This window comes from Corvus cornix, chromosome 13 (genome assembly GCF_000738735.6).
Source record: "Corvus cornix cornix isolate S_Up_H32 chromosome 13, ASM73873v5, whole genome shotgun sequence".
In the NCBI taxonomy this organism is placed as follows: domain Eukaryota; kingdom Metazoa; phylum Chordata; class Aves; order Passeriformes; family Corvidae; genus Corvus; species Corvus cornix.
Genome location: NC_046343.1, coordinates 2,583,609 through 2,869,931, shown reverse-complemented (window position 1 = coordinate 2,869,931; position 286,323 = coordinate 2,583,609). Strand labels below are relative to the sequence as shown.

The 286,323-nt window shown below is 47.4% G+C and overlaps 7 protein-coding genes across 8 annotated transcripts; 2 read left to right on the top strand and 5 right to left on the bottom strand.

Annotated features, from left to right (window-relative positions):
• Positions 1-94,539: 94,539 nt before the first annotated feature.
• On the top strand, positions 94,540-106,811 carry STC2 (stanniocalcin 2). Its single transcript, XM_039559775.1, has 4 exons — positions 94,540-94,759; positions 96,896-97,038; positions 99,456-99,667; positions 103,157-106,811. Exons 1-4 carry the CDS (start codon positions 94,609-94,611, stop codon positions 103,542-103,544), a joined length of 894 nt encoding a protein of 297 aa, XP_039415709.1. The 5' UTR covers positions 94,540-94,608; the 3' UTR covers positions 103,545-106,811.
• Positions 106,812-132,288: 25,477 nt separating this feature from the next.
• On the top strand, positions 132,289-134,119 carry NKX2-5 (NK2 homeobox 5). The gene is given in 3 exon segments (XM_039559713.1): positions 132,289-132,645; positions 132,648-132,752; positions 133,416-134,119. Coding segments are annotated over 3 exon segments (903 nt in total). The 5' UTR covers positions 132,289-132,455; the 3' UTR covers positions 134,024-134,119.
• A 16,451-nt stretch (positions 134,120-150,570) lies between these two features.
• BNIP1 (BCL2 interacting protein 1) lies at positions 150,571-155,974 on the bottom strand. Its single transcript, XM_039559903.1, has 6 exons — positions 155,850-155,974; positions 155,677-155,769; positions 155,254-155,345; positions 154,327-154,428; positions 153,502-153,620; positions 150,571-151,689 (listed from the first exon to the last, which is right to left on the bottom strand). The coding sequence occupies exons 1-6, from the start codon at positions 155,934-155,936 to the stop codon at positions 151,493-151,495; spliced, it is 690 nt and encodes a 229-aa protein (XP_039415837.1). The 5' UTR covers positions 155,937-155,974; the 3' UTR covers positions 150,571-151,492.
• A 907-nt stretch (positions 155,975-156,881) lies between these two features.
• Positions 156,882-183,403, bottom strand: CREBRF (CREB3 regulatory factor). Of its 2 annotated transcripts, none has more exons than XM_039559532.1 (9): positions 183,307-183,403; positions 173,689-173,866; positions 172,608-172,733; positions 170,633-171,716; positions 166,318-166,512; positions 164,436-164,625; positions 163,910-163,983; positions 163,401-163,523; positions 156,882-162,790 (listed from the first exon to the last, which is right to left on the bottom strand). In XM_039559532.1, exons 2-9 carry the CDS (start codon positions 173,695-173,697, stop codon positions 162,675-162,677), a joined length of 1,917 nt encoding a protein of 638 aa, XP_039415466.1. In that variant the 5' UTR covers positions 173,698-173,866; positions 183,307-183,403; the 3' UTR covers positions 156,882-162,674. The 2 variants fall into 2 exon arrangements, with proteins under 2 accessions (XP_039415466.1, XP_039415467.1); XM_039559533.1 differs by lacking the exon at positions 183,307-183,403 and adding an exon at positions 180,860-180,928.
• Positions 183,404-185,798: 2,395 nt separating this feature from the next.
• ATP6V0E1 (ATPase H+ transporting V0 subunit e1) lies at positions 185,799-196,397 on the bottom strand. Its single transcript, XM_039559769.1, has 4 exons — positions 196,255-196,397; positions 194,100-194,147; positions 188,913-189,040; positions 185,799-186,300 (listed from the first exon to the last, which is right to left on the bottom strand). Exons 1-3 carry the CDS (start codon positions 196,356-196,358, stop codon positions 188,947-188,949), a joined length of 246 nt encoding a protein of 81 aa, XP_039415703.1. The 5' UTR covers positions 196,359-196,397; the 3' UTR covers positions 185,799-186,300; positions 188,913-188,946.
• Positions 196,398-198,119: 1,722 nt separating this feature from the next.
• On the bottom strand, positions 198,120-202,239 carry RPL26L1 (ribosomal protein L26 like 1). The gene is made up of 4 exons (XM_039559869.1): positions 202,179-202,239; positions 201,244-201,416; positions 200,191-200,331; positions 198,120-198,291 (listed from the first exon to the last, which is right to left on the bottom strand). The coding sequence occupies exons 2-4, from the start codon at positions 201,409-201,411 to the stop codon at positions 198,163-198,165; spliced, it is 438 nt and encodes a 145-aa protein (XP_039415803.1). The 5' UTR covers positions 201,412-201,416; positions 202,179-202,239; the 3' UTR covers positions 198,120-198,162.
• Positions 202,240-204,096: 1,857 nt separating this feature from the next.
• ERGIC1 (endoplasmic reticulum-golgi intermediate compartment 1) lies at positions 204,097-262,537 on the bottom strand. The gene is made up of 10 exons (XM_039559475.1): positions 262,413-262,537; positions 240,687-240,748; positions 234,440-234,512; positions 224,899-224,993; positions 224,161-224,285; positions 221,704-221,808; positions 218,535-218,595; positions 217,344-217,444; positions 214,565-214,687; positions 204,097-207,854 (listed from the first exon to the last, which is right to left on the bottom strand). Exons 1-10 carry the CDS (start codon positions 262,430-262,432, stop codon positions 207,747-207,749), a joined length of 873 nt encoding a protein of 290 aa, XP_039415409.1. The 5' UTR covers positions 262,433-262,537; the 3' UTR covers positions 204,097-207,746.
• Between the last annotated feature and the right edge of the window lie 23,786 nt (positions 262,538-286,323).

Sequence of the window (286,323 nt, the reverse complement as noted above, 5' to 3'; positions counted from 1 at the left end):
AGTCCTTGCTTTGGATCAGAGCTTTGGAAGCACCCCTGACATAATGGGACAGTGACAAAAGCCACCAAGTCCTTGTGATGAAGGACTTGTGCAGTGCCCTTTGATTAAATTCTGCCAGTGTCACAGCCAGAATCAGGACTCCAGCCTTAAAAACTCAGTGATGAAATAGAAATCTTCACACCAGAACAAAGCTGTACCCACCGTAGAAGTGAAATTGTTCCTGCAGCAGGATGTTGGACTAAAGCTCAGGAATGAGTCAGGTTTTGCTGTGCTGGGTGTGTTAAATACAGCCTGAAGAGTTTGGGGAGGCAGAGAGGTCTGAGACACTCAAGGAATCAAGAAGCTCACAATAAACAGAGATGTTTGCACAAGCATCACTTGCAGCACTGCAGAACTTCCCTTATTTTCCCTTCTCCCCATGAAACCCCGGCCTGCAGCCTTAGAGCAGTTCTGATCTCTCTGTCCCTCTGACAGCGTCCCAAATGCTGTCATGTTAGAAAACTGAGTGCAGAATTCCATTGCCTTGCCCCCATTATTCCTGAAAACTGTACATATAACACATATCAAACGGACAAAGTAATCCATTTTTATAAACTTATGTATTTCAGCCCAAGATAAACTTAATTACAAGTACTGGAGTTAAATGATGAATAATGTGTTTATAACATATTCTTGAAGTAAGGCTGATTCTTGCTATAAATTAATAGGCATTTTCTAATTTTTTTTAACTTCTTACACAAATCTTACATCAAATAAAGGGATGATTCCTGAGGCACTTGCTCTGTAACTGTTCTGTGATAACTCCAGAGATGCTTTTCAATGACACCTGGAGCAGGTTACCAAGAGAGCCGGGCAGAAACCACAGCTGCTGATCATCTCATCAAGGTCACAGTTTCACCTGAGTGGATTTTGGATTCCTCAAGCCCCTCTGCAACTGCAAAGAAAGTTTTCGAGCGGGTCACACTGACTCAAGCAGGCTTCACCAGAGGGAGCAGAACCAAACTGCCATTTTCTGTGTGATCTTTCAGGTCCCTCCCAGCCCAAGCCATTCTAGGATTCCATAATTATATATTTGGCCAGTTCTAGGTTCAAATTCACAGAGGACTGGAGCGGTTTAACTCTTTCACAGATATTTTGTGGTTTATACTGCAGTGAAAAACGTATTTTACCAGTTAGCCTACAGAGAGCTCAGTTTAACCTCGAGCAGCCGGAGTCTCTCCTGCTCCTTCCCTCCCTTTCCAAGCGCGGCTGTTCGGAATTCGGCCGTAAGAGGGAGATCAACTCTTGCTTCATTTCCCAATTCCTCCCTGCAAATCCCGAGCCGATTCAGGATTCTTTCACTGCCTCCTGAGTGAATCAACCCAGCAAGGTGTGGAGACAGCTTTCCCAAAGTGTTTCCATGAGCTCTGACTGTACTTGTCCGATGCAAATCACACAGCAGACACATTTCTCAAGAGGTTTTAGCAATAGGAAAAAAATACCAGGTTTAGGGGAGAGAAGTGAACAGCCCCAGTGATAAGGGACAAAATCACAGCTTTAGGATGCGAAGCTGTAAACCCTAAATCTGTAATTCACCAGTCTGGAGTGAACAAGGCTGAGGTTAAGCAGTAGTGCCTGTGGCCCCGGATGGTTGTGCCATGAGATTGTATCAGAACCATGGCTGCAGCTCTTGCATTTTTGTGATTCAGGTGCTGAGCCCACAACAGAGCAGAGCTGTGGGCTCAGCCTCAGCAACATGACTGGGCAGTGACCAGCCCAGTCTAGACACCATCCAAGCCATGCACAGAGAAATGTGCTACCTCAGCCATCAGACGGGGAGCTGGCTCCAACAATCCCCTGCAGCACTGGGACAAACCAGGCAAAAGCAAAATGCAACAAGTCCAGCCCACCTGAACAGGCTGAAGGACCTCATGTTTCTCTAATTCCATCTCCCTGACTCACAGAATTCAGTGCCTTTTGCACTGGTGTCTTTATAATAGACCCCTGCTCACTCAGGAAAAGAGGGGAAAAAAAAAAAAAAAATCCCCAAAGCACTTCAGGTGTTGGCCCTATAAAGAATCCACATGAGAACAGATGGCTGCAGTTTGCTGAATTGGGGCCTTTAGGAATTCCGAGCAACTTTATACATTAAATATACCCATTTTGGAAGGCATTTCTAACAGAAACAGAAAACCATTGCCATGAGTTTCATATTTCATTGCAACTCTGCAAAAGGGAGCTAGAACTATCACAATTCCAAGAACACTCCTAAAATTTCACATTTTCTACAAGGGGGCAGCACAACCGCAGCAAAGAAAGAAAACCCAGTGGGAACTCTTCCCCCACAGCCCTCCCTGTGAGACACCAGGACATTAAGCACGCCCCTCTCTACCAGCATTCACCTCCACCAGCTCCTCCTGCCAGCATTTCGTCCTTCCTCCAGGTAGTTCTGTCCAACTTCTGCCATCCCAGTAAAACCAGGACTGCTTTGACCAAGGAAAAGAGCTTTGGATATCACCAACACCAGCCTGAGCTCCACACCTTCACTCCCTGGCTTCTCCAACCATGCTACACATGCAAGACCTTGCAAAAAGCACCCCAGTAACACAAATCCTTTTAGGAAATCCCAAATAAAATCCAGTTCAGCCTTACCTTGCTCTGGAGAGCTCTGTGCTCCTCTCCCCCCAGGCTCTGGCACTCTCTGTGCTCTCCCTGCACCTCAACCCCAGCTGCAGAGGCTCAGTGGAGCACTTAACTCATCTCACCTCACCCAAGGAACACCTGAGCCATCTCCTTCCCTCCCCATCCCAATCCCCTCCCAGGGAAAAAGCTGAGCTGCTTCACCTGCAAAAAGGGATCACTGATTATCTCCAACCCTCCCCGAATCTCTGTTTCCTACAGGCCAGCCTGGACATAGCCATAAACTCACGCAAAGCCCATCTTTCCCAAAATGCCTTGGAAAAGTGGGATTTGGCAGCTGCCGGCCCCACAGGTGGTACCTGACAGTTCCCCGAGGCTGACACTGCTCCCAAAACATCCCACCCGCTTCCTCCAGGGATGCCACAGAGACTCAAGGGATGGGGGGGTCCAGCAGCCGCCCTCAGTGGTTTATTTGGGAACAGATTCCTTTCCCCTTTTAACGAGCACTCAGCCCAGCGCCGGTTCTGCGGATACCGGCAGGGCACCGGGGCGGGTACCGGGATGTCGCTCCATCTCCAGCAGATTGCCACGAGCCTTCCCAGCCCCCGTGGCTGCCGGGGAGCCCCGGGGGTCTGGAGAGCAGGGGACAGGGTTGCTGTGGCAACAGCACGCCCCGGTCAGCCCATATTGAGCCCCCTCGGCCCCCAGCCCCGGCCGCCACTGCCGACGTGCGGGGCCGCAGGAGCAGCTCCGGCAGCACTGGGCTCTGCAAGGGGCAGGGAAACAGCAGCGAAGGAGTTGTGTCAAGAAGACAACCAGAGGCAGGATTTGAGATGCAAGACTTCTGTGTTTCTGGGGGGGTTTTGAGGCAGAAAATCACAGCTTTCAGACTAAACCCAAATTCCGTCCCTGAGTGGCCGCGATTTTGCTGTTTGGCATCACTCCCACTGTGGGGCTGCTGAGGAAAAAGAGGGGCTGAAATGGGGTTGGTGACCTCAAAACACAGCTCGCCCACAAGCTGAGGTGCTTTTTGGGTGGGATGTGAAAGGTTTGGGTGGGATGTAAAAGGTTTGTCTGGTTACGAGACTCACTGGATCTCAAATGAAGTTTTCTGTGCTTTGGGAGAGCAGTCTCCTTCACACAAAACAAAAGAGAATGGTCACATTTGGTGGGTACACTTCACCCCAGTCCCTGTCAATTAAGCTGTTTGTTACAGTTTTTCTATCAAGGCAGGATTTGCCCTCAGGGTTTCCTGGGTGTGCAGACCCCAGGGTGGGTCACACATCCCTCCCAAAGCCTTGCTGTCCTGCAGAGCTGCCTGAAGTGACTTATGGTGAGTTTGGGCATGAAAACCAAGGAAGCACGTGAAGGGAGTTCTGCCACGTGTGGAGGAATCATCTTGATGGCAGGGTACCCTGGGGGACAGGGGCTGGCAAGGCTGCACCACCACAGGGAGCCCTTGAAGCCTGTATGGGAAAGTGTAAAGAGGCAATCGATTTTCTGGTCAATGCTGCAGACATGGGAAATTCAGGGAAGCAGCCTTTTGGATATGTTTTCAATTAAATATTTCAATTAGGTTTCTTTGCCCTATGTCCATCCCCACTGGGCAGACACTTGAGAGAAGCGCTCGCTGTCCCAAAGTCAGGGAAATCGTCCAAGCTCATCATAAAGAAATGAAGTCCTGGGGGATTCCCTGATCAGGATAATCCCAGGTCTAAGGACAAATCTGGTCTCTGCTTTGATTTTCAGTCATCTCACCATTAGCAGCATTTGTGAGATGATTTGCTGCCCTGACCACTGGTCCTACCAGATCAGATCAGGAGATTCCAGTCTGTCCTTCTCAAGCTCAGCTCCTTCTGCTTTTGCCTAAAAGAAAAACCTCTCCCAGCAGAAGAGTTTTACTCTGGAGGCTTCAGGATCTCTGAGAAGCAGTAGGAGAGATGACAGAGCTGCCTTTGAATCGAGCTGTGATGAATAATTTGTAATTTTGGGAGATGTAATATGTATGACATCCCTTACCTCTGTCAGAGCTTGAGACTTGACTGCAAAGAGTGAAATCAAAGGGAAGCTGAAGAAACTGAGCTGAAGGCAGAGCTCAGACACCGCAGGACACCGAGGCACTGGGAGTTACTGGGAGGTGATCCATGGAGAATAATCCCAGCCAAACCAGCAGTTCAGAATTCTGCAGGCATCAACCGAGGGCAGTTGCAATGTGAGACCCCATCCAAGAGAAATAAAGGCATGGAAATAATGTTCTTGGGGACTGGAAAAGGGCTCTAAAAGAAACGAGTTTATGAGATACTGGCTCATAATAGGAATTAAATTGCCCTCACTGAAAAGCAGCTGATGCACGGCAAAGAGTTGGGTGAAATCTTTAAGGCTTTAATCAGAAATTTAAAAAACTGGAGAGCCTTTAGAGTGTTTCAGCAGAGGGCACAGAGTCTGAATGGGCACAGATACCCCTAAACAAGATTCTTCAGGAAAAGGTTTGGTGAGTGTGAGGAGGAGGAGGCAGAAAATGAGATTTAAATGGCACATGCAGCAGCAGCACCTTGCCCGAGCCCCAAGAGGCACAGGGTGAGATTCGTGGGGTGTCTTGTCCTTGTGGACCCCTTCCAACTCAGGATATTCCATGATTCTGTGATTCTAAGATTCCCTCTGCTCACATCCAGCACTTCCCACTCTGCAAAATGACACCTAGTAACACTGCTCACACCATCTCACCCTGAAGATCTGGATTTTATTCCCACAAAAAATCAGAGAGCAAGCCTAAGTGGCAATGAAGTGAGGGTCTTAAAAGTTCTAGGAATTCTGAGCCTTTTATTATGGGTGAACCAGCAAATCTGCAGGAAAAATTGCTTTGGGATTTGCTGTTCAATCTTACTTTTGCACATTGCTTTGAGCTCTGAAGGTGTTAAAGAGTTCAGCCTGCACTGCAGGCAGGGGATGCATTTGTGAAACATTCCCTGCCACTTCTGCAGAGCATGGGAGTCCTCCCCATCAGCCACGCGCTCTCGTTCCCAGCACAAGATGGTAATAAGCACAAAAGAAGAACAAAAATCGAGCTAATGGGACTTTAAACAACCAGAAATAAAACGATGACAGGGATTCTGACAGCTCAGTGCTTGGTAACACCTTCACCTCTCCCAGATGTCAGAGGATAAGCTATTTTTACTGAAAAGAGACGGTAGAAATGGGAGCTTATTTGGACACCTGCAGCAGAAATTGATTTAAAGTGATTTGAGCTTTGAAAATGGGGTTTGGAGGCAACTCATTGGGCTCTGCTTTTCTGGAAGAGGAGACAGACCACCTGAGATTCCTGATGCAGGATCAGTCTCCCCACTGTAATGCCTGTCAGTGATATTTAAATACGTGCAATATTTAACTTTTTCACCCTCTACACCTAGACATTAAATAGGTTTTAATTTTAGACTTTGCCAGTGGATGAGATGAAAGTGGTGTTTCCTCCTTTTGGGCATACCAAGGCCCACTTCTTCCCCCCCCCCCCCCCCCCCCCCCCCATTTTTTTGTTTTCCCAAGCTTTTTTTTTTTTTTTTTTTTTTTTTTTGCTCCATATAGAGCAGAGAAAACCACAACATAATTTCCCTGTGCCACTTCCACCCCAGCCAAATTCCATCTCCCACCACCACTGGCAGTGGGTGGCCACTGAAGTGCAGCTCAGGTTTATCCATCCCACAGCTCCACCATTCCCACTCCAGGCCGTGGCTGACCCCTCTGCTCTGCTCTCCCCGTGCTCAGTTCACCAAGTCCATCCAGGCAGGAGCTCCATGTGCCAGGAGCACTTGATCCATTGAAATATTAAATTTCATGCTGCAGCCTCCAGTTATGTGACCCAGAATGTCTGACCTGATGTCAGAGGGGGCCTGGGGCTATGCAGATATTTCCCCAGGGCACCCTGCCCTCTTTCCACCAAAGGAATCTGATCCAGCTACAGGAAAGAGTTGGAATTTTCAGCTGTCCCATCCCCTGTGAGACAGTCTGTGCTGCATGAGTCTGATGTAAGGTGTTTCTCACCCACTCCCTTTCTCCTCTGTGCCTCTCTAGGTACTAATCCTGCACTAATTTCTACAAATAGCCACATAAGGAACATGTATTTTTCCTTTTCCAGCTTTTTAGCCAACACCTCATACGGGCTCCAGATTCTGAAGGTGCTGAACAGCTCTGTTACCCACAGAGATCCAGGCTGGCCTAAGGCAGGCAGCATTTTGCAGAATTTCACTGCATTTGTGGGATTTGCTTCATCCTTCATGGAAATCCTGACACCTCTGGGATCAGAGAGTTCCGCCTCAGCATCCATCCTACAAAGAACTGCACATGAAACAGGGAGATAATTCCTGATACCAAAACTCACAGGAGCTGGGAGCTGATCCCTCCTCCCCTATCTGTTATCCTTGTGTTTTCTAAATGGCTACAAAAGGTGAAGTCCAGAGCTCCACCAGCACCAGGAGAAGCAGGAAAATGCCTTTCAAGTTTATTTTCTTGCCATCAACTGTTTTCAAGCAAGGGGTGATTTTTAAAGACCAAAGGGTCTTGAAAATTAAGTATCTGGGTGTAGAATTATTGTCGCTATTATTTAAAGAGCAGCATAATAAAAAGACCCGTTTTTTTCAGGCTTCAACAACTCAGAGGTGGAAAAACCCTCTCAGAGTTTTTGCAGATGCTGAAATAGGCCTGGCTTGTGCAAAATGTCACCCCTGCATGGGCTTTTGACCCTAAATGACACAGATTTCACAGCTGCCTGGTCTGTCTCCACAGTGTAGGAACACATCTCCAAGTAGCTGTTACTGGGTTGTGAATGCAGATATTCCAAACATTCACATGTTGCTGATGGAAAAGTGATTTTTTTGGGGCCTTTTAACAGTGTGGGTGCGAGTGTCAGCCAGCAGCTGTTTCACCTGGCTCATCATTTGTCCAGAAACAGCTTCATCAGGCCAGAAGTGAGAAGGAAAGCACAAAAGGAAAGGACAGACTCAACAATGGGGATGGACTCGGGATCTCCTCTGCTCCTATTCCACCTCCAGCTGGGATTCCACGCTTCACTTGGGGTAACACTTGTAAACCGCCTACATTATCACCCCAATTTAGGAAAAGCAGCAATAACCTCCCCACCCCCACCTCTCCAAACTGACTTTGTGAGAATTAAGGTTTGAAGAATTGCTCTGAAGATTAAATCCAGCCCCAACACTCGCCCCAAACCCATCACGGTTGCTTAAAACTGAATGGCACGACGGAGATAAGCAGAGCCACGGAGTCATTTGGAAAGTCCAGACAATGAGCTCGTCAATCAGAGCTGATTCCAAGGCAGGCATCTGAATAAATGCTAATGAAGTCATTGCTGCGACACCCCCGACCAGCGAGGGCTGCAGCCCTTAGATGTAATAACAGCCCCGAGAGCAGCCTGTCCGTAAAAAACAAAACACAGCCCTGAAAAGCCCCCAAAGAAAGCAGCAGTTCGTGCATTTCAGGGCTCTGACAAACACCGTACCTCCGAGCAGGGCTTTTGTCCGAGGGAAGGCTTTTCCCTTTCAGCCCTGCCTCACTTCCAGCGCCCGCTTTATCATCGCTGCTTTTCGCCTGCCGCGTACCCAGATGCTGCGAGAATGGGCAGGCTGCGGCTCCAGCTGCAGTCTCCTGACATCAAAAGGCTCCCGTTGACTCCAGTGGACACTCAACCAGCCCTCCATAAATCACTGGAAGTCACCGATTAAACGGGCAGCCCCTTCTGAATAGAGCAGGGACTCGCAGAACGCCCCTGAAATTTCCTGCATGCTCGGGGGCACGTCTGCCTCTGCTTTAGCTCACAACCTCCACGCTCACAGAACTGCCAAAAGAAAGGGAGAACTCGTGGAAGTGTGGCCCTTTTTGGGGTGCTACATCATCTTTGCTGTGTTTTCTGGGAGCTGAGCATCCCACAGCAAGGCCGAGCAGCTGATCCCCGGATCCTGATTGTTCGAACAGGTTCTGCAGTGGAGAGAGGCTTGTCAGCCACACCATCAGTTTGACACCTGATTTTTCTGCCAACCCTTCTGTGCTGCACTAAGGAAGCTGCCACGGCAGAAAACTTTTGTACAAGGAGGCTGAATTCTTCCCTCAGCGGTACACGAGCAGCTTTTTGCCCTAAGGATTCGGGTGATAAAACCAGGAAGGAGAATTTGGGTTGACAGCCTCCAAACCTTTCCCACCCAGTGCTATTTGTTCTGCTGGGTAATCAAGGCAAACAAAATGGAAATGTGCAGCACTGAGGCCTCCTCAGTTATCGCGAACATCGCTGGATTTGGGAATAGCAAATCTCCCGGTGACTGTGTTCAACAGCTCCTGCTGCTCCCATCCATGCTCAGCTATTCCCAGTGAGTGCCCGTGGGCACTGCTGGATTCACTCCTCTCCTTCCAAGCCGGCAGCTCTCTTACAACCTGAGGGATTTCTCTGGCAACTTTTCCTGGTGTTTTTCACAGTGGGGGAAAACCGGGCCCAGCTTCCACGCGAGCTCTGGGTAGCACAGTCCCACAAAACCACGGCTCATCCCTCATTGCAGGAGCACTGCAGAACATCGGGCGAAGAACAGGAGCTGTTCTTCCCCTGTGCCAAGGGAGAGGGGTCGCATTGTGATGATCTGGTGATGGAAAAGAGACCTCTTGGCAAAGCTCCTGGGCAGAGCCGAGCGGCCCAGCGGTGCCATCCTGCCTTGGCTCCCGACACACACAAGGCGCTGTGCCACCAGCCCCGAGGTTTCTGTACCTTTGGGGATTTTTAAATCACATTGCAAACGAGCCAGGGGTGTTTTACTGTTTGCTGACAATGGCACATTCTGCAGACATCAGGGCCAGCACGCAGGAGCAGCCCTAGAGGATTCTGTTTTTACAAGTGTTTCCCAACGCAGTGCCAGGAATGCGCAGGAAATGCTCACATTTACACCAGCAGGAATCAGGGGGTGTTGGTCCCCTTCCACAGTTGGCTCAGAAGTGCTCCCAGCACTGCAAGCAGCCCATGGGGATGAGCTCTCCGGGGAAGGGCTGGTGTCTGTCCTCACGGGGGGTTTTATGGTTGGTTCAGGGCACTTGGCAGAGCATCTGTTGTCAGACCTGCTCTTCCCTCACTTGAGAAGTTATTTGCCTCATCAAAGGCCAGTTTGCTTGTTTAGAAAAGGAGATTATAATATTTATTTCCCAGCAGAGATGCAAAGCCTTGTCAATCGTTACTTAAGCAACTGAGGGTTTTTATTTGGATGAGGCTAAATAGGTGTAAAATTATAGGGAGGGATTAAGACAGATTAAGGGGTGCCTGTTAGTCAGAAATGACTCCTGGTGGGCTGGGAATATTTCCAAGAGGCTAAACATAACTTGCAGCAGCAGCACAGAGCACGTATCTTGTGCTACCCTGTGCTTAGAGTCAGCACCTCCAGCAACACCTTGAAAACCTTCTCCTGCCCTGCTGCCCACAGGCCCACACCTGATGACAGCTTTAGTGACCACACTCAGCTGTCCCTGGAAGTGAGACCTCACTTTGGCACTTGGGCTGAAGGGTTTCACTCAGACGCGAGTGGAGATGAGCCTCAGGCCCCGCTCGCTGTCAGGTCTGGCACCCCGCCGAACCATCACCCTCAGCAGCCTCACTGCCCACGGGTCCTTAGCTCCGATCCACCCCCTGCACTCCTCACAGCGCTGGGCTCCTTTAAACCAAAGGTGTCACTCTGAAAAATGGTGTCACATCCCTTCTCTGGGTGCTGCCACAACAGAGTGCCTGCAGCCCCTTAAAGGGACGGTGTGCAAGTGCAGTTTATCAATAACACTTTATCGGCGTTATTAATGACAGTTTATCAATAACACTTTATCGGCGTTATTAATGACAGTTTATCAGTAACACCTTATCGGCGTTATCAATTACAGTTTATCAAGGACACTTTATCGGCGTTATCCATAACGATTTATCAATAACACTTTATCGGCGTTATCAATAACGATTTATCAGTAACACTTTATCGGCGTTATCAATAACAGTTTATCAATAACACTTTATCGGCGTTATCAATTACAGTTTATCAATAACACTTTATCGGTGTTATCAATGACAGTTTATCAATGACACTTTATCGGCGTTATCAGTTACAGTTTATGAATAACACTTTACCGGCGTTATCAATGACAGTTTATCAATAACACTTTATCGGCGTTATCAATTACAGTTTATCAATGACACTTAATCGGCGTTATCAATTACAGTTTATCAAGGACACTTTATCGGCGTTATCAATAACGATTTATCAGTAACACTTTATCGGCGTTTTCTATTACAGTTTATCAATAACACTTAATCGGCGTTATCAATTACAGTTTATCGATAACACTTTATCGGCGTTATCAATTACAGTTTATCGATAACACTTTATCGGCGTTATCAATAACGATTTATCAGTAACACTTTATCGGCGTTATCAATTACAGTTTATCAATAACACTTTTTCATCCCTCCCCTCATCTCAGCGCCGTCTGCTCCATCAGGAGAGGATAACGCCGCCTTTCAGCCATCACAAAGCCCCGTGTGTGCCTCATTTCTTGGACCTCACACGTCTCGAGGGTGGCAACAAATCCGGAAATGCAACGGCTCTGGACGCTGCCAGGAATAGCATTTCTTTAAAAAAACCCCAACAATCTCAGCATTTGATTTCCCTCCCCTCAATTTGCTTGAAAATGGTGCAACACAACCATTTCAGCCCAGATAACACACAAGCTGCGGTTTCAAATTGCAAGGCAGCACCGGATTACCTCTGGAGTGGATGTGAAAAAGGGAGGGATTGCTTATTTTTTGAAAGAATTGGGGAAAATGTGATACTTTCAAATATTTCTGAGGTCCTGGGATTTCTGGTTGCGTAACAAGCACAAACTTCTCTTGAGTCATTATCCCCTCCCCTTGTTAAGTTCTCATTTGTTTTCACACATATGACATATCAGCTTCCTACATCAGTGGGTAGGAAGGTCGTACCTGCTTTAAAATCCTTTATAATGCTGCTTCTCCTTCCCTCAAATAATTTTTTTTTTATTTTTAAAAAACCCCTCGCAAGTAATCAGTCAGCCCACAGATCTGAAGAGAATCAGTGTCTCCTGACAATGACTTATTGCCTGTATTTTAGGAAATCTAAAAAAAAAAAAATCAGGGAGTGTATTTACTGAACTGATCTGTACCTGGAATCCTCCTCTCGATACTGCAAAGGCGCACGGGGCCTGTGTGGAACAGGAACCTCACAACACAGAGTGAGATTCTCAATAAAGGGCAACTTTTTTTCCCAGTTTTTAGAAGAAACTGAATTGTGCCACTCAAAGTGTCACACCCAAAGCTTCTCCGTGGAGCTGTTCCTTTGGAGAAGTTGTTCGGTGGGTGCAGCATGCTCTGGGTGAAAGGAGGAGTCTGCAGAGGGAAGCAAAAACCAGGAGAGATCCCAAAGGCACAAGAGCCTGAACAGCAGCAGCCAGGAATATCTGCCCTCTTCCTGTCCTCATCTCTGCTGTTCTTGAATAAAAACATAGCAGTGGGGTTTTTTGGTCAGTCTTAGAAAGAAACAGGTCAGCCCTTGGATTTCAGGAGGCAGAGAATGGCCACGGTCCCATGCAAAGGTTTGTGATCCCTGTGGATCTCCTGCTGCTCCTCCCCTCAGCTGCTCGGCACTGCCCCTGTCCTTGGTGGGCTGTATCACAGCCTGGCATTTCAGTCCCAATCAGTTGTGCCTTTTTCACTCTTAACACTTGAGATATGATCCTTGAGTCTCCATGTTTCTGTCCAGAATCAGGGAAGTGGGATGGGAGCGATGGGATGCACACAAGGATGGAGCACAGGCAGCCCAGCTTCCTCATGCCCTCCAGGACAGCTCTGCTGCCCAGGCCATCCCCCTGCCCTGAAATGCCTGGAGCAATCCAGGAGCTGGATGCTGCCCCAAGGTTCTCCCTTCCTGAGGTTTCCAGCAGCCCCGGTGTCCATCCCACCCAAATCCAGGGAAAGCCAAGTGCTTCCCTGTTCCGGTACAGCACCACATCCAGCAGGGAGGCAAAGCTCCCTCCTGAACAGGCTCAGGAGCCCTTTCAGCCCCCGGTTTTGCCCCCTGAGGCTCTGCCCATTCCCAGGGCAGCTCCCGACAAGGGTTTATCCAGGACAACCGGGAATTCGTGCCAGCAGAAGCTGACCCCCGCTGAGAAAGGAGGGGTCCCCCTTGTCTGTAACACAAGCCCAGCACAGCCAGGGATGTTTTCTCTGTAACCAGATCCTCTGACTGGAGCAAAAGGGGACTCTGTTGGGAACCAGCCTTGCCTCCCTCCAGCTTTCCGTTCTCCCTTTCCAATACAAGGGATCCCTTCTCACCCTAAAGGAGCCCAGCAGTGCAGTCCTCCTCTCAGCACCAGCCATTCCCACACGGAAAGGGCTATAGCCTTCAAGATCTAGAAACAAGATGTAGATTTCAAAATCCTATAGAAACATCAGTCTCTTCTCCTCCTCCTGCTCCAAAGCTCACTTTCAGCTCCCTAAGGGCTCCCTGATTTTATCCAGAAAAAAAACCCCCCATGAGTTTAAATGAGAGCTCAGAGCCAAAATCTATATATTTTTTTACGTAGAGGAACAGGTACTAAATGAAAACTCTCCTAGCTGTTGTACAGGTCTATACTCCTCCAGAAAGCAAATAGCCAGGCCATGTTCCTCATTAAATAACCCACAGTATGAACTCCAATGTATTCTGTTGGTTGGTGCTGCTGAAGGATGCTCCAGCCCCCTTTTCTTATCTTGGAAATAACCTCTGGCTGTGATCACAGATTTAAAGAGATGGGTTAGAAGTGGTGATTTCAACACAGAGGCTGAGAGGCCACTACAGAAATGGATGGGAAAGTAAAAGAAGAGTTGGAATGAGATGAGTTTGAAGGTCTCTTCCAACCCGAACCATTCTGTGATTTCTAAGCGGCAGGAGAGGAGCCCCCAGAGCACTGGGGGATGTCTGCAGCACCTGCTGCTCCCTCTCTGCCATGCTGACACACACCAGCACCTCCCCTTGTCTGCTGGAACCACAGGAAGACTCATCCCCCCGCACAGCACATCCCAAGCCGCTTCTCCTGCTCTGTGCTGGCCTTGGGAGTTGCCAGTGAACCAAGAAACCCGCACTGAAAAACAAACCAGTGCCACCCAGGAAGAGAAAATGACCAATTTCCCCAAGGAGGTGGCTCCAAGGGGACCCGGCTTTGTGTGGATAATTGGGAGGAACAAATGGCAAACCACAGTTCATCCCATCACATTGATCCCAGGATGGAGCCAGCATTTGCACTGGCTCACATCAACCCGCCCTGGGCACTTGGCAGGAAATAAGAGGCGACTGCAGCAGCCCTGAGCCCTTTGGAAAGCAGAGCTGGATCTGCTGTGTACCAAGGGAACTGTGCCACCCATTGCCAGCTAATCCTGCTCCAAGAGCCCTACAAGGAAGAACCTCTATGAAGTAATGAGAAACTTAAACCAAGCACGAGGCTCTTTTCTGAAGGGCCATTTATCCTCGGAGGGGAAGCAGGAAAACACACATGGCACCACTCGAAGCTGCGTGCTGCCTGCTTGGTACTGCGAGTTCTATTTTCACATTTTTATAATTATCACATAATGCATAATGTGACACAAACCAGGAGATGTCAGCTCTGTGCAGAGCCAAACTGAGCACAGGCAGGCACTGCATGGGCCCCACAGCGCAGCCAAACCCTGAGCTGCTCGTCCTGGCCCCATCCCAGGAACACCAGCCACGTCCCTGTGCCCCAGGCCACCCTCCAGAGGCAGCACAGCCCTGCCCGGAGCGAAGCTGCTCCTGCCCTCACCATCTGCACAGGAAAAACCCCTCATGCTGCATCCAGGGGGTTGGAATGAGGCGTCAGAGCCTGCAGTGGGTCACAGCCTCTCCTGGACATTCCCCAGCTTGCAGAGTCAGCTTTCCAAGCCAGGCATGTGTGCTCTGAATCGAGAAAGCCCAAACACAGCCCTCAGGTGCCCTGTGGGGTGTGGCCAGCACCGTGTCCTCAGGGCACGTGGTCATCCTGGCAGGACACCCACACCCTGCTCTCGTGCCTGTGTCCAGCCTTGTGAAATCCCCAAAATTCCTACTGGAGACACGGGATAAGTGAAACTTGTCACCATTCAGGGCTTCAAGCTCCTTCTCCTGAGAGTCCCTGCCCAGGGCATCCGTCTGCTCTCTGTGCCCCCTTTCCAGGACCTTTTGTTCTCCAGTCCCTCTCCCAGCTCTGGCACTGCCCTTGGCACCCCCTTTGCTCTGCCACAGCACAGGCCAGCAGCTCCCTCTGTGATCAGTGGTTGCCCTGAGACAGGGCACAAATCATGGACTTCATAAATCCTGGGAGATTTGCTCTGGGCTTGTGACAGAGGATGGAGGCTCCAGCTCCATGGAGCACCTGGTCTGGTCCTTCCCAGTCTGAGGAGGGATCACTGCCTTGACTCCCATCCTGGCACGGGCACATTCCTGTCACCAGGGCCACTCCCACACACAGAGCTGTGGTTTTGCTTATTAAAGGTCTCACATTAACTTTCCATCCTCACACTTGATCCCAACCCTTGCTCTGCCATCAGGACCAGCTGGCTGAACCCCACCCTGGGCAAGCAGAGCCTGCAGCAGTGTGCACTCGAGTTTAGCCATGGCTGGCACAAAGCAGCAATGCTGAGAGATTTCTGCAGCAGGTCCTGGTGAGAGGAACAGAAATTATCCCGAGGAGAACTTTCTCCTGTATGAAAATTCCGTCATTTCCACAGAACTAATAGGTTTTGTTCTCCCTCCCCACCCTGACCTGCGAGACACAGACAAATGTACACTGCTGTGGAGCAAGGATACCCAAGAGGGAGGAATAAAGCATCTTTTTTCCCTCCTGTAGGAAAGTATTGTACCAGTAACCAGCTGGACTGAGGGGGGGCTCTTCCAGAGGCACTGGCATGCTCTGCTGTTCCTAGACTAAATAGATTGCCGCTTCTGCAGCTAATGCTGGTTTACAGAGAAGCTGTACAAAGTAAATATCTCCCTTCCAAGGCCAAAGCCCTCCTGGTGCCAGCTCTCAGCTCAGAGCAGATGTCCCTGCCTGGGCTCCCCGAGGAGCAGGGGTTCTGCAGGGCCAGGTGTCCCCAGCTGTGCTGTGCAGCCCCTCGGGCAGCTGGAGGGGGCTGGGGGTGTCAGACAGAGAAAATTCCTCGCCAAGGAGATGGGAATACAACCACCACTCAATCAGGGGTGTTTCAGTCACTCAGTGTGAAGCCAAAGAGTTGCTGTGTAACCTCGGGGAAGTAGCTTAAATTTTTCAGAGGCAGAGTTGAGCAGCACAGCAGGTCTGTGCTGAAGAAATCTGCTCTGAGGAGTGTCCTTTGTCAGGCAGAGAGAGAAAATATGATTTATTATTAGGGAAAGAAATGGGATTCAGCAGTGCTAAGGTCGCCTCTGAGCCTGACACAGGAAAAAATTCAAGGCCGAGTAAGGACCCTCGTCCTGAGATCAGCTCGGTTGGTCAGAGCATGAGATGATGAAGCTTCCCTCAGGAACTTCTCTCCCAGTTCCTCCACCACAGTGACCATGGAGTGCTGGGCACTGTCCAGAGGGGCAGCACAAACACCAAAGCACCAGCCTCTCACCTCAGGGAATCCAAGATTCCACGTGATGCCAAGTGGGGAGTGAATCGTAAAGAAATCTGTCTTGACTCAGATAAAACAAGAGGCCAGTTCATGCACAGGACACGTACAAAGGGGAAGAGCCAGCAGTCTGTGCACTTCTTTCCTGCTTTCAAGAAACTTGCAGTGTCAGGCAAAATTGGAGCTCTAACCCAGCAGCAATGAAATCGCCTTTCACAAAAAAACCTCTGCCTGCATCTGAGCTCAGCCTGCATCTGGAGGCTGAGAACACTGCCAAGGCTTTAACCCTCTGCTGTTAACAGAGGGAGATATTGATGAGTGTCCCTCTGGCGAAGGAAACCAAATGGTGTTTTTAACCTCCGTGGATTCTTTGCAGCTTTTCAATTCCTGAGCAGGGCTGGAGCTCCAGACGGGGCTGTAATTGAGATGCATGATCCTCTGACTCCGAAACTTTCCCAGGCACACATGTGCACACACAGACTGTGCATTCAGCTATAAATACATTCCGTACCTGCACAGGCATTAAGCTGCTGCTCAGGGGCTGTCTGGACGTTTCCCTGCCAGCTCTGCAGTCACAGCACTGACAGCCCGACGTGACAAATGGAGCAAACACCCAGCTGGAAATCTGACCATGGCCATGAAAAGCAGGAGAGGGTCTTTTAAGGACCAGGCCCCTGGAAAGATGAGGATTTGGGGTGTTTTCATCCCAAAAGGGATGGTGAATCTCTTTAACTCTCCTACAAACAAAAGCAGCAACTTGCTGATGAGCCACCCACCCTCCTCTTCGTCCTGAAGCAGCCACCATCTGTGCCCAGCATGGCAGAAAATCTCCCTCCAAAATCTTCCAGCCTCCTTTATTATATTAACATTGACAAAAGGCTGAATTCCATCAGGATAGGCTGATCGCATTCATTGCACAGCATCTCCTGGGATGGAGGAAGTGTGTCCTTGAAGGGTTTCAGTGGCATAAGGACCTGAAGCAGCACCATCGGCCAGAGCACACCTGAGCTCTGAAGGGCTGGGATGCTCTCCAGACACAGCTCCTGAAACTCTGACTGTGGGTTTTAAAGCACAGACCTCACTCAGAAATGGGGGTTCCATGGAAGGGGGGTTTGCTTACAGACCAGAGACTGCAATGAAAACCTTTTAACAAAATATTAAATAACAGCTTTAGTCTTTCTCTTAGCCTGGGGGTGTAAATGGGTTCCATTATCATGAGAGGCACCTTTCTAGAGACCTATAAGCTAAGAAAAATCATATCCTCCCCCCATGAAACACAAGATGTGCCAAGGGTTATTTCCACCTCAGAAGGGATGACCCATCAGTGAATCCTAAAGCACTTCATGAGAGCTAAACACCTCCACCAACAGCATCCACCAGGGAGAATTAATACACAGAAAAGGAAAAATGAGGCACAAAAATCTTATGATTGGTGTCTGAAAACATAATCCCGTAACCAAACCAGTATGGCAACCTGATCACGTGTGATTAGCAGGAGAAATTATATCCTTTCTTGGAGAAAAGGGGGAAACTCATTCTGAAGGGAACCAAAGCTTTTTGGACACAGAAATAAACAGTTTACAACTTACCACTGACAAAACTTCACAAATCTAAACTGAAAAGCTGATCAAAAGATTGTAGAAACAGTTAAACTGACAAACAGAGAGAATTTTATCAGCTTTTTACAGCAGTCAGTGGCCAAAATGTTAATCCAGATTTTTAGATGTTTATTTGAAGCATTCCTCCAAATTTTGCTATCGGTTTGAGGCCCATCATTTTCTTTTTTTTGCATTGTCCTCCCACGCACCCCCTTGTTGAAGGAATTGCTGGGGTTGCTTTGCAACTGGCACACAATGAAGTCTCACATGGCCAAATGTCTTCAGAAGTCCGTGCCCAGCTCAGTTTGAAGGTGTTTTATCTGGACATCCAGCCACCGACCCACTTGCTCTTCAAAGAGGAGAGAAACTGAAGGCTGAGCTGGCTAATTCAGAGAGGAAATAGCTCTTTCTGAAGCAGCCAGTGAAGTGACCGCTTTGGTTACCTTGATGTAAAATAACGGGATTTGGCCCCGTTGTTATTTTTCCACCAAGCATTTCACAGGAGCCAAGGAAAGCAGAAATTATATCAACTTGAGACCACTATCAGGTCACCAGGCACCTTCCCCTTCCAGGTCCCCAAAGCACTGGGTAGCTACAGGCATCTCCTGTGCATGTGCTGTGCTGGCCTCACTCCAGAGAGCTGCACCGGTGAAGGGAGAAAATTTTCTTCCACAGGAAATATCAGGGGAGCAAAGAAAGAGGTTGAAAAACTGCAGAAGTCATCTCTCAGTGCTCAGGGGCTCTCCTTCAGCCCCTGACTCCTGTTTGCCCAAAGAGTGCACCTGCTCCCTATTGTGTCTTCGAGTCAAAGAGACAGAATTCTCCAACAAAAGTGTAACTCCAGGGAGGTAAGGATGCTGTTTTCCTTCCTGGATTTCCAACAGGTTCTCTCCTCTTACCTGGGATCTGGATGCCACAGCTACTCTGCATTTCACAGCAGTGGATCTCCAAGAACTCAGGTCTGCCTGTTCCAAAAACAGACCTGCCCCACTCTGACCTCACAGCTGATTTCCCTCCACCTCGAGCACGCAACTGTGGGACACAACTGAGCAATTCAGACCATGTACCACAGAGGGCAATAATCCTTCTACCCATTAATTAGGTGCATTTGTTACTGGAAATGATGCTGAAGTGATTCAAGTGGGTGAAATAACAACAGAAAACCTCTGGAATCAAGAGGCACTTGCCCAACCCTCAGTTGTGCAGATGCCCGGCAGTCTGGCAGAGGTCAGGACTGTGGTGAAATACCCCTTCCCAAAGAAAAAGCCAAATGTCATCACCAGATCCTGGAGGGAGTGGGAGTGTGGACAGTCTGGCTTGAACTAAACCCTGGAAACCTGAGAAGACTGCCCAGGATTAGCCAGCGGGTAACACAAAACCCCAAAGCCACAATTTCCAGCCGAGCAGCAGCCACTCTGCCCAGGCTGCTCTCAGCCGTCCCAGCACTGCATTTGTGGGAAAAGCCGAGTGGAGAGTGCCTGATCCCTTCTGCCCAAAGGCAGCTCCTGTCTGGCTCTGCCCAGGGAAAGGAAGACAGGTTTTCAGTGCCAGCATCGCTTGGAAAAAGAATCAGGAATCCTGTGGGGTGGGCAGTGGAGCGAGGTGGGAGACGGTCTGACATACACAGAGCTAAAAAGTCTTAGTGAAGGGGAAGGGAAACCACCCCACATCTCTGCCCGTTCCTGGATGTTAAAGAGCTTTTTAGCCATGTGAGATATTGGGGATCACACTCGCTTGATGCACAAGAGAGGCTTTGAAATGGTTACAGCCTTTTTATTCACAGAAACTCCCTCTGAGTTGCCTTTTCTCCTCTCTGGGCAGGAGTTTACACCAAGGTTTTATTTGGCTTCAGGGCAAACATGATGCTTTGCAGGAAAGCACTGTCAGACAGACCCCTCTCCTAGACAAGTAATTACGAGAACAAACAGCTCCTTCTTAACCCACAGGGGAGGCTGCCAACCCCTGTCTCTGCTATTCTGGGCTTCCTGGCTCAGAAAGGGTTATGTGCAATCTAAGAGTGGCTTGTCCTCCTCGGGCTGCTTGGGAAACCGTGCAGATTCCAGCTGGCAGCAGAGCCGGGCTGGGGATGCTCTCTGCAGGTTACCCTGCAGTGGTAACAGGAGACATCCTCTGCCCTCCCAGAGAGGACCAGGCAAGGGCAGGGCGGGGCTGGTTTAGAAGGGTCAGGTGCCCCCCAAAAAACCAAGCCAGGCAGTTCCTGCCCTGCAGACCCTACAGACTAAGTGTGAGGTGGTGCTGCAGGCAGAGATAAATGTGCAGACCTGGTTTTAAGGATAAATATCTGGATTGCTGTGAGTTAGAGGACATTTATGATGCCAGACCTGGGTGCAGTGGTCGGGGCATGGGGAAGTCCTGGAAGCAGGAGCAGCAGCTCTCCAGGGCTCTGTGGTGCTCTGTCTGCCTCCGAGTGCAACTAATTTCCAGCTGTGATGTCAAAATTCTAGTTTTGACTACGTGCAACGTTTTAGATTTGCTGTGAAATCTCTGTATTTTCCACTTTGTTTCCTAAATCCACATGGAACATCCCTCATGCTTTAGTTTTAACTGCAGTTCTACACCGTCTCTGTCAGACAGGCATTACTGTTACCTCACCTGAGAATAGGCAGTGTAGGTCACAAATCAATGAATTTGTAAAGGTTCAGTGCTAAAACATATAAATATATTTACAAACCATATAAATAAATCCACAGAAGGACAGCCAAAACCTGCACACAAGATGTCACGTGCTTAATTTAACACTGAATCGAGCTTCATAAAGCAAGAGGATTTTAAAGAAGTACCAAGCACTAATTAAGAAGTGGTGTCAATTAAGTGAAGGGCAGTTCTTAGGAAATAATGTGTAATTTGCTGTCAGTGAAACGATCAAAACTTGGCTGCTCGCTTTTATTGGCCAGCGAGTGCCAGAAGGTGCTGCTGTTCAAAGGGGATGCCCTAGATGCAGCAGGAAAGAGAATAAATCACAGAGCAGCCATTCATTAAAGCAGTAAAAACTCTTCCCCAGAGCTGTGTGACTCCTCAGAGAGCAACTGATCACGTGTTCTTAGAGGTACCTGATGGATTCTCTATTTTTGGTCACTTCCCCTTCTAACTCTGCTACCTGGAATGCCCTTTTTGCCACAAGAAAACCCAGAGGCAGAAAGCTGGACACTGGGAGGGAATGGGTGAAAAAAGAGGGCTCATTTCAGGGAGGCTTCCTACAGTTCAGCTGTTGCTCACAAAGCACCTCAGCTATCAGGACATCTTCTGACCATGCCTCTGAGCTTTCCTCACAGGAACTCCAGCAAGGACTCAAAGCAGTTCTTCCCCCAAAAGCTTCACATCTTTGAAACCTGATGCATGTGCAGGAGGCTCTGCTGGGATTCCCACTCTGCCTACCTCACAGGGCAAATCAAGGTTCTCTCTTCCCATGACATCTGAGGCTTCTCCTGGAGCATCTGAGTCCTCTGGTGCAGAACAGCACAAGTACAAAAGATGAGAGTAGGGGCAGGATCACCTTTAAATTAAAGGGGTGCCAGAGAGAGAGCAGGACAAATGGAGGGAGGGAAGTGAGGGACAGGAGTGGCATCCTGTGTTATACTTGATGCAGGACATGCCTTATGATCCTGCTCTTGATCAGGACAAAACTCATATCCAACCTTGGAAAGAGCGTCAAAAAAACATGAAGCAAGGCTCCTGTCATTCACATTTTCCTAATGGACTGGAAATGCAGACTTTATTCCTAGAAAAAATGGGAGATCACTCCTCTTTCTCTGTGTGAGAGTGGGGGGAAAAAACTCCTCAACCTTCCAAGATGTGGTTTGTGAATTCCCTCTCTCTGACAAGCTCTGGATGAGTAAATATTACCAATAATCTCTCTGTGCTGTCCAGAAGAAAATGGAGAAGTGTGAAGACAAAACAAATCCTTGTGATGAGATCATGGAGTGGCTTTGGCTGTGCCTGGAGTCCAACAAACACTCCTGCTCCCTGTTTTCTGCCTGGTGAGCCCATCCATGGGCAGTGCAGCAGGATGGATCCAGGAGGACCACTGGCCTTATCCCCCAGCTCCATCACTGTTCCATGAAAGGCTCAAGAACACATTCCACTGGTGCAATCAAAAAGAAATTGCCCTCACTGGGATCCTACATCGGTGCTTTTATGGTGTTGGGGTGAGAAGTGTCTTTTTATCCTCTTTCATTTCTTGTTAAAAAGCAGAGCCCCTGTCAGAGCTGAGGAGAGCTGCAGCACAGAGGGGACATTATTCTCAGCTTTGGATTAAGATCAGTATTTTAATGAAAGCACTTATTAGCCCCAGCTGGGGCTCAATTTTCCAGTGAGTTGGGGAAAAAAAAAAATATATTGCCCTGGCCATTCTTCTCTGGGGATTGCACTGGGACATCTGAGAGTATCAATTACTGATCATAATTCTCTATTGGAAACGAACAGCTGGGGAAAAGCCGCTGGCTGGAAACGACTGGATTGCTTTACATTTTAAACTATAGTTCCTGGCTGGTTTGTGTCCACTTTTTTCCCACTCTGGGATGCTGGCAGCTCCCAGTGGGCTGCAGGAGCCCTGCCCTTGCCACCCTCTCACACCAATGCCCCCTCAGCACCCAGCAGAGGTGCACTGGAAGTAGGACGTGCAGGGAAGTTTTGGGGCCTGGATCATGTGGGAGGGTTGTCACTGTTGTTCCCTGCTCCTGGGGACATTATTCAGCCAGCAGAGCTTACAGGCCTCCCCCTTCCTCCTGCAGTTATGGGGTGGAGGAATGCCCACAGGAACACAAGGTTATTCCTGGGGAACACAGATGTTCACATGCCCCCTTGGAATTGGCACCATCTGGTGATTTAGGCACCCAGACCCTGTCAGAACAGGCTTAGGAAGGTTTGTGACTTCATGCAGGGATAAAAGGAAGGTGAACAAGCAATGCTGGAGGAGGCAGTGGCACGGAGGGGTCTGCCTGTCCTTGAACACAGAGAGCTTTTCCATGGACACACACAGGAAAACAGACCCTGAGCTGGAAGCTTGCAGTGGGAAGTAAAAGTTAATTCCACCTCAAACCTTTTCCAAGAGCTGCTGCAGAAATGGATGAAATCAGAGCAGAAGAAGCTGTTATTTCAAAGTCAAACCTCATAAAATGCACACACGAGTTCCCTCAGGAGGGGCAGAGCCCTGCCTGGGTCAGCAAGGAGGGTTTGCAAAGGAAGTGGCACAAGAGCCAAGTGTCCACAGCAGCGGGTGTGAGGGGTGGGGTGTGTGCAGAGCCACCAGCCTCTCCCCCGTGGCCCCCAAGGGTGGAGGAGATGGCAGCACTTCCCTCCTGCCCCGAGGGATGGAGCAAAGGGTGGAGGGAGAGACACCCACAGATGTGTGCCAGCAGTTTCTGGGAGAGTTTAAAGCTGTCTTCACGTGAACAGCTGCACTGACCCGTAACGGATGGGCACTCCCAAAGGCAGATTTCCCAAAGAACAGGCTCTGTGTGTGTGTACCACACGTCTTTTTGGGGCTGGGGGCTGTGTCAGGGACAGGGGGACAGGAGGGCAGCCCACTCCAGCAGTGGCCAGGTTGAAGGCTTCACATTCTTCCAGCTGTAGTGGCTGGAAGTTTTTTTTTCTCCTCTTGGAATGTCAGATCTGGGTGGGTTTTATCAGAATATCAAATCAATAAAATGTTCTATCTGGGAACCTGTTCTCTAAATGCTGTGGAAAAAACCCCACAGGCTCCAGGAGCTGGTCCCCAGCTAGCCTGGGACCAAGTAGCTCAGGAATTTCACAAGAAAGCGAAGGAAATCCCAGGCATGTTGGCCTTGAGAAATGTGCTCCTGCCTGAGGTTTGATTAAATTTTTTATTCCCCTCCTCATCCCTACAAGCAGCTCATCCCAGCTGAACCGGGAGCCTGATTCCCTGCAGGGAACAGAAGGGAATCTGCATGAAAACCAAACCTTGGATGACTTTCCCACCTTTTAAAAGAGAAAAAAATCCTCACTGCTGGCCCTAGAACTGTGAAAACCCAGGGCAGAGGAGGCACCTGTTCAGACCCAAAGCCCAGCCAGTCTGACACGATCCATTCCAGCTCCCAAAACCCCTCCAGCCAAGGGACACAGCACTCGCAGCTGCTCCCAGCCAAAGGCAGATGCTAATCCTCATCTCCTGGAAACAGGCAGTGAGCACCTGAAAAGAAACCCAGTCCCAGCATCACACAGACCAGCCATTCAGCTCAGGCCAGTCCCATTAGATTTGGTTGACAAAAGAATCCAACGTGCACATTTATAATTCGCCAGGAGAAAAAAAAAAAGAAAAAAAAAAAGAAAAAAAAGGGGGGAAAGGGAAAGGGAAGGGAAAAAAAAAAAAAGGGGAAGCCAAGCTTTCCCCTTCTGAATGGAGAGTTTCTGTGGCCCAGCCTCCCTCCTCGTCAGCAGACAGGGTGGAATTCCCAGGCTACGGGGGAGATCTCCTGGGGCTGATCATGTTCTTAAAGGCATGTTCCCAATCAAGAAGGCTGGGATGAGGCATAATAATTGCATAGGCTTCCTGAGAACTGGCTTAATATCCCTCCAGACTGATTTAACCTAGTTTTTCATTCTGCTTTCGCATCAAAAAATGAAGGTCTGTCTATATCTCGATATACTGCAAATCAGGAAATGGAGGCGTGTGGTATATCTCATCCTCCCCTGCCTGGAGCTCTCCAAGGCACGCTGCCAAGGCATTGTGTCAGCAAAGCTCTGCTGATTAACGCTGGGAGAAAGAGAAACCAGTGGCCTGTTAAAGGTCTGAGAGTCAGGAGCCATCTCATCCCAGGCTGGCTGGCACGGACTTTGTGTCCTTGAAAGTCGTGGGGAATAATTAGTGTCATTCCCAGCCTGCATTACACTCTGTAAAGACAAACGAGGGCAGAAAGTTTTGTAGGCTCAGGGCCACGGCTGGTTATAATTCTCATTAACACAAGAAAACTGGGAAATGTGCCTGTGATACTGGGCAAGCGCCCATCTTTTACTCTACCTTTGGAGCCTCTGGAGCACCTTCAGGCAGTCCCTAAATCCAGAGATTTCCCTTTCCAGCTGAGGCTGTTGTCCTTCTGGAAGAGATCCCATGGGGTGCCAGGAGAGACCACAGACCCTGTGCATGCCTGATGCTGCACATGTGCAGCCACTGCTGCCCAGATGGGAGAGATGGAGGTTATCAGCTCCTGCAGCAGGGATCCACACTGCCAGGGACAACTGGAAACAGAGAGAAGCCCAGGCTCCATGCCAGGGGTAAATCCCAGGGAGCACCCACAGATAAACAGTGGCAGTCTGGCCACAAAGCCACACAGAGGGTCAGTGCAGGCTCCCCATTCTGGCTGGCTTGGGTTTTTCTGTTCCCTGAGTGTGGGTCAGCCTTTCCTGCAGGAACAGCCATCAGTCCCTGCTGTGGCATCAGCACAGCCCATGCTGGTGTCAGAGGGGAGCTGGTGGCTGTAAAGCCACCTTCAGACTGTGCTGCACAGTCAGACTGTAATCACAACTGGCCTTCTTCGTTATAAGTGCTTTTAATCCTGTAATGAGGTGCTCTACAGACCAAGGCACTATTTTATGCTGAATGTTGCCAGCTTGGACTCGCAAGTCCAGCTTCAAAAATGCAGCTCTCTCACAGTGCAGTAAAAAGTCACCTCTGGGGTCTGTAAGAACACAGACCTTGCAAACGTATCCCCAAACTCTACAAAACACATTTGGGAGGTTGCCTTCCATTGCTGAGCTGGCTCAGCGTGGCAGAACCTCTCTGTGACGACTGGGCCAGCCACGTTGGGTGCCACATGTTTGTGACCCAACAGAGCATTTGCAAAGCCTTTAGAAAAGGAAAAAAAAAAAAAGCAGCAGATGAATTAAATTAAGGGACTTAGTGTCATGAATATGAATTGCTGCTCTGAGCCATCCTGGTGAATACTAAACTCAGATCCCAGATAAAGCCACCCTGTGTCTGGGTCAAGCAGCCATGAGATCCCTGGACTTCCCTCAGCTCCCTGAGATCTAAAGCAGGAAGAAACAATAGTCCCTAAAACATGTGGGACCAATTCCCAGGTTTCTTACTCACTCTGAGCTCAGTCCTTACTCCCAGTGTGGCAGTGGCAGCTTTATTTGAGCTCACAGCCCCAGCCCACACTCTGGCTGGTCCAGAGGCCACTGGCCCCAGCAAGAAATCAGCTCCAAGCCCAGAACTTCACTAAAATTGCTGGAATCACTCTCTGCTCTTTGCTGCATCCCATGACAGGACAGAGCAATGGGAGATAAACCAGGCAGACCTCACCAGTCCCCTGAGCAGATGTGGGTGAGCACAGAAACTCTACAGGCCACATTTTTGGCAGATCCTGGCCTATGTAAACAAACAGGCAACATGACCTGAGCTCCCATAAATTTCCTGAAAATCTTTAATTGCTCTAAAGGCTTAACAAAGTGTTTCACAGCAGAGGCAGCAGCCAGTAATTACAGGTTTGGAATCTGTGGAGTTGCAAGCCGAGGTCCAGCTCAGAGATTGCAAATGCAGGCAGCAATAACAGCTCTTTCAGAGCACAGCACACGTCTTTTGCCACCCCATACCCTGTTTTGTGAGCTGCTGTGTCCCTAGCCAAGCATGCTGTCAGCAGGAGCTTTAATCAAACAGCAAAATACATTAAATATAGAGACACATCCTTAGGGATGGAGTTGCAAAGCATTGTGAAAGAGTCAGCTGAGTGCTGGGAGACCATGATTTAGCAAAAAATTATGAAGGGGCAGCTACAGGCTGTAAAAGCCAGACTTCTACTGGAATTAGGATGTGCAGGAAAGGTTTGGGACCTGCCATCATGTGGGAGGGTTGTCGCTGCTGTGCCCTGCTCCCACGATCCACACACAGGGACCCCAACACCACATCTGCAGGTGGATCCACAGCAGCTGCAGCAGGTTTAAAAGAGGGGAAGGAGAGAGAAGGGTCACAGCTCCCACGGACACCCCTCAGGCTCAAGGGCAGCCACTGTCCCTGCCTGGTTATTCAGACCCTCAGCTCTGAGAAGGATACTCCCACGGGAAAACACAGCCTCACATGTTGCTTGGAAAGGCTGCCAGTCCCAAATTACTCATCACATCGCTCTGACTGCCTTTAAAATGTTTCTCATCAGCACTTTGGTCATCTTCTCACTTTTATGCGTGGTGCTGTTTGCAGAGCCCCTCTTTAAAGCCGACTGACAAGTTTCAAAAGCAAGTGAGCCTGTTAGTTTTTCCTTCTGCCAGTCATTACACAAGAGTAGTGCTTGAGATCCAAGTTTCTATTAAAAAAGAGGACTAAATTAAGCTCTTGCATGAGGTCTCTAGAGATGCATCAGTCAGTGCTTTCTTACACGCTCCTTTTACAGAACAGGAAAGTCTGTGTACCAACCCAAGCACGGCTATTCAACTGTCAAGGCCCCTAGAGCTGCATCAATCCACAAAAGAGCAACCAAACTCCTTTGAAACTTCTGCAGTGAGGCAGCAGAGAAGAATTTGATGTTTAATGCTTTAATCATAGAGTTGGAGGCCTCCGTTGACCCGTGGTACTGACGGCTGCAGGAGAGCTCGCACCACGTACGGGTGAAGAGCTGAGGTTTAGATAAAAGGAACTTCAAGGGAAAAGAGCTGAAAGGCACAGTGAGCCCTGTAATTCCAACCATTGTGTGAGACTCCTTCTGGCAAGTGTCCCTTTTCATAGATCATTGCAGGATTTGTTAGTTGTTTCTACAAATTTAGAAAGAAAATATCTCGCACGCGCCAAGGCAAGTGAACAGCACGTTGTTAATGTTTCCAGAGATCTTTCCATTCCATTGAACCTTTCCATTGGTTCAGTCTGTACAACAAGAAAGAAAATGGCTCAGATTACTGATCTCACTTTAAAAAAACCAAAAAACTCTGGATTTTGCAGTGCTGCATCACTCAATCTCCAGAGCCAGCCCTGGGATGTGGCGAATAATGCAACCCTCAGTCCTGCTTTAGCAAAACAGATGAAGCTCTGACTTGTTCTTCTCTCGCTGGTGTTTTTGGAAAATGCAGGAAGGAAAAAACTGTCAGACAGAAATAGTCTGTGTGTCACTTCAAGCCAGTCATTGGGGACCTGGAGTCAGAGCCCATTGAAGTCAGTGGAAAGATTCCTCCCACCCTCCATGGGGTTTGACTCAGCCCCACACCAATGTGCTCCTTGCAGGTGTAAGTTTACATGTTCCTTTTTAAACCTCCTGAACAAAGACTGCCCTCAAGAACCACCTTAACCACAGCTGCGTTTGTCTCTAGCAGGGAGCTTCCACCCTGCCTTCAGCAATGTTCCTGGTCCGGGGCCAAATCTCCAAGCCAGCACATCCCTCTGTCTTCTTCTGCAGCCCTGCCCCTTCTGTAGGGCCACATTTCCAAGTGTCCAGTCCCACAGGGCTGGCCTGGCCCTCCCCTGTGTTCCTCTGCCTCCACAGCTCACACCACTGCCAGCCCAGCGCCTGCAGAACCATCCACGGTTTCCTAGGAACTGCAGAGTTAACATCCCACATTAACATTCCCCGTGGGAAAGGGCTCTGCTCTCTGCTGCTGGCTGGCAGGACTGGGCAGGGGAAGAACAGTATGTGGTGACATTCATATAAATTTCTCTTTATATATATACATATAAATAGCAACACTTCTTCCATTTTATCCTTTAGATAGTCCCAAGCAAACTCTCTTCTGAATATATCACTTCATATTCCAGAATACTGAATGAGGAACTGGTGTTTTTTATCCCAACTTGAGGTGAAAAATCCAATTATTTTCACTTCTTAGCTTATTTTAGCTAACTCCAGGAAGGCCCCTCCAGGTAACAGAGATCACTGACAACTCAGAATTAAGATCACCCCCTGAGTCTGGTGCAGGAGGAAGAGGTGCCTGCACTACCAGCAGTCCTGTAAACCAAACAGAAAGTGAAATCAACGTGAACCTTGCCTAAATAAGTCACTTATGTGCTTGGATTTCCTCCCCCCCAGTCCCCAAATGGCCTTTGAACACTCCGAGTTGTTCAAGTCACCGAGGGGACAGTTACACACTCCACTGAGCACAAAAGCCAAACATCCATAACGCAGTGCTGAGCTCAGAGGGTTAAAGGACTCCCCTGGGAGCAGCAGCAGTGACAAATAAGCAGGTAGAACGTTCCCACCTTTCTGATTGCTCATGAAGCCTTGGCACAGCTCCAGGTGTGAACCCACTGCACCAGCACTGCTTTCCCCCGCTGCTGGTGTGTGTGTGTGCAATGCAAACAGGGCCTGGCACGGGCAAGGGGATCCAGATGTGCCAGAGGGAAGGCAGGCTCTGAGATCCACTCAGAAGGTGACCTGGAGCTCTTCACGAGCTGGAAGTGAATATGGAATGTGCCAGGGATGATCCATGCAAGAATTGATTAATTTTGCCAGAACTGAAGTGGCATCCATCTCTAACTCTTGGGCACAGGATGGGGGATCAGGAAAGACTGGCTCTCTGCCTGGCTCTGCTGCTCTGTCCTGCACTGATACTGTGCCATTTTTCAGCTCTGGGCCTTCCACCATGCCTCATTTTCCCCACCTGCAGGTCTGGACATCAAAGCTGCTGTGTGTAATTTTCAAAGAAAGGAGCAAGCCAAAAGAGGGATGGAGGGAATGGAAAGGCAAATCCTTCCAATATTAGTCAGCCCTTACTTTGGCAGCACAGAGAGGTGGAAGGAAAAGGAAGCAGGAAGGCTGGAAGTGCTGGGTTTCTGACAAGTCCACTGTGGCAACGATGCCCCTTTAACACAGGGATGGTTCAAATCAGCAGCCCTAAGCTTGGTCCTCCTGGGCTTTGCTCCCTGCCAGCAGTGCTCAATGTGCTGCTTTGTCTCTCAGAGAGAACGTGGAACTGCTGTTGTTCATTACTTACAGATGTGCAGATATCTGAACCTGCTCAGCCACCAGACTGAGCTGCCAGCCAGAGCCAAGGGAGCTTCACAAGAGGCTTAGGAAGACTATCCTGAGAGATGAGAGTTGAGTTTCTGGTGTTCAATTCATGCCATTTTCCCCTGGAAAACACCTGCTGGTTTCTTCCCTTGCACTCACAGGGAAGCAAAAGACAATTTCATGCTGTTCCTTATCTGCCTCCTCTGTATCCTCCAGTCAGTTCCCACCAGTGGTTCCCTATCAGGTGTCACATCTGGGAGGGATGTAAAGCTGACAGGCAGAGAGATGCCTGCCCAAGCATCTCAGATTAACCGTTTCCATGCTTTTCCCTGTGTAAATGTGGGTCTGCTCACAGGGTCAGTGGTAGGTAAATACCTAGAGACAGTGGAAGTTCTCCTCAGCTTGGGACAGTATCGATTGATACGACCCTGGCCCTGCCAAAACTAACATCAAATAGGTGTTGACCTCAACACTCTTGCAAAATTATAACAGCACAATGCTGTGGCATTCCCCAGAGTGACTCCCTTCAGATCTGAGGCAGTGGGAAGATGGAATGTCCATCCCTAGAGGATGAAATGTGGAGAAAGGGAGCAGAGGACCAGCAGATCCCAAACTACAGTGAGAGGAGCTGAGTTAAGGTGAGCATTTCACCTTAATCTGAAGGATTAAAGACTTCAGAGGACAGACTGGCTATCTTTCAGCGTTCCTCTAGCCACCCATTTTCTGGGAAAAAGGATCATTAAGGACAGGTAACTTCCTAGTGAAGACTGCACCATTTGGTGGCAAAGCAACCCAGAGCAGGTCCCAAATTCCTGGCAGGGACCAGTCCTACGTTTACAGATCAGTAAGGTTAAAAAATCCTGGTAATAAAAACCACAAGCTGAGACATTTGGGGCACCCCCACATTTCTGTGCATTTCTCTAACACTTGCCAGCTGAGATTCCTGTTTTACCTAAACACACGGGAGCAGAGGGACTTTCAAGGGATCTCTGAAAACAATGGGGACTTAGAAATTTTAAAAATTCCCAGCTCCTGGGCTAATGCCCCAATGACTATTCACTTTCTTAAACACAAGGCAGCTAAGATACTGCTAAAGTTACAATAGTGAGGGGTAGAAAATAACAGGATTTACAGGGTTAGGTTTAACAGGGTTGAAGGTTAACAGGATTTTAAGGTTAGGACTTAAAATAACACAGCAGAAATGAAAATCCACAGTTACAAAGGACTGTGTGTATTATTCATTTCTCCCTCCCTGCCTCTGCACAGGCTGTAAATCAAGCCAGATCAGGAGATGTCACCAGCCAGAGCTGTCCCCTGCAGCCCAGAGCACTGGGCTGGCAGACAGGATACACAGGGGTTTTATTTTCAGGGCCCTGACACTGAGCTGTTATGTGACACCTGGAAGGTCACAGCACATTTCTGCTGCTTCTCCCACCAGCTGCTGGGTTAGGTTATGATTATTTCTATTATTTCTACCCCTGCTGCTATAGGCACTACCAAGGAGCCCCCTGCAGACACCAGGATCTCATGGTGCACAAATCACTGTGTGCACAAATTCTGTCCAAAAACTCTTCTCCCAGGAGAAATTTCTGCCCTAAACCAAAGGAAAACAGGTGGAAACAGGCAGAAGTGCTGGCCTGGGGGGGCCAGGGCAGCCCCTCCCCCTGGGCTGAGTGTCCTGGCTGAAAGGACCGATCTCTTTTGGGGTACTAATCACCACCATGGTATCAGCAACACACAGTTGTGTGCACAAAGCTCCCGGGTTGCACACAGGGGATTAAAACACAGGGAAACAGATCCTGAATGCCCAGAAGAAAACCCTCAATCCACGCCTTCAGTCTTTCCTAACAACTGAGCTTTTGCAGATTTGAGCCACGCTCCGAAGGTCTCCGGGACAAGTATTTGACACAAAGTGATGCCAGGGAGCCACTTTTGCTTGCTTTTGTTTTTCCATGGATGCAGAATCCTGCCTAAAATAATCCCCAGCTAGAAATACTGGTCTGCCATGGCTGCATGGCCGGGGTTTCTCTGCCACCACCCTGAATTTCAGACGCAGGGTGAGCTTCTGGGTGTGCTGTGCCTGGTACATGCTGGAATTGATTATAGGTTTTCTTGCCCTTCTATCCTCATTAGTTCTACATCACAGAGACTGTGGAACGCAGGCACTGCCAGCCCAAGAAAATTAAGATGTGACATTGTTTTTCAAGGACATATGTTCGGGGCATGTGTTTTTTCCCCCTCCTCTATCAGTGCAAATCCCAAATGGAGCTATCAACAAAAATGAAGGGAGCAATCTCGACCCAGTTTAAAGTTGTGTGGGTTTTTTTTTTTTCTCTTTCATTCTTCTGCTTCTCAGAGACAGAACAGAGGCCACAAGCAGAGCTGCCAAAACACATATGCATGTTGGATGCTTTTGTCTAAAGACACTATGAAGTGCTAAAATATTAAATATGTCAAGCAGAAAGGTTTCCTCTGGTCTTCAGAGCTCTGCAAAATGGCAATAAAAATGTAAAAGAAGAATGCTGAATAATCAAATGTGGTTTCTTTTTTAAAATGTAAATAGTAAAGGCTGAGGCCTGGATACCTCATGTTAAGAGCTCAAGGATTTTCAGCCCCATTCCTTCCCTTGTGCTGAAGGGATCATTTTTAGGGATAAAGGACTTGTAAGGGCCCACTAGCAAACATTCTGAATTGTGAGCATGAGGACCAAGCATCCTGTATCAGAGGGGTTTTTGCACCACCCAATCCAGGCCCTGAAATTCAGAATAAGCTTGGCTTTGCACACCCACTGCCCAGCTCAGAGTTGTTCAGAGCCAGACTTTAGACTCAGGGCTGTTTTCCAGTCCTAATGATCTGCTCAGATCCTGACTTCTCCAGCAGGACTGCCAGTAAAGAGAGGTGCAGAGAGCAGGATATTTGGAAAAGCAAACACTCTCCTCAGGTGAACTCAGTGGTGACCCCCGAATCCACCCCCAAAGGTCAGCAAACAGCCCCTGAGTGGCCGTGACAAACACTGCTGAGGGGTGCAAGGGCAAGCTGGCACATAAAGTCCACTCTTCCTCCCCAAACCTGCCGTGCTGCTCATCATCCCTGCTGCTATTTAGCTGCTCAGACCACGCTTCCCCCTCCACCTCACAGCACCAGGCATGGGGCACTGTGAGGCATCAAGGGCTGGGGCTGCAGCAGAGCCCCTCAGCTGTGCTGGAGGCACTTGAGGTGTTGTCGTTGTTGTTGCTGTTGTTATTATTATTATTATTATTATTAATTTTTGACTGCAAGTAAATACCAAGCAATTACGGTGTTCTGAAGTGACCTTCTGGAGCATGTGCTCGAGTCCATGGAGCTCAGCCAAAGCTACTATTGTGGATTTCATGCCAAGGCTTGGGAGAACCCTGGCTCCCTCCCATTGTTTTCTTTGGCTGGGCTCTATGGATTCTCAGCCTGGCAAGAAAGCCCCATTTTAAAAGTACTGGCAAGCACCGTGCAGTTTGTCACAGCACGGCCCATGATTTAGGACCTTGATTTAGGCTCAACACTGGGTTCTTTTGTTCCACGGCGTTGGGACATCGCTCGCGACTTCGCGCGAGTTAACAAACGTCAGCCGGCTCCGAGCGCGGTGAGCCCAGGGTGGCAGGGAGGATTTTCCCCCTGAATGTACAATCCAGAGTGGGATTTGGGAAATTGAAGCTGCCTTATCCATTAGCTGCAGGCTCAGGCTCGTGCAGACGAGGCTTTCTAACACAATGGATGCTTCGGCGATAAAACAAAATTGCCACATACCTGGGTAAAGCCAGAGCTGGGGGAGAAGGATTTGCAGTTCTCTCTTTTTTTGTTTGATAGAAACTCATTTTTATTTATGATTCGACCTCAGAAATAGAGGTGAAATTTGAAGGGATTAAAGAAAAAAAAAAAAAACCAACCCAAACCAAAACCACCTCTCTGGCTCCACAAATCCTTCTTACAGGTCCCTCAGGCTTTGCTAGGACGTAGCTATAAGCAAAAAATGACTCTGCAAAATACAGCCCTTTGGTAAAAACCAGCTCTTGTGCAATCTGTATATTTTGGAAGCCATATTTGACCATTTTACTGGCTAAGGATACCCAAAACCAGACTCCTCCAAATCCTCTGTGCATGGGGAGGAGGGGGAAGAGGGCAAGCTGAATATTTAAAATCAAACCAGTGAAGGAGAAAAGTCTTCTTCTAGAAATAGAGTCAAAAGCTCAAAATCTCTGCACCTTTGTGACCAGCACTGCTGAAACTCGGCAGAAAAGTGCAGCCCTTTCTGTTGCTCATGAATTGGAATTAATAACCCAGCCAGCCCTGAAATAGCTGCCACCTTTTTCACTGTCAAACTAATCGAGAATAATTGAATACAATTAGTAAATCATGGGTAAAAATGTAAATGAGGCAGCAAACCAGCTAATTAATGACCATCCTGAATCATATCACCAGTGATTGAGTTGGCAAGTAACAGCAGAGATGAGGCTTAGGCTGAGGTCAGTTCCCACTTATACTGAGCCTAGAAAACCAAGGATGGGGTTGGTGATGCCCCTTGGCCCCTGCAGACAGCACAGATTCCTCTGGGGTCCAAAGAGACAAGGAAATGTTTCATTTCCTGCATTTATAGCCCACTGTACCCACCTTTGCTACGTGAGGTACTCGCAGCCTCCTCACAGGAGAGCTTTGTTGGTTGTATTTTACAGCCCCTGTGTGATTGCACAGAGGACTCGGAATCTGGGCTAGCAGATGAGAAGTGGTGGCACTCTAATACATCTGACTGCATGAAATACTTTCAATTCCAGCTCTTACTGTCTCTTCAGCACCTCAAAAGTGGAAGTGAAAAACATCAGAGGAACTGCCTGTATTTCTGTATTGATAAAAGAGGGGAAAAGGAGAAATGTCACAAGAGACAAGCATGACATGACCCTCGCTGGATGGAGCCTTTCGGCATCAACATTTGGTGATGTCCCCTCTTGTCTGTATCTCACCCCAACAGGTTTCTCTGGGCTTCTGGCTGATGAGGTTGACCCAGCAGAGAGGTGTTTTTCTCCTTCTATGCACCTTTCTCAGGAAGCATGGAAGTCACCCTTGGTTCGTGGTATAACGTTGGATGTATGGGAATGTGACAGTGTTCTGCTCATACCCAACCATGGTCCTAATTCCATCTTGATCCAGTCTCTGGCACTTATCCAGAGCATTTCAAACTGAACCATATCAGTAAAAACCAATTCTGAACAAGACATGGCAAATCAGATCCCTGAACAGCTTGGAAAATCCCTCTTGTTACGTCGGTGGGTGTTTTTCAATGCCTGTCAGAACGTCCACAAGCATTGCAAGGTCCAAAAACTCACAGGATAAACCAGAGCCTGGAGATGGAAGGCATCTCCTTCCCAGCAGCTCAGCCTCAACACACTCATGGGCACAGCTTAGGGCCTGAGGAGCTGCTGTGGTTTCTCCCTCAGGCTCAAACCCTCCCATGGCTTTTCTGCAAGCACACCTTGAGGTTCCCCTGTGACCAATTGGAAGCTGATAAAACAACCCTGGATTAACAAGGGAAAGGGTCAACTCCCAAGCATCCCAGCCCCGTGTCACAGCTCACTGGTGCAAATCCCAGTTAAGCTAAAGAAAACTAAAACCTATGTTCACACGAGCCCACTCTGATTTCTGTGTACACTTCACGCCCCTGCGATTTCTGGTCCCAAGTTCACACCCAAACAGGAAAGGGACAATCTTGTGCTTCAGGTGTGACTGAAATCTCACTCAGCTCCCCATGCTCATGAGAATTCCAGGCTGGATCTCACTGAACAGCTGACCTGACTTCAGTCTTGCCACATGAGGCCAAACCCTAACAGAAACCACCTGTGGTATTTCAATAACATTAAATCCAAGCTGAATTCAGCCTTGTACCTGACTCGCATCCAGCATCAATTTCCTTGGCCCACTCCAAGTCTCTTGCTGTCAACACTCCAGGGCTGAGAGTCATGGAAGAATGAGCTGCATTCTGTTAAACCTCACAGCCAGTGCTGCCAGCTGAAGTGTTATCCTTGCTCCCCATACCGAGGATGGGGTATGAAACAGCACAGTTTGTTTTCCAAATCTGATGCAAGGCTCCAGTTATTCCGCTACGAGAGGGCTTAGCCAGCTCTGACAACATATGGATGTGGTCCATGGTGCTGGCTGTTTCCTATAGGATCTGGAAAGGCCTGAGGCATGACTCTGTCTTTCTGCTGCACTTGGAATTCGCTGTGATGCGCAGGAGGAGGAATTCCTGGGAAAGGCCAGGACCTCTCCAAGGATGATCCCAGATGCTCCCTCTGTACGCACCAGCTCGTGAGTGCAATATTCCAAGGTTTGTGTGTTCAGCCAGCACCTGGCTGGCTGCAAACTTACCTCTGCTAGTGACAGAGTAGGAAAACTCATTTATTGTTATCTCTTTTGGCCTTATTTATAGAACTCTTGTTAATGCCTCAGCTGCTCTGCACTGAACAGCAATGGACCTTGTGCCATATGAGCATGTCACACACACCACAGACCTGCCCAGAGGGGAAGATGTGTTGAGATATTTTAACCACAATATAGAGCTGCAGCCCCACCAGGCCTCACTGACCATGGAATTTCAGCAGTAAACATTTTAAAAACCCACAGATTCCCTGTTTAAATACATCATCTTTCCAGCCCCATCTTCCCCAGATCCTGCAAAGCTGGCAGATCTCTTGAGGTAAAATGACATCTAAGGTGTCTTGGCATCTCCAGACTTTGGTTCTCCAGCAGCACCATGTCCTGCCAACATCACGAGGTGACCAAAAAATGAGGATTTGGCTATGTGGAGTGGGTTCATCTCACCCATTTTGGTATAAACAAGCAGAAATGCAAACATTAGCCGGAATTGTTTATGATATGAACAGTGACCTGGCATCTGCCGCTTCAGCACCTGCTTCTGTCACAAGAGGTTTCCTTGTCTCTATCTGCCACCAGCACAGAGGAATTTGCTTCACTTATTTGTATAAATGTGCCAAATAAAGTAAATGTAGTTATGCTCACGTGTCAGAATGAGGGAGGGCCAGCAGAGGTTCTGAGGACAGGAAGCGACTCCATCCTTGCACAGGAAATATCCACTGAAATTAAGATAACAAGAGCAAGATGATGAATAGAAAAATCAAAGGAGAATATAATGCATTTTCCCCTCAAGTGCCTGATACCACAACCATTAAATCAATACCAAATTTCCACTGCATTCAGAAAACAATTCAAGTATTTCTGGAAAAAATGTATTCTGTACAAAATGTTGTTTGCATCGAAAGAATGTTTGGGCAAGGAAACAGTAACTGTTATTATTGGCAGTATCAGAGAAACAAGGCCCCAGTGGTCCTTTCCTAGAAGGGTTAAACTTCTCCCATTATGAAACAAGGAAACAATCTCTGCAAGGACAAATTTTCCAGCCAATGCCCATCCAAAACTCCAGGTCACCAGCAAATACATCCAAACACACAATAAGGTCATACGAAGAAATTCAGAGAACAGCCCTCTTTGTCTAGAATATTAAGTACTGGAACAAATAACAGCAACATCCTCATGAGTTGTTCACATTTTTCCCAGCACAGCTCTTCCATGCTGAGGGTTGCTTTCTTTTTCCTATCACTCCGTGTGGATTTTTCTCTCTCGTCATTTGTCTCCCCTCCATTCCAAGTAAAGCAAGGAATGTGTCCTCTCCTGGAGTCACCTATGAGACTGCAGATCCCTGGAGCTGGCCCAACTAGAAGGCTTTTTTGTGTATTTGTTCGTTTGGGGTCTCTTTTAAATGAATGAAACACTTAAATAACCCTTCCCTCATTCCTTTCCCTGGTTTCCTACAACCCTCATTCCACCAGGTCCCATCTTCTCTGCTGTTCCTTGGTCCTTTCCTTCTCAGAACATTTCTCACCCCAAGATTTTCAGCAGTGACTGCTATAATTTCTTACCTAACCCTAATGCCAGCACTCTTCTTTCTCCTGTGTAATTATTTCTCACAAATAGTGTCTCCAGGTTGGGACCTTGCAGGTGGAGCAAAATCCTGCAAGACTTGTTTTTTCCAATAACAATTTTAGGCAGAGGGGTCTTAAAAGCTTCAAGGGCTTTTAGCAAAGGTTTTATAAGTTGTATGGCAAGATAAAGGGAAAAATGGAACAGAATTTCTTAATTCTACTTCTCTGATCCTGCTTTAAGTGGTATAAATACAAAGGAGAGTCAGAACCTATTGAACCAAGGTCTGTTTTCTCAGTCCCCACATTATTCAAGATGTGAGCTCTAAAGAATTCTTTCTGTTCTCTCCTCTCTTAGTTCCCATATTTTGGACAACTTTTCAACCAAAAGATCAAGCACTATCTGCTTTCAAAGTGCCCCTAATGAGGTAATTACCGGGAGCATAAAACACACACATTTATTGTAACTGAAGCCACCACAGGCTGGGGCCAGGCAGTGCTCAGAGTTCACTCCACTGGCAGCTCAGAGAGGTCCCACCCTGCTCAAATCTTTTTTCTCTAAAGGAGTAAGACATCTCCAGTGTCCCGCATGCTGGAGTTACACTGCTGACCCCTCCTTGAACAAACTTTGCAAACCACGAGCACCCACATCTGAGCGGAGACCGAGATTAAACACAGTTGTTTTGCAGAACTTTTTCCTGCAGCAGTGCTCGAAGTTCTTTTCCAAAAAACCTCCCTCCCATCCCACAGACATCCTGTCCTGGGTCAGGAGCTCACCACCGGCCGGAGCTCAACCCACGCCAGGGACAGGAGGAACTTTCTGTTCCTTCAGCAGCTCCTGGGAGCCAGACCTCCCATTGCTCCCCACAGCCACAGCTCCAACCTGCCACTCCTGGGATCACTCCTCTAAATCTCACCAGCTCCCCACGTCCTTCATTTTGGGTCTTGGTCGAGTGAGATTATCCAGCCCTTGGTACCAGCAAAGTGCTCTCCTAAGAGCTGCCCAGCTTCTGCCCACGAGGGTGGGGGTGTCTGCCACTGACTGGGAACAGAACTGGGCAAAATCCTTCATGGGAAGGAAAATAAAACCGGCAGCAGCAGGTTGGCTGGATGTAAATTCCTTCCAGTGCCTGGAGGAACTACAGGAAAGATGGAGAGAGACTATTTATAAGAGTCTAGAGTGAGAGGACAAGGCTCCACACTGAAAATAAATGGGTTTAGATTGGATATTAGGAAGAAATTCTTCCCTGTGAGGGTGGGCAGGCCCTGGCACAGGGTGCCCAGAGCAGCTGTGGCTGCCCCTGGATCCCTGGCAATGTCCAAGGCCAGGCTGGACGGGGCTTGGAGCAACCTGGGGTAGAACAAGATGATCTTTAAGGTCTGTTCCAACCCAGGCCATTCCATGATTCTATATTAGTTCTAGCAAATTGTTTCCATTGAAAAATATACGTCCCAAAGTGGGGGGGGGGGAAAAAAAGAAAGAAAAAAGAAAAAAAACCCAAACATGTAAGTTAAACATACTCTGTTTTTACTTGAAGTGCTTTCAGTTCCAAGTTAGTTTGGATTTTTTTATCCTGCCTGCTCAATTCAAAATCAAGACTTTTCTTCTTAATTTTCAGATCAGCTAAGCAAAGCTGAAAAATTTATCAGAAGCACAAGGCTGGTTGTGAATTATCTGATATTCGTGCATGAAAGGCTTGTGCAATTATTTGGACATTTTATTTTCACCTAGAATTGCAGTTCCCAAAGGAAGGGAAAGTTGAGATTTACAGTTCATTCATGTCCCCAGGAACCAACCTAAAGCTGTGAAAGCAAGTGTCCTTAAATGATTTCTTGCTATCCTACAGTCACAATTAGCTCAGATCGTAATGCCAACTTTGCTTGGGCTTAGCTTCAAGACTAACATTAAACTGTACTGCTGCATAATCCTGTGGCTGATACCTGAGTCATAATGTGAGCTAATAGGTCAACCTTGGCTTTTGGTAAGCCATAAAATGGAAAAAAAACCTCAGTTATAAGAGCTTTAGAATTCTTACTAGACAGCACGCAGTAATTCTTGGTCCTGAGTCATACTGCAAAAGCTTTTTAAAATATCTTGCCTTTGCTCTCAGAGCAAGTGATTACACTGCTGTGCTCTTCCCCAGCCATCCAAAAGAGATATTTGAGGCTCTGTGTGCCAGGAGGGATGAATGTGCTGCAGGGAGCACTCCCACGGGCAGCACGTGCTGCGACTGCAAATCCTGACGTGCCGGAGGAGAATGTGCAGCTCCATATGTGAGCCCAGGGCAGGAAATGCCACCACGTGCTCCATTCACTGGGGGTGCAGGCAGGGATTCTGGTTACCTTTTAGGGTAAATGCACCACTGACATCAGGGAGAGGGCTCAGAAAGCACTCACAGAACCTCTGTGCTCGCAGCCCGGGCTGCCAGGGTCAAAGAGAACCTCGTAGCTGCCCAAAGGACAGCACCCTTCAAAGCCATCTCACTCACAGATACACCCAGAGTGTGCCATGCTGTTAAAATTCCTTGTTGAAATGGGACTCAATCCATAACCAGGAGTATTTGCCTTCCCAGGGTATCTGGGTGGTACTAAAAGAAGCAACTCCAGTATCAGGAGCAGAATGCCAACCTTTTCTTGAGTCATTTTTTGTCCCTTTTCACTAAGAATTGAAAAGATTAAATATTGTTAAAGATAATATAAAATGACCCAGCAGAAAGCCAGGCCCTCACACGGTAGCAAGATTGGTGGAACACATCCTGTGGCTTTGGAAGGCATCGGCTCAACACTGCTCCTTCAGCCTTTCGCTGGTGACCACTCTGGAAAAAAGGCCGGGAGATTCCCTTCTCTGTGTGGGGCACATCACACAACAAATCTGGCAAACACCTGTCCCAAGGAGGAGGAATTAATCAGTGTCTTGCAGAGAGCAAAGGTTGGAAGATCCAGTGTTGCACATTTTGAGCGCTCTCCAAATTCCAGACGTGTCCTTGCTCCCTGTTACCCTCCTGTTCCGGAGCATTCACTGCAGTGGGGATTCGCTTCTTATCAGTAACTCAATCTGTGGGGCAGGGAGGGAGCTGATAATTGAACCAGATTCACCATTACTCAGCATTTCCTATTCTCTCACCTTAAAAAAACAAACAAAAAAACCCCCAAACCCCTCAGCCATCTTCTCTTGGAGCAAAAACGATGACCAGCAAATTTGCAAGAACAATTCCAGGGGTGAAATCTGTTTGTGTCCACCATCTGTCATTAATAACAGCTCCATGACACTCAGAGGGAAAACATATAAAACCCACCTTCCTATTTTGGCACCCATGTAGCACAATTTGCTTTTTAGAACCACTCCATATCCAACAGCTCTCGTGGCAGTCAGCATGGGCAGGAGATAAAGAACATTGTTTGGACAGATAAGAAGCAAAATAAAGAGTGATCTTTGCCACATCTGCCTTCACCACGCTGGACTGATTTTCTTTCTCACATCCACACCAGAGGAAAGGCAGAGCCAGCAGAGGGGAAACAGCCAGGACACAGCATCCTAAAAAAAAAAAAAAAAAATCCCTCATGATTACTCTGTCGTATTCCTGGAGGCAAAGGTGGATGCAGAGACAAGGCGTGCATAAAACCTCCTCATTTCCCCGCAGCTGGGGTTTATTATCAGCTTCGTATATCTGGATTGCCCTAAACTTTCCATTTAACAGCTATATTTCTAGTAACCACTTCTAAACTAATAACATTTAAATGCAGGATATGGGCAGCCTGCAGCTACGGCTGCCGTGGAAGCAGATCTTGCAGGCCTGACTCATTGCAATAATGCCTTCGCTATCAGCTTCTTAATTATGATGGAAATTACTGGAGCAAATTACCATAAAGGTTTAGGAACATTCAGTCCATTCTGGCCCTTCCAGGTCTGTTGCAATACATATTTGCTTTTTCTTAATAAATGTTAAAATGCCTGCTTTTTTTTTTTTTTTTTAAATCTGTCTCCTCCTTTTCTTGGGAACATGGAAAAAAAAAACAACTTCTTTTCACTGTGGCAAGGTCCCAAGAAAACAGGTGGCTTCATGCGTGAACAATGATAATTGGGAAAGAGGTGATAGAAATTCCAGCCTGCCCACTTCCAAGTCCTGCACACAAGTTCTCCACAGCTTATGAGGTTGTGTCAGGCAGAAAGGGGTTGACCACACCACCAAATCCCAGCTCAAAATCCTTACCAGGTCTGGAACCCACTTTTGGACCTTTCTCCATTCCGTTTTGAGAGCAAATTTCTCCACTAACCCACAGTCACACACTCGCTTGGAGGAAAAAAGTGAGAACAACACTGGCTGAAGAAACCAATTCTTTGCACCAATGCAGCCACCACAGCCTGACCCAGGGATGCAAAGCCTTACATGGATGTATTTGTTTGCAAATCACAACTTCTGGGAAAGATAAGAGTCTGCAGAAAACTTAACAATCCCCTGGGACGGAGCTGCAGCACTAGCAGTTTAACTGGATGCCTTTGACCCTGCAAATGAAGTTTTAAAGGAGCCTGAGTGCTGAAAAACTACCATTTCTCTGCTTTCAGACAACTACCATTACAAGATAAGTCAGAACAAATTCGAGGCATCAGTCCATTTTCAGTAGGGAATTCCTTCATGTTGGATTAACTCCGTTTGCTGAAGTTCTGTCGGGTGGTGTTGTCTTTGTACAAGTTCCAGTGAGCCCCACTGGAATTAATGCCCTGATAGGGTCATGCCAGGGGAGCCTCCTCTGAGATAAACCAGATTCCTCCAGCACTTAGTGGTCCTTAGTGGTGCATTTGAATTTATGTCTTTTGGCCGAGGAAGGGGGGCTTTAGGACCGGCAGCTTCTCACGTGAACTTGTGTGGTGTGCTCAGGCACTGTGGCTTTTTTTGTCCCACAGACAAGCACTTCCCCCTGTGTTCTCATCCCTGCCTGGGTTGGGAACACAGTGTTCCTTCCCGTGCTCCCACCAGGAGGACGGCGAGGGGCTGGCCCCGAGGGGTGATAATGAAAATGCCTCGGTAATGAACCCATCTGGTGATGTCCTCATTGGCCTGGCTGGCGGTGCCAAGGAGCTCAGCAGGGGTCCCCCACTCTTTAAAGCCAACATATGCACAAAACCTACGGATTTCACTTTCCCTGCGATTTCCACCCCACTCCCCTGCTGCTCGTGTTTTAAATACTTTCCCTGAAAATACTTCTCTGCAGGAATGGCTGCTGAGCACATCTCTGACTTCGCTGCTATGCAACCTGCAGGCCTAACCTTTCCAAGGGAGGAGTGTCCCAAATGAAGCCAAACACATCCCACTCTTCCAAACCAACACAACTCAATGGATATCAAGGCAAGCCCCATGTTGGTAATGTACAGAGGCCAGGATCTGCTCTCTGGCCTTGGGGCTGACAGGGAAGAATCCGTGTCCTGTCTTGGGCCGTGCTACCTCCAGACACACCTGGACATCACCCAGCACAGCAATAACTGGCTCAGGCCATAAATGTGACATCAGGGTGCTACCACTAAAATGTCAGCGGTGTGGCAGCCCCAGCCCTCCAGGCTATGCCCTTTTCAGTCCACCAGCATGGGAGAATCTCAGGACATCAGCTGGCCCAGCCATCTCCTGCAGAAAAACCTCCTGGCTTCCAGATCCTGGAAGTGAGGCACCAGCACCTTCATCCCACCCAAAATCTGCAGCACAGATCCATCAGTGTGCCCAGGTGGGCAAAGAGGCCAATGGTCTGTATCAAAATTAGCATGGCCAGCAGGTCCAGGGCAGTGATTGTCCCTCTCTATTTGTCACCGGTGAGGCCCCTCGAGGGCCGTGTCCAGGTCTGGGCTCTGCAGAGCAAGAGAGACATGGAGGGGCTGGAGCGTGTCCAGGGCAGGGAACGGAGCTGGGAAGGGGCTGGAGCCCCAGGAGCGGCTGAGGGAGCTGGAAAGGGGCTCAGGCTGGAGCAAAGGAGGCGCAGGGGGGACCTTGTGGCTCTGCACAAGTCCCTGACAGGAGGGGGCAGCCGGGGGGGTCGGGCTCTGCTCGCAGGGAACAGGGACAGGAGGAGAGGGAACGGCCTCAGGCTGGGCCAGGGCAGGCTCAGGGTGGACAGCAGCAGGAATTTCCCCATGGAAAGGGTGCTCAGGCCTTGGCAGGGGCTGCCCAGGGAGGTTTGGAGTGCCCATCCCTGGAGGTGCCCAAGGAAGGGCTGGAGGTGGCACTCAGAGCTCTGGGCTGGGGACAAGGTGGGGACGGGGCACAGCTTGGACTCCATGATATTGGAGGCCTTTTCCAATCTCAGTGATCCTGGGATTCTATCGCCCCTTGTAGACAAGCCGTTGGCTCTTTGCCACCTCCTGACAGACAGAGCCACAACTGGCGACCAAGAGAAGAGAGTCTGGAAGGGACGGGAGCCACCACAACCCGTGCCAGGGGACAGACACCGACCCGAGCCTTCTCCTGAAGGATTTTAAGGTTGTGACCAGCAAATAAAACTAATGGGACACGCGGCACCTTCGGCCCCACTGGCCCAGAGGTCTCCCAAAGCTCAAAAGTGCCCTCCGCTGGCTGATTCCGACAGACTCCTCCGTGATTGCTGGGATTACACTTTCTGTGGGAAGAAAGGATTAAAAATCAGCCGCACAGTGATCGCTGAAAAGCCGATTATTCTTCAGGAAGAAGTTTTTCAAAATGGTTTGAGATGGGCCGGCTGCACCATGGGTCCCATCACAGCCCATGGAAGGGAAGCAGCTCAGAGCTGCAGGGAGCAGCTTCCCTGGGATGGATCCTCAGCCAGGGATTGTGGTTCAGGCCAGGTTGTGGTTCTGAAACCTCGTGTTTTATGGCTCTCCACGTAGGTCTTGAAAAAAAAAAACCCTCGGCTTTCAGAAGCGAGCTCTGAATTGCAGAACACGATTTTCTGGCTCACAGATTTCCATACTGCTAAGTCATCTTTGGACTTCTGTCTGCAAGCAGTTGCCTGACATATCCCAGATGACTATTTTAGGAAAAGGCAAATCATGCCCTAGAAATGCCTGCTTGCTCTGTGCTGACTGTAAAGGCAGTCTAGACGAGCACAGATGGAGATCTCTGTATTTGGTCAGGTGAATCACACCCCCACAGACTCAGGGTTTCAAAATTTCACCCTTCATCCAAGCTCAGAAGTTGCTTTACTGGCTAAAGTGGTTCATGATGGAAACTATCCTTGGATATCTTGGGAATCACTGACTTATCTCTCTCACTGCATTATTGCACTGAGCTATGTCAGAGCATTTCTTGTATTTTTTTTTCCCCCATTTCGTTTTAGTGTCATGGGGAAGTTCTCTACTTTCCTTAGAAGATAATTCCATAGACTAGGAAAACTTGGATTTATTCTCTTTCTCATCTTCCCTTATGGTATGTCTTGGGTATTTCTTAGAGGCGATGTGTTTGCATTTAAAGATATTCGATGTACAGTCAACATTTCTGCTTATGTACCTCATTAACGTTTTTAGTTAAATAAATGCAATTTTTCAATAAATCAATCTGGAATCTCATTACTCAGTTCAATCTTCTTGTGCCCTATTTTTCAACTGAGCCTCAAGATTAGCTGATGTCAGTAAGGAGCTGACAGAACTACAATTTATAAGCCACTCTCCATATATTTAAGAATGTTCACATTTGTTTAGGAAGAATGAAATACAGTCTTGTAAATCCATGAAATTATATGTACAAGCAAACCTTAGACAGCTCTCAACAGGATTTTTACGTGTCATTAACCTGATCTGCATGATACTTGGACAAAAGCACCACTAATTGCTTTTGTCTTTCAGAACTGAACCAATTCAAGGCAATTACCAGGAGGCTGCTGCAGAAAGGTGAAATTCCTGGGGCAGGGGCTCATTTGGAAAGCCCTGGAACGCTCTTATGGTGTTTCTAGAACACTCTTATGATTTGCAAGAACCTCCTGTAGGGGCAACACCACCCATTTTAGGGTGTCTTTTTCCAGCAGGAGTTAAGGCTGGGTTGCCCAAGGCTTCTCTTTAACCACACGTGCCCCATGACACATTTGGGATTTAAGGTCCCCTCCAGTTTGACACCACCACTCCTATCACCATCAACCTGGCTAAAAATCCCTCCCAAACCACGTTGATTACAGATGTTTTTCCCCCTGATAATTTGCCTCTCCACGTGGCAGGGAGTAGCCCTGGCTTTGGTTGGCAGCCCTGGCATGATGTGCAAACCACCCAAGATGTTTGCTTCCCTTCCCAGCAGTCAGGACAGGGTATATTTGAGCTTCTTGGAACACACCAGGCTTTGGGGTTTCTTCTCACTGCTAAGTGAGCTTCCTTTCTTTGATTTGTGCACCAAGCCATGGGTGACAGAAATACTCTTCATTTTTCACTGACGTGGGCAGCTCCTCTCTCAGATGTAATTGCGGGAGTCTGCCTGGCCGACTCAGACAGGCCACTTTGTTCCCTCAACAGCCCTGCCCACACCCATCCTCCCGAGTTTGGGACTTGGCTTGGCCTTTTCCAAACAGCCTGCTAAGGATTTATTAAATCTAGGCTCTCCTTTTAAAAAAGAATATATAAGGCATTATAAAAATCAACTGCCTGGCTTTGGTTTTTTCCAGTTTGGTGATACTAGAGCTACATCACCCAGCCTCCTGTCCCTGACTGTCTGAAGCTGTCTGGGTGTAACTGATGCTCCAGCTTGGCCTGGAGGTTCTGTTGCCCCTGGCTACTGCAGAGCAGGATAAAAGCCAATTATAGTCCAGAAACTTCAAATCTTCTTGCCTTACCATCAATACTGGGAGCTTTATTATTAGGAAACATTTTTAACACAGCACCATCAAAAAGCCAAGAGTGGGGCTCTCTGGACACTCAACATCCACAGGGAGGTAACAGTCTGCCTAGCTTGGAATTTTTCATATAAAATTTAATTAAAAAGAGACAGGGCAGGAAAATGGTGTTCTAGGTCTAATTCTGAGATTATGTGAACTAATTGTGAACTCTTCTCCCTGTAAGTCTCTTGAACAGCTGCTATGGGAGACATCTCTGTCTGTGCTTCTGATGGTCTGGAAAGGATAATCATAATTAAAGCACATTTTAAATAGAAGATAAAAGTCTATTTCTCAGAATTTCTACCAAGAAATAGGGTGGTTTGGCTCGGCAAAATGGTGGGGGGAGAGGAATATTATGTCAATATCACAAGATCTCCCTTTCTCTAGATATATAAAATCTTTGATTTTTACAGTTTAACATACAACCATCCTCTTTCAAATTCTGCTTGCAATAGTTTCTCAAAATCAGGACTCAGCTCCTTCTATTCCAGTCATTTTTCACTGCAGCCAAGTCTACAAAAAGACTTTAACACTTCCCAAGTTCAGAATTACTTTAATCAGAGAACTTGAAAGAGCTGTGCAAACGTTTATTAACACTTGCAACAGCTCCCCAGGTCTGTTGTAGGGGGTTCTCATTTTATCCCCAACGTGCAGACAGGGTAACTAAGGTAACAGCAGGCAAAAAGGATTTGACTTCCCACTTCCAAGCTGGAGTGTGTTAACTATTAGATAATTATTCTTCTACTGAGAGCAGTTTAAAGCTGTAACGTACAAATATTGACTATTTGTGCTCGAGTGCCACTCTCAGAGCTCTCCCTCAGAGGTGGCTGCACCAGTCTGGTTTCACACAGAAATTGTGGTCTGTTTGCACAGTTTGCCCAGGGGTTCTGGCTGCCAGGCTGTGGCAATCCAGGCTGGAAGCATCAGTTCAGACCCTGTAGGGGAGCAGTGCTTTGCTTTGGGGTCCCAGCACTAAAATCCCTTCAATGCACACTCCCCCTGAGCAGGGCACAGAGAGCTGGCACCAGGGTCCCTGTCCCCCTCTCCACTGTCCCCAAACACCCAGAGCAAAGGTCTTTTCTCAGCAGAGGGTGGCCAGAGGGGCAGCCCCACCCCAGTGTCAGCTCCTGCCCTCTCTGCCACATTTGGGGCACATTTTTCTGATAATGGAGAGAGCTGCAAAAAACCCCAAACTGTGCACCTTTTCCAGGCTGGGAAAACATCCTGAGCCACTGCCTCCTTTCCACCCCATTGCTAATCACTGTAAACAGCTGTTCCCTCTTTTCCTTTTTTCCTTGTTTTTTCATTACTCTCTAATACCATTCTGATCAACTTGTTTCTGGCAAAGACAGAAGAAAAGAAGGAAAATCCTATATCCCACTCCACACAGCTAATCCATATGATTCTTCAGCTCCCTAGAAATTGATCTGAAACACCTTAAACTCATCTCATTATTTGCAATATTCAGACTGCCCGGTATTCAAATTCACATCAGAACCCAAAAAAAAAAAAAACCAAAAAAAACCCCCAAAAAACAACCAAACTGTTTTCCATTTCCAGTCCTCTGACCCATCCAGGTCTCTTGAACAACAGCTCATGAAGTAATAGGTTCAGATTTTGCCAGTACCTACCAGGGTAGATCAACCTAGAACAGCTTGGAGCTATTAAAGTGGTTCTATATATTTCTGTGAACACATGTATCATAAAGTCAAAATGATGAAGTGCCTGGTAGAGATAGATTTTGAAAACAGTCAAGAACTGTTTGTTCCCAGTGCTGGAGGAGTTAGGGATCCCTGAGATGAACCATAGCTGCCAAATGATTCTAGTGCTCAGGAGAGCCTTTAATCTTCATCTCCTTCAAGACTCAGACAGAGATGAAAGTCCACTTTGGTTGTCAGCAAAACCTTCAAAGCTGAAGGTGATGCAACTCATGTACTGTTTAAAAAAAAAAAAAAGTAAAAAACACCACACAGATGGCAAAATAAATGCAGAAAGGAAGAGGCAGCTCTGAGTTTGTGTGTGGAGAGGCACTGCTCGGAGTGAGGCCACTTTATACAAGCTGAAAGCCTGATTACATAGTGGGGGTGGGTTTTTTACTTGGTTGGAAATTTTGCAGTTGCTGGTCAGGAGGTTTTTGTTTGGTTTTTGGGGGGATGGTGTTTTGGGAGGTTTTTTTGTTGGGGTTTTTTTTTCAGATGATGATAAAGCTGTTCAGGGATACTTTTTCCTACGCCCATTCTCTTCTACCCCAGATCTGCTCCCATAAAGATGAACAGACTCCCATAAAATCAGAGAATGGTTTGGGTTGGAAGGAACCCTAAAGATCATCTCGTCCCACCCCCTGCCATGGGCAGGGACACCTTCCACTATCCCAGGTTGCTCCAACCCACATCCAACCTGGCCTTGGACACTCCCAGGGATGGAAAAAGCCGAGCAACTTCTCTGTGGATGAATACATCCATCAGCGCAGCACCACTGGTGGCAGCTGTGACATAAAACTGCAGAACAATCCTGCTACAAGCAAATAACAAACACATCCAATAAATACAGCCCAGTTCTTGGTTTTGATTAGGCAGGACTCAGGTGATTAGAGGCCAGCATTAAAACAAAACACCTCATGTCACCAAGCCAAACAGCTTTCCAAATCTCACCTCCTTCCAGGTCTGGCAGGAATTTTTCTTGATGGTCAGCCCTCAGTCTTTTGTATCTTGATGGCCTTTTGCACGTGAGAACAGAAGAGTAGGGTTTGTTTCCAAGTGGATAAAGGAATGTGACAGTTTTCAGAGTGATTGGCACAAAAAAAAATAAAAACCTGAGTTTGAACAGCAGGCCTTGCAGACAGGGGGTACTCAGAAATTAAAAAGGGAGCAGAGCTCTTGAGGGTCTTCTGGTTCTTTGTTGGTTTTGGGGGGTTTTGCACTGAACAAGGAACAGGTGTTCAGCAATTTCATAGCCAGGAGCATCATTCCAGTCAGAGATGCCTCTCCAGCATCAAGGGTTTTCCAGGAACACATTTGCACTCATTAGCAGTTTTTGCCACAATGGAACAAGTCAGCACAAGCTTGGGGTGCTGGCACAAATACAGGCTTGGTTGCTGTCCAGGAAAGCACACTAAGTTGGTTTGAATGAGGGAAAGGGAGCTACAACAGAACAAAGCATCCTCTAGGTACCTTTAGCTAATAATGAAAAAAAAAAAAAAAGGTAGAGAAAAAGGGAAACAAAAGTAATTGTGTGTTGACTTGCATGTCCAAATCTCATCATTAAAGACATTTTGCCAGGCCTAATGCTCACACTCACACCTCAGACTTGCCTCTTCAAGCACTGGGACTGTGGATATACCCCAGGTACCTCTCCAGAAAATGCACCTAATTAGCTTTTTGCACAGATCTCCTCATGTGCCCAGACTTAGAGCCCTTGTGCTGGAAAACAATCCTCCAGTTGTGCACCCCACACTGCTTCAATCTCTGGGCTTGTGTTTTCACAGATTTTGATGTTTATTCAATAACACCATACCTCATACTGAGCCACCAGTTCACTTTTTCAGGAAAAAAAATTCCCTTTTCAATGCACATCCAAAGGCATTGCCTTATACCACCCCTCAGACACAACACGCTGGTTTAACTAGGCTCTAACCAATTTTGTTCAGGCATTAACTCATTACATCTGCAAATCTGCTCTCTGACAGTAATTGCTCTCTAACAGCCACTGTCTGGCCCCCTCAGCTCTGCAGCTCCTCAGCAGCAGCCTCACGGGAGAGGCTCTGCTCCTGACGGACATCAAACCCAAACCTGTCTGTCCTGCCAAGAGGGAGCTTCTGTCCACATCTGCCAGCCAGAAGCCAGGCCAGGAACTACAGCGCAGAGAGAAACATCAGAAGGAACCAGACTTTCTGGAACAATTTTCAAAGAAGGGGTTGCAAAGCCCTGTGTTTTGGATAAATGAAGACGCGAGTTACTGGTCAAGCATTAACTCCACATTACTCCCATTTTCCATCTGCCTCCTGCCTCTGAGCTTCACCTCAGCGATGCAAACAACAGACACATCTTTCACCTCCCTCAGCCTTTGGGGAGGTAGCTTGCTCTTCCCGTTGCCTCAGGAATCCCAAATCCTGACAGCAGGAAACGGCAGATTTATCCCAAAGGACTGTGCGTCCAAGAAAGCACCTTGTTTGCAGCCCCATTGCTGTTGTGAGGGCAAATTTAAAGGTCTTGTGCAGCCTCTGTAAGGAGCCAAGGAAGGCTGTGGAGAAGTGTTTGTGCTCTGAAGTACAATTTTGGTGACACAGGAGGCACAGAACAGCCCCAACTGCAAACCATGAGGGCAAGGAGGAAACATCTCCCTCAGGAGCTCAGCAGCTTCCTGCAAAGGGCTGTGATGAGGGAAAAGCAACGACACATCCATGCCATGGTTTAGAAAGAACACCAGGATCCTGACTAAAAATGCCACAGCCACGTGGATAACACACAAAGGTGTAAGTCAGCTCCAATTTGTTCAAAACATTTCAACACATCAACTTTGTACCAGCGGGCTTTGTGCCAGGGCAAACACCTGCACCACTCTAACTTCCTGCCAGGTCAAGTGCTCTCCATCCTCCTGCTACCAGCATTAATCTGAAATAAAGTGGCAAAACAGAGAGTCACAGGATCACTGAGGTTGGAAAGGACCTCCAAGATCATCGAGTCCAACCTGTGACCAATCCCCACCTTGCCACCAGACCAGAGCACTGAGTGCCACCTCCAGTTTTTTCTTAATCCTGTATGGATTCTGCATCTCGTGTTCAACTGCATTCCCAACCCTGACCTACACCAATTTACTCCCTCTGGATGCACAGGTTTGTTACTGTACAACCACAACCTGGAGAAATATTTATACAACCTCTTCTCCAGCAAAAAAATCAAGTTTGAGAAGTTCCTACTTCCCTGCCTGACCCAGGTCTCCTGTTCCCATCCCTACACCTTGATCTACCTCCTGTTTCCAGGTGCTGATGCAACTGGTTATGGGGCTCTGTGATAAACTGGCTCAGGGAAAATTCTTTTGAGCAGCAGTCAGGTTGGTTTTTTTTTTTTTTTTTTAATTTTGGATGATTTCATGTCTCCACAAAGAGCTGCCTCAGCACAACTGGGGGGCAATGAACTGCGTGGGACAGTGCCAAGAGCAAGTGGCCAAACGTGGGGGCAAAACTAAATTGCCTCTGCTGCTGGGGAAAACATTCATGAAACTGCTCCAGAGCAGCTTCCAACCTCCGGAGCAAGTGATCAGCATAGCATTTGCATTTGAATTGAGGGAAAAATCCCCAAGGAGCATGTCTAGGCAGGTGGCTGTCTGGAGTTGGTCAGAGGTGGGATGGAAGGAGGGCATTCTGCATGAAAATTGGGTAAACAGCTCCCCAGGCTGCTCCACACTACAAGGATTTTAGGTTGTTTCCAAAACTTTTACCTATCTATCCGTACCTTTGCCTTAAGCTTTAATAAATAAATCTTCCCTTTGCCTCACAATGAAAGCTGTCTTGGGTCATGGGACCGGGCTCTGCGCAATGGAAAAGCTCATCCAGCTAATTAATTACTGCTCCTGCCTCCCTCAGCATCAGAGCACGGATCCTTTGGCTCCAGCTACACGGACTAAAAGGAAGGCATTTTTAATTACAGCTGGGCACTGCATCCTCCCTTTGCACTCCCTGAGCTGGGTCCACAGTGGGGAATTTTCCCTGCTGGAGCTCGTGGGAAATCCATGGGAGCCACAAGCGTGGGCCAGGCTGTGGGAAACCTGGATCCCACCTGGGCTCTGCACTTGCCCAGGGTGCTGAATACACGTCCCTGCTGCCAGCCAAGCCTGCCTAAGCCCAGCTTGGATCCTGGCTGCTGCTGGGTTTTTATTTGCTTGCCTGGTTCAGGGGGGAAAAGGGGTGAGGAAGGTGGTGAGGATGGAAGCAGGATTACCACATCTGCTCATTAGAATCATTAAGCACAGCGCACTAAATGAATCATTAGGCATCACAGCAGATCCACACATGCTTTGCTTCTCAAAGCTCCTTGACTCCAGTCCCTGCTCTCTGTACAAATGCCCAATGATTGTTTCAAGCAGCCGTGCCCATTCCCAATGTTACTGCTGCGACTCCTTCCAAAAAAAAAAAAAATTGCTAAACAGATGAAGCTCTGCTGAAGGAACAGATCTGTTTATGGAACATACTTTTCTTTCACTAGACCAAATATATTCAGCCCTCTCAAGTAAATATGTACATTAAAAACTCTCTAACTGGCTAAATGAGAAGAAAGAAATAGCAAATGGGAAATTGTATTAACAAGGAGCAACTACAATGAGAAGGTGCATTTTTAAATGCTTTATGCATTGAGGCTAAATCTGAGAGCAATTTTTTAGAAATTCAAATATCAAAGACTGAATAAATGGTTCCACAAGAAACTGAACAAATATGTGAAGGGAAGGGATTATTATATTTAAAAAAAATAAATAAGCCCTCTGCCTGTATTATTACAACTTAAATGTTGTTTTAGCCTAGAATATAAGAATCTGAAAACAGATCTAACTAGGCAAATAAAGCAATACTGACTTGTTTGTTTTTATTACCCAAGCTAAATTTTTTAAAAAATAATAACATAAATCATTTTTTTTTTCAAATTCTATTGTTCTTATTACTCAAGCAGCTATTTCCACAGTCATATGCTTGCAAGAGTACCTGGCAGCAGTTTCAATAAGTTATCTGAGTATTACAAAACAACTTTACAACAGCAGACAAAACCACTCCATTCAGCGCTCCTCCACTGATCCCCTCTTGGCTCCTGTTCCACCCCAGCCCCTCTGGAACAGCCCTCCCCATATCACAAGGCTGCTGAGATCATGCCAGCCGAATCTAAACCCCAGGAAATCACAATAGGATTAAAAATCCCCAGGACAGAAGCCAGCCAGCAGTTTTTCCATGGACACTAATTAAAGCAGGATAAACACACGGCTAAAAGCTCCCAGCCTTTACTCAGGTGTGGAGGGCTGGACTGTGGCTTCAGTTGTGTTTGCACACACTCAGCAGGCTGAGAGCAGCAAGGAATTCTGCAAGTCACAGTTGGCTGCTTTGATTCAGCTCTGTTGCAGGAGCAGGCTCAGGATTATTTATCCTATCTTTCCAACCCTTCAGTTGATTCTGATTTAACAGGGAGAAGGTGGGCAACATCCATCAGCAGAGCCCTGAGTGCACAGGTGAGCCAAGAATAATCCCCACAGCTCTGTCAGAGAAGATAATATCATATCTATCAGCTGCCTCCAGTTCATAGGAGCTGCTTATCTCAAGGAGCTGTTAGACCTGACTTGAGTCCAGCCTGTTGTTTGGTCTTGTTTTCCTCTGCCTCCAATGGCAGCTCCACATTTTGTGCTTTTCATTCTGCACAGAAATGCATCGGGGCCTTGAATTTTATTCCTGATGCAATATGGTCTTAGCAATAATGAGAACATTGAGCAAGTCATAAAAATAATAAACCATGCTAGGTCTGGAGGCTATGAAATCAGTTCAAACCTACTGCGGGGAGCTGTGCTGCCTGCACAGAGCCACATGGCTTTCCATGGGCACCAGCCCATTTATGAGTCATGAAACATAATAGAGTATTGTTGAAAGCTTTGGGACCATGAGAAATTATCTACTGCCCGGCATGGGGAATGGTATAAACTGGCAAGGAGCTGGAGTTACATTCTTTTACAGAAATGAAATCAGACAGCCTTGGCCTGCTTGCCAGTATACAAAACCACAAATCATGAGGACAGCTCCTTAATTAGGACTAATTTTTTTTTTTTACTTCTTTTTTTTTTTTTTTAAGAGTTGCCACTGCACTAAGCAGCCAGGGAAGCCAACATTTGCTCTGTCCCTCGCTGAGTTATAATAAGGCAGAAAAGATGGGGAAGACAAAAAGGAGGGGTAGGTGAGACAACGTCTCAGCACGAGCTCCCAGGTGACATCCCCTCGTGCCAAGGACTGGGGACACGTGTCCAAGGAGAATAAAAGCCATTTGCTAAATATTCTGGTGTGATAACCATAGATGTGCTTATCTCCACGCAGAGGAGAGCGGGAGGCAGTGTCCTGCAGGGGAGAGCACGAGGCTGGAGATCATCTCTAATCCAAATGCCACATTCCTCCTGGTTCCTGTGCCTAGAGGAGAAATGCTAAACGGCCCTCTGACTGAGAAAGCAAAAATCCTATTTTTAAATGAACAGTGAAGTCTTCAGGAAATTGCATAAGTGCAGGAATACAGCTTAGTGGATAAATACCTGACAGGGAAAGAAAAGAAGACGAAGTCAGAACCTTCCCAGTGTTATCCAGGGAATGCACAGGGGGCAATGAGCACAGTGAAATACAGGAAACTTCATTTAAACACAAGACAGAAGTTGCTTTACTCTGAAGGAGGTTTGAAAAAAAGAACAAGTGGAGTCTCAATCGTCAGATGGAGGATCTTTGTTAATTTGAAATGGTACACCCTCATCCAGTCAAGGAGAATATAATGTTATGTGTATCCTCTAACAAATTTCAGTTACTTTATATAATCTGGATATTGAGTTTTATTGTATTAGTGAGCCCAGAAAGGTCAGTAAAATCCCAAAGATTAACCTCTCTTAGGAAACCAGTTGCTAGCCTGGAATTAAAATATGCTGAAGGAAATTATGGCCTGTGTACCAGTGATGAATGAGCAGGAAAGGCCAAAACTGAATGGAAATTCAACCAGGAATCATTCAGTCTACAAACGCAACCACATCTTCTATTGTGCAGCAGTTGCATCATGTTACACCCAGCCAATAACAATAAATCAGGAGCTCACTTCCCTCCTCCTGCCACGGATTATCTGAGATGGGACCACTCTCTTCCCTTCCCCAAGGAAACCTCAAATTGATCAAAGCATAAATGCTGCCTGAAGTACATGATTGCATCTGACAGTGATGAGGTATTTATCCAGGCTCCAGAATGTATTGATAGATAGAGATATTCTGAGAGCACAGTTTGGCTTCAAATTTAATTCAAAGTAGAGGGGATTGGGCAGGTGCAACTCTGGAAGCTGAGGACAGACATCACCTCCAAAAGTGGCCCTCCTTAGTATGACCAAAAATAAATGGATGCATTCCACTTGTGGCAACCACAACTACAGCTTCAGCAGAACGGTGTTCTTCTGGGAGATCCTCTAGAAGAGGGAAGGAAGCAAGAGCAGGCAGAGCATTTCATTGGGATTCAAGGAGCATGGACTCGATTCCCAGCTCAACCCCCAGCTGCCTGCGAGTCCCTGGGAAGCTGTTCCAGCCAGCAAAGCAGAGGCTGCAGGCTCTGGGCCAAAAAATACCAGGACAATATGCCTGAAAGAGAGAGAGAGAGGCATTCAGAGGTCACAGTCCCAGGCAAGCAGGGCAGGAAGGGAGAGATGATCGCGTGCAACACCTGAAATCAGTTTGAGGAAAGGTGGAAGAGGAACTCTCATGAAAGTCTTCAGCTTGAAGCTGATCTAAACCAAGAAAAAATACCTCTCCGTGAGGACAGGTACAGCCCTTGGGGAAGGGAACACACGTTCTCCATGCAAATATTGCAAATATATTTGGCCACCAAACAGCTGCCAGTGCTGTCACACCTCTGCTGGCACAGGGACACGAGGGGAGCAATCGCACCTTCAGCTGGATGTACCCTGGGGGACAGAATAAATGCTGAAGACCCAGGAATCGGGCAACTCTGGGGAGCAAAGGAGGAGAGTGTGAGTTTGGGGAGGCCTCAGGCAAAGGCTTTGGATGGGTGGATGTCTGAGTTTCACGCCAAGAGTGAGATATCTTTCGTTATATTGGAAACCATCACTTCATAAAATTTTATATTCTCCCCACACACGTAGAACTGAGAACCCTTGCATGCTACTGTTGTTCCTGGATAACCAAAATGTCACCTTCATACCTCCTTGTGGGCTGCAGTTCCACCTCAGACTCTCTGAAAGTGTAGCTGGTTCATAAAAATAAATATAAAAAATGAAACCCTCAATGTTTGTGACAATCACGTCAACTTTAATGTCTTCCAGGTTCTTGGCTGGGATGACCCATCTCAATAAAACAGCAAAAGAAAATGTCCTCTTTCATACAAACTAGACTTTTGTTTTCCACAAAGCTTTTCCAAGTCCTGGACACATGGTCATAGTAAATTCAACCTTTCTGACTTTACCTCTCTGGTCCAGCAATAACTGGGAGAGGAGCTTGAACCAGAGTTTAAAACCACGTCACCACCAAGCATCTTTGGAGAAGGACAGCGAGAGGATCCAGAAGGGATTTGATCTCTAACCTACCAAGGAGGGTTACGGAAATAAAATCTGAAGTCCTAGAACTTTGTGAATTTGAATAAGTGGTGAGTTTTGGCCAAGGAAAGCAACGAAGGTGAAAGCTGGACTTCAAAACAAATATTTTCCTGCATTCCTAAAAGGCCTTTAGTTTAAAAAAAGCATTTGTAATAAAACCTAAAACAAGTTTTAAAAACTTGGGAAGCCAAGGGCACAAACAAGTTCCAAGACAGTGAGAAGAGCTGTATCATTGCATAAACTGTGGGGAGAAAACACCCATTAACTTGAGCACATTGGTCAAAAAGTAAAGCATGAAATCAGAGTGGGGTTTGTTTGTTTATTTGTTTTTCAAAGGGCCCACACATTCTAAAAAGGGTTTTGGTTGGGGGCCTCTCTTTTTAATGTCTGCCTTTTCCTCCAGCTACTTTGTGCCACTGATTATTCTGGAACAAAACCTCACCTCCCTGAACTACAGCACTTTTCTGAAGTTATGCAACATAGGGAGCAAAAGCTCAGTAATTGTCAATATTAAAGAATGTCCCTTGCATCAGCCAGTCCATCTGTGAAGCTTTGTTCATTATGTAGATTACACCACTGACATATGGGACAGACATTTCTGTGGAAGACTGAATGAAAGGAGTTAGAAATGTTTTATTTGTCAACTAAAAAAAAATCATATGGAGGGCTTCACGATTTTACAGGGGCTCCTAATATGTTTTGCCTCTATCCTTTTGTATACCCTTCTTGTTTTTTTTCCCCCCTCAATATGGAGACTAATTACAGTGATAAAACAACTCATATAAGATGTGACTCACACAGCCCTTCAGAGAACAATACAGCACTACCCTCAGACAGGGAAACAGCCCAGCTCACAGCAGGCAATAACTCCAGGCCTGGGGATCATTCCCATGGATGCTTAGATATCGAGCTTAATTGAAGGTTAGGTAAGTCTAATTTTAGACTCATGTCATGCCCACATGTCCAGGTCCAAACCCTTGTTCTGGGAAACTGCAGATGAAAATGGATTGCTTTGTGTTTTGCATTAGCATGCAGAGCATGGGGGGAAAAACCAACCCCTGGTGTTTTCAAGCAAATTCTGGCCCTGGGTGTGGCTGCCCAATGCCTTCTGCGTGGAATTTGCCCAGAGATATCAGGCAAGATGCAACTCATTCAGCTCTTAGGAGAGGAACACGAACCACAAGTGCATTGCATTGACTGAGACACAGCAGCTTGGCCTTGTTGAAATGAGGATCAAATGAGTAATAAAACCCAAAAGGCGCTCAATGAGTAATAAAACCCAACTTGAAGCACTCTCAGCAGCAGTAAGAAGGTGTCCAGCCTTATCTAAGCCATGCCCCCGTCCTGTCACAGCGGGGTGGCTGTTCCAGTGCACTGAGCCATCTCCAGCCTCAGGACCAGCTGGATCACCCTGTCCCAAAGTCCTGTGATCATTCCTGTGACGCCTGAGGAAGGGAGAGACCAGGCAGCTCAGACCCTGAGAGTCTCCTTCTGTGTGGATCCAGCCTCCCACCTTTTGGCTGCTACTCCAGCACTGCCACTGCAGCCCACCCACTTGTGTGAGGTGCCAATGCACCTGCTGATAGTTTTTCCTCCTGATAAATCCATAGGGAAGTCTCTTGGTGCGTGATTGGGAAAGGACAAGCATAAAATTGGACTGGGGAGTGGAAGATGAAGAAAAGCAAGAGATGGAGTTTAGGAAGAGAGGCTGACAAAGCTGGGGTTCAGCCTGGAGAAGAGAAGGTTGTGTTGAGGCCTCACAGCCCCTTCCAGTGTCTGAAGGGACTGCAAGGAAGCTGGAGAAGGAACTTCATCAGGAACTGGAGTGACAGGACAAGGGGAATGGGTTCACACTGACAGAGGGGGGAAAATAGGTTAAATATTAGGAAGAAATTGTTCCCTGTGAGGGTGGTGAGGCCCTGGCACAGGTTGCCTGAAAATGTTTAAGGCCAGGCTGAACAAGGCTTGGAGCACCCTGGTCTAGTGGGAGGTATCCCTGCCCATGGCAGAGGTTGGAACTGGGTGAAATTTAAGGTCTCTTCCAACCCAAACCATTCTATAGCTCTTCGCAAGTTTAATACACTAAAAAGCAAATCACAATTACAGACAGTATTCCAAAGCCTCTCCCTCCCATGCCCTTTGCTACAGCCATCAGATGACAGCGCCCTGCCATTCCCCTGGATTCCCATCCCAGCTGTTGAACCACCCACTTGCTGTCCCTATCTTCTGTGACATGCAGAGCACATGCCAAAGGCCCCACATCACAAAAGACTTCAACCTATGCACAGCCTGAGCCTCCCCTGCTCAGCTGTCACAGCCACAGCTCATTGTGAGACAAACTTTGGATTTCTTTCCAGAAACGTTGTGTTTCACACAGTTTCCACACAGCTGGTCATCACCCTCTCAGGAAGGTGAACTGTGTTGAGAGGACAAACCCAACTTCTCTGCCCATGTGTTTACCCAGCTAATGAGAAATGAGGAATGTCTGGGTGTATGCAAAGTCAAATTCCTCCAGAGATCAAGCATGCTTAGATCTGGCCATGAGAGCAACTAATAATATGCAAGTGTTAGGAACTATTTACAGGCTTAACCCAACTGCAGTGAAGTCAATGGTTTAACTCTCCCTGCCTTCAAAGGGAGAGGGATCTGGCTTTGGCACATGCTTGAGGCACAGCTCCCTGCCAGGCTGGCTCATCTCCCTGCCACCAGTTTAGAAGCTGAAGCCCGAACAGGAGAAATGCCCAAATTATACCCACTTACCATTACAGCAAATCCTGATTCCCTGCCTTCCCCCTCCCTAAATGCCTTTGTTTGAAACAGAGGTACTAAATTATGCAACCAGATACACGTGTGCACTTCAGGGTGTGCAGAAGGACTGAAAAGAGTGAATACTTTCTGGACCAACAGATGGAGGTTGGGGCTCAATCACTTTGTTAACCAGGCAGAAGTCAGGCTACAGCATCCTGTGAGCTGCTGCTCTCCAGACACTGCTGTAAAGAGCAGCACAAAATGCCCCTGCAGCTCTGTTCCCTGAGAAGATGCAATTAAGATGCCTTTCCACCTCTACAACAGAGTCACCAGCACAAGATCTTTCTATACAAGAGCGGATTGAATTTGGCAGTGGGAGCACAGGAATGGCATCCAGAGCTCCCGAGCCTTGCCAGCCATTTGTCCCATTTGTTCAACCATCTTGCACAAGCCACTCAATCCAATTCTACTTTTTTTTTTTTTTTTTTTTTTCAAGCTGGTTACCTGAAATAGGGCCTAATCCAATCCCCAGAAAGGCAAATGGGAAGTTTCCAATCCACTTCAATGGTACCCATGGGGTCCTAGGCCTCGATGTCTATATTTAGGCACTTAAATATAGTAGTCTGGGCTTCAGAGATTACTGAGTGCCCACAGCTGCCACTGATCTCAGAGGGAAAAAGAGGAGCAAGTCTCTGGTTCAAAAAGTTTCTCAGCTGCAGACTGGAAAGGCATAATCAAGGGAAATATCCCTGTATTCTTGCTGTGTTATGGATTTCTCCTCACACGGCTGCTGTGACTCAAATCAGACCCGAGCTGCAGGAGTTCTGCTGGGATGACACAGCACGGCTCGGTGCTCCTTCCCACAGACTCAAGCACTAAAGATTGCAATTCACTGCAAAAACTCTTCTTGAATTCCCCAATCTATGGTCACAGTCATTGTGAAGGTTTAGAAAACTTCACACAGGCAAAGCGAGGAAATTGTTGGAGAAATGGGAGAAATCCCTTTCTCCAAAACCACTGTGACCAGTTCTGCCCAGTTCCACTGGTGTTGTGGACAACATCCTCATTTTGACAAAGCTGCAGAAACCCATTGAGCTGATATTCCCCAGTAGCCAAATTCTCAGCACCAGGATCTTAAACAGGCAGAGTTAGCAGGAAAGTGATGGGCATGTGGCTGGAATTGCTCCATTGCCATGAGAACCAGCACAGCAGAAAAATAGGGAATGGTAAAGAAAGAGACAGGGCTCAAACTGCTTTAATTTGTACTATTTTTTAAAGCAGAAGTAATGTGGCTCCTTTGCCTGTGTCCTCACTCATCCTTTCATTTCTCACATTGGGAAATTCACAGTAAATGGTTTTAGTTATGGAAATCTAAGTTACCTTAGCTTCCATATAAACTGCTTTTGCTACATTTTGGGGACTCAGCAGAGGCATAATTCATCCACTCTTTGTGCCTTGAATGGGCCCTAAACATTCAAAAAAAAAAAAAAATCAGGAGAAAGTTTTTGTTGCTCATTTTCCTCCTGTGAAGTTTCCTTTTGGGTTCATCACAGATTCCCAATTTACACTGTGCCACCCCAAAACTCGTCCCAGAAGCAGGTGCACAAAGATGCTGGAATGAGTCTACAAAAACAGGATGCAAATTATTCCTGTGCTTATCCTCCTTCACCTGCAAGCCTCGAGTGTTCAAAGGACACCAACACAGAAAACGAATCAGCTGAACTCCATCTCAGATAGGAATAAACTGCATTTTTCAAGTAATATATGAAGTACAAATTTGGTGTAGCAGCAATAATTTTATCAGTTTGTAAAATTGTGTTTGCCCTGTGTGCAGTGCAACTGCACGGATAACTGTGCCTATTATCTGTTATGCCACTCCTCAACAGGACACTGAGCACAACAAATTCTCTCTCCAGCTGCATAATATAAAATATTTTAATTCTGGCACTTAAGGTAAAAGGGGAAGACAACAAAAATCTGATGAGAAATAAATAGTAACACATTCCCTCCTGAAGGGACGTTTGGAAGTTGATGGACATTAGGCCAAAGTGAGAGCCTGATTTTTCATTTACAAATAATAACTAATTATCATATATATCAAGATAATTTAGCGCTTTTTTGTGCACTTCTCTCCCCCAAAAGCCAGGCCAGGTAGAGGCAAACATAAACAAAATTCTGAGAAAAAACCCTAGCAGCTCTCAAGGGCAGAGTGAAAGTCTGGACTTGTAAAAATGCTCGGGCACCAGTCCAAGCAAAAAGCCCAGTCTTTAGAACAACTGAAGAGAGGAGAGCAGGATCCCATCCCACACCAGTCTTTAGAGGACAGTGACAATCTGCAGAACCGTGGTCCCAAAGCATTTAACATCAGCAGGTGTGAAGAACAGCCTCCTCCAAGGAATGTGGGAAAGCTGCCTGAGAACCCACTGCCAGCTGAATGGAGATGGAAGGAGAAAGGTAACCCAGACACAGATCAGTGAAAGACAGCTTATTTTTAAACCTGCTGTGCAATAACCAGGAGCTGAAGGGCACCAGGCAGGACTGGGTGGCACTGGGGCTTGTGTCACTTGGCTCTGTTTGACTCAGTGCTTTGCTTCATCCCCTCACACCAGCTAAAAGACACTTTATTAGCAGAAAGGCTGAGACCAAGACAGGAATCATCAGTACAACCCACCAAACCCAGCTTCACTCAGGGAAGGGATAAAGGCACATTGTTCCACTCCACAAACCCCCCTGGCCATGAGTGACAGATGTTCTAAACCCTGAGCTGCACAGCACAGCAAAGGGCCACACACAGCCAGGTCTGGGAGATGCTCATTTGCTGGCAAACTCTGTGCTCAAAATACCCAGCCACTCACTTCCTTGGGAGTTTATTTTTCCCTCAGGAGAATTATCTGATTCTGTGAATCCTCTTCATTTTCCATTCAAGTTCCCAGATTGTGCAACTTCCCCGCTGCACCTCCTTTTATAAACCAGAGAGGACCAAAATTACCAGCAGCAGTGCAGACATTGGTTTCCTCATCTGCCCCTGGTGATCTTCTCAGCTGTGGCTGATGCTGAGCTCTTAGGAGTGATTGAATTTATCCTTTTTGCTGAGTTTTTTATACACATCAGGACAGATCTGTCAAATGTCCCCAAGCAGATGACAGGAGTGTCAGAGCTGCAGGAGCTGCAGCCAAGCTCTGGAGAACATGAGGCAATGTCTGCGCTCAGCCACCACCTCGAGTCTTCCCTCCCTTCTCCATCTCGCCTCTAACCCCTCAGGTCTCAGTGGCTGCTCCAAAAGGCACATCCATGCTCAGTTCCATAGGATTTGGTGCTCTTGAAGCACAGGCAATGCTAAATTCCCCTGCACCATGCTCCTGGCCAGTCTCCAGGTTTTTCCCCACACTCCAGCCCCAGGCATCTTTCTGCAGCAGAAGGATGCTCAGGAATCTTCCCTGTCTCACCCTGTATCCCTCAAAAAGTATGGAGAGCGAAGTTGCCCTTTGCAGTGGGTCTAACACAAGTTGGAGAGCCCTGGGAATATCATTTTCCCATATTTTGAACTCCACCCAACCCACTAACATCAGCTTTCCCAACAAAAGTAAAAGAAACACTGATAGACCCCCACTTTGCCAAGGAAGAGGGTTGGTTTTTTTGTGAGCAGAGGGTCTCTCCATGAGGCAAGTGGAAAGTTACTGGGAGTTTTTTTGTCCCAGTGTTACGCCACAGTGCAGGGCTGCAATGTCCCAAGAAGATTTAGATCTACACTGGTGCCACTGATGTCAGAACTGGGCTGGCATGTACAAATAAATATGAAGTATTTCGGTGCTGTGTCACAATGGCAGCAGTCTCTTTCCCATATTTATGCCTGCAAAATATTGCCCTGCAGTATCAGAGAGGACTTCTGTGCAATCCAGGAACTGGTGACAAGACTCCTTTAATTGCACTCAGAAATATATTTTTAGGAACAAGACCAAGAAGTCAACGCAGCTTCCTTCTTGTTAAGAACTAAAATAAAATGTCTGATGGGCTGGGAGCGAAGAAAAATGAAAGTATTGATCAGCTCAACAGCTGGAAAAATGACTAGTAGTACAAATAAAATTTTAAAAACCCTGTTAATATTTTAAAGATTGTGTGGCTGGAAAAAAAAAAAGGCAAATTTTTGTTTGTTACTGTTAGGAACTTACAGCTTCTGGAGAATCAGGTTTCCATACAAAATTATCTACTGCTTATTGCCACTACAGCCTGGAAAATCAACTTCTTAGATATTTAACATTTATAGACAGTTACTCACAGGAAACATAAGAAAAGTATAAAGGAGATGTGACAGCTACAGTGGGGATTTTATCAATTTCAACATCAAGGGGAATATGGGGAACTTTTTAAAGAGAAAACCACCCTCGACCCCAGAGAGCCTTCTGTTCCTCCCACCTACCAGCAGTGAAGAGCAGGCTATGAGACAAAATATAGGAGAGCTGGGAAATTGGGTTATTTCAGCCCTGTGTGCCCCCATAAGATGAGCAAGTGTCAGACAGGTGCTGAAATGTCTTCTTGTCCCCAGTGTCCAACCTAAGGGAGAAAGCAGGCCTGCTTTGCACAGATAATCGCCTTTCTTTTCCAGCTAAAGCCAAGGAAAGCTGCAGACGCTCCCAAGCTCAGCTCAAGGACTTAAGATCAAGCATTTCAAAGGGGAGCCTCACAAAAATCAGAGGCTGCTTCTGAGAAGAGCTTCTATTTCTCTGCAGTTCACACAGCAGCACATGAAATTTCCAGAGCATTTGTTTTTAGACTTTTAAGTCACCTTAAGCAAAGCTAAATGTCAGTTTTAATAGATGACAAAACCTTCTCTCAATTCCAGTGCCAGCAGTCAGAAAAACTGTGAAGCAGAACTGCTCCTGCCAGCACAGCTCACCCCTCATTTCTTCTGAGCAGTGCAGCAAAGTTCTAACTTTACTATTAAATGCAGTTTTGGCTGCTTCCTTTAGAAATGACAAACAACTGATCCATTTGTTTCAAAGGTGGTAATAGTAAAAAAAAAAATCTAAAAAGTCATAAACACAGCCTAGTGATGTTGAACTCCCATTTCCTTCATTTCTTAAAGAGATCAGAGGGAACTTCTACAGAAAAATTACACTTTCTCAAAGACCTTAACCTGCACTTAAGTGCTATCTGCTACTTTTTCCAGCTAAAATTCCACTCCAGTCAGAGAATCCAAGCAAAAGAACCATCAGAAAACAACAGAGGCTTTAATCCACATCATTTATGATTTACATTGATAATGATCATGCTAAAGCAGGAAACAAAGAAGATTAATTTTTATAAATGCCAGTGTTGCAACCATTGTGCTGCTGCCTGAAAGTCACTTTCCTTCACTTTTGAACAGAGAAAATTTACTCTGGGCTCCATATCACAAAAATGAATGAAAAAAAGATGGAAGACTGATGCCAACCTCACGTGGCTCATTTCCAGATTCCAGCCTCCGTTTCACATTCTTTTGTCTTTGATCCTCACACAAGTTCAAAAGTATTTGTTTACATCAAGGTCATTCCAGCTTTCAATTCAATAATTCAGCAAGACAAAATGTTTGAAAGAAAACAAGTGGTTAAAGAAACTATTGAGGGGTTTGTTACTGGTTTGTGTCATGCCACAAAGTGGGAAATTACCTTAAATATTGAAGGAAAAGACACATGTGAGATAAAGCCCAGGCAACCAAACGCACTGGGGTTCTGGATAACAATTTACAGCAGCAAATACTCTTGAACTGTTTAACTTTTGCATGGTTTCAGAGCAGGAGAAAGTCTAACTCTGCAGCAGGCAGACTTTAACCCTAAAAAAACCTGTTCAAAACCATGAGGCTCTTTCATCCTCCCTCACTCGATTTTTTAGTTCTTTTAGTTCTTTCCTGTGTGGATGATGAAAAGTTTGGGGGTTGCTTTTCCCACTCCCCTTCCCATGAACTTGCAGGCTCTTCCACAGGCATAGACCTTCCAGTTTTGCTGGAAAATGAGTTAACAGGTAAAAATGACAAATGTCCTGCAACCGCTTCCTTTCCACTGGGTTATCACCCTGCATAAACCAGAACACACACACAAGCAAATTGTGCCCCACTCCCATTGAGGTTTTTGACGTGGAGGCAGCACTAAACCCTTTCAAGAAGCAGTGACTTTCCAGCCTGTATTTAGGAGCAGAGTTTCTCAGCATCCCTTGCACGACAGCAAAGACAGGCGAGCAATAGCAGGAGTAAGTTAGTGCACACTGTGATCTGCATTTATCCAGAATCCAAAGAATTTCACAGCTCTGGAGGCTAAAGGGGTGAGCTCCCTTCTGTGGCACTGATCACCTGCTGGGACACGACTGATTTCAGTGAAGTGCAGCTCTGTGTTTGCTGCGTTTGTGTTGGGGTGGGACCTGTGTGCACACATGTGCTTCCTCATCATGGCAAGAATACAAACCCCCTCTGTTCCAAATCTGATCAGATTTCCCAAAGGTAGGGAAAGGGAAAATAGAGTGCAGGTTTGAGAGCTGAAAGAACAATTCATGGATTCATCAGAAACTGCACAGGTGCCACAAGAAAGGAGTTTTCTCATTGGAATGACTGCTTAGCCAAAACCCCAGCTATCTACAAAAAACCCCTCCACTCCTAGGTTTAACCCAGGATTATCAATCCTCTGTGCAGACTAAACTTTTTCCCCATCACTCATCCAACAAGGCATATTCCTTCCACAGCCCTCATCTTTTCACTGGTTTAACATTTCCCTAAAGCCAGGCTTAGCCCCGTGCCCCATACCTGAACCCAGTCCCAAAGGTCTCCCCAGTACAGTGGATGACTGGGAATGCTCTGAATCAAACCTTCTTCCTCCTACAGCCCCTGCTCAGCCCAGCTTTAACCTCTAAGGACCACCATGCAGGTGTCCTCCCTTTTTCACTGTGTCACTGAAAGAATGGCCTTTCCATGGTGAAATCACACTTCTGGCTTCAGAGCTTTCTAGAATTGATAAAAAGACTCATTAACTGCACCAAGCTCCTAATAATTAGTTGCCATTTAGTGTATCACAGTGCTTGAATACAACAGGGAACCAGCACCTACAACTACCACAACTTTTTATATCAACACTTGAAAGTTGCTGAGAGAATTAACATTATATCCTAATCGAGTAGGAATGTTCCTTTAGGTCACACTCAAGTAAAGTCACATTTGACCACCTGATTTACCCTCAATTCCCCCATGCTGATACCCTTCCCTCTATCTGATGGACAGGCTCCAACCATATAAGTTACCTCCACCTAATTTTATTGCCCAGCACACTCCACTGGACAGGAATTCAGCTCCTCAAGTGACTTTGCAGGTCAGACTCCAGTGGCCACACAAGAGCTCTGACGGAGAGCAGCAATCACCAGAACGTGTGAGATGTGGCAGCAGAGCAGCCTGCAAAGAGTGTGGCCACCCTGGCAGCACCTCCAGAAACTCCTGTTAGGTGGGGATTTAAACTCAGCCAGGTCTTGTGTCATCATCCATCCGTCTTCTTGGCTTTCCCTCTCCGGGAGCAAATGATGAATGTGACCTTCTTTGTTTGAGTTCTTGCAATGAAGCACTGTTTGCATAAGGCTCTTTTTTATTTATTTTTTTCCTGCGGCTTGTTGACTTTTATAAGACATTCATAAATTTGTTCTGAGTGCCAGTGAGATGCTTAATGGTGCTAAAGGGAAGGTATTAAGGATAGTCGACTCATGTCAGAACAAGCCACTTGAAAGGAGCTATGAATATTTGTCTGGATTTCATTTTGCTAACAAACAGCTTCTTTTCTTCTTCTCCTCCCATTGCCCCCCTTAAAGGGTTGATCTCATAAACAACAGAAGAATTTTCTCATTAATAAAAAAGCACATGTCTGGATTTGGGTTTTTTAATAGAAACTTTCCTATTGGGGACATTTGAGTCCTTGTATTCTGTCTGCATGGAGTCGGCTCCCTTTTCAGGAAAACCTTGGCAGCTTAAGACCTCCAGGGTGAGCTCATGTTCTTTTGCGCTCCCTCAAACTCATCCCTGCTCTTTCATTGCTCTGGCAATGAGTTTAGGCTAGACTTAGGGACTGCAGTGTCCTAGAACCAAGCCAGTAGCTACACATTCCTCCTCATTTTGCTCATGAGTACACTGGAGGGTTTTGGATTCCTTCATGACTGGAGCCACTCGCCACAAAATTTGGGAACTCCACCCTCCAGTCCTATTGCTCCAAGGTCACAATGACATGGACACACAGAATATCCTGCTCTTATTGTCCTGGGGACCAAAGTCCCTCTCACTGGGAACTAGGACTGGTAATTCGGGGCAACCACACGTGTAGCCCCCTCCAGATCCCTGCCAGCCCCAGGGCAGTAGAGACAGCTTTTCACACAAGAATAGTCCAAAGCTGCTTCTTGGAATCAGCAGGGATTGACGCTGAGGGCTTGTCCCAGCCACTGGCTTTGGACAGCAGAGCCCTTTCCTCCCCAGAATAGTCTCTGCTTGTGTTTCAGCACTGGAAGACCAAAACTGTGTTGGGATGCAACCAACACTGGAGGTTTGAGAAGCTCCAAACAGCTCCTGCTGGTTCAGATGAGCAGATAGCTCAGCACTCAGCCAGCAGGAGAGCCAAAGAAAAGGACGTGCCCAGAGGAGCCAGATGGGAAGGAGAGGAAGCCCCCCTCTTTGAAAAGCAATTAGGAGACCAACAAGAATGGGAAAACAAGGTTTGGGAGGGTCTTCTTGTTTGGTTGGTTGAACTCTGTGGGAAGAATGAGTTGTCAATGTAATTTTTTATTTGTTTTCTTGGTGTTCTCACAGACTGCTCATTACAACAAGTCCAGAAAGCACCAGCAAGGAAATCTTGAACACTGTCACCTCAGACAAGTCCCAGAAGAGCCAGGGTGAGTTTTACCTCGGGAAGGACTGTCAGCTTTGGTCTGAGCCAGCCAACCAACTTTGATTTGCAGCTTAAAGTCACTGCTAAAAATATTCATATCCCCCAGAGAACTACCCCAGACAGCAAGGAAAGCATAAGAGAAAATAAACGTTCTAATACAGAGCTCTAAACTGTCTCCAGTGTTTTTTCTGGATCCTTTTGGATTTTCTGGATATGTGCACAGCTACATCCCAGCACTCTCCGTTATAAGGCATCATTATGGCACAAACAAACCCTGCCTCCAGCACAGGGGTGGAAAAGACCTGGCAGATGGTCCAGATCAGCAGAGATAAGAGCAAACTACCACAGAGGTAATGCACCTGCCTGGGGGAAGGCTGCAGTTCCCTGCCAACATTCAGCTCCCTACTTCTCTTGTTCTCCCTCCTCCCTTTTTTTTCTTTTTTTGTTTAAACTCATGTATATCACTCAAGCAGGTTTCCCAGTGCCTGCAAATGCTAATTGCCATGGTTTGTAACATTCTGTACCCCAGCAGAATTAGACGGCAGCCCAGCAGCCCTGATGATATCGTGGTGAATGATTTATCCGCCGTGTACCACATTCCTGCACCGTGCTTAAGCAATAAGGCTGGGGAGAACTTGGAGTGATTAGTTTGCCTCTGGTGTGGGCTAAAATCAAAGGTTAATGGCCTTGAGCACCCAAGAAGTTCAATTAATGCCTTGAAATGGCCTGGCTGGAAGGCCTTTATTAAACGGACCATTAACACAAGGAACACTATTTCATGCCTTTGTAAACATGGGTAAAATACTCCTCTCATCCAAAGCACTCTGGCCACGTGCTAAATTAGCAAGCCCCTGAAGAACTGTTTGTTCAGAGATGGGCCCCAACTGCATTATGGACACACATTTCCACCATCACCACAAGTTTAAGCTCTCTAGAGGGTCAAAAGTCTTGGAAAAAGCTGTTGTTTCTGGCACTACCAAGAAGCAGCAGTTTTATATCACCTCCTCTACCTCCTCAGTCTCTGCTCCCACCAAAATTCCTGAAAGCCTGAAATGAGCACAGTGAAGAAGAGTATCCTTCAGAGTCCTCCTGGGAATGGTAAAGGAGTGCTGGTACTCCTTGAAGGAGCTTTGCTAATGACTGTGGGGACAGACCCATCCCATCCACCATAAAAACCTCGTCTGATTGCTCTGCTCATCCTCGTCACTGAGTGTGAGGGGAGAAACGTGGATGGCAGTAACCAAGAGCTGCTTCAGTGGCTGATTTATTAAAATGCTCTGTAGAAAGGTTTTTCCATCAATCCATCTCAGCAACCCATCAGCACTTCCAGCTGATGCCACCACCGGTCACATCCCTCCAGCCCCTCGGAGGAGGGCAGGGAGAAGCAGCCAGCTCACTCAGGGGCCACAGGATAACCCTCAGAGATGGTTCTAGCAAGAGTGGAGCTGAGAAGAAGCCTCCAAGGCCAATGACTTGCACAGGAACCAGCCACTCTCCCTCCGTGCCCTTGAAGTCACACACTGAACTGCTTTTAACTGCCCAGTCCCAGCTTCTTCCTCTGCTGAAGACTGATGCAAGGCTCTTTCTCCATCCATCCACTTTTAGTTCACTTATAAACCTTAACCCACAACACCTCCTTGGCCAGGACCGAGCCAGCTGCGATGCAACAAGGCAGGAGAATGTCACGGTGCAGCCAGCACAGGTTTGCTTTCTGAGGCTGCCCATCCCAGCCATAAAACTCCCTGCCAAGACAAATTGGATTAAGCTCAGATCAGATTATGCGAGAGCTGGGCTGTGGGGACTTTTCACTCCGGCCTTTCTTCAGCAAAAAGAACTCCAGAGGCTCAGCGTGACAACAGGAGAAGGAAAAAGGGTGAGAGACTGAAGCCACGAGGAGAGAACTGGGCTCCTGGGGAGAGGAGAACAAAGAGAGATAAGATGCAAGGTAAATAAAAAGGCACAAGGGCTTAGCTGTGACTTCAGAGAAAGTGGGGGGCAAGGGGTCAAACTTTACACTAATTAACCTTGAAAGCCTGAGCCGCCCCAGAGGCTGCAGCACGGGCGGCCAACCTGGGCCATCCTCATCTTTGAAACCAAGGATGAAAAGAGTGACAAAAAAGGGACAGCTCCACCTTCAGACCCCAGGCAGTTTGCAACGCTACAGGTCTGACCTGAAAATGGGAGTTTCCTCTGGAATCTCCCCACAGCATCGCTGAAATTTGTAAAAATAAAAAAGCGCTGTGAAAATGTACGCCTGCTCCCTGATCCACCAAAGCAGGGATCTAAGAGCTCACCTTTAAACACAGGACACTGCTAACCCAGACAATCTGAAATCATTAAACATTTGCTTAAATACTCCTCTGGATCAGTCAAAGTATTGCCATGGGTGTCCTCAGGCTGCACAGTTAATTGAAGCAGTACCTGGTTCTGTCAATGCTATTGGCACAACAGTAAAAACCAGGCAGCAACTCACACAGACAGAAATTATGAAGACTAATGCATAAAATACATGGAAATCCATGTCTTGTACAGTGTATATATATAGGATATAGAAAAAGGGTAATTATATCTCTGTTCTCAGTGGCTAATAGGAAAATAGTAAGCCTGGTTTGGGTGTTCTGGCTAGAGGAAACACAGCATAATTACCATTTAATGCCTTTACTTGTTGGCTTGGAAAGAGAATGCAAATCCTTGATGTATTAACACTGAAAAAGCATCAGAGGAAAAGGTGATTTATTCAAACACTGAATAACCCAGCTTCATTCTGATAAAGAAAACCAACCTCCATAACATCTTCCTTATTTCCCCCCATTGCACAGGGGATCCCCAAAACCACTGGGACATCCACTCAGAGCTTCTGCACACACAACAGAGGGAGATCTTTTTCCATTATTGGTAGAGTCCTGAATTACAATCACAAACACCTGGAGTTACTGAAGGACAAATTAACTCTGCTAGAGAGTCACCAGGAACATCAACCCCTCAAACACCACTGAGGGGACCTCTCTCTGTCAGGCTTCTGTCTGGAAATTCTGCACACCTTTTTTCCCCTGGCGTAGAATAAAAATGTGAATTTTTCAGGATTTGGGGAAGGTAGTGCCAGCTCTGCCTAGCCCCTAGCACACACCAAAGTAACTAATGATCCCAGCAGAAGGAAGAACAAAGCTGCATTCCCATTCTCTCAGTACGAGGGACCAGTGATTGAGAACTCCTGAAAAGCTCCTTTTGCTTCCCAGTGCAGTTTGTATTTGTTTAAGCCCAAGGCAGACAAACAAGGCAGGAGCCCCCAGGAATCCATAACCACCCTGATGCTTCTGGGTAGCAAATCATCTCCACTGCCATCTGTTTTCAGTCACTTCCAAACGAATTCTGAAGAGTCAATTGTTTTCTTCTAGGAAAAATAAACATGCAAGCTGCTATTCACCCGATTTCCAGCAATTTTCTGCTGTGGGTAAACAGAGCTTCAGATTTTAGAATTAAGTCTCGTTCTCATCCAAAGAATTTTGCAATATAATTACCTCATTTTTACTGACTTGGATAACTGTTTTGCTTTGAAAAAAAAAAAAAGAAAGAAAAAAAGGGGGGTATAAAGTCTGCAAGACTAATTCCTCCTCCTGCCCCTTTGTTATAGAATCTTGGAACAACTGACAGTGATTAATCTCACTGGATATTTCTTTGGTTCTCTATTTGCTGATTTAAAGGCATTTTATGACTGATTGTTTTCAGTTGCCTGGACAGCTGTCAGATCCGTATTGTGGTTTGATGATTTGGCTTTCAGGGAGCAAAATTATTATTTTTCTTATTTTTACAGCTCCAAAACAGAGTGGCTGACGGAGATGGCCCGTCAAAAACCATCTCCGTGAAACCAAAACTACCTCCAGATTGAGAAAAGATGGCTCAGACATTCTGCAGGCAGATTACACAAGCAAGATGGGGAAGGCAACAACACATTTTTATTTTAACACTAGTTTTTAAGATGCCCAGCTTGCACATAGCCTCAAATACAGTGGCAAAATCCATCCCTAAGTGTAACATCAGTGGTTTTATAGGAATAATTCTGACCTTTGGAGCAGCACTGGTAGGGCTGGTAGGGAGGTGCATTTTCTGCTTGTTTGGGGGCTGGAGTGCTCCAGTCCAAGTAATTCCCATCCCTGCTTGCCTGGGAAAGGCTGTGCTCAGTGGAAGGGGTGTGAAACAGGGTCTAAGACTCTGAACCACATTAAAAAAACCATAAAAGAGTGAGGAGAACTCAAGAGGGGAAGGTGTTGATACTGAACAGCTCAATAGCCATCACCTTCAACTTCTAACAGCGACCACAACCTTTGACTTTAAACCTCACCCTCAATTTTAGCCTCTTTTCATCTCTGCATCTTCCTTTGACCTCCATCTCACCACTGTGTCCTCCAGGTACCCACCTATCTGCCCTCCTGACTCTTCACTTCTCTCATGGTGCATCTACAAACTGGACAAACACCACTTCAGTGTCATCCCTGGCTCACCCTCATGTCCCTTTTTTGGATTCCAAGCTAAAACCTCACCAGCTTCTGCCTCAAACAAGGTTGGATGGGGCTTGGAGCAACCTGGGATAGTGGGAGGTGTCATTGCCCATGGGAACCAAGTTTTCTTAAAGGTTCCTTCCAGCCCAAACCATTCTGGGATTCTCTGATTCCAAATTTACATGTGATCTTAAGCCTGGGGAGAGAGCAGCTGCTATTGACTCCAATTTGCTAAAATCTAAGCACAAAAGAATGAGTTCTCTTACAGCTTGGACAGATGATGTGATCTGCTTACACATCTTCATGTTTGTCCCTGTCCAGTTAGAAAAGGTTTGGAGAAGCTCCAGGGCAAGCACTAGATGGTGGCACCTTAGGGACAGTCACAGCCCAGGGCCCACAATTAATTCCTCATCCCTTTTTGTAATCTGTGGCTCCCACCACCCAAAGTTTGCAGCACACAAACCAGCCAGGACAGGTACATAAACACAGTGAAAGGAGGGGTGGGACTCATTATTCTGCAGGCCCTCACTGCCTTCAAAGGAAGGTTTCTCCAGTTCTGTCCACCACTCTGAGCCACTCTCCTTCCGCTGCCCACATCCCTTCCCAGGCTGCCTCCTCTGGTATTCCTAGTTGGAATTAGGATTACTACCAGCTCTCTTAAAAATAAAAATAACCCACACAATTCTTTTTTCAGTTATTAGATTATTATTCACCCTTTCAGCCCATTCTGGAGCATCTTACGTTATTCAGATGCAACGCCTCTGCTTTCTCATTGAGGGCCTATGGCCCTGCTACTCTTTTCAAGCTTCACACTTGAATTTTCATGGAGTTTTACTTTTCCTCTTCCAGTCCCCTCCTCCACGGCACACTGCAAGCAGTGGAAGCAAGCCACACATTATGCCCTGAGAGCCTGTGTGTAACAAAAGACTTGAGCTTGGTTTTACTAAATCACTCATCCTGACATCTTCTCTCCCTTGCCTTCTAAACCATGGCCATAAATTGTTGTAAAAACAGCCCAACAGTTGTATCTTTGCATCCAGGCCCTCATCAGCTCTTCTAACACGCTGCAAACACAGGCCATCAAATCCACCAGGCCGCATTTAATCGTGCCCAGCACACTGGGAAAGCTTCCCTCGCCCTTGCTCACATACAGATCTTTTTACCCAGCTGAAACATCTGGGGATTCTTGTTCCAGTTCCACAAATCCCTCTGTGTTCCTTTCCCTTCCATCCCTGATCATCTTCTTAGGGTACCACCTTCTCCAGACACACATATCCCTTCTTCTCAGCCACTTGGACGCAGGATGGATTGGGACCATCCTTGAACAAATAAATCCCAGTGGTTTTCCCATCTCCTCTGCTTTCTACCACTCTGGTCTCATTTCTGTCATCTGATTCCTCTTTATCCACACTGCCTGTTCTCATACCCACTCACGTCACACATTTAAGAAGGTGGCAAAGAACGTCAAATGTCTTTATAATCCCACTAAGCCACATTTGCCGCTTCAACCACCAGCTTAGTTCACTGCGCTCCTTTTAAACAAACACAAACAACCCCAGAAGATGTAACAACAACAGAAACAGGCGGGCAGCAGAGCAGGACATGCTGAAACTCAGCGTGGTCCCCCATTAGGGGGAAAATTTCGAGTGTTTTAATCATGACAGCAGCACCACAATGAATCAGTGGATCTGACGGGTCAGCCTCTCGGCTGGTGCAGCGCCAGCAGCTTCCACAGGGGTTCATCAGGCATGAATTGGCCCCATATGTGAAAACCCTCTACAATTTGTCCAGTTTCTCCCATCCCTGCAGAGCAGAGCCTCCATATGTGAGATCCCACAGAGCTGTCAGCCAACGTCACATTTCAATAACAGCAAAAACAACCGGGGCTGCACAAACCAGCGGAACAATCCCATTGCTCATAAACTGGCAAGTGACCTACGCTGGCAGTGCTTTTGTTGATCACAGCCCTTTCTATGGAACAAAACATAGGAACTATCACGCCAGAACAGACTCAGTGATCCATCTTCCCCCTGTCTCCAGCAGAGGCCAACACTGATGTTGGAACGGGAGATTAAAGATGGATTCATGACGCCTGCGAGGCACCTGGGCTGGTTGTGCAATACTTTGCCCTTGACCCAGGGAAAAACTCCCCCTTTTCCATACAAGTGTGCAATATGTTATCCCAGAGAGGAAAGACTGGCAGGAGCTGTCATAAAGCAACATATGTCCAAGTCAGAGGACTCTCCTTTCCTCTTCTCTCTTTATTTTAGCTTGATTAATAGAACTGAACATCCTCTTCTTAAGATCAAGTCTTTGACTTCAGAAATTAATTCAGTTTTGTGTCAAAAATATTGTTCTTACCTAAATTAATATCTTTTCTCACAGAAGCAGTTGCAGAGGATTATTTTTTTAACCTTACCCTGTTTATCAGGGCTCTAATCTCTTTCCTTGCCTACTCAACACCAAATTCATGTTGGCCCATTCAATTTCTTCGTAGATAAATTCTCTCCCTCCAAACTTTATAAACTTTTATTCTTTTCTACATTTGTTCTATCTTGTCTTGGACGTGATTTATACAGTTCAGCTACAACATTATTTGGCTCAATCCTGAACAGAGATTGCATTCTCAGTTCCCACAAGGCAAACAAATAGATCAGGTGAAAAAATTAAAACACCTGAAATAATATCTTGTACCTGAAGTGGAGTTCAGGGAAGTTGATGAGATGGTATTGAGGGCTATACATATCCTTTCTAAACTGAGATTTGTTATAAACCACAAACCAGGCTTCATTTCCAAAGTGGAGGGCGTGATCAGGGGACCGCTTTATTTGTATGTCTTTTTGTCACAAAAAACCTGATTTTGCAAATATTAACCCCAAAGAAAATATGATCTGATCTATTTCTTTTCTTTTTTTCCATTTCTGAAACAAGTACTTTTGAAATGCTGTGCCTGGTAGAACATGCCAACATGAAATACTCCCAAACTAATTTAGAAACGAAGTATAGACACATTTGGTTTAAGCCACTAAAAATAGTTAAAAAAAAAACCCCAACATTTGGCTCTCTCAATTTATATATTATTAATACTCTGAGCATCTCCTGATGCCAGAGCCTGAAGCAGAGAAGGAAAACTCCTGCATCCATCCCCAAGCTGAGTATTTTGTGAGGTACCAACTGCCAGTCCTGGCAGCCCCGCCACCCTCGTTAGGTGATAAATTAATGCTTCGCTCCCGCTGCGCCCTTGCCAAGCGGGCAGAGCTCCAGCCCAAGCCTGGCTTGTCCAACCAGCACCCACCCTCTAGTGGGATGAGGGAAAAGTGCTGCTCCGGGCTCCAGCTGCTCCCGGGCTGGATCCATCCTGCGGCACGGGACAGCTGCTGGAGCACTGAGGGGACGCCCTTTTAGGATGGGCATGTCGAGATCTTCCCTCCTTTGCTCCTCTCTACCCTCCACACCTCTGCTGGATCCTAAGGCATTTTAGCTCTGAGAGCTGATTCCAGCCCGGATGAGCTTCCGCAGGAAACTCCTGGGATAATCTTTTCTGTCAAGCTCTGCTTTGTGCTCTACGGAGTCAGGGCCATTTTAACTACATTTTTATAGGTGGCCAAGCAGTGATAACCCAGGGAATCAGTGGCTCTCAGTATCGTTCTGTCCCAAAAATAGTGTGGCAGCAGGAGCAGGGCAGTGACTGTCCCCTGTGCTGGGCACTGCTGAGGCCTCGAGTGCTGTGTCCAGTTCAGGGACCTTCAGTTCAGGGGGACACTGAGGGGCTGGAGCGTGTCCAGGGCAGGGAACGGAGCTGGGAAGGGGCTGGAGCCCCAGGAGCGGCTGAGGGAGCTGGGAAAGGGGCTCAGGCTGGAGCAAAGGAGGCTCAGGGGGGACCTTGTGGCTCTGCACAAGTCCCTGACAGGAGGGGGCAGCCGGGGGGGTCGGGCTCTGCTCGCAGGGAACAGGGACAGGAGGAGAGGGAACGGCCTCAGGCTGGGCCAGGGCAGGCTCAGGGTGGACAGCAGCAGGAATTTCCCCATGGAAAGGGTGCTCAGGCCTTGGCAGGGGCTGCCCAGGGAGGTTTGGAGTGCCCATCCCTGGAGGTGCCCAAGGAAGGGCTGGAGGTGGCACTCAGTGCTCTGGGCTGGGGACAGGGTGGGGATGGGGCACAGGCTGGACTCGATGATATTGGAGGTCTTTTCCAACATTCATGATTCTATAATTATACCCTTCTTTTGCTATATGGAAAAGACCAAACACAAGCAAACAAAATTGCTTAGGGGAAAAAAAAACCTCCAGCCCATTTCTCTCTGTGTATTAGACAGGCCAATATAATTGAAAAGTAATTAGAAAAGTGGAACATTTTTGTTCAACAATGAGCACTGCAGTCAGGGCACAACCTGTGAAAGGGCAGCAGAGCTGTAACACAGGTCTCACATCTCAGTGCAAAATATAACAAGTGAGCAGTCCTTAGGGCAAACACTCTTGAAAGGGTTTGCAGCCACTGAAGGCCAGACCCTGCTTCCCACAACCATGGAAACATGCTTTGCAAGGGACAGGCAAGCAGGCCAAGGATGAGAGCAGGGCAGCATCCCCAGCTAAAGAGATACAGCCCCCAATACCTGGGCAAGAGGTCAGCAGGTCCAGTAGCCACAGCTACTGGGTCAGCCTCACTCCAGAGAAATCCAAACCAAGCCCAAAGATCCAGACATGGGGCTCAGCACAACAGCCCCACACCCCCAGGGGCTGAGCTTAAGCACAGCTCAGGACCTGCCAGCACAGGTGGGTGCCCAGATGGAGCCACTCAGGGAAGTCAGAGCCTGCTGAGGTCTGGCAAACCTCTGTTTAAACCCAGAGTAACAATCCCCAGTAGATTTAGATGAATCAAATTAGGTCCTGAAGTTATAAACGAAGATTTACAATGACAGCGTGAAATGAAAAACTGCTAAGAAATATATCGTGATCTCAAACATGACACAGTGAAGGGCAGAAATAAATCAGCCAAGGTCATTAAAAGCAAGATGGGACCTGGAACAACTGAGCAGGACTGAGGAGAGCACGATCCTTTCCTTGACATGATGCAATCAGCAGCCTCCAGCAGGTCTAGAATGGAAACAGCGTGAAGTGAAGGAGGGGGGAGTGAAAATAAAGCCATCTTTCATGGATCACATGGTCCCATCAGGAAATATGGAAACCTCTGACTTGTCTGGCTCTCTGTCTCTCCCTCCCTACGGGTCTTGTGCAGAAAGCACAGCCTGTGTGCCCAGGAGGTGATGAAATCCCTAATGCTGTATGGCACATGGGGAATTTGGGGGATTGCAAAACAGGATGTTTCTTGGAGGAAATACAGTCTCAGCAAGCAAAAGGTTCAAGTACGGTACATCTCACAATGATGTAAGAGCTCGATTATGCATCTCCCTTAAAGCCCAGCTTAGGGTTTCAGTTCTAGTAGAACTAATGGGCAACACCTGCTGCGATGAAAACAATTTCCGTCCCTGAACTCGAGCAGAAGTGTTTATCTTTTGAGTCAGAAAATGTTCCTCTAATGTCTGAACAAGACTCCAGGGACAGGAACATATGCCCAGAACTGACGTTTCCGCGCATTAGATCGCTTATAAAAATGGGAATTAGAAAAACCTGGTATCATCAGATGTCTCGTCCAATAAAGTCATTAAATGGAAAGTACAGGAAGGTTCCTCTAACGTTTCCTCTCCCTGCCACTGTAGTCCCAGTTGCTCTTTGGAGAGCAGAAACAGAGGCTACTGAAAAAAGCTTGCTGGGGTAGATTGTGAGTTCAAAATTCAGGGCTTTTCCAGACCTGTCCCTGGCAAAACTACCATTGGCTTCAGTGGAAACTTTACCCAAATATGGGCCTCAGGACTTGGGCCTCTTGGTTTGAGTTACTAATTTTATTATTAAAGGTTAAACAGAGCTGTTGACAGTACAAACTATTTTCTTACGTAAGCAGTGAAAGGGAGAGTGTCAGATATACAAGATAAAAAAATACTGCCAAGTCTAGGCAATATAGGTTATGGGTGAATGTCCTTTCACAGAACATCCTGCTCTGAATCCCAAGTTTCACCCTTTTCCTCAAGCAAAACTCCCACTTAAATCCACTGGAGCTTGGTGTGATCAGGAGGCAGAGTCAGGAAAGGACCTTGGGGTTCAGCCGTGGTTGCTACAAGGGTTTTTAGGGAGTGCAGCTGTTGAAAACACAGAGATTCCACTTCTAGATAATATTCATTAAATATTATAATGCAAATTAAATGTTTAAGCCATCCAGTTACGCACACACAACCGTTAACAACAAACCCCTTGATGACAGGAATGTCAGAGAGGATATGTTGGGCTTTCCTCCCTCAGTTTCTGTTGCGATGGTCTTTATCTAAAGCTTGGACTCAAACCAGGGACTTGTTTTTCATTCTCCACCGAAAATAATAACAGCAAATTGTGTGGCACTTAAAAATAATAACCACGCAGTCAAAGGCAAAATGTTCTCCATTCAGTCAAACAGCACTTCATTGGTTTGGTGATTAAGTGGCAATCCAAAATTTAACTCCCTGGAAAATCTACTGTTGTTATAATGCAATTGCACTGTCAGGGCCACAGATAGTTCTGTCTTTAATAACAATGCAACAGACACCGAGAGAAATTCCTGTGGTCGTCTGTCCTCCTCAGATACAGTTATCATCCCATAGATCATCAGCTGCACAATAGGCAAGGGTGTCACAAAGTTTTTGACACAGTTAACACATTAACACATCAGACAAATGCAGGACTTCAGCCAGTTCTCACCAAAGCCAGTGGAAAACTCCAACAGAGCCGTGCTGGGCACAGGGATGGTGTCACAGGGATTGTCAATCACGTAGCAAACAAGACAATCCCAGCAGCTTTCTGACATCAGCGTCTGCCTCCACTTGAGGCTTTGGCAGAGCCTCAGGAAGGACTGGCTCTCTGTCTCCTGCTCTTTTAAACAGCCTGAGAATCACAGGGGTTTGTTTCTTTGCCATTGGGTGCTCAAAAGGACACCGTCGAGCTTCACAGAATTGAAATCTGAATAACTTTTGCCTTTTCTTCTTAAATTTCATATATTTTTAAGCATGATTTTATTTTTACCCCTGTACTTTATCCAGCTTTTGAAAATAAAGCACCAAGAAGCTTTTGCTCTACATCAACCCCACAACCCTAAATCCCAGGTCAGCTCTGACCGTGCTGTTGAAGTGCGGTCATATCCAGTGTATCTAAACACAGAATGTATTTTCTGAGCAAATGTTTAGTAAAACTCCCATAATTTTGCTGAGTAAGAGCTCACTGGGATTGATCTGCTCAGGGAAGGAACACCAGGGATGAAAACGTACTGTTCCTTTACAGTCACAACACCAACACAGCAATAAACACTATCTCGCCTGGAAAATCAAGCTTAAAACAACAAAATCCTTGTGCAAATGGTGCACAGAAAAACCAGAACTCTCAGCTTAAAATAAAAAGCTAAAAAGTAACGAGAGAGAGGGAAAGATTTGATATTAATCATTAGGGCACTGATTCCTGCTGGGTTGAAGATCCAAATGAATGAGTGGGCAAGAGAACCTGATCCTGGAAATAAGCTCACAGAAAAAAAAAAAAAAGCAGGAGTCTGAATCGAAGATAATTTTCCATTTTTGTACACTCAGGGCTGTAAGAGCAGAAGCAAACCTGTACATTTTCCCTTCAATCTGGAAAAACATCAGCCCAAGGCTGGAGTGGCAGAGACAGAACACAAAATAGGTGTTGTAGAGAACTGAATGAAGCCTCTCTCCCTCTCTATCCTTCCCCATCCCTAACCCCCCCAAATCTACTGCTCTCCGTGATTTCACGGTTTAGCACATCTGCAGAAGCTGCAGGGACAGGGCTGCCCCGCAGGGAGGTTCTTGCTCTGCATCCCCCGCCCCAGCGCTTGGCAGAGGCGGGAGCCGTGCAGGTGGAGCAGCAGGTGGGCAGCTGAGTTTGTGCAGCACAATGAGCTGCTCTCACAGATGCTGCTCCAGAGCCAGCCCTGCTCCCAGGGAGGCTGTGGCACGTCCTCTCCTGCACTGGCTGGGCTTGGGCGACTGTCCGAGCAGCGGGGGGGGAGCAGGGATGTGCTGCCTCCCTCCAGCACACTCTCCTCGGCAGATGGTGGCTGTGCTGCATCTGCTCCTGACAGAGTTCTCCGTTTGGGCCCGAGGCAGCTCTTTAACAGCACTTCAGTGATCTCCTGTGAGGAAAGGCTGACAGGTTTGGGATTGTTCAGCCTGGAGAAGGGAAGCTTTGGGGTGACCTTCCAGTACCTGAAGAGAGCCCACAGGAAAGATGGAGAGACTCTTTACAAGGGATGGAGCGACAGGACAAGGGGGAATGGCTTCAAACTGACAAAAAGCAGGGTTAGATTGGATCTTAGGAAGAAATTCTTCCCTGTGAGCGTGGGGAGGTCCTGGAATAGGGTGCCCAGAGAAGCTGTGGCTGCCCCTGGATCCCTGGCAGTGTCCAAGGCCAGGTTGGACGGGGCTTGGAGCAACCTGGGACAGTGGAAGGTGTCCCTGCCCATGGCAGGGGGTGGCACTGGGTGATCTTTAAGGTCCCTTACAGCCCAACCCATTCTGTGATTCAGGGTTGCCCTGGGAAGACAAACCCAGCCTGTGCAAGCACCACCTGAAGGACTTTGCCAGTTTCTTGTCTCAGAGCCTTCAAAGCAAAATGTTTGAAAACCATGATAAGCAGGTAAATGTCTACTCTGGGGTGATGATCAGTCAGGATCAGCTGAATAACACCAGCACCTATTATCAAACTTTGCCCAACATAATACACTCAACCCCAAAATTTAAATCACTACAAAATTACTCTCTTTAAATAAGGTGGAAAAGTGTTGTGAGAAACTTATTTTTATTTCACTGCAAAGCACACAGTCTACTTTTTGGTTTTTAGCTGCAATTCATAGAAGACTGCCCTGGTTTACATGAGGAACTGGGGAATGAGCATTCCCTGCAGTGTGACTGCAGAGGGAAAGAAATGACTTCTCAGAAAGGGCCAAGTTTGGGATTTCAGCCTGCACTTTAAGCAGGGGCTAAGAGTAAAGTCCTGCCTGCTGGAATTGTGAAATCTCTGTAAGCAAGTTTATAAGCAAGTGCTAGCACAGCTGGCAAAGGCTTTCAGCTAGGAAAAAGTTATTCCACTGCTGAAGACGTGCAGGAGGGAGCAGATGAACTGAAGTCTGAAAAAGCACAGCAGATGGGGGCTGTGTGGACTGGAGGCCTGTTGAGAAGCCACTGCAATATTCATTGAATAAACATGAAGGAGTTTAGGTCTTTAGACCAAAATGCCTTAGCGTTGGCTATTAGTAAAATTTTTTTTCCTCTATTTATTTTTTCCTGTTGCCTTCACAGACTGGAGTTTTGCAGACAGCTACAATGAAAACTGCTGGAAAGGCCAGACAGAGGGAGGAGATGGACCTGGCACATAACATGCAGTGAGGAGACTGGTTTGGGATGGCCTAGCGGAGCACTTCAGCCCAGCAATGGGTTTGGGAAGCAGCTTGCACTGAGCAGAATGCAAAACTCATATCGGAAAAGATGCCTGTTCATAGCAGGGCTCCACTAAAAAAGCTTGTGTGCAAAGTCAGGCCACAAACAACTGACCAAAGGAACTCCAAAATCGACATTGGTGCAGAAAATGAAGGTAGGGAATGAACGTAAATCAGCCAGACTCCCCCAGGGAAGCAGAAAGAGGGGTCTTGTTAAAGCACCAGCTGTTAGCTCCCATCTGTGTGCAATTTCCATTCCTACCCTCTCTGTAGGATAAAGCCCTTCCAAAAAGGATTGTGAGTGAGCTGGCTGAAAACTGGAGGAGGCCCAAGTGCGAGCTTGTGGTGGGTGTCCCACAGCTCAGAGAAGACCTTGTGTTTCCCACAGGGGTTTGAGGCCAGATGCCATTTCTAGGCAGTGCAGAGGCAAAGGTCACCAGTGACAGGATTGCCCAAGTGTAGGAAAACCACACTGGGGATACCAGAAGTTGCTGAAGCAGCAGAGCCCCCATCCCAAACTGTCCCCAAGGCCCAGGCAAAACCCTGGCCACTCAGCTGCCATCAAAGGTAGGACAGTGACAGCCTGGAAACCACACTGCTGATAAGGAATAACTCTGCCCCATGGAAAACGTGCACGGCTCAAGTACATGGGAACTGCAAGAACTAAACAAACTATAATTATCAGCCACATCAGGAGAAATCCAGCTCTTAGTCAAGCTCATGTCTGTATAATAATAAATCATACAGATATGGCAATAAAATGACTGCTGTGTGCAGGGCTGTGGGGCTCTGAGTGACCTTTCACCTCAGCTACCTGTTGTTTTACCATGGTGGACTGTAGTTAAATTAACTGAGAAAGGAGCTGGTTTGGAGGGGGTTCATCTCTCTGTTAACTGGACATTTCCAGTGGGTGGGAGTAAGAACAATGCTGACTCTGGGAGCAACTCATGGTTTCCTCACTGTCCCTCCAGGGTGACAAAGATGAATTGCTCCTCATGTGGACTCTGAGAAAAACTGTGGTGAGTCCAGTTCATGGAACCCATTCATGATCCTCCACATGTTTGTGCCATTTCTACAGACTGGTGGGATCAGCTGCTCCTGCTGGACCAGTTCATGCTGGTCCAAAGACCATGTTCTGCAGAAAAAATGACATAATCAGGTAGTGTCTGGTGGAAAGTCAGACCACAGGGACAGAGGTCAGCGTGCCTGGTGTCACAGGAGAAGAGGCTGGCTCTGAAACAGCTCGGTGAGGTAAAGGCTGGCAGATGTAGCAGCAGAAGGAAGAGAAAGGTGTAATGTGGCTCTCATGAAAGGCCAGCTATTTCTCCAGAAGTGAAGAATTTGGGAGCCAGCCCTCATCCAAAATGAGGCTGCACTAAAACCAGAGTGAGCCCTCCAGAAGCTCTGTCATCATCGCACTGGTCAGATGGCGAGGAAAGAGAAAATCACATTCTGGAGCACAGCCAGAGGCAGCTCTGAACTGCCTGAACTGCCCTCAGCAGACCCAACTGCAGCAGAACGAGGTGCCAAGAGACATTTGGGCACAAGGATTGTCTGTTGAAGCCTTCATTCACAAATAAATCCACTTTTACCCCTGCAGCAGACGCTCAGGATAGGACACAAAGTGAAATATGTTCATAGTTTAAATATGGTGCCATCAGACTAAAACAGCACCCAAGTATCAAAGGAAAACAGTGATAACCTGCTTTACTGAACGTCATGTAAAGCCATAAATGTTCAAGAGATACATCAGAGAACGACACACAGCCTAACCCAAGGTTTGAGAAATGAAAACATCCTCACACAGGTTATGTTATTTCTGCCCTTAAAACACAGAGTGAACTTTTGGTAGGAGAATAACAGACTCCAAATAATTTTAATGAGACAAAAGATGAAATTTGCAGAGACTAGACATCAATTTGAGAGAAATCATAGCCTCCTGGCAGGAGATTTAATCATCTGATTGTTTCAGGAGACAATTTGGCACAAGAGTTATTTGTAGGCTCCAAAAAAATTGTACAGGTTTGTTCAAAACTTCACAGAAGAGGCACAGAACTCTTATGTTAGCCAATTAACAGGGACCTTTGGCTGGAAAAAAGAACATTCAATCAAAATTGCCTAAAACAATCCTTTCTCATGTATCTGAATTCAAAGGACTGCAAAATGAAGCTGATCTCGAATCACCAACCCAGATCCTGCTCTCTTTTTAAGTCTGTTGACAGACAGAATATTCCCTGGACTTGTTCTTGTGAATCACTGTCACAAGGGCACTTTGAATTTCTCCTCAGTGCTCTTTAGCCAGCTGAGGACATCTGTGCTGAGCTCTGCTTTCCAGGCACACAGCGAGGAATGTGTGTGGACACAGATGTGTATCCACACTCCTCCGAGGGTTCCCTGTGTCAGGAGGGCTCTGCAAGGGGTACCCCAAGCTTTCCATACCTAACAAATCCTACCCAGCAATGAGGGAATTAAACACCCTACTTCTTAGCAAATACAAACCCAAAGATTTGGTCCTGCTTAGTACATTAAACCTGCCAGAGATGTTCACTGAAAGAGAGGCAAACGCTGAGGGAACTCCATAACCCTGCTAGACAGACGCAAAAAAAGAACTTGGAAATACCCCAGTGTGTTCCAGCAGCCTATAATGGGAGACTGGCTGTGGAAGAAGAATTGCTGGTATGATCTCAGGACTCAAGCCACTGTAGTCAGCCAGTCTGCCCACAACGATGGGCCCAGCAAAGACAATACCAGCTCTATGCTCACTGATAATCCAGACCCAAACACAAACTGCATCCCCCTGACTGACCACTCCACACAAGTGGGCAGAAGAACGTGGAAATCTCAGGAAGATAGCAGGCTACCTGCTCTCCTAGGTCCAACAGCAGGGAAATTTCTTTTGCTGCTTTCAAAAACTCCTAATGGGGTCAGCTGAAATGATGGATGTAAACAGCTCCTCCAGCCACAGGCAGTGCCGGATATTCCTTCAAGTACTAAGCTCCTGTGGGTATTACACAACTGCCTCTATTCAGGAGGCTAAAAAGGACTTCAGTCCTGCTTGTATATGCTGGAATCATTACGTACAGTGTTCCCATAAATCATATAAATGAGTATTACTGTGTCACTGCTTCGGACGGCTGCTGTTATTATTGAAAACCCTCCTGGCAACCCAAGCCTGGTGCCATCCAAGCTGAGGTTGGCCTTAGTGCAGTTTGTACTGGGCTCAAGTCTGTGCCCTGAAAAGTTTCACCAAAAGATTTTGGCAGTCGAGCCTGCTGTGCCCATTCTCCATCACCCAAGGGTGACACAGGTTGACACGGAGCCCTGTCACCAGCCACTCACCACAGGGACCTGTGTTCCCCTCCAGGCTGCTCTGACCCCTCAGAGCAGGGTCTGCTCCACATCCGAGCCTGTTTTCCACCTGGGATGAAACACCTCGTGTGACACAGGCCACTGGGGAGAGCCACCCCAACCTTCCTGCTGGGGATATTACAGGCACAGAAGAACCTCAGCAGAGGCTCCCAGGGCACCCAGCAAAGCACCCAGAAGACACAAAAGCACAGGCAGTTTTTACCTTGGCCAAAGAACCACCAGTTACCAGAACAGACACTTGACTCAACGCAGAGACTGGAAAAGGCAGAGAGGAGTCCCGGGAGGCAGCAGAACACCATGGACACCCTGTCTGTGGTCTTGTTCTGCACATTCCACCCTCAAGTCAGTTCTGTCTGAACCTCTCACCCACACACTAATTTATTCCTGCGGATTTTCAAGAAATAGAAATTCTGAAACAAGATGTACAGAAAGTTTAGTACTTGGTGTTAAAGCTAGCATCCATCATGTCAGTTCTCCCTCTCCAATGAATTTGTTCTGCTTGTTATTATCATCTGTCTATATTCATAAACAATGCCCTCATGATTTTTTCCATGCCTATTTATTTCCTCACTGACTTGGTTTCCCGAGGCTATCAGAAAATTACATATAAATATTTATGTAAACAGATCTCTATTTTGAAATGGTCCCCAGCTACTTCTAAATGCAATATGACATCAACCAAAAATCAAGGCATGCTTGGCACATGGAACCCACTACTGACCATGAAAATGGGTGTAGCTGAAATAGCTCCAGGAAAGGACCCACCAAACTCATATCCAGAATATATTTCAGTAAATACAGGGCCCAGGATTGGTACATGGACAGGTAAAACTCTTGGGGAGATGGGAGAGCAATTTCATGAGGGGCTATTCGTGCACCAGCCAGATGTGCTGTTAGAGCTGCACTGCAGCACCACAGCTTATTTAGAGGGTGAAAAGATTGAATTGCACTCCTGGACACGTTTCCAGATTAAAATCTGATTACACCAGGACAGAGAAAATAGCGAATATTAACTCTGAGGGGTTTTCGCACAGAAAACAGCATCCAGCAATTCTTCCATTTTGGGTTATAAAGTCATCTGGAATAAGGAGGAAAAAACCTTCTGAAATAATCCCTTTGCAGACATGAGAAACTGCCATGTACGGCCCCATGCTGAAGAGCCCAGCTATAATCCAATCTTTGCTTTCTGCTGACTGGCTAAGCTCTGGTGGTTTATGATGTCACAGGAACCCCTCAAAAGAATTATAGCCTTTTAGTCAGCTCTGAACCACGTATTATTATGAATACTAAACTGCTTCAAATAGTCTATTGGTCCTGCTCTAACATTAGACAAAGTCTCAAGCAATTACCTATCTCTTCAAGGAATGTGTTTTTCTTGGCGTGGGATCCCGCTGGAAGCAGGAGGGAACATTTGTGGATACGCCGGGCACAGCTTCCCCAGAGCGAGCACATGGCAAGGTACAAACACCAGGACAGGGCTCCCGTCCCCACAGCCCCACAAAACAAAAGGCTTCCACCACAAGCAGAATCTAATCTTAACTACTCCTCGTAAAAACACGTTAAATAATCACAGATAGGGGAGATGCAGGCGAGAGGAACATTGTGGTGGCAAAGTTACTGCAAGTTTGTGAGGGGTTAAGAACTACATTAATTTGAAAGCAGGTATCAGCATTAGCCCTGAAAAAAGAGAGGTTCAGGCAGGTTCCTGCATCCAGGTGGTCCCAGTAGGTTCCATGACAGCAGCAGGACCTTAATTTGTATTTTTAAAGTTGCCTGTTCCAGTATTGGTAGCTGGAACAGGGCCATGGCTCCGTGACTCTGCTCACCACACTGAGCCCTGATTTTTCAAAGTCTGGCTCATAACTGTTAAGATTTGGAGAGTCTTTTTAGTGATAAATTGACAAGTAACTATTTACTTAAAAGCATGTTGTTTTTTAATGTGAATTTCACCTCACAGTACCCATTATTCCGCAGGAAGCATACAAACCCATGAACTGTGTCATGTAGGTCACGGATGCAATACCTCTTAGCCAACCTGGTTAGCAGGCTGTGCTGTGTGTCAGAGCATCTGCCCAGATCCCATAGGAGTGAAAAGAGACATCCTACCAGGCCATAAGAACAGCTGGACCTCTGGGTTAATTTTTGTCTGATCCAACTGAGAAGTCCCAAAGCACTGGTAAGACCATCTATACATAAAAAGTGAAATGTGGGTATGGAAGCCCAGTGAGAGCCCAAGGTAGGACTGCAGAGATGATTTTCTCTCTCACTGCACTTAGCAGCCCTGCAGCCCTGCACTGAATTTGTTGGGTTCAACATGAAAACAAAAACTGACCCTTAATTTCATCACCGGCTGTTGGCTTCTGCACGGCCATTCCCAGGAGAAGCAGATCCACTGTGGATCCCAGGTCAATCCAGCTGAGAGCCAGGACTGGCAGGCAGGGCAGCTCCAGAGCGTTGCATTGTTTGGACTCTGATTGTGGAATCGCTGCTCCGTGCAGTCGCGCTCTGTGGGCGGTGACTCCGGTGCTATAATTACCATTCTAATTACATTGGCACGTTTCCTTCTTGGCGAGCCCCATGGAATTATAGTCCCGTTACCTGACCTGGGTTTCTGATAGTCCTACCACAACGGGCTGGAGCGTTTTTCTTTTGGTCTGGCCACAAGCTGGTAGGCTTAGTGTGAATTGGAAGGCCAGGAATGCCAAGGTAGGGTTTTTTTCTCTTGTCAGCATCTGCTTTGACTGCAAGTATCACTTGTGGCTCCTTCAGGAGGTGAGGAGGAGGAGGAATGGAGGAACCAGAACACTGGGAGGATCTGGCACTGCAAAGGAGAAGGGACTAGCAACCCTTGCCCATCTTTAACTTCTGCCTCACGTAACTGCACTGTAAACACACAAAAACTGGGTGTGTCTGATAAACATGTCAGCTGGGACACTTGATGAAATCATTTGCACTGGGCTTTGGCATCAATGTCATAGTGGTAATTCTCATTTCCCCTGTAGCTACTGTTTCAGGATTTGGTGGGTTCAAAATCTCAAAACCATCCTGTGTTACAGGTGGAACCCAGCTCACCTCTGGATTTGACCCTGCCCGTAACTGAGCCCGTGTTAACCTCGAATCACATGAAACAAAGAGGATGCTTTATGTACCACGTGGTCCTCAGGTGTGGGACCCAGAGAACTCTTTTTTGCTCTCTTCCAAACCCAAACAGAATTTCTGCAGAAGAGCTGTGAGGAGTCTCCATGCTCCTCCAGGCAGGATCCCACACTGCAGCCCCAGGTTGGGAGCCAGAGCTGTGTCCCAGCAGGCTGTGGTCTGGAAGAAACCAGAGACTCCACTGCAAATCTTTTGCAGATCCTTCTTTTCTTTACAGCACTCAGGGGGATTCGGTTTTGGTGACCTCGCTGAACATTTCTCTGAATCAAAGCTGCTTCTTGAAACCCCATTTTGTTCTGATCTATTTTTCTCCCTGCTAATTCGGAGCCGACCTGAGAATACGGGTGTTACAGGATGTCCAGCACTTCTCTGTGTCAGGCTGCAGCTGCCTGAGGTAGCCACTTCACTCGAGGAAATTATTTGAGGTTTTCTAAGAGCCTCTTGACAGTAGGTAAAGATTGTTTCAGCTTGCGGGAGTGCCAGCTAGAAGCCTTCATAACCTGAATGACATGCAATGTCATGAAAACTCCTGCTAAAACTCACTCTATCCTTGCAAGATGCTGATTCTGACATCAGGGTCTGTCATTTCAACCATCACAGAGCAGCTCGTCTGGATGAGAACTGGCAAACTGGAGATTGCCTACAAGTATCTCCTACCAGGAGTCCCTTCCATGGATTATTTTAGCTAAGAATGTAACTCTCCACGTCTTACAGATCTCTTCCCTGTTCTCTCAGGGTGGAAAAAAAATGTACTACCGTGAGAAAAAGGGAGAAATGGATGAGTTTTGGCCAAAGCTCTTCTGTGGTGACTAAGCAGACTGCAGTCTGATATGTCTCAATCTGAACAGCCCCATTTTGATGACCCTGTCACACATAATTACCAACAGAACTTCCAGTTTTTCTTTAGCTTGTGCAGTAGTCCCAGAAATCCTGACTGTTGGGCATTATCTGCCTTATATGAGCCATAATCACATCACATTTTTGTTTATATCCACCAGTAATAGAAAACAGGCATATCTTTAGTTTGACTTAAAGAATAAAGTAAATACATAATTCTGGCAAATTGTTTGGAATTATAGTTTAACAGCATCTGGTTCAGATATTCTGTAGTAAATTGTTGGCACAGGCATTGCCGCATTTTTTTTTAATTATTATTATTTGAACCAAAACGTTCTCAGAAACATGTGTTTTTCGTCCAACTTCCATGTAATCCATTTTATGACGGCCGCAAAGCTGACGAGGTTTGAAATTTAAACTACCTGGGCAGAAGGGATTGTTTCTGGACACTCATTACACAGCTGATTAACTGAGGAATAAGCAATCCTGGCATGCTACCCGGCGTGTCGGTTGCTTTGGCTTTTCGTCTCAAGGAGTTGTCTTTCTTGAAATACCTCCCCAGGTACAATGTGTACATTCCACCCTGTTTTGCTCACAAATTACATACCTGTCTTTTATGTCAAGTCCAATATAGCTGCACCAGGTTTTCTTATTCCACATTAAAAGTAACCAATTACTTGAGTAAATACCTGTTTTAAAAATATCTCAGAGTGGTTTCCTGCTGCTCTAAATACTGAAATATTCGGCAGCATTTCTGACTCTTATAAATCTTTCCAATAGTTCATATTTTATCAAAGAAGCCAGATCAGCTTTAAACCTGGTGCATTACTCATTGAGAACATTTCTCAAAGACATGATTTTTACACAAGCAACCACGAAGAGAAGGTCTGTATCATTTTTAATATAATTAGCTCTGACTTTTCATGCATTTCATTTTCTGTGACTTTATTGTCAACTTCTGCTCGTTCCTCATAAAAACTAGTTACCAGAAGTTCAAAATTGATGATGAGAGGGGAAAAGTGGCTTAAAATACAACCCTTTGAAGCCTCCCAACAGACCTACATTTACTGAGCCTAACAGGTTCTCCAGTGTCGAATCCCATTTCAGTCACTGTCAGCAGCTTTATTCGCACCATCCGAGAACCAACTTGTGGGAATTAAATCAACATGTTCCCAGAGCAGGTCCCACACCAGGAGGAACCAAGTCCAAGAGGCAGCTTCCTCCGCTCTCCTGACCACTTTCCCAGCAGGGCTTTGCAGCTCTGGGCTGGCTTCGTAATGATGTGTCATTTGCAAGTCAGCACCTTGCACTAAGCCCCGAGGTGGGAAAATTACCCAGGAGAAGAGGCAACACTAAATTCCCCTGTCTTGCTTATTTCCTCAAGTCTGATGAAATCCCACTGCGCTGCTGGGGCTGCAGAGCACAGCTTACTCTAACTCTGCTGTGAAATGTGTTTAGTCACAGATAGAAAACCCAGAATCCAGACCTTGGCACACCTTCCCCACAGCATCCTCTTCCTTTTTGAAGTCATCGGCCTCTCCGTCCTTCAGAACTGGGTGTGCTCGCTCTCTCCCCGTATGCTGTAGCCTCTTGCACAGCATTCCTTAGCCTTCATCTGCCTGCAACAGCCTTGAGGGACACAGCCCTCTTAATAGTCATGAGGGCAGCTCATCTCCCTAAAGACGCCAAACAATTAAATGCTTCCCATTTCAAGGCAGTTGCAAAATGCTCGTGCCACTGCTTGATCGTATGAAGCCTTAATCGAATTATGAAACACTCTTAAAAAGTGTATGTTAAGTGAAGGGAGCTCAGAGAGTATTTCTGAAAGTCAACAGGTGTTCAGAACTTCTGGAGGGAGTCATGATCCTCTCCTAAGCGTTACTGCTCAAATACGTCCTCAAACACCTCACAACCATCCTGCGGTCAGGCTCCTGTGGCCACGCAAGATGGAGCAAAGCTGCAGGCTCAGTGCCTTTGGGATCCAGGCATCCCAAGCATCCTGGAAACCAGCCCCTAAATCACTGGAATTGGTAAGTATTCTATAAAATTACCTGGCGCTCCGACTGGCAGTTGATCATGCTGCCAGGGAGCGAGTTACACCACGCTCCAAGAGACGCCAGATTTGCTGGAGCATGACTTGTGGATCACGCGCGCTCTCCCTCACAGCACTCACCTTTAAAGTGCAGCCACAGCTCCCTGCCTGCCTAAGGAAGGGCTGGAGATGGGACCAGGTCCTCTAATCCCAGGAGCACCCTGAGGAGTGACCTCGAGAAAGGAAAGCAGGGAAAAAATCCCGCAGCTCTGAGTGCCACCCGCCGCCCAGCTCTGCGTGCTGAGCAGGAGGAGATGGGAAATGCTCAACGTGCTGACAGCCGGCAGATTTCTTCCCCAAAGTGACACGAGGAGGGGCTATTTTAGGCACGGTTTTGGTAAGGAAAAGATGTTAAAATAACCTTGATTGGAGCGATTAATACAATATGGGCTGAAAGGGAGGAGCAGCCCACCAGGGCAGCCAGGGCTGCAGGGTTTGAAGGACACAGTCTAAGAAGTTATGAGACCTGACTACAGAAATCAACGAGAGGAAGGAACGTGGGGTCTGGAGGATGGAGAGTGCACAGAATTCAAAAGTCAAAAGGGCAAAACCCATCCAAAAATTTTAACTTTAAAAAGAGGCAGAAAGATTGATGAGGAATGGCTGCAGGAGGGCATCAGACCGAAAGCAGCAGGGAAAAGGCATTAGGAGAAAGCGTCATTTGTGAGGCACCAGGAAAAAAAATATTTTATATATAATACAAACTCGCTGTTTAGGAGCAGTGCACTGGCTGTCACCTCCTACAACAGAGAAAAACTGCCATCCCTTAAATTCTCCTGCCCGAGTTCAGCTCATTCAGCCCCTGCTCTTCGAACACTCGAACTAAGTTAGACCTAGCAAAGGTAATTAAATAGTAAAACTCTTCAGCAGTATAAATAGTAAGAGCACAAGGACAAAAGAAGGGCCAGGCACTCCGGGTGAGGTTAACCTTGAATGAAGAAGAAAAACCTATTCCTTTAATAGCCCTGCTGTCAGAAAGGGCAGAGCCCATCCCAGGGGCACGGGGGCTTTGCAGACATCTGCGCTGGCACAGCCAACTCCTTAGAGGAAAGCTGCAAGTTGCAGTTCCGAAGGCAGCAGCATGCTGATAAAAGGGAATTTCCACACGAGCTTGGCACCACCGTTAAGAATTTCAACCTTAAAAAGACGTTGCGATGTCAAACCCTCCGGAAGGATAAAAAAAAAAAAAAAAAAATCGAATAAAACTTCGCACGGCTCAGCCCCAGCACACAAACCCGCGGGCCTGAGACAAAACCAGGGAAGGCCGAGGCGAGCGGGGCTGGCTGGGGGCTGCGAGGGGGTGTCAGGACGTGCCTGCTGGTGCGTAGCCGTGGAGCCATGGTCCTGCGGCGCGGTGTCACGTCCCGCCGAGGAGACCCTTGCTCGGGGAGGTGTGAGTGGATTTCCTCAAGTGCATTTTGACAGCTGTGAGGAAGCGGGCGGCAGCAGCAGCTGGAGACATTCCTGGCTGCGCCCCCCCCGGCGGGACCCCCGCCCCCGGCACGGCACAGCGCGTCCCGGCACTGCCGGGGGCTCGGGGGCTGCAAGGGAGGGGGGCGCAGGACCGCATGGGGCCTGCGGGGTCTGATGAAACATCTGATGTGCATTACGGCAGGGCAAGGGGAGACACGCTCGCCCCTCCCCAGCCAGCGCGGCACTTCTCATCACCTGCTACGGATTTTCCTACGTCGTCCTGGGCTGTGTGTGTGTGTGTCCCCCCCACCCCGCTTCAGCTACCGGACAAAAGGCAGCAGCCAGAGCTGGCTGGGGGGGTTGCAAGGGTGATGCTCTTCCCACGGTGGCGGAGGTCTAGGGGGGTTCTCCCCCCGGGAAAGCAGCGCCCGTCCCTGTTCGCCCATCCGGCTCTGCACCCAGGGTATCACTCTCCCCCCCCTCAAGTGATGTATTTGGCCCAAATCCCCTCGCAGCAAATGGTACAAAATCCCAGGGTGGGGGAAAAAAAAAGAGGGAGTGGAGGGTTTCCAAGAAAGTCATTGCAATAGCTGCTTCGGAGACGGATTTTTTTTTTTTTTTTTTCTTTTAGATCAAGTCTTGCCATGAGGCGGCAGTGCCGCAGGACGGCCGGCACTGGCAGCCGGCTCCCGGCACGGGCACCCCGCTGCTCCCCGCACAAGGCCAGCAGCGGCTGGAGCACCCCGAAGTTGCCCGCGGAGGGGGTGGGGGGACCGCCCGCTCTCTGCCTCCTCCCTCCAAAGCGTGTCAAAATCCCGCTTTTTCACCTCTTTTTTTAACACAATTTTTTTTTCCCTATCTCTCCCCCCCCCCCCCCCCGCCCCGGCGGGTGCCCGCTGCCCCCGCACCCCCATCCCCCGGCGCGGCGCGGGTGGGGCGGGGGGCGGGCGGCTGCAACCTGCCGGCGGGGCAGGGCCGGCCCCCGGCGGGCGGGCGGAGCGGGGCGGCGGCTGCCATTGGCCGCGGCGCGGAGCGACACCTGCTCGGCTCCCTCATGCGAGTGACACCGGGGCTCGGCGGGGATATTTGAGGCTCCCTCCGGCACCGCCGCCGCCACTCCGCGCTCGCCGCCGCGCCGGGCACATGCGGTTCGCGGGGCCGCGGCGAGCAGCGCGCTGGGCCCGGGTGCGGCACCCCGCGGGGGAGGACGCGGCGGCGGCGGCGGCGGCGGGGGAAGGCGCGACCATGTGCGCGGAGCTCGGCGGAAAGCTGGTGGCCCTGGCCCTGCTGCTGGCCAGCGCCCGGGCGGCCGCGGGCACTGAGGCCACGCACCCGCCGGAGGGGCCGCAGGACAGGACCCCGCAGCAGAAGGGGCGCCTGTCCCTGCAGAACACAGGTACGGCGGGGGGGCACCGGGCTGGCCTCTGCGTGTACCCCCTCCCCTCGCTGCTGCTACTGCTTCTGCTGCTGTAGCCGCGTTGAGTTATGACAGGCGTTTTATTTCGGTGTCCGACTGTCAGGCGTAAATCATCGCAGGAAATCGGAGCTCGCTGCTAATTACCTTTAAAGCCCGGCTCTGCCAAGCACGTGTTGCCCGTGCACAGCCGCGGCCCCACGCCGGGCTCGCCGCGGCCCCGGGGTGGCCGGAGCCCCGCGGAGATGCTGCGAGCCCGGGGAGGAGAAAGTTTCTCGGCGCAGCGCTTGGAACCGGGTCGAGGGCCGGGGGCAGCCGGGAGGGCCGAGGGATGACCGGTGCTCTGCCCCCTCCGGAGGGAGCCGTGCAATGATGCAGCGGGCCGGGGGTTTCTCTCCTCCTCTCCCGCCCCCCGCGCTCCCTCCCCCGGGTATTATCTGCCTAGGAAGAGAGAGCTGGGGCGTGCACTTCGCTGGATCGCTTCCCAGCCGTGCAAAGAGAGAGCGCGGGATCCAGACGCTTCCCTTCCCCCCCCTCCTTCATCCCCCCCTCCTCCTTTTCTCCCTTTTCCCTTTTTTTCTTTTTTTTTTTTAACACTCTCCGTGCTGCGAGACGTGTTTAAACACACACGAGCAGGAATGCACGAATGCCCATTAGGGACTGCCACATGTGAATCACGGCACTGTGCAGTTCTCAGCACGCTGGAGCCAGGACATGTGATCCGGCAAAGGGTTTGCATCCGGATGCCAACACAAGCACCACAGCCGCGCTCCCGGCCCCGAAAGCGCCCGGCTCCGCGCTCCGCAGCGCTCCACAAAGGGCTCCAGTGCCCCTTTTCTCCCCCCCCCCGTGCGGGTGTGTTTGCGCAGCTTTCCGCCTGTGGCTCAGACAATCCCTGGATCCCACCCCGGGGCTCCCCTGTGCCACCCCCAGATGCGCTTTCAGGGCGGGTAGAAGGGGGAAAAAAAAGTGCGGCGGCAGTGATTTGGGTTTGAGCTGGTGGGGGGGTCGTGAGAACTCCAGCAGGCTCCGCATTTACATCCGCGGCTCCTCTCTGTGCCTTGCAGCGGGTGGAAATTAGACCGAAAGTTGCTGTAAAGACTTGCAAATGGACCGCATGGCAGAGGGGGAGGCTGGGGATGGCTGAAACACGCTGCGGTTCGAGGGGGATTAGGCTGGCTCCCAAGGGCGAACTTTAATTAAAGGTACCACAGGGCACAGAGTACAGGAATTCTTAGCATCCTCAGTTCTGGTCTAAAAGCTGCCCCTGTTTAACTTTATCCCCAGGCTTTTTCAGCAACCACCTTCCCTCTGGCAGTACTACTACATCCATTTTTTTTTAAAGGACCAGATGCTGTCATGTTAAGAATTAGATTTTTGGGTTGGTGGGGTTGTTTTTTCGGTTTTTTTGGGTTGGTTTTTTTTTTGAAAGTGAGTATTAGACAGCATTTTTTGCAGTATTACATAACACCTGAAAGAGCAGAATAAACACATGTGCAACAGCTAGCTCCAGTACATCTCTTTTATGTACTACATATGTAAATATAAATCTATTGATTTGTGCATAGCTGAGCACACAGTTGCATTTTTGTCCAACACTTGGTGCAAAGGACTTTATGTATCAGTGGGAGTTTTACCATTAACTTGACAGACATCCTGACAGGCAAAACCCGGTGGTCTGTAAAAAACATTGTGCTGAATGGCCAGAAACTTGCTCAAAGTACCAAAAATGAAAAATTTCGGCTGGCTGGGTCCTGGGCTTCTCGTTTTAGCACTTGAATTTTCTGGGGGGGCTTTGCACAAGCCAGAGAGCAAAACTCATGCCTGTCCTTTGCTCCTGAGGAATTCAAGAGCATGAGACAGTTCTCAAGTGAAATAGCTTGACGTAAGCATAGTGGATTTGGCATTTACTTCTTGGATATCACTTTCATAACGTAATACACCCAAGTTTTGGCCTAATTCCTGCAAAAAACGGGCACGCTGCGGGTACAATTAACCATTGTGACGCATTTTTCTCTCAAACTGATGCTGGTAGCAAAACAACTCTCTCCCCCCTACCCACCACCAGTTTTTCCATGAAGAGTTCTTCAAATTAACTCTAACCAATGCTCGTTTTAGCTGAAATCCAGCACTGCCTGGTAAATGCTGGCGATGTGGGATGCGGAGTGTTTGAATGCTTTGAGAACAATTCTTGCGAGATCCGAGGCTTACACGAGATCTGCATGACGTTCCTGCACAACGCTGGAAAATTCGATGCCCAGGTAACACGGGGAAATGTCCTACCTCTCTGCTTGCTTCTGACACACACATGGCATGTACTGCAGTTCCTTAACACCTCTTTGCACAAAAAATTCCCAGAGCGAGTCTACTTTAGCTGTGATTTACTAATTCACTAGGAGGAATTTTTCTGTTGGAAGGTCCAGAATCAGGACCTCAGGACAGTAATAAAGCAGCGGTGTGCAACCTGTCCCAGGAGACAGGCTGCAGCTCCCTGGATCCCTTCCACCTACTGTACCCAGGATAACTCCAGCAGAGCACTTCATGGAGCCAAACACGGTTTTAAGAAACACTGGGTGGCTGAAGCCTCTACACCATGTTTGTTCAAAGCCGGCTCTGAGATGCAGCTTGAATTATCTCAGGATTTCCCAACAGGCAGTTTACTAAAGTTGGCCCTCAAGACTTCCACTCAACCAGCCCACACAACCCCCTAAAGCTGCTGTACTCAAACAAGCCTCGGTTCGAGCACTGATGTTAGAATACGTTACTTCCATGGTATGTGCTATTAAGTTTGTCTCCTTCATTTTCTCCCCAGACCATTTATGCATCATTGAGACATCCTGTTATTATGTCTTGTAAACCTCCTCTCCCATTTCAGTGTGGAGGGAAGGGAACATTCTGACGGGCCAGCGGCATTTGGCTTGACCAGGCAGTTTACAGAATAACTTGACTAAAAGCACCAGCTACATGGCACTGCCAAAAGCGTGGCGCAAAGTAGAGCTGCCCTCAGGATCCAGCCTGTCCCATGAGGGGTGGTGGGACTGCCCAGTAGGGAGCACTTTTGAAGGGCTGGAGCTTTAGGTTCAAATGCTCAAGGATGTAGGAAGGGCCTGGTTACTCATTAAAATGGGACTCGCTGCTTTTATGGGTATCTGAAAACCTTCGACTTCATTTCCAAGTGGCTTCCAGAAAACACTCGTTTATTTTTGCGCAATATTTCTGCCTGTGAAGAGAGTTGACCAAAGAAGTAGAGAAGGAAAGTTGGGAAGGCAGGGAATGGTGCTTGTGGAGGCTGAGAGTAGCCATGGGTGCCAGATCCCCAGATACAGCTCATCAAATCCAGCCTGTTTCACGTCCAGGCAAAGATTGAAACCCCTGGAGCTTTGTTTAACATGAAGGTGACTTCAGCCTCTGCTGTGACATGGCTTTTCACAGCTCCTCTCTGTATCATCTCCAGTGATTTCAAGCTGCATTAAATGACAAGACTAACATTGGCCATTTTCTCTTCTCTGCTCTGAAACCTGAGAATTTGTCAGTTTGGGTTTATATAAGAATTCTCTTTTTCATCCCTGTTTGCCTACTGTGCTGTGTTTTGTTTGTTCCTGAAGGGAAGGGCAAGAGAGTGCCTTTAGTTTGGGAAATAGGGATGACGACTGAAGCAGCTCTTTGATCAGCACGAAACATTTCTGGCTTGAAACAATTTGGGGACAACATCTGCTTGCAGGTCTGGGTGAATCTCATTTAGTGTCAGTGGAGCTGGGCCTGTGCACCCTTGGGATAAAGGGGAGCAAGGATTTGGTCTTTGTGGAGCACCTGTGTAGAAGAATCTGAGGCTGATGAAAAGGTGGAGGCAGTGCAGGGAGCTTCCATGGGCCTATTGCTCAGCAAAGTAAAGGGAGTCTGAGCAGAGCTGCAGCTCCAGAATCCGATAAAAGAGGAAAGGAAGGGATGGGTTTGATGCCCACCAAGCAACTGAGTGAAGGAATCCCAAATAGTGGTTAAAGAGATGCTGCTAAAACAGCTTTCCTCTACCTTATTTTTTAGCTTCTTGATTTGATTTTCCTAATCTCACTTAGAATTTCTTGCAACAGGCATGAAGACGCTGTAAGATTATGATTATTATTATTAATGCTGATTTGAGTCCCTCTCTGAGGAAGAAAATACTGATAGATGGGGAATAGGGCAGGTGCATATAGATCGTGTCTCTGAGTTTGTAAACTACTTTTAAAGTGAAAAAAATAAACCCTACAGTTACTGAATGGGTACCTGCTTGTGGTCCTGAGGAGCTCAGCCATGGCAGGATGCCCTTCCTTTGTGTGAACCTGTTGTTCTGCCACCCTGGAAGCAAATTAACCCAGTAACTCCAGCACTGAATTACTTCAAGGTGCTCACTTTTGCTCTTTCCCTCGTTGGGCGTTCAGCTGTTGGGGCAGAGGAAACCTCAAAGTACCAGTGAGGAAGCTCTGGGTGTTTCAGGTCTACTGGGATAGCAAAGCTGGGTAACTTGGCATGGTCTTTAAGGGCAGAGAAACAGAGAAGAAGGGGAAAGCCATTAAGTGATACCCTTAGCACTGTAATAACCCTTGACATTGTCCTGCAGAGAAGCAGCTGGCTGGGCATAAATCAGCTGCTGTGCTTAATGGACAAAAATACAGACCTACTCCATTTCTTTCCTTCTCAGGGAAAATCCTTCATTAAAGACGCTCTGAAGTGTAAGGCTCATGCCTTGAGGCATAAATTCAGCTGCATCAGCCGTAAGTGCCCTGCCATTAAAGAGATGGTGTTCCAGTTACAGCGGGAGTGCTACCTGAAGCATGACCTCTGCTCTGCTGCCAAGGAGAACGTCCAGGTCATTGTGGAGATGATTCACTTCAAAGACCTGCTGCAGCATGAGTAAGTGCCTCCGTGCTGGTGCAGTCAGAGCGTGGGAGCTCCTTCCAGGAGTGCCAGTGGGCTGTGCATCTGCCCAAGAGCTGTTTCACCTCCTTCTGGCCTTAAGCACCTCTTGTTTTCTCATGTACAACACCAAGGTAAAGCTTTCTTTGCAGGGCCCCTTGAAGTTTGTGTACAAAGGGTGAGATGTACAAAGGGTGAGATGTGTGGAAGGAGGTGAAATGGGTTGAAGTTGGATCTGCCAGTCCCCTTGGTGCTCTGGCAAATACTCCCTCAGTGTCTGCCACTTCACAGGCGTCTCTCAATGTTTTTTTTGCTTTCTGAGCTCAAAGGCATCATTTTGGCCCCAGTATCCTGTTAGAGGTGACAGCTAAAGAAGGGGAAAGAAGGTTTATGCAAAGTTGTCAGCAAGATGATAATTTCTTCTTTAAATACATACTTTGAAATGTCTTGTAGTTAATTGTCCCTGAAAGAGCTGCAGTCCCCCAGGTAATCTCCCATTCATCTTACTCTTTATTAATCTCAGATGCTTTTTAATAAAACATGGGGTTGTACAAAATGAAGGCACAAGTCAGATTTTTGAGGACTTCATTCCCCTGACTGGGAGCACAGCTGTCCTCCAAGGAATGGCAGGCACAAATCCTACTTGGAATTGATCAAAGCTGCTACATGACAGCAACAAACCAAGCACAAGCTGTTTGTACTGACTCTTTGTGCACAGATGCAAAAATCAGAGCCTGTTTTTCTTGCAGGTGAACGTCTCACTCCTGAAACAAGAAGGCTGAGCCAAAGCCTGGCATCAGGCTTAACCTTAGAGCATCTTCCTACCACACCTCTGTGCCTTGATATTAGCACAGAAACTCCAAATCCCAGCAGTCATGACAGACAAATTTTTTTACAGAATCACTTCTTTGGGAATTTTAGCCTTGCATTTATTTTCCTCACTATCCAAAGGAGCTGTGCTCTGATTCCCTTAGTGCTGAAAACCAACCCCCCCCCCCCCCCCAATACTTCAGCTGCAGTCACAGAGAGATGCTTCAGTGCCAGTTTAGTCACATAAATCCTGTGCTGTGGTTTGTTCAAGCTGGACATGGTGGCCTGAAAGCAAGGCCCTTTCCCTGGACATTCCTGAGGCTGGGATCAAAGGCATGGCTGGGGGCAGAGCTGCTGTGCCCAGGGCCATGGGCAGCATCCTGCTGGCTGGGGGAGAAGGGCAGCAAGGCTCCATCCTGCCCAGCAGCACCTCTCTGGGCACTGCCTGGGCTGTGTCAGCAGCTATAAATTGGGTACTTGGCACCAATTAACCCCCCCCCATCATTGGGGATGAAAAGAACTGTGTGAGCCAAAAACCTGTCCAAAGAGGAATGAGTTATCCCTTATTTTATGAACGGGCTCAAGCAGGAATGCTCAGAAGCAGCTGCTTATTTCTGGGGAACTGAACTGGGGGTTGTTGGTTGAGAAGAGAGGGTCATTCAGCTGAACACCTATAATTTGCATGATCTCATTTAGCGCTTCCTACGCTCCAGCATCTCCCAGAGTGGGAGCTCGGCTCTCCTATGCGGGACTCCCCAAATAGAACCAGCCAGCCTCCTCCCCTCCCCTAAATTTAGAGGCCATCTCTGAAGCTCTTGAACTAAGGAACTTGTTCGAGATCAATAGGCAAGTGTGGCAGAGCTGGAAATAAAATCACGTCTGCTGACTTGCAGCCTTGTGCTCAGTTCAGGTACTCTGGTCAGGCCGGCTGAAATGCAGAAAGTAAAACAGGCAAGGAGAAATGGGCCGGTATTAATGCACAGGGCTCTGGCAGGCTCTGAATACCTGAAATATTTGGCAGCTGAGCCACTTTTTAGTCATACCAGCAACCTTTTTTCTTACAAAGATTTCTGCAAAGGTTTTGCCCAATTTTAAGAACTCATTTCTTTGGGGGGGGGTTTTATACCCTTTTTCTGGACCACTTTGTATGCAACGTGCTCAGCTCTCTCTTATCTCCTACTTTACATTTAGAACAAAAACCTAAGAGCAGAGAAGCAAGTGGCAGCTCTCAGGCTTGTTCTCTGTTTTGTTCTGACTGTTCTCTCCCGATGAGTGTTCGGAACACGGTCAGGCGGCGAAGCCTCCTCCTGAGTCAGCTGTGGGGGTCAGGCTGATTTGCTATGGTGGAAGTGGTGACAGGCCTTGGCAGATTGGTCCCTGCTGCATTCCAAGTAACTTTTTTGTTGGGTTTTTTTTTTTTTTTTTTGAGCAGCAGGAACAATCCAACTATGGATTGTTGATACTTTGAGATAGGGGAATAGGTGGCTCTCCAAGATTAGCGATTCAAAATGAGTTTAAGGAGTTGGGTAAAGTCAGGCACTGTTCATAATCTGTTGCTTTTCCTTGTTTCTTCTGACTTAAGTTAATAAGAGATTTAAGCTTGTCCACAGCCACCAGAGCTGGTGGATGGGGTGCCCAGGAGGTCCATCCCCACCACCCACCCCACACAGCCATGACTGCTGACCCCCCGGGCACTTTTCCACTTGTGCTGTGGATGGTTCCTGCTGTGGAAGATTTTTAAGCACGTCCTTCTGGGCCTGCAAGCAGCTGAGCAGTTGTGTCAATAGACAACATCAATATTGACCCACAAAACTTGTGACCACAACTATTTTAAAATTGCTGCACTCGGTGACCTGTGCCTGAGAAGCCCAAGTGCCGTGCTCGAGCTGCTGGTGCCTTGGGGACACTCAGGGGTGGGTGGGAAGCACAGAGGGGATTGAGCCAGGGCATGTTTCGAGGCCTTGTTTGACTGGGAAAAGATGCTGAAAGCTCTGTAAGGAAATGAAGAAATAAAACTTGGTGTGGGAAGAAAAAGTGCCACCGAAGTGGATTCCATGTGTCTGAGCTCTGTTCAGGCAGATCCTGAGTCCAGATAGGATCTTGCCTGTGATGGAGATCAACACCCAGTGCTCCAGAAATGATGAGGAAAGCCAGAGAATCTCTAGCTGAGTATTTATTGCTTTTGTAGAGGTGAGAAAATGCCTCCCTCTTGCAGACTGGTGGCTGGTGAAGGCTCTGTACCTACCATTCACCCAGAGCCTGTTTGGTGAAGCTGATGGCTCTGGACAGAAGCAAGTGTCCTGAGTATTAAAGATGGAAGGGTATGGAAAGAGTTGGAGCCAGAAATTGTGAGATGGCTCTTTCACTTGCCAAGCAAGACCTCATCTGTTCCTCTGGTGAACATACCAGTTGTCCCAGACTATCGCCAGGGGGAGAGCAAGCACGATGAATCCAGAGAGGCTTTGACAGGATGCCACTGTGCATTTCCTGCAGCGAAATGGCTGATCAGAAGATGGGATTTTACATAACTGACGTGGTGCAGAATTGCTGCTGAGGCAGGGGGTGCCAGGGGCTCACACCACTGGATTTGCTGTGCCCAGGGAGGCTGAGGCAGATTCTTCACTGATTCCCTTGGATGGTTTTTGACTCTCCTCTCACTGTTCCCTTTACCTCCAGGCCTTACGTTGACCTAGTGAACATCCTGCTCACCTGTGGCGAGGAGGTGAAAAAGGCAATAACGAGGAGCGTCCAGGCCCAGTGTGAACAGAACTGGGGAAGTCTCTGCTCCATCCTGAGCTTCTGCACCTCGGCTGTGCACGGAGACGCCGTCCTGGGAGCCGAGAAGAAGGCGGGGGAAGGCAGCAGGGCCGGTGCTGGCCGTGGGGACATGGTGGCCCACGCCGAGCCCGAGCACAGGGAGAGCTCACGAGCAGCCAAGGGAGAGAGAGGTACCAAGGGCCACTCCAACGCCCGGGTCAAAGCTGGGGGCCACAGTCCCAAAGGGGCCCACGGGATCCTGGACCGGGCAGACGAACTGTCCGACTTCTCTGACATCCGGAGGTGAAAAAAGGCACCAGCTCCCCCTTCCCCTCCGCCCTCCCCCGGAAACCTCCTCCCTTGAGTTCCATCCTCCCGTCTATGGACATTCCAAAGCATTTCCCATTCAGAGGTCAAGCACAGGGCATTGCAAGATATCTATGGACCTCGGCATCAGTGTGTATATAGTAGCAAAGGGAGAGCAGTGGCAATGGGTTATCGATCCAGCAAACTCGACACTCGGGTGGCAAAATGTCTCCAGCTAAATTCTTTCCCCCTTTTTTATGAAACGGACATCATCTGAAATTTAGGATCTTGTTTGGGGGTTGTTGGGTTGGGTTTGGGGTTTGGTTTTGGGGTTTGTTTTGTTTTGTTTTTTTCCCTTGGTCTCCTTGGCAGGGGAGAAGGTTCCAAGCGGGCTCTGCCAGACTGCATGTGGCTGCTTGTGGCTTAGCACCTCCAAAGGTTTAGGGCACAGCCTTACAGCAGATGGCTGAATTCCAGGGGGATTTGGTTTCTGCCTGTGGCTGGGAACGCTAGAGCTCAGGGCTCTCTATGTGAAGCTCTCTAATGAAGTAGCTGCCCCGTCTCTGGCACAGGAACCGTGTGGTCTGGAGCTCCACCACTTTCTCTGAAGTAACTTCTGAGCCATTGTTCCCACCTGGGTGACGCTGCCTGGTTTTAAGTGCCCCCTGTTAGTTTTTTAACCACTGCATCACTTGACACTTGCTGATCACAGAACCATATCCAGTCACTTCCCAGGCAGGTAATCAGCTTCCAGACAAGGCAACGTGACTGTTAAGATTTGCACAGGGTGAAGGACCCCCAGAAGTATTCTCGTGGACCTCTGAAAACCCTGTGCATATTCTCTGCTTCCATCTGCCCCCTCAGCGATACAGGTCTTCCACCCTTACAGCCCAAGCCTAAAGGGGCAGGTGTGGGCTCAGACAGCAAAGGACCCTATATATCCCCCTATATTTAGTTATTAGGGCTGCACTGAAGGCCCATCAGAAGCCTGTCTCTCCTTAGCAGGTGTGGTGTGGTTTGCTGGGATGTGGAGCCCCACTCTAACCTGCCTATAGCTTGGTTTATCCAAATGCCAAAGACAAGGAGAGGGGATTGACTTGGGTTTTTTAATTCTTGTGCAGGTGACGACGACCAATCTCCACAGAGCGAGTTAGTAAAGGTGAAGAGTGTCAAGAGCTTATTGTCTTTAAGCAGTTTCAAGTGTGAATGAGGTTGTTTGGCCATATCTCTCCTACCCCCTATGCAATTGTAATTCTCAGGTTGCAGCTCTGCAATCCTTTATTCCCAGATATTGTACTGGAAGTGGAGGCTACAGCACCCACAGGGACAGGAGGGTGAGCTCTCAGCTTCCTCTAGAGAAAAAAGGGAGTTTTTCTTAGAAAGTGGAAATCACACCAGGGATTAGAGCCTTCTCATTTAGAAAGTTTGGGAGGAAAGCTGTGGGGGCAGGAAGGAGGTTCAGCAGAGACAGAACGTACCCAGTGAACTAACGTACGTCTTGCTGCATGGTGGGAAGGAGCTGCATAAACAGGAGAGGGTGTTGGAATTTGGCTACAATTTCCAACTCGGATTTCAGTTCCTGCTAAGTGAGCACGGCTCCTAATAGCTCCAGTCAGGGTTTAATGCAGGGATCCACCCGCAGAACTTGGAGGCACTGCTTTAAATAGCAGCCACGTAGGAGGCAAGAGGGGACAGTTGAGTTGCAAAGGTGTCTCCGTGATCACCAGGTCTTTGCTTAAAAGACATGGCCTTGATCCCACCTGATTTTAGCTAAGTTCTGTCATGACATTTTCGTTTGGTTTCAGTGGGAAGAGCTGGGACCAGGCCAGGTGCTGTAGCAGCAAAGACCATGGAGATGGTGCAGTGAGTGTGGCATCTGCCCCATGGGGCTGGTGACAGCTCTGCCAGCCCTGGGGCACCCAGGCTGTCCCACAGCAGCTTGGTTTGGGTCTGACTCTCTTGGCCACCTCCTCTGCTCCAAAAACCTGCTGGTGGTACCCTAAGAAGGCTTCTGGTGTGTGCCTCCGTGGGTTCCCTGCAAGTGTCCTCTCCCCCTTGGTGGCACAGAACCACCACGAAGAACAAGCTCAAACCAAAAAGACAATCCAAACATTTTAGCACAAAAACAAACAATAAAAAATTAAAAAAAAAAAAAAAAAAGCAAACACAAACCAGAAACAACAACTTGCTACCAATGTTCTTGCATTGAACTAAAATAAGATCCCTCTGTCATTAGAGGTCTTGATTCATCAATGGGAACCAAACAGAGATCTACATCTTTGAATGTCTCAGTCAACATATCACCTCAGCATGCATACAGTTTTATTTGTATTCTTTGGTTCTGTGGGGAAAATTGTGTATTCCCCTTGTTTAGTCAATGAAAATTGGGGAGGGGGGGTGGACAAGCTGTGGGTGGGTGGGATTTTTTGTATAAGGCATCATTTTTTTTTTTCCTCTGTGTGTGAAGATTTTATGTGTTCATCTACTGATTCCACATATGCTATTATTGTAAATATTTTACATTTCTATTTATTATAGTGTCCCCGTTTAAAAAAAGAACACTGCTGGCTATGATAATTTAAACGTATGTCATGACCTGTGTTGTATATATTCATGCCACTAGTATGGGTTTTTTTATGTTTAAAGCTGCGTAAATATAGTTTTATACAGTTCCATAATGTTATTGACAGCATAAATCATTTATTTATTGTTAAACCTTTCTTTCATATCTAACAGATAAGGGTGCGTTTTACCTGAGATTATTTTATTGTGACATCTACATAGCCTTAATTCTTTATAAAACAAAAAAGGAGAGAAAAAAAAAAAGTCCATTTAGATACTGTATGATGCTTTAATTAACATTCCTTATGAACTTGCTGTTCATGAAGGAGGTTTAGCTTAAAAGCCAAGGTATGAATGTTTCCTTTATGCTTTGCATCTGGAATGAGCCTTGTTCTGGAGTGAAAATACTGCGAGAGAAGCAAAACGCCTACAGGAAAAAAGATAGCAGTAAACCCTGGAAAATGCTGTCCTAACTTACAGTGCTGAACTAAAAGGAGGAAAAAAAAATAAAAGGAAGAAATAAATAAAAGACAAACTGTCCTTAATTCCGAATCTCTGGGAGAAAAACATACTGGTTTTATCTCGTGTAGAGTTTGCAGCCAAATAAGCTTGTAAATAAAGAAAATGCATATGGCTTTAGACAAAGCTCTGTACCTTTCACACACTATTATTTTCCTTAAACACTAATAAATGTTTTGAATAAGTCTGTGGCTGGGTTTTGTTTAGCTGGAATTTCAGCTGCTGGGAGATAAGGGGGTAGGAAAAGCCCTCTGAAGCTGAGCCAGCAGCTGCAGCCAAGGGGGGCAGAGGTGATTTGTCTGCTCGTCCCCCACAGCCGGGCAGGGACAGGACATGGGGACAGAGCCAACCCTTCCTCTAGAGCAGGGCACAGACCTCAGCCCTGGAGTGTCATTCCCCAGGAGAGGGAGACCTTGCTGGCTGCTGATGTGGGACCTGGAGGCTGGGTTCGAGGCAGAAAGGGAGATGCAGAACCAGCTCGAGGGCGAAAAACAGGGAGCAGAAGCTCGTGCCCTTCTCAAGCTCAGACAAAGCTCCTTCGAGAGGTTTTCCCTTAGCAGGAGCCATGGACTGGGATCCCTGCAGCTTGTCAGAGCCACCTCATGGCTTTAAACCAGCAGGTTCAGGCTAGGGAAGGAGCAGAGGATGCAGCTGCTGGGGTTTCTCCTCGCTGCCCTGACGATCCTGGATTCCAAAGCCCCTCGGGAGCTGGCACACTGTGCTCAGCCAGGCTGGCTTTAGGCACAGCCCAGCATCCATAAGTGCATCCTGTAGGAGCCAGGGAGGGGATCTGTGGCTGACCACAGCACCTGCCTGTGGGCAAGGTGTTGGCAGCCCCCAAAGCCCCAAGCGCTGGATTCCAGCCAGACCCATCAACAAATACAGCAGCAACCCTTTCTACAAGCTGCAAGTGCTGATAAAGATTTGTCCTGCATGTATGAGAGCCTCAGTTCATGTGACACAGCAAGAGTTATCCCTTCAAGATTTTACCTTAAAACCAGAGGACATCCATTTTCATCCCCCACTGCCAGCTATTCATAATCAATAAGTACCAGCCCATGGCTCTGTACAGGGATATCATAGGAGCTGTAATTCTCTCTTAAATCAGATACCAAAATCTTAGATGTTTACTGGAGTTTCAGCAAAGGAGAAAAGCAAAATCCCAAGGTTTACAAAAAGCAAGCTGCAGAAACAGCCCTTTGTGTTGTCTCCAAAGTCATTTTCATACACTGTCGGGGTGTAGGCAGCAAAGGGATGGGGAACTTATGAAAAATCACCTCAGAACATAAAGCACGGATTTTTTTTTTTTTTTTAAGGCTGCTTGCATGAAAAAGCACATTTTTAACACTCCTTCTGTGGGGTTTAAAAATAACTAATCCAGTTGAAGCCTTTGGACGAGATGGGCTTCACTAGCCTGAATATGATTTGCAGCAATGTAGGACCTGTAGCATTTCTTTGCCTGTAGGTGCAGCAGCTCTTTATAATCCTGTCATGGACTGTCAAACACCAACAGGAGAGTGCATCCTGCCTGCAGAGCTGTCACAGAGTGTGGTGGGATGTGAGCTCAGACCAACCTGCACTCAGGCTACAGCCAAGGAATAACTTGTGCTGGACCCTTCACTGGCATTCACAACCCAGTGCATTTTTTTTTGCAGGAGCTGCTCCTCACCATGGCTGTGATGCAGCTGAGGTAGCTGCATTCTGCCTCTACCATCCTCCCCACAATTTCAACCAAAAAAGTTATTTTTCATCTCCTAACGTGTAAAATGGTGAGCCTGCATTCTGTAGCCGAAAGTGGCAAACGTTAGTGATGGAGAAATGACCCCCAGCTGCCCTTAGGGCATCACGTCTCACAAAATAGCACAGTCAGTCACAGAGTGCTGACATTAAAAAGTGCAGAAGCACAGGGAGAAAAAGAAACACTAAAACAGACTGCAGAGCAAGGATTCTGCATTGCACAACCCACTAAAATATGTTTGATACCAGCATGCAAGGCTGCTTCAAGGCTGGAGTGATCTTAGTTCAATTTGCTCCGAGTCACTTTACAAGTGAGGCGAGGGAAACCAAATCCAGAAAATTCAAACTGCAAATGCACATCCACACACAGGTCTCAGCCAGCTGAACAAACGCCACCAGGATTCATGCTTGTGGTCCACTTCGACTTATCCTCTTCACGGGCTCCCTGTCTTGCCTCCCAAAAGAACAAAATTAATCCCAGATATTGGCTTGCTCAGGCATACCAAAACATTTACAAATGTATATGGCAATTTACATATGTCAGCCCACACGGTGAGCTGAGTCAGAGCTGCTGCCAGCGCTCCTGCCTGCTCTTCCCAGGTTCCCAGGTACTGCCCTTCGCTCTCCTCTCTTGCCTGGAGATGCCAGGAGAGCCGAGGCAGCTCCAGAGCAGCTCCATGCTGCGTCACGCCTGAGGAATTCATCCCAGCGATCTTCCCAGGTGAGGGAATAGTTAAAAGCTTGCTGGGAAGCCTCTCAGCAGAGCATTTTTAAAGCTATTTCCTGACATCTCACCAGAAACACAAATCCCACTCAGTTTTCACTGCTAGTTATGTTCGTGTTTCCATGCTTCCCTCGGAGACTCTCGCAGGAAAGGCTTCTCTCACACCTGCTCGAGGCACAAATTGCTGCCTGTTCCCCCAGGGACAAGTTCAGCACATCTCCAGCCTTGAGCAAAGCCTGAGCCACCCTGGGCAGCTGCTCTGTGCCCAGCCAAAACTGAATTGTGGAGAGGGGATGCCGGGGGGGGGCAGCTGGAGACCCCCAGAGGCAGGAGTTCCACCGATGCCTCCCAAAGCCTTTCCCAGGTCTTTCCTGCAGCACCAGCACCAACAGGTCCTGGCACAGGGTTGGGGCCAAGCATAACCTTGTAATTAGTGAAATCCTAACCATTTTTGCTCCTGTACGTTTTCTGTATGGGAAGAACCTGCCAGGCAGTGGAGCATTGCATTTTGAAAGGAAAACCTTTCTTGATTGCGAATGTGAAATGGGGACTCGAGAGTTGAAAGACATGTCAAATTATGGGAAGCTGCAGGGGCTGAGAATTCCTATCTCCAAGAATACTGCCTGTTACAGCCTTGACCTTTTCTGCAAATACCATCCTTCCCTATAAAAACGTGGCTTGGAGTTTATTTAGAAATTCTTTTCAAGTAAGAAGTCATTCTTTGGAGAGTCTGCTGTGAGGTTCTCCGTGTGGATGGAGGCTTTTTTAAGGTATGCTGCTGGAAGAAAGTGCCCCAGGGGAAGTGCTGGATACTCTGCCATGCATCTCAGCGGCTCTGGTGACACCACAGACACCAGCCCTGACGTGGTTCTGCAAGAGGAACCTCAGCAGGGTTGAAACCAGGGCTGGCTTGGCTGACACAGTGCAGGAACAAAGTGCCCCCGTGGCACAGGCAGCACCAGCTTCCCCGGTGTCACTGGAAACAGCAGGTCATGGAAAAGCTAAAAGCAGGCTGCATTTTAACACAGCACAGGATCAGCCCTCTGCTATCTGAGCCGTTATGGCACGAAATCCCTTCAAAAACCACGCTTCCATTTCTCAAATTTTCTGCAGTTTGTAGCTGCTTCTCTATATCCCACAGTCACACCGGGCTACATTTGTCACCCATGAATAATCCCACTTACATTGCAGAGTCTCTTCCTACCCTGGAGAAAAATGCAGTGGGAGGTGTGGGGAAGCTCAGTGAAAGCTGACAGCCAGGAGAGACTGGGAAAGGCCTACAGAGCTCCTTATTTAGATGTCCTATTTTAAGATAAAATGAAGAGGAACTATGCACATTCAGCATTTTGCTAAACTGACATGAAACCAAGTCACTACAAAATCAGTTTGCAGAGGGATGCAGTGCACATGCTTGAAGCCTTCTGTAAAATATTATTATTATTTATGATTGCGGTAGCTCCTGGCTGTCAGCAAGCCCCAACCTTGGGGCTACTGATCCGTGTATCACAGGAGAGAACCCTGGCCAAAAAAAGATTCCACTGACAGAAGGAAACATTGCCCTTTGTCTCCCCATGCAGAAAATGAAATAGTGCCTGCCTGGGCACTCAGCATTAACTCCCTGTACAAGATGCTTTGCAACAGCAGCGACAGGAATTACGTGGTTTTCTCCCACCTACACTTGCTGACCCAAAAGCTGCCCACTAACTGATGATGAGTCTGCAGAAGCTCATTAAAAGCGTTTTAGCCTGTACAGAAAGAGAGATTTAAAGCAGCCAGGATGGCTTGGAGGGGGCAGAGGATGCCCAGGGAGGCTGGAAATGCTCTGCAGCAAGGAAGGGCTCCTGAGGGTCCCGGCAGCCCATGGCAGCAGCAGCCGACTCTGCAGATTCCTGGAAAAGGAGATGTGTTCTGTGGCTCTGTGTGGGACATGGACTGGGGAAAGCTGGCCACATCCAACCACCCAGGGCTGGGGAAGGAGAATGGGATAATATTTAAAGGCCCAATCTTGGGGTCATCAAAACCTCTGATAAAACATCTTATTGGTAATAGCGGGACATTAGGATTAGGCTTTTGCCTAATCACTGGAGGTTTCCTGACTCCATAGGCTTATCAGGGACAGTCTTGTCAAAACCAGCAAACAGATGAGGCTGAAAAATAATCTGTTCTCAAACTTCCCACATTCAGAAATGCCTGATCTGAGGCACGGGCTTGTCATGCAGCACTCACTAAGCACAGCCCATTTGCAAACCATGGAAAAGCAGGAAATCCATAGTGCCTTTCCACAGAATCCAGAATTGTACAATGCTTTAAGTATGACAAAGATAAGGCTTGAAAACTGCTCTTAAAAATCTGCAGTAAAGTTTCCTAGGGTTTATGACATTATGTACCCTATTGCTTGAATTCTGGCCATCATACACTTTCCTTCTGCTGGTCACATATCACAGCTTTAGCACAGCCTGGAAAAAAGGTCAGGCCCTCTCTTCAAAGGAGAAAAGACAGCTGTACTCCTCCAAGGAAAATGGTAGCAGGATGATACCATTTTGGGGGAAAAGATAGCAATTATTCTGAGCAACAGCATGGAAATCAAAAACCTGAAAGGGTGGAGTGAGAAAGGAGCAGGGACGGTAGTGAGAACACGTGATGATGCCATTTCAGCAATAAACTCATTTAGGAGCTTGGAACAAGCTGTTCTTAGGGCATTGCCAGACTGACCAGAGACAAGAACAGCATTTCAGTCCAACTGACGAACAAGTTGGTCAAACCCTCTCTCGTGCCATGGCCAGCCAGCCTTGTAAACACCAAAGGTCAGATAAACATCCAAATGTTGCAATTTATTGGATTCACATTCCGCTGGCGATCCACCTATGTTTTCTTCTGTCGGGACAAAGGGTTGTGGGCAGCTCACAGGAGGATCGTGTTGTCTACCAGCACGAGGCACAGGCAGGACAGAGAGGGCAGAGGATGAAATGGGAAGCCCAGACTTTATAGGAAAAACAAAGTCCCCAGTGCAACACCCATCCTTATCTTCGTAAGAAAACCACGAGTATCCTCCAATCTCAGCAATTCTCTCCAGGACGAGAAAATGAGCGAACTGAAAACCTTTCAGAGGCCACAAAACCAGGTGCTGCCACTGAGGGCTCGCTTTGGAGCCACACCAGCAGAAAAAGGAGGGCTTTTCCAGGGCTTTTCCAGGGCGGTGGCTCTCTGGAGCAGGCACGGCGTGTGCCTGGCAGCTGAAGCAGTAACACTGCGGTGACGCACAGCTCGCTGGAGGGACGGCACATGAAAGGCTCTGGTCAGCTCAGTCCAGGAGATGCCCCAACCCTGCACGAAGCCCTGGCTGCCACTGCAGTGCCACAGGTGCAGCTGCATCCGTAGTAAGGCTTGCACAATCCCTGCTCTCATATGCTGGAGGACACACACCCCCACAGTCACAGTTTACTCCTCTGGCAGAAAAACAGCAGGGCCAGACCCAGGGACTCTCCTGTGGCACTGGCAAGGCCACACTGATGTCACAGGAGGGGTGGTGCCCCCAGTCTGCTATTGGGATAAATCAAAAATTATTCTGATTGCAATCTTACAACCCACAAAACAACAGCACAAAAGCACAAAGCTGGCTCTGGATTCTCTTTATCAGATAGGTGAAATTGCCACCAAAACATGGGCCAGGAAGGACAACCCCACTGTCTTCAGGCTTTAGAAACAGACGCTAAAGCCCATCCAGGGTAGGGAAAAAAACTGTGGGAGCATTTGCCCACATCTCCACATCCCTCATGAGGAACTGCACAATCAGCCAGGAGCAGGGTGGGATTGGATCAACCCCACAGGAACAACCCCAGCTGCTTCTGCCTCGTGCCCTTCAATAGTTTCCAAAGACAGGGCAACGATTTAGCAGAAGGGGGCCCCAGAGCATTGATGTGTTATTTTATTTCTGGCTTTGAACTCCAGGACCTTACAGGATTTCCTGGATGTGGTGTCACCCACACCAGGTGAACTTTCCCGGGGTCTCTGTTCCAGCCATGCAGCGCTGGGAAGCTTCGGTGCCTGCTTTCCATCTGGCAGCAGCACAGCTGAACCAGAGGGATGCAAAGCTAATCGTGGGGAGAAGGGAGCCAGAAAGGGATTCCAGCAACGTGAAAACCAGAGGGAAATGCCAGAGTCGTGCTATCTGCGATCGGTATCTGTGACCCTTCATTTTCCAAGAAGTGGTGATGATAAGGCAGCTCTGCCCAGGTGAAAGATACCAGCAGGGCTAATTGTAGCTGAGCAGGCTGATTCTCATGGCAGTGCTGTTATCTCCCTGGATTCCAGCTCCCAGCGGCTGCTGTCACTGCTCAGAATATCCAACAGTGAGAGAGAGAGGAAGAGAAGGGGGTAGAAAGGAGAGAGGAAAAAATGAGGAAGAAAGGAAGGCAGAGGAAAGGAGCAAGTGGAAAGGAAAGTGTAAGAACAGACAAGACAGAAAGGGGAGGAACAGAGAAGATATGGAAAGATGAAAAGGCAAATGGGGACTCTCAGCTGCTCCACAATTGCCTCTTACAGGGGTTTCAAGAGAGTGGAGCTGACGGCAGAAATTGCTCACTGTGGGTGTATTTCAAGAGGCAAACTCAGCTCGACCCTTCCCTGAGGACATCCATCCTCTGCGAGGAGGGACCGGGATTATGTGGAAGGCACAGGGAGTAAAGGAATTACTCCGGAGACATTACCTCTCCACTGATTAATAACGAGCTGCTAATGAGGCTTAGCCTGTGCACACAGCATGGTGCAGAGGGGAGGATGCTCTGGTCCCTAAAAACTGCCCCAAGAGCCAAGTCCAGCTTGGAAGAGCGGAAGGGAAAGCCAGGACACTGACAACTTTGTGTCCACTACCACCACATCCTGCTATTCCTGCACCCATCCACCAATTTTCTGGTCCCTTGTCCTACCCAATTCCCAGATTTTGGGCAGCCCCAGCTTCAAGCAGGAAGGAGCTGTGGGCATTGCCCCGCACAGTGCCCGAGCTGTGCCCGGCACACACCAGGAGGGAACGTGCTGAGCCCGTGCTTGGCCAGCTGGACCTGTCAGACCTGCTGCAGCTGGCAGGTGGGTCTGGCCCACATGATTATTACCCTTGGTCTTCCTCCTCACAGCCAGGTAAATACACGGTACAAGACTCCCTGGGCCAAGGAGGTGACGCTGGAAACGAGGATGAAAGGAGCAGTGAGAAGTGACTTGCCCAAAACCATGTAGCACAAGCCTAGCGAGGGATGGAAGGGGTTTGTTGCCAAAATACAGGTGTCAGGAGCCAGCTGATATGTGTTTTGTTTTCCAAGACACCCACCTGGGGCTCCAGGTATGGCCCAGGACCTCCTGGAGATTGGTGGTTTCAAGCAGGACTCCTGAATTTGCAAAATTAACACAGAGCAGTGCCTGGTGCTCCAGGTCTCCTCATGCCAGGCTGCAGCCCTGGGCACTGGGAAAACACCTCCAGAAGTATTTGGAAGCAGAATCCTTTAGGCTCAGATGGAAAAAGTCCAAACCCCTCACTACAACTTTTAGAGCCGTGTGCTTCAGGAATAAATGCCACGAGGGTGAGGGTAGAAAATCAGAAATCCTCCCCAGCCAAGGTCAATGCCAACAAAACCGGTGCCAGCCTGAAAATACCTGCTGGGTTATCCCCAGGCAGCCAGTGGGGGCTCTTGGTGGAGATGTACATTGATTTATTAAATGTTGGGGTTTTTTTCATTTCGCCTACTTGAATTTAAAATTATATCAGAAATAGAATCAAAATTATACCATCATCTCTTGCAATCCTTTGCACTACAGAGGAAAATTGCACAAATTATACATGATGACAATGTTATAAAGGGAAGTCAAACTGCTGAAATGGTGGAAGCCACAGACCATGACTTGAACAAGCCAAAAAACTCAGGTTTTGAGGAAAGTAACTTTTACTCCAAGTAGGGAAAAAACCAATCAGAATTGTCCATTCTGATTTATTCAATTGGTTTGATTGGGGTACATTATCATTCAGGTGTTAATTAATGAATCGAAAAGCAGGAAAGTTTATTTTCCATTTCTAGCCATGAAAAAGTCCAAAATATATTCTGCTGTTACTAAAACTGTGAAGACCTTGACCAGCAAAAATACTTCATTTCACTCCCTACTTAAAAATAACCTCAACAAGACAGCTTTATGCACAGAACAGGCCTTTATACACTTTATTTTTCATCTGTAGTTGACACATCAGACAGTTTAATTTAGATAATAATTCCTTCTCATGACTTCTTTTCTGAATTCCCATTTCAGCCCTGATAAATCTCGTGATAAATCACAAAAAAAAACCAAGTCTTGCCAAAAAAAATAAAATAAATAAATGGAAAAAAAAACAAACAAAAAAATGCCACGCATCATTTTCTTATGGAATAAATCATCCTCCTAAAAATCTGAATAAACACTTGATAAGTAGAACAAAGTAAATGTGTACAGGTATGGAAAACCCAGAACAAATGCAGTGCAAGGGCTGTATTTAGGGCTCAGACTGACATTCTCTGGTCAGACAGAGCAGGCCAGGTTAGGATCCCTACAGGATTTTGCTGAGGGTCACCACTCCTGAAGCAAAAGCTGCCCCGTGGGACCCACGCCTCCCTCTCGGGAGGAGTTTGGTACATCAGCTGAAGCCATTGGCAAAGGTCAGCTTGTCCCCCACAAAAAAACCCCACAAGTTTTCAGACTGGAGACCTGCAAGTGCAGCTTGTCCTGTCCCAAAGAACAGGAGGCGGGGGGATCTGGGGGCAGTCACATCCTAAACTGCTGCCACGAGATTCCCTAGAGCACATCAGCCAGGAAATCTGACTGCAAACTGTGAACCAGGATTCCTGCAAGGAAATAACTGCATCCCACATCAGTCTGGGACAGGACTGGGATTCAAAACGCGAATATCTTGATTTAAAGCATGATAATGCCAGTGAATCCCTTGGATGTGGAGCAGCCCCACGCTCAAACCAAAGCTGCCTTCACTCCTGCGCTCGGTGCAGAAAAGGCACAGCAACACGGCAAAGGTGGGGAAGGGATTTGCACCCATTGTGCCCTGACAGCCCCACATGTGTGGAGCAGGAGGTGGAAGCATCACCACTGAGTCAGATTTCCCTGGGAAGGAAGGACAGATCCAACCCTCAGCTCTCCCGGGGTTTGCCAGGGGGTCCCCCCGTGCTGCCAGCAGCTCCCGCACCCCTCAGAGCCATGGGGACAGGTTTGGGAGGGGAGGTCCTGTCCCCCACAGCAGTGCCCACCCACACGCCTCTCCCAGAGCCACAATTCCCTATTCTGCAGCACCATCTTCAGCAAGAGGGAGGAAAACACCTTCCTGGCAGGCAGCAGCGCGGAGGGGGGACCCGAAGGACCTGCGCTTACAGACAGGAGCAAAACAGCGACGGATGGAAGGTTTGGCTCAGGGAAGGGGAGTTACGGCATCTGGCATCCCAGAGAAACCCCAGCACAACCGACCTCGGGAATAGTTTGTGGGATTCGGTGTTTTATTGTTAAACTCCTCTGCCCTCACAGCCCCTTTTCCACCTACGGAAAAACAGCATTAGGCTGTTTTGCACCCAGCTAAAGCCAAATTATCTGCTAAATTCTCTTCTTGAGTTTGTTCCCAGCGCAGCCCTCCAGCAGCCACCAACCTCCCCTGCACAGCCACGACAGGAAGGAAACAAATGTGACCTGTCCAGAGCCTAAAAAGTCAAATATGGCCCCAATAACCTCTAACATGTTGTTCCCCGCTCCCAGAATTCCCACACTCTCTCCCACGGGGATTTAGAGCAACAGGAGGGACAAAAGACCCTTCACACTCTTCTACCTCCCAACTGCTTAAAGCAACAAGGATGGGGAGAGGGCACAGAGCACCTGGAGGTGTTTGCTGCAGGTTTTCAATTTGTTTGATAACAGTCCTAGTTAGGGCTCATCATTTCTGGAGAGGAGCTTGGCTTTCTCCTGTCAGTATCCAGATTTCCTGTATAACTCTGAGAGTAACAGCAGAGGAGGTGCAAGGACTTAAAATAGGAATAGTATTAATTTAGAAACTCCAAAAAATGGACAATGAGCTCTGAAACTTGATATTAACGATAAGTAAACTCTGAGATATTATTTCAAGAGCTATTCTAGTAAAAGAAAATAAAATTTAAGAAGGCTGTTTTCAGCAATGTTACACTCAGGCCATTGGTTCTGAAGTTAGTTGCATTTTTTTTAGGAGAAAAAAAATCCAAATGGACTAAAATTACCTGTCAGTAAGACATCAGGTTTTTTAATTCTCCATTAAAAGAAGAGCAGAACAGGTTGCTGGGAGGGATAAAGCTTGTCCTTCTGCACACTCAGGGAGAATCTGCCCCTTGGTGTCAGGCAGAGTGGGTGCACACAAAACTTATTTCTACTAAAGAAAAAACAGAGGAGGCTGTGAACAGCCACCATGTCAAGTATTGACCCTCAAAGCCAAAGCTTCGACTCCTTTTGGCAGCACCAACTTTTCCCACAAAGCCACAGCTCGGGGATCTCTGTGCAGCAGTGGGAAAGAGGTATAAATTCTCTGAACTCAGGAGCTGTGCAGGCCACGGATTCTGGTCGGGATTACCAAAGCTATGGACATTTTATCAAATTGTTGGGGTGGGGCTTTGTTCCTGTGTCTTTTTTATTCACAAACTCTCTTGTCCTCCGAGCTCCAGAGCTGCAGCTGAGAGTGCAGCTCGCAGACCTGCTTCAGTCATTGCAGATATCCACAGTCCTCATCCCTCCCTCCCTGCAGTTCCTTTCTGCTTTCACTTGAAGGCAACCTTGCGCTGCTCATGGAAAGAGAAAGGGGCTGGGGAAGCATCGCAGCTGCTGCAGCCGCAGGGATCCCAAAATCCCAGGATGGGTCAGGCTGGAGGGGACCACAGTGGGTCACTGGTGCCACCTCCCTGCTCCAGCAGGGCCATCCCAGAGCACAGGGCACAGGATGTGTCCAGGCAGCTCTGGAATATCCCCAGGGACGAGACTCCACAGCCTCTCTGGGCTCTGTTCAAGGCTCATTCGCTGCACAGGAAAAGGGTTTTTCCTCATATCCAGGTGGAACTCCCCGGGATCAGTCTCTGCCCGTCCCTCTGGTGCCATTGCTGGGCCCCACAGAGCCGAGCCTGGGCCCTGCTCAGAACCCTCCCTCACAGGGGTAACGGGGCTCAGACACAGGGAAAAACAGCTTGATTGTTTTTATAAAATCTCTTTAATCAGTATTTGAACACTGCTGATTTTCCATCTAGCTCCTCTGAAGGTGGTTTAACCCCTCTCTGCTCCCAGCCTTGCAAAGAGCAGGGAAGAGGATCAGCAGCTGCAGGGGAACAAACACAGGGGAGCAAACAATCCCTGCCTTGGCTCCTCTCCTCACCTAAAGCATCGACAGTGACCACAACAGCAGGGACAGTTCAATTCTGAGTGGGGACAGAACCAGCTGGAGAGAGGGATATTTCCTAATCAGCTGTCCCAGAGGAATTTTATCCTTGGATACTCATGGAGCTGGTTATCTCGGCCATTAGTGAACTTGTGAGGGACAGGTGAGATACAGCAGGCAGGCAAAGGGCAAAGGCAGTGTCTGTCCTCCAAAGCCGGGAACGAGAGCAACCAGGCAATTACAGACCTGTCTGTGATGCCAGGAAAAAAACACCAGGAGAAAGAAATACTTGGAAAAAAGCCAAGATGAACAGCAGGGCCTATGAAATGGTCAGTAGCGAGTGGTGCACGGAAATGGGGTTTGTGCAGAGGAAAAGAATAAAAAGGAGATGCAATACCAAAGAATTTAAGAGTCCCAAGTTTTAAATTTGTCTTTTCCATGAATTTCAGGGAACAGACACTTAGATAATTTACACACATCCACCTTTTGACACTACTTTGGGAAGAGCAGCCAATAACATCACTGTGCATGAAGCTGCATTTACGAAACCACTCTTCAAAGCAGAGCAGTATTTAACATTTTCTTCTTTTCCTTCTGCTCAAAATGACCATCTGGCAACAGATTTTCTGGAAGGAAGCCTTTTCTCTGGTTTCTGTTTGGGGACAAACCTGTGCCAGCTTCCAGCAGTTCGTGTGATTTAGGGATGCAGAATATAGTTCTCATCCGAAATGTGCGTGGGCTTGGATTCAGATTCAGACAGGGAAAAGATCTGGTGTGAAGCAAGCTGTGGGTTACAGCACAATTTTCTCTCTGTGCATGTAATGTGCCAAACTAGAGAGATTTGCATCCCTTTCCCTGCAGTCTCAGGCCAAATGGTAAATTCTGGATATTATCCCCAGTTATTTAACCTGCCCTGAGCACATCAAACCTATCTGAAGTCTCATTTAAAACTCCTAGGAACTTCCATTTGGAACTGTAAGATGCAAGATACTCCTCAGATATAGCAGGCACAATCACAGTCAATTAAATTTTCTTTAAAAACAGAGTAAAACCTCTCTGCAAGAAGCTAAGAGGTCTCAGGGGCAAAACTTCCCATTTCAGGAGGGTGTGGGAGTCTAGAAAGACTATCCTAAAGGAAGAACAATTCTGCCTGTGTTCATTTTAGAAGAGACATCTGAAACTTTTAAGAACTAAGCTGTAGTGCCTGAGCTCAGGCACCAGTGCACACACAGAGCTTTGGAGACACAGGCAGGGGAACAAAAGGGCTCCTCCAGTGACCTGCCCTGCCTCCAGTCCCAGTTCCGCCCAGTCTGAGGGCAGAAAATAGGAAATGAAACCTAATTCCCTGCTTGGAAACTTCAGGCCAGATTTCTGATCTTTTTTCCAAATGTCCCTCGTGACTGAGCTCTGAAACCTGGCTGTGTCCATCTGGGATGGGCAAGGAGCTGCACAGCCACGGCCTGGGGAGAGCATCAGCAGGAGGAGGGGGAGCTGACTCTCCAGGGTCACCAGAGGATCAGGCAGAGGACACCACACAGATCCCTAGGGAATTCCACCAGCCTCCTGTTATTCCTCAGAAAAGTCTCCAGGAAACTCTCACTGAATAAAACTTTTTTCTTAAAGGTCTCCTCTTTCCATGTCCAAAATTTGGGTGGCTGGTCTTGGAGTGTGTTATCAATGGATTAAAAATAAATTGGCTTTTATTGCTCGGAGATAAAATGTGGCTAAACCACACTTCCAAGGAAAGGAGGTTTGGGTCTGAGTAGAGGAAAAGAAGGAGGGAGTCTCTCTGCCTTTGTGAATACAATGAAGTGCAAAAATAAACATCAAAACCCGTGAGAAATTATTACTTTATAAAATTCCTTTCAGCTATAACAGTCCCAACTCTTATTGTCATTTCTTACACCTACTAACGTAGAAGGTCTAAGCACCACCCGCAGGTACATCAGGCTGGGATTTGCTCCACATCCTGGAACAGCTTTTCCATCAGAGGAGGACGAGTGCTGGGGATGTTGGAGCACAAACATTAACCCAGGCTCCCCCAGCTGCAAAGCCAAAGGATGTTCTTTGTCAGGAGACCTCGATACAGAGCTTCCACTGCTCCCAAGGAGCCGCAGCTCCAGCCCAGCAGCGGCTGCTGAACAGAAGCACTCGGGTGTTTGTAGGAGCACAGCATTGCAGGGAACTCCTGTGGATAACGCTCACAGCTGTTTTTAACACACACAAAAATCAAACGGTCGAGGTAAGGAACTCTATCAAGGCATTCATATCAAACAGGTAAGGGAAACTGGGGGAATGTGTGGCTCCAGCTGAAAAGAAAGGAGCCAAGGATGTCCCTTCCTTGGAAGAAGCTGCCCAGGCTGTGTTTCACCTGATTGGAACAGAGGAAGTCCCAGTTCCCTGTATGTGGGCACAGATAACAGGGAGCATTACCTGCTGAACTCAGCCAGGAGCAGGAGATGCTGCTCTGCACTGACAGAAGCTCTGAGTCTGCTCCCCAGACAGCTGTCAGCTCCTCGGACACGCCAGCTGTGCCTTGGCTGCCCCCACACCACAATCTACCGCCCGTGTCAAATGTCCCGTTTCCCCAAGTCTGCAGGGCTCAGAAAACAGAGGATCCAGACAGTGCTTTATCTCAGTGACAACTTTTTCTGAAATCAGTTGGGAAAAACACGTCCAGCTATTGCCAGAAAAGATCTCCCACAGCTATTGGCACCATCAGCCCTCCCTTACGTGGTTTCCCAAGTGGCACAAGGGATGACAGATTCATATTAATTCCAGTCAGCAAATGGATTATAAATACTCCCCCAGCCAGTTGCCACCTGATAGGACTGTCCTTGAGTCCTCCAATTGTGGAAGGGACTTGTCAACTCTAAATTTACCCACCAGCAAGTATTGTATAAAACATAATACTCTGTGATCCTTGGTAGACACTTGTGCTGTAGCCCAGCATGGATTAAACCAGAAACTGCTGGTTCCATCAGCCAGACAGACATCTCACTGCTGCTTATCTCGAGCCTTGGATGGCAGGAAGGAGAAAGGGATGGGTTTGACAGGATGCGTTGGTGTTTTGGTCGTGGAATTGCCCCTGCGCTCACATCAAGTCTGAGTTAATCAAGTGAGGGCCCACCTCACAGCTTTCTGATGAGGAAGCAGCTTCTGTTCCCAAGGACAGCCTTTCCCAGCAGAAAAATGTCCCACCACGACTGATAAAAGTGAAGCCACTCCAAGGATGGGGTGTCCCAAAGCAGACAGAGCTGATACCGAGCAGGCTGAGATAACATTCCCTGTAAAAAGCAGTAAGGCAGGACGCTGCAAGTTTCTACAAATGGACTGTTCATTTGGAGAACCCTAATTAGATGGATTCAAATTTACAAAATGGAAAGAAAACAAAAAAGCAAGCAAGGAGCTCCACTTTTTTCCAGCTTTAGAACTGTCCAAGTGTCTGCAGATGGAGCAGATGCAGGTGTTGGTGGCACCTGTCTGCAGCAGATTTTCTCTTCCCAAAAAAAGGGGCTGCCTGAGTGGGAGGACAATTTGTAAACTATCAGTTCAGGCTTTTACCCAAGGCAAACTCCTCTTTTTTTGCCTGTTTCATGCACAAAAGCTTTCCAAGCTGGCCAGCTGGAGAAGCATCTCATCCCTGGCCCTCCACCTAACAGAGATTTGCCTCATATTTCCATTATTTTCACTTGCTGAGCACTTTTTAGCATCTGAGCCAAAAGGTATCTGCCTTTTTTGGAACCTGTATCTTCCCAGTTGTTTTGGGGTTTTTTTTAACCCCAGGGGAGAGCAAGGCTGGAGAACAACGCATCAGAAAAATCCTGGGGATTTTTGCGTTGAGCAACTGTAGCACATTTAGGAAAATATTTGACCTTTGTAATAGGACCAGGATTTTTGTCATCTACATGAGAATCACCTGAACATAATCAAGTTACTCTCCACTAAATAGCAATTTCTCCAGGCTTTCTCCATGTCTGGAATACTGTAGCATCTTTTAACCTCCAAAATTCTTTTAAGTCCCACTGCAACCGTCTCTAAATCCATGGATGCTTTTAACCTCAAACTCTGCACCTTAAATCCAGGGGTAAAACTCCTGGGTTATTTCCTCCCCACACATGGGATAGGCAAAGGCAGAACCTCTCATACCTTCTGAGCACTTGCACATCCCTGAAACGAAAGAGAAACTGAAAAACTCTGAGGTTTAGGAACAAGGCTGGGAGCTCAACAACAGGGACAAAACTAAATATTGAATTGTTATTTGCTGCACAAGCACTGTGCATCCTGTGCACTTTGGGAGACACAGGCTTTAGGGGAAAAAGGCAAAGCTGAAATGAACCCAAAAGCCTGACAGCGAATGTACACAACAGAGTCACATCCTGAGTGCCGAGGGCCTGACTTTGCAGCTCGCACGGTGTCCCTTTCCCCTCACTTCTGCTCACGTGTGATACACATAAAATGTTGCTCAGAGTGACTCCAGTCATAAAAGGGAGTTTTACATAAAAGTAAATCCCCATTTTTCAAAATGGGGATTTACCCCAGGGCTAGTGGAGCTTACAATAAAAAAGTGCTCAGAGACAACAGCATTTACTGCCCTCAAAACATAGAGCAGAAATCCCTGTTGCAGGACATTTTATCCTACTGGAACTTTAATCCAGCTAATGCTAACGAGTCATTCAGAATAAATGCGGTGGGAATGAGGACAGGATACACTCTCTAGCCATTAGATCTCCATCATGGAGTTACCCAGCCCATTGCCTCTTCCTCCACAACACCGAAATCCTCAGCACCAACACAGCCAAGGATCAGCCCAGCAGAGCTTTCACATCCCTGATGGAATTGAAGTTCCCAGGACAGGAGATACGTGGGGATTTTCCACTCTGTTTTGCCACAGCTTCCATCACCTTCAGTGGAGAACATTGCCTAAATGTGAACTACTGGATCAGGTTCGTATTTTGTAAATATTATTGTTCTTCCATGAACTTTGGCATCAATGAGAGTGAAGCTGGAGAGGCTGGAATATGACACAAGGCTTAGGAGCTTGGCTGTTATTTGTCCATTTTTTAAAAAGTGGGAAGGGACGGGAAAAAAGGATAGTTTAGAATTGTGGTTAAACACTTTTTTTTTCCCCTAGAGACATTGAGGATTTTGCCTTTGCTTTGTTTATTCTTCCCTGGGACTAAGTAAAGTCGTATTTTTAAACATAGGACATCGCCCCCTTTCCTTTTATATGCTGAAATCCTGAGAGTTGCTCTACACAGGGCTCAGGCTGCTCTGACTACTTGGAGCCAAATGCATCTTTCAGAGTGTTTTCTTGTGGTCTAAGAACGTATTTATTTTTTCAGCCATTCCACTTGGATGTACCTTTGTTCACTTTCCAGGGGCGGTTCACTTTCATTACTTTCTTTCCTTTAAATCACGATATGTGAATAAAGTTTCCGATTTTTCACCTCAGTTCTGTTATAAAAGTTCAAGCACATGAGTGATCCTTGTAACCCAGATATTTAAAATTTGACCAGCACTTTAGGATGTTATTGAATCAGTGCTTACATATTTCCTTATTTCTCTTTGGGGAGTTTATTATCTTTTAACTTTTTTTAAGTGGATATATGATCCAGCTCTGACACACACAAAACCAAGGGCACGTTTTTACCAAAGCACATTTGACAGTGAAGATCCTGGCTGAAAGCATGGATATACCCCCTCATTGAAAACCATGGAGCAGCTAATCCTGAACTACACATACAGAGGTAGTGGTGAAAACAACTTCTGTTGGACACAGTGAAGGGAAAAAGCCTCAGAAAATAATTCAGGGTAGAGATTTCCACCTCCCTGGGCTGGCTGTGCCTAAAATCCAAAGCCAGGGAATGAGAAGAATCCTGGAGGAGCCAGTCCCCCTGTGTGGACAGTGTTGAGTATCCCGGAGCTGGAGGTGGGGAATTCCTTGGACACAGAGGGGCTGTGCTGGGGCAGCTGCAGGGCTGGAGGGGGGAAGGCATCTGGGAAGAAGCAGTGCAGAGCCTGACAGCTCGGAGACGGCCAGATGTTTTCATCATTATGGAAAAAATCTGTTGGTGCCTCTTTGCCCAGAGAAACACTGGAGGAGGAAATGTCCTCTTGAGCTCTGATCAAGGCTGCACATTAAAACTGCGCTGGGCCGGGGTCAGAAACACAACAGAAATGAGAGGAAGGGATCTTTTCTGACTGCAGCTCTAACCTTAAACGTGAAGGTGCCCCAAAAAGCTGCAGTGTCTCCCCAGGGACCTTTTCCCAAATCAGAGAGCTGGAGACACAGGCCCTGGAGATGGGGCCCCAGTGGTGTTTCTCCAGCACCATCACCCCCGTGCTCTCTCTTCCCTCCACTTGCAGCAGGTGCTGCCCCAGGAATGTGCACTCCTGCACATAACCCTGGAGCTGCAGAGCTCTGGAGATGCTCAGCCGGGGGTTGCAGGGAAACTGAGCACAGCAATTACACAAACAGGGGCTGGAGATCCCTGTCCTGGCTTACAAAATCAGCTCTGAAGGATTCCTGCCGCCCCCCTGCCCCAGACACCCCTGGGTGACACAGAGCCCCACATCCCAAAGCCAAGATCCAGCAGTCCCTTCTCCCGGGCAGCTCCTCGGGATTCATCCCTTCCCGCGGATCCCCCCTTCCCAAAAACAGCGCGGCTCCCGCCGGCTCCTCTCACTAATTTTAGATTCCAGGGACGGAAGATGCGATGTAATTAAAAACCATAAGTAACTCTCGAGGACCGCCCGGGAGAAGAGAGGACAAAAGAGTAAGAAAGTGGCACCAACCAACCCCAAACCCTTTCGATTCTACAGCAAATAAACCCTGCCCGAGAAATTAAAGGGCGATTAACGTTTTGTGCGTTTCACTTGGATTTTTTTGCCCTTCAATTGGCAAATAGAAAAGGCGGCGGCTGGGCTTGATCCGGGCAGGGATCGCACAGAGCTGGCAGGGAAGAAAGCACCGAGGCACTTTTCCCTCCTTTCCTCCGGTTCTTCTTGTTGGATTGCCGGGGCTCCAAGACAAAAAAAAATAAAGGCTGCCGTTTAGAAGTTGCTTCCCCCTCTACCGCTGAAAAACGGGCTGATAATTAATGCAAAATTTAGGGAATAAAAATTCAGATCTGGTTTTATTTATGCGACATTCCTTTGAAATAATAATAATAATAACAACAACAACAACTCTCGAAGATATCCAAAACTTGAAAATTTTACCCAGAATAGGAAAAAAAAAGTAAACATTTTGAAGAACTTTTACAAGGTTTTCGTTTCTTTCTACCCTTTTCTTCTTGCCATGCACTTGAAATTTCTGTGTTTTATATACAGTAAATTACACATTCATCAGGCTGATGAAAACCCTTTCTCGTGCGTGTGTTTACCGGTTTCTCTTTCTTATCTATTTTAATTTTCCAGGCATTTCTTCCCAAATGCTTTCTTTCTGTAAAAGAAGCCGCGGGAGCACCCGGAGATTTTGCTTTCCGGAGGGGATGCAAAAATGGAACAATTCAGAGAAATCGATCCATTCCCCGTCAGACCTTTACAAAACCCAACAACGGATAATTTCCCCGCTTCCAAAAAAAAAAAAAAAACCCGGCTCAAAGTCCTGATCCTGCTCCGGCCATGAATCGTCCGGGAGCCCCGGCGGGGCTGAGCTTTTCCCGATGCCTCCGTTTGCGGAATTCAGGAATAGGAAAGGAGGAACCGGCTCTGCCAAACGCACCCCTCAGGGCAAAAATAATCGCGGGTCCGAGAGCTCCGCGGTAGCGGGGGGTATTCCTTCCTTTCTTCTTTTTTTTTTCTTTTTTTTTAAAATTTTGGTAGTTGTTGGTTTGTTGAATTTGGAGGGGATGTTGGCTTTTGAGGAAGGGTTGTTGTGGTTTTTCGAAATTATTATTACCTGAAAGAGGCGCGGCTCTCCCACCAGGAGCGTCACCCTGGGGAGCGCTGGGGCATTTTCCAGGACAGCGGGGAGGCTCCCTCGGGGAAAAGTGCCCAGCGCCAAGTGCGGCAAAAGAAGCGGGGCCGAAGCGGGAATTCTCTTTTCTGGAGCAAGGGGACAGGCAGGAAGGGCAGAGCGGCCATCCCGACCAGGCCCCGCGGGAGCAGCTCGGCGGGGACGGGGAAGGGGACAGGAACACACACCGCTCCCGGCCGCGGCTCGCCCGGGACAGCCGATTTCATGGCTCTCCGGTTGTGGGTCACAGGCTGGGAGCAAAGGGGACACGGCCGGGAGACGCCAAAGAGGAGCCGGGGGTCACGGCTCTGTAACTCTACTCGCCCGGGTTCATCCTCCCATCCGTCTCGGCGGAGCTGATCCCTCAGGAAGGGGCTTTTCCAGAGGGTAGGGTCCGGCACGGATCATGCTGCGGGAGCCCCGGGGGAAGGCGCAGTCCCCGGACAAAACCTGCCGCAGCCCGGCGGGGCTGAGCCGGCACCCCCGAGCAGGGCAATACCTGGAACGCGGCCGGTCCCGCACCTCTGCGGGTGTGACCGGGCGAGGACAGAACACTTTTAAGACAAATAAAGCCCAAACATCGTCTCATGTTAAACGTGACCCGCCCCCCCCCCCCGGCCGGCCCTGCCCGGCCCCCCCGGGCTCCCGCGGAGCGCCAAGCGCGCACGGTGACATCGCAAGACGGATCGCATTTTACATGGCCAGCAGGAAGTATCCGAGAAGTCAGACCTTTTATCTCCTCTGGAAAACATCGTGCGGACAGACAAGCCGCAAACACCCTGAAATCTTGCGGCAGTTTCGGGCTTCCCGGACAAGAGCTGCTCCCGTTCCCACCGGAGCCAGTGGGAACCCTCTGCCCGAGGAAGGCAGATAGGGACAAAGTCCCGCCGCCCTTGTCCTTCGAAGCAGCCCAGACTTCACAGTGCCCGGAAGGGATTTCGTTTTTGAAACACTTTTCCTGTCCATCACCAGACACCGGTGTGCCCTGGCCGCGGGAGGCGTGTGACAAAGCGTTGTCGCATGAAAGTCTCTTCGGTCGTTTAATTCCCCGTCCCTAAAAATCACCGTGTAGGTCTTGCCCTGAGTGAGTTCCCCATGGAAACGTAACGAACAAGCGCTTTGGGGATTACCTGGACGCGTTAAAAAACTTTTTCTGGAGCGCAGAAAAGCGGCGGGTCCGAAATAAGCGCAAATAACGCGACCGCTGCCCAAGAACGGGGAGAGGGGGACGGGAAGGTTGCAGAACTCCCCCATCGCTCTCTCTTCACGAGCGAATCCAGCACAGTTACAGGCAGGGAAAAGAAGTTACAGGCAGTATAAAATTAAAGCTTTTCATCTATCTGCTCGGCTCCCAGCTTTCGCTTCAGCCTGGGGGCAAAACACTTCCAGCACCCGAGGTGCAAGAACCAGCTGAATTGTCAGATTCCAGGCACGGAGCCCAGGGCAGGAGGGAAAACTCCACGGAGGCATTTGCTATCCAAGTCCTCCTGCCCAACTCACCCCACCCGAGTCACCGACGGAGGCGGAAAGAGGCGACCGGGCCACCCCCGGGCGCGCCCCCCTGGCCTGCCTGGGAGCGGGGCTGGGGGTGCCCAAACCGAAACGGCACCGGAGAGGTTCATCCGCGCCTTTGCACCAATTGTCCTGTAATAAAGGAAAGGCTCTTTGGTGCCGTCCGGCTGCTGCGTTTCGTGCTGTGCCCTGACACCCGGCTGCCCCCGTGCTCTCCCTCCGGTTTGCACGGAGGGAAGGGGCCCGATTATCTCCGAAATGCCCGGCGGGGTGAGCTGGGATCGGGAAGCGGCGGGCAGGGGGAGGCCGAGCAGCGGTGGCGGGGATGGTGGCGGGGGTGGCAGTGGCTCCCCTGGCTCCGGCCCTGCCGCCCGGTACCGGGGGTGTCCCGGAGGAAGCCCCGGGCTCGCAGCGCAGCAGTCCCGAGCACCGCGCAGAGGAGAGGCCCCTCTCCAAGGCCGGCTTCACGTCAAGGTCAAAACTCTTTTTTTTTTGACGGCTGGAAAAGGCGAGCTTCGTTAGAGCTTGAAAAGACCGGGAGAAAAGAAAAGAATAAAAATCAAGTTTTTAAAAAATGGGGGAAGAAAAGGGGGGGAAAATGTAGGAAGAAAAGGAGATTTTAGCTGAGGCAGAGTGAAGTGCCTGGACAGCTCCAAAGCCTTTTCCCTCTACAGAATTCGAGAGGGGTGAAAGCAAAACCTTCCCTGGCCCCAGCCGCCCCCCGGGACCCTCGGTGGGACCCCGCCACGCACGGCAGCCCCGCGATCTCGCCGGCAGAATTTATTCAGCCAGGGCTCGCCGGTTCGCAGCACCCCTTCCCAAGCGTTTGAAAGGAACAGCTGCCCAAAAGAGCCTGGGGAGCCCTCGGGGATCCGCGGGGATCCGCGGAGATCCCGGGGTCCCGGCGGCTCCCGGCGCCACGATGGGAACCGGGAGATTGGCACTGGTTCTCGCAAGGAAACCCTAATAGGCTATTTCTGGACTACTGGCTCTTAACAAATCTATAGCACCTGAAGTGTTAGCACTCAATTAGTGACAAGGTTTCAAACCCCGGCGTTTACTGGCGAGGTATAAACAGAGTCCTCGGGAGATAGCTGGGAATTAGAACGGGAGGGGGCCCTGGACGTCTTAACCGGCTGGGATTAAGAGGAAAACTTTTTTAAAAGGTGCCATCTTTCTCTCTCTAAACAGTCCGAGGTGTCGAAAGCTCGGAGGGAGAGAGGATGTGCCCTCTGGAGCTAATTGCGGGGTTGGGAATTTTTTCTCTTTGTTTGGTTGGTCTCAGCAAGAAAAACCTTTGGTGTCTTTTTTTAATTTTTTTTTAAGAAAAAACAGCACAAAAAAAACCCCCAAAACACAAACCCCAAAATACAAAAACACAATAAACCCAGCACTAATCACATTTAGCAATCCCGGAGAGAAGCAACGAGCGGCTGTGGGCGACAAGCCTCGCCTGCGAGGAGCCAGGGCAGGCTCAGTCCCGAGGGGGCAGCGAGAGCTGCAAACAGCGTGAAGCCGGCGGGGGACGGAACAGGACATCCACATTTTCCCCTGACAGTCAGAAAAATAGCAGCGCGTTTTTCGCCCCGTCTGCCTCACTTACACCCCTGGGGCCTGGATCTGCAGAAAGTTTCAGGGCGCTGCTCGGGGTCCTGGCTCGCTTTACTTTTTTTAATTTTTTTTTTTTTCATTTTATTTAAACGCAATCAAAAACGAGCCCGCGAAAGGTAAAAGTGATGAGGGAGAGTTCAGGGTCCCTCTCCTCTGCCCCCGACCCGCGGCTCCGCCGGGACACCCGGGCAGGTCCCCCCGGGCTGGGCAGGACCCTGCGGGCTGCGAGCAGAGTCCGGAGCTGGGGGAAGCAGTCGCTCTTGTCCCTTCCGCTGGACAGCCGGAGCCTGGCTTCAGCGGGCTGCTGGAGAGCCCCGGGAAAGAGAGAGAGAGGGTGGGAAAGGGGGGAGGAATGGGTGCTGAGCCCCGACCCGGAAAGTCCGTGAGCTGCTGTATGTCAGTAACTTATTCATCAATCAGCCGGACACAGAGCAGACCTGGCCTCTCTTTGCGGAGTGTTTGCTTTTTCACCAATTATTGCGGCCCTGCAGCTCTTTTTGTTGATACAGTAGTTCTAAAAAGTGCTAATGTTCATTTATCAGGGGGCCGAGCCCGGGACTCCCACTAGTTGTGATTCTTCCAAAAATATAAACACGAAGAGAAGGGCTAAGGCTAAAGCCCCCATTTGTTTCTAAACTGCAGTATTAAAAGTGATGCATTGTTGAAGATAAAGCGGAGATAACGCTGTCTGTCTCCAATGAATGTCTCCCCGACGCATTAATGACATTCCAAATGATAGCTCCGGCTTATCGTTCAATTAATCACTTCCACCCTCTGCAGTCGGGCCCACATCGATCGGCAGCCGCCGTGTGACTGGGGGGCTGGCGGGAGCCCGGCAATCCTCAATTAATCCCGGATTGTCGGCCGGCAGCTCCCGCCCCGCCGGGATGCGCTCCGGGCCCGGAGGGAGCCAGGTCGGACCCCGCCGAGTTCCCCGGGCACACGGAAACCTCCGGGCAGGAACTGCCGTGCGAGCTCCGGGCCTGACCTGGGAAGGGCGTTTGGCCCAGGATAAAGGAAGGGAGCGCTGGAAGCCGTTTCTCCCATCCCGTGGGATGGGGATGTCACCAAGGCGAACCTGAGACGCGGCTCTGGGTTTGGGGAGGATCGGGATCACTTTGTTATTTTAGCCTGTATCTAACCCATCCCTATAAGCGTACAATAAAAAGGAGGCAACGAGGTTAAGAAAGCCCGCGGAGGGCCAGGGGTGCCGCAAACACTCTGCAAAGTCCCTCCACAGGTCACTCTCCCGAGGCTGCCTCCACCTTCCCCTTTCTCCTCTAACGGAGGAGCATCCATCCCCTCGAGCTGGCTCCCAGGGAAGTCTGCAGCAAGCGCAGCCGCGAAGATCGAGCTGGCCGCTTGGCCGACCCCTCCCCTCATTAAATCCCAATATTTCAGGCCTCTCCGTACACAGGGATCGCTCCGACTGTCATCGCCAGAGCCGGGGCTGGTTCGCCAACAAAGCGCTCCCAGCAGAGCCGCAGGCGGCTGCAGCGAGGGGCTGCGAGCGCTGGGGATGCTGCGGCTCCGGGCAGCACCGCCCGCAAAAACATCCAGAACTAAACTGCCCAGAAGGGAGACCAAGGTGCAGCGGCGGGTCCGTGCCGGAGGAAGCAGCCCGGGGAGGGCAGCTCGGGGTGGGCAGGTGCTCACCTTTCCACCCGCCCCGGAGGGTCCCTTCCTGCGGGAGGAGAAAGGATTTGCACAGCTGTGACCCCGCCGTTTCCCGGCGCAGGGCTTAGCCAAGGGACCCCCAAACTCACCGCATCCCTTTAGGGTTTCCCTGCTCTGCTCCCACCGCCCGGGGCCGTGGACCGGTAAAAAGATTTTTTTTTTTTTTTAAATTTTTTTTCTCGCCCCCCCAACCCACAAAGCCCCGAAACGCCCCTACTCAACCTGATTTTGCTGCTAAGGTTTATTTTAGTGACTCCACGAGAGTTAAATGGATGAGCGGCCACCTCTGCCCCATGAACCCGAGCTGCGGGGACCCGGTGGGGACAGCAGCCCCGCGGCCGCTTGCTTGACTTATTCCTCTCTTACCCCTGTATATTTTGCGACACCTTCAACCCGCGCTTGTTTGGGTTGATTTTTAATTTTTTTTTTTTCCTCCAGACAGTTCTGGCTTTTTGTTTGAAAGCTTCACAAATAAACGGGAGGAAAACCCAATCGGCATTTCCCTCTCCAAAGCCAAGCAGGGGCTGCTCAGGGTCTCTCTCCTGTCAACTGGACATTGCAAACACGGTGTTGCTTCAGAATATCTGTATAAACCCTAGGGGCGGATTTCCCCTTGAGCGCGCTTCACACAGCAGTGAACTCCCGTTTTTTGGTTCCTGCCATCGGATATTGCAGATTACTAAAAACGAAACCTCCGTTCTCTCGCTTAAAAAAAAAAAAAAATTAAATCAGCACGTATTTGGTTGATGGTTTCCTCCCAGCCTGTTTATTTAATCTGACTGTATGATAGATAGCGTCAGATAGTGACTTTGTACACATTAGGCCATTCTGTTCCTTTTCTTTTTTATTTCAAATGGATGAACAAACTCGGCGCTGAAAAGCTGGATAAATGCAGTGCCGCCCCTTTAAAAGAGCGGAGCTGTTTTTGAGATGTATTACTATATTAGGTGACATGGAACTTTGCATCTCTCATACCATCACCGCAATGTTGGCCAATAGAAAGCTAAAGTCACCCAAAAACTGCCTAGTCCCTCCTTCCCTCGCCTTATGGTCCGCTCCTACCTGCCTGCAGTGCACAAGTCAAGGCTACTCTCGGGAATGCTATGTGCCCCCTCCGGGAGCCCACGCTCCACCACTGCTCCACCTTGGCTGCTCCCCACCTACTTTTCCATGACCCTGGGCTGCGGCCGCTGCCCCGCTGTCCTCCGCAATGTTTTCTAGCCCTGTGACAACGACCCCCTTCTCGGTGAAGGATATTCTGAACCTGGAGCAGCAGCAGCAGAGCGGCCTGGGCTCCATGGAGCTGGCGTCGCTGTCCTCCCCGTCCTGCATGCTGGCCACCTTCAAGCAGGAGGCGTTCAGCGCCGAGCCCCCGGCCCTGCCCGACCTGCGGGAGGAGCTGCCCGAGCCGCCCCCAGCAAAACCAGCGCCGCCTTCCCCGGCTCCTACTACGTGAAGAGCTACGTGGAGATGGACTCGGCCAAGGAGGCCAAGGCAGACAAGAAAGGTAAAGCCAAGTGCTGCTGCCCAGCCGGTGCGGAGAAAAAGGGAGGGCAGGGGGATGGTGACCACCAGCCGGTGTTGGGGAACCAGGGCTGCGGGGAACAGGGAACAGTGCGGGGCTGCGCTCGGTCTCAGTGAGCAGCAGCATCTCCATCCCCTCCCGGGCCCTGCGCTGCAGGAGCGGGGCTGACGGCACCGCGGGGAGCGTCCCGCTCACCCCGGCCCGGAGACCCCCAGGCGGGGCCGGGGCTGTGCCCCTGCCCAACGGGACTGGCAGAGCTGCAGGGTGACACGCGAGGCCTCGGGTTTGTACAGAAGCCAGGTGACAAATCCGATTCCTGACTCGCTCGGGGGTCGGGGTGGGTTTCAGCACAAAGCTACGTGCGATAAATCCAGGCTGGGGCACAGGTGGTCGAGACTCGCTTCAGTGCACGGGTCACGGTTGTTTTCAAACAAAAAAGACGGAGAATTTGCTAAAGAGGTACTTAAAGAGCGGGGTACGGCCGGTCCTGTTGCCGCAGGAGTGGGCGGCCACGGCGGCCTGCGAGGCCGAGGAAGAGCCGGGGCTCGCTCACGTTGTACCCTGTTTATTAAATATTGATTTAGAAACTTTTTGCACCATTTTTTCCCCTCCCCCTTTTTCCTTGGCCCGTTTATTTTGCTGCAGAACTGTGTTCCCTACACAAGAGCCTGGAGCAGGAGAAAAGAGACCTGGAAGATCCCGAGCGCCCCAGACAGAGGAAAAGGAGGAAACCTCGCGTCCTCTTTTCTCAAGCCCAAGTGTACGAACTGGAGAGAAGGTTCAAGCAGCAGAAATACCTCTCGGCCCCCGAGAGGGACCACCTAGCGAACGTCCTAAAGCTCACCTCCACCCAGGTGAAAATTTGGTTCCAGAATCGAAGGTACAAATGCAAAAGGCAGAGACAGGACCAGACGCTGGAAATGGTGGGGATCCCTCCCCCGCGGCGGATCGCGGTGCCGGTGCTGGTGCGCGATGGGAAGCCCTGCCTGGGGGAATCCTCGCCCTACAGTTCGCCCTACAATGTCAGCATTAACCCCTACAGCTACAACGCCTACCCCACGTACACCAACTACAACAGCCCCGCCTGCAACGCCAACTACAACTGCAACTACCCCTCCATGCAGCCCATGCAGCCCTCGGCGCCCGCCAACAACTTCATGAACTTCAGCGTGGGGGACTTGAATTCGGTGCAAACGCCCATCCCGCAGGGCAACGCGGGCATCTCCACCTTGCACGGGATCCGAGCCTGGTAGAGCCGCCCCCGCCGCCAGCCCGCTCCCCCCGTGGAGCGCCGGGGATGGAGCGGCTGCGGCCGCGCCTGCGAGCCGGGCTCGGGACGTTTCCAGGCTGTAGGGGGTGAGGACGGTTCAATGGAGCATCCCGGCGGAGCTCACGAGTGTGGTGGCCATGGACGGGGCGGGTTTGGGTATTTCGTGCGGTGGCTGCGCTCCGTGCGGGGCCAGGCGGGCCCCGGTGGGGTTTGCCCGCATTTCCCGGCCCCTCTCGCTCCCCCCCCCCTCCCGGGGTCTTCACCCTGATAACTCCCCTCCTTCCTTCCTACAAAGCAGCCAGTAATTTCGCTTGACCTGTTCCCAACAACACCCAGCCAAAGCCCTGCAACTCTCTATTTTTTTTTTTTTTTTAACTTTTACTCTATACTAATTATTATTGACATCCACATTTAATTTTTGCACTTCCCATACGGTCCCCACTGTTCGGTCAGTTCGGCATCTCGCCACCCCCAGGTCTCCCTTGCGAGGCTGCTACCGCCGGCCTGGGCAGGGATGAGGACAGACCCCCCGGCCGAGGGACACGGACACTCCGGCCCGCCAGGTCCCGTAGGGTTATGCACTAAAACGTGAGTTAGTATGGAAATGCACTGTCCGCCCCTTCGTACGTGTTGCCCTTTGCTGTACAAGCTGACGGAGATCAGCGAGTTGTCATTAAAGAGAGTGGCTGAACCTTGGCGTCCCTGGCGTTCCTTGCGCATCCCGGACATCCCAGGAGGGGGGCGGTGGATGCGGAGTCGCCCGTCCCGGGGGCTCTCCCGGGCCGCCTGCCCGCTCCGGGAGCCTTTCCCTGCCGGTCCCCCCCGGGTTTGTGCAGCCCTCCCGTGCGTTCGGCATTCCCGTTTCGCCCCTTACAAACTGTGTTTGTATTTTAAGGAATTTAAGAAATAATTTTTAAAGCCGCTTTCCGAGCTCACCACCTGGCAGAACCGCTAAGCACTGGCCCCTGGTCCCGGGCTGGGGTTGGGACCGACCCCGTTGTTCCCAGTCTCTGGGAGCGAGGTACTGATTTCTTCCCTGCATAAAAAAAAGCAATGCAAAGAGAGGTACCAACACCCCAAGTCATAAACCAAAGCCCCCAGACTGCCCCCAGACTATCCGCAGGAGGTTTCCACAACCCCTCCCCATCCTGTTCCCATAGGGAGAGGGGCAGAGGACCCTCTGCCCACCCCCAAACTGCCCAGGGACAGCGAGAGGGGCTCCCCAGCGCCTGGCTCCTGCCTCTCCTCTGCCTCAGCCCCAGCCTCTCGGCCGCTTTTACAGTAGTCACTATCAAATGTCAATTATTGGGAGTGAGAAACAACAAACATTGTAATTCAGCGCAGTCACAACATCCTCTGAGAGTGTCTGAGACTGTCCGGCCGGTGACAGGGCGATTAAGGGGACTTGCAACCCCTCCTGCCTCGGCCGTATCGGCCCCATCAGTAAACAGGGATGGAGACAGGGTGGCTGTGGCCCTGGGACAGAGGATGAAAGGCTGCCGGGGAATGGAAGCTGCCTGCAGCCTCTCTCCCAACCCCACGCAGCCCCCGAGGTAGGATGGCACAGATAAGGAGCTCCCACCTCCTTCCAATGTCTGCAAATGCAAGAGGAGCCCGGGGTGCTGCTCACAAAGCCCCCTAAGGCAGCTGGAGTGTAGGCCCCTGTCTGGGGCTCAGGGCTGGGCAAAGAGGGAGCTTCTGCCTCGTCCCAGAGAATCTGCATTGAGGTGCTCACCCCAGAGAGCCAGAGGGACATGGGATCTGTGACAAAGGGGACCAGAGTCTGCCATCCTGAAGCAGGGCCATCCCTCACCTGTGCAGGTCAGGGAGAAGCAAAGGCCACTTGCCCTCATTTGGAACCATCTCTGAGGCTCTGTGATGGCTTTGCCATCTTCCCACATGGGGCTTTGTCCTGGGAGGACGCAGGCTCCAGATGGGAGAGAGGCAGCAGATTAACCAGAAATTGCCCTGCCTGAAGACAGTCAAGAGTGTCCACCTTCCCAGAACTCTGGGAAAAGAGAATAGAGGGGGCAGGAGAAACCTGGGTTTAAACTGATGAGTGGTGGGGGGCAGTCACAGTTTGCCTGAGCTGTCAAATGGTCACAATGGTGCCATCCCACTCTGGGCACCTGGTGTCACCACCACAGGGCCTGGCCAGGGTCAGAGCACACAGGGAGCCCTCAGAAGAAGGACAAGTCATGAGGGAAGGCATTAAGATTTAGCTAAAACTTGAACTTTCAGAAGCTGGCCCTGAGGAGGGCCCTTCACTAAGTGGACAAACAAGACAGATAGCAGTGAAATTCAGGAAAAGCCACAGGAAAAAGTAACTTCCCACATCAACATAGAACCCTTCTCACATACTCCCAACATCCTTTCCCTTCCTCAGACCCCGCTATTTTCTTCAAACATGTTTATATTTTCCTCCCATAATATCTCAGAGCTACAGCTACCAAGAGATCTGACTGTCCAGTGGGATTTTCCCTGCAGTGGCCGTTCTTGGCACCAGCTTTGGGTCCGAGCTCCAGGACTGCACTGTGCTCATTCTCAGCAGGGATGCGTGTCCTGCAGCTCCTGCTCACGCACTCCCCTCCTCCCAAGGCTTCCCAGCTCCTGCGGGAATTGCATCACGAGCAGATGCAGGGCAGGATAAGATGGGGGGGCTTGGAGCAGCAGCCAGAGCCTTGGAGCCCGTTCAGAAAGCGATTTAGGCAGAGGACACGAGCACAGCTGGCTGAGGCCAGGCAGGCAGCACTGGCAGGGGCACCAGCAGCCACGGCTAAAGACCTTCCATCAGCTGGATTAATGGGAAGTGCGAGGGAGATACAGCAGGAATTAACCCCCTGCACACTGATGTTGGCCAAGGGGGGCTTCCCTGGCTTCACAGACACCCCATTGCTCCCATTCCTGCTCTCCAGCTCAGCCTCATCTCCAGCTGCAGCTCCACAGCAGCTCAGCCCACAGGGTCAGGCCGGGGCAAAAGGTCCCCCCAGGACTTCCGAGGCACCGCGGCTGTGCTCCTCTGAGCCTCTCAAAGGCTCAGAAAAACTGCACGTATCCAATCTGGCCTGCTCCTGTCTGAGCCCAAAGTGTTTCCCATCTAGAGCAACACGAGAAAAGGTTGCTTGAAAAGGTTGTTCCAGAGGAAAGTGCAGGATCCTGGCGTTTCCCCAGGGAATATGAAATCAGAGATCCTCCCAGTGCCCGGGGGCATGCTTAGGGGTGTAGGAAAAAAGCTTTTAATAAGATTTGCGCTTGGATTTGATCTCGCTCTTCCCTCAGATTTTTTGGGGATTACGCAGCCTGGCACTGGCATTCACTGCTCTGTTCAAGCCCAGCTTTTTTTGGAGAATTCAGTGCTCCAGCTCCACCTGAAGGTGACAGGGTGAGAGCAGCTCGGTATTCTTGAGACGAACTGCACATGGCAAGTTTATTCAAACTATATGGAATTCACACAATTTGTACAGAAATGAGTTGTCAGCTGTCAGGGACGGATACCAAATCCCTTGCCAGTTTCGTAGGAACTGAAGTAATTGTTTTTCCCAAATAACACCCCTGCAGTGCCAGAATTTTATTCCTTAAGTTCAAGGAGTTTTCACATCGGAAGTTATTCTCTGGAGTCTGAAAACAAGATACGGTCCTGGCAGGAATTAAGCGTTTCAATGTTCCTGAGAAGCTCGGCAGGAAAACAACAGATCAACAACCCTCTCTCGCCAGCCCCTGCTCCTAATTCATCTCACTGACATCGCTTTAGATCAGTATCAGCAGTAAGTGATTTCTTGTTAATGGGGATTATTAAGAAGAATCAACACCTTTAAAATGCCACTCCAAAGCGAGAAAGGGATGGGCTTTCAGGCTGGAGTCCGAGGTTTCATTCCCAGGTGGTTTGTTATTGCCTAAAACACGAAATTAACGTTACATTTGGACGCAGAAAGAGAGGGAAGCAGAGATTTCTCCCAGCAGATCAAGCACGGGCAGTGCATTTGTGAAAGTTCATCAATCAAGGTTTAGCAAAGTGACACAGAATACATTACCTGAAGATCTCTACCTGTCTCCCGCTGTCATCTTAAACCCTGACACTCCAGCGTTTCATGCAGCAAGAAAGACCCATTTAGAGACAAGATCACCCCGAGCAGCCCATCAGCCACATTTCCTATTGTAGTCCTGCACAGACTGGCCCCAGACTGGTGCTAGAGCTGATGGGCTGCTGAGATGACCAAAACCAGGTGAGTTCCTCTGTCTCTGCAGGAAGGAGTTACTGGAACTTCAAACGAAATATAAATTATTTCAGCGGAATCTGCGTGAATGTGCTGAGATCGAAAATAAACTCTTTTCCTGGGCACCAGGGAGAGAAACTCACATTCAGAAGAGCAGAGCAGGGCATTTTTAATCCAGCTCTGTGTGTGAGCAGTTGGAGCACTGACCCCACTGAGACTCTAACACATCTCAAGTTATCCCTGCTTAAAATAACATTTTTTTTTGTGTCAACAAAGAATCACGGTCAAATGGCTAAACCACAGGTCTAAGCCAGGAGATTGGGCACTTTTCCCAACCCCATTAAAGGGGGGCATCATGTTTGCAGCAGGTTCAGCTCAGTCCTGCCCACTGTGAGCAGTCCAGGGGTTCTCCAACATATTTTGCAGAGTTCACTCAATACCTGCTCAGTTTGGAGGGCTGGAAAAATAAGTTATCCAAAAGAAAAACAAACAAACAAACTTGTAAATGGGAATAAATCTCTCAGTGGCCAAAATAATTTTATTCCTTAGGGTTGGTTGAGATTAATTGGTCTCAGGGAGACATCCCGGAGCTAAACTATTAATTATGGAGATGGGTGAGCTGAAGGCATGAATGACTCTGCTGTGGAGTTGGCAAGATCAGGACTTAACAGGCTCAAATAGGAAAAGAAAAGCAAATTTCTCAAGTATTTCAAACTCTGTGAACTGCTTGAACAACAACTTCGTAAGAAACAAACAATTTAGAAAGGTGTTTTAGAGTTTTAGTCCTAGAACCAACAAATCTGGTTGTTGAATAAGTTAGTAACTTCCACAGTTCAAAACACCTGCTCTCAAACGTTTTCCAGGGGTTCTGTGCATTTGCAGCAGGATTTGGTGCTCTCTGCTGCCACAAGAATACACCAGAGTTTATTTTAGCACAGCAGACATTTCCTAAACAGATTGCATTTTCCTCCTGCATAAGCTTGGAATAAGTCACAATATTAACTCCTAGAAATTGCCCCCCAAATCCCATCTTCCTGGCCCAGGATGCTCTTGTATTCCTTGTTATCTGTGCAGAAGAAAAGCTGCTGTCAGAGCAGTGGAGGAGCAGCACACGGGCACAGTGCTGGCTGGCAGCAAGAGGAGCCGTTCAAAAACAGGCCACAAAAAAAAAAAAAAATTCAAACTCATCTCAATCAAATAAGTAAGTCTCTCACATTTTTAAGCACCAAAAAGATGAGAATGAAAACCCACTGCCTTGACTTCAAATCTAATGATATTAAGGAGATGGTTTTTGCTGTTTCAAAGGAGGAAGATTTAAATCTCGCTTGACTCGAGGTCTCGTGCTGCTTTAAGCATCGTGCAGCATCAGCTGCTGCTGCTCCCCTCTCTCCACACACCCTCAGAGCCAGGTCCAGATCCACCCTGCAATTACACACTTCACTTTACAGACATGGCTAATCCCACTGGAGATTCCACAGGGACACAGAGAGGGCTCAGGGGGAAGCAGACGGCCGCGCTGACACTCAGCCTCACCTCTGGCACCCTCCCATGCCGAGGCTCCAGTGTCCTCCTGCTATTTATTGCTGGTTGTGAGGGTTAGAGGCTTTTTTGTATTTGTTCTGGGTTTTATTTGAGTTGTACCAGCCAACTCCACGCCCAGATGATCCACAGGCTGAGCATCCATGGGGATTGCAGGAGTCCCCATCCCGGAGCCATAAACACACAGGCCTGCTCAGAACGTGGGGTCCACACTGCTGTCTTTAGGAACAGCCCTTTCCAAGCAAGGCCCAAAAGAAATTGCTTTACTTCTCCATGATTGTGAAGAAATGCAAGTGTAATTGCTGCCAGAAAGAGATGTTCTGTCCTATCTCCCATCCAACACCCACAGGCATCCAGTGTGTCCCTCTGGGATCAAAAATTCACCTTTTAGATGCACAGAGAGATAAATTAATTAAAAAAAAAAAAAAAAAAAAATCAGTGAGAGCTGCTGGTTAGTGGCTCCTCTGAGAGCCAGGCCTGAGGTGACCATTTGCCTGGTTAGACACCAGTTTAGAGCCCACCCGTATTTCACCTTGAGAACTTAAACCTAATTAATTTCTTACACAATGAGACATCCGAACTGGAAATCAAATTTCCCGCTTGAGTCCTCAGTGGCAGCTTTACCTATAGCATTTTGGTTTCAAACACACCAAGATTATTTCCCAAGGAGAATATAAATACTTGATATTTTCCCCACCAAAAACCCCAAAAGTCAGGGCACTTGAGAGAATCACCCCCCACGCAGCGCATGGGAACAGGGACGTTTCCAGGTTAATTTCTAAATATCCTCTTCAATTTTCTTACTTTCCTGACCACCTTTCCAGTCCTATTGGCTTCAATATTCTGGCTGTGGAAACGCTGTGCTCTGCCCCTTTGATCAGCCCCTGCAAAGCCCTTTCATGTCCTGCTGTCTTCATTACCTCACGTTTTAATTGCTGGCCTTGCAGGGGACAGACAGGTGGTGCGAGGTCACAGCGGGAGATGATGGATGGATTTTGGCAGTGCCTGTGCAGATGACACACACCCAAAATCATCCTGTGGGGCAGAACCCTGGCCTTGGGCCGGGGAATCAGCAGGGCACCAACAGCATCCCATGGCTGCAGCCAGCAAGGACCTGCTTTGGGTCCTGTTAGTTATTATTTCCTAACCACACTTCCTCGGTTCCTTCAGGTTAGGTTTTCTAAGGCCCCCCCACACACAAAGTTATTTATCTGAGCACCACCATCCCTGTAAGCTACTGGGACCAGCATTTCACACCCCAGGGAAATGAAACATCCAGAAACAGGAACTGAGCTCAGGTAAAAGGCAGGAGTGAGGCTCAGGCTGAGGCACAGTCTGGAGAGGCCATTTAAGCAATTAGTTCCCACTTTCACCATCTTGTTGTTAAGATAACATCACAAATTTCACAGATTTTGGTGTGTACCTTCACAATTCATTAACCCAATGCTTTCAAAAAGTCTTCTTTGAGATCATTCCTGTTTTATCAACCAAGACAACATAATCTTATTCGCTTCTGAGGGGCATGAAGGTAGGGGAGGTTCAAAATCAGTTGAGAGAAACAACATGGGCCTCAGGTCTTCATTCTGTATTTTTATTTTTTCCTTAAATACAGAATTGATGACTTTGGATTTTTTTTTTTTGCGGGGGGGGAGGGGGGAGTCACTGACATTTTGTGGAAAACTTCTTGGGGAAAAGAAAAAAAACTTAAATAAAAATCAGTCTGGGAAAATCCAGCTCTGCAGTGTTTGTTATTGCTACAACATCCAATGCTTGTTGCTTTGGGTTTTTTTGGGTAAACTCAAGAGTTTTGGGATCTTGAAATAGAGAAGACAATTTTAATTGTAGCTCTGACATTCGTTTGTGGAATCCTGAGATGGTTCTTTCACCTTGTGTGGCATTAGAGAGGCAGAGAATTCAGGTGAGGAGCAAGGATCCTCCATCACCTGGAAATGCTGCAAAGGCAGACAGAAATCCCTGCTCTGGAGTGCCTGGATGGAAAAACGGTGGGGGAAAGTGAGGGAAAGCCTTTGCACAGAGAGGAACTGACTTTTCAAAAGAGAAAAGGCTTTTGCTGCCCTGAGCTAAAGATAGGATGAGCACAAGCAGCAGCTTTTTAAAGCAGCAGATCCCTCCTTATCACAAATCCCGAGGAAGGAACAGCACTTCCATGGAATGTGGAGTTTCAGAGAGCTTTTCCTCCAATCCAGCATCGCCCACAGGGCGAGTCTCTGGTCCTGCAGGGACCTGGCTGGACCTCAGACACCTGGAGGGACCTTCCCTGAGCTTCTTCCCTCATTTTCATCCTGATTTGCTGCCTGGGTACCACCTTCCTTTATCATTTTGACTTTTGACCTTGGGACAGAGGGGCTCTGCTGTGCCACCAGCGCCGCTTCCTCCCACCCCGGGGATGCTTTACAGGAAGGGCACTGAGGTGATAGATCTGTCAAGAACAAGGGTCAAGTTTATGTTGATCTACAGGTGTTAGGAGCGTATTGATCCTCTGATTAAAGTCCCTGAGAGGTCGCCATAAATCCTCAGGGGGATGAAAACGCCACATAACTCGCTTGCAGATGTTGCAGAAGGAGCCAGATAAAGGAAAGCAGCCGCCCAGCAAGTGTTAACAGACACCCTCAGAGCAGCAGGTGAGGCCACGGTGTTGTTTTGCCCTAAGCCAGGGTGGCCAAACCTATAAAAAGGTGAAAACATCGAGCAATTCAGGCCTTTGTCAGGGCAAAATAAGCTCTTTCGTTTTAGCTCAAGCTGGGATGGTTTTGGCTCGCCCAGGACTAGAGACAGCCTCAGTACAGACACTTTGTCCTTTTTGGTCAGCCTCTCCAGGCATTTCCCTGACAGCGGGGAATTATACCCATGTAAGAAGTGCTTTTGTGCACAATCACAGAATGGTTTGGGTTGGAAAGGACCTTAAATATCATCCCATCCCCCTGCCACGGGCAGGGACACCTTCCACTGTCCCAGGCAGCTCCAAGCCCATCCAGCCTGGCCTTGGGCACTGCCAGGGATCCAGGGGCAGCCACAGCTGCTTTGCACACCTTGTGCCAGGGCCTCCCCACCCTCACAGGGAACAGCTTCTTCCACATATCCGACCTGCCTTTCCCCTCTTTCAATTTGAACCCATTCCTGTCACTCCAGCTCCTGATGCAGGGTCCCTTCTCCCACCTTCCTTCAGACCCTGGAAGGGGCTGTGGGGTTTCCACACATCCTTCTCTTCTCCAGGCTGAACATTCCCAGCTCTCCCAGCCTGTCCCCAAAGGGAAGGTGCTTCAATCCCTTTTATCACCCTTGTGGCCTCCTCTGGACTTGCTCCAACAGTTCCATGCCCTTCTAGAATAATTTTAGAATAGGATAACTCCATTGGAAGGGACCTACAAAGACAATCTTGTCCAATTCCTTGATTTTGCAGATAAAAATCCCCTTGCATCGGGTACAGCCACAGCAGATACGTAAAAAGAATCCCCTCCTCTGAACTTCCAGCTCCTCAGGCAGCACTGAAGTTCCCCAAAGCATTTGACAGTGACCAACACACCCCCTGTGACCCCTGGAGCCAGGGACCAGGCAGATCTTTCCAGCAGCAGCAGCTCAGGGTTCCTGTAACTGGATGATTTAAGCCCAGCAGCTCTGGCAGAGCGCGATGCTCAATCCCTTTATCATGTCTCCTCTCCCTTCAGCAGCCAAAGCCAGGGCTAATTTTAAAAAGCAGCGATATGGTGCTGCTGCAGGAACACACGTTGCAGTTGGCTGCTGGGAATTGAAATAGAAATGGGCATGGACTGCTCATGGACTGCTCTCCAGTTTGGATGTTGAACACTGACTGACTGCAGCCGAGGTAAAATGCACAAAGAGAACCTGCTAACTTGCTGAAGCCCAAAAGTCACAAAATAAACCTGGCAAGTTACTTTATTTGAGTAATTTTGGGGGATTAATAAACCAAAGACTGAAGTCGTTTTAATGAAAAAAAGTTAATGATCAAAACCAAATTTTTACCTGACTCTGTTCTTCTGGAAGAATAACCCTTTAACTTATTAAATCAAGATCAATACCTTGCATTTTCTCTCTGGTGAGCAGTGACAGGACCCAAGGGAATGGCTGGAGCTGTGTCAGGGGAGGGTTAGGCTGGATTTTAGGAAAGGGTTCTTTACCCACAGTGCCTGACCACCCTCTGAGGGAAGAGCCTTTCCCTAAAATCCAGTCTAAACCTCCCCAACAGCTTCATTCTCCCACACCTTACTGTGAACCCAAGACTAGAGAAAGTTTTGAACCCATCCTTGCTGCCTTTATTCCATGTTGAGCCCAGCCACGCTGGGCCTGGCAGGTCTTTGTTCAGGGAAGCAGAACATGGTGCAGAACTTTATTTCACAGTGCTACCTAGTGGCTTCTGCAATAAACGATCCGCTCCTCAAAATGCTTCTCCAGACAGAACCTCGTTGTGGAGTAAATACAAATGACAATAAAATATAAACTTCCACCACTGCCTGAAACGAGTTAAATTATGGGAGGGGTGAGGTGGGGGGGGGGGGGAATTAAAAAAAGAAGGGAAAAGAAAGGAAAGCACACTTGCAAACGAATCCCAGGGGTTTCTGACTGGATATCCACGTGCACCAACAATCCCATCCCAACCTCCTGCAGCTGTCTGGGATGCCAGGACAGGCAGCACCTTTATGCAACAACCAGGACTTTTCCTCCCTCACCACTGCCAGGGATTGGCACAGGACCACGGAGCAAGAGGCACCCACAGCTCTTCAGAGACTGTCTCTGCCCCTTTCCCCCTCTCTCACAGTGCCAGTGGTGATGCCGGCTCTGTGCTTAGACTTGCCCAAATTTCCTGCCAGCATGGGGACACTCAGAGTGACAAAGCCTCCTCCCCTGCAAAAACCCTTCCACACCCCTCTCAAACTTTCCTTTGCTCCATAACTGAACCAACTTCTGCTCTGCTCAGGATCACCTTCTTCCTGCTGCCAGTTTATATGGATTTACATATTGATCCATATATTTTCCAGCACCACAGGTGCCTTGGCAAAGGAGCAGCTCTGCTGTCCTGTGTTTGCCCACACCAGACAAGGTTCAGGTGCTGCAGCAGCACAAATAAACGAAGTCCTGTTAAAATCTGACAGCTCAGACAGAGCCAAGGCTGGCAGGATAGAGTGGAAGATGTTAAATCCAAGCCTGAGACACAGCTGCTGGATGTGACAGTTTTCCCATATTTAGAAGGGGAGAGCAGTCCTTGCTTCCCTGGGCAATGCCTTGGGATCACCAGATGAAAGGAATCATGTAAGTACTAAGTAGTATTAATAGTCCCAGGCACAATATATATATATGAGAATAAATGGCCAAACAATACTTAACAGTTATTTCCAATAGCAGCATTTGTATAATGCCATCGACACTCAACTGCTGATAAGCTGGACACACTTAAGGAATTTTAATAAGCCTTTGAAAAGCTTTAACTGATGTGAATTAAGCCCTGAGATAATTTAGACGCAGGGCTATCGTTCTTCAGTTAAAAATAATTGATCTTGGATGTAAACGTCACATCTTGCACCCCGGAGTACAAAGGCAGAGAAAATGTCATTTGTCACCAGCAGTGTCTGGGGCTGATGGACACGTTCCGAGGGACCCCCGGGCTCTGCTCGCCCACAGGAACTTCTCCCGTGGGGTCAGGGACGAGGAACCTCCCAGGAATGAGGCTGAGATACGTGAATTAACAACACACCGGTGCTTACTGCTACAAAGTCACTGGGTCCAGGGCAGAAAGAACTGCTTTTGGCTTTAATCCACCAAAATAGCTCTGCTGCCATTCCCTGCTTGCAGGGGCAGAAGCAAAGTTTTCATCTGCAGTTTAGTTCTGAATATAAAAGTTTCTTCTCCTTCTGTATTTACTGCTTGTTGTTGCAAGTAAGGCTTTCCCGACCGGCAATTCCTCACTATCTTTTCTGGAATCCTCTGACAGACATCTTTTTGACAAGGTGATAAGACTAGGAAGCTCTTGTTGAGATCTGCAAGTCTAAATATACACCCACATCTTCACAAAAATTAATTAACTTGTGTTAATGAGAATGTAAATTCTCACCTGTTCTCTTTCAGCATGGACATTACCTTATTTATTGTCTACAAAGTCGTTTAACATAAAGTCTGAAAGATCAGGAACAAAGATTGGGTCAAAGCCTGCAACTACCAAAGACAAATCTATTTTAAACGAATCTGCAGATAAAGAGAATGGTTGTTTTGGTTTTGTTTTTCCTCAATTTTTAAAAAAATTTATTTCTTATTGGTTGGTTTTCAATAAGCAGATTACTGGCACAAGCCAGTCAGTGAAAGCCAGGAGTCACTGACATTAAACTATTTTCATTTTTGCTGTAGCTACTTAAAAACATCATCTCTGACATTTAAACAAATGGGAATAACATGATGATTCCTAGCAGCATTTGCAATTTCATATCCAAATGCGAAGCAGCAAAAGCAGCACCTTTTAAGAACATGGCCGAGAAAGGAATCCTTATTTAATCCAAAATACTCAGCATTGATATGCATATAACACATAACATATATATCAATATACAGAACAGGAGAGGGCTTGCTTATGCTGGAAACAGCAAGATATATGTGGCACATATATATATATATATATAAAATTATAATATCTCAATATATTGAGCAGGGGGACACTTGTTTGTCTTGGAAACATCAAGTTATCATCAGACACAGGACAGGAGGCCGACCGGATCAATAGACTTACTCAATATAGAAAAATCTTATCTTCCTTTCAGGCTGGCTGGCCATAATGTCAGCACCCAGATGCCTCTGACAGAGTTATCTCCCATCAGCAGCAGCAAAAACCGCTCAGTGCTTGGGTGACACCTACGAAAAGCCAATAACCCAAACAGGAAAATTTTGTCCCGCTGTCCATTTTGAAGATAAAGGGACACCGAGCCGGCCCTGCTCGGCCTTTGAGGCTTTATCAGGACAACAAAACATCGCTTTGGGTTTGGGTTTCACAACCCCATCCCCTCGGGCCGACGCGAACTGAAGAACTCGCGGGGACAACGAGCCCAGACCCCGGCGGGGTCAGGTCCCAAAGCGTCCCTGGATGTGACACGCAGCCCTGCCGCTGTTGAAAAGAAGAAAGCGAAAAGCTTTCATGTCGTTCTATATATACGCGGTTCTATCTATAGGGCCTGGTGTGCGCTGATGCCCGCGGAGACGCTCTCCCCGCCTGCCCTTTGGGCGCTTATCGCGGGCCCCGAGGGACACACGCGGCGTTATCGCCGGGCCAGGCTCAGAGCAGCCGAGTGGCATTTTCCTTTCATGCCGCCACCGACACCCAGCGCGGGGCAGAGCCTCCCCAGCGCCCCGGCACAGCCCCCGGCCCCGCCCGGCACCTCCAGATAAGCGGGATGCAGGAGTCGGCTCTGATGTCGCAGCAGGAGACAAAGGTCGGGAGCGATAACATCTGATCAGCCTCATGTTGAGGTTAAAAATAAAAGGAAGCCCAAGTGGGAGCGGTCCAAGGCACGGCAAGGTGTCACAGCAGCCTGTGCGCTCGTGGGAGCGGGGATCATTGTCCCCCAGTGGCCCAGGGCCACTGCCTGCCCCGTGGCACTGAGGCAGGAACAGCCAGGGCAGAGCCCAAAAGGACTGGATGGATCTTGGTGCAGTGTCTGGATGACCTTCACCAGATTTGCTTCTCAACTCAGAGTCATGGAAGACTGAGTTGGAAGGGACCCACGAGGATTGTCAAGTCCAGCTCTTCAGTAAAAGGCCCACTCGGGGATAGGGCCCACAGGCTTGGTGTCATCAGCACCAGGCTCTGACCAACTCCAGCCCAATTATTTTTAGTGGCACTGCAAGGCTACAGGAGCCTCATGATTCACTCAGCATTTTAGGGGCCAAGGCAACAGTTGGAGGTGTTAACCTGAGTGGAGATCTCCCTGGACACCACATGAAGGGCCAGGCTCTAAACCCAATTAAGTTAATAAAGATCCCAGTCCCTTCCTCAGACTGCAGCTCTCTTTACATGGGAGAGGATCAAAACCTCAAGGCACAGTTACAGTGAACCACCACCTCTCAATCTGTCACCCAAAGAAATCAGCACAGAGTCTCCATCACAGGTTCTTGGGAGAAAACCAAACCTCAACTCAGTGGAACTGCCATTCCCTTTGTGGCACAGAGTTTGAACCATTTATATAAGCAGGCAGATAATAATAAACTTGTATTCATTCAAAGCCTCAGCCTGAACAAGTCCACAAACAGCTTTCTATAGCAGCAGGATGATTTAAGAGCCCCTGGATTTGGCATTTGGTTGTGGTACAAAGCACCTGCAGCCTGTTTGGAGAACACTTCTCACCTTTGTGGGACAGGAACACAACAAACTCAGGCACCACAGACAGAAAGGGCTTTGGAGCAATGTACAGTCACCAAGACACCACATCTGGGGAAAGAACTTGCTTCAGATTCTCTTCTGTGAGAATCACACCATTACAAACAGGGAGGTGAAGCAACACCAAGCTGATTTCCATCCCCCACTTTTTCCAGAGGAGAGCCCCACATATTTGCAGACAAGTATGCACATGTCCCCTGGATATTCTCAGCCCCCAAAGATTCCAGCCTGACTTGCCTGGCTTGCTCTGGGCCACTTGGCATGTGATAGCAGCCACACACATTTGGCAGAGACATTTTTAGAAACCTCCAAGCTATGAATTCACCTTTCCATTTTGGTAAAGTCAGTTATGTGGAAAGCATTTCAAAAGCACAACTTCAAATACAAACTTCATTTTCCCTTGATTCTTGGAGAGGGGGAGGGAATAAATAATATTATCCTCTTCATTTGTTTTCCCAGAGTTATCCTGTAATATTTCTGTATTTGATAACACCACAATCAACAATAAAATAATTATGAATCAAATCAAGACAATCTTTCTCAGCAGAGCTACAGTATGTTAAATTTCCAATTCTCCTCAGGTCCACGTTTATTGCAACCACTAAAAGGCAACTTTCCAAGGAAACAGATCTAAATAAATGCTCTGGAAGTGACCCTCATGCAGCAGGTTTCAGGGATGTAATGGACACCTGGCAGGCACCTGCTTCTGCCCACAGGCTTTCCACCGTGGCCATGTGGGAAGGGAGACCAGGATTGGACCCACACCCACAGCCCACCACAGCTAAATATCCAACAGCACCATCTGACTTCTGACACTCCAAGGGGCAACTTCAGGCACTTTCCCCTTTTTCCACAGGTGCTCAGAAAAAGCAAATTGCTCTCAGTGGGTTGGACTCCACAGAAGAACCTGAGAGACTCCATGAACCTGAAAGCTCTAAACCTCTCAATGTGCTGAGACATCAGAGCTGCCCCATCCTCATCCCTAAGTGGCTCCAGCTGCATGGCCAAACATCCACAGTCCCTGCAATGGCTGCAGCCCCCTTTGCCTGCAGGACATAGTTAATGAACCAGCACTCAGCTAATGAGCAGGAGCTCATTAGCCCACAGCTGCTTGATTGCTGCCAGCTGCCTGTCTCAGCCCCTGAACTCCACGGCAAGATTTCAGCTCTTTTCAAGCTCCTAGTGGTTCCTTATGCCTTGTTTTAAAGTAGTGCTGTTCTTCAAAGGAAAAATACTTGTACTGCAACTGTTCTGTGACAGTAAATCCCACCTCTGCTTGCAGGGAGCACATCTGGCACCTGCTGCCTTTTGGCGAGGGATGGCTCTGGAGTAACAGGGGCACTCCTGTTTGCTTTCACTTGTGTCTGAGCCCTCCAGCACAGCTCTGAACATTTCTCCAAAGCCCTCTTTCTTTCTTTCTTCCTTCCCTCCCAAACACTTTCTGCTCCTGCACTTCTGGAGTCCCTGGTCTCAGAAGGGCTCCAGCTCTTGGCCCCCAAGTCATGCCCAAGACCAAAAATGCAGAGGCCATTCCCTTCTCACCAGCCCTGACAGCTCTGCAGCACAGACACCTCAGAAAATGCCACTCCCTTTCAAAAAAGCCAGCATGAGACCATTTTTTACCCTTCACAACACAACCTCAGGCACACAGCAGCAAGACCCCGAGACACAACATCCTAAGCACAAATACAAACCCTCTGCAGGCCCAGAACAACTGCCCAGGCACAACTTCCCACATTCCCTGGACCAGACAACAAAAAGCCAGACACAACCACCTCCTCTTCCCACAGTGCTGCTCTCTCTCACTTATCCAAAAAAACCAAGAAATCGAGTCCTACCTTTGCAGCAAGAGCAGTGTCCATGGACAAGGAACAAGGCAGACACCAGAGTGGAGTCTGCAGGGAGGATATTTGAGCACCACCCAGCCAGCCCCAGCTGGGCACTGTCAGGGCTGATTGGGCCATCCCACCGTGCCAGGAGGGATCCAGGGAATTCCACCAGCTGTGCTCTGCTCCAGCACCCACCCACCCAGCCAGGTGGGTGCTGAGGCACCTCTTGAGGTGCTTCACCAAATCACCCTTCTCACCCCAAGGAGAAATAACATTTATCTCGCTGCCTCCACTGATTTTTTCCTTCCAGGTCCGTGGCCCATCAGGAGCCGGGATGATTCCTGGCTGTGGAAGGAAATTATTCCAGTACCAAGTGCTGCAGAGCAACCTGTTGCATCCTGGAATTTCTACTCTTCCCCTCTCCCAAAAAGTCCAGCTGTCCTTGCTACTTTTTCCTAATTCCTTTGTATCTAAGGACTGCAAATTGACAGTTTATGCAGGTAGTTTTATTTACAAAAAGACTGGATTTTTGAAGCAGAGTAATTTCTCTTATTCAAATGTGCATATTGTCAATTTATTTCATTCTTAGTGCAATTCTGTATTTTGGGAAAGGCTGTGAGGAAGAACTGCCCTGAAATACAAGGAATAAACAATATGAAAAACCGCATCCACTCTGTGCAGTCTGCCTGTTCCAGGGCTACAAAACAGGAGCAAAACCCCCCAACTTCCAAATGCACAACTTGGCAGTAATTTTGCAAACATAAAGCATGAAGTGAAATGATGTAAAGAAAAGGAGGGAAAAGGCTTCTGATTCTAACAGGTTGCCAACGTAGTTCTCATATCTATTGTGTGAATTAATGGTAACAAATGGGGTTCCCATTTTTGCTTTGCTCAGAGCCCTCCCAAGGCTAGTGGGACAAAGCCAGGCTGTGTTATGCTCCCAGAAAAACAACCCATAAGCAACCACTGCTGCTAAAGAAAAAGCAGAATTTTTACACTGAAAGGCTCTTTCAAGCCATCAGACTTTGTTTTTAAACAAAACCCTGTTGACATGATACAATAAATATTTTATTAATGGAATGTGTGACTTTCCCATCCTTCCTCTTACTGTCAGCACCTTACACACAGATGGCAGAGCAGCTTCCAGTCCAAGCCAAGGACAAAACTTAATTTCAAGACAAAAAAACAGCGAGGTTGAAAGTTCAAACTGGCACCTTTGAGTGCCCAGCCCCTCAAGTGTTCGATTCCCCAAACCCACAGGCAAATTGGCATTTCTTCTTTCCACAGTATGATCTACTAAGCTCTTCTGAGGCAGATCACAAGCTCTGTGGGGACAGCACAAATTCCTGCCAGCTCTAACACTCCTCCAGCTATTGCAATATCCCTTTATTATTTCATTTTAAAGCCCCACCGTTATCAACCATCTCTTTCTGATTTGTTGGGTTTTTTTTTGGAATAGTTCAGTGATTGTTGGAATTCTACAAAAATGGGAAGAGTCTCTTTTTCAGGATATAGAGCACTGTGGCCAGGAAGAGGGCAAGGGCCAGGAAGATGAGCAGCTTGTCCGTCAGCTCCCGGCGGTTGTACTTGGTGATCAGCTTCCTCCCCAGCTGGATCGTCCCAGACATGGACTTGAATTCCTCATTTGCTTCCAGGATGGTTCGGGAAGAATTGGCTGAAATTAAAGGGGAACAAAAAAAGATTTAAATCAGCAGGTTGTGCTTCAAAAACAAACAGCAAAGTGTGTAAGGATGAGATATTTGGCAACACAGAAAGAGCATGAGGGATCCTTCTGGGTCAGGCTGACTTGTGGGTGAGACAGACACACAGAGTTCTCACAGCTCAGGGGTGCTGATGTGCTGAGGAAAGTGCAAAGCGAAACAAGAGCACTGAAAACTTAAAGATCTGGAACTGAAGTTCCTGGATTTTGAATTTTTGGGTCAGCAGATCAAATCTAGTTCAGGTTTTTCAGTCAGCACTGCTGGAAGCAGAGTGAAATAGGACTGGTGCTCCAGAAAGGTCACCAGCAGCAGCAGGACAGGGCATGATTTGAATATATTAATTGCACCACTGAAAGCGTTCCCCCAAGCCCCAGCAGTAAATCAGTGTGACTCAAATGGGCTTGCAGAATTATTCAGCTCAAATAGTTGTTAACAGTAATTTTTGACACACATAGCAATATTTTGCCTAATAAAAATGAGAAGGGTCAACTAGAAGTGTGTGTGAGAACACAAACACACGGCCCAAACTTCTCAGCCTTGCCCATTTCAAATTGCTAAATGAAACCAAAAGCCCTGGAATCCCCTTTTTCCTGCTTTACAGAAAGCACAGCCTGTAGAACAGTGCATCACCCTACACTGCCCTGGCTGCTCACAGAAAGGTCAAATCCAGCATTATCTGGTTCACAAAAAAAAAAACCTCAGAGCAGAAATAGGTCTGTAGTATTTTGCAAAACACTTTGTCCCATCCCATTTCAAGAGGCATTTTGATCCAAGTGAAAACAGAAAACTTGCTTCCCAGAGTTTATGACAAAGCAGAACTTCCCTGCTCCACAGCCTCAAACATTCATTGCATCCTAGGGAAGGACTTGCTCAGAAAACAGGAATTTGCACTACTAACTCAGAATTTGCAGCTGGGTTTTGTAAATGACCTTTGGTAGTTTTTTCCCTTGATGAATTCCAAGTGCTGTTCATTCAGAAACAGGGTGAAAAGGTGCCTGCCAAACTGTCTTTTTAATGGGAGAAGGAACATGCTACTTCTGCAGCAACGAACTGTGCCCAGCTGCCACCCTCAGATGGAGCAGAAAGCAAGGAGGGCAAACTTGGGTTATTTATCCTTGTCTTTAAAGTTCCCTCTCCTGCCCAAAAGCACAGCTAGGAAGAGGCCCAGGCAGCAACTTCTAAATGCTCCATGAATCATCAGTTCTGACAGGTCACTTGATTTATTGTTTTAGGAGTAGAAGCCAAGGAACTGGGTGAAATCTTGGCTTCACAGGCCCTGATGCACTGCTGACAGAGCAAGTGACCTCGGGTTCAAGGCACTTGATCTCAGTGTCTCAGCCATCCCAGCTGGAGCCTGGCTGGAAGCAGCTTTCCAGACACTCCTTCCTCTGTGTAGGGACTTGTGTCCATGCTTTTGACTCCTTTGCCACTCCCAAATCCATGCCAGGACAGTGGCACAGAGTAACACCAAACACACTCTGGGCACTGTGTGAGCTCGCCTTGCTTTTGTAAGTGCTTTTATGTGAAACTAAACCTCATCTTGGCCCCTTTTCCTTCTCATGATCATGAAACAGAAACTCCAACAAACAGAAACTCCACAAAAAGTACACTATGATTTCCTGTTTATGTCCAGTTGTTACAGTTCTGCTGGCCAGTCCTTTAATCATCATTGGAGCACATTCTCCTACTCTGCTCCTTTCCCCATGCTGACAGAACTGACCAAAGGTGCTTCCACCACCCCATCCATGCCCAAATTCCAGCTGTACCTAAGGTCTGCATGGTCTCCTCGCTCTGCTGCACCTGCTGGGACATCATCCTGCTGATGCTCATCAGACTCTCCGTGATGTTGCCTGCACTCTCTGCCAGACTTTCCTTTGTTGTCTTCCTGAAAAGGGAAGAAGGCAAAGCAGGAAGGGGTAAAATTACTTTTTTTTGGGTACTTTGGGAAAATGATGCTGATCGGGAGATTAGAACAGAGCTCGGCACTAAACGTCTCTCCGGTGTACAAAAGACACAACTGGTTTTCACTGCATGAGAAATTCAGATTGTCTTCACTAAACAATAAAAAATAATCACAAAATATGAAAGTCCTGAGCCCAAACAACAGCCAGTGGCTCAGAATCTCACAGGGGCCCATATTTCACCACTTGTTCACCCAGAACTGTGTAACTCCATGGGCTGCTATGGAAGCACTACCACAAACTACCAATTTATTATCCTGAGTATCCCAGTTGCTGCTTTCAATTCACAGCCTGCACACCATTACATCCAGATCTGCATGTGAAAACAGCTTGGATAATGATCCAGTTCTTGTTTAGAACCTATCTGGAATTATTGTAAAAGGCAATATGTAAAGCTAGGAATGTTAATTTATCCTCTTTTCTGCTAAGATAGGCCAATGCCAAGAAAACCTGAATTTATCACAACCCTTAACAGTTCAAATCTCCACAAAAGGGAAATGCACTCATAAAAGAAAAGCTACACTCCAGATATAATGAAATAACTTAAAAATATGATGTCACTTCCATTTAAAACTAGTGAATACAGGAGACACTGCTTAAAGCCGACAGTACAGTGGGACAGTCCCATACCTTTGTCTTAAGACGTCTCTTCCCTGCAGCAGCTGATCTTTCTCAGAGTTGTCAATAGCAATTTTGCACGCCAGATTTGCCTTTCTCCAGGCTGCCTGGTTGCTGAAATCACAAGAGCAGAGTGTTGTAATGTGATGGTAACACCTTGCCAGCAGGACAATTTTCACAAAGCAACCACCACTGTAACTGGACACCCTTGATACACACAGAAATATTTGGGTTGGAAAATACTTCCAAGATCATCAAGTCCATCCCGTGCCCCATCCCCACCTTGTCCCCAGCCCAGAGCTCTGAGTGCCACCTCCAGCCCTTCCTTGGGCACCTCCAGGGATGGGCACTCCAAACCTCCCTGGGCAGCCCCTGCCAAGGCCTGAGCACCCTTTCCATGGGGAAATTCCTGCTGCTGTCCACCCTGAGCCTGCCCTGGCCCAGCCTGAGGCCGTTCCCTCTCCTCCTGTCCCTGTTCCCTGCCAGCAGAGCCCGACCCCCCCGGCTGCCCCCTCCTGTCAGGGACTTGTGCAGAGCCACAAGGTCCCCCCTGAGCCTCCTTTGCTCCAGGCTGAGCCCCTTCCCAGCTCCCTCAGCCACTCACTTTCCCTGTATTACTACACACAATAACAACATTCTATCCTGACATTCCTCAGTGTAGCATTTATGCAGCAAGGGAAAAAGAAAACTGTGCCAGCTGTCAGACAACAGACTCCTAAGCCACCTTCTTTGAGCTCAAGTGCTCAAGGGGACAGACCAGAGTTAGGAAATCAGGACAGGAGGAGGGAGTTGTACCCTTTCTGTCCCTGACCCCTTGGTCTGGGGCAAAACACGTGTCAGTGTCTTTACTTCCAAAACAGACTCTGACAGGTGCTGCACCAAAGTCAGACTTTCTCTGGGCACAGGGGACTTGGGAACAGCACCAGCTGCCAGGCCCACCTGAGCATTTGCTTCTTGTGGTTCTCCACCTCCCGCAGCAAGGCTTGTTTCTCCGACTCCTTGTCCTGCTCCTTCGCCATCTCCTCCAAGTCCTTCGGCGGAGAGCACAAACACCAGAACCTCATCAACCACCCGCAACTCGCACAGCCCAGCTCCGGCCGGGGAGCGGATTCGGGGCAGAATGAGCTGATAAACCCCCAATCCACGGCTGCGACTCACCAAATCACAGCCGGGACCCCCAAACCCAAGGCCGGCATCCTCCAAAACACAGTCAGAACACCCCAAAGCCCGGCAGGAACCTACAACCGGGATCCTCCAGCCCTGGGCCGGCACCCTCCAAAACACACCCGGGACCCCTAAACCACAGCCGGTGGGCCCGGAGCACAGCTCGGTGCCCTCAGCAACCCCGGCCGGGCGCCTCACCTGGATGCGGCCGCGGAGGTGTCGGAACTTCTCCTTCACGGCGGCATTGAGCTCCGTGAGGGCGCTGAGCGGCCCCGGGCAGTCCCGGATATCCTGGAACACAACGGCGCGGTCAGCGCGGCCCCGACTCGCCCCGCGGCCGTGCCGGGGTGTCCCGGGGCTGGCGGCGGTACCTGCACGGCCGCCTTGATCTCCAGGTCGAATTTGACGATCTCCTGGTGACAGACCCGCAGCGGCACCGCCGCCGCCGCCGCCGCCATCTTGGCCGGGCAGGGCCGGGCCGGGCCGCGCGCGGGCGCCCCCTGCGGGCGGCGGGAGGGGACTCGCGGCCCTGAGGGGACGTGGCGGGGCCGGGCGGGCGGGGATTGGGCCGGTCCACAGGGAGCGGGATAACAACAGAATTCCAGAAACACTGAGGTTAAAAAAGACCTTCAAGTCCATCGAGTCCAAGCTGTGCCCCATCCCCACCTTGTCGCCAGCCCAGAGCACTGAGTGCCACCTCCAGCCCTTCCTTGGGCACCTCCAGGGATGGGCACTCCAAACCTCCCTGGGCAGCCCCTGCCAAGGCCTGAGCACCCTTTCCATGGGGAAATTCCTGCTGCTGTCCACCCTGAGCCTGCCCTGGCCCAGCCTGAGGCCGTTCCCTCTCCTCCTGTCCCTGTTCCCTGCGAGCAGAGCCCGACCCCCCCGGCTGCCCCCTCCTGTCAGGGACTTGTGCAGAGCCAGAAGCTCCCACTGGAGAAGTTCCAGGTTTACATCCAAGAGCCTCCTTGGGTTTCTGGACAGGCCTGGCTGAGAGTGGTTGTGAGCAGGGTGGGGGAACACAAGGCCCCTTCTGTACCCATAAAATGAGAGGCAGGGCAGTGACCCTTTGCTTTTCCCGCACATTCCTTCCGTGGTGCCGTGTCCCTTCCCTCCTGCCCTCGGACCCTTTGGACAAAGGTGCTGGAGACCATTTCCACAGCAACTGCAGGGAGCCGGTTTCTCCAGGCACTAATCCCGGTTCTCCAGATGGTCCCACAGGGACCCAGCAGCGCTATGAGGCAGCTCTGAGCATGAGGAAGGAAAAAAACAGATTATTTCCTTTCCTAGCTGTCATCCCTTCCAAAGGAAAGTTCCTGGAAATACCAGGAGACTGGGGACTTACTTCAAGGCAGCAGCTGCCATTCACTATCACTCCACGCATACAATGATCCGAGACAGTATCTCCTCCACAATTTTTATTTTAAATTACAAAGGATGTTGCATACATTGATGAATTTGTATCTGAATAGAAGTGCTAGGGATCAAGGGTGACAGAGTAAACAAAGTCAATAGTTTAATTGTGCCTCTTTTCAAAAAAATAAAACTGCACAACTATTAACCAACATTTAACATTGCAACTCTTAACAGATCATGCTTTGAACAAGGTATATTTATTTTCTAACAGAGACAAGACTTTCAGTAAGTTTTTCTGAGCTCCAGTTGGAAGTTGATTATAGAATATCAAGGACAGCATTACAATCATGACCCCAAGCATAGGCAGAACAGGATGCCATGTTTCATTTAAAATGCCTTTTTCTTTTTTTGCATCTGCATGTGCCATCAGCCTTAAGAGCTCACCCAACCACAAATACTGAGCAATAAGTTTTCCTTGGGCATAACATTCTGGGAGGATAGATGATTCCAATCCAAATGTATGAATAGCCATCATTATAAGAGAGATTAAAATTATTAAGTTTTCTTACTAGGTTCTGTTTCCTAATCAGAAGATTATGATTGGGTGGGATGTGCTTTTGCCAATACCAAATCCAATCCAGAAGTTTTTCTTGCAGGAGTGAGTGAAGTCACCCAAATTTGACTTAAAAAGATACCCAACTACAAAATATTTTAAACTCCAGAAAAACTCTGACCAGTGACGTTACCTAAAAAGTTTGGAGTTTTATTTCTTTTATGGGGGAAACAAAAAAAATGCACGTGTGGATTAAAAGAGCTCTGGTTCCACTTTTAGCTCCACAGCTCATCAGAAAGACAATAAACGCAGAGCCAGTATTTGCTCCCATGGAAGTTCACGGATGTCTAAGAGGCTGAGGATTATAATTCAGAGTGCACACACACCTTCTAGAAGCACTGGGGAGAACACATGGCATATTGTGAAATGTAAGTTGTAGAAGATAGAGATTTTTGTTTGCTGCAAAGAAGATGCAGTCTAAAAGTGCCATCTTTGATTAATGACATTGAAGAATCCCAATTTCCACTGGGAGATATTCAAGAGTGGTGTTTTCTCAACAGACTAATGCCCTTAATACAGTTACAAGAAGGATCAGTCACCCAGACAGCAACTGTTTGAAATGTACTTCACACGATCCCTGGGGTAAACAAAATAAACCTCAGCTGTGTGCAAAGCTGTCAACAAGCCAAGACCCCATCTAGCAGCACCCTTCACTAGGTGATTCCAACTGAAGCCTCCAACTTCAAAAGGAAAGAACATCATGATTAGATGCACTCTTGAAACTCAGGTCTCAAGGCCAAATGCAGATCCTGACATTCACGGTCCCGAACTGGGTTGTGCCTCAGCAGAATTTCAGGAAGACGAGCAAGCACAGAACTGCATTTGCTATTTCTGCTGGAGGCAGCTTGGATGCAACCCTTGGAAATTCTCCTGATAAAACCTTTTAGAGCTTTAGAAAAATAACCAGCTATGTTTAAATGATTTATGGAAAAGAAAAGCACATCCAGTCATTACAGTTTGTGAATAAGCTGTTTCATTAATGAAGGCAAATATTAGATAAATATTGGGGGGGTGTCTTTTAAAAATAAACTTTAAACTGACACCTCTGTATTTCCAAAGTGTCTGTTTTCTTTTAAGCTAGTTAAAAGACCCTTCATCCATTTTAGGTTGGTTTTTTGTTTGTTTGTTTGCTTTTTTAAAAAACCCCAACTTTCCCCTGGCCCTCTTAGTATGGAAAAAAGTCAATCTATAAATTAGGAACTGAACACAGCTGAGCCTGACTCTCACATCAGCTTTACAGCAATGCAGCTTTATTAAATCACAATGATTTCAACTGGTATGATAAGAAAATCCAGCCCATCCACACATAAACATAGCTTTAGCAGTTAAGTCTCTCTCATCCCAAAAAACCAAAAAGTACTCACCAAGTATCAGTAAATGTGTTCAATAAACCATAAAAGGAAGCGTTAGCAAAAGGGGTTTCGGGTTTAAAAACACCCTTCAGGAGCACCCCCACGTTTTGCAAGGCCATTCAAAAACTGGTCTTCCATATAAATACAAAAGGACTACTGAGAGAAACTGAAATCAGACCTACCCACACTCGCTTCAGGACGCTTTAATCAGCTCTGATTCCATCTCAGAAGCTTTGACGAGTTCAGAGGGAATGAATAACATTTAGTTCTAGATGTACAAGTAAGGCACAATATAAAGCCACATCATCATCTGTCATGAAGGGAGGGGGAGGACGAGGGTCATACATGGTACAGCAGAACAAGCAGCCCATCGATTCCAAGTGTGGCACCTACGTTCAGACTGACGAGATCTCGACAAGAGCAGTTATGACAGCATGCTTTTAATATGGAAACAAATCCTAGAGAATCCAGTGTATCAGAAAAAGGAAGAGCTTCTGTTTGTAGTAAATCAAAAAATATATCATTGTTTTTGGATATAGGATTAAAAGTGAATATTCACAATGCCTACACTCAAAAACAAACCAAAAAAACCCAGGACTTCGTTAAGATCCACATACTATGTATGAACACTGAAAATCTTTAGAAAATGGTCTTCTCTAAAGATCACCCAAAAACGCATGCCACAATTGCCAAAAAACAGAACATGTACATTTGTTGGTTTTTATACCCTTATAAGATTTTCGTTTGTGATAAGTATACACTAAATGTATATATTTTAATGACACTAGAGGAAGCAGATTGTTACTGGCATTAAAGTACAACCATTTCTAGACGGTTTAAATGCCACAGAGTCCCCTGGTTAAAATGTAAAGCTGCACAGCTTGCCTATGTCACCTTTATGATAAAGTTAAACCAGCAAAAGGTCTTACATTTACTCTACATTTTACTGCCAGGTTTTATTTATCTCAAGTATCGCTGCAGCATTCTGACCAGCCCAGAGTTAGCAGCAAGTGGCAGGAATCATATAAAACGCAGTTTCTTTTTTTTCTTTTTTTTTCCTCTTTTTTTTTTTTTAAACAAAGTGCTTTTCTAAGATATACATACATATAAATAGTTACAAAATAAAGTGTCAACATTAAAAAGCTCAACTATTTCAAAGCTTTAACTTAAAATAATACATAGGAAACACTGAAATGCGAGGGTATGGAACTCACTAAAGATTCAAAGTCTACTTTGAAATGCGAGACCAAAATCATAGTCTGGTTTTCAGACAAAAATAAAAAGCTATAAAGTTGTGTGTTGCCCAGGATTCCCGGACAGTAAAAAACAGGGGCTTTTAAATACCTTGTCAGTTGAATTTGTCACAGAAGTTTTTACCTGATTTCAAACTGCTCTCTCTCAATGTTCAGAGATGCTGCCTCGCCGGCAGGGTTTGGATGGAGCACAGGGACTGCCCGTGGGGAAGGGACAACCTCTGTGTGCCAGCCCTGCTCAGACATGGCCTGCACCTCACAGGACACATTCTCTGTCGGGGTTTTAGGGGCCCTGGGCAGCTCCACAAGAACAAGAGGAATACACCAGACCCACGCTGGAAAGCAGCAGCCAATTCTCACCTCAGCCAAACAACAACACAAACGCCTCAAACGAAAACACCCACATTCCACTCAGATTTTGCAAGTCTTAAGTGGATTTACAAAGTTTTGCCTAAATTGCCCTGGGTATTTGTTCAGTCTCTTGTAGGAAAGACTTTCTGTACAGCTCAGTAGTGGTATTTTGGCCTCCTCCTCCCTTTTGAGTCTTCCAAAATATTTAGGTACAAGAAAGCTGTGAGTGTGGCAGGGCCACCACCTTCACCAGCCACTCTTCCTGCACTGTTACCAATTCAGGCTGGCTTTTTTCTCTTATAGTACAAGTTTGGATATAAAAATAATCTACTTATAAACAAAAAGGAATCACAGTACAAACAAACTTAGACAAACTAGAAATGAAGTGGAGAAATTCCCCAAAGGGAGTGGGGAGAAAGCCTTCATGGACTTTTGCATTTTTTTTTTTCAGCAGCTACATTTGAAAATATTTGGTATTTCTATTTTCAGTAAACAGTGTTTTGTCATCTTTAAATAGGGAGAGAAAGAACAGGGAGGAAAAGGGGGGGGGGGGGGTCCATGAAACCAGAGAATGATCTTGCCTTGAGATAAAGGACTTTCTCATCAAAGGCTAAAGCTTTTAATCTGTACGTTAACACTGACTACAAAGCCAACTCTTATTAGCAGAAGAGCAAATAAGAACTTTGTGTTAATATTCCTCAATCATAGAAACTACTGAATTAACAAGAATAAGTCACATATAAGTCTGAAGAAGCTAGTTTCGAAATACCTGTACAAAAATATAAAAGTCTATAAATTTTTTTGTTTTGTTTTGTTTGAAGCCTGTGTTGATCCTTGGAAACATCACATGCATAATAATACATCAACTGGAAAAGTGGCAACTAAGGAATTAGATATTTGTAGCTCTTTTTTTTTCCTCTTTACATATATACACGTTACAATAAAAATAATTTTATTTTGGTTGTTTGGTGGAAGTATACTACAACAAGCTAAATACTTTTTTTAAATTTTTTTTAAATTCTCAAAGTCGAAAACTATTTTACCAATAGCTTACTAAAATCCAAATATATTAAAATCTCCTACAGTAAGTGCAGAGAAAAAAGATTTAAAGACTCCAAGACGGCCACCAACTTATCTACCATGGAAGCGAACTACAAGAACAGCAAAATAATATTGTTATGTATGAATGCTCCTTCTGTAGATAATTGGACCCAAACAAAAAAATTCACAGTTCAGTAAGATCCCTAACCCTGACCTTTAATTTTTTTTCTTTTTTTCTTTTGTTTTTACATTCAGTACAGTATCATATAAGCTGTGCAAAACTTTACTTAGACTGGCAGTTCGCCATATCAGTTGCATTTGTCTTTGGTACAAAAATAAACAATCGCATTAATGTGCAAGTATTTGTTTTCTTCCGGCCAAAGTACCGAAATTGAGTTTTCTAGAGCCATCTTTTATACAATACATAGACTCTGTGGCATATATCTACATTTTCAACATATTCCTATATACATTCAAAAATTTTTAAGAGCTGGAACAAATACATTAAAACCTAAAATCTCACCATCTATACAGCTTGGTTTTGCCCCTCAGGGTTTTCTTCATACAAAACTTTACCAGCTTATACTGATAGCTCTCCCCACAAAATACAAGGCACAAAGAATATACTTTTTTTTCCTCTTGCTTGCACAGACATTTAAATACTCTATTAAGCTCAGAAAATTAAAGTCTTATATGGCACACTAGCTCTAATGCCGCGTGTGCTATGTACAAGTTAATGGTTGCAAAGAAAGCTTACTGGTTCTTTTTAAGAACAAGAAAAGAAAATCCAATTATTTAAAAAAAAAAAAAGGAACAAAAAACTCCCTACATTGACAGCTTCACCAAAAAAATGCTTCCTCTTACTTCACTTGGACCATAAACCTGTCACAATGTCTGGCAAACGCTAAAAATTTTCACTAGCCAAACCCACATTTTTGCTTCTAAAACAAAAGTGATATATTCTGGTCCTAGATCATTTGAAAGAGAACTCTCATTTCTGCCCTTGAGCTTAAAGCAGCTTTGAAACTATCTGGTTTATGGTCCAAAAATGCTCTGCAGCATTTTCTACCACGCTGTGATTTGTTTTCCTACACTGTTACTTGAAACCAATGGAACCTACTGGTGAGTGTTTACAGAATGCTAAGCTGACATGCAGACCAGAATGCCATTTACAACGAGGAACTCGACAGCACAGGTGGAACCTGACCCAGGAGCAGCTCAAGTCCTGTCCTAAACTTTTGCCATGGGTATCCGGAGCCCCACGAGGCCGCCGGTGGGGTCCCCCTCTGCCGTCTTCTCCAGGACTTGGTTCACGAACTCCGACGTCTGTCCAGCCACAGGAAGTCCTGAAAGGGAAGGGGAAGAGAAGCTGCTCTCAGGTCACTGCTCATGGCACATTCCTACGGGTGACACAAAGCCAGGGGACACTTTGGTTGGGACAACTGAAATCAGGAAAGGGTTCATTCTTTCCTCTATTTCAGAAATTGTTTGCATTCCAATGTAGTGAGATCAGAGGGCTGGAGCAGCTCTGCTGGGAGGAAAGGCTGGGAGAGTTGGGATTGTTTAGCCTGGAGAAGAGAAGCTTTGGGGTGACCTCATTGTGGCCTTCCAGTTCCTGAAGGAGCCAACATGATGGAGAGAGACTTTTTATAAGGGCCTGGAAGGACAGGACAAGGGGGAATGGCTTCACACTGACAGAGCGCAGGGCTGGATGGGATATTGGGAGGAAATCCTTCCCTGTGAGGGTGGGGAGGCCCTGGCACAGGGTGCCCAGAGAAGCTGTGGCTGTCCCTGGATCCATGAAAGTGTCCAAGGCCAGGCTGGACAGGACTTGGAGCAACCTGGGATAGTGGGAGGTGTCCCTGGTGGAATGAGATGAGCTTTGAGGTCCCTTCCAACTCAGGGCATTTATGATTCTATTGTCTTCATGGCAAATACATGGAGTTCACTGCTTACCAAGAGTGTCTTTAATAAGTATGTTCAACTTTTGTTCCATGTTGATTCCTCTGTCATCTTTAGGTACCTGCACCCGATTAACTATTTCTTGTTTAATGGAGTTGATGACAAAGAGTAAATTATCTGCAAAGGAAAAAAAAAAGGATTAGTTTTACAGCACATTCCCCAGGAAGAGAGTCACAGTTATCTACACACAGCTATCTGTAAGTGCCAAAGGTGCCACATCACACGTATTGTAAAATTAAATGGAATAGGTTACATCAAATATTACCAACATTTTCAATAATATTTACAGCACATGCATACATTTACATAATTTACATCTGCAAAGTAGCTCGACATTGCAGGTAACCCAATTTACATTCACTTTAGTCAATGGACTGGTTTTGTACCAACAGAATTGCTGGGTTTGTACCAACTCTTTTCTCTATGAGCCAGGTTACATCATGGTGCAAAACACAGACTTGTCCAAATAAAAGAAAAACTAAGATGGGAAGAGTTGTATTTACCATATTCCGTGTTGAGACCCCAGAGTTTTACTTTATTGGCTTCATACTGGGCTTTCTTTTTTAGTCTACAAGCCCTGTAGCAAGAAGAGGGGAAAAATTAGAACACTACCAGAAATTGCAGAGTAGTAAGAGCCACACGAACTTACCAACCAAACCTCCCAGAGCTGTGATGCACAAACTCATCCATCCTCACTCACCTTCACTGAAAACACTCTGCCACCTGCATCTGCTCACATTTGACACTTGTGGGTTTATCACTGTGCCAGCTGTTTGCCCCACAGCTAAGGAAGCCAATTCCAGTGGAAACACATCTTTATCTACAGGACAGACAAACCACAGCTCCCAAGGTGCCAGCTGCCCTGCTTTTTGATAAGCTGCTAATTCCCATTTGATAAACTGCAACTCCCATTGCAGGAGCTGCCACATGAAGAAGGATTTCTTTAGGCAAAAATTATTATTTAGATCTTTATCATTCACTTGTAGTAACCCAAATTTTCTCATCCCTGCAGCTTTTCCCAGTGCATACCTGGAAGCCAGCTTGTTCTTCTCTTTCCTTGACCTGGGTCTGGCAGTTAAGGGAAGTTCACTGACGGGTGTCAGGTCACTGATCACCTTATTCAGCTTCCTCAGCTCGTTACCAATCTGGAGGAGTTTTCTGGGGTTGGGAGTCAGGTCTTCTACATCAGTCCTCCGTGATTTCTTTGCTGCATACTTTCCTGTTTTAAATATACAGAAAAATGGGTTGGGAAGTGACACAATACATACATAAACTTGTGAGAAAACACTCTTAAATAGGCATTTTTTGGGTGCAGTTTAGGTTCCTTTGTTCCTGACAGGAGAATGGGCCGGAATCAGGTGATCCCTGTGGCCTCTCACAATAGAAAGAGCATTTCCAGACAAAGAGCTTTGTACAATTCATATTCTATCTAAATCAGGTAAGAGCAAATACTGCTGGCCAGGCCACTGGATGTGACAGAGGGCATACACACAACTGTGCTGAAAAATGTATGTCACAAGTTCAAACCCTGTTGTTTTGCTCCAGCTGTAAACTTGTTAACTCATAGTCAGCCAAAATATCCTCCTGCACACTCAAGTGGATTAAATTCCCAAATAATCTTATTGCTAAAGTTCTGTACTAAGAAAGAGTGCTGAGGCCTGGTACTGAAACAATCTTCAGTGATGCTGAGATGAAGTGATCCACATAAAGGCCAGTTAACCCCTTTTATTGTATGTATTTGACACTCTTTAAGGCCTGGTTTTGCACTTGACTTAAAGGTCAAGTGTCCAAGTGTCTGGTGGGACTGAGTCCTGGAGGCATGTTTGGTTATTTGTTGTTTAGTAATAAATATAAAATAATGCAATCACAGAACGGCTTGGGTTGGAAGGGACCTTAAACTCATGTTTTTCCACCCCCTGCCATGGGCAGGGACACCTTCCACTAAACCAGGTTGTTCAGAGCTTCATCACGAGAAAGAGCAGTGTTAGGGACTTTAAGTACTGATATTTCACTACAGGATAAAGAAGCATTTAAAAACTAAGGAGATTTAAAGAAAAAAATGCTTCCTTCCCTGAATAAATCTACAAGTAACAATAAAAAAAAATAAATCTTTCAATTTAAGAGAAAAAAGTTAAAAGCAGTAATTTTCAACTCTAAGGGAACGTTAACCTTACAACCAGGGAAATTGGTTTAATTTGCTTCTTTAAAGCCAAAACCAAATGGAGCAGCCTAAAAGAGGTCCTGTGACAAGAAAACAAAAATACCCCTAAGAGTGGTTTGTTTTGGGTGATGTTAATCATGTTTGTGGTGCAGTAATTGCTCACTGGGAATAAATCACAGTTATTAGAGCAACTGGTTTAAGTTTCTAAGAGGGCATCTTAAGGAAATAGTTTATTCCCAGAGGAGTAACTGCTTCACTGAGCTGCATTCACAGAGGGAAAACAAGGAGGGAGCAGCAGGGAGAGACAGTTGTGCCTTAGTGCTTGTCCTCAGTTCATACCACAGTCCCCCTGAACTTGGCACCCCAGAGCCCTCCCAGCCTCCTGCTAACACAGGCAGCACTGACAGGAACAGCCACGAGGAGCAAACATCAGTCAAGCCACCCATCCAATATTTACAGTATTGCACTGAGAAAGCTTTGAACTCTCGGGGTTTCCACTGAGAGCCCTTGGAAGTCACAATTCTCAATTCATCCACACTCCTCTGGAAGAAACCACACTGAAAGTCCCTACTGTGTGTTCACTGTGCCTCCCTTGGGCACTGCAGAACGCTGGTAACGGAGCAACAGACTCAGAGTGTTCGAATTTTCATGGCCGAAACACAACTTCCCAGCACTTGCAAGGAGGGGAATTTGGCTACTGAAGGTGTCACAAGGAGAAGAGTGTCATTTGTGACCAGGACTCTCTCTTACCATGATGGAGCCCGTTCTTCTGGTACATGTTGCTGGGCAGCGTGTCGCGGTTCCACTCGGATGGCCTCAGCATCCTCTCCTGCTGGGACGGTGTCAGCTGCTCGCTGTACTCCCAGAAGTATCTTCGCTTGCCTCTCTTGCGAGAGGATATTGCAGTCATTTCTTTTAAATCCTCCACAGAATCGTTTTCATACCCTAAAAGGATGCAGGGGGTTGTTTATGTACTGGTGACAGCATTGTTTGTAGCCTTTTAGCAGCAGACTGAGTATTCAAGTTAAGAGCAAAACCACAGACAGATCTGTTCTGCATTATGTAACAGACTTGGTTCCAGCATCAACTGCTCCTGGGTACTTGCCTTAAATCCAGGGACAGACACTGAGCCACTGATGGGGCTTCATTAGTTGAAAAAAACCGAATTATTTATGCATTTAAAGTCCCTTTATGCTGTCTGACCCCCTAAGCCGTAGTCCCCCACAATCCCAGCAGTGCCAAGTACAGAAAGCAGATGTTGGACAGTGTTCTCCCATCCTGACAACTTCCTCCGTGAATTGGCAGGAACACAACCCTAACTCACCTCCACATTTGACAAAAAGCATGGGAAGAGAAGCAGATAATAAAGATGGATTAGCAAAAGACAACAGAGAAAAAATTATTCAATTCTAGAATACTCTGAGTTGGAAGAGTCCCTCAGGATCGAGTCCAAATCCTGCTGTTCCTTGAGTCCAAAGACCTTCAGGGAATAAATCCAACCACTGATCCCTCCGAGGCTGGAGAAAGGGGCTCTGTTATCAGGACAGTGACCAAAGGGCCATCTAAGATGAAGGGATTTGGACACCCACTGTTCATCCTCTTCTTCCTCATTACTGGGATGAAGAGAAATGATCCATGGTAAAGCCAAACAATATTCTGGAGGTGAATTATGATGCACCTGATATGATGAACTGCTCATGAAGGACATGGAAACTGTAATGCCACTGTCCACACCACAGAAATATTTTACCACAACTATGTAAACACAAACCACGGGTTTCCAAACCCCAGATATGCTTTAGAAAATAAAGATAACCTATACTAAGGTTAAAAAAAAAACCTCAAACCACTGCACTGTCTTTTATATAATATGCTAATAGTTTACATTTACTTAAGAAAGGAACATTTCTAAACATCACATACTCTGATGGAGCTTAAGGAAAAGCCACCCATGTATGGACTGCAGGCTTAGCAAGCCTTGACCCCATATGCTTCAGCTCTGCTTCATCTTCCACCAGCACAAAGAACACTTTCTTCCTTTTAAAACAGTCCATTCAATCAGTCTGTTTGCACTTGAAAAACCAGTTGAAAGAGGAAAACCAAACTTTCTTGCTTTGGTCTGACTCTCACATCATAACCCAATGCATGAACAGAAGTCAGGTACACAGAAGGATGAAATCCATCCTGAAGTTCTGTTTCTCATCATTTCATCAACTCATTTACTTTGATTCTCTGGTTTATTGGAAAGACAGGATTTTAAAGGCAAATCAAACAATGAAATACGCTTTATAAAACATGTGTTGTATAGCCAAAATTATTGACAATTTACATTAAATACAGTTTCAAATACCATAAATATTTGTAACTGTAGCTCCATTTTACTCAAATGCTTTTTGACATAAGTATCAAAATACTCTCAAAAAGACCACTGACTTTCCACCTAAAAAACAAGCTATGTGATTCATTATATAGAAATATATAAATTGAGCCCATCTTCATGATAACACAGAATTAATCCAACCAATGAAAACAAATCTCTGTAAGAGCTGAAGTGGACAAATGTACAACAAGGTTAAAATCAGGACTTCCTGTTTGCTTATTCAAACTGTAATTAAGTTAGCAACTTCAATTACATTGACTTAATACATCCTGCCTTGCAACCCCAACACTGACCTGCTACCATTATAAAGTTACATAAAATAACCCAGTGCAGTGTCCTAACCTAACACACAAACTTGTCCAGCTGCTCTGCACTGTATTTATTCCTCCTCTTAGCAAAGATCACACAGCAGGGCAGGCTTCTAAGAAATCTGAAAGGGTTCCTGTATTTAACTTTGAAGCCCTTCGCAAACCTCTCCTGAAAGTCTTTCTTCACACTGTGGTTTCGGGTTTAAATTCACCAGGGTTAAATGAAGTAGAACAGAGAACAGTGTGCACATGACTGCTGCATCTTACCAGGTGAAACCCAAAAATAGCCCCACTGAAACAAACCCAGAGAGCTCCTCCTCTTAACCACTTCACCACAGAGACTTCTGGCAAATCATTTCGAGTGGTTTTCCCCCAGCTGATGGTCCAGGTGCCCAGAGCTGATCTAATGCAGCTTCTTAAAACAATCTCTGTGTCTCTAGGAGCACTTTTCCACTAATTTCTTCTCCAGTGCTACTGACAACTGAATAAATTGCTGCATTTCCCATTTCTGGAATCTCCTGACTACTTGATGGCAGGAACAGTCATTTAAAAGTCCTTCTACTAAATGAAATAGGAAAAATATACTCAGTAATAGCAAAACCCATCACATTTAAATGCTAGAAAAGGCCTGGGCTGGTCATTCCCATAATAAACTACCTTTGCAGGGGAACAAAATTGCTAAATCTGTGTCATGGTGATAATAAAAACACTGTTGCCCAAACCTGCCTGAGAGCCAGTCACATTTTTAGCTATTTCTCCTTCACTGTATCTAAATATTTCCTCAGATAACACTTGAAGAAAGCATCTCATTCACTCTAAAAACATACATGAAGAACAAACAAAAGCAAATCATGTATTAAAAAACATGAGAGGGCCAGCAATAACTGGTAGACTTTTGTCCTTTCAGTAAATTACATCCTCACTCAAAATACCAACTGATTTTGCTTTCCGAGCTCTGGAAGGTTTAATTTTCCTGTGCTGTGCCTATTTTTAGATACTTTACCCATAGTATTCACCTTTAGAGGTAAAAAAGCAACACAAAGTACAAGAGTGACATAATTAGAATACCTGGAGATGTTACCCTCTAAAATAGACAAAATATATGATAAAATTTTTAACATCACCACATTTGAGGTGCATGGCTTTAGGCTTCATTTGTGGAAGGGTTTGGCAAGCTTGGATAAGCCCAGATCCTCAGTTACTGCTGCAGAATGTGGATTGTTGGTCAGTAAAATAGTTCATTAATTAATTCCACCCACAGCATTTAATACAACCTCTCTGTTTCATGGATCCCAGGCTTCCAGTGCAACACATCCCCCATGGGCTGCAGAGCTGGAACAGCTGCTCAGGGCCCCACAAAGCAGAGGGAGTTCACTCCAGAAGGGAGGAAGAGGCTTTAAAATGCTAATAAAAATGTGTTGTGTGCATGTGAAAGTAACATAAAGGGCATAATGCTTAACGAGTTTAATGCCTACTCAGGAAATCTAATTAGAAAATAATTTCATCTGAGAGTTCATTATGATAAACACTGACAAGCTTTAGGGAAGCTGCTCTTCTCAACAAGAAAAAATTCAGCTGCTTTATCCCCTCGAAGTAACATATTGCCAAATGTCTGAATATTTTCATTCTTGTACTCTACGACAAGGCATTTATAAGATGTGGATATTGTAATAATTTCTGAAATGAAATTAATACGTGGTTACAATCCTGTCGCTTTCCCTGCCTGTTTTATTTTTATACAATGCTGCTGTGTTGTTACCTTCTAGGTGAAGGTTAGTTCTTATTTCTGCTGTTAAAGCTCCATTTCTGCAGGCAGGAGAGAGGAATTCAGTATCCTCTGAAGACCCACTAAGTGTTACTGCTGAAAACCACCAATAAATGATTTTATTAGTTTCAGTGGCAGCCATTCTTTGGATTCTGTGGGAAAACTGTACCTGCAAGCAGGACTTAAGTAATTATGAAATCATTTCACTCAGGATATGATTTCATCCTGACAGACCCAACTCTGGAAAAATTCACAGCTACAAGAAGTGCTAGAAAGCTCTACACATCCTACCAGAGAGCCACAAAAAAAGAAGGTCACACTTACAGGCAGCTTCTCTAGCCTCAGGCTACAGCTGGGCTTCCTGTATTCTCTATTATTATTTTTGTTGCATGACCACAGTTTATGTAGTTTTTCACCAAACAGGGACACAGAGACCTTGTACACTTTGAATTAATTGCATTTTGCAAAGCACTTAGAAAATGTGGGAGGAGAGTTCACAATTTAAGATCAGTGCTGCTCATCTGTAACTAGCAGGAGTTCAAAAGCTTTCCTTCCCACTCAGAGGACAATTCCATCAACCTCCACGTTCCCAAAGCCCAACAATGCTGGTACCTGGTTCTGAGAAGGTATCGCTGATGTCATCGTCCTTATCATCCTCGTAATCTTCTTCCTCATCATCGTTTTCAGACAGCTCGTGCTCACTGCCAAATCCTTCATCATGGTCCTCGTCTTCAATATCATCCTCATCCTCCTCCTCTTCCTCAGGGTCTGCTTTGGCTGACTGTTCACCCAAAGTGTCTGTTACAAAAAGAGAATAATTGTGCTCTTCCTTCTTCTGCGAGGAGTCTGACACGGACGTGCTGGCCGAAAGACTGCTCTCCCCCACAGCCAGCCCTGGGCTCTCCTGGGGAGGGCTGAGGAGCAGTTCTTGAGTCTCTTTAAAAGGCAAAACAGGAGGTGTGCTGTGACCATGGGGGGACTCGAGTCCTTTTCTCTCTTGTCTCTTTGCTACAGCCCCACAGTAGCAGGTGTTTTCCTTCGCTGCGTCAGCGTGCGCCTGGCTCAGCACGGGCCTGCTCTGTGGTAAGGGGTTGATCTTTACTTTTGCCTTTTTAACATAGTCTTTACATTCAACATGAATGTTCACCTTTTCATTGCTGTACACGTTGGTCTTGACCATGATCTGTGTACTGGAAGCAGGCTGGCTGGCAGGCTTGCTGGCCTTCTGGGCACAGTCCGACAGCGCGGCCTCAGCCTGCACGTTCTTGGAGGAACAGACCGGCGCAGCTGCTCTGCTTGCAATTTTTTTGCCAGGTAACAAAGAATTTAAAGGGTTTTGTTTAACACTAAAGAGCAAATCAGGGTAATAGAGTGAATCTGAGACAGGCTGGGAGTCCTCGCTGTTCAGCTGAGCCAGTGTGGGTGTTTTGCTTATCACCTCTTCATCCTGGTACGGGCTTGAAAAGTCATCAAGGCCCAGGTAATCCACCTCTTTTGTTCCCCAGATGTCACAGCTGGTTAATTTAGTGTACTTAGTTAGGTCTTCACAGTAGGTATCCCACTGCTCCCACTTGGAGGTGAAAGCAGCTTCTTTGTCCAGGATGTCTGTAAAAGACTCCAGGTTCTCAAGCTCTTTGCAGTCCTCCGTGAAAAGCAGGTTGTCCCTGGAGCTTTGCTGATAGTCCATTTCTCTGTCCTGTGCACAATAAGAGAAGTTAAAAGTTAATACAAAAAAAGTATCCATCATCTCTTTCCTCTACTTAATCTGGTATGGAGAGCTCAATTCCAGTGAAGAGTGAGAGAATGGTGACATAGGAAGAGACCTCAACTTTCACCTAAAAGCTTCCTTTGAGGGTCAGAATGGAGTTCAGCTTCTGTGCTTGAGCAACAGATCCTTCTGAAGACACTGCTCTTCCAATGACACTGTATTTCCCTGCTATAGCAAATTCATCTGCTCATCAGCAACTAAACCAGTACCAATATCCATGTATTTAAAATATGAACGACATCACAGGCATCTCTATAATCTACGTCAATCTTTGCTGTGTTCTTAACAGAATATGCTTGAGTTTACCAGTTCCTGGAAAACCTCATTCTAACACAACCAATTAATGACCACGAGTGACCTTTCTCCTTTGATGCAGGGAGAAAATAAAAAAGGGAATGCTCACATAAGTAGTTTGTGAGTCAACTTTTATTTTCCTTTCCCTGCATTCACAGCTTGGGTGAAGTAGAACAGAGCAGGGAAGAAATCCTTCCCTGTGAGGATGGGGAGGCCCTGGCACAGGGTGCCCAGAGCAGCTGGGGCTGCCCCTGGATCCCTGGCAGTGTCCAAGGCCAGGCCGGACGGGCTTGGAGCACCCTGGGATAGTGGAAGGTGTATTTGAGCCTGTCCCAATGGCCACTTTGAAGAAGTGCCTGCTGAGGACGCATCACATTTGCTGGACAAGCAGTCCAGCTCTTCCCTAATTAGCAGCCAGCAATAATGAATAATCTTCCAGCATTCTTGCACAAACACCCCTTTATCACTCCAGGAACCTGGTGTTAGTCAAGGAGAGGAAGTTCTGGACACACACAGGTGACCTACCAGTTCATACATGAAGTCTGGATCTGAGCTGCTTGCCAGGAGATCCGTGCTCATCAGAGTCTGCTCTGAAAACAGGTGGCTCCGAAAGGCATCCCCAAAAGGAGGGTCCATTCCACTCACACTGGGCTACAACACAACGGACAGATGTGTCAAAGATGATATAAAAAGGCACATTTTCATCTTCAACAAACAGAAAGATGTTTTGCTTATCACAGAATGACTGTTTCAGTCAAACAGAAAGAGGATCACCATTTCCTCTTAGTCTCTGAAGGTTTTTACCTCCACAGATAAGCCCATCATTCCCCAGAGCCAGAGAATGCTTTAAGAGCAGCTGACAACATGTGGGAGCAATCAAAGGACACGTTTCTATTCGCCCCAGAGCTTCGAGAGCACTCACTGCTGCTTCATTCTTCCCTGTTGGTTTGAAAGTCTTATGCTTGCCAAGTTTTGGGATATGCTGGCATTTGTAGAGGATGAGGGCCAGTCCTGGCAAGATCTGGGAGTATCAGTAGGCAGGGTCTTCCCCCTAATACAAATCATCCTGTACTAAAGCAGTGTTGACTGTGTTTAGAGCCATTAGAACTCATAAAACTTCCATATAAATTGTAAGGAAAGCAAAATTTATGACAACTGAATGAAGATTGTTACCTCTCTCTCAAGAACGAAGTGAAATTTGGCAGAAAAGCATTATGCAGGATGGCTGGGCATGCAGGGAATGGGCAGCAAGGCCTTCTGCTACATTTAATTCCAGACCTCAATTTCTTTTCTAGACACTCTCACCCTGAGGGTTGGGAAGGGAGAAACACTGTGCTGCTGAAAGTCATTCAGTGTGCTGATGTGTGAATCACTGCAGTAATAAAAGGCTGTTCTGCTCTCCAGGCATCCTCCCTCACCAAGAGACAATTTGGCTGCGGCTTGAACAAATACAGGACCAAGAGCAGCACCACAGCTTCCAGCACAGACCCTACAAAATATACATCCTTTAATATCTTATACATTCTCCCTGCTAGTGCTGGTCAAATTTGTTCTTAAACAGAGGCAAAATTATTTACAGAAGCAAATAAAATCCTAGCAGACTTACCTGAGGCATTTCCAAGCCCAGATTCCCCAAATCCAATTCCAAACTTGTTGTTTTATTCACTTGTAGATTCCTTTCCAGCTTTACTTCAGTCTCAGGGAGTTTACACTATCCATGCAATGAAATTTTTCCTTAGGATAACTTCAGTTCACCCTGATGGAGCTTTTCTATTCGTAGATTTCTGTGCAGAAGAAACACAGCAAACCCCCAAGGAGGTGAGCAATCCTTCATCAACAAGGTGAAAGCTTAAAAAACAGCCAAAGGCAAGAATTTCCCCTGAAAATTGATTTTTCCTCATGCTGGAATGTATAGAAATTTTCTTCCCCTGCCATCTTTCATTGAATGAAAAGCCACAGATGCTACAGAACAGAGTTGCTGCAAAACCATTTTTGGCCAAGTTACATTTTGTTGCCTTTTTTCCTCACTGCTGAGACCAGCAGCTCTATAGACACACCTGAGGAGAAAACCCTGCCAAATTTGGAACAATAATCAGCACACTGCTGGGTATCCAAGAGAGAGACAATCTTTATGACTAATGTAACAGAGGCAATAAACTCTAAAAATGTCTTAGGCAAAAGTCTCAAAATACAAATTTCAGAACAGGCAAAAATGCTGCTTCAGTGGTATCTTCTTTTCTTCAGGGATGAATCCACCCAGCATCAGATAAGATTACATCAATCACTCACATAGCAACATCTAGTGGTAGAGGATCACAGAAACCATCCGGCAGCAGAGTGGAAGAGACAGATTTCCCCAAGAGAACAAATTAAAAACTGTGCCAAACTCACAGCTGTCTAATAAAATATATTCTCTATTAATTCAAATAAGGCATATGTTGAAATTGGACCAATTTATCTACTGGTAGTTTTACCAGTTTAGGAGTTTCTATAGACCTGCTCTACTTCAGATGTTTGTCTAATGACTCTTTGGAGCCTCATATCCGGCTTATTCCTGCATTTTGAACAGTGTAAGGAAAACCCTCACTCAGCACTGCTCCTAAGTCAGACTTTGGTGCAATCTGCTCAGGCTGTGTTTATTCTCTTCTTTTGAAAAACAAATAGTAAACTCTAAGTGTTCTCCCACAGCTCAGAATCCTCCCCCAGCAGCACATGACAGCATCCCCGTGATTATTCCTACTTTCAGATAGTATCTCAGCGAGTTTGTCCTCTTTAGCATATGGACCATCAGGCTGTGGTAAAAACAGACACTATGCAAAGAAGTCTTTACTTATCAAAACATCCTGCTTTGCAAATAGCAGCTGGAATATAAAGAACAACAGTTACAGGTCCAGTCACACAGGGGCTCTCAGTTGAACCCTCGCTACCCCTGCCAGAGTGGCCGATCCTCACAGGGCCCTGTGGTGAACGATCCAGTTCCTTGTGAGAAAAGCTCCTTTCTGCTCCAAAACCTCCAGGGAACCCTTTACTTTACTTATTTAAAAGCAGCTTTTAAGTGAAGTTCGTGCCTCAGCAATCCCCATCTCCCTTCACCCAGCAAAGGCCACACCACAGCAGGACTGGTCCTCCCCACCTGGCGGCTGGCAGGAGTGACTGAGTCACTTCTCAGCCTCACCTGGGCTAGGAGAAAGGGCCTGTTCTTTACAACAAACACATGATGTTCTCAGACACAAAGAAAGACACAAGAAGGTTATGATCCCAAATACCTGAACACTTTCTTTCCACGCAGATTGATGCTTTTTTCACCAGCACATCAGATTAATACTTTGACAGCACCACCAGACCACCGCCACCACCTGCGTTCACAAGGAGACTGCCAGAGTTCTCCATGACACAAAGGGGAACGCAAGGAAGCATTTGCTGCTTCTTCACTGGTTATTCTTCGTTGTGTTTTTTGGTAGAACATGGCCCTCAAGCCATTCCACACACAGCCAGCAAGGGGGGGTGAAACTTCATCTGTACTGACACTGATTTCAGGAACAACCAACCAACACTTCCAGGTGCCAGCTTCTGGATCACTTCCAAATCCTCAAAACGAACATTAAAGGCTAAAATACTTTTACCATCTCAAAGACTGGAGTGATAAACTTCTTGCACTATTTGAGAACGCCAGTGTATGTCCTCCCAGGTCAGAGCAGTGTATCAGCTAATCCGATTATTCCTGTAATTCTCTTTATATTTCATTCTTGACATTTTATAATATTAATACTTAAATGTGACTTGAATCCCAGTAGGATCTAGTCAACTATTCCACAACATAGGATTTTTCTTAGTAGCTCTGTGGAGGGGGAAAACACAGTGAGGCCATGAAAAGAAAGACACTGCCTCAGGGAGCTGCACAATCCAGGCGTCCTTCATGCTCCCAACAAAGCAGCCCTACTTCCAACTGCTTTCCAAATTTCCCAGAAAGATCAAGATCATCATTAAAAGACTCCTGGTGTTTATACTTAACTCCCAGTGTTTCTACACGAACCGGTAAATAAAGATGTATGGCACAAGTCAGTGACACATATGGAAGCACAGGTGTAAACTTGGAACTTGCTGTGAAGGAAAGTAATTTGTAGGCTGCAGTTAAAGTCCTGTTTTTACAGAATTCATCATTACTGGCACTTTCAGCCCAAGACTGAGTTAGAAAAGAATAGTCCAGCTGTTGTGTTATCGATAATGAATGCAGCTTTGAATGAACTAAAAGAGCTGTGGCAGAGCTCAAGTACAGCAGCACTAAGAATTATTGAAGATAAATATAGCAGGAATTTCTACTTCAGGACAATTTCCATTAATGCCTTCCATCAGCCCTTCCCAAATGCAGAGACACAGGTGGAATACAGAGCCCGAGGCAGCGGGCAGGGTGCCGGCTCCTGTGGCAACAGCCTGCAGGGAAATCACATTAAGGTGATTAAGGAGCCAGGCCCGGAGCTGGTTCTGTGTCTGCAGATCTGAAGTCACATCAGTGCCAAGCTCTGCTCCCGCTCCTGCTCCTGGAGGAGGCTCCTTCCTTCACTGGGGCCTGAGGAAGGGCAGGGCACCCGAGATACAATACACATGGAGAGGGACTGTTTCCAAGGGCCTGGAGTGACAGGACAAGGAGGAATGGCTTCACACTGACAGAGAGAAGGGCTAGACAGGATAGTGGGAAGGAATTCCTCCCTGTGAGGGTGGGCAGGCCCTGGCACAGGGTGCCCAGAGAAGCTGTGGCTGCCCCTGGATCCCTGGAAGTGTCCAAGGCCAGGATGGACGGGGCTTGGAGCAGCCTGAGATAGTGGAAGGCATCCCTGCCCATGGCAGGGGATTGAAACTAAATAATCTTTAAGGTCCCTTCCAGCCCAAACGATTCCATGATTCTGTGGTCTCAGGAAGAGTTACGTCCATTTAACATTTAAGAATTTGGGCTACTGATGGAAGCATGCACATGTACGCTGGTTAAAATCCCATCAGTCATCAACAAGGGACCAAAGCCTTAGAATTAACACCTAATTAATCTAAAGACAAATCCTAATTAAAAATAATCCCCTGTATATAGTATTTACTTTCTGAAGAGGAATGGTGGTTCCAAGATGCCCGGAAAGACTGAATTTCACTCAGGGGAGCAGCGGGTGCATTACCTGGGGTTACTGCTCTAACCCAGCCCACAGCAGGAGCTCAACTCCGAACATGCAGCACTTAGGACACACAGGCAGCTCCTGTGCATGTGCTGCCTCCCTGGGCCACTAAAACACCCTCCTGCCTCACTACAGCACCTCCAAAGAAGCCCCTAGCAGAGAAAACCCCAAAATGCAGCTTTCAGCCTGGCACCTCAAGGTCTTCCTCGGTCACCTGCGTGAATCATTTGTACTGTGGCTGTAACTAAAGTTGCTATTTCTGGCCCAGTTCAGCTGTGTATTTTGTACCACTGGAAAGGCACATGGAGCGTGGCTGTGCTGTTTTGTTGGCTGCACAGTGCTTATTATCCCAGCAGCTAAATGCCTGCTGTAAGTGCATTACAGGAACAATTACACTTTCATGATGGTGACTGCATCACACAGCACAGCTTGTCGAAGTCACAATTTTGATGCAGGTATAAAAAAATAGCTCACAAGAGTCTGCCAGTACTAAACTTAAAAGCTCAGCCCAAAACATTCATGGTCAACTCTGAATTTCAGAGAAAGCACAAAAACTACGCCATGTGCTTGGAAAGAACCATTATGTACCACGCACTGTTCGCTGTATCTGGACATTTTATGAAATACGGGAGTTAGAGATGCAAGAAGTTCTTCTGCACGTCTCTTAAAAACATTTTTTCCTTCCACAGTTCATGCCAACTTGTTTTCTATTATAGAACACCCTCTGCTCAGGGCAGTCTTCACGCTGAGAACGTGCGGACTGCCTGGGGTGGAGTCCATCCCTGGAGGTGTCCAGGGAACGACTGGACATAGCACTCAGGGCTCCGGTCTGGTTGAGAAGGTGGCAATCAGCCACAGGTTGGACTCGATGGTCTTGGAGGTCTTTTCCAATCTCAATGAGTCTGTATTTTTCTTACTTTTGTTTCTGAATAATGTTTCTTTTTTTTTTTTCTTTCTCCATGATTCTTCAATTATTAGCCAGACTTTAAAAAATTCTTTTACTTTTCTCCCCCAGCACAAAGACACTACGTTCACTAGTGTTATTATTATTTCACTGCAGTGAGCAAAGACACTCTTTTAAAATGTCTTCCTGTATTTCCACCCACTGCAATCTCATTCCTGGACTCACCGAAGCAGCCAAGTCCCTCTACTTTCTTGGTGATGGATTTCTATTAAAATGCCAGCACGACCATCTAAGGCATTATGCTCTTTGCTTTTTCTATCCTGGAGAGAAAACATCTGCTTAAGACCCTCAGACCCTGAGTCTGATGGAGCACTGCCACTTAGAAGAACTAAAGATCCGCAGACTGTTTCACTTCTTCTAAGCCTCTTCCCTTCTGGAGAGGGAAACTGTTACTTCACTGTCTCTGTTCCCTTTCCTCCACTGACCATCCCTTCTTCCTCTAGTGTTATTTTTCCAATCCTACTTGCCCACAGCAGACAGATTGCAAGACCTGGAAGTGATACCTCTAAAGAGAAGCTCTGGTCTGCAATCACACACACAACACTTCAGGCAGCAGAGCCCATGAGCCCCCAGAACACAGCACTCAGGTACCTTCCATGCCAACGCCAATTCCCAGCTTATGGGGTGCTCCAGCTGTGCCAGCAAACAGGCAGATCCCACAAACTGATGGAATCACAGTCACAGAATGGTTTGGGTTGGAAGGGACCTTAAAGATCATCTGGTTCCACTCCCCTGCCATGGGCAGGGACACTTCCCACTGGCCCAGGCTGCTCCAAGTCCCGTCCAACCTGGCCTTGGACACTTCCAGGGATCCAGAGGCAGCCACAGCTTCTCTGGGCACCCTGTGCCAGGGCCTGCCCACCCTCCCAGGGAACAATTTCTTCCCAATATCCAATCTAAATGTACTCTCTGTCAGTGTGAAGCCATTTCTCCTTGTCCTGTCACTTGTAAAAAGCCCCTCTCCATCTTGTAGCTCCTTCAGGCCCTGCCCCAAAGCTTCTCCTCTCCAGGCTGAACAATCCCAGCTCTCCCAGCCTTTCCTCCCAGCAGAGCTGCTCCATCCCTCAGATCATCCTGGAGCCTCCTCTGGACTCTCTCCAGCAGCTCCAGCTCCTTCCTGTGCAGGGCCCCAGGGCTGGGGCAGCTCTGCAGGTGGGGTCTCACCTGAGAGGGGTAGAGGGGCACAATCCCCCCCTGCCCTGCTGCCCACACCGGGGATCAGCCCAGGGCACGGGGGGCTCCTGAGGGCCAAGGCAGGTCCAGCTCTCACCCACCAGCACCCCCAGGGCCTTCTCCCAGGGCTGCTCCATCTGTGCATCCCTAGCCCGTGTTTATATCCCTGACTGTGTTGATATTGACCATCATGCAAGAGGCAGAAGCACAAAAAAGTGACTATTTTTTAGACTAACAAACATTCTGCATCAACAAATTTTGTAACAACTATGCCCAGATTAATATATTCCTACTGGAAGCACTTTTCTGTATGTTCTGGAACAAAGACTGAGATTTTATTCTTATTTTAGTGCCAAGAGTGGGATGTGCAACATGTTAAACTTATTAGGACTATATTAACAGACTTCCATTAATTAAAAACTTGTTAAAGTTAAAATATTCATAGCATAAACCTTTATTAAAATAACACTGCAGAGTTAGGAGAGTTGTTTGCACACGAGAATTAGTAGTAAAACTAACATTTAAAATTTTTTTGAGCCATAGATTTCCTGTGAAGCAGAGTGGGGTGAAAGCAAAGACAAAAAACAAAAGCAAAACTAAACAACAATTCGGCTTCCAATCTTCAGCAATATTCTACATCCTGACAGGATAGCTGTTCCTACATTTTTTTCTGACAGAGTCTTTCAGACTAAAAGAAAAATTAATTCTGTAGTTCCCAGGAAAAAAACAAGAAATAACGCAAGTCTTATGATGAAGGGAATGGTACAGTCTGGTCTACTCTTCATACCGTGAAATTATGATTCTTATACTCTTGTTAGAAATGGGGCATCTGTACCGAATACTTCAAAGCCAGCAGCAAATCTAAAAAATGCATCAGTCAAAATTGCCCAAAAAGTAAAAAAAAAAAAAAAAAACAACAAAAAAACCCCCCACGGCTTAACAGTTTAAAACCAGAAGGATTTAAAAAAAAAAAAAAAAATCAGGGAAATTATTACAGCAAGGTAGAAACCTTAAATTTACAATCTTCAGAAAACTTTTGGTTTGACTTTTACACCAATGCCAACTCTCAAGCACTTCTCGTGCAGTGCCAAATCTCCTTATCAAGCTTTGATGTTAAAACATTTAGTTAAGCTTCCCAAACCACAGAGCATGGACACGAGGCCATGGGAATCTAAACCTGTGGGTTCCCTTATTTATCCCACACTCTCGGTCTATTAGTGGGACAAAAGCTTCTGTTTGTTCCCAATTAATTCCTGCTAATGCTGAAGGGACTTCAGTCTCTGTCCCTCACAAGGCTGTTTGCCTCTCTCATTATTTAAAAACCACCTGGGGAGGATGCTCGGTGGCCTGACGCCTCTGCTGCAGACCGCTCTTATCAGGGAATACTCCCACCAAACCCAGAACAATTCTTTCTTGGCTCAGGTAAACTATGGACACTTTTTGAGGTCTCTGTTATTCGTGCATCTAAAAAGGAATCTCACCGAGATTGTTTTAGCAGGAAAGGTTTCTTGCAGAAGAATTATCACACCCAGAGAAGCTGCGGCTGCCCCTGGATCCCTGGAAGTGTCCAAGGCCGGGCTGGATGGGGTTGGGAGCAAGATGGGCTAGTGGAAGGTGTCCCTGCCCATGGCAGGGCGTTGAAACTAAATTGTCTTTAAGGTCCCTTCCAACATAAACCATTCTGGGATCCTATGATTTATTTTCCATAGAAACTCTGACTTCTCATTTAAGCTGCCAACAATAAAAATCGGTAACATTTCTAAGGCACCTGAGTCTGCTCCTTTATAATTTTTACTATGAAAACACATTTAATAATAATCGTAATTAACCTTCCCCACAAGGATGCTCGGAAGCAACCTTAGAGGCCTTTTAAACGCAATCTTTAACACATTTAGAAGCGTTTGAAAGACAATACGACAATCTCATTCTGTTTTGCACGTTATGCGGAGCATGATTTCAACAAGTTACCCCTCGAGAGGCAGCAACAGAAAGATCACGATCACTTTAAGTGAGAATCGCACATTTCAGCTGGCAGCTCGCAGTGCTCCAAGCCGTTCAGCCTGTTGCACGGGGAAGGCTGAATAAACACCGTGCGTCTTATACCGAGTGTGACAGAGAAATTATCCTGGATACCGGATCCCTTCCAGCAGCCGATGCCCTGAGAAATGCCGTGGGCTGCGGGGCTGGCAGGGACAGGGGGAGGGCACGGCAGTGATGCCGCGGGCAGGGAATAACGCCCAGGGTGCGGACCCTGGGGACAAAGGGGGAATAATAAAGATTGGGTTTGAGTCGTCGGTGACACGAGGGGGTTTCGGCAACGTGTTCCCGGCTCGGAACCCGCGTGAGCCTGGACCAGACACGGAGAGGTGTTCGACACCCGTGGGGGGACACGCTGAGAGCCGTAGGCGGCTCTTGAGGCGGCCCGGGGAACTCACGGATGTTTTATAACCCAAATCTGTGGGGACGGGCTGGGAGCAGCAGACGGGAACGCGTCCCGTCCTCCCCTCAGCGCGGGGAGCGGGACCCCCTGTGCGCGGGCACCGCCCCGGGCCGGTCCCGACGCCCAGGCGGGACAGCCCCCCCTGAGGCAAAGCGCTGCGGAGGGACGGGGCCGCGGGTGGCCCCCGCAGCCACAGCCCCGCGTGGTGCCCGTGCCCACCCCGCGTCCCCCGGCCCGGCCCTGACCCACTAACACACCTCCGGCCAACATGGCCGCCCCGCCGCCCAGCGCCCAGCGCAGCCTACCCCGGCCGCTGCCGCCCCGCCCTCCGCGCCCGCTCATTGGCCGGCTCCTCCGCCGCGCGCGCTCCCATTGGCCGCCACGCCCGCCGTTCACCCGCCCAGCGGCCCTTTCAAGCTAGGGTGAGGCGACATGTAAACAAACCCCCTCCCGCCGCCCCGGCCGCGGCCCCGCGACCCCCGCGCCCCCCCCGCCGCCCCGGGGCCCCGCCCGGCCGCCCCCGGCCCCGCCGCGCCGGACACACCGCCCAGGGGCCCGTGTCCCGCGGGGGGCGGCCCCCGCCCGACGACCCCCGCCAGGGCTGCGGGCAGCCGGAGCGCACCCGCGCTGCACGGGAGAAGCCCCTTCCCGGGGCCGCGGCTCGCAGCGAACCGCCGTCCCCCCGCCCTGTCGTTACATAAACGCCGCGCCGGAGCGGGGACGGTCCCGTCCCACCCTGCCCCGCACTCGCAGACCGGCGACCGCTCTCCGCCACCTCTACCCCGCAGCCTTTGGAGCGGAGCCGCCCTCCGGGCACCAACGCGCCCGGGCACACAGACCCCGCACGCCCAGACCCCGCACGCCCACGGGTCACCCCCGGCCGTCCCGGGCATTCAAACAGGTCGCAAGCAGAGGAGGCGACTACGAGCCCGAAAGGCAGAGGAGTACAGGACCTGCCGAGCCTTCCTCTGCCTTCGCGGGCAGCCCCTCCGCCCGCACGGGCAGAGCGGCCGGGCTCCACGGCAGGACGGTGCTTTCCTCTCCCCGGCGCTCGCTGCGAGACTCGCTTTCCTTGTAAAGGCACGGGCCGCTCCTGCCGGGCGGAGGCTGGAGAGGACAACGCCGACAACTCTCCGCTCAGCCCGCGCTCCGTCCCTGCTGCCCGTTCTCATCGCGCCCACCCCGGCAGCGGGCCCCAAAGCTCCGCTCCGGGACCGGACACCCCCCGCGCACCGCTGCTCTCCCGCGGCCCCAGCAGCCACACCCCCTCGGCGGGCGAGCGGAGCGGAGGGGCCGCTGGCACCATTCCCGTCCCGCAGCCCTCGGCAGCCGGGCGGACACCTCCGCCCCGCTCTCCCTCCCCTCCTTGCAGCCCCCTGCCCGGCGACACCGCCTCCTCCCGCCGGACCACCCGGGCCCCCGAGCCCCGGCCCCCCGGTGCCCCGCAGCCCCCCGGAGCGCCGCGGCCTCCCCGAGCCCCTCACTCACCGCGCTCAGCGGGGGCCGCCGCCCCGCGCGCCCCGGCCCGGCCCCTCCATGCGGCCCCGGGTTTGTTTGTTTATGTCCCTTCCTGACGGGTTCCCGGAAATCGCGTGACTCGACCCTCACGTGGCCCGAGGGGGCGGCGCGCGCGAGAGGCGGGGGGGAAGGGGGCCGCGCCAGCCAATGGCCGGGGGCTGTCCCCATCACGTGACGGCGGAGCGCCGCGCGGGGGGTATTTAAGGCGGGGGAGGCGGGTGCCCGCGGGCAGAGCGCGGCGGGGCGGCGGCGGCTCCTGCGGGCTGTGCTGGGCTCGTGTCCCGACAGCCCGGTGCTGCTCCTCTGCGGCCCTGCGTGTACTTACCCTCTGCATCCATCCATCCGTCCATCTTCTACCTGCTGCTCTGTATTTTTCCAACTGTCTTCAGCTACATGCACAACCACCTTTCACAGTGACAGGTGGCTGGCCTGGACTGCTTCAGACACAACTGGAGAAATTATTACTAATAAACATAATAAAAAATAGACCCAGCCGTTCTTATCTTGCTATTTGTAAAGAATATGGCTTCTAGTCTTTAAAGAAGTTTTTTGCATTTCACCCCAATTCCTCTTCTTCTTTTGCCCCAGAGACTCCATGACGTTTAATTATGGAAACAAGGGAGCAGCCACCCACCTCTGACAACTCAGCCCTTCACAGGAGTAAAATGGTTCCATGATTCCCACTAGAAGAAAAGTAAACTTCCATAAACGCTCCAGAACAATTTCTTGTGAGGGGCAGAGATGCAAATATTAGAATTTCCTAAACAATACGAACAAAAGCAGAAAAAAGCATTTGAAATGACCCTGACCTAAATTCTCACTCTGCACGTTGCCAGAGTTTATGACTTAAAAGTCTTCACGACTTGACTGCGGAGTCAGTTTCCTTCAATTTCCTATTTTTTTTTACCCAAATATCTTTCACCACAGGCACAGGTTTTCCATTTCAAGCACAAATTTCTTTCTTTATTACTTGAACATTCCGTGTTCTCTTCTGCTGTCAGAAAACAAAGACTAGTGCATGATAAAGGCTCTGGTACCTGCATTGTTTGTTAAACACCAGTGGCTGAATCCCTCTGTTCTCATTTCCTGCAGTCATGCAAAAAAAGAAATTATCCCAAGCAGTGTTAATTCCTGGCACACATGGAGCAGACCGTTCCACAACCACCATGCAGAGAGAAAGTCATACAACATCTACAGAACAGACACAATCCATTATTATTTCAGCTTCTTCAGTCATGCCACCACCTGGCATCTGCTTCAGAGGAAATATTAACCATGCTGAAAAAGGGGAATTTCTTTCTGGGAAGCACCTAAGTTTGAATGACTCTGTGGCTTCTTGGAGTGGAATAGCTCTTTCCATTAAATTCAGCACCAGTGAGACCCCATGGGAACTCTGGGTTACTTCTCTCTTCTAGAGCAAGTGAGAGCTTAGAACCTAGAATAGAAAGCTTGTTAAAGACAGTGGTAACACAATAAACTAACAGCACTGTTTGTCACTGATTGTTTTCTTCTGGGATATTTCACTTTAGGGTAAATATGACAAGCAGATCAACGTATCTTAAAATCTCACATCTGTCAACAATGTCTTGAAGTATTTCTCTTCCCCTCCTCATACGTCAACATACCTCATTCTCCACAAAAGTCAAACAACAACCTTAAGTTTTTATGTGATCACTTGGTTTCAATTTTCCTAGGAATTATTTGGTACAGACTGTGTAACATGACTGTGTACAGCATCTTGCATGGTAAAATGCAGCTCTTAGACAGTAACATAAAAAAATCCACTATTCCAGTCCCAACAGCTGTTATGCTTATTTGTAATAACGGGCACATTCTTCCCTCTTTTGCAATTCACACTGTCCAGTTTTGGATCACTGCAAGTTACATGTCAGGATCTTGGAATTTCCTGTGTAGTAATGAGTGCTGGCCCACTGAACAAGTTAATGGTGCTATCCAAGAGGGAAAAGCAAATAAAATATTAACCATTCTATTATGTCCTTGGGCATAACAATAAAGGGAATAATTGTAATTTATCTGGACATGAGGTAAGGAAGCATTCAGGAAGCAGCATTTACATGCTTTGAAGCTACTCCTCAGCAAACAACTGACCAGATCCATCCCCAACCCCACAGACTCGGCTGACACTCAGGAGCCTCAGGAACCTCTTGCCCACGTTGTCATGTGCATTCCCAGGTCTGCAATTCCACATGCAAGTGTCAGGTCAGTACAAAACAACTGTAATGTTTGCTGTTCAATTCAAGCCATTTGCTCCTATAAATATCCTTCAAATCAGCCTCCTGTCAAAATCACTATGAGGTCTTGATACAAGCAACAAGCTGCCCATCTATTCCCACTATTTAACTTAATTACAATTTACCCACATCACCTAAATTTCCTCAGCTCAACTCCAAGTATGGGATTAAACCCACAGAAAAGTAACAGTTAAACACGGCACGAGAACATTTTGTATCAAGCAAAAGATTAGTTTTATTTCCAGGCATGAGAAATTTAAGGCCAGATTTCTCAAGAATACAATTCATTTGGAAAAAAAAAAAATTGCCATCAGCACATGGTAGCACTGTTTCTCCTCTCCTCACAGTTTATTGCACACATTTTTGTCCAGTGCAAACAGAACAGGGGTGAACAGCACAATGACAGACAACCTAAGACCTGCAAACAGAAAGTGTTATTACAGATAAAATGAACAGGAAATGTGATTCCACGACCCGTAAAAATAGAAATTTTCATCACATCTGGAGTTAACAGTCAAAAATTGACAGTACCAAAGAGGAGTATAAATTGCATTAGGCACACTGTTAAATGGTATAGTAGGAAAAAATACAGGACTTTGAAGAAGCCACTTGAAGAACATTAGAAAGGTTAAGGCATTACTGCCAGGCTTCGCATCCAACAGCTACGGAAAGGGCACCTTTGGGTCAGTGCAGTTTTTCATCTCTTCTTCACCTGCAAAGCAAGAGGCAACTTTATTATTCCTTTCCATGGAGACAGTTTGCTAATTGAAAGCCTGGCTGTTAACCACAGCTATTTCCATTCCACAAATGCACTGAGCAATGGTCAAGAACTGGAGATAATTCATCTGTGTGGATGTTTTCTTGGCAGTTTCATTTCTGAAGTTACTGCAAGTAGTTTTAGTTACATTATAAGCTGGTAGAACAACTATTTCCCTCAAATGTTTTCACTGCTCTAACGCCATCCAGTGAGCTGGATAACAGCCCTTCTTGGACTTGCACAAAGACGGTTCCTGCTCTGAGAACACAGACTGTGAATTCACTGAGTAAAGGAGAAAAGGCGGTGTTGGATCACAGTTTGGAAGAGTCCACAGCCCGGATTTACCACGGCTACAGAGCTTTGTGTGCTCTTACACGCTGCCATCCAAGCTATTAACTTGGTGAAGTATCAAATGAATTACTCTAAAATCATCCCTTGGATGGGAGGGAGACTGCCTGAAAACACAGAGCAAACTTGTGTAATTTGGCACAGATCAATCAAGTCAGCATACGCAGAGCTCCTCAGCAGAACACGAGGAGCTCACTGGAGCATTTTCAGCTTGCTCAGTTGGTAAAGTAAAATGGGTTTGCTTAAATCATCCTTATTTTTAAGGATCTTTCCACTTTGGGAGTTAGCACTTCATTCTCTTTGCATTTTCCATACTAATCCACCCAAACCTCAACTGAAAGGAACAGGAGGCAGAAAACAAGTATAGTACATGTTCCTTGAATGCTGGAAAAGCACATCTCAAAATCCAGAAATAACTGGTTGCTACACTGATGGGAATCCGTGCAGTGTCAGAGAGATATCCCAACTGTTATCAGATGGAATCTCGCTCACAGCTCCTGTCTAGTCAGAAACTCCACAGGAGCAGGGACAGGACACAGAGCACCTCCCTCAGCCCTGCAACAGCACTCAAACAAGACTGGAGTGCTGTGACCTGTGACAGCCCATTTCAAACAACAAAGAACAGATATTTGAGGATTATTATATGCTTTTACTTTCTTAAATAATTCTTTTTCAGGGACAAGAATCTTAATTTTATTCGGAAATCAAGCCAATGAAATCAGATGAAAGCTTAAAACAAACTCCTTCATGTAACACAACACGTGCTATGCAGGGCTTAAACACTCCATCAGTAAGTTTAAAAATGACAGCTCCTCACAAATTCTGCAGTCATCTTCAAACATACAAGTTCCCTCTCTGCTTTGGTATGAATTTAACTCCAGTTCTCTGGAAAATCCTTCACTGAAATGGAAGGGGAAAGGCCTGATTCTGTTAGCAGGAGTCCAGAGGTTGTGTCTCACCTCCTGCCTGTCCTTGCTGGCTTCAACATGCAGACCATGAAGCCCAATTTTTATGTCCAGATAACTCCATCTCAGTTTCAGATCCCAGGCAACTGAATCATCCTATGGGATTCAGGGATCTGGGTGCCCATTACCAAAACACGCTGTTCTCTGTTTTAGCTAACTAATTATATGTTAGCACCCAAGCAGTGAAAATGCTCCGAGGAAATTCTGCTTGACTGACTTAGCTAATTACAGGCCTGGAGTTGAAACAGGGCCAAGTCTACCTTTAGCTTCTGCTTGGTGCTTAAAAGGAGCTACAGACACACACACGGGCTGCAGTCTGACAACATCCCAGTTCACATATAGCCTTCTCTGAAACTGGGGAGCAAATGTCCAGGACACTTCACAGAAAGCATTTAACAGAGCTATAACATCAACTGTCACTGCCTGCTGCGCTGAACCAAGACTGCGTTGTACAAGGACAAAAAAACTGTGTTTAATTATTGAGTTACAAGCTAAAAAACTATAATCGTGGGTGCTTGTTTCCACATTTCCTTCATTTGAACCTTCAATTCCAAACGCTGCCCTCCTGGACAAGCCCAACAGCATCAAGGTACTTTTAGTACAACGCTTTATTTTTGCTGGCCCTGTCAAAAAGCCCAGGAACTGCAAGAACCACATTCCAGCAGCACTGTCCAGACAGCAACCACCAGGCTCACCTGGGATTAAAGCTGCACACAGGCTGTCATTAAAAACAAAATAAACCATCAAGCTGTGAGCTCAGGGCTAGTGCAATGTATTGACAAGAGATAAAGAACATTCCTTCTAATGGCAGCTCCCACTCCAACTTCCCAAATGAATGAGGCCAACTCTGTGTTGCCTTGGAAAGCAGGGCAGGTCTTAGGTGAAATGGTAGCAGGCTTGAGGAGAGGTTTAACAATTGGTAAAGATCAGGAAATCCACTTATGTTAGCTATTAAAAACACCCCAGTCCAATTACTTTTTTTTTTGGAAGAAATATTTTGTTCTCCTTATAAATCCCTGAACACAGCACCACATGACAGGATAGAAAGAAAAATACTGTCAATAAATAATTCAGTTCAAGCTTTTCACATATCCAGTCAAGACTAACATCCAAAATGTTTTGTTGCAGCCTACAGAAAGACAGATTTCTCCTACAAAAGAGCTGCAGTAGTTTGAGCACACTGCTCACACTACTGCTCAATGTCTCCTGAAGCTTTAACACACCGAATAGATCATTAAATCTGAGCATACTCACCTAGTCAATGAACTGCAGCACAGCACAGACATCCTTAAGGCCAGTGATATCTAAGATACCAGATTGTTTCATTGCTTAACTGCGGCCCAAAGAGAGGGTTGAGTTGAGCCAGAATTGCAATCAGCCAACTGCAAGACAACCCCCCAAACCAACAGAGACAACATCAGGCAAATGACAGAGCTTGTGACAAAGGAAAGGTTGTCCAAAGTATGAGGACTATCAGAGAAGAAAAGGCTATTTCAGGAAGGTCTAGGATCAAATAAAAATTCTAGTCAAGCTCATACACAAGGACCAGCCACCAGCAATGAAGTTATGGCACCAAATCATTCTGTAACTGAAATAGATTGTCCTGTTCAATTGAAAGCAACACAAAACCACCTGATAGCATTTCCTTCATACTTCTCTTTTGACAGGAAAGTGTTTTAAGACACATGAGACTCAGGTATTTGGGGGCTCAGAAGATGGAAACATAAAAGAGACAGACCTTTTTTCAGTGCCTTTGAAGCATCCTTTAAACAACAACCTCTGAGAAACATCCTCTCTCTCGTTTGCTTTTCAGTGTATGACAACCTGCCCTTGTAGACATGGTATATTTTTCAGAGACTGAATAAAAGTGAATTTAAACCTGGCACAGAGGTCAAGAAACAGGAGCTGAAGCAAAAGGGTACAATGCTACAGGAACACCAAAAAAAAAACCAGCAAAAAACAACTCCACAAGAACAACCCCAATATGATACAAACCCCAGATCATCAGCACAGCAGCCTTGTCACTGGAGCAGAGCACAAACTAACACTGCAGAAGCTATAGCCAGAACTGAGAACAAGAGGAATGTAGTTTGTGGAAAATATCCAGGAAAGCTAAACAGAAATAAATATTCCACTGTTAAAAGATATATTTGCTTTGTAAATGTTACAAGAGTCAGAAAAAGCAATGGATGCTTCCATGGATTTAAATCTATGTTAAATACTAACTATATAAACACATTTAGTGAACACACTGGCTCATCTGTCTGCTATTTCTAGAATGCTTTGTAAGGAGGAGAAAAAGCAGAGCAGCTTTGTAATGGGAGCTGCCACAAATGCATCAGAGTGCTTAGGCAGTCATGGAAAATTCCACACAAACCTTGATGCTCTGACCAGCAAACCAAGTGCAGGTCGGCTGCAAAACGCCTGGAACAGCCACGGGCGAAAGATGCGGGTCAGACTTAAAGAAAACACATCAATCCTCTTAAAATTTCCCAATATTTCTTTGTAATGCCTCTTTCAGTTTTGCACGGGGTAGAACTCCAGCTAAAACAAGGAGCTGAGCCTGCAGCAGTCCATCAGTCACACAAACCTTGGAACACGTAGCAGGCTCTACAAAGGAATTAAAACATCAGCAAGGCATCGCTGAGAGCAGCCAACAACCTTTAGGTTGACACGTTTCTACTTTGCTGTCCAAAGCAGTGACAACAATGTATTTTGAGACCATATTAATCATGGTGTTAAATCTACTTAAGGGAAAAGCACATCAGCTCTTGAAATGATTACGGAATTTCTTTCGTGAGGGTTAATTTTCAGATCCAACAGACAGATCCAAAGGTGCCAGAGCACTGTGCCATCTGCCTCCAGCATCCTGAAGTAACACAAGTGGGAGGAGGGTAGAACACTAAAAGCCTGTTAAAGCACATTATTCCTTTTGTCACTGCAGAGCAGGAAGGAACTCCACGCACGAATCTCTCCCCTCTCGCTGCTTCCCAAGCTCAGGCCCAGCACGGCTGTGAAATAAATGAGCTGGGAGCACAGTTAGAATCTCAACCTATGTAACCAGGCTTTGGGAAAAGCAGTGTGGAGTTTTCAAAAGGCATTTGTTGGGGCCATGCTGGATACCCGAGCTCTGAGCCAGGGTGGCATTAGGGCAGCAGCACATTCCTCCTCCCTGCTCTGCGAGGGCTGAGGAATTTAAAGCAGTTGTTAGGCTACGACTGCCTTGCATTCAAGGTAAGTCATGAAAAAGCTTTTCCCATGTTTTGCTTAAGTGATGCTGCTTTATACAATAATCCAGCATGACACCACCAAACAAGATGCAGCATTCAGAGTAAAGCAAACCTCTGTATCCAAGATGCAATGTTCCAGAGTTGCTAAATGCAGGTATGGCATTCGAGCCACCCACTGGTCCTCAAATTCTACCAGATCCCACTTAGAACAGTTACTGTTAATTACCCAGCTCAGACAAGGAAATTAAAGTCCCTTCTGTTGTACCAGAAAGATTTTTTAAAAGGTCTTCCCACCACAACTGCCATCTGTCTGTGCTTGTGTTACAAATTAAGGCCCTGCTATCTCTGCTTAAATGTCAATTTAGGCATCCATATTTTAATCCTGTTAGAATCAGTAGCAAATAATATGATTTACCAAGCACCCTGTCCTCTGTTAGGACATGATGGCACTGTTCAGGAACTGCTTTGTGCATAGCAAAATAGATTTATACTCTGGCAGAACCTCACAGTATGGTGTAACCTCTAATTTCTGCAGCAGTATCTCCTTAGACTTTGCCTGATATTTTATGAGGTTCCTGGGAAGGCTGCTGGGTACAGGATCTGTACACAAATTAGGCACCTACTCATGCAAATATCTTCCACAGAACAACCAAATGAATCCCATGTAATCAATAAGGTTATTCAAAATTATCACTGCTAAATCTAAATATAGAAGAAACAGCTTTAAGTTGAAATGTGACTGACTTCAGTTCAGTGAAAATCAATTTGTCAATCAAGTTGTATTTAATGAAGACAGGAAATTGTTTTTTCCCTATTTTCAACTGGAAAGGTAACTCATAGGTATGACAGCAGGTCTAGCAGAGACTAAACAGCTCTACAGAGGAGCACAGAACAGCAGCAGCCACCTGCTAAGGACACACCAATACCTGGGACAGCAGAAATGATTTTAATCCTAACATATCCAACAAAGAACCCTCAGACACGATTCTTTGGGCTTCCTTCAAGACCGGCATGAAAAATTAGTCTCCTTCGTTAATCACCCAAAATTAAGGTCTGAAATGTTTTCAATGCCTCCTCCCCCAAAAGGAGAAGGATACAAGAACACCAAACTTCCATATGTTCGGATAAAACAGAGGAAAAAAGGTTGGACCAGATCTTCCGAGGTCCTTTCCAACCAGGGCTGTTCTACAGTTTTATACAGAATAAATGAACAAATAAAAAAAGAAAGACTGTGTGATGAGGCAAGTTCTATCTTGGAACATGAGGCGAAAAATCTGCTTTTTGTTGCATTCTGGCAAGCAGACACTACAAATGCAGTTTATGTGGTTGGGTACAATTACTGATGGTTGAAAACATCCTAAGATTTTGCTGCTTCTCTTTTTTCAATGTATAACTGCAAAAAGCCAAAGGAAATTCAGAAAACAAGTTAGAGCCCACAAACCTACCCCCAGGACATGCAAGAGCAGATTATAAAACATGTTAATGACAATAGGGTTTATAATGGGTCTGTTTACACAAAAAATCAACTAAACTTACAAGTGAAATACCACTTTACATTTGAAGAATTCCCAGAAGTCAGCTAGAAGTTAAGAAATTCTACAACAAATACATTTCATATAATAATCCAGAGGATGCTGCAGATGCCACATGGCCTGTACTTCAAGAAAAACTGACTTTCAAACAATAAAGACACCAAACCCTAAGCTTCAAGGCGTTTAGAAGAGTGGGACATTATTTCTGTAGAAAAAACCCAAGCAAGAACTTTAAATTTAAACAAAACCAAAACAAAGCTCAACCCTCCTCCTAATTAAAAAACACCCAACTCTCTGTAACATAAATGCAGCAAGCCAGTAAGAATCACCAAAAAAGCTGCCCTTTCTTAGCCAAACATTTGGGACCTATTATGAGACTGGGCTGCTACACACTTCATGTGCGGGGCAAGGAGACCTTCATAGCACTGAGATTCCCAAATTTCCATCCCAAATTCAAGCTGCTTGCACTGCAAAGCTCTTCTCAAATTTCTATATCCACTCGGCAAAACTTTAATAACTTCCACGGATACAAAACAGAACCAAGTTTGCTGGACTTTTACAGTTAAGCAAGAGTGAATTCTTAGGAGTTCACATATCAAATACTCTGAATAGAAATAAATTTTTTAAAAGTATAAACCTGTATTAACCCTGAATATCACATTACTAACCTAAACCAAGCCTGTTTAAGTTGTACCACAGTCTAACCCAACAGGCCTCTCCTGGAACATGTCAACACTGAGATGCATTTCTCTAAATATTCATTTTCAATTCCTTTGATTAGCATAACTAATGCCTAAATCGTTCAAGAAAGGACAAATACTACTCAGGTCCAAATGGAACTCTAAATAATAATTTTTATTACAAGTTGACCCTTAAGATCAAACCAGATTTTTACCACTTTACTCTCCATAACAAATTCTTTCAAAGTTATTTCTTCACAGCATTTTTTTTTTTTTACAAGTCTCTATAGTCTTTAAAAAGAGAGAGAGAAAAATACAAGCAAGCTTTGTCTTGCAGCCTCCAGCTACAGCTGGCTTGAATCCTGATAAAAACCATTATATGAAGAGCTCTCAACAAGTCACTTTGTTATTGCTACTAAATCTCCTACAGAAAGGAGGCAGCCTCAAAATATACTGTGCATTTAAACAGAAATAATCTTAATATATCAAAGTCTCACTAAAAAAACCACCATGCAGAAGTTTTTCCACCCACCACTCTACCAGAATGTATTCAAAGAATCTTAAAGAAAACTGTTCAGTGGGTTAGAATTAGAATTACCTCAGAATTAAATGTAAAGTAGAAAGAAGGAGGCAAAAAAAGTGTAAGAAGCAGGAAAATCTTAGAACTGACCAACTATCATTATACTTGTGAGCAAATGAGGCAGCGAACTGGAGAGGAGGAATAGCAAGTCCATGCAGAGGACAGCTCACAGTGATGTGTCAGAGTATAAGAGGAATTCAGGTTCCTTTTAATTCAGTATTTTCCAATGGGAAAGCGTTTTCTTCAGCACACTGAAGGTCTTTAGAACTCAGAATTTTAAGAGCTGTCAAAGAATAGCATGTCTAAATCTCTGTGACACATCCAAAAAGCTTCTAACTGTTCTGAGGCTATAAAAAAGGAACTTGTGATTGCAACAGCAGTGGGCCTTGCTTAAGAGGCAGGACATTGTTTGTACTTACAACAGGTAGCAGCAAACAGCACAGGTCACCAGCATTGTGTTGATAACACTGCCAAGAGGAAGAAGAAACAGCTGATCAGGTGTGGTGTTGTGACTGACCACAAGATACACAGGGAAAAAACCCCACAGCAAACAAGAACAAGTTTAACTTTGATCATATGAAAGATGACTCAACATGAATGTTCTGGCTTCTTCCAGCTGAGTAAACTGCAGAGGCTCAGATCTGCAGGACTGACACAGCTCTGCCAAACAGTTCACAGCTGTATTTAACAAAATCACTGGGAACAGGAGCAAAATCTGGTGCAGTGTCCTTCACATAAGTCAACCACTGAGGCTGGATGGACACAATAAACACTTTCCCCATTTTCAGAATTCTACTCAAAGAAAGCTTTAGTGTCAAATTATCACTTTTAATTTTATATAATGAATGAGGGGTTTACAAACGGAATACAAAATAACATCTCAAACAAGCCACGTGAAATCAGCTGTACTGGAAGATTTTCCTTTCTTGGTGAAACACAACCATGTCAGAAACCACAGGAAAGCTGAAAAGAAGGAAGAACCAAGCTCTTGAAACTGAAAATGGTAAAACTGCAGCTACACACATACAGATGGGCTTGAAATGGGAGGAGAAGAAATGGGATTTTCTATCAGGCATCTCTGCAGCTTGTGGAACTCAGTGGCAAAGTGGAGTGGTTTTTCCTTTTTAAATTATAAAAAGGCATTTCCCTCTATGTATTTCCTCCCCCAACTGTGTAACAAAACCTCATGGTAGGTCAACAAGAATAACATCCAATATTTTTCATCTACCAATACACATGCACTTTGTCAACTTCCAAAGGAATGCTACAAAGCCAGCAATCAAGCTTCAGCAGCTCTTCCAGGGAGTCCCACAGCCACTGACTGGGAGTTTTAACCTAAGCAATGTGAATTCTTAGGGCAGTTAAAAGTTTGCACTAACTTCTTTTGTTAGGAGAAGAACAAGCCTATTCAGGAACAGGCTTTGCATAGAGGATTTTTGGGTATTTTTCTCAAGAAGATGAGAGGTGAACAGACTACCAGGTATTGCTGCAGCACAGCAATGCACTACTCATACTTGTTAAACAATCACATTTTGGAATAATGACAGGACATCTATTGGTGACCCACAGAATTCCCACACTTCCATGCCTGGAAGCCATATTTCCAAGGTATTTCTGAGGACAGGCAAGTTTCCAGGCATAAAACACCCATTACGTTTGAAAGTGAGGCAGGAAATATTAGAGCTTGGGGAATATTGAGGGTTTAGATAAAGAACTGACAGAAAAGACAGTTGGTACCTGTGGAGTAGAGGGAGTGTCAGAGAGAGGAAGAGAGATTAAGAAGCCATTATCTCCTAGAGAAAAGAGAAAGACAAAAACTTGTCTGCTTTTTAATCTGAGCAGCCACAACCACTGCAGGAAAAACCTCTGCTTAGAAGCGCTGCTGTTGTCCTCAGCCACAAGGGCACCAGCACACATCTAACCCAGAACTGAGGTCCACCACAGCAACCTCTCCAGTCTCACCCAGTGTGAAACCAGAGGATGGTGGAGTAAGTTAGGAAAGGTCAAGTAAGGAAAGAAAGAGGAAGTTGTTGCTCAAATATCGCCTGACAATGAACCACCTTGACACAGGACGTTCTGTCCGCAGAGGTTTCACAGAATGGTTTGGGTTGGAAAAGACCTTAAACCTCATCTCGTTCCACCCCCCTGCCATGGGCAGGGACACCTTCCACTAGCCCAGGTGGCTCCAAGCCCCGTCCAACCTGGCCTTGGATACTTCCAGGGATCCGGGGGCAGCCACAGCTTCTGTGGGCACCCTGTGCCAGGGCCGCAGGGGAAACCCAAACCCGTGAGGGGCTCGGAGGCGCGGGGACACCGCCCGGCTCTGGCAGCCCCAGGGGCGGCTGCTCCGCTGCACCTCGGCCGGGCCCAGGCCCGTCCGCGCTGCGCCAGCGCTGCGCCGGGAGCCCGCGGGGCTGCGGCGGCCCCGGGCTCGGCGCTGCGGGGCCTCGGCGGCGGGCCGGGCCACCTCGGGGCGCCTCAGGGCTCCGGGGCCGCTTCCGCCGGGGCCTCCCCCCACACCCGCGGGGGACGGAGGGGAAAGTGGCCGGTGCCCGCCGCTCCCCGGTCACTCACCCGCGGTTCGGCCCCTTGGGTACAAGCCAGGGCAGGACGCCGCCGACCACCCCCCAGAACACGCTCATGACGATGATGGGCACCGCGAGGCCGCCGTACGCCATGGCCGCGCTCTGAGGGGCCCGGGGGGCGGTGCTTGCTGCCACGCCCCGCCCGGCGCCCGCCAATCGGCGCCCGCCACGTCACCGCGGCCGGCGGGAGCGCGCGCGCGGCGGGAGCGGAGGGGCCGCGGGAGCGCGCGGTGCACGTGCAGTGGGTTCGGGGATGTGCGGTGGGACCGGGGATGTGCGGTGGGACCGGGGATGTGCCGTGGGATCGGGGATGTGCGGTGGGTTCGGGGATGTGCGGTGGGACCGGGGATGTGCCGTGGGATCGGGGATGTGCGGTGGGACCGGGATGTGCGGTGGGACCGGGGATGTGCGGTGGGACCGGGGATGTGCGGTGGGTTCGGGGATGTACCGTGGGATCGGGGATGTGCGGTGGGACCGGGGATGTGCGGTGGGACCGGGGATGTGCCGTGGGATCGGGGATGTGCGGTGGGTTCGGGGATGTACCGTGGGATCGGGGATGTGCGGTGGGATCGGGGATGTGCGGTGGGACCGGGGATGTGCCGTGGGATCGGGGATGTGCCGTGGGATGGGGGATGTGCCGTGGGGCCGGGGATCTGCCGTGGGGTCGGGGATCTGCCGTGGGGTCGGGGATCTGCCGTGGGGTCGGGGATGTGCCGTGGGGCCGGGGCTGCGGGGTGCGCTGGGACCGCCGGCCGGGCCCAAACAGGCTGCCGGGTAAGAGGACACGGAGCTCCTGCCGGGTAAGGGCTGGCTCTGAGCTCCTCAGGAAATTGGGGTGCGGGACACGCTCCCACAAAGCAGCTCCGCACCAGCCCCGCAGCTGGAAAGGGCCCGGTAAGGAACGAGTCCCATGGACTTCCTCAAACCGACTCAAGGTGAAGCAATCTCGTATTAAGCGGCACGAGCTGGAAGGACAAAACCTCCCATCCTACATGAGAAACCCACTCGCAGCCCACCCAACACAGCTCCACCGTCGTGCTGCTTTAGAATGGCTTCTAAAATGCAATTTTCCTTGATTCCCAGCATCCGTTTTTAGATTCCATTGTTGTTCAGGCAGATGAATTTCTTTCTCTCTGTACCAGCAATCAGAGGGCCATTCACTGAGCCAGTAAATTAACTGCAGGGCTGTTTTCAACACACTGCAGCAGCTCTCAATTACGGAGGTACAAAGTGCCAGGAAAGATTTCCTCCCACAGAAAATTCATCCAAAATAGCACCACCAACAGCACTGAAACTGCTTCACCCTTGCCCTTCTCAAACTTCAACTCATGAGCACTGGTCGTAAATCCCTCTGTCCTCAAGCTCTGCCATTAATATAAGACCTGAAGAGACGACACAGCAAATCAAGTGCTGTGTTTGGCCACAACGTGCCTGGAGAACGTCTAAAATGTTATCTTTAACTGTCAAATTGATAAGCTGGTGAAAAAGTGTAATTTAAGAGGATTAGAGATGCACAGCCAGCATTAGCTTAGTTCAAATGTCTGATAAAATATTAAATGTACAGAGTGCACAGAATTAACGTGATCATTTATAACCATGGACACATCGAAGATGAGACAGGAGTGTGATGGCTGCTAGATGGGTGTTTCAGGATTGCACTGCTCTTTTTAAGGTTGGCTGAAATATTTCTTTACAGGGAAAAAAGCCTTCAGTTTTCTTAAAAGTAAAAACAGGTATAAAAAGCTTTTAATTTAGCATGAGTATTTTTTACCATCATCAAAACACAAGGAATATTGCTATGTTGAGCAGGACACACCACATCAGTATTTTCTAAAGGAGAAGGCACACAACAGGTTGAATTTTAGCAGTTTTTTAATGGTGTCAAACAGGAAACCATCTATTCTTGCATCTTCTCGATTGTTTCCTCCTTGTACTTGCCCTTCTCCTTGCCAACCTGGCGGGACTTGGCTTTACGCTCCAAGATCTTCTTGCGGTCCTTGTCCAGCTTTAGCCTGGTGATCACCACCTGGGGAGAGCACAAGGAATTCAGGGTCCCTGCTCAGGGTCAAGGACAGCAACCGATGCCAAATCCACCTGGAACCACAGCACAGAGCTGCTCTGGGCACCCTCTGCCTCACCACCCTCGCAGGCAAGAATTTCTCCAACAATTCCTGTTCATGCTCCCCGTCTTTTCTGTTCCTGCCTCCTCAAACTGGCAAAGAAATCGATGTGTTGGTATTACTGAAAGCACTACTTGGAAAAGACAACAATCAAATCCTAGAAATCCCATACAGGCACACTTCTCCTCAGTTCCTTGTGCATTTAGGTCTCTCTTAATTGTAATTTCCACCTCTTTACCCAGGAGAGGCAGGAACTGTTCACACAGCCCAGTGCACGTTGGTAACTAAACATTCCTCTGCTCCTCTTGCACGAATAACCAGAATCTTTATGCAAAGCTTTATCAAGACCTAGTTCCCAATTAATGAAAATTTTCACAGAGTGAAGAACCAGCAGAAAATTCCATTTCTCTCATTCAGCACACAAGTACACGCACTGGCTCCACCACAATGTCACCTTGTCAGTCAGATGTTGTTGCTGCACACAAGTTGTGATGTTTTGGAATAATTCTGCCCTCCCTCTGCTGAACACACCAACCATTTACACCAGAAAACCTGTTACAACTGGATTTTTTCCACCAACACTTCCATCTTTGTGCCCACATGGCAAGGCTGAAGCAGACTGAATTCATCTGCTTCAAACCAGGTTTTGGCAAGTTCTTGTGTTTAGTTTGAAATGTTTCCTGTTATGATCTAAACAGGCTTTGCCTGGTTTTCACCGACTCTGAACACCTCAGGCTAAACCCAGATTCAGTTCACAACAGCCTGCAAGAGCAAATCACAATTCTGAGCATCTATTTAAGCCTTGCCAACACCTCAGCCAGTGCAAGTGCCACACAGCAAAGATGAAGGACTGTTCTAAATGATCTGTTTAGTGCTTTGAAAACATCAATCTCTTCAAAGAAGCACTTCAGCCAGATCCCAAAGTCTCCAGCAGCTTTCTACTCCTAGAAACAGCGAGGAGTTCTTGGTTTCAACTCACTTCTCTGCTCATGACACCATGACACAAAATGCTTTCCTTGATGCAGCATCTCCATTCATTATTCACAGAACCACAGAATGGTTTGGATTGGAAGGGACCTTAAAGCTCATCCAGTGCCAAACCCTGCCATGGGCAGGGACACCTTCCACTGTCCCAGGCAGCTCCAAGCCCCGTCCAACCTGGCCTTGGACACTTCCAGGGATCCAGGGGCAGCCACAGCTTCTCTGGGCATCCTGTGCCAGGGCCCCCACACCCTCATAGGGAAGAATTCCTTCCCAATATCCAATCTAACCCTATTCTCCGGCAGTGTGAAGCCATTCCCCCTTGCCCTGTCCCATCCATCTTTCCTGTAGCTCCTTCAGGCCCTGCAAGGCCACAGTGAGGTCACCCCAAAGCTTCTCCTCCTCTCCAGGCTGAACAATCCCAGCTCTCGCAGCCTTTCCTCCCAGCAGAGCTGCTCCATCCCTCGGATCATCCTGGAGCCTCCTCTGGACTCTCTCCAGCAGCTCCAGGCCCTTCCTGTGCAGGGCCTCAGGGCTGGGGCAGCTCTGCAGGTGGGGTCTCACCTGAGAGGGGCAGAGGGGCACAATCCCCCCCTGCCCTGCTGCCCACGCCGGGGGATCAGCCCAGGGCACGGGGGGCTCAGGGCTGGGGCAGGTCCAGCTCTCACCCACCAGCACCCCCAGGGCTGCTCCATCTGCTGATCCTGGGGGCTGCCCTCACCCAGAAGCATCCCCAGCACTCGGTGCCAAGTTCCACCCATCCCAGAGAGCCCATGAGCCCCCCAGCTCTGCTGGCAGGTGCCAGACCCCAGGTGCCACCGTACCTTGCTGGGGTGGATGCCCACGTGCACGGTGGTGCCATTGGCCTTCTCCCGCTGCACGCGCTCGATGTAGATCACGTATTTCTTCCTGTACACCTGCACCACCTTCCCGATCTGCTGCCCCTTGTAGTGTCCTCGGACCACCTGAACACAGCAAACACACTGAGCCACGCTCCACAACCTCCCTTTGAACAGCCACCCCACCTTACAAACCACGACTGAATTACCCAGCTGAGCTGCACAGGCTGAAACCCCAACTCTGCTCCTTGTGCACGCAGCCACAAAGACAGGAGGGACTTGCCAATTTCAGCATCACGAACATGGAAAATAGATCAGAACTGTGCTTCTCCCCCATTTTCCCTGCAGTAAACCCTAATGAAGGAGTTCTGTAGCTTTCAGCCAGGTTTCAATTTTCAATAGTTTTTACCCTAACTTTTCACCTATAATTGAGTACTATATAAAAAAGCCACTTAACTTGGATTCATTTCTAACCCAATCTTTGAAATATCATAGGTAGCAAACAGTCTACAAAAAAACCCCGTTCTTTGCTTTGTGCTTTCTTGCTAAAGTTTTTAATTCAGCATAATAGTCAATGTAAGAAACTGAAGTGCAGCAAAATTGCCAGCACCTTTCTGCTCCTGCTATCTTCCTTGTCACTGAAGTGAATTTAAGGAACACTCAACAGGCCAAATCATAACTCAATCAACTTGGATTATTTCTGCACTGCTCAGGGCAGTGCTCCAGCACCAATGTGAATTTGTGCCATGCTTCCCTTCTGCACAGGCTACATACGGAAGGAGAATCCCGGAATCATTTGGGTTGGAAAAGATCTCCCAGCCCATCGAGTCGAACCTATGACCCATCCCCACCTTGTCCCCAGCCCAGAGCTCTGAGTGCCACCTCCAGTCATTCCTTGGACACCTCCAGTGATGGGCACTCCAAACCTCCCTGGGCAGTTCCAATGCCTGAGCACCCTTTCCATGGGGAAATTCCTCCAGGAAACTCCACAGAGAGAGAAGTTCAGGTGTGACAGAGCAGCCTGGGGCAGGGCAGTACCTGGACCTCGTCGTCCTTGCGGATGGGCATGGAGCGCACGTTGTACTTCTGCCGCAGCTCCTTGGACAGGGGCGAGGACATGATTTTCCTGCGGATGTGGGAGGGGGCATTGAAGTGCCTTTTGCGGTTCTTGCTGCGGTCCGAGGTCACAAAGGGGTTGAACTTCATTTTGGCTGCATAAAAAAACCCCATCAGTTGGAGAGCTGCTCACAACACACACACACTACACTTCACCATCCACGCCCACAGAGTCTGCTAGGGCATAAAAGAGTGATCTGAACTATTCTTAATGCCACCACTGATTAACAAACCCTCATATCCTGGAGTCCAAAAGAAAGTTGAAGGCTCTTCCCTGACAGTGACTCTGCGACTGACACACGTGCACATCAGACCATCCCATCCAAACCTCTGCATTCCCAGCACTCAGGACACCTGCATCCTGACCACTCCCGTTTACATACATTTATAAAAATGTATCTTCTGGGCTGGCAGAGGGAACTCGCACTGCTCCTGCATCTCAATAAAGCTCCTTACCAACGTGCACAGGTAACACCTCTACAACTCCGATATATCTCCGACCTTTCCTAAACAACTGCGCTACAGGACTGCCTGTAAGGATACTATTTATCCTCATGCCAAAGGATAACCCAAATTAAGGATAAATTAAATGCTCTTTTTGCTCAACTCCGCAATTTTGAAGCGCACACACTGGCAGGGCTCGGCTGTGTTAACTCAGTACCGCACCAGCAAAGCACAGACTGAAGCAGGCCGAGCTCCCCCCGGAGACCGAGCTCTCCGCGTCCCGCAGCTCCGCGCGGGTCCCCGGCCACCCGAGCCCCCTCCCGCTCCCTGCCGCTGCCCCGCGGAGGCTCCGCCGGCCGGGGCCGGCCCCAGATGACCCCGATGGCCCCGGATGGCGGCTGCCGGTGCCTCACCCGCTGCCGCCGCCGCGCCGCCCGCCCGGAAGAGGAGCCACGAGCGCTTCCGCTTCCGCCAGCGCCGCCGCGTCTCGCGAGAGCCGCGCGCCCGCCGCGCCCCCTGGCGGCCGGGGGTCAGCGCTGCAGCGGGACCGAGCGGGGACAAACCCGGAGAGACCGGGAAACGACCTGGGAACGGAGCCGGGATACAGCGGGGACAAACCCGGAGAGACCGGGAAACGACCTGGGAACGGAGCCGGGATACAGCGGGGACAAACCCGGAGAGACCGGGAAACGACCTGGGAACGGAGCCGGGATACAGCGGGGACAAACCCGGAGAGACCGGGAAACGACCTGGGAACGGAGCCGGGATACAGCGGGGACACACCTGGGCATCATCCCTGGAAACGACCTGGGACACGGCTGGAACAGAGCCGGGATACAGCGGGGACACACCTCGGCATCATCCCTGGAAACGACCTGGGACACGGCTGGAACAGAGCCGGGATACAGCTGGGACACACCTGGGCATCATCCCTGGAAACGACCTGGGACACGGCTGGAACAGAGCCGGGATACAGCTGGGACACACCTGGGCATCATCCCTGGAAACGACCTGGGACACGGCTGGAACAGAGCCGGGATACAGCTGGGACACACCTGGGCATCATCCCTGGAAACGACCTGGGACACGGCTGGAACAGAGCCGGGATACAGCTGGGACACACCTGCGCATCACCCCTGGTACCCACCTGAGCGTCATGCTCTGGTACCGACCCGGCATCAACTCCTGGTACCCATTTGGGCATCATGCCCAGTACCCGCCTGGGCACTGACCCCCAGTACCCACCTGAGCACCCTCCCTTTCAGTCGTCCCCTCCTATTCAGCAGCAGTTCCTTCTCTCCATGGCCAGCGCACACACTGGCAGGGTGAACGAGGGTGAAAACAGGAACACTCCACTGCTTCCTCCTCCACAGCCCAGCCCATGTTCCTCAGCCCAAAGGGACACCAGTCACACCAGTCCCATGTTCCTCAGCCCAAAGGGACACCAGTTGCCTGGGACTTCTGCCAAGTTCAAATTCCCCTACCCAGCCCCTGCTCCTGTGTCACTGTCGCCTGCATCCCGGTCCCCACAAACCAGCTCGCCTGCACAAACCACTTCCCTTTCAAGTAGACGTGGTCCTAATTCAAATTTTCAGGACACAGATTGATTTATTCCCCAGGAAAATTGGAAGAAATGAACCAATTAGTTGGCTGAGACATAGCTAGGTTGGGTTTGGGTTGGGTTTTTTTTATAAAGATAAGCTGGAAAAGTTTGGGACTGAGTTGCAGCAGGCTGAGATTTGGACAAACACCTTCCCCAGAGCCTTTATTTATCATTTATAGAGGAAGGGACCTTCAGCACCACCCATCACTTGTGGAAATCTGAGTTCCCATCACTGGAACAGGCAGGATCTCTTCCTTCACAAAGATGTTGTCCAGCCCACACCAAAGTAAAGGGAATTGAGTTCTTAAGATGATGCAAACTTGAGCCCAAACTCAGTGTGTTGTAACCCTTTACTGTTTAATCTTTAATAATTGCCTCAGACACAAGGCTAAATGGACATTGAAGGAGGAGGGCACAAAAATTGGGTTATTTCATGTACCAAGGAGCACAGTGACTAAAGCCAAACCCAGCAAGTCCCAACCGCAGTCCACTCACCTTCCCTTAAAAAAGGAGAGGTTAGGACACTTGGTACTGTACAAAACCAAGCACTGAATGTCCAGACATGACTCAGGGCCAATTACAAAAGAGCCTCGTGCTAACTTTCACCACAGTGACCTGGCTCCCAGTGATTTCACTGTGTGATAATGCTCAGTCCACTGAAATCATAATTAAAAACAAAAGGAAAAAAGCCCCTTTAGATTGATTTTGCAACCGGAGTGCAGCAAGAAGCCAATCAAAACACGTAAGAGTTTTATTTTTAATTATGGAACTATAAAGGCTAATAGTTTATTAACATAAGGTTGTAAATTAAAGACAAATGCCAGAACTCCTTAACAGTCTCCACTGTAGAAATGTCGAAGACTTGTGCTTTAAACGTCGCTGTACCAGACACCGCAGGGCTGCCCCTCCTCCCTGCCCCCCTCTCCCACATTCCAAGGAGAAACCCCTCACTGACACCCCCAGCTTGCAACTTCAAACAACCCTTCTAAAGCAGAGACTCATCCCAGCCACTGCCAGCCCCAGCAGCCCGTGTGTCACACAGAGAAAGAACATTAAATGAGAAGGACTCAGGAACTGGTGGCACACAGGGCCACCTACATCACAGACCTCACTTCTGACAGCGCAGTCGAATGCAAGTATTTGAGAGATCAGATCAAACATTCACAGATGCATCTCTCCCGGATTTTTGTACCCCACTTTCATTTTATTTTCTTTAAAAAATCCTCTTCAGCAGTCCAGATACCGCCTAGAATACACCTAATAACTTTCCCTAGAGCTACAAGTTTTTAATTCCACCATTGCAAAGCATTCTATGCCTCAAGTTCTCACCATAGGGTGGAGTCTGGAGTTACAGGGAGTAGTTTAAAATGGGAGTTTCAAATATTTTACTTCCTACAGAGATGTCTTTCTTGGAAACCCAAACACTTCAATGAAAACACTGACTTGAAAGGGCAAAGTCAGGAAGAGGGATGAGCACCTACAACCGAGGCTTTCCTTCTGCTCTGACTCAAAATTCTTTTGTTTGCAAGGACATCTAAAAGCACAACTAAGCTCATCTTGTCTTCAGAAAATTAAAAATGAAAGTGAAATCTCATGGATGCAGAGGCAGTAAATGCCTTGCTTTCACATTTGGAGAGATGAAGAGCAGATTCTTCTGTAAACACACGATGCAGTGCCACGGTGTGACCCGAGCCAGCCACGCCTGAAGGAAAAGCTCAGCCCAACTTCCAGCAGCCCCAGAAGGTGGCCTTGGCTTGGTAGCACTCAAAGGCTTAGACCTGGTTTAGAGAACCAAGGTACAGACTATTTCTCCTAACTTGAGTACAATTTGTTTTCCACATCTAGCCAAAAAAAAAAAAAAAAAGTGATTTATTACCTTATTACAGGGGATATTTTGGCAGAGAGAGCAGGCACGCTGAAGTGTTTTATTTCCAAAAAAAAAAACCAAAACAAACCAACCAATTTCACTGGTCTGGTTCAGAGAACTGGCCTGGACTGCACAGGAGGCAGTTTAATACAGATGGGGAATGGGGAGCAGGATGGAAATAACACACCAGGGGACACAAGGAATCTGCAACCCACTTTGTCTGTGTCAAAGAAATTGTACTGGGGGAGAAATTTCAGAAAATGAATTGTACAACTGCACTGCAAAGATCTCCCCTTGGCCAGCTCAGGAGAAGGGTGCACTAAATAAATCTCAGCATAAGGAAGATGCTAAAATATTAAAAATTTCATCGTTGTAATCCACTGTTCCCAAGCTGTCAGCAAAGACTCACCAAATCCAAAAGGAAAAACTAGGACATTTTAGCTGTGAGCTTCAGCTGGTCACAGTGGATTAGAGGAAATCCTTCAGCCAGCAGGAGAAGCAATTGTCATGGAAAATCCCACATCCAGAGGGTACCGCTCGCAGGCACACGGACACGTGCCCCAAATGAACACAAGCATCTCATTTTCAAGTTCATTTTTGTAAATGGAAAAAGAAAAAAATGTAAAAAAATCTATCCATACATGAAGGGGTCCAGGAAGTCACACAATCCAGTTTACACCTAAAGTAAGAGCAATCAGTCCAGAGTAACAACAAGGGAAAAACTCCAGTGCTGTCGCTTGTCCGAAGTCACTACAGGGCAGAGCATGGCAGGGGGAGAGCAGCTGGCTGCTTCTTCTTGGTGGGTGGATAAAACTGGCTACACCTTCCCTGCTTCCAAAGCAACGAGACAATTTCAACAGACAATCAGGAATTCTTCTGAAATGCATCTGACTCTAACAGTAACACTGAATATTCAACGATTCGTATCATCACAGCATAAAGTTTGGATAGTCTGCCTCCAGGAAAAGGCAATGGGTATCACCCAAGAGAAACTCTGCACCCATCTTAGAATTTACAGCACTGAGTTCAAGATTTTTATTTTATGATTTATTTTTTTTCTTCTTTTATCCATCCTGGAACACTTAAAATTTGTGTATCCTCAGCTCAGACATTCACAAGGCATGCGGAGACTGTCACTACTCAAGGAACATTGATGAGGCTCTGGAAAATGTACTGGCGGGCATTTGGTCTCATTTTTGTGACCTCATGCCCACCACAACATGCAAGACAGCCCTGGCAGGAGTTTTCCCCTCACATCTCCGTTTTTTGGAGGCTCCAGAAGACAAGGCTTGAAGGAATGGACAGGGAAGCTCAGGTACCATTTTAAGGAATCAAAGAAAACTCCCAGCAAGGGTCAGCCTGTGGGAATGCTGCCCCGTGTACCTGTGGGAGAGCAGTGTCAGTCCAGGGCTCAGAAAAGATGCCTGACTGAGTTTTAAAGGAAAAGGGAGGCACCTTAAATCCTGAAAAGTCAGAATTCCTGTGTTTGACAGGTGTGTTGAATACACACACACAGAGCAAGAGGGGAAGCTGTGCTCATCCACCCAGAAGGCTGCACCATTTTTCTGAGCACAGAGAATGTACAACCTCTTTTCAAAAAAAAAAAAACAATAACAACAATAATAAAGCAGAAGTGCAGAATCCAGATTAGCATTTTGGGTGGTCTGTGTTTAAAAACAGAAGAAATAAAAGCTAATGCTGTAAAGACAACTATTCCCTTTCAAAGCAAAGGCCACATAAAACTGTGTTGCTCAGTTTGGTTTTTACTTCATGCCACCTGTAAACACAAGACTGGATATTCAGTTAGTGGGAAGAAATGAAACCACTTTTACATCCAGAGTGAAAGAAATGCCCTCCACTGCTGGGATCACAGATTACCCAGGAAAAGGTAGCTGGGGAAGGCTTCCTCTTCTCCTTTGTTCACTTCATTAGAAAGGTTGTATCTGAACAACTGAGCTTTCAATAAAAGCATAGAACATTTCTTGATACGTTATTTCTGCCCTCTGTCTCTTAGGTTTGCTGTGGGGACTAACACTTTCCATTCCTCACCAACAGATACATCACCTTTTTGGCACCATGGGTGGAATTTCTTCCTCATGTGTAATTTTGCCCTATACAAAAGTCGATTGTCTGATCATGCAAATCCAACAGAACTCCAAAAAGTGCCACAAGACAGTTCAGCTCTTTGCCATCTACTCCCTAGTCTGTGCACTGCCATAGCGACCTCCCAGAGGACAGACTGTCATCCTTACTTAGATCTGATATGGCATTTCAACCTCTCTTTCTGGGGGGAGGGAATCGAAATCCACACCCTGATTCCACTGATTTTTCCCTCTCAGAGCTCTGAAATGCATGGAGATTTCTTTGATTTGTTGAAGACGTCTTCACTGAACAGCCTGATTAGAGAAAAACATACTGATTCAATCAAATAGAAAATAAAGACAAAAACAGGTAGTGGTAGATCTCTCAATCTTTGCTCCTGTCCTTGGAGTCGAGGGTAGAGTTTCACTGCTACTGCATTTTGCCCAGCTGGATCTTCTTCCAGGCCTCTGATGCTGTGAAAATGCAGGAGTCGAGGATCCCAGCTACAGTAAATGTTCCTCCAATGATGGCACATATCTGGAATTACAGAGAGAGGAAAGACATTTGTCACCAACGAGGGAAACTTTCACACAGCTCAAACTTGGAGGAGGGATCCTGCTGCTGGGGTATTTTCTGGAAGCACAGAAGGAACTGGGTGACAGCACTGGGGATGGAATTACATGAGAATCATTCACAAAAAACATCCCCTGCAGTGGAATAAATTAGTCCTGAACTCTTCACAGCCTGAGCCCATCACAAATCCCAGCTCCCACAGCATGAACACTGCTCCTTTCTGGGCTAAACCCCACCTAACTCAGCTTTCTAGAAGTTCTATAGATGTTGCTCACATCTTCCTGCTACTGTTTTCTATTATAAACACCACAGCCTTGTAGTCTTTTCCCCATTTCACAAGATAATAATTCACAAACAGGCGAAAGACACTGAAATAGCACGTGAAGGGCAGTGACTAACAGAGAACCCAGCTCCCAGCGACACCACAGCTCACCCTGTCTAACACTTTCCATGACAAGGGCGGCTGACAGCAGCCAACTTAACTCTTTGTGGGACAAAGTTTTCCACACAAGATGTCTTGGGGCAAATTAAAGCATGTAATCACTTTCAAGAAAAGAGTTAGGGAAAAAGTTAATCTCCTGATTAGCATTAACAGCCTACTTCACTTCCCACATGCTACGAAAACACAGAAATATTCTGTGTATTCTGTCAAACCAGAGTCCCTGTGGAAACAGAATCACAGAATCATTTAGGCTGGAGAAGACCAACGATACAAAATATTTCCCTGCTACACTGGCTCACTGGTTTGGGATTAGTCTCTCCTTCAGCTCCTAGCTCATAACAAATCCCCTTTTTCCAAGGCAGGCCCTTGTCAGGAGATAAGCTCCGTATCTTGTTCCCTCCTCACAACCCAGTGTTGTTATTTTCAGAACCACCTCATCCTACACAACGTAAAAGACCAAATTGAAAGAGCATCACAGTTATGAAGTAAAAAAATGTGGGAGTTAGGAAATTAGAACTGTGTAATTAGCACATGGCTGGTAACGTTTTTAGGTTACGTTGTGGTGTATCACACTTTCCGTGTGAACGCTGCCTGGTGGCACCCTGGGGCTTTCTTCCCCTCCTGTGGTGTTTGACTTCTGCCTCCTCACCAGCAGGTGGTTTGTACTAACCCAGTCAAACGTTTCTGTATCAAAAATAGTGTGGCAGCAGGAGCAGGGCAGTGCCTGTCCCCCTGTGCTGGGCACTGCTGAGGCCACACCTCAAGTGCTGTGTCCAGTTCTGGCCTCTCATGGAAAGATGGACATGGACAGGCTGGAGCATGTCCAGGGAAGAGAATGGTGCTGGGCAAGGGGCTGGAGCCCCAGGAGCGGCTGAGGGAGCTGGAAAGGGGCTCAGCCTGGAGCAAAGGAGGCTCAGGGGGGACCTTGTGGCTCTGCACAAGTCCCTGACAGGAGGGGGCAGCCGGGGGGGTCGGGCTCTGCTGGCAGGGAACAGGGACAGGAGGAGAGGGAACGGCCTCAGGCTGGGCCAGGGCAGGCTCAGGGTGGACAGCAGCAGGAATTTCCCCATGGAAAGGGTGCTCAGGCCTTGGCAGGGGCTGCCCAGGGAGGTTTGGAGTGCCCATCCCTGGAGGTGCCCAAGGAAGGGCTGGAGGTGGCACTCAGAGCTCTGGGCTGGGCACAAGGTGGGGATGGGGCACAGCTCGGACTCAATGGCTTTGGAGATCTTCTCCAACCCAAACTATTCTATGCTAAACATCATAAAACTGCAACACAGCTGGCACAGAAGGGAACTGGTGCCACACTACACGCACCATGCCACGTCTCTGCTCCCACACAACACCCCGTGGGCAAAGTCACAGACAGAAAAACAACGTAAGAGCAGCAGCAGCAGCGCTGAGGGAAAGGAACAAACAGCTCACTGATGGTGAGCAAAGGCAGTGAGAACTACAGCTCCTTTCCATGTGTATTTATAACCAAGATATGAACATTTAGTGAGCTCAGTGAAACAAGGAGCTGCAGGAAACGTGGCTTTTGCAGGACACTGAGCATTCCAGCAGATCAAGGCTGCTAAAACCAGAGCACCAGCCTGAGGCAAAGTCAGGATTTTTAGGGGACAAGTCTAGCTCCTGCCCCTGTGGCCCCCTCCCTGCTGTCCCTCAGGACGTGACACAGGGTGACTTCCCAGGGAAAATGCCCACCATGGAGCTGGGTTATTTCAGTTCAGAGCAGCTCAGCTGACGGGAGATGTCACAGCACAAACACAAACCCCGTCCAACACCCAGATTCTGCATCACACGGCAGGAAAATCTGACTTCAGTGCAGCAGCACAAGGGGCTGGGGAATTGAAAAAAAATATATAAATTCATCTGCAGAGCTCTGTAGTGCTGAGTGGGGATGAGTCACACACACCTGGCACTGGCTCGGGGCCTCCTGCACACAGAGCTTTGAGTCCTGGTGACGAAAAAAGGGCTTGGAGTCCTTGTGACCAGCACTGGGCTCTAGGTCAGCACAGGAGCTGCCCCACGGTGCTCCTTTATCATCACAGCTCTCATACGTATGGGAGGCTGGCAGCAGGCACGTCCTTAGATTTAATGGAATAAATGACTGGGAATGGCCTGGGTTTAGCTCTGTGAGGTCTGTTTTACTCAGGCCCAGCCATTAAAGCATGAAGGGGAAGAGACACAGATGTGGAATAATCCCAGCAGTGAGAGCCCATCCAACAGGAGGAATGCACCTTGAGCAGAAGGTGATCACAGCAGAGTGGGATGCAGGCTCATGCCTGAAGGAAAACACGAGTAGATATGTAGGAGGAGGCAAGGCTGCAAGCAAGGTGACAGAAAGGCAAATGTCAGACACACAACTGTGCTCCTCTGGGATGTCCTGAAGTCTGAAAATTACTTTTAAGGACAGAGGGGATCAGTAGGACACTCAAGCAATTCCTAGTAAGGCAAGCTGCAGAATCCCACCCAGAGCTTTTCAGCACATCTGGTAGAACGCTGTCTTGGCTTGAAAAACGCCACAGGAATGAATCTGTGACACCTCTCAGTACCAGTCCCCAGGGCTGAAATTACTCTGCCTGCAACCACTCTGTTCCAGCTCCCCCCCCCTCATTATTTCCAGTTTAATTCTTTTTCACACCTAGAGGCCAGATGAGTCCTCTCACACCAGGAAAAAAAGTTTCTTTGGATTTTGAATGCTTCAGCAGAACTTTGGCTGCTTTTCTCCCTGCTCTCCCTCCCAGACCCTACACTGATCTCATGATAAAACATTCTTTCAGTCTGGCCACTCACAGGAACTCATGAATTTTCAGCAGTGAAACTTTTCCCCTTGCTCCATAACCTCAACCAGGAGGTCTTGAATGGCTTCTCTTTATGAGGGAGGAGTTGATTTTAAGTAGTGAAGTTTGACATGCAAAAAAACTTGTGTTTAACACTATGCCAAGTGTCTGGTTAACCCCAGGCAAACTTGTGGAACAGTGACAGTGGCAGCACTGATCCACAATACAAAATCTTATTTAGTACTGAACTTTTTGGAGCACGACATGTAAAGTAAAAAAAACCTTATGCTAAACCAAAGCCTTTGCACAGGAAGCACCTCTCAAATCATACAGGAAATAAGGGTAATTCCCCATACCACAAAGATCTAAGGAGCAGGCATGAGATAGAATAGGGACAGAGAGGATCTGGGAATGCTGCTACGGGGCTGGAATGCTGCTCTTAGCAGTGCTGAAGTTTTGGAGGGCAAACTCATTAGTGACAAAGAGCATCAGATAACCTTGGCAGCAGCAGCAGGAGATGCCTTTGGCTCTCTGCTGAACAGCCAACACCCCTCTCCCGTGGGATCATCCCTCCAACACTGCCACCATCACCCCCCTCAAGCTTCTTTCAAGTCCACAGGATCACCCCCCATCCCCAGGACAAATTTAAATGTCCTGAAATCCACAGAGGGGCCCAAGTAAACAGTGAAGGAGCCCCTATCCCAGAGCCTGCCTTGTGGTTTTTAAACTGAACAGCTGCTGCTCAGAACAAGCTGCTGCTTTCCATGGCCAGGCAGTGACTCCACACGCCCCAGCCCAATCCCTGCTGGCCCTTAGCCCAGTGCTGGTCATCACTAACTGGTCTCCAGAGCAACTGTGATGCAAAAGGCCATGCTGGAGATACAGGAAGGGGCTAAAGAACAGATCATGTCATCCAAACAGGGCAGGGAAAGCAAGGCCGGGGAGTTTTGATCCTCTGCAGCGCTGCTCCCTCTTCCAAGCTGTTCAATGCCACCTGCAAGGCTGTAAAGCTGAAATGCAGAGCCAAGGCTGCCCTCCTGTACAGCAATCCCGGCCCAAAGGAGGGCCAGAGCAGCTCACCAGGGCCAGATGGCCCAGACTGAGAGCCAGGATCCAGCCCCTGGAACAAAGCTCTGCCTCCACACCAGGAGTGTCTGTCACACCTGGGTGACGTCCTGACACAGCTACTGCCAGCACCAGCATCATCCTCACGCCTCCAGAGGAAGGACATTCAACTGAAATGGCCCTCAGTGAGCTGCTTGACACCACAGCCATTTAAAAGACCAAACAAAGCAGCCAAAAGTCAACTGTAAAACTCTCCTTAAGCAGCCCAGCAGCCAGAAAGTGCCTGGCTAACTTTACAGACAGAACAAGGTGAAATTCAAGCAGGGGCCAGTGATTCAACACTCAGTCCAATGAGGAATATGGTGTGTGGAGAGGACTGTTATTTTGGGGAAGAGGAGAAACTGAAATTCTTATTTAATGAAAATGAAGCAACCTTTAAATCTTTTCACAAACAGAAGCGGAGCTGCTGTTCCGTTTGTGGATTCTGAGTAGGAAACACACACTTCAGTTTTTGAGGTGATGGGATACGAACTCAAATGAGATACAAACCCAAAATGTCACTGTGGCAACCAGGAAGGAAACCCTCTCCTGTGGTCCCTTAGATCAACCCAGAAGGAGGGTATCAAATTCAACAAAGATGCTATTTACAGGCATGCAATGGTGCATCAGCAGTGAATCAATGCTGACAATAAAATTAAAGAATAATCACAGCTATCAAATCATTTCCCATGAAAACACCTCCACAGCCTCACCCCCAACAAGATGCGTGAGAAACCTCTGGTAGCATAATTTGAGGGGAAGAAGCAGAGGCAGAATGAGATGCCAAGTCGTGAAATGCTGATGTTTGACCTTTTTTAGGATGATGTTTTGAAGCCAAGCAGACGTGCTAAGAACAGAAAGTCTTACACCACGACATTTAGATTTTGCTCCAAGTCCCCTTCTCTGGGTATTTGTGTATTCCAGAGGTCACTGTCCAAAGTTCAGTGAAGGGAACTTGCTGTTTATCAGAAGCTGCAAAATCAAAAACCTGAAGCGCAACTCCGCCACACTGTTTATGTGACGTCCAATTAAAACAGTCAAACAGTTTAAAAATCAGAATTTGAGGTCTTTGCTCCAGCCAATTTACCAACTGCTTCGCATTCCACCATGCCTCGCTGGCACAGCTCACTGCAGCTTCAATTTTAAGCCAACTCCCTGAGGACACATTTTTTTAAAGTTCTGGAGGATCTTTAAATAGCTCTTTGCCTAATGAGCAGTTTGGCCAGCACAGCATTGTTCTGGATGCTGAGATCAGGACTGCAGGATGCTCTCTGGACATATCCAAACGTAACTCGTCAGGAAAACACCTCTGGAATTTGATAATGCAGCTCTTCTCCACTTCTACCCAGGAGTAAATGCCTGGAACTGGCATTCCCATATTAAGCCAAGCAGCAGCACTGAGTAAAACAACTGCCCTGCATTCAGTGCCTTGTAGGAGAGGAGAGATGTGGCTGCTGGTGAAATCTCCACTGCCAGTTTTCTTCCCATTTACTGTAAAAATCACCCAAATACCAGCAGATAGCGAGGACAGGCAGCTCTGTGTCATCTAACAGTTCTCCTTCCCTCACCTGAACAAAGGAAAACCTCTCTAGGTGAGAACAGGATGACTTTGGGATGGAAAAGGGTGCTGAGGCCCTGGCACAGGGTGCCCAGAGAAGCTGTGGCTGCCCCATCCCTGGAAGCGTCCAAGGCCAGGTTCGACAGGGCTTGGAGCAGCCTGGAAGGACACTTCCAAAAGACATCCTTTGCTAATAATGAAATAGATCTTTTTGCCTTACATATCGCCAAAAACAACATTCACGACCATGGAAATGCTGGATCAAATCATAATCTGAGCCAGAGAAAGACTGTTGACCATGACAGGTCAAGACTTTGCAATAATTTATATACCTTTAAAAAGAGAGTATTTTCAAAGGTGTCACTGCCCATGGCAGGGGGTGGAAAGGGATGAGGTTCAAGTTCTTTCCAACCCAAACCATTCTGGATTCTCTGCACATTTGATCTCATCATTACTGAGCAGTTTACTGCAGTTTTCCTGCTCACCACGTCAGCTTTACTTCCAAGCTTCTGACACGCTGCAATAGAGCCCATCCTGCCTAGACAGAGCCTGGCACTTCTGCAATAGGTAAATTTTCCTTCTTTTTGTGCCTAGCTGTTAAATGAAGTTGTCAGAGCACTGGAATTACAGTCACCTCACACTCCAGTACCACCCCAGGGACGTGCTGCTTTATCTCCACCACACCACAATGCTCCGAGGCAAAAACTCGATTCCTCTGGACAAGAAAGGCTCAGGAGAGAAATGAAAGGCAGGCAGAGGAAGGGAGAAGGAGAGGTTTAGGGTAACTCACCGATGTGATAAACCTGTACAAAGGCTGTCTCCTCTCTGTGTATTTCACTGTGATGGGGCTCAGGTCATACCGGAACCAGATGGCCGGGATGATGCGGCCGGTGTGGCTGTAGGCTACGTATTCCTGGGAAAGAAAGGGAGAAAATGGCACAAAGTGTGAGCAGTCTCATTCCAGAGAGTGTCTGCCATCAAACTGCCTCTGTGGGTTTGGCCCTCACCCCACTGTTTTGGACCAGGGACCAGATGGAAAGAAGCAAACAGTGATTCCTGCGTGACTGCCCACCTCCAATCCTTATCAGCCAGGAAAACAAGCTCTTTACAGCCTGATGATGAAAGAGCTGGGACAGAGAGTGATGCTGATTACTCTCACCTTTATTCAGAGTTACAGGACTAAACAGAAAAGCTGTCATTGATTCTCTGTCATAGATCTGCTCTGTTTAAATACAAACAGCCTGGCTGCAGGTGAAGTTTTGGTACTGTAAATCACATGTATGTCTATATTTTGTATATAAACCATTCACCAAACAAATGGAATTTAGTTCTTAAGAGCCTGGAAACTCCTCCTTGTCCTTGCATTCCTGTCAGGCCCTCTTCCCACTGGGACCAGCAATGGGAATGTTTTGCCCTTTCAGTATGAATCATCTGCAACCACGTTCAAACCACGTTAAAAACTCCTGCTGAAAGCCAGGATGAAACTGTATACAGAAAAATATTGGCAAAGGCTCAAAAATTATCCCAGGCTGGTTTGAGAGAGACATCTTTCAGACTGCCAGTGACAATCTCCCTTAATCCACTTGTTTCCTAACAGGTCCAGTGCCATCCATGGCCACAGGACAGCACCAAGCAGGACACGCTGCCCAGCACCAATACCAACACCAACTCAGTAACTGAAGTCACATCTTCTTGAAATAATATTTTGTCTGTGCTGTCAGTGGAGATAGATATCAGTTTTCAAGGATCAAGACATCCACAGGCTGAAGAAAAATCCAAGGAAAGCAGGCTGGGGACCCAGCAGTGCAAGGAGAGCCATTGGCACTAGCGTGGCACAGGCTGCCTCTCCACCCAGCTGCTCGTCCCTTCCCCAGCCCTGTGATAAGCTGCCAGCTCAGATCTCCTCTCCTGGTTCAATTTTCTTTCACAAAGAGGCAAAGACAGCCTCAAATACTTCAGAAAGATGGAAAAAGAACAAGCAACAGGACACTCATGAGCAAGTTTAATTTTGCTCTCTGTGAGCTAGTGAAAGAGCATTTATCTTCAGTAATCTTATATAAATCCCAAGTTTCCTTATTTTTAGGGGTTTTATCCCATGATGACAAGAGAAGGAGAAGTCCCTAGTCATGTCATTTTCAGGGCTTTTACTGGAGTTCTGCAGCACATGTGGGGACAGCGGTTATGTGGGAAGTGAGGAAGCAGAGGAGCTAAGAGAGGAGACAGAGTCCACACTTCAGACTCTCCTCATCTCCTCACACCAGCCACTCTGTGCCAGACTATGCCCATGGCTTCCCATTTCTCTTTCCCACTGCTCAGTGTGGGAGTAAAGGTCTGGAGCACCACGAGAAGAAAGCGCAGAGGCAGCAGCGCTTCTCAGCACCTCAGTTTTGACAGAACTGACCTCATTTTTTCCTTCCTCTCCCCTTCTCCCCACCAGCAATCCTGCCCTAATGAGTCAGACTTGGCTGAACGCCCCAATTTGCAGCCAAGCTCACAGAAGTGTCAAAAGCTCCTGCTGCCTATTTTCCAAATTACTTTCAGAACTCCTATCACTGGAGTCTTATCAGAACAGCAGTTGTGACATTAAGCAGAACAAATACATTGCCATCTGAGCAGAGGGAGATGTCCAAATCCCTGGGACACACCACACAAACCAGCCCAAAAGCCACTGGGCAGGAACATTAACCTGAGAACTAGTCTGGGAGAGTGTGTGCTTGATTATCAGTTAGGGCAAACTAGCAGGAATTAGATATTACAGGTTCTGGACTTTTGTTAAGCACTTGAATGGCAAATAATTTTCAACTGAAAGATGCTTTCTACCTTAAAAAGTGAACAGGGTCTTTTTTTTTTCCTTAAAAAACAGTTCAATACATTGAATTATTAAAATGCTGAACGTGGAACTCAGTGCTCTGGGCTGGGTGACAAAGTGGGGATTGGCCACTGGCAGGACTTGGGGATCTTGGAGGGCTTTTCCAAACTAATGGATGCTGTGATAATTCACCATCATAAAGCAGGGACTGTGAAGTATTTGCTGCTACAGTTCAGTGGCCTAATGCCTGAAATCAACATTTGTAACAAGCTAAAAACTCTGCTGATTTATTTGTCTGATACATCCATCACAACTGAGACTGTTCTGCTAAAACCAGGTCTAAGTGATGTTTTGTGTGTTCAGCTGGATTACAGTTTCCATTCAGGTGCACCTTGACTGGCACAAGAGGAGTTCCTGCAGCCTGTAAATACCTCCCACACAAGTTACAGAAATCCACATCAGCTGAACCGACAGACAAGAACGCCAGGAGGAAGAACACCTTTCTCAGGAATGAAAGCACCACCACCACCTGCTTTGGCAAGCCCTCACAATCCCAACCCCGGCAAATGCCAGCACCAGGAAAAGCCCCACTCTGAAGAGCTTCAGTTCCTCCTTCTCCCAGCAGAGGCTACTGCTCACCTACAAACTCATGCACAGGGCACGGAGCAGAGCAAGAGGGGAAGGAATGGTGGCTGAACATCCTCCATGCATCCCCTGGGATGCAGTGAGGAGCTTCCTGGAGAGCCTCCTGCTCTTTTACCTTATTTGCCACCGTGTACTGGTAGGAGTACCGCTGCTTGCCGCTCATGTCCTCGTACACCGTGGGGACAATCTTCAGGATGTAGTCGTGAGAGGCAAGGGCTGTGCTCCGGGAAGGAAAGGGAAGGACACATTAGCATTGAAAGAAAGGAGTCTGCCTACAGAACAGTTCAAAGTGGAGCAAGTCACAAAAAAAGGGTGACTCCCTCCTCCTTATCTCAGTGACAAAGCGACAGCTTCAAACCCCACATCTCTGCCCTTTGCTCAGAACTCTGTCAGGTACCTGGCTGACACCAGAAGCCACCCACCACTTCTGTAGGACCACAACTCAACCAGGGTTTGGGTTATTTGAAGCTTCCTAACTGCTTGCAACTATAAATGGTAACACTTTTTATCACCACCACAAACAGCGTGGTTAAATCAGGAACTGGCTGAGGTTGGGACTGCAGCCCACTGAGATCATTTTGACAAAAAAACCTGAGGCATCACAACCTGTGTACTTCCATTTCTTTCTTGCTTTCTTATCTTCCTTCTCCAAAAGCTGCTTAACTCTTTCTTTTTTCACTATTTAAACAGCTCATTCCATTTTTTGTGTCTGCTAAAATGGTTCTAAAACAGAACTCTAAATGACATCTCTGCAGGGTCCTCTAGCCAAGTGTAACACAATGACATTTGGCTCCTGGAGGTAAAAAAACTCCCAAACAACAACTGTATAGCTTCAGGAACAGCCATAGAAATTTTGTTCCAAGAAATGGAAACAGGACTCATATCCTGCAGGAGCCCGAACTCTTGAGAGAAAAACTCTCTACACCGAATTGTAGCATGCATTGGCAATTTCCTTTTTGTGCTGGGCATAAAGAAGGGCCACGAAAATGTCCCTCTCGCCATCCACAGAGTAGAAATTTAGAGGTAATTTGCAACACAAGGACAGGGAAAAGTTCTGGTGGAAGTAACAGCAGCAAAGGGACGCTACAGGAACAGGATAAAAAACTCCATAAGGACTGCAAAGGACCTTTTGGGCCAAGCCTTTTCTGCAGCACTGGAGGAAATGGAAATGTCAGCCAGCAATGTCTGGATCATTTGGGCTGAAGAGGCAAATTAAAGACTTCTGGATACACCAGTGTTGCATGAATGGCCCTGCTTTCCCTCCTGCAGAGGGTGGCTGAGAGCTGCAATCCCCAGGAATACCCACGGTTTGAGCTGAGCTTGTCTGCTCCCTCCAAGGCATTGAATGCTCCGTGAACGTTGTGGACCTGGAAAGCAAAAAGGAGCATGAAGAAACTGTGTTCTGACTTGATACTCTTGACCTTTGCTTCCCTACCTTGTGACCAGGGGATCAGCCTGATTCAACCTTTCCAGAAAACAAAGCCTCAACCCAGTAAAAGATGACCCCAAATATCTTTCAGTGACCATCATCACAGTGGTTTGTTCCAAGTGAAAAAGCTGATTTCACAACATCTTACAAGATGAAACTCCAAAACCACTCCAAAGCTAGAGGAATTGCAGTTGGAAGAGGCCAGTTGTGAAATTTTCACCGTGAGCTATTTCCTAAGAGCTTTGCAGAGTTAACTGTGAAATTAATTTATCAGGCTGAAAGGGAAATAACTGGAAGTCACACTGGGGCTAAAACTCTGGAGTTCTCCTCTAAACGTGGTTCGTGTCAGAGCAGCTGGGCTTGTACAACTCATCAGCCTTGGAGATGGGAAGGACACATCCCAACACTGCCATCCCTTCAGCTTTCCCTGCAGCTGATCCCGGGCCTGAGAGTATCTGTTTGCCCAGAATAACAGGATTTCCATCCCTTGCAAATGCTGTGACCTGGAGTCTCATCTCCACCAACAGAATAATCCATGTGTGAACTCTCCAGACAGGGAAGACTTTCCAGACAGGGAAAAGCCCACAGCAGGAGCTGTAGGTCAGAGGTTGTGCTGCTCACAAGGTACAAAGAAAGGACAAAGAACTCCACAGCCTAGAAATTCCTGACCTTAAGTCAGACAACAGGGAAGAAGAGTTTGGAAGGAGGATTTAGTCATGGGTGTGACAGTTTCAGCTCACCAACAGGGCAATGCCATCTCCTTCCCAGACCCTCTCAACAACTGGCAGCACGTGGATGTATCTGTCTCATCCTAATGGACATTTCCCTATTCCCAGCACTACAGAGTGGATGATGCAGGAAGCACCAGTGAACCCGTTTCAGCTCAGCAGAATGGGAATTCTGGGGAGACAAAACCATCAGCAAGAAGCTTCAGCTTCAGCTGGAAGGTGCTGGGAACAGGAGCAGAGCAAAAGCAACAGCTGATCCTGCTGCAGGGCCTTTTGCTCTGCTGGGATTTCACACAACCATGACCATTCCCAAACTACATCTGCAGGCTGTGCTTATCCTTTACTCACTGGAAAAGGCCCAAGAAGAAAAAGAAGCCCCTGGAGGGGGGAGTTATGTTCCATTCTTGGTAGAGCTATGAAGTCAGTCTCTTATAGAATATCTGGGCCAGAGACTCTAAGGTCCACTTCAAGATTTTGGTAGATTTTTCCCTCGTGTAGATGAGACTAAAATTCAAACTAATGAGTTCCTGCATGTCAGGTAATGCAGTAAAGAGAGAGATGTAGAAAGCAGAAGATGATGCATTTTCACTGTCAGGGGCAGACAACTCTCCTAATCTAGCACTCAGTAGAAATTATGATTAAAAATGCATCATCTCCTACTTCCACATCTCTCTCTTAACTGGGTTATCTCACATGCAGGAACTCACTGGTTTCATTTATGATCTCATCTAAATGAGGAAAAAAGCTACAAAAAGTCTGCCACAATTGTGCACAAAGTACTGATGAAAACTCAAAGCTCATTCAGAGCCAGATGACATTTAAATCTCTATTTCAAAGAGACTGGTTTTTCTGGAGAATGCAGCCTGTCCCTTAGTGGATCATTGTGGCAGAGTCAGTAACAACCTACAAAGAACAAACTCCCAGCACATGACACAAGTGAATGAGGAGCTCCTCACACTCTTTAAGGAATATAAGCATGTATTACATCAAAGCAGGTGGAGACAGCCCGAAGTATTCAAAGGTGCTTCTAGACAGATTTAAAGCTCTCCACACTTGCTGGCTCTCACTGCTTGCTGAGTAGCAGTGGTGGTAGCACCTGTTTGGTGAACACATCCTTCTTTAATTTGTGCTGCTGAACTGCTGTTTGCCTGCAGGACCAGCAGCACCTACGTGCTCCCTCCTTGTGCATGCAGACGATGAGTAGTTACTCTGAACTCTGAAAATACTCATCTGAACTTGCCCGAATCAGGAGCCAACTCCACGTTTGCTAGACAGGTTTCTCACCACCAGCACAGAAGACACTTGCTGCTGGTCTGTCCAGGCTCCTCCTTCATGCTGATTCACACTGCAGCTGCCTTACTCCAGGACTCCGTGATAAAACAATGGGAATGCTCCCTCAGAGCGCCGATTTCCCACGCAGGCTGCACAACTCCCTATTAGCACTTACCTAATATTTTTCATAATCTCAGTGTGCTTTACAGACATTAAGCCAAGCTTATTTATATGCTAATATTTCCCCGTTCCCACACAAGATATTTGCTAAAAGAAGCCGGGAGCAGAATCAGAAGACTACAAAGCAACGCTTAGACTTGTTAGCATGAAAAAGGGTTTTGGAAGTGGGTGTACAAGGAGCAGACTAATGAGACGTCTGTGCTGAGGAAAGAAGATTACAGAGAGACTATGGGTAAGCAATGTTTAGGGTGAGTCTCAAGCTGGGTGTGCACATGTGGAACTCCCACCTGCGAGGCCAGCTCCTTGGAAGTAGGCTGGAGAAGTGCTGTAATCTGTCCTTATTGAGAAATCAGGTAATATTACATAACTTGCAACACCTGGTGAAACTCTATCCACTGGGCAAATGCATACATTCAGCTTCTTCCCAGCAGGGAATTGGCAGTGCTAAGTCTGACTTGTGTTTCACAGAACAAATTTGACTAATAGGTGTCTGCTATACAAGTACAGTGAAGTGAATTAAAAAGAGCTTGACTGGTGCTGTGGTAAACACAGTAGCGAGCACACATCTTCCCTGAGTGCATCACTGCTCCTCCACAAAGGCAGAAAGGATTGTTTTCTGTGTTCATACTAAAACCAGATTTTGCTGAGCCACACAGAGTTTTCCAAAAGCCCTTTGAGTTTCAGAAGAAAACAGCACAGCTCCTCTGTGACTGGACACTGCTCCTCCCTGAAGTGGTGGCAGCTGTGAACTCTCCCAGACTGAGCTTACGTTGCAGGGACACACAGCCCTGCCATGAAACCAAAATACCTAATATTAAACCACTCTCACTGCATTCCCCTACAGCCAGGGAATTTTCAGGACTCACCTGTAACTTGTCCCCAAATGAGAGCTTGTGGATGACGTGAGTCATGTCGGGGTTCTGGGGCTGCGCCGTCGCGCTGTGCGTCGACACGTGGAAGTTGCCAGGGACCTAAAATTAGCCAAGACAGGGAAGACAGGATTTCACATTTTATCCCTCAAGGCATTGCTTGGCTCTGTGATGTGACATGGGAGCACCTGGGTCCATCCAGCCAAAGGAAGGCTCTGGGATACCCTCCTGCACCTGACCAACACCACGGCACTCAGGTCCTGCAGCTCCGGAGTCCAGCACCCCCACACTGCTGATGTCCCTGACCAGGAGTTGATGAGTGGATCACTCCCAACTCCAGGGATTTCCAGCACTTAAGGCTACGTCTTTCATCCCTACTAAAATAAAATTCCCATCTCTCTTGCTCAATGTCTCACTCCCACATCTAGCATTTGCAAATGGGCTCACTGCTGCAGAGCAGCCCAGGAAGATGTGGATATATTCTTCTTCTTGTAGTACCAAACTTCACCTTTGACACTGTGTGCAAGGATGAGTTTTATATAAAGACAAGAACCACCACCAAACCCAAGTGAGCATCCCATACAAACCAACCTAGATCTTCCCCTTCTCCATGTGGCAGGAGCCAGCAGGAGCCTTTCCTTTTAATTTTTTTAATGGAGGGAAGTACAAAGTTCTGAAAAACACAAGTTTCACCTAAGGACTCAGTTCCAAGACAGAAAATGAGCCCTGGTGTCACTCTGATGACACCACTCTGCAAGCACACACTTTTCAGGTCACTAGCCCTGACATCTTTCAGCAGATACAGCTCAATCACTGTCATGGAGGGTGCAAGAATATTTTCCTGTTGAGAAAAGGTTGTGAAATGAAGCAACACTGAGGAGCAATCTGGCACAGCCCAAGGCAGGAGTGGGAGGGTGGTTATACAACTGGTGCCCAGCGTGCTCTCTGCAGAGACACCTCACCAGCAGGGCCACAGGAGGCCACATGCCCGTTCCATGTGCTTTGAGGAAAGCTGATTTAATGACTTGAGGAACAGCAGTGCACTCCTGGGAACACTTTCAGGTGTGGACACAAGCTGTGTCATAAACAAGCTCGGCAAACAGGGCGTCAGGCCCTGCAGCAAGCGGGACACACGATCATCTCACTGTCACCTTGTCCTCCCTCGGCAGATGTGACAGCAACACCCAAGTGCAAGCCTTGGTCAAGTTTCCAAGCCTGGCCAGGTCTCAGTCCAGCTCCCATCTCAGACAGATGCCTGTCCAATTCCTGCCAAGGGACTGCAGACTTCCAGGTCACACGCAAGAGGTTCAGGTTTCCAGAGCCAGAAGTCCTGGGTCAGCTCCTCTCCCTGGGACAGCTGTCCCAGCCACTAAATGAGACACAAATCAGCAGTGGAGGAAGCTCCTCACTGCCACGTTCTGCACCCCCTTTTGGAGCTGCTTTGGCAAGCAGGACACACCACATCTCGCAGACAAACCCCCAGGTACCTCAGCTCTGTGCTCTGGAAATTGTCTGAGCAAGAACTACCTTTCCAGAAGCCCTTTCCCAGTTTTGTGGACTACCAGCTGCCAGAGGGTCTTGGTGGCTTGGACATGAGGAAAAAGTCCTCTTTTTAAATCCCTAATCCTTTCCATGACACAGAATCAGGACAAGGTTCTGTCTGTTATTTTCAGATGTGCTTTGACATGACCTGGGAGGAAAAGAAGGAAGCAGGATTTTGTAGCCTGTGGTACATGAGGAGGAGTGAATAAAGGGTGTGCCCTTCTTAGGACATCAGTGGGTCCCACCAGTGCCTCCCCCACCCCAGCAAGTCATCTCCAGCATTACATAGCAAGATTATTCAATCTTGAACACACCCATCCCAAAGAAGAGCCTCCTCCAGGCCTGGATTTTCATTCCTTGAGCCAGAAGTGGAGCATCCCCACGAAGCATGCGCAGAGTGCTGTATTCCAAACATCCCAGCACAGAGCTGCTGGCACGCTCCAGTACGGAACATTCCTGTCATTCTGCAGCTCTCAGAACAAAGGAGAGCTGGGATGCAGCCATTGCCAAAGACCTCTCCACAGTGACTCACATTTTGGAGGTGCAGAAGTCGGGAGGAGTAAACACAGAAGCCGTTTGGCATCTGTAGGGTTTTCACACATCCCCTGAACATCGGGCTGCTGTGCTGAAAGGCAGCACGGGCCACTGCAGAGAGCTGCTCTCTCTGTTCAGCAGTTCTGTCTCCATTACCTGCTTTGGAGAGTGAAGAAAACCCCTGATCTAACACATTCCCTGTGGGGCTGGCCATGCAGCCTCCTCTCCCCACACTGACTTAACTTTCTGTCTGATCAGGGACATGAACACACACACTGCAGGACAGACACTGAGATTTTCGAATTTTCCTTTTTCCAAATGGATCCTGCCAGCATTTCCCCAGCCAGCACAGCCTCACCCACTGCCACTGCCACTCACCTTGTTGATGCTGAAATGGCCCTCGAACCTGCAGCCATCCCCATTATTGAGAGGGATCTTCATCGAGTTGTCAATGTGACCCACTTCGTGCCTTCCCATTTCATCCTGGATGTCCAGTCCAACCACTGCAGGGGTGAGAGGGAGAAGACATAAAAAAAAGTCAAAACAAGGTAAGTAACAGGAAGGTTGCATAGGAGAAACATGCATTGCTTTTACCTGGAAAAAATCCAAACCATCTTTTTTCCTGACGTTTGACTAAACTGTCCTTCATCAAATATTGTTGTATCAGAAAAAAACTTTATAACTAAACTTTTCATTATGTCTATTTGACATATCCCATATCCTGCCAGCTGACTGCAATCCCAATCACACAAACAGAAAACCTTCAGGCACACAAGGCAGGTGACTTGGGAAGAGCCAACAACCAGCTGGTACATTCGGAGTTCCGAATAGAACTTGGGAGGCTTCTTGCTCCCAGACACAAAAAGGTTGCTGTAAAATAAAAAAAAAAACAGGAAATGAGATTTATAAAGAAGCCAGTGAGGGAGATCAGCCACTAACACATGGTCCAAGAAAACAGGTGCCTGGCCTGGAACAGAAAGCAATGGGATATTGGCAGAGGCTGCAGCTACTTGATTTCCATCCTGTTACAGAAGAAGGTCCACTGTACCAGTCTGGGCCCATTTCAAGTATTACTTAGAACACAAAGAAATGCTGCTAAGTGAAAGGGATACTCACATTCACAGTGCAGGTTTGGCAAACTGATGTTCAGGTTCACTTCTATTTTACCTCCGCTGTCTTTGTCTGGGTCATCCACATAGAGCTCATTAACTCTGCAGGGCAGAAAACACAGGTGGGTTCAGGCACAGGGCTGCTTTCCACAGGGAAAACTCAACAACTTGCATGGGGAAGGGGAAAAGGAGACTGGAAAGAGGGGGTTTGATTGTGTGATGGCTACAAGAGAGTTACAGAGAGCAGGGAAATATCTCCAGGATGGAATGGGGGCAAATCACGGCTTAATTTGACTTCTTGCTTGGCAAGTGCAGGAGACTTTAAACAAGTTCTGCACCAGCAGAAAACAAAACTTCTGCTCTATGCTTCCTGCACCCTTCTCTACCCTGAGTTTTCAGAGGTGCTACAAAACAAGACCCTAATGCTGAAGAGGTGGCAGGTTTTTGAGCTAACCCTCCCCTCCCCTGGGCTGCTACTCCTTTTAGGAAGGAGGGAAGCGTGTGCTTTTCCATTTGTTCCATAAATAGTTCTAGAGAGAGACTGCTCTCCACTACCCCCCAGGAAAGCTTATTTGTGTCACTAATTGCCTTTTGTTATTGCCACCCAGCTGACAGAGCAGCAGCAAGAGAAACAAGGCAGCACAGCATATTTGTATCCTTCTCCTTAATATCACACTTCAATCTATGAATGGTAACCAAAAGCAGTGACTAAAATTGAAGAGAAGAGGATTTGAGCCAGGAACAGATGGGAAGAAACATCCTGGACAGCAGGATCTCACACACTCTGCACCAGTCTCCCAAAGAGTAATGTTGTCTCATAGCACCCACAGCGCTGGCACGCATTTCGCAGGAGACAAAACACAGATAGAGAGGCAGAGGAACACAAGAGTATAAATATTTATTGTTGGCACATACAATCCATCCGACACAGAAAAAAATAAACCATAAAAACCCCAGTGCTGAATTTACTGAATGGTCCTGGAGAACCCACCCTGGGGAAACTGACCCCATTGAACTGGGACAATGCTGAGATTACCTAGCAACTCTTTACCCTGTTCAACAAGTAAGAAGATTTGACAATTTATCTTCCACTTGGACAGATTGTAAAGCTATGGAAACTTAGATTCAGGCAAATTATATAAAATAAAACTAGTAAGTGCTCTGCAGCATTTTTGTTTTACACTCAAAGAGCACAAAACTCTTTGACAAGCCCCACTGGAAAGTCCACATGCTAACAGTCAAACCAGACTAAGGCAGCTACAAGACAGATTCAAAGTGATTTTGCTCTGGTGATGCCTCTCTGGGCCACAGTGAACTGTTTGCCCTGTGGATTCAGAAGAAACAAACCTTCACACTGAGAAACACACATGCTGTCAGTTTTTTTGGAGGCAATTACTCACAGGTCAGTGGGGTTTACAGACACTCACTTAAAACCAGCACAGCATTTGTCTTCGGCTTCACAGCCCTACCTTTCTCTGTTTTTAATCGGCTTGACAAGTTGCTTGCAATCATTACTCAACCTATTTTTCAAGTGATTAATAAAAATGACACAGAGGGAGGGGAAAGATTGCTCATCAGTGACCTAGTTAGCAGCTTTTTGGCTGAGCCCTCTCCTCCCGGGTGGAATGCATCCTCTCCTCTACTCGTTCATTACTGACAGATTGGGCAGTGATTGGATTAAGTCATATGTCCAAATAGGGCCGGGAGGAGCAGCTCCAGCCAGGACAGGCATTAATCCCCCAGAGCAACGCACCTCTCAGTGCTCCCCATCCTCCCATCCATTTCCCAGTTGCCAGCCAGCCCATTTCACAACCCCTGGCTCCTTCCCAGCGCTGTGCTGTCCGAGATGTGGGCCATGCCCAGCCAGTGCTGCGGGCACCTCGGCGCTGCCGGCAAAAGGAGTGTTAGCAGCAGGGCTGGCAGAGCAGAGTCAGGTCCAGCAGCTCAGCTGAACATTCCAGCTCTCTGGAGAAAAGCCCCAGCAAGGTCGGTGTTTGGATTTGCTGATTTCTAACCCTGAACCTGTCAGAAATCGTGCAGCAGGAGCCTTTCAGTGATGAGCGAGTGAGAGGTGGTTGCTGGCAGAAATCAGAGGATGAACTGTGCACAGGGAGCCTGTGGAAGCTCTGACATAGGAAGGCAAGTGTGGAGGTCACCTGGCTGCTCGCTGGATCACTGAGGCACAGAGAAGTAGGGCAGCTTGTCCAGGTCACACAGGCCATTAGCTGCAGATAAAGGAAACTGGTTTCCTGTCCCGCAGTCCGGTCACTGGACCAATGGTCCCCAACCCGTCCCTTGGGCAAGGCCCACAGCCACTTCCTCCTCCTCCTCCTCTTCACCTAGTAGCCCCCTGCCCCTCTCCTGCTCAAGTTCCAAATTTCATAACCCAATCTGTCACTTCTGACATCTGACAGCTCGTGACAGGTGATCCTTCCTTTCCTTCCCTTCATTTCAACCCGCAGCGTCACCTTCCACGGAGCACCCATCCCGCTGGATCCTGCTTCTCCCTCCCAGCTCCAGCCACTGCCTCCTCATGGCAGCATCAGCTCTTGCTGAGGGCCCAAATGGACAAACCCAGCTCCAAAGTGCATCCTTTGTGCGTCACTGATGTTCCCTCTCACTGTGGGGAACCAAGGGCATGGCGACAACACACCACAGGCTGCACTTGTTGGGGCAAACCTCACAAGAAATGTTGTTTCCGCCAAACTGGGTATTTCTCTCCTCAAATATCCGGAGTATTGGAATTCTGGGAACCTCACAGGTAATGCAAACTGCCAGGGTCAAGGTTACTCCTTCCAGTGAACCACTGGCACCCAGGTGTGGATGGCAGAGGGCTGGCACTCATGTGTCCCTTGCTATCCTCCTCCCCAGGGCCACGAAGCCAAATTGCACACAGCTTTCCTACCATTTAATGAGACAATCCTGGGATGTCAGGAAAAGTACTATCTACCCCCTCTAGCCACTCTCTCTGGAGGAGTAATGTCTCTGGTGGAAGAAAAGAAGTTGGCTCTAATTTATAGCTGTGCCTCCTGAAAAATAAAGTGTCCCAGGAGTAACAGTGCTTTAACAGTAAATCTGGGATGGTCACAAGGGAAATAAAACCTGAGGCCAGGCAGAGAGAGGCAGTGATATTGGTCACATTGTGACTCCAAAGCTGGGGTGTACCTCCTCCAAACACCCCAAACATTTCGGAGTTGGTGTTTTCCTGGCTGCTGCTAAGGACTGTTTGAATAAAAGCAGCACAATAAAGCAGGGTGAGGGTGCAGAGCTCTGGAAGTACAACGAAGGCAACACAACAGGTGAGAGCTGGACCTCTCGCCCCCACAGAGCTCCAACCACTGACCCAAGGAACGAGAGGGCAGTTTCTCCATGATCCACACATCAAGAATCTGCTTCACTTCTAGAAAGAGCCACTTGGAAATACTTCACATTCCTGAGTGATGCTGCTGGGCTGCTTCTCCCGTTTGCTTACAAACTTCCAGCGTTCCACGCAAAAAGCTGGAGGGACCCTTTGGCCAGATCATGCCAATGGCACGTGAGAGCGAGGGAAAGGGGGCCACAGCAGCCAGAGGGCACGGCACAGCTTCAGGATTTTATCCAAACAAAGTCAGACCTGTTCCCTGTGCTTTAGGTCTCAGATTTACGACACAACAGCTTTCTTTCCCCAGAAACAAAACTTCCCCAGTAATTTATTTCCGCCCAGCAGCCCTGGCCACTACAAGCACTTCAACAGCTGAAGAGCCTGCAGCCCTTTGGATCCAAGGGTGGGCACTGCATCCACCTTCCAGAGCTTCACACACTGCGTGGGTGCTTTCTAAAGACACCTGCCTTGTCTTCCGTCTTCCTTGTCCTAAGCCCCCCCTTCAAGTTTTAGCCTTTTTTCTCCCTTTTCACAGCAAACAGCCAGGCAGCCTCCTCCCCAGACATCAGCCATAGAGAAAATACAGCCACTTACTGCAGAAAGCTGCACTCTACCTTGTCCTCCAACTCCCAGGAGGCACCCTCTGATCTCCAGGACCCCATGGCTAAGATGGAACATAGTTATTCTTTCTTGAGGAAGCCCAAAGCTTCTCAGAAGACTCTCTCAGGTGAGCTCTCTTGGCTCCACTTGCCCTTCCAGCTCTCATCAACCACCTTCCAGAAACACAACCCTCCCAAGCTGAGATTCCTGCACTACCACATTTTCAGTGGTGCCAGACCAGAGAAGCCCCAACATTAGACACATCTTCTTTTCAATTTGTGTGAAGAAACAACAAGCAGGTCAGCAAATTCTCTCTACAGTGTCATAAACTGTGCATGTGTCTGCTGCTCTGATATCTGTCATCTTCTGCATCTCAATCGGTTCTTCCCTGTGAAGGTCCTTGTCCCAGATCAGCTGTGAAGCACAACAAACACGCTGCCCTACAAAGGAAGGAATTGCAGCTCTTCAGGAGACAGGAAGACGAGAAGGGTTCGAAAGACGTCAATGTAGACTTGAGTCAGGAATTGCAAATGACATCATGACACGACCGCCTGCTTCCTGCAAGCCCACACAGGGCACAGCAACCCCGCACAAATGTCTAACACCTCGCATTAGGTAATCTCCACGCTGCTACGCAAACATTAATTAAGCTTCTTACCTGCCTACCTCTCTCAGGGCTGCTAAGGATTACATCCTTCTGCAGAAAAGTGTCTGTCTCAAGGTCAGTCCGTGGTAGGAGCAGGGTTACAACTCCCATTCCTGTTTGCCTACGAGGCTGTGCTGCCTGTGCTGGGCTGGTTTGCTCCAGCATTTCATCTGCCTCAACTGGATGAGCCAGTAGGGTTGGAGGTGCATCTCCAGCTTAGTGTCAGGACACAGGAATTGTGGCATCTGCTGGCTTGTGCTCCCAGATTACGGTTTGCAGCAGAAGAAACCCCCCTGTTGCAGCAGCAGCATCCCACTCTGCTGGTTGGTACCATTTTCATGGGCTGAGAGCCACAACACACATCCCACAAACTCTGGAAAGCTATGGGATAAAAAGCCTCTGAAGACAGGTTTGGTGACAATTCTGCTGCTCTGCAGGATCACTCTTGGGCATGCAAATGAATCCAGTGTGGACAAGGAACTCTGGTCCCTGAAACTCCTGGAGTTTTGCTTCCTCCCACACTCCTGACCACCTTCTTGGGCCTGTCCTGTTTCAGGCCAGGAATTGGGCTTTGATCATCCTAGTGGGTCCCTTCCAGCTCAGGATATTCTATGATTCATGATTTACGCTTTCATGCAAAGGCAGTCATTTTATTGCAGATATTCTGCTTAAGTAATTAATTGCCTTGCAGGGGGGCACAGCTTCCCAATTAGCAAACTTGTCACTTCAGATAGGTTTTTGTCTGTTATTACACTAAAAAAAAAAAAAAAAAAAAAGAAAGAAAAAGAAGAAAAAGAAATCACTGCCAGGAACAGTCTGCTGCTCCCTACAGTGTGCTGTGGCAGATGAATTAGTGTTGAGCAGCAACATTCATACCACAAACACCACATTCATACCCTCCTACCCCTTACCCTGGCTGCCAATGCAAGGCAGACTAGATTAGTTAATTACATCTTTAATCCTTAATGATGGAATACTTGGAAAACTATTATTGATCTTACAGAACATAATTCATGACCTAATTACAGTGATAAAACTGCGAGATTATCATCTTGCCAGCTATTAACGTCTAGCACTGATCTGAGTTAATTAGAAAAGAGATGGGTGATTTCTATGCTTCTGGTTTGCAACACAGCAGCAGAGCAATGAGGAGGCTTCTACAGGCTGGACAAGTAGCCCTCAGACTACTCTCAACTCAACCAACTACTGATCTTGCCCAGGAAAAACCAGACACATTCAACCCTTTAGCTTCATTTCTTCAGTCATTTGAGTCATCGGCTCAGTGGGACAAGAGTGTTTGATGCTGTTCAACTTTCAGAGGTTCAAATGTGGAGCAGAGACCTCCTTTTCTTTATCTTTTACAGAATTGAGGAGATTCATCAACGTTCTTGGTATGGAATACTTAGGTTAGAAAAGACCTCCAATATTACCGAGTCCAAGCTGTGCCCCATCCCCACCTTGTCACCCAGCCCAGAGCACTGAGTGCCACATCCAGGTGTTCCTTGGACACCTCCAGGGATGGGGACATTCCAACACCTGAAGTTTGGACTAAGTCTTCAGTCACTCTCAGTCTGGACTAAAAAAAACCCTAAAAATCAAGTGGATCCTTGACTTCCAGAGTTAAACTCACCCTCCCCTTAATGGCAATGATGAGTTGTGACTGAGAAAAGCAAAAAAACCCTCTTCCCTCATCAGCCCTTCACTGTGCTTTTCCTGGGAAGGATGCAGCCCCACCTAAGTGCCAAGCTTGGATTTCCTTCATGGCTGCTCAGAGGCCTGTGAGGGTCACACGATAAATCTGGAAGATGAGCAACTTGGGAGTTTTCTACCCTTCTCAGGGCTGGTCTCCCCAGGAAACCCGTCAGCAGCAGAATAGGACGTGCCTTTAGAGTGTGTTACCTCTTCCATGGGCTTCCTGCAGTGTCTTGGTTTGACTTCCTAACTGGAGTCAGCTCCTGTGCACAGACACAGCCTTGGCGCTCATTAGAAATGCCCACACGAGTTATGACACAGCTGCTGTCCTCCCCACACAGGTAATGTTTGGGTTTAGGGCTATGACTGTGATCCTCGAGATGAGGGTGTCATTTCTTGGCTTTCTGCCACCCAGACAAGTCTTCAGCAGCTGAGACTGTAAATGCTACGACAATGGGCTGGTCAAGGAAAAACAGCTTTGAAGTTGGGCAAGAGCAGCCAAACTGAGATTTCGAGTAATACCAGGCACTGAGGCTGCTGCATTCAGGTGAATGTGGAAGAAAGTCCAGCAGTGGGCAGAAGCCAGTGAGTGTTTGGGGTTAGTGTGGTGCAGAGCAGACCTTCTTTTCTCACGTTGCAGCACGGGCTCAACAAACCACAGCAACCTCTTGCTGTAAATGCAGCTACCAAGGGAACCTCTCGGTGGTGAGAGTCAGACAGCGAATCCTGTGAATCCTGTGGGCACCACTGCTGAGGTTGCCCTGAAGGAGCTGGCCCTGCACACACCCCACACACAATTACTCGCTGTAACAGGGCTCTGAAGGAGGCAGGAGTGCCCAGCAGGGAACCTGCCCCGTCTCTGATGTAAAACACCAGGCCAAGTGCTCTCATTTCACCCTGCCATCAAAACTGTGCAGCTCACCCCACCCAACCTGGCTCTGACAAGTGCTTTAAGGGAAATACGGACACAAAAGGAGAAAGAGTGATGCAGTCTCACAGCACAGCTGGCAGTGACAAAGCAGGAAAGTTCATCCCATGTAGCTGCGCACCTGTTAACCATTCAGGTCCTGGCTGGCATTGGGAAACGTCAATCTGGGTGAGGTATCTGTTGTAGGAGACTCTTAATACAAAAAAACCTTGAAGCTTGCATTGAAAGTTGATGAGAATTGAACAGTTTGCACGTAAGGAATCTTCCATATCTTTCTAAGTATTTGGATCATCAGCAAACAAGGCTCAGAAACCTTTTTGAGACAATATTTCCCCTGTTATTTGCTATGACCAGTTTAAATGGTGGCACAGAGTTCTCACAAGTTCCAGACCACGCAGAGCTACCAATTCTTACTCCCAATGATGAGGCTCTGCTGCCTCACAGCACACTGCCAGTAACACCTGACTGAAAGGGAACCACAAGAGGCTCACAACAACTTGTGCTGGGTTTCTCAGAAGAGAAAACAACGAGTAAGAAACGGAAAAAGAAAAGTTTACTCCAGCTTTTGAAGTCGCTGAACTGGGAAGGACTTGAAGTGACTTTCTGAAGTATTTCCACTGTTCTGGGAGAGCCTTTTCACAAGTGCTGGGGGTGAACGTTCCCAGCAAGAGTCTGATGACTTGTAACTCATCAGAAGGAGGTTTTCCTACTCTTTCGTGTGAGCTTTTGTGTTGGACAGACCATGACGAATCAGGTTCCTGCAGTCATTTGTCCCAGGCTCTTGAATAACATCCCCTCTAAAATTTTACTGCTTTACTGCCTGCAAACACCTCCTCCCCACGCAGCTCCTGCTGGGAAAGGCACTTACCATCCCTCCGAGGTTTTACTGAGGAACTCGCCAGCTGAGCATGCTTACAGCACTTCCCAATACTTTTGTGGAAAATGCATCATCTTCTTAAGGAAAAAGCAAGAAGAGGCCTCAGAGAATTATGCGATTGTGCAGTTCAAAGAGGAATTTCTAGTCAGGAAACTGCCACTACATGGGCACTCAAATAACTGATCAAAACTAGGTATCACTAATTCCTCCTGTAAAGCATTAACTGAAAGAAAAAGAAAACCAGGCAAGAGAATGAGATCTAAGAGGAGAGCAAGAAAAAGCACTGCTTTACTTGAAGCAATCTGTTTTTTAAAACAAGAAACCCAAGAAAACTCCGCTCTGTGAAGTGCTCCATAAGGTGACCCCGGATTTCACAAGCAAACACACGAAACTGAATTCAAAGAAACAGTGAGCAAGCAGGAGATCTGAGATACCATCTCTGAAGCAAACGTGCAACAGGCACAAAAAATGATCTCCAGCTTGATTACACTCCTGCCTTCAGTTAAACATTAGTCAACATTAACATTATTCCTGAAATTATATTCTTGAGCCAAGACAGAGCTGCACAAAAACAATGAGGGAGCCTCCTGCTTATCAGAATAGTCAATCTGATCACGGCCCAGGAGCCCAAGGTTGCAGAGCCTTTTTGCTCAGCTCTGACATCTGCTGCTATCAGGACCATCATGTGAGCCTGACAGAAGTTCCACCCTTCCCAGCTATCCAGGAACTGTGCCTCACACTCAGTGAGCTCACTGCCACATCAGCAGGGTGATGGAGAACGTTTCCTAGAGCCCCAAACAAAGGTAGATGTGTTAATGGTTACTAAAAGTTTTCTTTGAGGCAGGAAGAACATGAGAACAGGGGAAAAAATAAAAGTCTGATTAACTCAGTGTTAACAAGTGCTTCATGCTTGTTCAATGAGCAATTTTTAAAAGTAGAAATTATTTCCATTTTTCTCAAAGCTGTCACCACCTGGAGCAACTTGTCCTCAGGCACAAAAACTGTGAACAAGGTTTCCTAGTAAGGCTCCACAGAAGAAGAAAAACTTCACACATTAATAAAGCTGCCTGCATGAATCAGAAATTCAGCTCTGACATTATTAAAAAAACCCCAATTATTGATATTAAACTAATAATTCTTATTTTATGCAATCCATTTTTCCATGCTGCTAATTATGCAATCCAGCATGCAGCTAATAAAGGATCAAGGAGGTCTGGAACAGCTTCCTCTATCAAAAATAGTTCAGAACCGAGTTTGCCTATTAATTTTAGCAAATTAAAAAGCTGAATGGATGTCTGAGAATTTGGACTCAACCTAAAGGAATCCCAAACCCATTAGGCAACTAAGTGACCTAGTGAAATTACAGGAATATTTCTCTCAGATAACAGTAAAGCTGTAAGGATTCACATCCACACAAACAAGGGCAAACATGACTTTTACTTACATTTCAGTGGCTATGAATCCAGTGAGCTCCGACAGGAAGAGAAACAATATGAAGAGACAGCAGCAGACAGAGACTGGAACAGAGGGAAGGAGAGGAAAAGGTTAGTTTTGTATGTCTAACAAAGACAACAACTGTTTTCACACAGCCATATCCCCCCATACACACCTGAGAATTAACAATTTTTTAGAGCCCATGACCCAGAGGAGCCCACCAGAGCAGTGAGCTCAATGCCATGCCAGTATCCACACATCTTCATTTTTGGGTCACTTTTTCTATCGTGATTTCCACCTCCCCACAGCTCCTGCATTCTCCATCTTCAGCACACAATGCTGGTCTGCCAGCACTCCCTCTTCTTGACAGAGCTTCTTGACAACACAACTTCTTTGGACCCTTGGCTCCCAATTTTATTACTATTAAAACCTCCAGAAGACAAAAAGAACCAGCACCTCCTTGCTTTGACAGCACACAGTCCCCTAACATGGTGTTTTGGGGATGAGGACACATTTTGGTTCTCTGTCAAGTCCCAAAGCTGTGTAAGTCACCTCACAGGCTGCACTCCTAGAGCTGGGACAGCAGAGACACGGCAATACTGGACTAGTGCAGCCAGTGCCTCACTGCTCTTAATTTCTCCATTTGCTGACATATTGACTCTTCAAAGAGGGAAAATCCCCACTGAAGGAATTGTGAAGTACCCAGAAAAGTCCCATGTCTTTCCTAAGAATTCCAACCTGGAGCTGCAAGGAGGGAACCCAAAGAAACTGGAATGTTACTGTTTACTCTTCACCAGGAAATTATTCAAACCATTGACCAGGGACATTCAAGCAGCAGTGACAGAGTCACCCACACAGGAGGGGCTGGAAGGAAGCACAGCTCAAAATCCTATGGATCAGGGATGACTGGAGCAGACAAGGATGAGCCAGCTCAAGGCGACAGGGCTGCAGAGTGTCTCTCTATTAAATACAATACCCAAATTCACCATGAATCACTCACAGGAGGGTAAAGCAGGAACTGACAGGCTCTTCCAGGGCCGTGACAGCCGGAGCACAACCCCAGCACAACCCCTTGATCCCAGCACAGCCCTCTGTGAAATGACCGCTTCACCAGAGCCACCAATTGGGGTTGAGAAATACATTAAAAAAAAGCCCTGTTCCTCAACTTTATTCCACATGACCTGTACAGCCCCAACTGCCCATTATTTCGGGAAGCTCAAGCAACAACAGGCTGGGAACAATTTTGTCACAAAACTGCCCCGGTCCAAACTCCCTAGGTAGAGAATGCGAGAGGCACGGGAAGGAAAGAGGAGCTGAGGGCAAGTACTGAGCCAGACCCTCGAGTGACCTAAAGCCTTGTGCTTCATTCTTCCAGTCCTGAGGAAAGAGGAATGCGTTGCTTCCCCTTCCTCATCAGAATTTCAGCTGTGGATTCATTTAGTGACTCTCTCGAAAGTGCAAGGGATTAACAATGGATTAAAAAAATCCATTCGCTAGGATAGGGAAAGAGAGGAAAAAAGCCCTGAAAACCAGTAGGAAAACAGGAAGCAAGAAGGGATACTAATTCCTGAAGAGAAACCTGAGATGGCCACACAGTTGCTCCCAAGTCTTGGCTGTCAGGACACAGAAGGTCACCAGGGCTGTGACCCAGCTGAGCCCCTGGCACGGGGCACCACAGGCTGGGGAGAAGAAAGGTCTGCTTTAAAGCACAGCAGCAAATTCTTGTGAGAACATCCACACCTACTTAAGAACCCAGAAAAAGAAACCAAGGCAGGAGATGAGTAGATCCAGTGTTTGTACTGTTGATCGCTGACAGAGAGACACGAGATCTCTGATCTCTGGCAAGGGAGAGTGTTTGACATAGACAAGGCTTTTTTCTTTAATTGCTTCCCATACTCCTTGCTGCTTGTTATAATCCCATAAAGGCTTTCCACAGCATCAGCCAGACCTCTCTGCTCTCCAGCACTTCTAGGAAAGCCTGGTACTACTAACTCTCTTAACCGAATTCTCTCCCAGAGCTTCGTCTCTCTTCCAATTTTGAAACTTTCTTCTCTGGCACTTATATCATCAAAATATTTCCTTTTCCAGTACTTGCTTCCTCAAGCCCATCTTTAATTCAGCTCTTGCAGTGAAGGTTCCTAACAATACTTACCAAATACAGCACAGTAAAATTCCACTAACCTATATCTAAAAAACCCTGCCAGAATGCTCTGAAGTGCCTGGCAGGGGCTGACTTTCAAAGCTCCTCAATGCTTTTCCCAGTCTTCAAACCACGAAGGCAGTTTTGAAGCTGTAAAAGAGATTACTGAGTGTGGACATGAGAAGGAGACATAAAATCATGAGCAGCCTGAAGGAGGTGAGTGGGGAACAACCACTCACTGTCTCTTCCAGCATGGGAACAACAGGGAAAGGGGAGGTTAAAAACAAGAGAAGGTTTTCCTTTACACAATGCTTAACTAAATTCTGAAGATTCTTGACTATGGATGCTGAGGATATTTAAGAAATAAAATCAGATTACGAAAAGGAATCATACATGCCCTGAGGAAGAAATCCATTGAGGAATATGAAACCCAAAGGAACCAACTCCAGCTTAGGAAGCTCAGAAGCCAACTGAGCAAAGCCTGGTGAAGTGTTTAACCTGCCCCCTCCTGCTCTTCCTCGGGCATATGCTGCCGGACGCTCTGGGAAAGAGGACAGTGGACACTTGCACTGACTGTTAAACTCCTCCTATACACACACATTTTCAGGGCAGGGGGAGTTTTTGGCATGAGACTCATGTGGAAGCATTATCAGTTACTCTGTCTCCAGAGGCAGCGTTTCCTCAGATGCAGAACAGGAGCTCCTCTCTCAGAGTGGAGCTGCAGGCACAGACAACGTTCCCAGAGCAGGAATTTATGCACGGGTGCTTCAGCTGCTTCTTTCACAGCAAAGGCTTTTACTTGCTTCCATGCAAATGTGCAGTCCTACCACCCACATTTGACAAGTGCATGATATTTGGAAAAGTAGATTAAAGGCTGGGATCAGACAGAATCAAACAATTCATGCATAAAGCTTCGTTTAACTGCAAGAGCACGGCGACGTTCCCACAGAGCTCCTACAACATCTGAGACAGGTTTTTTAAAGCTCTAATGTGATAACATGATCGATATATCAAAGGTTGCTGGTGTAGACACACTGCTGTTGGCTAATCTGCAATCCCAAAAGGATGGGAAACTCTGCCAAGGTTTTTGTGCCTGCACTAACCTTTTTGTACAAATCCCTTCTACTACATACCCCGTCTACGTACATTCCCGGCTCTGCCTCCCCACCCTACAAGAAATGAGAGAAAGGCAAAGTGTTTAGCACATCACACAGGCTGAGAGAACGTGGAGCCATGTCTATATTAAGGCATAAAATTAATAGTATTTATTATTCAGTGGAGCAAACTGTTATGAAGCACAAGGAATGGGTCCTGTTACAGGCGCCGTGTGAATCATAACTTCGATATTTCCTGATGTGTATTTAAAACTCCAGCCCCCAAAACAGCACAGAGTATTTCTGGATAACATTTCCATGTGTGCATACAACATGTGCACGCAAACTATGCATCCACACCGACGGCTGGATAACAGGATCGTGACAGCAGCTGCCTGGGCTGCAGGCTCCTCTCCAGAGCCCCGCTGCTCGTGTCCAGCCAGATGCCAACTGTCAGCCAGCCAGCAGTGCTGCTGCTGCTGCCTCTGTACCCAAACATGGCCAGGTTGTCACCACGTCTGTCACACTGGCACCACAGACATGCTACGCAGGGTGGGAAGGCCTGCAAAAACTGGTGGAAGAGGGACAACAGCATGGCTGGGTGAGGGCACAGGGGTGCTGCCTGAAGAAAGGAGGTTTATGGAGGAAAAGGAATGAGTAACTTCTACACACTTCCCAGAGAAGTCCACAGCAGAGTGGGTGTGTTGTTCTGGAGAAACCTCACTTGAAGTAAACAGCAGTGGATTGCTCTTGGTTCCTTTATTCCTACAAAAATTTTTTGTAGCTGAGTGGGTGCCACACAGACCTGAAGTAACTTGTATGCGGCGTTCACTGCAAATTTGGGAATCAGAAATCCATACTTAACAAAGCATTGATAACCCTCCAGGTGTTTTCTGAACTTGCTCATGTTCGAGACCACCTGCTTTTCTCCACCAAAATCCCCCAGCACTTACTGTCCCCTAGGTGCTTCTTCCCTAAAAGCCTTGGCCCATTCAGCCCAGGCTCCTTACCACCCTCGTGGCAGGAGCAGAGCTGCTCTTTTCCACCTCTCTTCTTCTGTAATCTGCTGTGTGCCTTCTTCCCTAATAAACCTCAACCCTTTTTTGAAAATTGACCTTTTTACAATCTAAACCCCACTGCTGAAATCCTGCAGTAAGTCCATTCCTATTCCAGAAAGCCTTCAGCACCAGAAGTTGATACTGAACTAAGGTTTCAGCAGAAATCATATGGAAAAGACCCAAATTAATAGTTGGATACTGTGGGCTATTTTATATCTGCTCTGTAAAGCTTAAAGAAACTTAAAGGAAGGACTTAAAGAAAGCCAAAATAAAGTTGCAGTCGTAGTAATTTCACATAATTACTAAACCTTAAATCATTTTTTGAGAGGCAGAACCTTCCCCTACACTCAAGCCCCCAATGTTAACACAAGCTGACTTCCCTAAAGCATTTTATCACCAAGTCATGCAACCTTCCCAGGCTTCCAACTGGCCTGGCAATGGGCTGGTCTCATCCACGGCCTCCTACGACACCTAAGATTAGTGGCTTCCAAATTACAAGCCTCAGGTTTGGTCAGACAGAAAAGCCCATTAGGAAAGCTGCTCACAAGATCCTCACAGGCAAAGCCACCAGTTTCTTGGCTGCCTGTGTGGTTCAGAAGCTTCTATCAGCCTGTCTAAAAACACTCAGAGAAAAAGAAGGAGAACCAGTTAGAGAAGAAAAATCAAAGCCTGAGAAGCTGCAAATAACAATAGAGAGAAATAAGTCAGCTAATAATTTTAAGTAAGAGTCACAACCTTCAAGCCTTCCCACAACAGACTTATCACTTGAGCTGTTTACTGCAGATCAGAAAGCCTAAACTGGACGGCCTTTGATGGGTTTTTTTTTTGCTTCTAAAATACTCCTTTGCAGGTGATTCATAACAAGACAAATTCTCAAAGGGAGCCCAGTTACAGTGTGGGAACTCTTAGTTTCCAAAACAGAAGAGAAGGCAGGATCACTCACAAGTTCAAAGTGTTCTTTCAAAACACTCAATCTCATCCGCCTCTGAATTCCCAAACAGTTTGAGTCAAGCCCTTTGTTCATAACTTCAGCAAACCTAAAAGGGAGTCTGGATACAAATAATTCAGTGGCCAGGAGAACTCAGGGGACAAGGACTCTGAGGGTAAATATTTAGGGAAATGTGTTATCTTCACAGAAGCACAGGATAGTTGAGGCTGGTAGGGACCTCTCTGGAGATCATCCCATCCCACTCCCCTGCTCTGAGCAGCTTGCTCAGGACCAGCTCTGGTTGTTTTGAGCATCCCCAAGGACAGAGACTCCACACCACCCTGGACAACCTGTTCTTCGACCCTGCTCACAGCGAGGAGTTTCTTCAGCTCACAGAGGGCTTTCCTTTGTGTCCTGATTCACTGGAACTGACTCAGTCCTGCGTGCTGTCACCAGGGGATGTGACATCACTCACGTCAGCAATGACATACAAGACTACTGACCCATCTAGCAGAATGGCTGACTGGAGCACAGCTCCCTGATCAAAGGAAGTCCCTGTTCAATGGCACAGGAAGGCTGCATTCGGAGGGTAATTACAGGCCTGGCAGGATCAGCCTGATCGATGTTTACCAAGCCCTCTGCCCAGCCAGCTCGCTGCACATAATTGTGAGAAATGGCATTACTCAGCCTCCAGCCTCCCTCAGGAGCAGGAAGGAAGGACAAGGGGCCCAAGGCAAGAGATTTGTATCAGCCAAAGTCTGTGTTATTGATACATGGGAGTGAGAGTGGATCGCTATCGGTGGTTGGGACTGGAGGCTCTTTAGGGTCCCTTCCAACCCAAACCATTCCGTGATGCCACAATTCTGAATTCACACAAGCTGTGCCACTGTTTGATGGGCAGAACAAGCTGTCTCAGCAACAAAGGACTTTCCAATGCTTAATATCCCTTAAAAAAAAATTCCCTGCAGACAGAGAGGCCAAACAATCTTTAATTTTAGACCAGGGCTATGCAAGGACATCAAAAAGAAGTTACTTACTAATGGCCCCTGTGTAGGTTGGCTGTGTAAGGTCTTTTGGCACCTTCCTGTAGATGTCAAACCTGAAAGAGGAAAAGCAACAGCCATAAAACAGGTGGAACATTTCAATATATTTCATGCCCCCACAGGGATGAACGACGCTGAAGTTTTTTCCACCCAGCTTTCCAACACCATTTTTTCAGTAGGCAGGAGGATATGGGAAGGAAAAACAAAACAAAAAAAAGCCCTTTTCTTCTGTACAATTATGTAACTGTGCTCTGTCTTGGCTCCCGTTTCCAAAGCACTTCCCTCCGCCTCCCTGTTGTGGATCTGTGCAATCTGAACTGTGAGAGGAGCCAGGCAAGAAGTCATGCTGGACAAGTTTACAGACCACTGTAAAAGGGAAAGGATACTCTACAGACTCCTGAATAAAGATGCCTGGCAAAAAAAACCCCCAGTGAAACACAACCTATATTTCCCCTTGTAGTCTGTATCCTGCCAAACCAAAAATAGACAACCCCAAAGTCAGAAATCCAGGTGTTGAGACAAAAAAAAATCCCTTGGACATTGGATACAACAACAGAAATTAACTCAACAGGTTTGTTCCTCCCCCAGCAAAATCCAGGTTAATATTAGACCGTTGTTTTGATTCAGTCATAGCTTTTAATATCCATAGGGCTCAGCTTTGCTATTTTAAACTGCCCATGGTTAAACTCTCCCTGCCCTCCTGTGTTAGCTGTATTATTTCCTGCCACCTTGTGCTCCTGCACGCCCAACCGCAGTGCAGCTCTGACATCAGTTTTTCCACCACTCAGTAAAAATTAATTAGTGCATTAAAAACACCCACCCACCCACCCTAAAGAACGAAGTGACCATTTCTGCCCCAAAATAGACTTTTTTGGATATGCCACAAGTGGGTGAGAGCTGATGCTTTTTCCAGCCCTGGAGAGGCATGAGAAGCACCAGCTTCCAAATTCCCAGTCTATACTGCGCCAGCATGAAACACCCCTGTGTTTACTAAGTAGCTCCTACTACACCAAGTATTATAGTGGGAGTTTAAAAACTAGATCGTTGTTCTTTCTTTAGTCTTCAACTGCTGAGATAACTGAGGCACTGCATGAACAAAACCCCATTTGCCTTGCATGAGATCAGAAGGATCTTGTGCTTCACTCAGAAGCTGAAGCTGGAGGAAGAAATGGAAGAGAGGGAATGAAGAGCAGGTTGAAAGATATTTCACCTGCCCAGCTCGAGCCCTGAATAAGCTGTGCAATCACTTAACACCCCAACAACCCTCTGTGAGACACCTGACAGCAACACTGCACAGGAGCTGTGTTTTCATGACCCTTCCCCCTGCCACCTCCTACACAGCCCAGCAATATTCCCCAACCAAACAATCCATGTAGGGTTTTCCAGCTGCCCTGAGAACATCTGGAAAGTGCTGCTTGCATTCTTTCCACATCCACCAGAAGCATCAGGATGGTGAAAGAACCCAAAGTAGCTGATGATGTCACAGTCTCACAGGCAGAGGAAGCTGCTGCTCTCCCAGCCCATTAAATGCTGAAAGCTGGCGTCGTCTGGCCAAAGTCACAATAATAGATCAACAAGGCTAAAAAAGCTGAGAGAGAAACACAGAGGGAGAGAGAGAGACAGAGCACGTGAACACCAGGAGCTGCTGAGTGTGAGCGAACGCTCAGAAATAGGAAACAGCTCCAGGCTGGATTCAGTAAAAACAGCAGCGTGTGGATACTATAAAAGGAAGTTTGTTCTCACAACCAGAAATATTTGCTAGTATTGAAATGATGGCCCATCATAGCATTAAAGAAAAAGAATTCTAGCTTTTTAAACAACTGTCTGGAAAGGTGATGTCACATGAGGCAGAGTTCTCTCCTCTGATTGTCATTTTACTCACATAAGTAACACCCAACACCACAAATTAACTTTTACATGGCCTAAGTAAGCTTGGATTAGGCAGAGACACTACAAGAAGTGCTCAGCTAAGGTTTTATGGATGAAAGCAGAAGCCTGAAGGATGCCATCCAAAGCCTGACTCAAGAAGAAGGGAAGGCAAGGAGGGAAGGAGTATTAAAGCTTGCACAAGGATGCTGAAATGATCACAACAATCAACAATAAAGGAATGGAAAATGACAAGTTTGGAGTAAGAGGCAAACACTGCTGCTTAAATTTTGCTCACTCATGTGTGATACCAGTAAATCCAAATGACCACCAGCCCAAAAGAAAAAGGACTGGCTATGTGCAAGTCTCCTGGCAGAACAATCAATTGCTTGGAAAAGACATGTTCTGAGGGTTCATAGTCTGGCAAAGGAACCAATAATCCTCAGGGTTCCTCAGATGCTCATAAGGCATCTGATACTGGCCACAATTTATACAATTTCCTCAGTCTGATCCTGGTTAGTGAAAAGAGCAGTGGGGTTTATGCATTCAGAGAAGGGCAAGTGGGAAGCCCGAATGACATCAAAGTTTGAGGAGAATGATGAATGATGGCATGGCCAGGACACAGAGCCATCTTGTTAACTCTGATTTAAACTCCAAGTTAGAAGAAGATATGAAATGTAAAGGATTTAATGACAGCTTGAAAAGTATGTTTGTGATACACCAGAGAGATTAAATGCTAGCAATGAGGACAGAACCCCAAAGAAGGCTTCATTAATTACATATAATTGCAAAAATAAGTGAACCAAGCAAATGTCTCAAACAAATCTTTGAAGTTGACAAGAGTTATTGTAACGGGAGACCCTAGGTCCCAAGAAATGAGAGATTTGTGAAAGCTCCCATCAGACCTAAGGGTTAAAAATCTGCCTCCACTAGAAAAACCTTTCTCCTTTTGCCACTGGCTCCTTGCCTACCTCCCAGAACCGAAAGCAATCCCAGGAGAGCACTTACACTGTCCCGGGAAGAGAAAAGAATGAGGATTAGACACCAGAGATGATTTGTAATGCATGAGGGAGGAGGCCACGGAGCTGTGTGTGCATGGCAAAGGGGAACAGGTTTTACTTGCCCTCAGGTCAGACGTTCCTGCAAGCACCTGCAGTAAAAATTCCAACAAGCCTCCAGGTTCCTGAGGCATTGGTCACTCAGAGGAGTATTTGTACCCTGAGAACAGAGAGGAACCTTGTGCTCTGTTGCAAAAGCTGCCTCCCAGCTCCCTGCTGCACTCAAAGCAGTGGAAGGTATTACTAATGCTGCAGGGAGACGGGATGTTCAGAGGGGCTGTACCTGCCAGCTCATCCGGCACAGACACCCTGTGCCACGCTGAGCATCCACTGGGAGAGTCTGGGAGTCATCCTACATGGCCACGAGAAATCAGGCTGGAGATTTACAGCTCCTCAGTGAACTCCCTTAACCTGCAGCTTCTCCTGCTTTAGGAAGGGAGACATCACTTCACACTCACAGAGCAGGCACACGTGCATTTTCCACTGCACGTTGTTTATATTTAGCTTTCGGCAACTTTCTTCCTCCCCTCAGAAAGACAAGACTTGTAAGGCGAAGTTATATCTTTGAGTTAATCAATTAACATCGAATCAGAGTGGAAACAACAAACTTGCTGCTAGGAAAGTTCTTCCTCCAGGTCATATGTGTTCTCATAAAGGGAAGGCTGGGCCTTGCAATTCCAGAATATGAGCCTAAAGATAGAACCAGGCTGTCATCAGCAGGAATTTCCTGACACATCTATAGTGTCTTTTCTTTCAATGGAGAGCAGGGCTGCAAACAAAGAAATAAAAAAAGGCTGTTTGGCAATGTCAGAGGTTCGCAGGAACCAACATTCATAACTAACATGAGGGAACGCTACGATACTTTTTTATCAATCCAAGAGTTGAAAGGACACGGCAAAAAACTCTCACTTTCCCGGTGGGAATGTCAACAACTGGTAAAACAGCATCACAGAGATGAGCAGGGGTGATTCCTAACTAGGTTCAAACAGAATTCACAAATCTTTGTGTGATTAAACCAGGTCTGGGGCAGAATTTCAGCTCTCTGATGGACAGAAGTGCCATAGTTTTCTTGGAAATAGTGAGGGTGACCTCGAAGGAGCCAAACAAAAGGGTGGCAGATTTCAAGCACCAGTAAGTGTTAGAAGGATTTCAAAAGTTGTACCTAGATTAATATGAGCTGCTGCTACTCAGATTTTTTCTTCAGACAGAAATATATCACAGAATCACACAACAGTTTGGGTTAGAAGGGACCTTAAAGAGCATCTCATTCCAAGCCCTGCCATGGGCAGGGACACCTCCCACTAGCCCAGGGTGCTCTGAGCCCCATCCAACCTGGCCTTGGACACTTCCAGAGATCCAGGGGCAGCCACAGCTGCTCTGGGCACCCTGTGCCAGGGCCTCCCCACCCTCACAAGGAACAATTCCTTCCCTAAATCCCATCTAACCCTGCCCTCTGCCAGTTTGAATCCATTCCCCCTTGCCCTGTCCCATCCATCTTCCCTGAAGCTCCTTCAGGCACTAAAAGGCCACAATGGGGTCACCCCAAAGCTTCTCCTCTCCAGGCTGAACAATCCCAGCTCTCGCAGCCTTTCCTCCCAGCAGAGCTGCTCCATCCCTCGGATCATCCTGGAGCCTCCTCTGGACTCTCTCAGCAGCTCCAGCTCCTTCCTGTGCAGGGCCCCAGGGCTGGGGCAGCTCTGCAGGTGGGGTCTCACCTGAGCTGTGACTGACAGTGCTGGATGAGTGGCAGGGAGGGCAGGGGACCCAAACACTGCAGTTTTTTCTAGAGTTGATGCTTCACCTGCCTGCCCTGAGCAGGGGATGAGCTCACTCCCCCAGCAGGAGCTGCCACAGGCAGGGCTTCCTGCCAGGGCTTTATGTACACTTGAACAGTTTCAAGTTTGGACCCGAAATATTTCAGGAAATGAAGTAATAAATACATTATTTCACTGAAGATTTCCACACCTCCAAACAGAAAAATCCTCTCTGACATCTCTGGAATTTGAAAAGAGCTTTCCTAACAACTCTGTCAGATGCTGTTACGTTTTTCATGAGCAAGAAGCAAAGAACATGAGGCAATTAAAAAACTCCAACGACTTATAAGTAGAACTAACTAGACACTGGTTAAATTTGAATGTCTTGTATCAAAGAGAAACTCTGATACCCAAAGGAGTTCATATCAGAGAAGGAAAAACACTAATTCCTCCTTCAGTTTCCAGAATTTGCCCACCCCTCCCTGGCACAAAGACAGGAGGGATGCACTGGCCATGGCACCCAGGGATGAATTTCTCCCAAAATTACTGATGCCCTGTGTGGACTCCCTGCAAAGACACAGCAGAAGCTCTGAGGAGCTCTGAACCACAGCTCTGGAGTAGGATATTTTCATGTGCCCTTCTGCAAGGTCTGGTTTTACTGATTTACCTGAGGGGCCAGGGAAAGGCTGTCTTGGAGCTCTTGGACTGTATTTTGGATTCCAGTTAATCAAGCAGAACTGTAACACATTCTCATGTGGCACTTGGTCACAGAACAGAATTCCAGCATTGTAAATCAGCAGCAAAAAGATTAATTTTTGTCCCTTTCCAGACAGAAATTTAGCATTAATGCTCACAGATGGGAAAAATGGTTTTGTTCTTCGGGCAGATGATGTTTTTTTCCCCAGGAGAACCAAATATTTAAACATCAGTCTTCTTTTTGAAGCATACTGGCTCTATTGTAGTTACTTCAGCACATCCTTAAAGTTAGAGGATGTGAGCAAATTACATTTCTGATGTCAAAGATGATTAAAAAAAATAAAACCCCAATCAGTATCATGGCTGACATTCCACTTTTAGCAGGTCAGTGGTGGTGTAAATACACCATTGTCATCTTGTCTCAGCAGAAAGGGTCCGTGGCTGTGATTCACCCAGAAGAATGTGGGTGTTGAAACAACACTTGATTCTCCACCTCCCATATTCACCAGCTTGGAGAAGTGGCATCTATTTTTCAGCAGATACCACATTTGGAGCTGAGGTCACCAATTCCTGGTGACATTACTCACTCTCAATAACGACTCCAGCATAGAGTGAACAACTACCTTCATTTTATTACACATCAGTAGCTCTGAGATCTCTTTGAATAAAAGAGACAGCCTGGTGCTGCTGAACCAATTTGTTTCTCTAACAAATAATTGGACTTGAAGTGACTTGCAGGGACAACACGTTTTCCAGCAGAAACAGAACTTCACTGTGAAGTTCACCAAACAACTGGCAATTCTACAGCAGAAGTGACTAAACTACACAAAGGGGGAACTATCAAATACAGAGAGAAAAAGTGAACTTTGAGGGCGTGGAGCCTCCCTCACTGGGGATATTCCAGAACTGTCTGGACACCAAAGGTTGGACCAGTGACCCACTGTGGTCCCTTCCAACCTGATCCATCCTGGGATTCTGTGATTCGGAAAAAGGGGGTTTAGGGTCAGTAGAAATGCCATCCCTGACTGTTTCCTTCTTGGTAAGAACCACAACTTCCCTGAGAAAGAAATGGGCTGCAGGTTGAAAAAGAGAAAGGCAAGGCAACTATGACACATAGACATGGGGAGGAAATAAAGAATAATACACCTTTCTAGGCTGAGATGGCTTCCTGGATCAACAAAACCCCTCAGTTAAGCGGTCCAGTTGGAAAGACAGCACAAAGAAGCTGGGAAATAACAACTCCTCTCTTCAGCCCTTTGGTGGGAGACTGATTTGGGACACAGCATTCAAGATTTCTGTGGAGATCCCTCTTGTCACACAATATTTATGTATCTGCAGTACAGTTAATTCACTCCCACGGCAGCTGCCTAAGTCAGAAGGCAGGAGTAAGTCTGTCTTTCCACAGCCCTTTTGAAAACACAGCTGTCACACCAAAACCTCTCTCCTTTTTTGCTCTAAACCTGACACAACAGCTAACCCTGCATTTTTAGGCAGTGTCCTCTGTTCTATAAAGTGAACAAGGCTAAGCTGGCCTTTGAGGAACTATTTCATGCAAGAACTCTTTCCTTGCCACTGCACAGGGGAGTAAAAGCTGGTTAAAGCAGTTACTAAACGTTGTTTACCCTTCTGCTCGTTTGCTGGTAATGCCCCTCCCCATTTATCAGCAAGGAGCTGCAAACTGGAGATAAATTCTAGTGAAGTACCGCTGCTGGTTTTCCCCATTTGTCAAGTCCTCCTTGCAAAGGGGATCAGAGCGTGGCTGCAAACCTCAAATCTCAAGAAGGCATGAGGTCACTATTTCTCCACACACACACCAATTCCTGACTAAACAAAGAGCTTGCCTGTTCTTTACAAAGTCCACTCATTAAGTTCTCACCAGTAAACCCAGTTACAACGTGGAAGAGAGAATTTCTACCGTTACACGCTGAACTTGCCACATTCAAGAAATGACACACAGGCAGCCCATGCAGACATTAAGTTGTAAAAAACCCTGTCTTGAAAAAAAAAAAAGGGAGCTTTTTGTGAAAAGAAGATAAACTACTCTATTTGTTACACTGGTTTTCTTCTTCAGGTGGGTAGAAAAACTGCTGTGCTGTGCATTTCTGGGAACATTCATTCAAAACAACAATCCCAGACTGCTTTTGATGAAAACAACATTAAAAAAACCTACAGCACTGTGGAAGATATGCAGAGAGCAAGGCAGGTGCCAAACACAGCCCTGGACAGTCAAGCCTATGCCAGCATCCATTTGGTTTTTGATAAGAGTCACTTTGAGGCAGGTCTGTCTGATAACAGGCTTGAAAACACCCACTGCCTTTTCTTTGAGACCGTCTGTCATTTAGACATTCTAAACAAATTCATTTTTAGGCCGCATCCCTCAGAATTACACCAGCCTCTCTAATTACTTCATGTAGGTATCAGTCAATCCAGCCAGCTACAATTTCTATTTAAGTGCCTTTAAAGAGACGAATCATCCTCAACTTTGAGGATTAGTTTTCCCTGGAGACAAGGACATAACCTTGGGATTTGTCACTCAACAGACTTCTGTTCTTCCTCTTTCCATTTCCTATCTGCCTCCTTGAACCTTTTTGTTGTTTTACTGCATTCCAGAGAGCAGAGATTGTTGGTTCCATCCGTTTTATTTGGGTTCCCCACAGGACCTACAGATCTGATGCAGAGACAACCAGCTCTTCCCACAAGATTTGTATAACTGGGTCTGTTCTGAAGTCTGATTTCATGACAGAAGAGCTGCAGTAGCAATTCAGGAAACCAAGGCAGGTGTGAAGCAAGAAGAGAATGAGCAACCTCAGCCCCACTTCAGGAAACACGTCTGAGTGCACATGAAATGAGCTGGAACGATGGTTCTGAAGAGTCTCCCATAGCCCACAGGATGGGCCACCACACAGCTTTGTTTCCTCATATTCTTCCTGCTCCCACCTCTGGAAGACCCTTCCCTTGAGACAGAAGAGTTTATGGACTATGATTCATTCAATAGCTGCTACTATTAAGGCTCTTAACAGAGACACCAATTCCAGCTGAGAACCCACTCTACAATAAAAACTTCATCCTTTTTAAGGAGGCCATGGGAAGCAGAGAGAAACTCAGTCATGGTAAATATACCTTGGATTAAGTCCATCTGACTTTCAAAGATGACTGTGCACAAATAGACTCCATTTTTTCTCTCCACGAACACTTCAGAGGAGGTTGGTGTTACAAAGGTGAGATCAGAGTTTAACCACCGCGTCTGTCTCAGAAGTTTCTCCTCTCCCCCAAATCAATGCAGCTTGGAGGCAGAAGGGGAGGAAAAAACCCAGGCCCTATTGGTTATTTTCCATGTGAATTCATGGTATCAGAAGGAAGCTCTGCCTGCTGTCAGAGCAGGATCATTCAGGCTGGAGACACGGCCAGATGGAAACGCCCTGGCTTTAATCCCCAGCGGTATTTCTGCAGAAACCTTCCCACCAGAGGCATGCTGCTTAGTGACAAGGAGCATTTCTATCTGTGTGCTCTGCTGACTTCTCAGGCAGCTTCTCTGGTCATCTGAGCAAAGCTTGAGAATTAGAAGTGCCCAGGAGAAAACCTGGCTCCCTCCAGCTCCGGCACGGTGGGGTCTGTGATCAGCCACTGGAACACTCAGGGATGGCACTCCCCATCCTCTCCCCAGCATCTATAACATAAATATGAAGTAAACCAGGTTCTCAGGCTGTAGCTTCTAGATCAAGAGTGGGGACCTGGAGCTCCTGGAGCGGGGCCGGCGGAGGCTGCGCAGCTGAGGAAGGGCCTGGAGCAGCTCCGTGCCCAGCACAGGCTGAGGGAGCCGGGGCTGCTCAGCCTCGAGAGGAGCCCCAGCTGAGAGGGGCCCTCAGCCCTGGCTGTCCCTGGCTGCAGGGAGGGCTCAGGGCAGGGCCCGGGCTCTGCTCCGGGGCCCGGCAGCGGCCCCAGAGCACCGGGCAGGGCCTGAGTGCAGCAATTCCCCAGCACAGGAGGCAGAACTGCTGCCCTGGGCAGGGCCAGCCCTGAGCAGAGCCCAGAGAGGCTGTGGGGTCTCCTCCCTGGGGATATTCCAGAGCTGCCTGCACACATCCTGTGCCCTGTGCTCTGGGATGGCCCTGCTGGAGCAGGGAGGTGGCACCAGTGACCCACTGTGGTCCCCTCCAACCTGACCCATCCTGTGAAACTGCTGCCCCTGGACTCGAGCTCTTGAGACAGACCAAAATAAAAATAGATAGTGCTAGAAAAAACCAAGAGAAGCGAAGAAGGCACAGAGAATACTCTGGTGTTACTAAAAAACCAGATTTTTAAATAAAAAATCGAATCACTTAGCTAAGAGCTTCCAAGTTGTTTAACAGGCAGCAGCTTGGGTCACTGCTCCCAAACAATGACTTTGGGACAATTGATCCCAGCTTTGTCAACAAACTGCTGGGCAGCACAAGCCCAAGCACACCAGCTGAAGAGCACAAGCCAGAAGGTGGCTTTTAAACTCTTCAGAGGCCATTTAGCTCTAAATAAAACCAAGCAGGCTTAGACACAGCCTCACTCCACCAAAGGCAGGCAGGTACTTCTATCAGAACACACTTTTCTGGCTTTGTTCCCTCCTACAAAGCACATCAGACACTCGTGCTAAGATTTTGAAAAGCAAAGCAGTTACTTCCGTAAAATAGATAAATCTAAAGCCACCAATTTAGCTTTCAATGTGACAGCTCAAGCTGAGGGAGATGCAGAGGTAGAACAAACAGCACAGCTGAGTCACGTTTGCACACACGGCGCTCTTTTGATTAGCAAAATACCACTTACTTAAAAAATAAGAATAAAATCCCAGACACCTGTCTGAAGTAATTGGGGGGAGTTTTACTGCTCACAGTTGTTTAAACCATCCCTAGAACTCCTGCATCCAGGACCAGAGATAGATTAACCTCTTTACTTGTTAAATTGATCTTATTCAGCAATGTAACAGCTGGGGTGTGCAGAGATGGCCTGAAATATCAGTTACCCCATCCCATGTGCCTAAGGACAGAATATGTGAAATGAAACAGTAAAGATGGCCTGGGAGAACAGCTGGGATCTGGGACACAAATAAGGCACAAACAGGACACAACTCCCGTCTGCTTAGTGACCCTGAGAGGGACTGGGCATCACCAGACTGCCCTGGGAGAGAGGAGAGGAATGAAAAGCAGGCTGGGCAAGGGACACAGACTGCTCAGCAATGCCCTGGGCTGGATTATGTTCCCCAGGTGCTGGAGAGCTGCTACTGGAAAAAAAGTCACACCTGGTCTGACCAGCATTTTGGAGCAAGTCTCTGAACTAGGAAAGGATGGACTTTAATTGGGGAAACATCAAGAAAAGCCTGTCCTTTTTAAGCAAAGCCTCTCTTACTTTGCTCGAAAAAAGCACTGAGTTCCAAGGCCCTCTGCATTTTCAGTTCCTGTGGTCCTTGCTGTACCTGTGATGGGCAAAAATCTCCAATTTTGTTCCACAAACCTAGCAAAGAATTTCTACACATAGTAAATTCACTCTAAAACAGGTGAAGAAGTAGAGCTGCCGTATTCTTACACCTTACTCTATGCATGTACAGGAAGCATTAATTTTTCTATTTTCATTGGGAAATATTAGTTCAAGGTTTCATTCTGAAATCCTTTCTTTAGCTGTTTTTCTTCCCACCCAAAGACAAGTGTGTGTTCTGACAACTCTGCAAGAACACTTAGCTCCTACAACCCAGCACAGGCAATAAACAGCAGGAACTCTGAAGGAGAGTTCCAACCAAGTAGGTAAATCTGTTTAAATGAACAACAAAACAATGGTAGGAAGTCAGCAGCAGCGGCAGAAAATAGGAACTACTGACTTTGAGCTCTTCATTCTGTTAATTCTTTGTTTAGATGACATTTCTATGTTTCCTGTCTGCTGGAAGATGAGAACATAATGTGCAGAGAGCAGCTCAGGACAGCTCTGGCAGAGCCAGGCTGCGATCCTGCGGACGGGATGAGCAGTGGGAGCCAACAGACCTGAATTTGTTCTGCTCCCGGCACTGACTCACTGTGTAATTCCTGTTCCACTCAATTAAATCTTTCTTCTTCAGCTTGTTCATTTTGCACAGCAGCACCTGGTAACATCTGCCCACCTTTCCTCAAGCACATGGAAAACTACAGATGGAAAACTGCAAATACCTGAAGTGAAACAGGGCAAAGCTCCAAGTTCTACCTGAAGGAATGGCTGGGGTTGTGTTGGGGGGATTTTAGCTTGGAGATCAGGAAAGGCTCTTCCCCCAGAGGGTGCTGGGCACTGCCCAGGCTCCCCAGGGAATGGGCACGGCCCCGAGGCTGCCAGAGCTCCAGGGGCGTTTGGACAGCGCTGCCAGGGATGCCCAGGGTGGGGTTGTTGGGGGGTCTGGGCAGGACCAGGAGCTGCACTGGATGATCTTTGTGGGTCCCTTCCAGCTCAGAACATTCTGTGATTCTGTGATTCTTTGAAGGTCTGTACAAGGAAAGCAGCAGGAAGGTGGCTTTAGGAAAACAAACTGGATGTGCTCTGCAAGAGCTGAGCTTGGTTCAGTACCAGGGCCGTGGCTGGAGAGCTCGTTTGTGAATAATCTTGATGGTTTTGTGAATTGGGACACAAACTTTGAAGCATGTGCAAAGTCAGATAAGTGATCCTGCTAATCTCAGTTTCAGCAGAAAATAAACACTGAATATACAAACACCAAAGCTTGGCCCTGAGTGTGAGCTGGAGATGCAAATACAGATTCAAAGCCGGACTAATAAGCCGATACTTGTAAATACCAAGCAGCTATTAACACATTTTATAAGATTAACACCCGCAGAACAGCAGATAACAGCACACATCATTAAGCAATCAGCCAGTCCTCATTCACACACAATGGGTATTAACACACAAAGTGCAGAACCTGAGCTTTACTGGACAAACTCTCAAGGCTTCAGAATTACATCGGAAACTGTTTAATCCTCAATTACTTCGAGCAAGCTCTGATATGAGAAGGACCAGACAGGGAGGTGGAGGGGCTGGTGGAGTTTTAAACCAGTTTATCTGGACTGCAAGCAGGTGAAGGCTGCAATTTTCAAATGCTGTATGACTGACTTCTCACTCACAAGATCACACCAGTTTTCAAAGCAAACAGGATTTTTTTTGACCTGCTGACTCTCCACACTTTTAAACTCGGGAGTGAAATGTAGGAATAGGTTTCCTTGCCAGCCAGCTCCTCCCTCTTTAATTCTAGTTCCAAGAACATAATGAAACTAACAGAGGAAGTGTCTGAAACAAGGAGGAGTACTGAGAACAAGAAAACAAGGTTAGGCCAGGAGGACTGTCATTAATTATATAATCCAGCCTTTGGGTAACTGGACGTTTAGGGAAAGGGGCTGAGAGAACCTTGGAGGCACCAGCCCCAGCACATTATGTCATCTGGCCTGCTGGTTACTTAGCAGGTACACGATCTGCATAGGGGCAGAAAAACAAACCCATTTATTTCTAGGACAAAGCACTATGAATCCCCACAGCAGGTGCTGAAAAAAGGCACGAAAACTCATACACTCTGCTCCCATTTCGACTGATTCCTTTCCAAGGAGCCAGTTCTCCTTTCTCCTCCCTTCTGCCTGCTCTGTGGTTCCATTGTGCTGTCCTGCAGAACACCTTTTTGTCAACCATGTGCCAAACTTGGTGCTTTTATCCTTTCAGTGCATATCGAGCTTGTTCTCTCAGGAATACACACACAATTGTATTGCTGCAATGTGCCAGAAGTGCAACTATTTGAGGTGACACTGAAGGATAGAAGACAGGAAGCGGTACATCACTCTTCTTTTTCCCTCAAAATAAAATGTTAGGCTCAAACATATTCCAAAGGCAATTAGCAGGAGGAGGAAAGTATAATCTCAAATACTCAGAGGTGGAGTCCTGCCAGCAAGCATTTTATTTCCTTGTAGGCAGTGAAGCAGGTGTCAAAATGAAGGATGGAAGAGAAATGTATTTTTAATAAAGTGAGCAAATTATGCTCTGCTTCATCAAAACAGGAGAAAAGTGTCATGAAGAAAAAAATGTTCAAGTAAGGGGACTGGTATTTAAAGAGATCCAGCCCTTTGCTGGACTGTAAGAGCCACTGCACTCCTGAGTGGGAGCAGCATTTTCTGGAGAACAGAGAGAATGGGGAAGAGCATTAAACATACATGGCTGCTCCCCAAACTAAGCAAATTGTTCAGATACTTGAATGCCATAAGCTGACTGTAACCCTTCCTGGCCCAGAGCCTTCGACTCAGAGATTCTTGTTCCTGCAGCTCCCCAGCACATCCCAGCACTTCCACCCTTCATGATCCCCTTGGTCCTGAACATTTCTCCTTTTCCCTAAGGGACACCTGCCAGCTCAGGGTTCCCAACCTCCTGCCACATTCCCTTCCCACAAACAAACAGAAGTCCTGATCTGCAGCAGGCACTGAACACAGTGCAAAGCTGGACTGTGATTTCCAAGAATTTACATACACACAACCAGAGAGCTATGGAAAAAAAGAGCTGCACCATAGTCTTTCCCACAGCTTCCAGGAATCACAAAACATTATGGCTCTGCTGGTGCCTTGCACTGCTGAACACCTTGAAACGAGATCTGGTAAGAACTATTTTAGCATCAGAAATGTGCAGGTTTTATTTGTGGAAGCTCCTTTCTGGTTTAAGTCCCAGCTGCACTTGCTCAGCACAAAAATCAGAGATTGGTACAAAAGAGCATGAACAAATGTAACATCTGGGGAATCAAAAAAAGGGGGGAGAGAGGGGTGTGTGAAGAAAACAACTGCACATTCATAAGGATTCCCTCAAAAGCACACAGGCCAATCCACACCTATTGCACAACAGAGATTTCTCCATATCAGTAAGGGAAACTCCTACCCAATACATGGGATTCAAATATATCGTACTTTTCCAGAGTATCAGTCACTCTGCAGGGACTGGCTCAGGTTCTCCTGCTTCAATTCCAATCTAAGGAGACAACAATTTCTGTACAAGCTTCTACAACTCAGTTCTGTTTTTATCTGCGTATAAGTGCGCTACCTACAAGCAACTACAACTCTTCTGCATCACCTGGCTTCCAAGTCAAGTTCCTGGTTTGACACAATTTCCAAGAAATATCTGCATGGATGCCCATTAGAAAAACATAACTGATACAGACTCAAGAGCTGCAACTTGTAGCTGGGGATCAGGTTTACCACCGGTTTTTAGTCCAGGTATAATCTGTTATAATGCAGAAGCCAGATTGAGATTTCAGTGCAGTAGGGTCACATTTGATTTAGAATGACACAGAATCTAAGCAAGGCTCCAAGAGTTCACCTTTAACAGGAAACAAAGTCATATTTACATTACTGATGTTTTAGGGGGCACACAGTGGTCTACAGAGATGGACAATTGATCTGCTGATCTGTTTTAGGATATAATTGTTAAATAAGCAGTAAAGAATCATGATCTCCTGAAATCCTGTCAGCAGTAATACAGGCCTGCACATTTTAACACAGCATTTTGAAGGCTCTTCTATTACATGCCAATCTTTCTGGATTCTCTGAATTAAACTAAATACATCTCGTTTGGAAACATCCTTCAAAAAAAAAAACAAAAACAAGCAGAAAAGCAAACATCTAAACACACAATTCAAACAGTGAACTGCACTGGCCAACTGCATCTTGTGTGTCTGCCATGACTACTACTGAAATACTCAGACATTTCACAATAAAGAAGATCTACTACTAAAATACTCAGGCATTTCACTATAAGGAAGATTTTGTAGATTGTGGCAAGGCTGTGGTTAATTTTTTTTGGCAGACCAAGTTTTCCATTTCGAGAGCAGCTGGCTCTGTGCAGGAATACCTAGACATCACTTCAGGGCTTGTGCTTGGATAAAAGACAAGAAAAACAGATGATTCTCCTTCTCTTCTTCCTTCATTGCAAGACTATTCTCCCCACCTCCACCACTTGAACTACACAGCTAAAAAATACACCAGCACACTTCAAAATACAAGCTCAACAACGTCCACAGCTCCCAGTCCAGGCTGGTGGCATTGCTTCAGCTCTGTTTACAGTGTGATTCAGTCATTTTCACAGCAGTGAACTATGATGGCATGAAGGAAGCATCTGTGTCACCAAGGACTGAACAAAGGAGGACAGCTGAAGTTCAGAAGGAACAATGCAAAACTTTCCTACAAAGCCAGGCCTTAATATTTTCCTACTTACTCAGGAGAAAAAAATCTCCATTCCAACAGTATTTTGAGAGAAATGATGCACTAGGGAGACTTAGAAAGAAATATTTACATACATGCACACCACGTATAATCAGTTATTTGTGGCACAAACATCAATAGACTCTGTCTGTACAGCTCTGCTTGCCCATTTGACGGCTGTGACTGCAGAATAATTTCTCAGGTGCCCTCAAAGGGCTATTGTTGAGACAAAGTTAGTCATGGCACTGCCTGGCACCCAAATCCACGTTGGTCATTACGTAAGGTGGCAGCAATACCACTTGGAAGGGTTGTTTACCAGTGGCATTGCACAATGTGAATTGGAACGGGCTCGCCAGACGTGGCTGCAGGTGGGGATGGAAATGCCCCTGCAGTTACTGCTGAAACAAGCTCAGTCTGTCAGAGCATGGTGCTAATAATGCCAAGGTTGTGGGGTTGATCCCATTCACTTATAAACTGGACTCGATGATCCTTGTGGGTTCAACTGAGTTCCAACTGAGAATATTCTGTGATTCTGTAATTCTATAAATATGTAACTACCCAACACAGAGCTGTGCTATGGCCCCTGGACATTAATTTAGGAAGTGATGGCTACCAGCTCAATCACATACGGGAATTAATATTTTGGACAAAATCATTGCAACCTTACTGCTCTTAGGAGTATGTTTGGGTTTAAATTAGACTGAGGAGTTGTGATGATGAATAGACAAACTGATGCTCAGACTTGTGACCTGGCACAGTTGTGAAATCAATTTCCAACCAGATTAATGAGTACAAACCAATAGATTTTAGGTGATTTTGAGTCTATGAAGGAAAACCTTTTCCAAACTAAGCAACCCCTTGGACACCTTCTCATTCACTTTGAGCTTAAGGCACGTAACTCGATTCTAGTATACAGGCTTCAAAAAGAAGGAACCTGTCTTTCATGATCCCCCCATTTTTCTTTTGGCAGGCTTGGGAGGATCTTTCTCTAACCCTTCAAATCTCCCTTCAACCTGTCTGGGCAAGTGGCAGTGTCTGTGGCACAGCTCAGGGCAGGGCACACGCAAACCTTTGTGGGGCCACTGCTGTGCTCAATCCAGCAGCACAACCCAGCAGCTCTGAGCTGTTTGTTCTCCTCCTCCCCGCTCTGCTTCAGCCAAGAACACACCCACCTGCTGCTACCACCCTGTACCTGCTCACAAATGAGCTCAGGATGCCTCTCCTCCAAAGTTCAGCCACTAATTCAGCCCAAGGAAGGAGTGTGTGCTGCTGCAGGCAGTTAAAGGAAGGTGCTGGGACACAGCCAGCAGGTGCACGGAGCACCAGGATCCGATGGAAACACGGCACTGCTTCACTCTGCAAATGAGAATTCCTGAGCAAACATGGACATTTCCACTGACATTTGACATTTAAGATGTCAAGTAGTCACCATTTCTGCTGAACAACTGGCAAATGTTCAAAATGTTCAAATGTTGGCAAACAATTCCAGGACAAGTTGAAGGCTTAGAGAAAGATTTTAGTTGTAAACCTCCCAAGTCTGCCAAAATAAAAATGGGGGCATCATGAAAGACAGGTTTGTTCCTTCTTTTCTGAAACCTGAAGACTAAAATCAAGTTATTTGCATTAAGCTCAAAGTAAATGAGAAGGTGTCCAAGGGGTTGCTTAGTTTGGAAAAGATTTTTCTCCATAGACTCAAAATCACCTAAAATCTATTGGTTTGTACTCATTAATCTGGTTGGAAATTGATTTCACAACTGTGCCAGGTCACAAGTCTGTCTATTCACCACCACAGCTCCTCAGTCTAATTTAAACCCAAACATACTCCCTCTCCTAAGAGCAGTAAGGTTGAGGGTGTCAGCTTTGGTTAAGACTGAACAATCTGATTTAAAAAAACTCTTCAGGAACAAAAGCGAAGACCTGCCCATGTCCCAAAACAATAAAAATGATCCATAGGTCTGAATCAGCACACCCACATTAAAATATCATTTATCACAGACATGCCAAAGAACAGCTGACAGTGGGGGCCTGTGCAGACAGAGTAAGAGTTTTTACCTTCCACTCTAGATCAGCATTTAAATCTAATCCTTTCTAAGCCTGGCTCCTTTCCCATGACCTCCAAAATCCGGGTACAGCACACTGTTACTTCATACAGGTTATCACACTGTGAAAAAAAAACAACCAAACCCCAAAACCAAACAAGGAACAATAACAAAACCTTAATGAAAACATCACAATGATCAATTGTGGGAAATAAATTCTGAATTTCTCAGCTACACATAAAAATAAGGATTCACAGATATTTGCCGCTCTATGCCAAACACCTGGCCAGGGCACAACTGTGAACTACCCAGAATTAGAACAAAAACTTGATTTCAGAGTGGCCTGTTTTAGTTTTTCTCAGTGTAACCAACTAAAGTGACCACAATGGTTCAGAAGTTTCAGTATCTTGCAAACCCATCAGTAACTCTTCCATGCAAATAGGCAGGTGCAAAGAAAAGCCACCAGAGTGAAGAGAACTTGCAGCAGCGCTTCTCTGTACCACGTCCACCTCCACTGCAAGGGAGTCACTTCATTTTTACATCTGTAATTCTCATTTTCACGGTGTCATTTTCAATACCTGAGCAGTCTGAAGTCCCAGCACGAGCTCAGCCTCCTGCTAACTGGACCACACAACATGTGGGAACCCTTCTGGCTGGCTCACAATCACCACTCAAAATGGCCCAGGCTTAGAGTTTAATCTAATTGCGATTCAAACCATCCTCAGAGGTTGCAAGTGTGCAGGTGACACCAGATCTTAAAGGCTCAAAGGGGAAATACCCTTTCAGCTCCAGTGAGAGAACTCAAAATCCCCAATCAAACACAGAGAAAGCTGCTTTGCTGACACAAGTTCTAAAAACCAGGAGATGGGCAAGAAGGAAAAATCTGTCTCTCCCATTCAGCGAAATGGGTGTTAAAAAACAGGAAAGAACCAGACCTTCTGGAAATACAAACTGATTTTGTAGTTCTGTAGGAGGGCTGGTGTCTTGTGACATGCACTGAACAGACCTGTACTGAAGGCTCCAATGTGGAAGCTGAAAATTTGGTTCTGTACCAACATCACAGCAGGACTGGGGGGATTAGTCTGAATGAAATGCTTTGAAAAATGAAAAGCATTAGGTAAATACTGAGTATTATTAAAACCTTAAAGATACTTAGGACAGAGTAATTACTATTCATGTGAGATTACTGTGAAAATATTGGTTTATTTATGAATTAAATGCAGTTTGTCTTAGGAAAGGGAACCACTGATAAGCCAAGAAAACAGAAGTCCTACAGAAAAAAAAATTGTACAAAAAAGTACAAGTAACAAACCAAGCAACTTCCATGTCAGACTCTGACTGATGGACACAACTTCCAAGAAAGATTTTTAAACACTTTTGGTCATTCTGGCTATGTCTAGAAGAGAGGAAAGAGACTGGTCCCGTGGAAGTAACTTACTTCCTTGAGTTCTAGTTGGTGAAGAATAAGGACATTTTTGGTCCTGGGCTGTTTTAACTACTTGTCATTTGCGTCTCTGTCATCTCCAGATGAGATCCAGGCAACCTATTCCCCTTAGAGCTACTTTGTGTGGAAACAGAGCTCAAAGCCTAAACTTCCAGCTGGTCTGCAATGCCCCCCTCTATACCTGATGTCAGCTGTCAACATCCTGCCACTCTAAAACATCAAAAATAAAACTCTAAGTGAGGGGGGGATACAAACACAACAAGACCTTGCCTTCCCAAATGTCCTTGGCAGAGCAGCAAGGGACAGGATTCCTTCAGATGCAGCCTGTGGAATGTGTGGCCTCCAGAACACACCACCTTTCCACTTGGAATTTTGGACTCTTGAAGACATGCAGGGGCACTTTTAAAAGTTTCTTAACAATCCAAGCCTCTAATCATACACAGGCATATAGAACCCAGGGTGCCAAACTGTACCTGCCAAAGGGAACATCCAGCTGAAATCTCTGAGAGAAGAACCTTGTATTTTACATGGTGAAAATGTCATTTCTTCATTCACAAACTTACTCAAGGTGGTGACCTTATTTCTCCAAGAGCCTTGTATTGCATGTTCTAGAGTTGTCAGGAAGTACCTGTACATTTTTTTTAACGTGTGCATCATGCTTTACCTACAACAGTAAAATTTTCCAGCCTCAGCAGATTTTGTTCCACTGCCTGCACTCTGAACAAAACCCACAACAGCTAAAAAGGGCTCTAACCTTTGCAAACCTTTTGGTCCTGAACTCTGTTCGTGCTTCTAAAACAGGAAAGTGGTTTGTTGCACGTGACAATAGTTCCTCTGTACTTTAAATATAAAATTCCTGTTATCAATGGCAGCCTTTGAAAAACTCATCTTTGCAGAAAAGCTGAACTTCAGCGACCTTACGTTGTTTGAGAAAGAGCTTTGAAGTGTCTATTTCTAATCCTCCACTCTGAATGACAAAGAAGTTATTTGCAGTTGTGAATCTTTAAAATGCAGATCTGAACTGATGTCTCTGTTTTTGTAACTCATTAACACAAACCCTGCAATTCAGCTTTCACTGAACGTCTTTGTTCCATTCCAAAGTGAAGCACTAGTGCTGTCTCTCAAGATGATTATGCTCTTGGTGAGCCAGTGTTTCCACATGCACATTCTGAGACCCAACAAAAATTACATTTTCAAAGACACCAGAAATAACATTTTCTTTATCTGCTATTACAAAGTGACAGCCACAGCCCAGGATCTCTTATTGTTCATGCATTTTACAAGGCTGAAAATGGATGGCAATAGGATTCGCAGCTGGCAGAATGTCTCCAAAGCTGAGAAGAATTTTTCTATCAAATTTTACACAAAAGCAGAAACGAGGCTCTGGGCCCCGGATCCCACATGATCCAGCAGATGCTGTTTCCAGCTTCAGCAAGTTTTCATTCAGAAGCAACTGCCTCCATGTTCAACAATGCCCCATGGATCACACAAGATCCTGTTAGCCTGTATAAATGAGAGGCCTGGTTTAGAATTACAGTAAAAATATAATGCACAACTCTTTGTTTGGGAGAACTAAAACACTGCACTATCACCATTTCCCATCTCAAGGGGGTGCACATGTAGGGGTCATGATGATCCTACATGGAAGGGACTGTAATTAACTGTATATTCCCAAAAATGTACATATTTTTTATTGTAGTATTAACGTTGTAGTAAAATCTGTACGAGAAAAGTCATCTGTGCATCTTCTCTTTGGCGTCTCTGAACTTGGAAAGGTGCAAATTGTTGGTTCAAGAACAGCTCAAAAGAGAAAATTAACCCACAGTTGCTATTTTGGCTCCACTGAAGTCAGAGGAGTCTTTCTCACTTCTGATTTGGCACCTGACACTGCTACCGCCCAGGGGATGCAGGAGCCGCACAGAAAGGCCAAATCCTACAACCTGCACCTGCTCAAAATGGCAAAACCAAAGGTAGAGGCACTGATGCTGGTTCCCAGCCATCAGACACGTGGCACAGCTTCAGCACATGAAGCCTCATGTGGGAGCCGCGCTGCAAAGAGTGACCCCTTAAAGATGCTCTGGGACCTCCACCCTAAGCAGTGACCCCCTAAAGCTGCTGTGGGAGCCCCACCGTGATCTCCTAAAGCTACTGTGGGAACCCCACCATAAGAAATGACCCTCTAAAGCTGCCGTGGGAACCTCACTATAAGGAATGATGCCCTAAAGCTGCCATGACCTTCGAAAGGTGCTGCAGGAGCCCCACCAGAAAAAGTGACCCCCCAATCTGCTGTGAGACCCCAGGAACCTGCGGGAGGAGCAGCAGCCCAACACCCACATCCATCACCCCCGAGGTCCTGCTGCTCTTCCCGTCCTGCCCGGGGAACCCAAATTCCACACAACCCCTTGGGCTTGATGGAACAGCATTGTGGATCAAGAACCGCTGGCTGGGCAGAACCTCCCCGTTCCCACGGCCCTTCCTTGCGCACACCTCATCCATCCATCCATCCATCCATCCATCCATCCATCCATCCATCCATCCATCCATCCATCCATCCGCCCATCCTACGCGCACCCGCGTGGAGGAGGGGAGGGGAGCGGCGCGGGGCGGTGGCGGCCGGTCCCCGCGGGGCGGGCGGGCTCTGTCGCGACTCTCGGCGACACTCACCTCCTGAAGTCAAAGGGCATGGTGGTGGCGGTGCTGGTGGCGGGCGGGCTGCGGGAGCCGCCGCCCCCGGCCCCGGCTGTCGCCTCGCTGCCGGCGGCTGCAGGGCCAGGAAGTGACGGCCCCGGCCCCGGCCCCGGCGCCGCGCAGCCCCAGCCCATTGGGCGGCCGGGCCGGCCGGGGCTTCCGCCGCCGGGTTACGGGAGCGGCGGCCCCGCGGTGAGGGGTGAGGGATGAGAGGTGAGGGGTGTGGGCGCAGGGATGCCGGATTCGGGATGCGGGATTCGGGATGCGGGCGGCCCCAGGGCCCGCTGAGCTCCCCGCGGGGTTCCCGCAGTTTGCGGGGTCCGCTCGATGCTCCCCGTGCTCCGCTCAGCCGCGCGGCTCCGAAGGCGCTGCCAGCACGGAAGCACGGAATTATTTCGGTTGGAAGAGAGCTCCAGGATCATCGGGTCCAAGCTGTGCCCCATCCCCACCTTGTCCCCAGCCCAGAGCTCTGAGTGCCACCTCCAGCCCTTCCTTGGGCACCTCCAGGGATGGGCACTCCAAACCTCCCTGGGCAGCCCCTGCCAAGGCCTGAGCACCCTTTCCATGGGGAAATTCCTGCTGCTGTCCACCCTGAGCCTGCCCTGGCCCAGCCTGAGGCCGTTCCCTCTCCTCCTGTCCCTGTTCCCTGCGAGCAGAGCCCGACCCCCCCGGCTGCCCCCTCCTGTCAGGGACTTGTGCAGAGCCACAAGGTCCCCCCTGAGCCTCCTTTGCTCCAGCCTGAGCCCCTTTCCCAGCTCCCTCAGCTGCTCCTGGGGCTCCAGACAGGAGTGTGGCCGCTCACAGGGGCGAGGTGTTTCAGGCTTTGTCCGGCATCTTTTGCACTCTCAGCATCACAGTAATAACAGCGTGTGTCAGTGACTGCAGTGTCTGGAGACAGAGCCAGGCCATGGTGACAAACAGGGGAAAGTCTCACACCTCCAGGTGCCCACGTAGGAAAGAGGAGCACCCACCCCTCCATGCCTCTGCACCCTTTAAGTTTAGCTTAGATATTAGGGAAGGAATTGTTCCCTGTGAGGGTGGGCAGGCCCTGGCACAGGGTGCCCAGAGAAGCTGTGGCTGCCCCTGGATCCCTGGAAGTGTCCAAGGCCAGGTTGGGGCTTGGAGCAGCCTGGGACAGTGGGAGGTGTCCCTGCCCATGGCAGGGGGTGGCACTGGATGATCTTTAAGGTCTGTTCCAACCCAGGCCATTCCATGATTCTGTGATAAGCTCCTTTAGGGCCAGCACAGCTCTTTCACCTGCTCTTGGAAATCCTTTTTTTTTGCAATTTTACTGGAGACAAGGAATTAAAGTAAGAAAAAGCTCCCCATTCGTTAGGTGAGGCATTTCCCCAGTCTTTCCGTTTTGCCCACATGCCTTTTTCTGGCTGCATCCCTGTCAGGTTCAGTGCAATGCATGAGGCACTGCTCCATGCACCATCCCGATTCCTTCCCACAATTGTGTCACCAGCTAACAGCATCCCTCAGGGAGGTTTTGCTGCAGGTAGTGTGACTGCTGCTGTGTTCAGAAGCGCTGTCACTCACATGCAGTGCAGGTTAGACTGCACTGCAGGAACAGAACACAGCTCTTCTTGACTTTTAGGTCTAAAAGCAGGGCAAGAGAAAAAAGGAAATGGCAGCAATCTGAGTATGCAACATACTGCATTTTTAATTGATTCTGCACCTTTCTTCTTCTTCCTCCTGCTGTCATAATTTCTTTACTTAGAGATGCACATCTTTCCATTTTTCTCCTTTCACACAGAAACTAGGCCCATACCTGACTAAAAAAAAAAAGAAATTCAGATTGAAACAAGCAGGGGAAAACTACTGAAGAGACAGAGCTGTTAATCAATACCATTTTCATTCAAAGAAAGAGATAATAATTCATGCTGGGAATATTAAAAACTAAACTGGAGGAATCCCAAGTATGAGGTAACACAGCATAATCCCCCAGAAGCCCGGAGGGAATAGATAAAAATACCTAATTGGTTTGGGTTTGTTTTTTTTTAATCTCAGACACCTAAATTATCCATCTGCATTGTGCGAGCATATTCAGCAGATTGCTAACAGATCAGCCACGAAATCCTGCTGCACTTTTGCATTGTGCTCCAAAAGTGAGCAACCCACTGAAATTAATGAGACAATTCTCATCTCTCATGAGGTCAAGCGATTGCACAGGCATAGCCAGCGGGGACGATCCATCCGTAGTGGAAAAAACCAAAACAAACAGTGCCTGTCGAGGTGGTTACACAACTGAGCGCTCGTCGGGCTCCTGGCAAGGCCCCGACATCATTAGCTGTTATTAACTGTCCTGTGCAGAGGCATCAGCTCTCTCGGGAGCCAAGAGAGTGCTGAAGGGTTTACAAAAGCTCTTCAGTTGTACAGTAGATAAATCTGGAGGTGGCCTTGAAGAGTTCTCCTCCTGCAGGCTCGAGTCTCAAGAACACGGCGCAGCGAGAGCTCACGTTGTGGGGATTTTATTTTCCACTGAAAGGTCAAACTGAAGAAAGCAACGGGCTCAAAGCAGCTTTGCAGTTGGGTCCAGCTCTCTCACATCCTTGCCAAGGGAAGAAGTAGTTAATGCCCTGAGATAAGACCCTCGTCACAATATTGTTTAATTACATAAGGCTTCTATCGAGGTGGAGATAAGAACAGGAATTTGTCCCCAGTCCAGCTGGGTGCGGCAGCTGAGCTCATGTTGAGTGTTAGAATGGGAACCAAAAGCAAGGGGTTTATTCGAGGTGGTTGTCACACCATTAGAGCCGCAATGAGCAAACTGATACTGACAACTGGTGGCAAAGGTAACTTTCTTTTTCATGGGAGCAACAAACCAACCTTTTTCTGGCAACAGTAGCCTTAAAACTATTGTTCCTCTTCAAATTGCTTTGGGAACGTTCATAGAGCCAAACTGCTACTCTGAAACCAGTAAGTCCCTATTTTCAGACCTCTTTAACAACCAAGAAACCAAAGCAGAAGTATGAATTGACTCACCTAAGACTACAGAGTAAGATCAGCTTCAGTTCTAAATTAGCAAACAAATCCCTTCAGTCCTAATTCTTTGTTCATAATTCTTCTCGCAAAAAAGAATATTTTCCTCATGACAGTTCGCTTTCTTACAGATAAATCAGATCATGGATGAGTCTATCTGAATTCTTGACTAATGCCTCACAACAACAAAACTGGTACCTCCTTCCTATGAAAAAAATAGTGCCCAAAAAAGTGCTTTATTTGAATCATCTTCCTGGTTATTTATTTAATAAATTTGTTTATGCAGGTAAAATGATTCTTGTCCAGGTTTCTGAGATATTCTTCATTTCTAGATGATACACTATTCTTTAGTTTTAACTTCACATTAATAGAGTTAATATTGATTTATAGAGTTTATATTAATCCTTGATAATTCAGCCTGGAGGAGACTGAGGGGAGACCTCCTTGAACTTCCTGCCGAGGGGCAGCTCCGATCTCTGCTCCCTGGGACAGGGACAGGGCTCAGGGAACCACGGAAGCTGTGCCAGGGAGGTTTAGGTCGGATATCAGGAAAGGTTCTTCCCCCAGAGGGTGCTGGGCACTGCCCAGGCTCCCCAGGGAATGGGCACGGCCCCGAGGCTGCCAGAGCTCCAGGAGCGTTTGGACAGCGCTGCCAGGGATGCCCAGGGTGGGGTTGTTGGGGCCAGGAGCTGGACAGATGATCCTTGTGGGTCCCTTAAACCCAGCATATTCCTTGATTCTGTGATTCTGTGAATTTTACTTATTTTTGTTATCTCAAAGTTTTCTCTTTCCCAGAAAAGTGCAACCTCGATCCTTACCTGTTCAGCACGGTTTGGGGTGATCTAACATCCTGTAACACTCAATAAAGCCAATCTATGATTTCCTTTTTTGTTTTGTTTGGGATTCCTTTTACACAGGGCTGAGTTTTATTTTAGCCTCTGGCTCCTGCCACAGCTCTTGCACTGGGAACTTACTGCAGGTGCTGTGACTGGGTCATGAGCAGCATTGTTTGCCAAAGGTAAAGCAGGGTACACACAGTCATCATTTGGGTCACTTAGGCTTCGTTCATCAATTGGGAATGTGAGGTGACTGTTAGGAAGGTGCAGTGCTTATTCACTTATGCCCCTTCTGCTACAGAGGTGTGCAAAAACAGAACCAAAGGCTGCCCCGTGGCTTTTGTTTGGGATGCTGTGTGGCAGGGCCCAACCCCAGGCCGTTTTCCCCGGTGCTTTCATTCCCAGTTCACAGCACTGGTGTGGCAGGGTGGGCTGGGAATCGGAGTGAGCGCATTGCTCTGCAGGGCGTGTGCCCTCGATTATGTGTTGTGTTCTGCAGGGTGTGTCCCTGGCTGCCCGGAGCCCTGAACACAACTGCCGCTCAGGAAAAGGAAAAAACATTGCCGAGAATGAACAGAAAAATGTTATAAAGCGTTTTGAAAATATAAATAACAGCGCAGAGGAAATCTTTCTGAAGGAACAGGATGCGCATGGAGGTGAAGAATTCAAATACAAGTGCTATGCTAAGTATAATCAGTAATGAAAGTTCAGCCCTTCCTCTTAGGATTTGGGTAAGCTACATGTTGGCAGTACTTTCCAAATTCCAGGGAACAAAAAAGCAAGCTTTAAATGTTGTCTTAAAGTCCTGTTGCAGTGTAGTTTGTTTATCACATATGTAATGCTGTCCATCTATTTTTGTGAGATCGGACTTAAAATATGCAGTAGAATAAATGTACTCAATTCACTGTGTAAGTTCCTTCTTTCTTGAATAGCTAAGCTTTTTCCTTAAGAAGACGTAACAACCACCTCTCCTCTTCCTGCTCAATAGGCAGAAGAAATAATCCGATTATTTTTCAGTCACAGGGATGGGTACAGCTGATGTGTATGAGTGTGGAGAACAGGGTCTGTGCAGCCACATGGCCTCTTCCTTGTCCTGTGACAGTGGGCAAATGCTAAGGGGAATCTGCCACGTTTAAAGCCCTTAGAAAATTTACCCATCCTTTTAATACAAACTGCCTGTTTTCAAGCCTGCTTCCTGGCACATTTTGGGTGCCAGGAATTTACTATGGGAAAGTCACAGTGAGCAGAACATTTTTTTGTATTTTATTTCTTTTTTCCACTGTGGAAACGAACACCACAAGGAAGTTGCAGCCCCTGTCACAGGCTTACCTCATGCTTTGTACAGCATCCCTGTAGTGGTGAGTGTTCAGTGGAGTTCAGGAGACTGCAAACACCCGACCAAAGGTCATGGCCAAAGGGAGATGCAAGTTAATAGTTAACCAGGGTGAAGTCCTGCATAGAGGACTTTGAACACTAAGAGGGCCGGATCTCAAGGAGTTTTGGGATTAGCAGCAAAGCAGAGTTGAGGATCAGAACCTGATTCTCAAGGTGTAATGCTCTCTAGTGAGTTAAATGCCTGAAATTCCCTTCACATTGGAGAGAAATAGTTCAGAACCTGGACTTGAAGGCCTCGAGTGCCCTTAGCCTGTGCGCTGATGGTGAGATTCCTACATTGGCCAGTGGGAAATACTCAGGAGAAGGGGAGCTCTGGATACCTCACTGTGAAACTCGAACAGGACCACAAAGTGTTTGCTTGTGGGCTTAGGTAACACGTTTGGCATCAACATCTAAGCTAGTCTTGTCAGTGAAAATATGCCTGGGAGATGAGCCACCCCTCTGCTTTAAATACTCACCAAGTGCTGCAGAGCACTTCCCTGGAAGTCGGGTCTGAACCTTTGAACACAGAGCGCTGTGAGAAACTTGAGGGCATGAAAGGAAGGGAAAAAATGTGCTCTGCCCAGCCTCTGAAGGCTGAGCCACTGTATAACCAGAAGTGCAGAATTTCTGGTATCGGGTTAGGGCTTTTACCTTGGGAGCAGTGACTGTACTTGGATACTGAGAAGGGGTCCATGACTCACTGATGTTAAATACCTATAAGCACTCCTGAGAGTTCCCTTCTGCTGGGTACAGCAAGCCTGGGAAATGGAAGGTCTTGAAGGCCTTCCTGACAAAAGCCCCACCTGATTTCGGGACAAGGAGGGAAGGAGCAGCTGGCGGAATTGAGCCCACCCAGAGCAGCGGGGGCACAAAAAGGCGCCAGACCTTGCGGCGCCTCAGGAAGCGTTCCCCAGGAGCTGTGGGCACTTACAGCATCTGACGTAGCTCAGGAGGGCAGGCAGAGCTTTCCTGGGTTGCTCTCATGAGCACAGGCGCCAGCAGTCTGCAGAAGTTGCACTTTAGTGCCTGAGTGCTGTTTTGGATCTCTCCCAGAGCTGCTGCACGGGCAGGCTCTCAGTGGGCGCTCAGGCTCAGCAGGGATGGGGATGCTGTGCCTGGCTTGGTGTATTGAGAGTGACCTCTCTGAATGGGTGGCTCCTTCCCAGGTATGAGCTGTGGAAGCCGGCTCAGGCACCCAGCTGCAGGGTCAGGTGGCTGTCGAGCTCTCCTGTGGGCAGCAATACATAGAAACCAGCTTTTTACAACAGAACGACTGTGGGAGCATTCAGCAGCACTAGGCCATCACAAAGACCCTCGGGCGGTAAACAAGCGAACCAAAACAACAACTGGACAAGGTGGAATTTTTCAAACAAGGCTCTGGAAGTTTCCTTGGAAGACTTGCCAACTCCTGCTGTGGGCAGCCAGTCCTGCTACTGCAGCTTAGCGGGTTCTCTCCCATCCTTTGACCCTCTGGAGCCGGCCCTGTGCGTGAGATGTTGAATTGCACTTCCCTGACTTACTTTGGCATGTCCTCTGTGCTGCCTTATCAGCGTTCTCAGTGATTTCCTCCAGATATTGTGTAGCTGAGTAAGCCCAATGGGACGTTACAGACAAGAAATACACTGGGTTTTTTTCATCTTTTTCATAGTAAGGATATGGATTTTTAATTGCTGCCTCTCCTGCAAATGAGACTTGTGTTCTCCTTGTTCTCACTTGGTCTCTTGGCACTGCTGTGAGGGTCAGTGGATTGGGGAGGTTTTGTCAGTGCTAAAGAATCTGTTGCAGAAATCAGGGTGTGGCCAAAGAAAAATATTTCATAAAGAGGTTTTATTAACCCTCTAATGAATTAAAGCAGAAATAATTGTCTCTGGCCTTGTTTGGTCTGCAGGGATGCCTTCCACTACCCCAGGTTGCTCCAAGCCCCATTGAACCTGGCCTTGGACACTTCCAGGGATCCAGAGACAGCCACAGCTTCTCTGGGCACCCTGTGCCAGGAGCTCACCACCCTCACAGGGAAGAATTTCTTCCCAATATTCCCATCTAAACCTGCTGTCTTCCAGTTTGAAGCCATTCCCCCTTGTCCTGTCACAACATGCCCTTGTAAACAGTATCTGGCCTCAGATTTGGAGTGGGGTTAGTTTTTGGTGGTCAATTCCAGATGCCTTGTGATCCAATCCTTGGTGCCAGCTCCAGCAATCACCACTTGGCCAAACAGTGACTCCAAACTGGTGACTGTCTCGAGGTATTGGCTTGAGATGGGGGTGAGGAGAGTGCTGTAAGACACAGAGCGTGCAAGAAAGAGTGGAAAGATATCAATGAATGGAGAGAGAGACTGCTGGAGATGGAAACGCCCAGCAGGAGGGAGCTGGGAACAAATGAGAGCACGCATGTAGGCAGGCCAGTGCAGGAGCCTGAAGGTGAGGATAAATTTCAGCTTCTGGCAGAAGCTATGAGGAGATGTACTTGGGGAGGCTGAATTGTTCAGAAATGAAGTGAAAGGTCCCCTTCAAATGACAATGTGCAAAATCAGAAATCGCTGAAGCAACGTGACTCGAACCAAGCAACAAATAAACCCTTCCAGAAAACTCCTCCAGCCTTTAGAGGAAGGCAGGCCCAGCAGTCTCCAGACCTCTCCCTCGCCAAAGAACACTCCTTTCACCCTGTCTCTGCTGCAGCCACTTCATGGTTTCTTGCTCAAGCTTCTCACAGGAGAAAGAACAAAATCCTGTCCTCCTCACGCTGTGATGATAAGCCTGCAGTGGAGTTAGCCAGGCTTTATTTTAATTGGACTTTTTCACTTTTTTCCTGGCACTTTAAAGTTTATGAACGGAAAGGATCAGTCTGACTCAGAGACTGGGCTACTTCCAAACATTAATCTTAGCTGCCATATGCTAATGCAGCTTGGCTCTGGTGCATCCTATGCTGTAAATATGTCTGTACCTTTCATCTGTGGTGTCAGAGGCCACTAAAGGGAACTCGACAGACTTTTGGGCAGATTGTGATTGCCTGACATGCAATCTGCAGGCATTGGATGAGGTTCTGGGAGGAAGAAGGCCTAGAAAACATCCGTATTGTGTTCCCTTGAAGTTCCTGTTTTACCATTCTGCAATATTGGTTATAATGCCCAGGGAAATTCTTTGGCCTGTGCTGACTCTGAAATCTATACACAGATTTTGGTTATCCCAGCACTGAGCTCTAGGCAATAAACCTTGGAATATTGCGTTGGGTTCAGTGGTACAATATTTAGCCCCTTCTGTTTTGGTTGGCTTTGTAGTATGGGTCTAACAAACACGTAAAGATGACTGTCCTGCTCATCATGACTTTTCCAGCACTGAAACATGAGTCTCTCATCATTTGTGTTTCACTTTCTTCCATTCTGCATCCCAAATGTTTCCATTCTACTGATTTCAAATTTTATTCATTGTTTGAGGGCGTGCACTGAAAGTATTTGGTATTTCCCTGCCCCTTCCTCATCTTCTTACTCACTCACCCTCTTCCCTGAAATCATCGTGGGAACAACCCTATTTGAAAAGAAAAGAGAACTTTCCAATTCTACTTATTTCAATGGAATTTCCCTAATGTCCTTTTTCCATATCAGTGGATGTTTCTTGCTGGTGACAGTGGTGTGAACAGCGTCAAGAAGATGAAAACTTCATTACAGAGGCAGCCACTAAGGCTAACATTAGCCTAATGAAACTGATTTTCCTAGATTCCCTCTCAAGCCTAAGGGCAGGAAAAGGTCTCCTCCAGAGAGCAGTAACCTCATTCCACGGGAACATAGGCTGTTCACAGAGATTAACTCCTTAAGCCTTAAACTTAAAAGCTTAAAGAGATTGAAATCCACTCTCAGTTACAGCAGACTAATACCCAATCCCAGTGTTGTAGACTTGTTGCTGACATGGAGGAAGATGTTCTCAGTTGAGTAACCACTGGTTTATGGGGCAGGACAACATCCCTCTTCCAAGTTTCCAAGCAGCCCTGAGCAGGGAGCCCTCTGGCCTTGGTTGTCTGCATGGGGAAATGATGTAAATCATTATGTTAATTCACAAAAGGCCTTTCTCCAGGAGGACAGAGATTTGATGGACACTTGGTGGACACCCAACTACAGCCAGCAAAGCCTTGCAGGTGAGATACTGGCTTGTGAGAGTACAGGCTGACATTTACTGAAGCAGGAGAAGCTCAGCTGTCCCACGCTGCAGGGAAATTTCCTGGGCACATTTTACATGTTGCTATTTCCTCACTTGCAGGCTCTGCAAGAGCCTGGACGTTGGGGACATCGCAGTGACGGAGGACGCAGTGCGTCCCCGTGCCATCAGGAGCCTCGTCACAGTGACAAGGCAGAGATGAGTCATGACTGGAGCTGCTTTATGTAAATAGGGAACCTCTGGTGTTCCCGTGGTGCCCATGGGGCCACGGAAAGTTCACGTAAGTGACGCTGCGTTCCCATGTCCCCGCTGAGGCAGGGCAGGGGAACGGGGCAAGGTGGCCGTGGTTCCCCCAGAGAGGGCAATATTAGGTCAAAACTGGTGGTGAAGCTGAAAGTGAACCCCTGGAACGGAAGGTTCCTTCCCAGCAGCAGTGCCTGGAGAAAATTTTCTGTTGCCTTTAGCTGTTAATTGCAAAAGCGATTGAGCCACTGATGGTAAATGCTGGGGGGGAGCCAGAGAAGGGGGAAGTAAAGAATTTAGGCAGAGAGTTTTCTCGCTGCGAAATCAGTCAGTTTTAGTGAGATTTATGGGTCATCTGTGACACAGCTGAGAAACATATTTAGGAATAAATGAGGAAAGGTCCTGCTGCTGAGCGGCGTGATGCTGCATTCCCTGTCCTGATGGCCTTGTGTGGGCAGCACATCGCAGGCAGGAGCACGGAGGGGGAGGAGTGGAAGCGTGAAAAACCAGTGCAGTGGAATCGTGTCTGTCCAAAGCCACAGATAATATTACTTCAGGTGGAGGGCCAAACTCTGACTCACCCCCACAAAAGGCACGTTGAAGTTTACTGAAGACAATGGAATTAATCTAGTGTAGAACTAATCTGAGGGAGAATGCCAGCCTCCAAAACGCCGGCCTCCTTGGCCATGTGGTTCCGAGGGTGCCGTGACTCATGTGGACACAGCCCCACTGCTGCAGATGACTGCAAGCGGCCAAAAGGTGTGAAAAAGCTGACAAGCTTGAAAGGCTTTCTCTTGCATGAGTTATGTTGCTTCAAATCAGAAGGAAGATTTAATTGACTCCAGTGGGAGTTTTGCTTGAGTAAGGACTTAAGAGCTGAAGTGAGAGATGAAAAATAAAATGTACCTTGCTAGTGCAGTGCTCACAGAAGAGAGACTCCCTTCATTTACTCTGTTTGGAGAGATGCAAGTAACTTCCTTTAAATCATTTCAGAGCCCATATCACTTTTTTTGTCAGTATTCAGCACGTTTCCTCTTATATACGATTGTTTCTTTATTTTATTTTATATTAGTGTAACAGATATTATCTGTTACACTCTGCAAGTTTTCTCATCCCTTACAGTCATCCAAATTTGATAATACTCAGTGCATTTAATTACCTTTTTTTTCATTTTTTCCCTTAATTGATCCAGACACCTACCTATTTTAACCCTACCCTTGTTACTATTGCAGCCACAGCACCCGTGTGTGCTTTGACTTCCAGAGAGGTCTGCAGTGAATTTCCCAGGCAGGTGATGGATTGGTGCAACTTTCATTTCTCACTGAATTGAAAGGTCAGTCTTATAATGCTGAGAGGTCCTCCATGAGCTAAGTCCTTCATGTGTTTTTGCTCTTTTCATTACCTGTTCCCCACTCTGTCCCACAGTGTAATGGCTGATAATTGAGCTCTTTTCAATGGTGTGGCTCCTGCTCCATTGAAGGCAGGAGTTTTTTTCTCAGCAGAAGGCTGACTCATAAGGATGCTGCCTTCTATCCTTAGGAAAAGTGAGTCACTAATGGATTTTTCATTATACATTCAAGTAGCATGGACTGAAATTTTGTTCTACCAGTCTCGTCTTGAGGTAGTGTTTGGAAGCCTTTTTGATTTGGTATTTTAGTTATGTCTCAGTGAGGCTCTTGAGATACAAAAGGTGCTGTACAAGGAGCTGGTTTGTGTTATATGCTATGAGTATTCCCATTAACCTCAGCAGTGCCATGGTTTCACTCTGTGTGCTGTGTCCTTCCTTATTAAAATCCCATAAAACCCTCTTACACCTGCATCGACAAGTTCACCATCTGTTTTCAACAGACATAAAGAGTTGAGAGTTGGTTTTCAGAGCTGTGCAAAAGCTGAGAAAGCTGAGGCATAACTGAAATAATATGAATCCCATTGGTACTATTGCATTAATAAAAATAGTCCGTTTGTTCAGGCACTAATAATTTGCTCTTCTTTCGGAGAAGCAGTGAAGACTCACCACTTCTCACAATGGCCCATGACAGAAAGTTAAATATTCTTGTTCCTATTTCATAAGTAAGGGAATTAAAGTTAGGGGAGATTATGTTGTGATAGGCACGGTATGGGATTATTGTGGATGGAACCCAGGAGCCCTGTATGGTTTTTTTTCCCCCAATGTAACAATATTTTATGTCAAAGATTTTGCTGTATTTACAGTCACTGCTTTGAGTTTAACTTTGAGTGATGTCCATGTGCAGGAGCATCTGGCAGAATCTGTGTAGATTTGCAGTTCACAGGAGGGTACCAGCTTTTGCCTGCCCATGTTGCATTCTGTTCAACTCCCTTTGCAGAGGGTTTTAAGGGGGAAGTCTGAATCTCTCTGCTGCTGACAGGAGCTGTTATTTAAAGCTTTGTGATGAGGATGCAAAAGGGATGCTGCTGGGTGGTTGCTTTGTTCCTCATCGCACAGAAGTGGCTGTGCTGCAATGACAGGTTTGTAAATCAGAGCTAGTTCCGTTCTCACACCACCCGATAACCTCACAATCTCTCTGTCAGCTTCCTGAGGGCCTTGGGAAGCTATAATCTGCGATAAAAATGGGAGTTGGAATGTTACATATGTATCAAAGCTGAAAGCTTGTGCCTGGCTGACCTTTTCATTTTGAGCAAATGCACTCATTTCCTTTGCGTTGCTTCGCTGTTTCCTCCTGGAACTCGGCATAAGAGGAAATTCTCCAGGATTGTTCTCCTTAATCAGGGGCTCCATTGTGCCAGCTTCTGTTCCTTTCAGGAGCAGTTTTCCTCGTGGAGCATCACTCTCTGGGCTCTCAGGCATCAGTGCCCCGCAAACTCAGTCGCATTTCAGCTGCCGTGGCTGAGAGCACATCAGGGGCAGTGGGTGCTGAATTCAGTGAGCTGTCAGAATAAAGAAACAGCCCGCTGATTTTCAGTTCAGAAAAAGAAACCCTCACTGGATTTTACAGTGACATTTCCCGGTGCCTGTGGTTAGGCTCAGATGAATAATGAAAATGAGTGGTTCGTAAATTTAGATTTTGCTTCATTTCCATACGTGGGGGGATGTCATTTGTTGTCATGTCACTGCTAATATTTGCATAGTCATCTGGCAATTATAAAGCAGGCATATGAATCTTTAGGACAAATAACTTCTCCAGAAATATATTCTGGAATGCCTAGTAATTATGACTAGCACATCATTTTTCATTTTCTTTTTTATTCCTCTTTGTCATCCAGTCAAGAAGTTCCACGCTGTGACTGTACAGCCCAAACTGCAGATGGTGCAGCATTTGTATACACACATCTTGCTCAAAATTAGGCAAGTATTTAATAATAAAAGTGTACTGGAAATCACCTCAAATTGTTTGGGAAATAAAAGTAAGGCTGAAGTTGCCAAAAAAGATTATTTGTGTTGGTAACCTCGGCTTTGTAAAGCGTAACATAAACAAAAACAGTGGCAGGTCAGTTCTCAGAAAGAGCTGAGGCTTCACTAAGTCTTATCTTCTGTTTCCTGTTGCACCACAGAGGTGTTGACATCATGTTCCTGCACGTGAAACATGCAAAAAAAGCCCAGGGTTCATCATTCTGTTTTGGCACAAATAAACCAACTTTTGCTCGTTGCTACTGATTTTCTGCTGTCCTGCTTTCCTCCACTGGAGTCGGTGTCTGTGGGAGCCAGGCAGTCTCTGCAGGTGTTTCACAGCACACTCAGTTTTTTGCTTTCCTATCACATGGCTTTCAAGTGCAGCTTGTAATAAAAACCAGCAGTGTTCAGGGGGCTTTGGGCAGTGTGTGACCCATTCCTGAGGCACAAAGTTCCATGGGAAGGACCTGTGTGGCAGCATGGTTAACAAAAAGAGCATAAGCCCCAGGACAGCCCTTCATGCATTTCCACTGGAGTCAAATCGCCAGGGAAATGAGGTTAGGGATGGTGATGATGATGATAACAGCAAATAATGCACGCTCCCCTCGGATTTTGGCTGCCTATCAAGACAGACTTCCTGATGAGGAGATGCATCTGTCTGTCTCCAGTCCCTTCAAGGTATCTGCAAGGCACCATTTTTTGCAATTACAAAGGACTGCAGATGAGAACATGCCCCATAAGAAGCAATCCAGCAGCATTCAGCCCAGACTGCTGTCTCTCATTTCCATAATCGTTCTCATCTCAGCTCCTCAGCCATTAGCAAGCCAAATCTCAGAACAGCTCTGTCAAGTGCTGACACTGGTGGCAGTGGCCAAGAACCTCCAGGCTTTTCCTTTTGCTGCTCGTGCTGTGCCTTGTTTGCATGGGGATGACACAAGAGGGGCACAGGGCCCTGTCACATCCTGCTGGGAGGGGATGGGGGTCACTACATGGATCTGTTTGCTTCCAGTGGGGACTGGGACTCTGCCAGAGCGCTTTGCCAAGGGATTCTTCATGGAGTTTGCAGAAGGCACCTGCTCCAACCGTGCACCTCTGGGGAGGGGACTCGGTGCCAGTTGCCAAACGGAAGGGAAGCAAACCCACAGTGACGTTGGTGCTTTCCTGTTGCTGGCAGTGCCATGTAGAAAAGAGGAAGGGCAGCCCCGTGGAGAGCACTGGATTGGTTGCAAAAGGTCTGATTTCACCCCAGAACACTCTCCTGTCCAGTCCCTCAGCTTCCACTGGCTGTGTTCTTCCCAGGAAAGTGGGACCAGCTCTGCTCCCTTTCCTCCCCCGTGCTGTACGGGGCATTCTGCTTTCTGAGAGAACAAAAACCATCCCAGTTCCTCTCTAAGAGAACAAACCCCATCCCAGTGCACCAGCTGGTCTACAGAAGCCCCTCCCTTGCCACTGCAGGCAGCACCGAGTTGAATTCCAGTAAATGATTAAGCGAGGCTTTGGCAACAGTGGGACAGGCCTCCCCCCGACACGTGGACTTTGTGTGAGAGCAAACACACCCCAGCACCTCTCAGGGCACACACGTAGCACTCACAAACATCTCTTGTGCTAAAGTCCAAGCAGAAGTTGGTATTTGCCATGATTTGGGATCACCATAGCCTTCTGCACACTCCTGTCTAATCCTGGACTCACCCGAGGCTGGGCTAAGTGTTTGTTTTGGTTATTCTTGGCATCTTTGGTAATGAGGAACCAAAGGCTGCTTGGCCCATCCTCTCACTCTTGGGCCAGTTTATTGTCGCTGATTCTCATCATTTTATCCTTGGTCTCGTGACGTGCAGCCACTCAGGTTTAGTCACATCTATCATTCTCCATGACCTATTTAAATGATGTGCAAAGGAAAATAACCTTTGTTCAAGGTATTTGCCCTCGATTATCTTTTCATAAGCTGCTGATTATCAGTGTTGTAAAATGGGATGGTTTTTTCATGACATTATTGCTAGAAAGTGACTCTAGATTCATTCCCATGAATGACTTTGGCCCAGATACGCTAAGAAATGAGCAGGATTTGTCCCTCTGGTCTCTCTTACACTCTCAACTGAAATTTTAGAGGATTTTTGCTACCTATTTCCTGTCGATAACCCCTGAAAACCTGGATGATCTCATCCTTAGACTGCCTTGGGCTGTCAGAAACAGAAGGTTATCTCCTAGAAAGTCACAGTGAAAGTGGCAGCTTCCCAAGCCCATGAGATGCTCAGGGCTGTGAGTGTGAGGGTTGCTCGGGTGGTCCCTGTTCTGCCTTCAGGATATTTGAGAGAGGAAGGGGGAAGGAGCTATCCTGGCACCTCCAAGGAAGCCCCAGTGGGAAATTTCCTGGCAGACAGAGCAGCTGTAGGACTCCACTGGGTACATCTGTCACTTCACCTCCCTTCCTTCTACATGGACTGCTCTGGTGCTGGAATTGCCACATAAACTATTGCACATCACTTATGCCAGCGGATTTCTTTTCTCAGCCTTTGAAAACGGAGTTAAATGTGACCATTCTTCTGCTACAGACACAGAAACTGAGGCACAGAGGATCTGAAGGAAGGTTAGGCAGCACCAGCTGCCTAACGCAGGCAGTAAATCCCAGGTGTCCTGATTTCTTCTCACCCAGATGAATCCCTAGAACTCAATATCTCCTGTAAATAAAGCTTAGCTCAGAGTCTTATTCTGAAATGTAATTAATATGCAAAGTGCTTTGATCCCCTTTGATGAAAGATTCCGTGTAATTTGCTATCATATTTTAAATTAATACCTCTAACCATTCTGCAGCACTAAAACGAAACGAATTCATTTGCTATTTTTGGGGAAAGGACTGAGCCTTTTACTCCAGGAGTTTTAGGCTACAGTCATTTTCAAGAGGAGGGCTGTGAGGTTTCTGCTGCTGTCGAAACACTTAAAAAGTGAGGATTAACAAACATACAGTGTGTTCTGGGATCCTGGCTCCAGAGGGGTGAGTTCCCCCCCGAGGATGACTAACAGCAGGATGTGGGACATAATTTGCATGTTCTCTGCCTCTGCTGCAATCATTTGTGTATTGGATACTTGAATTATACATTACACAGAAGGTCGCCCGCTTGCCAAGCTGACAGCCCTGCTGAGCAGAGCACAGCCCTGGACAGGGGGCTGCTGTTACTTCAAGAAATGCTCAGTGCTGGGCTCAAAAAAAGAATAGTTCTGTGCATGAGAGTGGAATTTGTCACTGAATACTTTGGGGGTTGTTTACTCATTCTGACCACGCTCCTGCTTAGCTCTGACTTTCACCTTGTTTGCATCTGCTTCTGTTCTTTTCCTGAGGGGAGTTTCATGCTGTTGGGAGGTGACAGAAAACATCCCTGCACACTCCAGTGCTCCCTCTCCCAGGAGATCCAGCCTGGGCAGTGGCAGATTCCCCCTGCTCTGCCTGCTAAGGCTGCCTCTGGTTTTTCACAGAAATCCCAGGCTGGGAGGGACCACAGAGGGTCACTGGTGCCACAGAGGGTCACTGGTGCCACTCCCTGCTCCAGCACGGCCATCCCAGAGCACAGGGCACAGCAGTGTGTCCAGAAATTTCTGGAATATCCCCAGTGAGGAGACTCCACAGCCTCTCTGCTCTCTGTTCAGGGCTTGATCACTGCACAGGAAAGTTCTTCCTCATGCTCAGGTGCATCAGTTTCTATCCATTGCCTCTTGTCCCTGTTTCCCAAAGGAGACAGGAGAGTTCCCTGCTCTCCTTGCAGCCTGCTTGAACCGTTCTTCACTGACAGAAAGATGCCAGAGGTGCTTTTTTCTACTATCCTGCTCAGAAGAAAACCAAACCCCAAACCCCAAAAACTCTAATAAAAGCCCACAAAGTCATTTTTGTAGATTTCCTGTCCAGGAGGACAGACTTCACCGCACCTCCCACTGCAGCCAGCCTCTCTGAGAAATCATCCTTCACAAGTTGAAGTCCCATGAGAGAAGCAGTGATCACACTTTTCCCCTTCAAAATATTATTTTTTCTGTCAGTACTGACTGCAAGAAAACAAGCAAGAAAAAGGAAGTGATTCAAAGCTCAGTGACAGAGTGCACTCATCTGTGGTCTGATCAGCTTTCTGCTGGTGGCCACACTACCTTACTGTACCCAGGCTTAAAACTTAAGGTCTGTGCCCTCCCAAATTCTATTTCCCAAGCAAAAATATTGGATTTAGTAACAGGTTCCTGTAAGCCCTGTGCCTTTCTCCTGCTTAGGATTGGTTTCGACTGGACAACCCATGGCAGTGGGAACCATTTTATCAAATGCATTCTTCCACAACCTGTTTTTCAATTTGGGTCCATCAGAAAGATGTGAACAATTTTCTTCGGTATTTTCACTGAGAGCTCAAATCTTTTCGTTAAGAGTTGTTCATCAGACCACATTCACATTTCCCCTTCCCTTCTTTTCCTTTCCCTTCTTTTCCCTTCCACTAAACCCATGGTTTCAAACTCCGAATTGAATCTGTAAAACCCCGGTGAGAACCTTGGAACCATTCCCCATGGAATGACACTTCCCTCTTGCCGTGCTCTGCTGGCTGCCAGTCAGAGCTTCCAATATAAAATGTGTTATGCTGGGTGATGCAGGAGCTGCTTATCTTATTCAAGTCCCCAGTGCCTCCAGGGCAGGTGGATTTCTGGGCAGGTGGCCTCACAAACCATGTCAGCAGAAATCAGAACTTCTCATCTCCCCTCGGAATTGCTCTCATTCCCACTGAGCCAGGCTCCTGCCTGATGTAACTCAGCATTTTCCCATTGGTTCTAACCAACTATTTCCAAATTCCCAAGAAAACCATGAGCACTCCCAACCTTCCCCAGGTACAGTGCTTGGCACAGCATGTGCTGCTGCCAGTGGCTCTCTGGCCCCCACAGCGACTCCATCCAATATTCCAGTGGATTCCAGGGAAGCTGCACACATTTACTCCGGGCAAGAGCCTGGCCTGGAGCAGAAATGCAGATATTTTGTCACTTTATAAACAAAAGTCATTGTTTTTTGGCGTAATGTGCCATCCTCCTGTTTCTAAGTAAAAGATACATCACCAAATCCTCAGGGGGAAGGGCTGTGTGAGTAATAGCAATGGCACAGAGTCTGCAGCCCAACCAGCGTGCCAAACAATATTCCAAGAAAATACTTCTAAGCTTCAGGAGTTGCGTAAGGGTGATTATTATTTTTGAAGCACAGAAGACCAAGTCCAGTTTCTAAAAAAGCAAACACATATTTTTAGCCTTGCTGGTCTCTTGATCTCAGGCTAATGAGAACCATCTGCACTGGGCCTGGCTGACGTTGGTGGTAAATAACCTTTCACTGCAACATTCCAGATGTTTCAGAGGCTTCTCTGTGGAGCAGCGCTTGTCTCCCTGCCTGTCAGTCTCCCTCTCTGCCTTTCCTGTCCATGTTTACTTCAGGAATATGCATTCCTTTATTAAAAAGTTCTTTGTTAAAAATAGCTGCCCAGGATTTTTTGGCTAATCTTCGTTAGGGTTCTTGCTCACCAGAGAAAACGAAAGCTTTTGTTCCTTACTGTCAGTGTTGAAAGAGAAAATTGGAGATTTGAGAAAGAAGCTAAAAGATTTGGACTAAAAAACAAACCAGAAATCAGTTGGAGATGGATTTCTACCTCATCTGGATCCCGCTGAGGATTCCAGCTATTGAACAGACACGTTTCTTTTTGGTATTGAGAAATTGAAATGGGACAAACTTTTACGGAATACACAAATGTGCTTTTTTAATGGACAAGATACGTCACTACAAAACCTTTGCAACTCATTATGTAAAGGAGTCCTGTGGTTTGCTTTGCTGCCTCTGCTGTGCTATATCCTGGTACTGGATGTTTCCTGTGCAAAGAAACATCCCCAGATACACGGGTCACTTTTTGTCCCAGCCAAGCTAAGCTGAGCCAGACTGCTGGAAAGAAAATAAAGGGATTTAAAACCATCCTTTGACCTTTCTGTTATCTCCACCTGGAGCCTGCCTGAAATCTGATGTGTGACAGCTTCATTAATGCTGTAGCTTGGACTGGGGGTTCAATTAGATAAGAACAGCTCCAGTGTCAAACCTCCTACTCAGGTCTCTGAGCTGATGCCTGTATCATCCCCTCACGGTGTGCTGCTCAGGAGTAATGAATCCTTCCTCAGGAGTAATTACCCCGGAGAATGCGCTCTCCAGTGGGTAATGCCTTTATTTTAAACACTCCGCGTCCCTGCCCAAGTGTAAAAGCTCTGGAAGGTACAGGAGAGCCGGTGTGCTTTTTCTGAAGGCTTTGGGGCTGTGAGGCTCCTCAGTGCTCTGCTTTAAGTGGGGCATTGTGATGGAAATTGCAGCAAACTCTGACTTTCCGAGGTTCTGTGGGCTGGGACACGAAGCAGAACCGAGCACAGGGTTTTAGCAAGTGCTCCCTCGTTCTTTTGTTGCCTGCTATCAAATTTGTTTCATAACAAAGGTTTCCTGAGCTTGGGGGTTTTGTGTGTGTTAATACTGGTAATATGATTTAAATATTCTGATGATTCATTTTCACTCCAGAGAGCTGAATCAGCCATGTAGAACATAACTTGCTTCTCCCAAACCGTTACCTTTTCCATCCTTTCTCGTCATTTCTATAAGGGGATGATTCATGCTCCTCTTGTATTTATCATTTGAGAATGTGCCCCACTCCTTCAGCTATTTTCACTTCTTGTTCCTCTTTTTCAAGAAGAAAAAGAGTGAAGAAGAAACAAAAGTGACTGTTGATCGATGAGGCATATCCCACTGCTGGGCCTGGCACGTGAGCTAAACCTGAACTGGACAGAGAGGAAATAGAGAGGAAGAAACAGCCTTGAATTATTAAATTGATCAGAGGCCAAACTGCAAAGTTCAGCCCCTGGCTCACGTTTCACATATTTTTGAAATCCTGTGTGTTCAAGTTGGGGGTTGTGTTCAAATAAATGTGCTCAAACATATTCAGTGTAATGATTTTTTTTTTTTTTTGCTTGTTTAGCAGAAGTCCCTTATTTTATTTAGTTATTCAATTCGAATTTGTTTTCTCTAGAGCTTGGTTATGGTTGTGGCTGGCTCAGCCAATTAACTGATGATAGCGTTAATTATTGATTGACCTGATTACACGAGAGCATTCTCAGAGATGGCTTTGAGATATATAAAAACATAAGGAAATAACTGTGTCAGGCCTTGGGAAAACACTTGGACTCTTGTCCTCAATTTCCATGTGAGACACTGTGCTTCTCAGGAGTGAGATCAGTTTTAAACCCAGAGAGCATCTCTGCCTTCCCTCTCCCACTGCCAGTCTCACCAGAACCAGGGTCCCACTCCAGGTGAGGCTGGGACCATCCAGGTGAGGCTGGGATGACCCAGGTGAAGCTGGGATGATCCAGGTGAAGCTGGGACTCTCTGGCTGCTCGTGCCCTCCAGGAGCTGCCACACTCAAAGGAAAGTCTCCCCCAGCTTTCAACCATTTCCATTTTAGGGCTCCCCTCATCCTGCAGCTTCTTTGGGATTTTAATGGGAATGGAGTGTTTTACACCACAGCAGCTGTGAAAAACACTCTCTCAGAGATGTGTTCATTGAGCATCCCTTGGGCTGGGCCTCTCTCTAAACAGAGCTCTGGATTTTGAGCAGCGGCCGAGGTGAAATCACAGCTGGAGACAGGCTCCAAGAGCCACAGGGCATCTGTCCACACACGTGGCCACCCCTCAGGAGAAACGTCCCATGTTTGGGCAAATTCATTTGAGCCAATGCTGCTGTGTGACTTCACTCCTCATCCAGCCCCACCAAGAAACACTTTGTCCAACCCTTCAGAGGACAGCACGAAACTGGACTCACCTGGAGGTTTCACAGCACGGCCATGACATCAGCTCAGCCCTGGGTTTTATCAAGTGGGCCACGAGCGGTGTGGGAGGGCCAGGAGTGGTCATGACAAGGCATTTCAGGGACAAAGAAATGATCATCAGATCCCTCTCCTGGACCCCACGAGTGGCAGAGAGGGCACTGCAGTGACTCACCCTGCCCCGTGTGTGCTCCTGGAAACAACACAGAGGGACAAAGTTTGGCTTTTTCCACAGCCTAAAGGTTTTCATATTCCAAACAGCCAAGTGTTCTTCTCCCCTATGAGTAATGCTGTGTTTTCACTGACCGCTATTACACACACATCACCTCCCTCCATCACATGAGGGAATCGTGTCATTTTGCAAACATTGTCACAAACTGCAGGGCACAGAATGAATAAGCAGCTCTGTATTTACTGACAAGGGGGGATTTTTTTAACAGTTACGGTTCAAACACCAAGATTGGTTATCAACACCTTGGAAGCTCAAACTAAGAAAGCAAAGGAAAAGGTACAAGAAGGGACTCAGCTGGAGCATGTGCGGTGTAACATTCACTGGAATTTCTTTGTGCCTTGCTTTCCTTACAAGTTTCTTTACTTTTTGACATGCTCTCATGAAGTGTCACTCTTGGGTCCCCACTCTGAGTTACTCCATAGTCCAGGAATGCAGGAATTGTGAGTTTTGATAACAGAAATCTCACTTTATTTCTGACAGTTTCCAGTTGCTTTTGCTGTTACAGCCTCCCCTTCTGTCCCCTCAGCAAATAACCCCTTTTAACACCATTAGATGTGGGACAAATTTAGACCTGGAGGACGGCAAAAGTGGCACAGATGAGCAGTGGAAGTACAGCAGGAGGATTTGCCTCCTGGGCCCTTGATTCCTGCACTTAGCACAGGACTTCAGGAGGAGACAGAAATGCCTTTCCATCAGCTCTGCAGCTTTCAGAGCCCTATAAGTCCTGCATTATCCCAAGCTGGCTTTATCCACCTAAAGCTCTTTGTGAGCTGGGAGAAGTTGGTATGTGTGAACATGAAATTCTTTCTCACAGCATCTGGTCACACTGGCTTCACTAACCCTTCCCTGGTGGGAAGAGATGGAGCTACCACGAGTGGAGAACAGGATTGTGGTGGCTCCAGGACAGGGAACAAGACGCCCAACTCCAGCTCTATCCCTTCCAGCTCTGTTTTGTCCTCTCGTGTGCCACGTCCCCTTATGAAGCCTTCACCTCTCTGGAGAGATAAGAAGAACTGAAGAACAATCTGCAAAATGGCAGTGCCTCAGCAGCTCTTATCTCAATCTTTATGCGAATGGATGGTTCTAGGAATCTGAAGCTCTGTAAGAGTCACTGCGCCCACAAAACGCTGACATCACCTGACAGGCAATAAACCCAGGGCTCATGTTCCTGGGGAGGAGAACACGCCTCTCCCCGCTCCTTGGTGCGAGCGACGTCATTTGTTTTCTATTCAAATTCAGCCTCCTCCCACGGAAGCCTTGCCTTGCCCTACCAGCCGTCAGGAGATGTTATTGAGAAAATACCCGCTCCAGCAATAGGAAGAATAATTTCCCATAAGTATATTTTATTGTGTATCTAATGCCTTTCATCTTGAAGTAGGAGAACTTTACAAATACAGCGATTTTATGGAATAAATACCCTTATGCCTAGTGCAAGGCATGATTCATAGCAGATTAATAGAGGCAATTAAATGTAAGATTAAATTGCCTAAACCATTTACCCTACTAAGCTGATCCCAGAGCTGTGAAGTGTATCAGTGCCACTAATTCCCAGAGATATTCCTTTGCAGGCAGGTATTTAATGATTTGAAATATCAAACCCAAGGTATCCCAGGCTGGCTCTGTAATGCCTGTAATCATGTTAAAACTCAGCACTAAGCAACTCGCCCGAGGCAGCTCGGTGAATCACGGCAGGAGAAAGCAGAACTTCTGGCTTGCAGGAGCCGCTCAAGCAGAGTGCAGCCACTTGCAGAATTAGGATGGGGGCTGTGCACACTGCAGGTCCTGGGTTTAGGCCATGACAAGCATTTGGTGGGTGCTGTGACGGGTGAACACACGAGTGCAGGGTCACACGGTGCTGGCTGCTGGCAGAGCGGGTGGCAAACCCCAGCTGCAGCTCTGGGACCCTCGCGGTTTGGGGCATTTGGAGCGCTGCTGCAGCATCAGGAAGAGATGGGAGCTCACGGCAGCAGGGAAAGGCTCGTGATGAGGAACCTGGAGCCCAGGCAGTGCCTGCTGTGGGCCTCTCCGCAGGACTGGCACCCACTGCTGCCAGCCCCTGCCGTGCCAGACCCTGCGAGCAGTGAGCAGCTGGAGAGAGCAGGGGAGCAGTGGGCTGAGATTTCCTTAGGCAGAAAGGGGTTTTCCATATTCCCCAAAGTACATCAGGATCCACATGTGTCCCCAGTGGAAATACCCAAGCTCCCACGCCAACTGTTTCCCACTCGTGGCAGACAGAAATGAGGATGTACCAGGTTTTCCAGGCAGTCTCTCCAGGATGGAGACCTCAACCCAGAGCTGGTTTTCGTGCTGTTAGGACCTACCCTTCTGCCACCCCACTCCCCCAACTCATCAGCTCCAAGAAGAAGGATTTGAGGCAGTCTGAGCTCAGCCAAACCCTGGCCAAAGGGTTAAATCTCGGGATTTAAATGCATAAAAAATAATGTTTTCATTGTAGTGTGAGTCATCAGTAATTCTATATTGTTTGTGTTCTCTTTATTGTGACCTTTCATCTCTTAATCCTTTTTTTGTTTCCTTTCTTTCTCTTTCTCTTTCTTTCTTTCTCTCCATCTTTCCTTCCCTCCTTGCTTGCTTCCTTCTTTTTATTTCTCTCTTTCCCCATGTATCTTTCCTTTCTTTTTCCTTCTGTTTCTTATGAATCTGTGCCTCTCTAAAATCTGTCCAAATATTTACAAAAGGAAATGCTGGGTTGTGAAACTGAATTCAGAGAAAATGTTACACATGCTGAAGAAATGCATCCAGCACGGTTTCCAAATGTTCCCACATGCATTTTTGTCCTGTGTCTCAAGTGTTGGGGATTGATACTTCATATCTTTATTCAGGCAAAACTTGCACTG

Coding starts and splice junctions, on each gene's coding strand:
- STC2 (XM_039559775.1), top strand. CDS start 94,609: ATGTGCGCGGAGCTCGGCGGAAAGCTGGTGGCCCTGGCCCTGCTGCTG. Junction 94,760..96,895: donor CCTGTCCCTGCAGAACACAG/GTACGGCGGGGG, acceptor TGCTCGTTTTAG/CTGAAATCCAGCACTGCCTG. Junction 99,668..103,156: donor AAAGACCTGCTGCAGCATGA/GTAAGTGCCTCC, acceptor CTTTACCTCCAG/GCCTTACGTTGACCTAGTGA.
- ATP6V0E1 (XM_039559769.1), bottom strand. CDS start 196,358: ATGGCGTACGGCGGCCTCGCGGTGCCCATCATCGTCATGAGCGTGTTC. Junction 194,148..196,254: donor CCCAAGGGGCCGAACCGCGG/GTGAGTGACCGG, acceptor TCCTCTTGGCAG/TGTTATCAACACAATGCTGG. Junction 189,041..194,099: donor GCTGTTTGCTGCTACCTGTT/GTAAGTACAAAC, acceptor GTTGTCTTGCAG/TTGGCTGATTGCAATTCTGG.
- RPL26L1 (XM_039559869.1), bottom strand. CDS start 201,411: ATGAAGTTCAACCCCTTTGTGACCTCGGACCGCAGCAAGAACCGCAAA. Junction 200,332..201,243: donor GCAAGGACGACGAGGTCCAG/GTACTGCCCTGC, acceptor TGCTGTGTTCAG/GTGGTCCGAGGACACTACAA. Junction 198,292..200,190: donor TGGGCATCCACCCCAGCAAG/GTACGGTGGCAC, acceptor TGCTCTCCCCAG/GTGGTGATCACCAGGCTAAA.
- BNIP1 (XM_039559903.1), bottom strand. CDS start 155,936: ATGGCGGCGGCGGCGGCGGCGGTGCCGCTGCGGGTCTGTCACCAGGAG. Junction 154,429..155,253: donor CACAAGAAGCAAATGCTCAG/GTGGGCCTGGCA, acceptor TTGTGATTTCAG/CAACCAGGCAGCCTGGAGAA. Junction 153,621..154,326: donor AGAGACGTCTTAAGACAAAG/GTATGGGACTGT, acceptor TTCCCTTTTCAG/GAAGACAACAAAGGAAAGTC.
- ERGIC1 (XM_039559475.1), bottom strand. CDS start 262,432: ATGCCCTTTGACTTCAGGAG. Junction 240,749..262,412: donor ATGCCCTTTGACTTCAGGAG/GTGAGTGTCGCC, acceptor TTCCTCTTTCAG/GTTTGACATCTACAGGAAGG. Junction 207,855..214,564: donor TGTACAGGTTTATCACATCG/GTGAGTTACCCT, acceptor CTGTAATTCCAG/ATATGTGCCATCATTGGAGG.
- CREBRF (XM_039559532.1), bottom strand. Junction 171,717..172,607: donor CAGACTTCATGTATGAACTG/GTAGGTCACCTG, acceptor TATTGTGCACAG/GACAGAGAAATGGACTATCA. Junction 164,626..166,317: donor GAAGAACGGGCTCCATCATG/GTAAGAGAGAGT, acceptor TATTTAAAACAG/GAAAGTATGCAGCAAAGAAA.